At 45.6% G+C, this 288,358-nt stretch overlaps 2 protein-coding genes and 2 long non-coding RNA genes across 15 annotated transcripts; 2 read left to right on the top strand and 2 right to left on the bottom strand.

The window, feature by feature from the left end:
• Nucleotides 1-48,259: 48,259 nt before the first annotated feature.
• LOC121138987 lies at nucleotides 48,260-52,155 on the bottom strand. Its single transcript, XR_005875861.1, has 2 exons — nucleotides 52,076-52,155; nucleotides 48,260-48,771 (listed from the first exon to the last, which is right to left on the bottom strand). It is a non-coding gene; the product is annotated as an uncharacterized LOC121138987 (long non-coding RNA).
• Nucleotides 52,156-74,551: 22,396 nt separating this feature from the next.
• LOC121138837 lies at nucleotides 74,552-78,350 on the bottom strand. The gene is made up of 2 exons (XR_005875701.1): nucleotides 75,971-78,350; nucleotides 74,552-74,973 (listed from the first exon to the last, which is right to left on the bottom strand). It is a non-coding gene; the product is annotated as an uncharacterized LOC121138837 (long non-coding RNA).
• A 186-nt stretch (nucleotides 78,351-78,536) lies between these two features.
• Znf532 (zinc finger protein 532) lies at nucleotides 78,537-196,719 on the top strand. Of its 12 annotated transcripts, XM_040741688.1 has the most exons (11): nucleotides 87,524-87,728; nucleotides 89,237-89,318; nucleotides 89,410-89,519; nucleotides 132,278-134,631; nucleotides 147,404-147,585; nucleotides 151,960-152,136; nucleotides 158,731-158,893; nucleotides 163,571-163,852; nucleotides 189,865-189,977; nucleotides 192,755-192,902; nucleotides 194,234-196,719. In XM_040741688.1, exons 4-11 carry the CDS (start codon nucleotides 132,295-132,297, stop codon nucleotides 194,726-194,728), a joined length of 3,897 nt encoding a protein of 1,298 aa, XP_040597622.1. In that variant the 5' UTR covers nucleotides 87,524-87,728; nucleotides 89,237-89,318; nucleotides 89,410-89,519; nucleotides 132,278-132,294; the 3' UTR covers nucleotides 194,729-196,719. The 12 variants fall into 12 exon arrangements, with proteins under 12 accessions (XP_040597627.1, XP_040597625.1, XP_040597629.1 ...); XM_040741693.1 differs by lacking the exons at nucleotides 87,524-87,728; nucleotides 89,237-89,318; nucleotides 89,410-89,519 and adding exons at nucleotides 78,537-78,671; nucleotides 80,244-80,413; XM_040741691.1 differs by lacking the exons at nucleotides 87,524-87,728; nucleotides 89,237-89,318 and adding an exon at nucleotides 87,001-87,122.
• An 8,444-nt stretch (nucleotides 196,720-205,163) lies between these two features.
• On the top strand, nucleotides 205,164-252,514 carry LOC101827059 (O-acyltransferase like protein-like). The gene is made up of 15 exons (XM_040741686.1): nucleotides 205,164-205,476; nucleotides 215,131-215,270; nucleotides 216,012-216,090; nucleotides 221,731-221,872; nucleotides 222,692-222,918; nucleotides 226,429-226,608; nucleotides 227,352-227,454; nucleotides 232,748-232,849; nucleotides 239,243-239,408; nucleotides 241,735-241,814; nucleotides 243,844-243,957; nucleotides 246,423-246,555; nucleotides 248,916-249,102; nucleotides 250,291-250,433; nucleotides 250,730-252,514. The coding sequence occupies exons 1-15, from the start codon at nucleotides 205,329-205,331 to the stop codon at nucleotides 250,853-250,855; spliced, it is 2,070 nt and encodes a 689-aa protein (XP_040597620.1). The 5' UTR covers nucleotides 205,164-205,328; the 3' UTR covers nucleotides 250,856-252,514.
• Nucleotides 252,515-288,358: the final 35,844 nt, after the last annotated feature.

The raw sequence follows: 288,358 nt of genomic DNA, 5'->3' as shown, positions 1-288,358 counted from the left end.
CAGGTGCAGAGTGGGCCAGTGCTTTCTTCTTAACAGCGCGGAGTGGACTGCACCAGGCCTGCTTGCGAGTCTCCTGTCCTGCTTAGAGTGTGGTGGGCCCGGCAGCACCATGATTCCTCATCACAAACAGATCATCATCGAGCCCAGCTGCCCAGCACCAGGTGGGCGGGCTCCTGGTTGGTGCAGAGATCTCGAGAGAGCTGGAGTGTTAGGAAGCCCAGGCTATCTTTTGATTTCCACCAGCGGCAGGCGCATTAGAGTACAGTTTTTTGTTTTTTAAGTATGTCCTATGGTTCTGAATTTCCTCATTGTCTGTTGTTATGCCCCCCTTTTTGCCTCTAATTTTGTTAACTTGGATCGTCTCTCAATGCCTTTTAGTTGATTTAGGATTTATCAATCTTATTGATTTTTCTCAAACAGCCAGTTCTCTGTTTCATTGATTCTTTGAATTATGTTGTTTCTATTTTATTTATTTCAACCCTGAGTTTGATTACTTCTTTCTTTTTTCTTTTTTCTTTCTTTCTGTTTTCATTTTTTTAGTTTTATTTTAGTTTTTAGTTTTTTTGAGACCGGGTTTCTCTGTGTAGCTTTGGCTGTCCTGGAACTCACTCTGTAGACCAAGCTGGCCTTGAACTCAGGGCTGGGGATAAGACTGAAGAACTGGATATAGAGAACAGAAAGGAGAGTGATGATTCTTATCCGATCCCCAGGTGCCATAATCAAGAGAGTTCCAGGCAGAGAGTGCCTGCAGGTGTTGGCGGCTGAGACGAGAGAGAACCGTATGGGGGGGGGTGAAGGAGAAGATCTGTGGGGTGCCTGGAATGGGGGCAGAGGAAAGGGAGGCCCCAGTAGATAGGCTGCTATCCATACTTTTTTAAATTAAAGACTCTAAAAACTCCACCAGAAAATCTTTAGACTTTCAGCAAAGAAGTAGGATACAAAATTAACACATAAAAAAATTCAGTAGCTTTTTTATAGATCAGTAGTAAACTTGCTGAGAAAGAAGTCAGATCAAAAAAAAATTTACAAGAGCATTAAAAAAAAGAAAACTAGGAATAAACATAGCCAAAGAAATGAAAGACCTCTACAACACACAAAAACAAAATTAAAGAAGACAATAGAAGATTAGAAGATGGAACGACCTCCCATGCTCAGGTATTAGCAGAATTATTAAAATAAAAATGACTATATTGCCAAAAACAATCTACAAAGTCAAGGTATTCTCCATCAAATTACCAATGATAGCCCTCACAACACTAGATGGGAAATTTTTCAGAACTCTGTCAGGATAAATTTCTTGGGTTTTGTTGTTGTTTTTGTTTTGTTTGTTTGTTTGTTTGTTTTTGTGGTTTTTCGAGACAGGGTTTCTGTATAGCTTTGGAGCCTGTCCTGGAACTCACTCTGAAGAGATCCACTTGCCTCTGCCTCCCAAATACTGGGATTAAAGGAGTGCACCATCACCACCCTGCAAATTCCTGTTGTTTGAAACCACCAGGCCAGTGGTAATTGTTACCACAGTCCCAAGAAGAGGACCATGTGCCCTTTCACTATTTTTTCATTTTATTTCATTTTTGAGGCAGGGTCTTTCTGTGTAGCCCTGGATGTGTTCTGGAACTCACTATGTAGAACAGGCTGGATGTGTTCTGGAACTCACTATGTAGACCAGGCTGGATGTGTTCTGGAACTCACTATGTAGACCAGGCTGGATGTGTTCTGGAACTCACTATGTAAATCAGGCTGGATGTGTTCTGGAACTCACTATGTAGACCAGGCTGGCCTCAGCTTCTGCCTCTACCTCTACCAGCGCACCACTATGCCCAACCAACTTTAATTTTTTTCAATTACACTTGTATTTATTGGGATGGGACAAGCACAACATGCATGTGAAAATCAGAAGACAGCTGTGGAAGTCGGTTTTCTTGCCAGAGATGGAATTCGGGTCACCAGCATTGATGACAGGTACCTTCAACTGTTGAGAGGAGTCATGAGCCACGATGAGCTCAGGACTTTTTGTTGCAGCCTCTTGCTCCCCCTGCTGGCACAGACAAAATGACTGTGCCCAGACTGTAAGCTATTTGAAGTGAAATGGGAAAGAAGGAATCCCAAAACACTCACAGACACATGGTTAAAAGCAATGCTAACAGTGGTGAGTGATTTTCACCATCTCAAAAAAAAAAAAAAAAAGATCCAAGGCTTTATCTCTTGTCTTGAAGTCTCATCCTCTATTCTGCTGCCCCTACCCCCATCATTCTTGGGAAACTCAACTCTGTGGTGATGTCCCACCCAAATTTTCTCTGACTCCCCCACCCACAGAGACCTCTTCTCATAAACCTAACCACCCCTGAAGATATCCTGGACTTCCTCTTCATAGACCTCTCATGCCATCAAAACCACAAACATAAGCTACCCTTTCAGACTGCCTGAGTGAAAGCTACTAATGATGAGGGAAGTCCTTCTGTGTATATGTTTCACTTATTTGTTAATGAATAAAACACTGATTGGCTGATTGGCCAGGCAGGAAGTGGCATAAATGGGCAGAATCAGAATATAAGCAGGGACAAACAGGAAATCGCTCTCTTCTCTTCTCTGCAGAGACACTGAGCAGACCTGATGTAGAACCTAACAGAGTAAGAGGCCCAGACTTTTCTCCCATAAGAAAAGACCACGTGGAAATACTTAGATTATTAGAAATGGGTTAATAACTTAGACAGAGCTAGCCAATAAGAAACCACAGTCACCGGCCAACAGCTTCTTATTAATATAGCGTCTTTGTGTTTCCTTGGGGCAGAGAAGGGCGGCGGGACCTAGCTGGGCCAAGAAAGCTCATGTTACATACTAAGCCACTGTTGCTTCTCACTTCTGTCAGCCTGTCCTGCCTTCCTCTCTAGGCTAGCCTGGACTGTCCCTCTAACTTTGGCTTGTCGCACTATCACGTATGCCAGCAACTCCTCTCACCCACCCTTGTACCGCCCATCTCCAACTCACCCAATGATGGTTTCCCTTTTCTTTAAATGATGAAACTCCAGTCCCGGCCATCTTTCCTACACATCCCTCTGAACCCTCCAGTCCCTCGCCCTTCTCCCTCCCCCTCCCCCTTCCCCATTCCCCTCATTCTCTTCTCTCATTTTTACTGAGAGTCTCTCCTTGCTTTTCCTTGATAAACTGGATGGGAGCACTGGCTGCTCTTCCAGAGGACCAGGGTTCGGCTCCCAGCCCCCACATGGCGGCTCACAGCCGAATGTAGCTCTAATTCCAGGGGATCCAGCTCCTTCCAGTTGGCCTCTTGGAAGCAGCAATGCATAGATCAACATGCAGCCAAAGTACCCATTCACATAAAATAAAACAAAAAAAATTTAAAGAAGAAAAAGCAGAAGGAAAGTGAAGCTGTCTGAGTTCGTGGAGTAGGCTGTTCATGAATATCAGAGCAAACAGAGACGCACGAGTTGGAGCGAAAGAGAAGGCATGGACAACGCTCTCAACCAGCGGTCGAGCTAACACTTCTCACGCACTGCCTGCTTCGCACCTGGTGCTAGCTACTGTGGAGCCCCAAGAAACCTGCTTCTGTTACTGTTATCCTCGGCATGGATGAAGACGTGGAGGCCATGGGGGTCGCTCAGCTAAGGTCTCACAATTAGCCAATGGAAGTGCAGCAGGAACCCACAGCCTGGTGTTGAAATGTATGACTGGTAGAGAGGATAACGCTGCAATTAAACATGGATAAGATGGGAATCAGACACCAAGGGCTTTGGATTCCACAGCAATGCTGGGTGCAGGCTGACTTTGAAGGAGATCAGGCAGAACGTGGGAATGTGATTGAGGTTCTGAACAGAGCAGTCAGGCTGCAGAGAGAACTAGGCTCTAAAGACCTAAGAAGCAGGCAGACTATTCAGAAACTCTGGGGACATGACCAGGAGTGACACTGGCCAGGCCTGTTTAGGAAAGAAAGGGGGCGTGGCAATTCAGGGCCCCCCTTGTGGGATCAGACTGGAGCGGGAGTCACCCACGATGAGGTTGAAGCTCGCCTGGCGGACACGAGGGTAGTCTTCTTGATGACTTGCATGTATTGTTGTGGGCCAGCCTGTACCCACGCAGGGAGGGCACCAGAGGGGCTGACTGGAAAAGAACCTTCATGGATTCTGGGCGACCCTTTCAAGGCTACTGCTCTCATCCTGTCCCTAATCCCTGCTCCTTTTGGGGAAAAAGTTAGGTCTGGTCTGAGAGATCTGTGAGCAGAGATTTCCGGCAGGGGGCAGCACAGACTTGTATTTGTTCTTGACTGGCCAGCTCGGTCCCCTTAGCATTTTCTCAATGTCTTAGTTGAGCCTGCTGAGCACAGTGCCCAGGCAATTGGTTTGTATGACTTAGAGACGGCCACACACAAGGGGATCAATACAGCAGGGGGTGATCTGGATAGGAGGGGCAGAGGAGGCACGAAGAAGGCCCGAAGGAAGCTCAGAACGGCAAGCACAGGGAAGCAGCCCTCGCAGCTGCAGACGCGTGCAGTAGTCTACCACCAACTCTGCAGGCCACTGCACGCCACTGCTCCAAAGAGCAATGGAATGTCAGGAGGGGTCCCCCCCATGGTAAGCCATAGCTCCATGCTGCCCTCTGAGGGAGGCACCTGCTCTGAGGAACAGCCAGACAAGGAGCTGTTGTTGAGGTCCTTCTTGGGAGGGGTAAACACGGAGAACAGAGTCCAGAGTTACTGCTGTGTCTTCAAACCTACTGGTCTGCTAGAAAGGAAGGGGGCTTGGAATGATTGTTGAGAACCCCCAAGCCACATCCTACTTGAGTCTGTCCCAACAGGGTGTCAAACCATGGCAGAAGGCCTGTTGCTCTTTCCCAGTCCGTTTCAGCGTATCTCCCTACTGTTTCTCTCTTTTATTTATTATTATTTTATGTGTGCATTATAGGGCGCTGCATCTGCCAGTCAGAGAACAACTTTGTGGAGTCAGTTTTCTCTGTCTACCTATATAGATTTCCAGGAATGGACCTGGAGTCACCAGATTGTACAGATACCCATTGAGCTATCTCAGTGGTCCACTAGTTTCTTAACTGTAGTAAAACATACATGTACCCATTTTTAAGTGCACAGTTCCATAGTATTGATGCCTTCCCGCTAGATTATTGTGGTTTCCACATACGTCCACAAGGCTGGGAAGAAGGCTCTTTGTGGGTGAAGTGCCTTCCACACAAGCATGAGGACCTGAGTCAGATCCAACTCACACAAAAAAGCCAGGCTGGGTAACAGGCAGGGTAGCAACAGGCAGATCCTGAGATCAAAGCTACCCAGCTTTAAGGCAGTGAGCACTGGGTTCCATGAGAGACCCTGTCACAAATGATAAGGGTCGATTTCTGCCTTACACTCTCGCGCGCTCGCACGCACGCGCTCGCACACACACACACACACACACACACACACGCGCGCGCGCGCGCGCTCGCGCGGAGCTGCAGGCCAACCAAAGCTACATAGTGAGATTCTGTCTCAAAAACAAAGAAAGAAAAAATAATAAAGAAAGAAGAAAGGCAACAGTGAAGAAGGTGAATGAGAAGCTGTAATTATAAATGATTTTTGTTTTGTTTCATTTTGTTTTGTTGTTAAGACAGTTGCACTGTATGGTTCAGGCTAACTCGGAGCTCAATAGTGGACTGGTACCCACCACTAGAGTAGTAGGAAAAGGCTCTACATGCAGTGAATGAATTCTCTTTAGACCACAACAGGGAAAGAAAGTAACTAGACACAGTGCTGTGCTGTCCCTAGTGTACAACGGGCCACTCTGGGGAGGGAGGATCACGCGGTTTCCAAGCATGTAATTTACACCAGGTGACGGACAATTCTGATTGGCCAGTGTAGACTTCTGGGGATTCAGTGCGAGCAGCTGTGAAGGAAAAGACGGTGTCTGCAGAGACTGATGATTGGAATTTCAGCACTGTGGAGAGATTGGAATGTTGCAGGTCTAGAGGCTAATTACCTTATCTTGGGCTAGCTCTAGCCCTTCGAGCAGCCATTCCTTGCCCACTTCTGTGTGTGGACTAGTATCTTGTGACTAATAGAAACCCTCTGGAGCCAGGCATGGTGGTGCACTCCTTTAATCCTAGCACTTGGGAGGAAGAAGCAAGAAGAACTCTGAGTTTTAGGCTAGCCTGGTCTACAGTGAGTTCCAGGACAACCAGGGCTGTTACAATGAGAAACCTTGTCTAGGAAAGAAGTTGGGGAGGGAGGGAGGAAGGAGAGGGGAGGGAGGGAGAGAGAGACAGAGAGACAGAGACAGAGACAGAGGGAGAGAGAGAGAGAGAGAGAGAGAGAGAGAGAGAGAGAGAGAGAGAGAGAGAGAGAGAGTCCAGAATAATTGTCTCTCTTATTCCCTTTAAGGTTAGATCTTGTTTTGAGGTCAGATTGGGATGTGGAGAGAAGGCCTTTAGGGTATCTTCAGTATCTTCACAAGCTGCTGGTTGCTGACTACTGTAACCCTGACACCAAAGCACTATAGAGCCTGGTGTCCTGGGGGCCTCTGACCAGATGACCTTTATTTGCATGACCCTGATCCACAGGGCCCAGGTTTCTATAGCAGGCATTGCACAACTGGAAATTACATGCACAGCAGTGTCGGCACAAAAAAAAAACATTTTTTAATGAGTTCCAAGAATGGAAGTCCCCTGTCCTCAGCTGCTGCCAATATGCTTGATCTTGGTCCTTCTGAGGAAGCCTTAACCATGCTGGGGTGGGGTGCTCACTCCATCTGGTGATTAGTGACTACCTCACCATGGCCTCTTGCCTGCAGCTACATCCTGCATGACTTCAAGGTGATGGATGGTTGAGGGTAAGGGAGGATAAGATCAATGCCCTGGGTAACACAGCTACTGTCAATGTTGACCAGAACTTTTCTGGCCTGGTTTGTTCGCACAGGCCCTGGTGGATGTCAACACTGGGAGCCTCATCTGCAATGTAGGGACTGATGGGCATGCCCCAGCAGCTGAAGCCACACCAACAAGCTGCCTTGTCCCCTCCACCACTGTCACCCTAGCTGAGAAGCGGAAGCAAAGAACGAAGAATCCAAGAAGTTTGATAATGACATGTGCTTTGGTCTTTTGGACTAAATATCTTTTGTCAACATGTTCAATAATTTAAAAAAAAAGTGGGGGAGTAGGGGAGAGGGGATGGAAGTCAAGTTGCCAGGCTTTCATGGCAAATGTTGTTAACCAAGCCGACTCCCTGGCCCAGGACCAGAGTTTTTAAGCAATAGAATGCATTAGCTATGTGGTTATGATGAGCCACAAAACTCAACTGCTGATAACAGTGGCTAAGAACAGAAAGTGCTTCTTATAGGCCTGGCCCAGGGCCGAGCATTTGAGTCACTCAGGCCTGCTCCCTGCAAACGCTTGCCCTAATCCCATGTCCCAGAATAGAAGACTGGACCTGAGGATGTACAGGTTTCACTCATGTCACAAAGGACACAAATGGTAGAAGCTGGATTCTGATGCCGACAGCCCTCTCTGGGGACCTCACTCATGACGCCATTCTTACTGACTGATCCTGGGCTGTGTATAGCCCAGGATAGCCATGAGCCAGGGCTCTTGTGAGGCTCAGAAGCTGCTAGAAGGATGAATTGCATTACAGTCATGAGTCTTGGTGAGCCAGAAATGTCCTAAATCTGACCACTTAGACCGATAAATTCTCATGCAACTGCCTATTGGCTCTTTGAGGCACAAGCACACACGCCACTGTTCCTGAAGGGGGCCTTCGGGATCTTCTGCAACGAGTCCTGTGGTTCTTCGTGTCTTGAACAAATAATCCAACAGCACACAGAAAAGTGCTGGTAAACTACAGATTTATTAGAAGGGATAGTGAAAGCACACAGCATAGTCCACAGAGTGGGACTGGGCCAGAGCAAGCACGTGACTCAAGCACCCTAAGTTTTCTTCCAGTTCTAATCGGAGGGAAGACGCCAATCCCCCAAGGATGGGAATTGGTTGGAACTTTGCACCGATCGATAAATGGGCTGTTACATGACTTTGAGCTGTGAGTGTGTGTGTGTGTGTGTGTGTGTGTGTATTATATGGGGGATATATATCCCATAATTTTAAGCATATATATCCACCATCATGATTACACATGAGATGGTAAATGGGGGGGTGGGCTCTGGAAATGCCTGTGGTCAGTACTGTTTTAAGTGTGCCTTGTCTGTCTCTCCTTCTCCCGGAGTGTCCGGCTTCAGATTACTCACAGAGAGGGAGGTGCTGGGAGATGACCTAGTCCCCTGGGATGTCCCTCCTCTCACCTACGTTACAGCTGTCCCTCCATGTCTCCCTTCACTGTCTCCCCTTCGCATGCTCTATTTCCGCCCTAGTCTTGGGAAATTGTTTTAAGTTAATGAAGTCCCTGAGAAAATCAAGGGTTCCTAAGTATCCCAATCCATCATAGGGTGTGCTGCTGCCCTCCCCCCAGGGAAGGGGAGGGACCTTCTTCCTGTTCCTCCCTCGCCATATTAACTTTCCTAAGGGACTGGGGCTGAAACCCTGTTTGTGGAGGCAATCCTTGGAAACAGCTTATCTCTTGATCCCGAAGGACAGAGAGAGAGAGAGAGAGAACCAGGAATAAGGCATGATTTCCTGTTCTTATACTTTGCTTTGCCTACCGTATGTGTGTGTTTGGGTTTTCATTTGTTAGTTTGGTTGATTTGTTTCTGGTAGTTCAAGAGATTGAACCCAGGCCTCACAGATGGTGGTAAATGCCCAATCACTGAACGTTAGCATCAGGTTCGAACATATACATACATACATACATACATACATACATACATACACACACACCTCACAGATGGTGGTAAGTGTCCATAACTTCATCGCCAGGTCTTTTGGAATACACACACACACACACACACACACACACACACACACACATATATTTATTTAACTTTTATTTATTTTTATTCTTTTTTTCATTCTTTGTGGATTTCACATTATGCATCCTAATCCAATTCATTTCCCTGTACCTTCATATCTGCCCTCTTCCCTTGCAACCTCCCCTGCAAAATAAGATAAAACTTAAAGAAAAAAATCTCATCACAGAAACTGTAACATGACAGAGTTGAGTCACACAGTGTACCCTTTAGTCTATAAATCTTTACTTGCAAGTGTTCACTGAAATGAGTCACTGGTCTGGTTCAAGGCCTCTGGCTTCTGCTCTTGGACATCCTGTTGTTGACCTGTGTCATGGAGATCCTGCAGCTTTGGATCTGCAGGTCCCTCCCCTTCACATGCTTCAGCAGATATTTTTAAAGATTGACTTTTATTCTTTTTAATTACAAGTGTGAGAGTGGATAGATATGTACACATGAATCCAGGTGCCTGCAGAGGTTAGAGGCACTGGATCCCCTGGAGCTACAGTTAGAAGCAGGTGTGTGAGTTGCCTGATATGGGCACTGAACCAAACTCCGGACCTCTGGAAAAGCATCATACACTCTTAGCCATCTCCAGGCCCTCTAATCAGTTTTGAATTTTCATTTTGAAAAAGAGTCTAAGGGGACGGGCTCCAAAGCTAAAGAGAAACTCTGTCTTGACAAACCAGGAGGGGGAGAGAGAGAGAGACAGAGAGACAGAGACAGAGAGAGACAGAGACAGAGAGACAGAGAGACAGAGAGAGAGAGTCTAAGTTGCCCATGCTGGCCTTGAACTTGCTTTCTAGTACACAAAAGGCTGGAACTTAAACTATGTTCTTGTCTTCCTCCCTCCCTACAATACAGGACCAATCTTGTATAAATAAGTACCAAATAAGGTAGGTGAGGTTTTTGTTAGTTTCTGGGTTTTTTTTTTTGTATTGTTTTATGTGACTGAGCGCCTACATTTCAAGCTGAATAAAATAAAATTTAAAAGGTAGAAAAGGAAAGGGTTATAAATGGGGACATGCCCAGCAGCTGTGCACAGCACAGCGTTAATTAACCTCCCTGTGTCCTTTAGACCCATTTCTGACCTTTCTCAGCAATCTGTACCCGGTGCATTGTCAGTGGGGAGGCACTGTGAGCAGGGAACCAGCAGCCATCTAATTAGTGACACCGACATCTGCTCATCCACACTGGGCAGTGCTCGCCACGAAGCTAAAATCGGCCTCTCAGGCTTGATGGGTTTTTTTCAGCAGAGGCATTTAGGCTAAACGTTTCCTTTCTCCTTTTGTTACGTATTTAGGGTTTTTGTAATAGATGTCCATTTTCATTTGTCTTACAAGTGGGCAGTGTCTGAGCGGACTGAAGTGTTTAACAGGTGTTGGGTACTTGTGGGTCCATGGGGACGGCCTGTGTCCTCATCTGGGCCATTAGGGATTGGTCCAGCTTTCAACACATTGTTGGCTGTTCCCATGGCAGCGTTCATCAGCAATAGGTGGCTTTGAAAGTTTAAGTCCCTCATCAGTGAGTAAAGCATGTGTCAGTCAGTCATCCCTACTCTACCTCTGTTTCCCCAGACACCTTAAAAGCAAGTCTCGGGGGCTGGAGAGATGGCTCAGTGGTTAAGAGCACTGACTGTTCTTCCAGAGGTCCTGAGTTCAATTCCCAGCAACCACATGGTGGCTCACAACCATCTTGAATGAGATCTGGTACCCTCTGCTGGCCTTCAGACAGAAGGCTGTATACACAATAAATAAATAAAATATAAAAATAAAAATAAAAAAGTAAGTCTCTCCAGTGGAGACTATCACCCTGGGATGCATTAGGTGAGAGATCTTTCTGGACTTATCCATGAGAAACCATGAGACAATTCTGGCTTAGGAGAAGCTTGTTCTCTTGGGATTTTCTCTTTGCAACTTGTTGGATCAACTTAAATATTCATTTCTATTCCTTTTAGACCAGCTTTTCTCAACCTGTGGGTTTCAACCCATTGGGGGGGGAGGGGTCACATATCAGGTATGCTGCATATCAGATTTCTACATTATGATTCATAACAGTAGCAAAATTACAGTTATGAAGTAGCAATGAAATAATTTTGTGTCTGGGGGTCACCACAACACAAGGACCAGGTCTCAGCATTAGGAGGGTTGAGAATCGCGGCTTTAGACTAAGGGTTTTCCACCTCCACACTCCTGGCTTGCAGAAACCACACCATCCTTTGTTGTTGACAGTTACTGTCAGTTATGAGCTATGTTAGCCGTCTCCCTAAGCTCTGCCTACTGCAGACCAGTAGTACCCACCACTACCACCAACACACACGAACGTGTGTACACACATACACACATGCACACACACAGAATTGTGACAAGCATGTCTAATTTACCCCCAAAGGCCACAATGGTAAGGACAGGAGACAGAAACTGGCCATGCACTTTTAGGAGCAGGAATCCCAAAGTGAACAGCTCTAATTCTTTTTTTCCAGTCCAGAAGGTGGAAATGTCCTTGGATCTGCCCCCAGTCAAAGGCCAGAAATGCAAGCAGGGAGTTCTGGATTCTGTCATGGTTTCTTCTAATCTCTCTTCCCCTAAGTGAGTCCCTCTGCCTGGAGGGTGTTGGCACCAATCCAGTCCAGACACCAGTCACTCTGGCTAACAGCTTTGGAATTGGATCTCTGGATTTTCGTGCTGAAAACAGATTCTATTTTCCCCAATTTCAGGCCATCTCCTAAGTAATTTTAGGGTTTCAGCCCTTGGGCGGGGTGGTTAGATAGACAGTGCGTAGCCTTGGAGGGCATGGAGAGAGGACCTCTTCCTCATCTTTGAGCCCCACCTCCCATTTCCATGGTAACATCACAACTATCCCTCCTTCGGCCTTCTGGTCAGGAGAATGGAATACCTCGAACCCTGGGTGGAGATAACATGCTGATCTGCTCCAAAGATTAGAACATTGGTTGCCATTGTCTCCTCCCTTAAGAGTTAGCCAAGCTGCGCCTGTCAATCATCTAGTCAGGCCAGCCCACAGGAGATCTGATTGGCTACTAGACTTGCTAAGGCAATAGGCGTGGTTACTCTTTTAATTAGACAATGGACGTAGACTGCCCAGAAGCTCCTCACTCCAGTAGCCCCCTTCAGACCTCCCCTGCTAGGCTTTTATTTTTAATTCACATAAGAATGACCTTTCCCCCTCTTTCTGTCTTCTTCCTTCAGATACTGGACAAAGCCATGCTTTCCCTGGCACTCTGGGCTTTCTCGCTTTCTTCGAAGCCCTGCCCCCTTCTACCATCCCGCGGGTTACTGACCTGCATTGCTAACCATGCCCTCTCTCTCAGAACGTACCTCTCTCTTCCTTTCCTTCAAAAGGCGAGGCTTTCTCTCTTCTTTGCCCCCTCTCCCACCTCATCACTGACACCAAGATTTTAGTTTACCTGCCCTGTTGATTTTCCCAACGTCTAGTAGCTCCCTTCTGAGTCTGTTTCTAATTTTCATTGATGAGACATGGAACCTCAACACTACCTGGCCGAGTGTTGCTGTGGTGTGAGAGAGAAGCCTGACAGCCACAAAGCATCTTGCAATGCACAGGACTGCAGTGGGGGTGTTGTCCATGCCCCCGACCGAGGAATGCCAGGGCCTTTTGCTTGAGAGTCTAAGTACTGAATTCTGCCCAGTGTTTGAAAAGGCAGCTGAGCGATGCATTTCTTGGAAACAGTTTGTTCCATCTGTAATGAGGTGAAGGGGGAAAGAGACAAGTCTCGGGTCAGGGTCACCCTTCCCTCACTTGATTCATCCCCTAGTCCACAGGATGGGCATGTCCAGTCTGCCACCAGAGAGCAGCTAGCCAGGTCTAGTTTGTCCTGGGAAGAGCCAGGGCTAAGTATCAGGATTTCTGCGCCTTACCCATGGCTCACTCCCTTCCTTACCCACCCATGGCTCACTGCCTACCTTACCCATGGCTTGTCTCCCAGCCTCCTCCGTTGGGGATGGGTCCTACCCTGTTCTAGCCTCAGTGCTCTAGTGATGAGTCTCAGAGCTGGAGACAGGTGCAGGAAGGGGACAGGTGGGCTCCAGCCCACTGACATACTAAAAGAAGCCTAAGAACCAAGATATATCTGCCTCGTTCTGGGGCCCACACACATTCCAATTCAGAAATCCTCGTGTTTGCACACATCAGACGACAATTAGAACTAATCCCAAGAGGAAGGAACCACGGCACAATTACAAGCAGAAACAGATCACTGTTCAATGTCTGGACCCACCCATGGTCTTCTGGACTCTCCAGGGCCTGGGAAGCTTCACTTCTCTGGCTCTGCCCCCCACAGCAAACATAGCTCATCTCAGACCCTCTGCCTGGCTCACCTCCACAGTTGCTGGGAACCTGTCTCCTCCCCTTCCGGCCAGGCCAGCCCCTGCCTCAGAGTTCACACACAGCGCCTGAGTTGGCACCATGGGGGGGGCATTCCACTCAGACTTTTATGAACATGATCTCACGTATTAACAAGGTAAATATTATTGCCTCCATTTTGTAATTAAAGACACCAAGGCTCACACAGGTTCAAATAACCAGGTTGAGGTGCTACCATTAATTAGAGCCAAAGCCCAGGACACAGGCTTCCTGAGACTTAAGAAAAAGCTAGGAATGTGACCTGCCGTGGGCAAAGCTGGCCATCTGTCACCTGTGCCCTACCTGCTTCCTGTGCTTCCGCTCTTCAAGACTGAGAAGCAATCTTTCCTCAACATGTGGAACACATGGGCTGAAGACTCCCGCCAGACACTGTGCTCACTGTGCTGGTCTGGGGGGGGGTGAGGGGGAAGAATGGGGGGCTGGGGAGTGGGGGTGTCTCAGATGAAGTTTTGGAGAAGCAGTAGAGCAGAATCTCCTGTAGGCTGTGTGTTCATTCTCCCTTTCCTCTTCCTCCTCCTCCTCCCTCCCCTTTCTTCTTCCCTTCCCTGTCCCTTCCTTCCTCCCTTTCTTCCCTCCCTTCCCTCCTCACTTCCCTCCCACCTCCTCTCCTCCCTTCCCCTCCCTCCCCTCCTCCCTCCTCCTTCCTCCTCTTTTCCCTCCTCCCATCCCTTCCTCCTTCCTCCCTTCCCTCTTCCTTCCTCTTCCTCCCCTCCCTCCCCATCCCTTCCCCCCTTCCCTCCTCCTCCTCTCTTCTACATCAGACTGTTGGTGGCCTGCCCATAGACCTCAGATCTATGGCATCAGTCACGGCGCTCTGACCAGCTTCCAAACACCAGTAGCTGCACTTTTTGGCCCAGAGTGTAGGCATTTTGGACGAATCAAATCGGGTGGGACAAGTATCGTGGCACTCGGGAGTCACAGAATACTGTGTGTTACACAGCTCAGGTGGAAAGGTATCCTGGAGCTCGAGAGCCAAGGACTACCATAGGCTGCAGTAAGCATAGCAGCTTACAGCCCTGCCTCAGGGAAAGGCTTTCCCGGTGTATCGGCTCTGCTCCAGCAGGAGAGGGTTTTCCAGCTGGGGATGTTTGCCCAGTGTAGCAGTTTTGCTCCAGCAGGAGAGGGTTTCCCCAGCGAAGTTGCAACAGTTCAGCTCTGCTCCTGGGAGTGGAGAGCCAAGTGTAACAACTCCGATCTGCCAGGGGAAGGTTTCCCCAGCAAAAGTGTTACAGCCCTGCTTGCTCTGCTCTGCCCAGGTTGTCTCTGTTCCGCCACTAAAGTAGATCTTCACCCGAAGGGGTTTACTGGAAGGGAAGAACCCAGGGGAGTGGCTGACCTCTGCCACAGTGGCAGAGGACAGCCAGGTAGCACCAACAGCCACAGGCTGAACAGACACAGTGTTTATATAGGGCTTCCAGGGTGGGATTGGTCAGATTTCAATGCTGAGCTCACATTGGCTAGAACTCCTGCTCCAGGATTGGTTTGTTTTCTGCACAGGATTAGGGTCAGATTTGGCTCTGGTTTCAGGGCCAAAGTGTGTTTCTTTCTCTGATCCTTTTTAGCCTTTTGGCTCCAATTTTAGGGCCAGGGTGCATTTCTTTCACTGACTCTGATTCCAGGAACAAAGTGTGTTCCTTTGGCACTGGTTTCAGGGTCAGGGTACATTTCTTTGGTTCTGGTTGCAGGGCCAAAGTGTGTTTCTTTGGCTCTGCTCAAGGTGTGTTTCTTTGACTGGTCCCTTTTCCCTACACAGAGGTCTTTCCAGATACTTCTGTGCACTCCGTATGTGGAAAGTGCTAGGGAGTTCATGCCAACCCCTCCCTATTAACGAGGAACCCTTAGCAGTTAGTACATAAATCCTGGATTTCTATTCTAGACGAATGACTGTGTGCTGCTTGCTGTTTAATGTTACGGTGCTAAGGGAGGATGCCTAGGCAAGTGCTCTACCACTGGGCTGCATCTCTAGCCATTGGTTTTTTTTTGGGGGGGGGGGAGAAGGCTGCCTTTTTATTTTAAGACAGGTTTTCAGAATGTATGCAACCTAGGCTGACCTCAGATTCATTACAGCCACTTCCTGAATCCTAGGATTGAGTTTGTTTGTTTGTTTTTGGTTTTTGTTTGGTTTTTTTCATATCCTTTCCTGTCTTTCCCATGGGATTAAACTCTGGTTTGCCACTGTGCAGAGCAGCTTGTCAGAATGCCACCTTTTGTTACAATTTCCTCCTTTATCTCATTGCCCTGTTCCCCTATTCTGCTTCCAAACATCACCCCCGAATCCAAATTCTGCATCAAAGCCTCAGTATCGGGCTCTGCTTTTGAAGAAACAACAAGCTGACCAAATTCTGTTCCCACAGTGATTTGTCCTATCCTGGCCCTGGATCTGGCTCCTTCTAAACTTCCGTGCTTGCAAAGGTGCCAACCAGAAGGACTTGGAAGCCTGTGCTAGTTTGGAGCATGCAAGAATTTTCCTGAAACCTTCCAGAAATCTACCTGCCATCAACATCACACTGAATACTGGAAATGTGAGCAGACACAGGGCACCCATGGCCCCCTATCTCTCACTGAGACCTGCAGGTGAGGGGAAGCTTCATCCAGATTGGGGTTAGAAGACTCCACTTTACTCTTGTGACCAAGCACATCACCAGCCACAAGCCTTGTCAGCATCACACCCTCCCCATCCACCCTGCTGACCATTTGCCCAACGTGGCTTTCATGGGATTCTTACAAAATGTACAAGCTACATCTAACCATGAGAAACATCAAACCAACTCAGACTGGAGAACTGTCTATAAAGGAGCTGCCAAGACTCACCGAGATGAAAGGCAAGGACAGAAGTGTCACAGAGGAGGGGCCTGCGGAGCCCTGATTCGGGGATAGACAGCAGAGACCCGGAGACACAAATGTGTCCTTCCTGAAAAACCGGTTAAAAGCCCACAGAGAACCCACAGTTTGATTCATGGCTTTTTACCCTTGTAAATGTCATTGTCTAGGTCACTGTCTGAAGTTACATCATAGGCTGTTAACACTAGGGGAGCCTTGTAAAGGTGTGTGGGAACTCTTGTACCATCGTTCCGAGGGCCTGAAATTATTTCAGAATGAACCGTTTGAGCCAGGCACAGTGGCACATGGGTGTAATCCCAGCACTTGAGAGGCAGAGGAGGAGGATCTGGATTCAGTTTAAGGTCAGCCTGGGCTACATGAGACCTTGTCTGACAAAGAGACAGACAGAATGAGAAACCGGGGTGGGGCTGGTGGGCAGCTATGGTGGGACATAGCATAATGGTAGCACTCAGGAAGGAGTGAGGCAGGAGGATCAAATCCTCAAGACCAGACTAAGCTAATAACAGGAGATGCCAAGGAAAGATGTTGGGGGTGGAAGGAGAAGTAAGAGAAGGAGGGAGGGAGGGAGGGAGGGAGGGAGGGAGGGAGGGAGGGAGGGAGGGAGGGAGGGAGGAAAGGGGATCATACAAAGCAAACTCTGAGCTTATTTGCAGGGCAGCTCTCATGCACCAGACCAGAGGTTCGTGGAGCTACCCAGACTTTGTCCCAGCCCTGCTGCCCACCACTCTGATTTATGACTGGCCCGGGTCCCCTTTTCTGACCAGATACTTCCAGATGATGTCATCAAAATTTGAGAGTGATCATTTAGAAAGAACTCCATGAATTCCTTCATAAATAAAAGTCTCCAAAGGCCAGGAGGTGGTGGCACACACCATTAATCTCAGCAGCACTCGGGAGGCAGAGGCAGGTGGATCTCTGTGAGTTTGAGGCCAGCCTCGTCTACAAAGTGAGTTCCAGGACAGCCAGGCTGTTACATGGAGAAATCCTGTCTTGGAAAAAAAATCTCCAAAGTAGAATTCTGGTGCCTTATCATGAGTCTTAGTGTTCCCCAGCCACGATATAAGTCCCAGCCGTTACACTTAGAATGACCCAGGCCATGTGTGGGGTCTATATGATACACATGTGCTATCCAGAAAGTTGTTACTATGGTGATATTGGGAGACAACTCAGGCTACCTTCTGGTGGGCAGCCTGAATTACCTGTTGGAGAGCAAAGCAGAACCTCCATGTTTGAATTTACCAGGAGGATGAAGTCACCCATGGGCAAGGTACCCTGCTCCTGGCCCTGGAAAGGCAACCAACAGTGCAGGAAATGCCACCTCTTTTCATTACTGAAAGGTGGGAGGACTCATTACTCAGAGCAACAGAAGCTGGTATCAAATAATGCAGGGTTTCCGGTTCTTCTGCTAATTTATGCCTGAAAACGTACAGTGTCAGTTGTGCATGGTGGCAGCACATACCTGTTATCTAAGAACCCGGTGGGCTAAGGAAAGAGGATTGCTGTAAATTTGAAGACAGCCTGGTCTACATATAGTAAGTTCCAGGCCAGGCAGGATTACATAGCAAGACCCTGTCCACCCCCTCCCCCCCAAAATTACACACACACACACACACACACACACACACACACGCACACGCACACACAGCACACACACACACACACACACGGGAGTGGCAAGATGACTTAACAGATAAAAGTGCTCGCCGCATAAGCCAGACAACACAAATTCAATCCCCAGAGCCCACATGAAGGTAGAAGGAGAGAACTGACTCCAGAACGTTGTCCTTTGACCCCCTACATGTTCCTTGTGAAATGCGCAACCCACACATCACAAGTAAAACACTAACACATACACACACTTTTAAAAATTGTTTTTTTTTTTTTTTTTGGAGACAAGGTTCCTCTGTGTAGCCCTGACTGTCCTGGAACTCGCTCTGTAGTCCAGGCTGGCCTCAAATTTATCAGTCCACATGCTTCTGCCCCCAAATGCTAGGATTAAAGGCATCACCACCAGGCACAAATAAAAAATTTTAAACTTCTTTTTTTAAAGGGAAAGAAAGGAAAGGGGCCGGAAGAGACACACCTGACCTGAAGTGCCAAGAAGTGGCTGGCATCGGCTTTACCTATTTACTTGTCCAAGGAGCACTTGCCCAGTGTGTTGAGGCTTGAACACAGTTGACACTCCAAACATTTCATCAAGTGCCTACGGGGATCTTGTGAGCCCCTTCTCTGAACAGTGTTTATGGTTTGAATCTTTTTTTTCTGAGAAAACATCTAGAAGCAGAAGAGAGGTTTTTCTATTGTGGGGAGCTAGTGTTAGTAAGTACCCCCCAAAAAATTTGTTATCGTTTCTTCAATGTTAACTAATTGGGATGGGAGGTGCTGTTGCATGTAAATCACCAGCAGGTGGCGTTGTTAGTCCCTGCAAACAGCAGAAGGTGTGAGATTGGTGTGTGTGTCCTGTGGTGTGAAGGACATGTTCTGTAAAGAATATTATGATGGTGTACATATAGTGTGTATATATGGTGTGTGTGGTTTATGGCATGTATGTCTGTATCTTGTATGTGCACATTCTGTGTGGTGTGTGCATTGTGTGCATGCACCATGTATATAGTGTAGCATATGGTACCGTGTAAGCTGTGTGAGGTGCATCTGCCTCTTGTGTCATGTGGCGTTAGCATAACATGTGCACACATGCATTGCAGCTGACAGTGTCCCTCCCTCCTGCTCCCCACCTCTCATTGAGACAACCAGGCTTCCTTGTTTTGCACCCCCACCCTCTCACTCTCCTGCAGCTAATGTCTCTCTGCTCTATCCCTAGCCAGGAATTAACAGGGAGGAATAAGAAATCGAGCCCTGAGAAGACCATGAAACCAATACCAAGTCTGAGATGTTTCCCAGAATTCCAGGGGAAGGAACATGGTCTCAGTTTCTCCTCTCCCCACCTTTGCTGGGTGGTGCTTTACTGCTTTCCAAGAGGACAGCCCATCATTCTGGCAATTTCCGGTGTGTGTGTGTGTGTGTGTGTGTGTGTGTGTCTGTCTGTCTGTCTGTCTGTCTCTCTCTCTCTCTCGTGTGTGTGTGTGTGTGTGTGTCTGTGTGTCTGTCTGTCTGTCTGTCTGTCTCTCTCTTTCATGTGTGTATGTGTGTGTGTCTCTCTCTCGTGTGTGTGTGTGTCTGTCTGTCTCTGTTTCATGTGTGTATGTGTGTATGCGTGCGCTGAGATTTACACGGGCCTTGTGCATGCTAGGTAGACACTATACCACTGGGCTATATCCCCAGTTCAGTCTATACATTTGAAAAGAGAACTCCAGCAGGGCAGAGGTGTGAGCACCTTTAATCCCAGCACTCAGAAGGCAGAGGCAGGTGGATCTCTGTGAGTTCAAGGCCAGCCTGGTCTACAGAGTGAGTTCCAGGACAACCAAGACTACACAGAGAGTCCCTGTCTCAAAGAAGCAAAAAAAATTTTTTTAAAGAAAAGAGGCATCTAGACAGGGCAAAGGGCCAGAAGAAGGGTGTCAGACACAGTTGGGGTCCACCTGGCTCTAGAGGACAGGTGCTAGAATGAGCCTTCCCTGGCTCTTAAGATAACCCACGAGGGAGAGCCCACCCTCTCTGTCTTTGTGGGAAGTGGTTCTCCGAAGTCTTACAGCTCCAACTCAGCCACTCCTGGGAACCCATAGTGGGACGGAACCCCGAGCCATAGCAGAAGCTGCGCCATCCCGTGTCCCCACATGCCTCGTGGCACCTGCTTAACTGGCATTAGAAGCTGCACCCTGCAAGGCTGCCTACAGCAACGCTCCTACACATTGACACAGTGGACTTGTCTCCCCTGAGCAGACCTCCAGGGACTCAGTGTAGACGAAGCATCTATAACTTCCTGTCAGGATGCGCCACAGGTCATTGAGGCTCTGAAGAGGGCTTGCAGTGTACTCTGACAATGGTTTAGAGTTCAGATCCAGATTTCACCACCTAACATGGGTAATCCTGGGCAAGTCACTAAAGCCACCGACACCTATACCACCTAAAGCCAATCCTTGTGACTCTTCATGACCCGGGATCTTTTTCTAAGCTCTGCTTTCTAAAAATGATGCTGGTGATCAAAGCAGTGCCTCAGAAACATTAGGTGAATGCCACACCACCGACCTGTATCTCAATCCCTTTCTGATTCTTAACAATATAAGCATTGCACGCCCCTAATAAGAACACTCCAGATGATCTCTGAGAGTTCAAAGCCAGCTGGTCTACATATTAAGTTCCTAATCAGACAGGGCTACATAGTCTCAAAAACAAACAAATGAAATGAAACAAACAAACAAACAAAAACCCACAAAGCAAGGCGATGTAAAACCAATTGCAAATCATCAAGGGCAATATTGTCATTGCTTACCGTGTGCCTGACCTAGTGCAAAGTGGTCGGTACAAAGTGACACATAAATGAGTTTTTTTTATTGTCCTGGGATCAAACGCAGAGGTTCACACATGCTGAACATATGCTCCACCGCTGAGTCACATCCCAACCCAGCACACACAATCTTCACCCTCATAGTAGATTCTACTTTCCAAAAGCAGAAAGACAGCCCCGGGCACCTGGGTGCTACGGACTGTCTAAATTGTTATAGAAAATCTGCGTTGGCCACTTCAGGAAAGGTGCTGGCCCAGGAATGTGAGAAAGAGCTTAGCTATTTTCCTTCGAGGCTGGGAGGCAATGGGGGTTCAGAGCAAGTTGATACACTGGAGAGCACACACTGTTAGTCCCAACACTTGGGAGGCAGAGACGGGCGGGTCTCTGAGAGTTCCAGGACAGCCAGGGTTATGCAAAGAAACCTTGTCTGGAAAACAAAACAGGAGTTCCTTTTGAATTTACATGCCAAGCCCTATTGACCCTGGGTGTTGGTCCTCCATCCTGACGGCGCATTACACAATTAAAAACACATCTTAAAGTGGGAGACTGAGTTGCCTCCACCTGGTATGGAACTATGGACTCTGTAGTGCTGGAACGATAATTCCTAAGGAAATGGCATGAGAAATATTGAAAACAGCAATGTATTTCTCCAGGAAATAATTATTTTATTTTCTGGTGGCATTTATCTGCTTGTTTGTTTTTGACAGTCTCCCTAAGGAGCCCGGGGTGGCCTTAAACTCAGGATTCTTTTGCCTCAGCCTCCCAAGAGCCATGGTTACAAGCATGCTCCCCCATGCCAGGCTCAGGAAGGCTCAGCAAGTAAAAGTGCTTGCTGCCAAGTCGAAGACCTGAGTTTGAGTCCCAGGACCCACAATTAAAAGGAGAGAACTAGCTGCCCCTCTGACCTCCACCTGTGTGATGAGTCACGTACACACACACACACACACACACACACACACACACACACACACACACACTAAATACATACAATGGTTTTTAAAACAAACCACCTTCTTTTTGACTAACTGTGGAGAGAAGAGAGGTGACTTTTACAGAGAGCGTATTCTCGATTTGGAAGCTGGGACTTCAAAGAGCAAGACATTTCTAAGACAGTGTATCACATCTAGCATAGCTCCAAGTCAGCAGTTTGCTGACCTTCCGGCCCCGATGGTTTCACCAACCCCTTTAAAGGTATCAGAACTTTGGGTATATCCCGTGAAACTGATACTGGCAAGCCATGGATTGTTTTTGCAATCGAAGATGAAAATAAATAGGAAAATAGGAGTGGGGAGGGGGCGGCGATGGACTCGGAGGAGGAAGAAACAAAGGAGAGGATCGTGCTGGGGTAGGCTAGAAGACAGCGGATCAGATAAAGGAAGGGTACCGGCTGTGAGGTGACCGCAGCGACAGTAGCCCCAAACTCTGCAAACAGAAATGCAAAGGCTGGCTGTGGCCTAGCCGGATCAGAAAATGGCAAGTGCCAGTCTTCTCTGGGGGGGGGGGGAAGCTGGGCTGTGAGAATGCTGGCCAGAGTCACTAAAGGGAAAGCCTGCCCTCATCCTCCCGCCACACCTCCCCCATCACTGGGGTCCACAGGCCCCTCCTGGCAGTCGCCCAGGGAAGGGGTGAGGTCCCAGGGGCTTCCCCCACCCCACCCCTTTCTAGAACCCAGGACTCCTGGGTGTTAACAGCTACCACCAGCCCCGAGGAGGAGAAGGGAAGACCCTGGAAAAGCCATCTCCTGCTTCCTTCCCCACTTTTCCCAGTGGGGCCTCCTCACAATGGAGTCAGACCAGGCCCTGTTGCTGAGGGAACCAGCCTGCAGCCAACCGCCCAGCCCCCTTCTCCACAGAAATAGCCTAGGGATTAAATTGCCCTAATCTCCCAGTTTCAGAGGAAGCTGAGCTCCCATTGACCCAGAGGAAGTAGAGGCCTTAGGCCCACGCCTTTTCCCCTTGCCTCGTCGTCTCCACGACGTCTGTCTCCTCAGAAAAACAGTGAGAGCGGCAGCTTCTGCAGCACCACACACACACACACAGACACACCTCCTGGTCACACACACGAGCGCACACACACACACACAGACACACCTCCTGGTCACACACACGAGCGCACAGGCACACACACACACACACACACACACACACACACACACACACACACACACACACACACCTCCTGGTCACACAGGAAGGGTTGCCAAAGCCAGACAGCGAGGTTGTTTGGCCTCTGATTTCTTCCAGAGGCTGGAACTAGACGAAACCGGCTTTCCTCTGGGAACCTGGATCTCCCAGCTCTTCTGGTTCATTTTCTGTGAAGTCTGTGAGTGAGAAGCATGCTCACCAAGGCACTTTCCCGGGGCGGTGGTGCTGTCCTGGCTCAGGGGCCTGTCTCTGACACCACCTCTTTCCTCTCTCGGGAAGTGGGTGGTCACAGTCTCCAGCCTTTAGGGGGCTCAGGAGATGTTCAGTCCTAAGCTATACATTAGTGTTCAGGGGTGGCCTTTTAAAAACACCATGTCCCTGCACCATACAACCTTGCAAACATGGATTCATTCTGTCTAGAGACTCTGGAAAAGTATTTTCAAAGTGCCCTGCCTTGTATAGGGAGGGACGGTTGCAGCTTGTCCTGGACTACACTATCGATAGAGTTGTTGGTCGCATTGCCTTTTCTGCTTTATTTATCTATTTATTTGTTTATTGTGACCAGGTATAATGGCACATGGCTTTTCATATCAGCACTTGAGAAGTGGAAAACAAGTTCAGAAATTTCAGGAGAGCCTCTGCTACCTAGTGAGTTGGAGGCCAGCCTGAGATACCTCAAAGGCTGCCAAAAAAAAAAAAAACAAAAAACAAAAAACAAACAAAATATTGCAGTATACACACACTATTTAGAAAGCACAAAATGTGTACAGGAGCCAGGTGGTGATGACTCACGCCTTTGATCCCAGCACTCAGGAGGCAGAGGCAGGAGGATCTCTGTGAGTTCCAGGCCAGCCTGGTCTACAGAGCGAGTTCCAGGACAGCCAGGACTGTTACACAGAGAAACCCTGTCTCAAAAAAAAAAAAAGTGTACAGGAGAAAATTAGGTCACCCATTAAACCCCAACATTAGGGTCAGCAATACTAACATTTCAAGTTAGCTCTTAATTTTCCTTCATGTACTTAATGCTCAGAACAGGTTATACAGCATACAGCTATGGTGTCTCTCTTCATTTCTGTCTGTAATTTAGTGACATTGGTTCCTTGCACGCACTGGAGAAAGCATGAGCTAGTGTTTACGGTTTTGTTTTGTTTGTTGGCATGCCATTTGGAAGTGAATGTCAGGTATTTCACCTTTCAACTCACTAGTTCAGTTTCTGTGAATCTATCTTTCCAAAAATGATGAGAGGAATACAGAGAATTTCACTTGAGTGTCATTTACAATAAAATAGCCTCATAAAGGAACACAAAGTCAGGAAGGGAAGGCTGGAGGTGAGGGATGGGTCTGGGGGAGTTAAGGGAAGTAGAGGGGGTGAAATGAGTGATGAAAATGCATTGTTTGAAATTCTCATAGAATTATAAAAATATTTTTAGAAAATAGAGGGACAGCTGAATAAATTATGTTTGCTCGTGAGATGAAATACTCTTAATTTTTAAAAAAAAATCACCTTTTAAAGGCCAGGTCTCCACACACACCTGTAATCCTAGCACTCATAGACATAGACCAGAAGGCATTCCCAATATCAGGGCTAGTGCAGACTGCCTAGAGGGTTCAGGCCAGTCTGGGCTACATAGTAAATTTCCAGCTTAGACTCTTTAGTAGACAGGGTCTTACTATGTAGCCCTCACTAGGCTAGAAACTTGCTGTAGACCAGGCTGGTCTCAAATGCTCAGAGACACACACTTGCCTCTGTGTCCTGAATGCTGGGATTAAAGGTGTGTGCCATCATTCTGGCAAAAAGTAAATAAAAAGTCATTTTCAAAGCTGGTGGTACACATCACACTTGATATGCAGTAGTGTCTGGGGTCAGATGCCTACCTCCAAAATAAATGATGTATTTTTCAAAGAGCATGTAAAACCCATGATGGCTCCATATCTCTGTTTCCTACCATCCTACCACACCCTGGGACATGTGTCTCAGTTCTCAAAGCCTACACGCATGTTTTATAGGCCTACACTCCTTCCACCCCTCCCTTGATTCTGTAGTCCCCCCCATCTAGTCTCAGTGCCAACCTGTGCGGCAGGGTGTGTTTATTGTGCACTATTTTCCACTTGCTGCCTACATTTTTACATGTAGAACACAGATCTGTATGTGAATGGGTGACCATGCCTATATGTAAGAGAGAGCACTGGGGATGGCAAGCTGCCCTCAGGCTGAGCCACGGCTCGCACATCTTCCTTGTCAGCTCTTCAGTCTCAACATACCAACAACCATCGCTACGCTGGTTTCTGCTCAAATTCTGTAAGTCTTTGGAGAGTGCTCTATCCCTCAGACCGGCTCTCCCTGCTGCGTTCCAGTTTCATCAGAGAGCTTTCCGGTTCTCCTCTGGGACACCCAGGTTCAAATGCTTTTGAATTGCTGGCTATGAGATCCTCCCTTTGGGTTTTTCCAGTCTCATCTTTCGCCTCATTTCGCTCCCATGGCTCCCAGCGACCCCCACCACTGGTCCAGCTGACCAGCCAGCTCTACTTTTGCTGGACCGTCCGCACGCAGCCTCTTGTCCCTTCCAGCCATCCTCTCCTCCGCCTCACCAAGGCTCTTTTTATGCCATCTCCTCTCCTCAGAAGCCGTCATTCGACACTTTAAGACACCTTAAGGAGGCCGTTATTAAACGAAGCACTAGCTTTTCATCCTACTGTGTGGGTCCCTCCTTAGTTTGGTCCCCACCCATCCGTCTTCCTGTTTTATGTCACAGCATTTCCTAATTAATGTCTATAACTCCTGCCAAATCCCGGGACACTTTCTGTGTCCTTGTGACGTCTCTACTTACCACCTGTGTGACCTGGGGTAATTTATGTGACCTCTTCAAGCCCAGCCCCTCATATGCAGAATGAGAACAGCGATAACAATAAGTCCTTTATGGTGATGTTGTGGACACAAAGCAAATGCGTGAATGAAGCAACTGTCATTTATCTGTTTATAATTCTGCAACCAGACCATGCTCAGCAAGAACAGCTAACTCAGCCCCGCTCCCACCAGTGCCAACTGAAGTGGATCAGGGGGAACTGGAGGACCCAGCTAGACAGCTCTCACGTAACTGGCAGCGCAGTGCCATGGTGGTCATGGTAGTGTAGCCCCTGATGTCTCCCACTGGGACTTTGCAGGTGACACCCACGGTCTAAATATCAAGAGCAGAGCATGATAATGGTAGCTCGTACCTTTAACCCCAGTACTTGTGCTTGGAGGCAGAGGCAGGTGGATCTCCATGAATCCAAGGCTAGCCTGGGCTATGTTAGGAGTTCCTAGTACATGGCTCTGTAGCATTTAGCTCAGCCAGGGCTACATAGTGAGACTCTGTCTCAGAATAAATAAATCTGAGAAACAAAAATTGCCATCATCTTGAAGGCAAGGCTGAAGTCTAGCAAAGGACTACTACACCCGCCATCTTCTGGTTGTTTGGTGTTTGGTCAGCTCAGAGCAGAGAAGGCAGGGGAGAAAGTGTCCCTCTCCAAGAGGCCCTGACATGACCTCAGAAGGAAAGAAAGAATCGATACGGACACAAGACAGTCCCCCAGGTTCCTGACACCCCATCTTGGCTGGGGGAACATGCATTGCACGTGGACTGAACGAGCCTGTAGCTTTGATTTGTCACAAGACGGCCTGGAAGGCTGCCAGGAACCAGGATTTGACTTTTCCCCCTGCTGTGATTAGTCATGACATTCCAACCAAACATTAAGCTCTTTGAGGGCAAGACTCCTATCCACAATATACACCTTTTTATTCCCCCACGCAGATTTACACAGTGTAAAGTCCCCCATAAATATGCAACACGTGATTTACTTTCCTCTGACAGCCCTGGAACTGGTGAGGGAGCATAAGAGTTGCTTTCATTGAATTTTTGTATAAGGCCAGGCTCGGTGGGGCCTCTGGGAGACTCAGAGAAGCAATCCTTTGTTCTCCAGCCCTGCCCAGAGCAGGGCCAGAGCCTCCAGAAGGGGAAGCTGGGTGAGCAAGCCGAAGCCTGTGGAAGGCGTGTTGAGGAAATTCCATTCAAGACCCTCATTTCCGAAACTGCTCCGTGATTAGTCTGGCTTTGTGCAGGTCCCCAGTCCAGCAGCAGAGAGGCCAGCTGAGGGTCATAAAAGGCACCGGGGATACACAAAGGCAGGCCCCTTTACAGCCCCGAACAGGCGGTTAAGAGATTTGCCGTTTATTTACCTCAGCCTGAAGACAATTATCCCAATTACTTTTTAAAAATCCCCCTAAAGATTGTATTTTTAAGTTCATCTTTTCCCCAGAACTGGGTACATGTAGTATTTTCCCTTTGGGTTTCAAGGACATGCATTCTGTTTCATTGGCAGGAAGGGTGGCCTGGGTCACAGGTTAAATGGCTGGGGAGGTCAGGGGCCACCCAACAGTTGCCAAATCCACTTGTGAGTAGCCATAGATTTGAACTTTGCACTGTTGCTCTAGGCCTGAAGGACTGAGCCGAGTGTCTGGTGCTGCAGTTCAAAGGGCAGCAATCTGGCTTCACTTGGCTCAGGGTTTCCACCTTCAGTGGGTCCTGTGCGTTCCCCCAGCCTCGTGGGTGTGGAGACTGTGGGGTGGGGACTGGAACGAGCATTGTGCAACTCCAAGCTGCAGAGCCGTGCAGACTCACACTGGTTTGGAAATGGAAGACCTTCTGGGTGGGTGGCAGGGGCTGAAAAGGCCCCAATTACTCTCAGAAACAGTAAACTTTTGTCTAGAATGCCTGTGTGTGCAGTACCAAGGACCAATTAAGAGCCTTCTCTTCCGGGCCCACTGTGGCTACAGTTTAGCTAAGTTCACAGTGCTGAGGCCCTGAAATGAAGCCCATGTTCTACCTCCTGCAAAGGGGAGAGTAGGCATTAGCCAGAGCATGAATTGGAAAGTAAACTATCCCCAATCATCCCAAACAATATCTACACTGACATTTTAAAATCCACCCTAAGACCGATGTACATTTATATTTATTAACACTTATACTAATCTATTACATATTGTATATAATAGACTAATGCAATATATATTATAAACCATATATGTTTTTTTTCTTTTGAGACAGGGTCTTACCAAACTGGAACTTGCTATGTAGACCAGGCTGACCTTCAGCATATAGAGATCTACCTGCCTCTGCCTCCCAAATGCTGAGATTAAAGGTTTGGGCCACCATACATGGAGGCCCATGCCTTTAATCCCAGTGCCTGGGAGGCAGAGGCTGGTGGATCTCTGTGAGTTCAAGGCCACCGTGGTCTACAAGAAATAGTTCCAGAACAGCTGGAGCTACAGAGAGAAACCCTGTCTTGAAAAATCAAAAAACTAAAAAACATAAAAAAGAATCATTGTTGAACTGGGCATGTAGCTCAGTTGGCAGAATACTGATCTAACATGAACCAGGCCCTGGGTTCTAGTTCCAGCACTGCATTCACTGGGCACAGTGGCAAACACCTATAATCCCAGCATTCCCAAGACAAGACCTTGAGCAAGAGGTCCGAGGTCATTCTCTGCTGTATAGTTAGTTCAAGGCAAGCCTGGGACACATAAAACCCAATTTCAAAATGCCAAAGGAAAAGATATTGTAAGAACACAGTGTTAATAGCTGAATTTATTCTACACATACTACACACACAAATACACATAGAGGGGGAAGGAAAGACAGCCTTGTGCCCCTCAACCCCCAACCCATTTATTGTTCAAAAAAATTACCTAGCCAGGCAATGAGGTACAAGCCTTTACTCCCACTACTTGGGAGGCGAATGCAAATGATCCACTTGTGACTCTGTCTCAAAAATTAAAAACACAAGAAATCATTTCACGAGTCATTTCTTTAGTTCAGGGTTTCTCGAAGTATGATTTAGAAAACAACAGCATTAGGCACAGAAAGCCAGCTGAAGATATGGGCTCCTTGAGCACAACTCCAATTAGTGGGGCCAGAATCTTAGTGGATAGGTGGAGAGACATTTTAATTGTTTTTAATTACTTTCATCCGGAGGGGTGGGGACACCACAGCACTCAGGTGAAGGTCAGAGGACAAGTGCAGGAGACAATCTCTCCTTCTACCATATGGGTCCCTGAGATCAAACTCAGGTCACTGGGCTTGGCAGAGAGTGACTTTACCAGGTGGACCATCTCTCCAGCCCTGAGAAATGTTTTGTTTTGGTTCCAAGACAAGGTTTCTCTATAAAACATTCCTGGTTATTCTGGAACTCGCTCTGTAGAACAGGCTGGCCTCAAACTCACAGAGATCCTCCAATACCTCCGGAGTACTGGAATTAAAGGTGTGTTTGGTTAAAAAGCACTGGCTGCTATTCCAGAGGACCCTGGTTCAATTCCCAGCACCCACATGGCAGCTGACAACTGTGTATAACTCCAGTACCAGGGGGATCTGGCACCTTTACACCAAGGCACGTAAAATAAAGTTAAATAGTGAGGATGATGAAGAAGAAAGAGGAGGAGGAGGAAGAGGAAGAAGAAGAAAAGGAAGCAGCAGCAACCTGCTGTGTCAGTGAAATTGCTTATAGGTAAAGGTGCTTGGCCTGACCACCTGAGACATATCGAGACACACATAGTGGGAGCAAACAGTGCCTACTGATTGTTCTGTGATCCCACCCTTCCTCCCCAGCACAACATGCCCAGAGACATACAAATGCTCATGAAAATTCATAAATGTAAAAACTGTAAAAAGAAGTGCTCTCTGTAAGGGTTCTGGTGGAAGGTTTACCCCAGCCCCTGGCATCCATATACCCAAAAACTCTGGGATGTTCTGGTGGAAAGTTCCACCCCAAATCCCCTCTTCTATCTCTCTCCAAACCCTGTTGCAGTTCAGAAATGATGACCTCTTCCCCAGAGGTGCTCAAGACCACTCCCACTAGATATTTAAACTGCCCCCCAAAAAACAGACAAGTGGTTTTCCCATCTCTCTTTCCTGTGTCCTCTTTGGGATGCTGGAAAATCATCCGGGAATGTTGTGTCCATTAAACATGGGCTTTTTCTAATTTGCTTTGATTTTGTCAGACTGGAATTGTTGTGTCTTTCAGCAGAAATGCTTATTGGGGTGCAGAAACTTCTCAGTAAGTCCTCCTTAAGCAAAAGGGAGAACTGCAATTATTAAATACCCCCACCAGAGGCTGCCTCTCTCCTTTCTTCCTACTTCCTTTTCGTTTTTGGTATGGATCAAAACCTCTAGCATGCTGAATGCTACTCTGACACCAAGCTCTACCCCAGGCTGAGGCATTTTGTTCTGAAGTTGTCCAACATTCATATTGCAGAACATCACAGGCTGGCTGAGGCTCCAAGCTGGAGTTTTCTCTCCACATGTCTGTCATCCTTGGACTAGTTGGTACCCAAAGTTTGTTCTCATGGTTGCCAATATTCTCCTGGCCAAGCAAGCATAAGGCCATACCCGATGTCTTATTGAGGACAGAGCTGATATTAGGCACTGTTTCAGAGGCAAAGGCTTTCCATAAGCCAAGAGCCCACAAATTATAGCCTGCAGGCTAAATTGGGTCTGCAGTCTGATTTTATATAGTGTCGGAAAGCTATGAATGGCTTTTACAAAAGCTATGAATGGCTTTTACATTTTTTTTACAGGCTATAAAGTGAAAAAACCAACATTCAGCAGAGACCCTGTGCGACTCACAAGGCCTAAAACGTTTATGTCCTGACCCTAAAAGACACAAGTGTGTGGATCGCTGCAGCCTGCGATCTTTTGACAAAGGATATTGTTGGGCACAGCATTACTGCACAGAGGTGGTTGGTTTCATATTTGTGTTTCTTTCCAAGTCAAAGGAAATTTAAAGATGATTCTCAGAGCTGGGGGGGGCATAGCTTGATGGTAAACACACTCCATGCCCCGGCTCTATCTCTCGAACCAAAAAGAAAAAGGAAAAAGAAAATACATATTAGCAGCAGAGTAGGAGGCAGTAGAGAAGAGCAACTACAAAACCAAAAACAAACCAGCAAACAAACAAAATCCCAGAAAGCAAGAGGGATGCTAGGGAAAGGTGAGTGGTCCAGGCAAAGGGTGTTGGAAAATCAGGAGTAGAGGGTAAGAAAAACCTTTCCTTCTATTCGTCTTGGGTTCAAGGTTAAGGTCCGGGTGATAACAGACAGACTGACAAAAGAAAAACATGCAAACTTAATTATAAGTTTTGTAGGACCTAAGCACCTTCATTGGGGAAATGACTCATTCAGTTAAGTCAGCATATTTATGCTACGTGTGAAAAGTGGGCGGTTGTAAATAAACTAGTATAATCAAGCTAAATGTACATCTAAAGGCCACACACTGGGAAAACTGGGAAAGGCCTGGTGGTTTGGATTCTTCTCTGTGGCCCTGGGTGGTCAAAGGTGTAGAGAGAGTTCCTCTCACACGACAGTCTTAGGACCTGCTTTATATCCAAGGGATATGATGCCCTCTTCTGGCCTCCACAGGTGTATACACACACACACACACACACACACACACACTTGCAAACACAGATACATAAACAAAAATAGTATTTTTTTAAAGGAAGAAATGAAATTTAGCAGAATGATGTTAAAACTGTACAAGAAATAGGAGTCTGCCTAGTAAAGAAAGAGAAGGAAGGGCAGACATCCAGAAGTTTCTTGACAGAGCAGAATCTTCACAAGGGGAAAGTGAGCACAGGACCCCAAAGAGGCAGAACGTGTCCAGAACAAAGAGACTCCAGCAGGTGGTATGAAGGGAGAATTCCAAATGTAAAGCCAGACAGATGGGCATGGGCAAGCTACAGCAAGCCATGCGAGGTAACTTCCTTCAAGCAGATACTGAGGGGGACCTGACACAGGACTGAGCTCCATTCTATACAAAGGTACTCACGGGACACTTTTCTGGAGGGCAAAAGGCCCTAGGAGAACACAGCCATGACAATCAACACTTCATTTGTGATTTTCCACCTACACCCAAGCCCCCTAAACAGACTGATTCCTTTGTACTTCATGATAATATAAATTCAGTTAAGTAGAAGCTAAGAGAGCCCTGTGTGCAATCTTAAATATTTAAATATTTTCTGAACCTTTTCCCCCTCCAAGGTCTGAGATCCTAGAGTTTTGTGCTGAGATCCAGGGCTGTGGAGGGATAGGGGCAACTTTGATTTTAGGAATCTGAAGGAGAGACCCCCATGCAAGCAAACTGAGTACTGAAAACCTACGTGACAGAAGTCCAGCATGAAGGAGCAGCCTCCAATCTTAGCAGAGGAGGCAGAGGAGCGAAACCTGCAAGACTAAGGTCATTCTGGGCTATGTAAGTAAGCAGACTGCCGGGCAGGGAGTGGAGGGAACCAATGGATATTTTTGTTTTGACATCCAAAAATCAATGTCTTTGCAAAAGTGAACCGGAGGTGTTCAAAGCCACTTCCCCGCTCCCGACTTTCTGCGGACCTCTTGGGCGAAGTTCAGTGAAGATGATTCCCTTAGCTTTCCCCGATGCAGAGCCAGCCTCCACACCCCCTCCCACACTCTCAGCCCCGCTCTCAGCCCCGGAGGGAAGAGTCTGCAGGTCCAGGTGAGCTTACTCGCTGACATCAGCAGCGATCTTGTGGTGGGGAGGGTCCTGCTTCCTGCTGCCAGATAAAAAGAAGCAATTAATCTGTCCCCTAGACAGGGCCAGCCTCAGCTGCCTGACAGCTTCGTCTCCCCAAGGTTCTCAGATATTTCTTTTGAGTGCGCTGAATTTTATACGGTACCGCTGGGGGAAATACACAGAATTTTAGACAGTTGGGCAGTAGCAGCCTCTTTCACAGCAACAGATACAATATACTAATGTGATCAATAATAAATAGGGAAAAGTGCATTAATTTTTAGTCACAAAGTATATTGTTCCCATATATATTCCTTAAGTAAATTCTCTTTTTTGGGGGGGTGGAGGATTGAGACACGGTTTCTCTGTGAAACAACCTTGGCTGTCCTGGAACTCACTCTGTAAACCAGGCTGGCCTTGAACTCACAGAGATCCACCTGCCTCTGCCTCTCAGGTGCTGGGATTAAAGGTGTGAGCCACCACTACTTCCCATCTCCTCAAGTAAATTCTTAGTCATACACACACACACACACACACACACACACACACACACACATATTGAAAAATAAAGAGGAGGAGGAAATTGCTCTCATAGGTACATCCATCCTCCCACAGGACACTGCTGAGGTGCCAGGGCCACCTAAGTGTTGAGGGTAATGTTACCATTGAAGCCATCAAGTTTAGCCCTACTCCCTCCTCTTCACTGCACCCCTTACCCCCGCTCTCCTAAGAAAGTCTCAGAAGAGACGTGATTTTCTTTTCATGAATCTCTCATCACTTTTCTCAAAAGAACAGACAATTGTGATCCCAACGTGAGCATTCCGGAAGCTTTTACTGTACGCTCTAACTCAGAGGCAACTCTCAGACTGCTGAGAGTTTGGTTTGGTTTTCTAGGGTCACATAACAAGCCACCACCACTGCTGTTTAAACAACCCCTGGAAGGAGCCCACAGTTGTACAGGTCAGAAGTCCCAGCAGTCTCTACTGGAGCCTGTGTTCTGGGTCTCACAGTGTGACACCAAAGCTGGCCAGCCTAGGGTCTGGGGAGAGAGTCCCTTCCAAGCTCATTTAAATGGCCAACATTTAGTCCAGTGCAGCTACAAGCCTGAAGTCCTGTTACCTAGTAGCTATCATAGAGGGTCACCCAGGACTATCATACTGGCATCATGAATGCCTCCATCTTCAGGCTGGGAAGCACACACATCCAGCCTTCCCCCTCCTGTCAGTCCCTCTGACTTGCCCTTTTCTGAACTGTCAATAAAAATTTGCTTTTAATGTACTCGTGATTGGATTAGATCCACTCAGATAACCTCCTTTTGATTAAATCTAACTGAACTGATTAGTAACCTTAAGCACTTCTGGAAGCAGTTTTTTTGTTACTTAGCAGAATGAACAGGAAGTCTGATGGGTAGAGGGCACGCAAAAGGTATGAGAATATATGGGAGAGCATGGGGTACAGGAAAAGGTCCCCCCCTCTGAAGCTTCACTTAGGCTTCCAGGCATGGCAAACCCGATCCCAGCTGAGTACCTCAAATACAGAGCAGACAGAGCTGGTGCCTCCCCCTCCCACCCACAGGTCCTGGGCGGGTCCTAACTAGTCCTGGGCATGTCTAATGCATAAGCTCAGCAGTCACACTGGAAAAGAGATGACACAGAGAAGGGACATCATTCTTTGTCTTTAAGAGAAGCTATTTTTGGACCAATGAGATGGCTCACTGGGTAAACATACTTGCTGCCAAGTTTGACTTCCGTGTCTAGGTCCACGAGGAAGGAGGGACTCTCCCCGTGAGTTGCGACTTCCACACAGGTACACATGCCCGTACACTCACATGAGCACACATATGAATACATAAATATAATTAAATTAAGAGACCACATTTCTCCTTCCACAACCTCATCCCGTAGACCGGTGGTTCCCAACCTTCCTAATAATATGACCCTCTAATACAGTTCCTCATGTGGTGGTCACCCCCAACCATAAAATTATTTTTGTTGCTACTTCATAACTGTAATTTTGTTACGGTTATGGATTACAATGTAAATATCTGATATGCAGGATATCTGATGTGTCACCCAGATGAAAGGGTCATCGGACGACCCCAGGGGTCTCGAATCACAGGTTGAGAACTACCTAGACACTGCACTAGGAGAAGGGTTTTTGGATGACAGTGAGTGCTTCCACTCATTCTTGTTTTTACATTTTTATTTGTGTGTGTGTGAGTGTATGTGTGTGTGCACGCACACACACACAACTTGCATGCACCCCAAGTGTGAAAGTTAGACAACTTGTAGGAGTAAGCTCTCTCCTTCTACCATGTGGACCCCAGGGATCAAACTCAGGTTCTTGGGCTTGGCAAGCTCCTTTACTCACTGAGACATCTCAGGCCCTGTTAAGTTTTAGAAACAAGAACTCATGTATTCAAGGATAGCTTCCAACTACCCATCCCCTTGAGGATGACCTTGAATTTCTGTTCTTGTGTCTCTAGCTTCTGAGTGCTGGAATTATAGACACCTACCTTGTGCTGCCTGGTTTATGTGGTGTGAAGTTTGGAACCCAGAGTTTTTGTCCCTATGAGGTAAAAGACCTACCAAGTGAGCAGTATCTCAAGCCCCTTGTTCGGCTTTTTGTTTCTGTTTTGTTTTGTTTTGTTTTGTTTGAATAGCTTTGCTCCATAACCTATGCTGGCCTTGAATTGTATATGTACCCAGGATGGACACTTTTACTACTTTTGCCTCAAGCTCCTGAATGCTAGACTGCAGGGCTGTGCCATCTTACCTACAGACCAGTAATCACAATTCTCTCTACCATCTATCCATCTGTGTCTCTATCCCTTCCCCTGTCTTCCATAGGCGCAGGCAAAGGCAGGGGGATCTCTGTGAGTCTGAGACTAGCCTGATCTACATAGCTAGTTCCAGGACAGCTAGGGCTGTTATACAGAGAAACCTTGTCTTGAAAATCAAAAAAAAAAAAAAAAAAAAAAAGAATTCGTTCTTCTCCACGAGCAGGAGCTAGCCCATCCACACCTCACATGCCTCTATCTCTACTTCTCTCCACAGGTTTTTCTCCTGTGTGTAGCAGCCATCCACATAGCATTCAGTTGAAGACAGCAGTGAATGAATGAAAACCATGGTGAATGAGTCATCTATGCTTTTTAAAATCATCTGTTATCCTAAAATATCAGTACCGCAGGCCCCCATCTAATTATAGGATCCATTCATCCATACACTCATTTATCCATCCTTGGGGATCCAAAGATAAATATGAACAGGATAAACATTTTTTGCTAGACTGTTAAAGAACTTGCGCTTATTAGGGAAACTGGGACATTTCCTTCCTTTGGGATAAGGTTTGCCAGCCCCAAAACGTCTTTTAAAAACCAACATCTAGAAGTACAAGCTACTGTCAAATTTAATCGTTAAGACTTGAAGTCTGCCAATCCTAAAAGTGGTAGAATTCCTTTCTTTTGTGAAAAAACAGCATTCTCATTGTTCCCCACTCAAAGAGACACTTAAGTTTGCTTCCCACCAGGTTTGAAGCCGGTGCCTAATGTGGCTGAAAACGCTTTGAGCCCAGAGAGGAAATCCAATGCCCCAGGGCTGGGGGCTGAATGGCGGCCTTGTTACCAAGGGCCTTCTCCTTTGTCTGCCTGGGATCTCAAATGACATGTTTGGACACAAAGCCTCCTAGGTAGAAATGACTACATTTGCCAGTGCTCCTAATTTAGCCCTTGGTTTATTATTTCAGAGTCTTTTTGTCATGATTAGATTCAGTGAGATTTTGCCGCTGAATCATGACTCTCATTTTAAAAATGTGTTTATTGTGGTGTTTATTAGTATTCTTGCTTCCCCTCCCCCTGGCCCCCTTAAAGTTTCCTTTGACAGAGAGCTGTCTGGGCCTCTAGTGAAGATTTCACCTTCCTGGTGCCAAGGTCATTTTTCTAACCTCCCTGAGATATTCATCAAGAGGTCTTTTAAACTTTTCGGTGTGACAGGAGCAGAGAGGAGCCAGTTGAGAGGGTGGGGGTGGGGAGGGGAGGCCGACTCTGGGGAGCTGAAGGAGAAAGGCCTCTACCTAATAACTTTTCTCAGGCCAACAGATTAAGTGGTTCCTGAGTCATGCATGACAAAGTTTAGACCAAAGGACTGAGGAATATGGGAAACACAATCTTTTCTTTTGGAGATATGGTCTGCATTCCCCACTCAACAATCGTGTTAATTGTTTTGTTGTTATTGTTTATTAATTATTCTGTGATCTTGTTGCTCTGGCCTCTGAGTTATCACTGGCTGCAGAAAGATGTCTTTCTCAGAGATAGCCAGTTCTTGGAAGTAGCACCTAGCCCATCGTTAGCAAGTACACTAACCAATATAGATCCCACAAGGGAAGCCACCTTCTCTATCTGGCTCTTACACTCCAGGGGACCATATTCATCTGCTCATCCCAAGTTCCTGATGACTAGTGACAGCCCCTCTACCTGAGAGCAATCAAATCTGCCTCTCCTGAGCCTATCCAGCCTCCTCGCCTGCCCTTCCTGTGAAAACCACCCACCACCAAGTCTCCCATGGGCCCCAGGTGGTGCTGCACCATACTTCCTGTTGCTAGGAAACGGCCAGCAGCAGAGGATTCCTTTCCTGTTTCCCCAGAATTCTACATATCCCAAGCTGGCTTCAAGTGGGTTCTGTAGCCAGATGTCTGTCTTAGTTTGTTTTCTATGGCTGTGGTGAAGCACCATGACCAAAAGCAACTTGAAGAGGAAAGAGTTTATTTGACTTACCCCTCCCCCATTATGCTCCATCATGAAGGAAGCAAGTGAAGCATGAGGACTTGAATTTAACTGCCAGAAACCCGTGTTTGAAAGCCAGCTTATCCAGCAATAGAACTGTCATCCTGGCTGCAAACGAGCTCAGAAGTGTACTCTGTCTGAGGCCACAAAGCCACCACTGGCAGGCAGAAGAGCCGAGGCTGAACCTCGTTTGTTTCTTGGCTACTGAGGGGCAACCCAATTCCCATCTTTTGGTCTCCTTGCCTGCTTTTCCTTTTCTTTTCCTTGCCTGCTTCTTACACCTGCCACTTTATAGGGTGGCTTATCCTCAGTTCTGTTCCAATATGCCTCCACTGTCCACCAAATTGCGTCCAGATTCAAGAGATGGAGATTTAGGGTTTCATGTGTCCTTCTCTCTGTTAAACACAGCAGCCATTAACCATCTTCATCAAAAACAGCGGAGACTCTTAGGATTGAGCATGGTGGCAGTCCCTCCATGGGAAGGGGGGAAGTCACTAAGCCCCCACTTGAGATTCAACAGCCCTCCTGCTGCTCCCTCTCAGCTGTAGTTCACTCTACCTCAACCTGTGTGGTCTTCATAGGTGCTAGAGCAGTGGTTTTCAACTTGGGTGTTGTGAACAACCCTTTCACAAGGGTCACCTGGGACCATCAGAAAACACAGATATTTATATTACGATTCATAACAGTAGCAAAATTACAGTTATGAAGTAGCAATGAAATAATTTTATGTATGGTGGGAGTCACCACGACAAGAGGAAATGTATTAAAGGGTGGCAGCATTAGGAAGGTTACAAACCACTGTGCTAAAAAGTATATATAGAGAGAAATGCTACCTAAGGGAGGGATTCCAGTTTTCCAGCTGTGAGGAAGTCATCATGCATACTAAGGCAAGGCTTTCCAGGTGAGGCTGCTTGGGCATCCCCTAAGCTTGTGACTTGGCCAAACTCTCTGGTTCACCATGCTAAAATCAGGTATAATTCTTTAGATCCATCCCAACCCTGTGCCTCCAACCCCTACCTGCCCTGGGGTAAGTGGATATTTGTTTACATTTTTCAGGAAAAGAACACTCAAGGCTTCTAGTGACAGTTAAAAACATCAGTGGGGCCCGGGCGTTGGTGGTGCACGCCTTTAGTCCCAGCACTCGGGAGGCAGAGGCAGGCGGATCTCAGTGAGTTCAAGGCCAGCCTGGTCTACAGAGCGAGTTCCAGGACAGCCTCCAAAACAATACAGAGAAACCTTGTCTTGAAACCCCCCCCCAAAAAATCAGTGAGTACCCCAACATCAGCGTTCTCTAAGCTATGAGCAGTGGGGAATCCTGAGCTTGGCATGGTCTCTAAATACAGGGAGTTCACATGCTAAGTCAGGATCTATGGCTACAGCAAAAGGAAAACTGCAATACAGAGAAAGACTTAGTCAGCTGACAAATTACATGGTTTGAAATATCCATGTAGAGGGCTGGGAATATGGCCCAGCAGGTAAAGGAGCTTGCCACAAAGCCCAAGGATCTGAGTTCCGTCCCCACATGGTAGAAAGAGAGAACCAGCTCCCACAAGTTGTCCTCTGAACTTGACACACAGCCCTACCAAACACAACTAAGTAAATGTAACTTTTAAAACATGTCCAGACAGAAAAACTGAAGAAGACCATTAAGGACTTCGCAGGGCAGAAGATTCAGGTTGAGATATTGAATGGTGGAAAAAGATGAGGGAGCGGTGACGGGGCTCAGGATGTAAAATAACATACTGCATAAGCCTGACCACCTGAGCTCAACTTCCCAAGCCCACGCGAAAAGTCTGATGCGGTGGCTCGTCCATGATGCCAGCACTCGAAGCTTCAGCAAGATGGAGGCAGACTTAGGAAAACCAGCCGGAACACAGAGGCTGTGCAGTGGGAGCATTTCATAGCAGGTCTTCATTGTGATTTGCATATGTGGAAGGAAATGGCCTCCAAAGTTGCAAATTTTATCTTTTCAATCTTGGGGAGCAAGGCAGTTAGTTGGCTGTTAACCAATGGGCCTGATGTGAAAGTAAAAGTGAAGACAGGTGGTGGTGGCGCACGCTTTTAATTCCAGCACTCGGCAGGCAGAGACAGGCGGATCTCTGTGAGTTCGAGGCCAGCCTGGTCTACAGAGTGAGTTCCAGGAGAGTCAGGGCTATGCAGAGAAACCCTGTCTCAAAACAAAAACAAGAAAGTGTATAGAGAAAAATCAGTTACCTGGAAATTATAGGTGGTGTAATTACAATCGAAATAGAGTTTAGAGCAAAGAACAAGAGCTCATTTCTCGTTTGTGCACAAGGATTGGGAGGAGAAAAAAAGGGAGAAAGAAAGAACAGTGGGGAAATCCAAAAATGCAGAGAGAAAGTTGGCTTGTGGACCGGGCTGTGCGAGGGAGAACACGCCTTCCGAGTTAACTCCCAACTTTTCTTTTTCCCATTTCCTATGCGATTTTACATGCATCACATTCCCAAGAACGGCATAAGAGATGCCAGAAGTTTCCTTGAATAGAACCAAGAGGAACGTGTAACCCAGCTCTAATGAGAGGCCTGGCTGCCTTCCCTAGAGAGAGAGAATGCTTGCTTTAGCCAAGTACAGGGAGGTCTCATTCATTTTCTTGGGTAACGTTGGAAAATAAGTTTCTTGAAAATAAGATTTCAGCCACATCTATCAGGGTGTCTACTTGCAAAACATATAAAACAGAACATCACAAGTGTCTGTAAAGCTATGAGAAAATCACTGGTGGGAATGTTGGGAAATTCTGATTAGGGAATAATTAGTAGTGGCCTCATTGGAAAGCCACTCCTGTGTTAGGTACTTCAGAGTGCTGGAATACGGGGGTGGGGAAGTAGGGAGGTAGACTAGGAGTAGAAATTGGCCATCTTGCCTCATGTATTTCAAGAGTGACCGAGACCACTGAACCATGGTTCATAACTGACAAAATCTGGACCATCCTCAAAGCCCAGCAGCAGCAGAATACACGACGGGGCTGTCGTGTATTCATAAAGAAGAGAGACGCAGCACCAGACACAGGCACAACAGGTAAATGGTGAAGCAGTGCTGAGCAGAGGAGGTGTGACTTGGTGTGACCCATGGAAGGACTCAGGCATTATGCTGGCCTGCCCCTGTCACCTGGCAGAATGCACTCAGGCAGCGCCCTGGTCAGCGCGCAGGTGCAAAGGACCCCTTTAAAAGAAAGACTCCTGCCCACGTATGCTCTCCTGCTCCTGCTCATCTCTTTCCCGCTCTCTTTTCCGCCTCTCTTTCCTGTTCTCTCTTTCCCACTCCCCTCCTTTCCAGCTGTCTTCCCCGCGGTTCCCCTGGGGCAGACAGGACATTTCCTGTCACCCGCCTTCTTCTCTTCGAGCTCTCTCTGTCTCGGTGTCTCTTTACCTCTTTTCTCTTTCCTTCCCCCTCCCTCCCCTTTCTAATAAAACCTCACTTAAGCTCTGTCTGTGTGGCATGTTTGTCCCTCCACCTGGGTCACCCTCACCTGCCATGGAATCCATCAAGGTCCCCCTCAAGCTTTATCATAACAACCCATCCATGTAAAATTCCCAAGCATCCATGGTGGAGCTCAAGGTACTAGGAGCTGATTTGAGGGGCACAGCTGGCTGTGCATATTATGCATACGGCAGGGTCTTGGCCTGCAGGCAATAATCTATTTCCTGACTGTTGTACGATACTATTTTAAGGTGCATATTAAGAACATATTGTTTATGTTCTGGAACATTTGTTGAACGATATAAAGATGTGTCGCTTTTGTTTATGCTGCATTTGTTTAACTCTGTGAAGCTGGGTGGCTGGCCCCTAGCGTCCTTCTCTCCTTGATCTCTCTTGACCCTTCTTCCAGATTTCCTCCCCTATTTATCCTCTCTTCCTGCCAGCCCCGCCTATCCTTGCTCCTGCCTCGCTATTGGCCGTTCAGCTTTTTATTAGACCATCAGGTGTTTTAGACAGGCAAAGAATGGCAGTGATATTGAGCAAAGGAGACTTGACCTTGATGGGGTATGTCTTGTATGCTGTGAATATGTTTCTCTTATTGATAAATAAATGCTGATTGGCCAGTAGCCAGGCAGAAAGTATAGGCGGGGCTACCAGACTAGTAAAATTCTGGGAAGATGAAGGCAGAGAGGAGCATCCTGGGAAGACAGGATGCTGAGCATTCTCCAGGTAAGATAAGGTCATGTAGAAACACATAGATTAATAGTTATGGGTTAATAATTAAGAGAAAGATAGACAGTAAGAAACCTAAGTCATCAGCCAAACAGTTTATAATTAATATAAGCCTCTGTGTGTTTATTTGGGGATAAAGGGCTGTAGAACCAGGTGAAACAGAAACTCTGTCATCTACATGACCTGGTGTCAATTTGCCTATATAAAGTTCCCAAAATGGAGCAGGAGAGATGCCCCAGCCATTAAGGGCACTTGTTGTTCCTCCAGGGAACCTGAGTTAAGTTCTTAGCACCTATACCAAATTACCCACGCTGCCCTTGATTTCAATTCCAGGGGACCCAATGCCACCTCCTGGCCTCCTTATAAACCTTGTGCATAGTACACAAACTGACAGACACAGAAATAATATTTTTATAAGTCTCAGTAACAAAACTAAACATTATTTAGGTTCATCCCTAGGAAGAAAGTGATTGTGAAAGAATATAATGGGATAGGGGACAGCAGGCAGTTCCTTTAAAAATTAGCAATGTCAGCATGGTGGTGGTGGTGGCAAATACATTTAACCCAGCATTCAGGAGGCAGAGGCAGAGGCAGAGAATCTCTATGAGTTCAATGCCAGTCTGGTCTACAAAGCAAGTTCCAGGACAGCCAGGGCTGCACAGTGAAACCTTGTCTGGAAAAACAACAATAGTAACAATAACAATAAAATTAGCATTGTCATATGACCTAGCAGATCCACTTCCCAATCTCTACCCAGGAGAAATCAAGGTAGAGGTTCACACAGTACTTGTGGTGTACTATAGCAAATCTTTCTCTGCCCTACCAGCTCCCAAATAATGATATGGAGACTTCTTATTAATTATGAAAGTCTGCCCTTAGCTTAGGCTTGTTTCTGAGTGTTTTGTTGTGTTGGTTTGGTTTGATTTGGTTTGGTTTGGTTTTAGTTTTCTGAGACAGGGTTTCTCTGTGTAACAGTCCTGGCTGTCCTGGAACTCACTCTGTAGACCAGGTTGGCCTCGAACTCACTGAGATCCACCTGCCTCTGTCTCTCAAGTGCTGGGATTAAAGGCGTGCACCACCACTGCCCAGCTATAGCTTAGGCTTGTTTCTGACTAACTCCTATAACTTAAATTAACCCATTTCCATCCATTTCCATGCTGTCACGTGGCCCTGGCTTTTACCTCTCCTCCTTGGTGCCCTGCTTCGGCTGCATCCAACTGGTGACCCTGCCTTTCTTCCTCTGTCCTGCCTAGCTATTGACCTTTCAGCTCTTTATTAAACCAGTCACAGTGACACGGCTTCACACAGTGTAAAGGAAAATTCCACAACAGTATGTGGCAGGTCTTTCTTGTGTCATTGCTGTGCCTCTATTCCACTTTATGAGTCTATGACAGTCTCATGCTCTCTGCTGCTGACTGGTGTTTAGGATGTCCTTGGGGTTTATCTGTTACAAAGAGTGGTTCCTAGACTCTGGTCACAGGCAGCCAGGATGGTTGGTTTCTACTTCAAATCTGCCTCCTTGTGTTAAAAATTTCTAGAGTGGGTACTGCTTTCTGAATGGGTCTCACTGTCAGTTCCAAGTCACTGTCTCCCTAGGTTCTTGATGACTGGAGGAGAACTAACTAAAAACACAAATTACAGGGTCTCAACTCCAAGCCTCACAAATCAGACAACCCTGGAAAAATACACAGAGGACTTTTTTCTTATTTAAATGCATTGATGTTTTGTCTGTATGTGTGTCTGTGTGAGGGTTGTTGGTTGAATCCACTGTCTGGAGTTACAGACAGTTGTGAGCTGCCATGTGGGTGCTGGGAATTGAACCCTAGTCCTCTGAAAGAGCAGCCAGTGCTCTTAGCTGATGAACCATCTCTCCAGCCCACGAGGCCTTTTTTTAAGTGCCCTAATTAACTCCTGTCCCCCAAGAAATTTAGGAAACTCCACCTTTCTTACATCTGGTTCCATTGGCTCTATCTTTTCTGAAAGCTTATTTTGTCTTCTAACTCACTTGTAAGCACAACCTCACCATGGTCTCTACTAAGCTGCTCTCCAATTTGCTGTGTAGCTCAGGCACAATCCCCCTGCTCTAAAGTCCCAAGTGCTGACACTAAAGACCATGCTTCCATACCAAGGTTTGTAACTCTCCTTCACGCCCCTTCTTTCTTTGTTCTTTCCTTCAGAAAGATCCCATTTATCCCAGGCTGGCTGCAAACTCACTGTACAGCTGAGGACGACCTTGAACTTGTGTGTTTCCTGATTCTACCTCCCAAGTTCTGTGATTACTGGTGTTTCTCACCAAACCCAACTTATGTGGTGCTGGGGTTGAACCCAGGGCTCCATGCATGCTAGGTAAGTGCTCTACCCACTGAGCTACATCTCTGCCCATGACCTGTTTTCTTTACTCCAATCAACTTGTCTTTAAAATATCTGCATCTGCTGCCTTAATTTCCCTGACTTCTACTCAGTAATCTACCTTACCTTTCTCTGATCAGCTCCATTAAGCTTCTAGAAGATTGCCTACTTTGACCTCTCTTTGGCCTTCAACCTCTTTCACACTTTGGCAGCAGAAGGCTTTACTGTCTCTTCCCCTGGTTTTTTGAGTAATTTCTATATCAGAACCTTACCTTTCTTGTGCACACACTCACCTGTGTCCTACTTAAAAAAAACCAAATATGTGTGTGTGCACATGTGTGTGTACATCTATATACAGAGATGTGTATAGATATGTGTGTGTTTACATATACACAGTGTATGACTGTGATGTATGAGTATGGAAATGCACGCCCCTCAGTGTGTGTGGTCTGAGAGCAACTTTTAGGAGTTGGTTTTCCTCCTGCCATGCTTTAATGCAGGATTTGTCTTGTTTCTGTTGTGCTAAATACTTCAGACTAGCTGCCTTAATTTCCTTGACTTCTTAATTCACATAAGCCTTCAAGCTTCCAGGCCACACTAGGAGTGCTGGGGTTGCAGATGCATATCCAGCCTTTTTATGTGGGATCTGCGGATTCAACCGAGGTCATCAGGCTTGCAGAGCAAGCATTTTCTTTTTCCTGCTGAGCAATTTCTCTCACCCACTTTGTCCTGCTTCTTCTCTTTTGCCGCCTTACAAGTCCAGCTCTCCTTAGGGTTCCCTTCTTTGGGTTTTCCCTTTCCTGACTAATACATACTACTAGCTTAGGCGCACACTGCTGAAAGAGGTTAAGTCTCCATTGCTATTGCCCATCCGGCAGGCATTCCTTCGGGCTGTCCTCTGACCCTGCTCCTCCCTACAGTAACCGACAGTGGGTTACCACTGTGAATAGAAATGGGAGGTCTGTACCAAGCACACTGAAGCTGAGAAGCAAGTTGTAAATTTTGCTGATCAAATTCAACTCTGAGGAGGTTTCCGTCCTCCTCGTGGAATAAATGCTGTTAATCCACCCAAGTGATTATGTACCACTACTCTGACACATTCTGACAAAAGCCTGGATAGAGCTGGGTGTGGATGTGCACACCTGTCTAATCCCAGCACTTGAGAGGCAGAGGCAGGAGGATACCTGAAAAATCTAGGCTAGCCTGATCTACATAGTAAGTTCCAGGCCAGCCAGGGCTGCATAGTAAGACCCTGTCTCAAGCATGCAAACAAACAAAGCATGGCTAGGCAATCTAGTCACTATGTGGACTTCATAGAGCATCCTTATGCAATGTAAGAGTACTGCGGAATCACCAGGCAGCACAGCTTTGTGGAGCCACTTTCATGAATAGAGCCCATTACTGACCAAAACCACTGGTATGCAGCACGTGACTGTAACAAATCTTTTTTTTTTCAAGACAGGGTTTCTCTGTGGCTTTGGAGGCTGTCCTAGAACTACCTCCTGTAAACAAGGCTGGCCTCAAACTCACAGAGATCCGCCTGCCTCTGCCTCCTGAGTGCTGGGATTAAAGGTGTGCACCACCACCACCCCACTAATAAATCTTCTTTAATGTATGAATCAGTGTTTCTGACTCTCTCTCTCTCTGGAACCCCATATCTACAGATTAACTTCTTTCACCCTCTCTTTTTGGGCTGGTCATCCACACTTCTGATCCAACCCAACCAGAAATAGAACAATTCCATTTCCTCTCAAGCCTGGTCCCCTCTAGCATCCCTTGCTCTGTCATCTCTGTGATCCCTCCCCACCTCTGCTCTGGTCACTCCTCCTTATAGCCTCGGCTCTGGTCAGGCCATCCCTACTGCTTTCCCACACCACCAAGTAGCTGTAGTGTGTGGAATACATACGAGGGTGCCAGGGATTTGAACTCAGGCTGCCTCGCTTTCACCGCAAATGTTCTTAGCTACTGAATCATCTCTTCGGCCCCTGCAATAGCTCTTTAACTAGTTCTCCAGACTTAACTCTTTGCACCTCACAAGGGCAAAGTGTCATCCTTGTTTGCCATTGACTTTCCTTCCACAAACATAGATACAGTGTTCAGTCAGCCCTGTGCTCACAAGGCATGGGTCGTCATGGCAACAGGATAGGCAAAAAAAAAAAAAGACAGGAATAGGTTCTGGATCCATTTCTAATGTACCTTTCATTGCTTTGGGTTATTATTTATTATTGCTTAAAATCTCTTTCTTCAGGCTAGAGAGGTGGTTCAGCTATTAAGAGAACTGGCTGTTCTTCCAGAGATATTGTGGGATATTTGTTTAACTAGGCGGAAGATGTATTGTTTTTTTTTTTTTGTTTTTGTTTTTGGTTGGTTTTTTTTTTTTTTTTTTTGGTTTTTCGAGACAGGGTTTCTCTTTATTGTTTTGGAGGCTGTCCGGGAACTCACTCTGTAGACCAGGCTGGCCTCAAACTCACAGAGATCCTCCTGCCTCTGCCTCCCGAGTGCTGGGATTAAAGGCATGCGCCACCAACGCCCGGCTTACTTTTTTTTATGTTGCTGAATATTACTTCAACTGTGTAAAGATGTGTTCCATTTGTTGTATTTCTTTAATGATGTAAGGATGTGGTGCTTTGCCTGACTAAGGTACCTGATCGGTCTAATAAAAAGCTACATGGCCAATAGCTAGGCGGTAGAGGGATAGGAGGGGCTGGTGGGCAGAGAGAATAAGTAGGAAAAGGAATCTAGGCTTAAGAGAATGAGGAGAGAGAATGAAGGAGAAAGAAAGGGAGATGCCTGGAGCCAGCAAGTCAAGCAGCTGCCAGACAGACAGACATGGAGTAGGACCTACAGAGGGAAAGAAAGGCAAAAAGCCTGGATGCAAAATGTGGATTGTTGTGGAAAATCCCTTTATACTGTGTGAAGATGTATCACTGTGATTGGTTTAATAAAGAGCTGAATGGCAATAACTAGGCAGGGAGAGGTGGGGTGGTGCATTTGGGCACAGAGAGGACTCAGAGGGGAAGAAAGGCGGGGTCACCAGCGTACCAGAGAAAGCAGCATGAGCGGTACAGAGAGATGAGGTAAGAAGCCTCATGACAGAACGCAGATTAAAATAAATGGGTTAATTTAAGTAATAAGAGGTAGCGGGACAAGCCTAAGCTAAGGTCAAGCTTTCATAATTAACTATAAGTCTCTGAAGTCTCTGTGTCATTATTTGGGAGCTGGTGGTTCAGAGAAAGACTTGCTACAGTAAATGAAGAGAAACAGGTTAAAGTAAGTTATAAGAGCTAGAGGGACAAGCATAAGATACGGCCAAGCATTCAGAATTACTAATGAATCTCCGTGTCTTGATTTGGGAGCTGGTTGCTTGGTGGCCCAAAAGAAAACCTGTTACACACAGGGCCCAACTTTAATTCCCAGCACCCACATGGCAGCTCACCGTCGTCTGTGATGGCAGCGCCAGGAGCTCCATCAACACCTTCACACAGACACACATGCAGGAGCCCCATCAACACCTTCACACAGACACACATGCAGGAGTTCCATCAATACCTTCACACAGACACACATGCAGGAGTTCCATCAATACCTTCACACAGACACACATGCAGGCTAAAACGGCAAAGCACGTTAAAAGAAGTTCTTTCTCCTGAGTTGGACAATCTCCTTAAAAAGCAGGGTCACTGTACCTGCCTCACAAGCATTCACCATGCTGTCCTGAGGTTTGCATGGACACATGGGTGCCTAGATAGAGGGATGAGTGACAGCTCAGGTGAACTATCATTCTTCTTTCCAGCTCTACAGTCAGAAGGACATGGCTCAATTTCCAGAAGGGCCCACATGCCACAAACCACTCCATTTCTACTGAAGCTGTTCAGAAAATATAAACTATAACCTTTAGGGAAAGGGGATCTTAGCTGTATTTTAAAAATCCCCCCCCCGTGACTGTAATACATACCCAGAGTCTAGAACACTGCTGGTCATGATGCACACCTGTAATCCTAGCATTTAAGAGGCAGAGAAAGGAGAACTGTGCAAGTTCAGGGTCAGCCTGACCTGCCTAGTGAATTTGGGGCCATCCAGAGCTGCATAGCAAGCAAGAACCTAAGTCAACCCGCACCCCTCACACACCCATCAACCCTATCGCTAACCCACTTACATTGTTATTCACTTTGTTTTGTTTTGATGTTTTTCAGCAACACATCTTAGAGGTTCCTCTCTGTCTCGATAATATAAGAATGGGCTCTTTGAACAGCTGCGAAATGTCCCACTGGACGGATATAACTTGAGGGTTCATGGTCTATAGTAGCACTCAGTAATCCTGTCCATACAAATATTGCCGAAACAAATACTCCCTAGTTTGACTTTTGTCAGATTAACACAAACTGGGGTCATCTGGCAAGAGGAATTTAAGCTGAGAAAATACCTCCGACAGGCTGACCTGTAGGCAAGCCTATGAACGATTGATGTTCACTGTGGGTGGTGCCATCCCTGGGCAGGTGGTCTTGGGCTGTACCAGAAAACAAGGTGAGCAGGCCACAGGAAGCAAGTCCGTAAATGATGTTCAACTTGCTGCCTTGAGCAAGTTCCAGGACAGCCAGTGTTACACAGAATAACCCTGCCTTGAAAAACCAGTGAAGAAAAGTAGACTAGGATGCTTGTTGTTTGCATAAACATATATATGTATGTATATAAGATAAAGTCCTACAAATACACTTAACAAATAAGAATACTTGTAGTTTCAATAAATATATTTAATTTGCTATTTGTAGTTACGGTATTTGACAGTTATTACTAAGCTGCCCTGCGAGGACTTAGTATTAATCTTAAGTTTGGGAAGAAATTTGGGGGAAGAGAAAATGTGGTTACATATTAAAGACACATGCATGAGGTCACAGTTCCTGTACTTGGGTTTAAATTTCAAAAAGTGAGCAGAGAATACAAACACGGATTATCCACTGTAGCCAAGGCTCCCAGTATCTTTTTCCGTGGCAATCACTGGATGGAAGTTCCCAGTGCCTCTCCGGACAGCCAGGATTCTTGTTCTTTCTAGCCATTATTCTCAAAAAGGCAACAGTCTGTGTTTTCTGCTGTGTCTCAGAAGGTAGATGAAGCCACATTTTGAAGCCCTTTTTAGACACCATCTTAACCACAGTATTGCTTCAGAAGTGAGCATTCCCAGAGCGGGGCCAATGGCGAGCGACGCCCAGGGAACTTGGAGGGCTTCTGCCTCTGAAGGAGCTTCTCATTTCTGAAGACAAGAAGCAAAGAATGGAAACTTTAGACAAAATTATGTTCTCCAGAACGGGAAGAACTTTGCAGCCCTAGCAATTCTTTCCTTTGAAGCTCTGCCAGGAGCTGAAGACAATACAACCAAACATGGGATTAGAAACACACTCTTCTACAAAGGCGAAGGATTCCTGGAGCAAAAACCAGACACTCCTTTGGGAGGTCTTTGCTTTTACATAATAGGAGATTTTACTGTACAGTGTTCTCTTCTGCTTCTGTTCTAAATCCTTGGTCCTCCTCTGAGTCTGATAGACAGAACAAAGCTAGAAGCATAGAGCTATAGAGGAAAGCTGAATTCTCCCTCCCTCCCTCCCTTCTTCCCTCCCTTCCTCCCTCTTCCTTCCCCCCCCCCTCAGGATTGTTGTTTGGTTTGGTTGATATGGTTTATCTTTTGGTTTGAGATATGACTTTGTTGATCCCTTGTTGGTGGGCACTCATCATGAAGCCAACACTGGCCTCAACCTCACAGCAATACTCTTGCTTTAGCCTCCCAATACTGAGAATATAGATGTGCACACCACACCTGGCCAGATTTTTCTTTTGGCTATGACATGGTTTTCTTTATTTGTTGTTTGGCTTTTTTTCTTTATTTCTTTGCTGTTTATCTGTTTGTTTGTTTGAGACAAAGTCTCACTACTCTGTAGCCCTGGCTGGCCTGGAACTTGCTATATAGATCAGACTGACTTCAGACAGAGATCTGAATCTGCCTGCTTCTGCTTTCTGAATGCTGGTATTAAAAGTATGACAATGACATGTTTTTATAAAAGCTGTCATGACTTCCTGAGAGACACAAACCATTGAAAACATGATTTTCATGCATGGTGAGTTCTCAGAGATTTCTCTATCTCTTGATGAAATTCAAACATCTGTCTTTGAATAGTTTATCAGCTTAAGGTCTTCGATAGATGACAAAATAAGTGACTCACAAGAGGGAGTCAGAAGTGGTCATTTCAGCACCATAGTGGCTTGTGGACTCAAGAGCTCCAAACAGTACAAATCTGAAATTCATAGCACTGGAGGCTTAGAAAATGCTCCTAGGCTTCTAGGACTGACGGTGGAGCAAGTGCTTGTCCAGCATGCCCATGGAGCTCAGAGAAAAAACTGAGAAAATTGGTTCTCTTTCCTCCATGTGGTCTCAAGGCTCAAACTCAAGTCTTCAGGCTCCTTTACCAGCTGAGACATCTCTCTGATGCACCCTTTCATAATGATTAAGTTAGGAAGAATAACAAATCTGATTCAAGGGGCAAGGTGCTTTAACCACACGGTGAGTGAGTTCCAGTCATTAAAAACTTGCTGTCTCCTGCCTGTAAAAACAGTAAGAGATCACCATGCAGATGATCCATCTGTGCTGGTTGGTAGTGAAGCACTGTACTCGGGTTGTCTGTGTGTCACACACACAATTAGGAATTAGCCCATGAGTGTACCTTTCACATCTAAACCTGTGAGTTCCTTGGCTGCAGCCGCACTTGCCCCTTATCCTACTCTGTCACCAAGCAGTGTTTCTTCTGCCCTGTGTCACCCAAGGGCCATGTGCCAGCTAGCTATCACTTCTACAACCCAATGCCTGATGAAATTGCTCAAATACTCTGACTCAAAGCTGATTGCCCTGCCCTCTCTTAGCCCTTGGGAAACCCCAATAAGGCCCTGCCTCCACATCCCATCCCCTGGAGTTAGCTCTTCCTGTAGCCAGGGGTGGCCTTGTTACCTGACAGCAGGCATTTGTGGCATAAAAAGCCACTCATTACAGCCAAGACAGGCAAGGCTCCTTTACTTGAGCCCAAACTGACCTGATATCAGCTCTAATTGAAAGGGCAGCAGAAATAGAAAGGCCAAGGATTGCCTGGTGGTCATGAGCAGAGTTTTCCTCTTCTCTATTTACCTTATTTGTTTGTTTATATGCTTATTTAGAGACAAAGTCTTACTATGTAGCCCAGGCTGGCCTCTAATTCACTTCAACCCACTGCCCCCAGCCTCACAAGAACTGGCTTAAGCTTTTCTTGTGCATAAGCATTCCAGCCTGAAGATGTACAGGCCAAGAGCCATGACTCAACTCAGGAACTGTTGAGTGTCTCCTGGTGTTGATGTCATCCTCTTTCACAAACATCCTGGCCTATGGTTTGTTGGGGCCTTAATGATAAGGCTGAGGGACTGTCGTTGCTTAAACTGCCAAGAAAGCACAGAGTAGGGTGCTCATACCAACACCAGTGACAATGGTCAAGTTAAGCTTGTGGCATGCTGGGCATGAGGGTTCATGCCTGTTAATCCCAGCTCACATGAAGCTAAGCAGGAGCATCACCCTGAGTTATATGGTGAGCCTGTGCTACAATGTGAGATCCTGTCTTAGAAACAAAAACTGTATTATAGTCCTTTGACAAAACATGCAAGTGTTCATGCATTGTATGTGTATTGTATGTACTTGTTAGTGTAGGTAAGGTGTGTGTGTATGTACATGTCGCATGCACGTGTGTAAGCACAGGTGTGGATACCCATAGCTGATATCAATGGTCTTTACTCCATCTGTGTTGCTTTTTATAGGGGGAGGGGGACGTCTCAAGACAGGGTTTCTCTGTGACTGTGGAGGCTGTCCTGGAACTCACTCTGTAGAACAGGCTGGCCTTGAACTCACGGAGATCTGCCTGCCTCTGCCGCCCGAGTGCTGGGATTAAAGGCGTGCACCACCACTGCCTGGCTGCCATCTGTGGTTTTGAGATGGGCTAGGAACCCTGGCTTCAGGGATTCAACTGTCTCCACCCCACAATGCTGGAGTTACAGCCATATGCTTCCACACACACAGTTATTTATGTGCGTTCTGGGAGTCTGAACTCAGGTCCTCAGGTTTATAGGGCAGACACTTTACCAGCTGAGTCGTCTCCCCAGCCCTTGGGCACAACATTTTAAACAATCACCATGTCTACATGTAAAGCTCAGAAGAATTTGACCCCGGGTTAAGGAGCAAAGGGAACAGGCATGACATAAAGACAGATGCCAAGCCTTTTATGTCACTTTAGTCATCCATCAGATACTATCTGTACGTTACAGTGAAAAGCCAGTGTTTATCAAAGGGCTCCTTCGGGTTCTGAGAAGTAACCTAGGCAACTGTTACCATAACCCACATCAGAGATCTTATCTCCTGCAGGCCAGTAGGAAGTCAGTAATGTATTGCCCAGCTGTGGGACTTCCAAAATTAGGAATTTTCAGGTCAAGAAAGAGCAAATGCTGTGATTTAGCTTTGACAGGTTGATATCGAAGTTGGTTCTGGAACTTACCAAGAGTGCTTCATGGCAAAAGGATCTTCTGGCTCATAGTTTTCCCTGCTTTCATTGGGCGAGTGTGTGGCTGCCTTGAGCCATGTTGTTTTTAACTTAGTTTAGTCAGATAGGCCCCCTTGTCTGTAAACATTCCAGCCTTGTGACTTAATCTACCATGTGATCACAAAGCTATTGAAAGTATGCTTTCAGTGAGTTTCAGGTAAGGGCTCAGAGTCTGTCCTGTCCCCTGTGGTCCCTAACTCTTTCAGCACAGTATGCCCCATTATAAACTCAAGGGTACACACTTCTAACACTGGGGCTGGAGATGGAGCTCTGTCGGTAGAATGCTTGTCTGGCATATACAAAACTCCGGGTTCAATCTGAGCCTTGCAGAAACCGGACATAGGGCACACATGTAATTCCAGTTTGCAAGAGGTAGAATGATCAGAAGTTCAAAGTCATGTCCAGCTGCATGGTGATTTCAAGGCCAGCTGGGCTACCTGAGACCCTGGGTGCTGGGGAGGTTGTTGTTTTAAGAAAAAATTAAAATTAAATATTGTCTGGTCTGATGATGTGTACTTTTAACCTGAGCATTTGGGAAGCACAGGGAGTAGGATTTCTTTGAGTTTGAGTGCCAGCCCTGGCTACATGGTAGATTCCATGTACACAATGAGATTCTTCTCAAGAGAGTCTGGAGAAGAGACACCCTGATTTAACCCAGGAGGGACTGATCCCGAGGCATCCCACAGAGTGAAACGGTGCTTCCTCTGGTTCTCTTTCACTCGGTCATAGGATGCTTGCACAGTGTTACATGCAGTTCAATCTTTTTCCATTCATTGGTGGCCCATGGACTCTGACCACATGGAATAATCTTGTGTGGTCCATGTGTTCGTCTGTGGTGTGTTTGTGGGTATGTGTGTGTACGGGTACGCCCACTCATTCATGCATGTATGGACACCAAAGGTCAATTGTCAAGTGTCTTCCTCTATGGCTCTCTGTCTTTGTTTTGTTTTTCTGAGACAGGGTTTCTCTTTGTAGTCCTGGCTGTCCTGGCACTCACTCTGTAGACCAGGCTGGCCTTGAACTCAGAGATCCGCCTGCCTCTACCTCCTGAGTACTGGCATTAAAGGCATGTGCCATCACCACTCACCTTATTTTTTTTAAGTATGAATTTATTTGTAGGAGCACACGCGTGCATGCGTGCGTGCGTGTGTGTGTGTGTGTGTGTGTGTGTGTGTGTGTGTGTGTGTGTGTGTGTATGGATGGGTGGCTGCATACATGCTACAGCGTGTATGTGGAAGCCAGAGGACAGTCCATGGGAAACAATCCTGTCTTTCTACTGTATGTGTCCTAGGGGTTGAACGCAGGTCGTCAGGCTTGGTAGCAAGCACATTTGCCCAGAAAGCCATCTTACTGTTCTTCTATCTTGTTTCTGCTATTGTTTGTTTTATTTGTTTGGGTTGTATACCAGGTGGGGTTGGTGCGCAGCTTTAATTCCAGCACTTGGGAGGCAGAGGTAGGCGCCTCTGATTCCAGGCTGGTCCATACGTTCTGCTACCTTCTTTGTACTGAAAGCACTGGGTTTTCATCCACTACCATGCCCGGCCTTCTACACGGGCGTCAGGGTGTCATGTCTTCCTGTTTGCTCAGCAGGCATTTTACCCACCGAGCCCGAGTGCAGCCCTAATTGTTCTTTAAAGAGCTAAGGAGCCAGACGTTGGTGGTACATGCCTTTAGTCCCAGAACTCTGGAGGCAGAGGCAGGAGGATCTCTGTGAGTTTGAGGTCGGCCTGGTCTACAGAGAGTGCCAGGACAGCCAGGACTATTTCTCAGAGAAACCCTGTCTCAAAAAAAAGGAAAACCAAGAATTTTTAAAAAGAACTAAGATACGGCTTGGTTATAGAATGCTCGCCTAGCATATGCAAGACCCAGAGTTTGAGCCCAAATACTGGAAAAAGAAATCATTTTAAATATAAAGCTATTCATGTTCAAGTTTTTTTTTGTTTGTTTGTTCATTTGTTTTCTCAGTCAACATCTTGATGGATTCATGGAACTGTACAAGTCCAGAACATTTCAGGAACCTGTTATAAAGCAGATTCCTAGTTCTCAGAAACATTTGCTCTTCTCATCTTTCCTAGCAATAAAAATTTTAATGGTGCCTATAGCCACCCAGAATGGAAGTGATTCCTGGCTTCCCCGTGGAGCAAACAAGGTCAATGGACTAAACTGGGACCAGCAGGATAGATGGATGTAAGATCCCTGTGGCTCAAACCCTTCACTTTGTTCTTTTCCTTCTTCTATGCCTTGTTTGTCCCTTCCTTACTTTCTTCCAGTTGGAATATGATGCCACTGAAAAGACTGATCCCTAGAGATTTTCCGAAGCAGCCGGCTAGTGTTCGATTTGTCTGTTTTGTTAAGCAACTGTTTTTGGGGGTTTTCTTCCACTCACAGCCAAGCCATTACTAATTCGGTGGCGAGTGGATAAGTGAGGCGATGGAGGGGTGGCACTTAGTGACAAAAGTAGTAGCTGCACGTCTTCCCCGAGGCCGCATCATTCAGGCCATGAAGACCATGCTTTTTAACATGCATGGTTTTAATAATTTTAAATCGTTTCTCCTTTGGATCTTCACAATAACCACCTGGGTAAGAGAAATGAAAGGACAATGGGGATACCTCTAAACTGAAGCCCTCCCCCATCTGTTTGACGAATGTGTGTGTGTGTTTTGTTTGTTTGTTTGTTTGGTTGGTTGGTTGGTTGGCTTTTGGTTTTTTGAGACAGGGTTTCTCTGTGTAGCCCTAGCTATCCTGGAACTAGCTTTGTAGACCAAGCTGGCCTAGAACTCATGGAGATTCACCTGCCTCTGCCTCCAGAATGCTGGGATTAAAGGCATGTGCCACCACTGCCTGGCAGACCAGCATCCTTATAAGAAGAAAAAGATACCAGGGATTGCACACAGAGGTGAGGCCCTGGAGAAACCGTGCCTGTCCACACCTTGACCTGGGACTTCAAGCTTCCAGAGTTGTGATAAAGTCAATTCTGTTACTTAGGCATTTATTTTGTGTAGAAACCTCAACTTGAGGATACAGGAACTATATAATTCTGTCCCCGGACTCTCTTCTGCCAATACTAGAATCTTAGCCTCAGCAGCCAACCTGCTTCCTCATGGAGTCTCTTGTGACTACTGACCCCACTGGACACAGCTCTCAAGATCCTGCATGACCACTATGAAGACAAATCTCCCACCAGCCCAAGACTGCATCCTGAAATTTAGGAGCTGGGGACTGGGGCTAGAGAGAGATCTCAATTGGTTGAATGCTTGCCTACCATGCATGAAGCTCTGGGTTTGATTCTCAGCACCACATAAAATTGGGCTTGGAGCCGGGTAGTGGTGGCACACGCCTTTAATCCCAGCACTCAGGAGGCAAAGGCAGGTGGATCTCTGTGAGTTCCAGGCCAGCATGGTCTATAGAGCTAGTTCCAGGACATCTAGGACTGTTACACAGAGAAACCCTGTCTTGAAAAACCAAAAACCAATCAACAAAATAACACACACACACACACACACACACACACACACACACATACCACAGATGGTTTAGATGGCAGGTGATTTGCACATCAGAGCCAGTCTGCCCTGTTATATTCTAACAGTATTTTGGAAATTTGTTCACTTTGGAATTTGTATGTTTATATATGCAGGCTCCAGAAGGGTCAGAATGAAGTTTTATTTGCTTTGTGACATAATCTTGTCTCAATCCTTCTGCCTCAGACTCTCAAATGCTGGATTGCAGGCATGTACCACCAAACTCACACCACACTTGCCTCCAAGCATGGTATCATTCATTGGATTTCTGTTGCTGTGATTAACACCATGACCAAAACAATGTATAAGAAGAGGCGTTGGGCTCACCGAGGCAGGGGAGACATGTCAGCTGGCAGCCAAAGCAAGAAGCCTAGAGAGCACCCCTCTTTCTTCAAGAAGAAAGAACAAATTGAAAGTGGGGTGAAGTTATAGACTCAAAGCCTGTCTTCAGTGATGTCCTTCCTCAAGCAAGGCTCTGCTCCTCTAATCTTCCTTCCTTTGACTGCCCTAAATAGCATAACCGGGGACCAAGTATTCAAATCCAAGAGTCTACTGAGCACATCTTTCATTCAAACCACCAGCCAGGGTTTTTGTTTGTTCTTTATTTGTTTGAGACAAAGTCTGACTATGCTGCCTGAATTGACTGGATCTCTGGATATATGAGCTCCAGACTCGTCAATAGGTGGTACTGCTGGCAGGGACCACCATGCCAGGCTTGAAGTGTTTTTGAATTATAGAAAATGTCAAACATATACAAAACTCTAAAGCAGGTTGAAATTTCATGTATTATCGCCCAGCTTCATCAATGATGGACTCAAGACAACATACCCCCATCCCTGCTTCCCTTTATCCCCAAAATTATTTTGAAGCAAAAACTCAGACCAGATTGTTTCACCTGCAACTAGTTTGACATGAGTCTGTAAAAGACAAGAAATACTATAGATCTTTGTTTACTTCTCTGTCGGTAGGGTTTTCGCCAGCTTGATGTAAGGGAATCTCTATCAGGTTGACTAGAAGGCAAGCCTGTGGGTCACTTTATGATTGATGATTGAGGTGGAAAAGCCCATCCCACTGGAGGTGGTGTCCCACTGGGAAGGTAGTCCAGAGTGTTCTAAGAAAGCAGGCTGAAGCATGCCTTTAATCCCAGTGCTGAGAGTCAGAGGCAGGAGGATCTCTGTGAGTTTGAGGCCAGTCTGGTCTACAGAGAGAGTTCCAGGACAGCTAGGGCTGTCACACAGAGAAACCCTGTCTTGAAAACAAAAAACAAAAAAGCAAATAGAAAGAGAGAGAGAGAGAGAGAGAGAGAAAGAGAGGGAGGGAGGGAGGAATGGGCTGAGCAAGCCAGTGAGCAGCACTCCTCCAGGACCTCTGCTTCAGGACTTGCCTGTATGTTCCTACTTGAGTTCCTGCCCTGACTTCCGTTCATGACGGAGTGTGACCTGAGAGTTGTAAACTAAAATAAATCAGAAGTTGGCTTTGATCAGTGTTTATCACAGCAACAGAGAAGCCTATCAAGGACAGCTTGCTTCTTTGGGTCACCATAGCCTGTGAGCTATCTGAGAATCTGGCTTCAATCCCTCCCCCTTGTTTTCATGGAGCCAGTGCTAGGGTTTCCTTCAAGCAACCTGCTCAAATACAGAACCCAGCACTAGGGGGTTGGGGACTCCTGCTTGGTTTAGGTCTTTGTGGTTGCTGTTTGGAGTTTTAACTTTGGAATAGGGGGTTGTAGAGTGTAGCCTTACCCGCCATCCACCTGGGCCCTGACATAGTTGCAGTCCCCAAATAACACACAAGATGCTGTATTAATTATGAAGCTGTTGGCCGTTTGCTTGTTTCTTACTGGCTAGCTCTGATTTCAGTATTTAACCCATAATTGTTTATCTAAGTATTTCTCTTACCGGAGGAAAGGGTCCGGACCTCTTACTCCTCTGTCAGGCTACACTGTCTCTCTCTGTGTCTCTCTTTCCCAGAATCCTCCTCAACTCCTAGTCCCACCTATCTTGCTTCCCTAATGGCCAACAGTGCTTTATTTAAACCAATCAGACACATTTTTACAGAATAATATCTCCCAACAGAGGGTTTGCATTTTCATTTTTAATATTATATTTTGGGGGCTGGAGAGATGACTCAGTGATTAAGAGCACTGACTGCTTTTCCAGAGGACCTGGGTTCAATTCCCAGCACCACATGGCAACTAATAACTGTCTGTAACTCTAGGACCTGACACTCTTTTTTTTTTTTAAGATTTATATATTTATATACAGTGTTCTGCCTACATGCCAGAAGAGGACACCAGATTGAATTGTAGATGATTGTAAGCCTCCATGTGGTTGCTGGGAATTGAACTCAGGACCCCTGGAAGAACAGTCAGTGCTCTTAACCTCTGAGCCATCTCTCCAGCCCTGGACCTGACACTCTTATATAGGCATACATGCAGGCAAAACACCAATGCAAATAAAATAAAAATAAAGATTATATTCTTATTGGGGAGTGGTGGGGATGCATGCCACAACACGTTGGGAACAACTTTCAAGAGTCAGTTCTCTCTGTCCGTCACGTGGGTCCCAGGGATTGCATTTAGATAGTCGGGCGAGGTGGCAAACACCTTCACCTGCTCGAGCTCCCTCTCCGCCTCTTTATTTTCATCCTGCCCTGGTCTTCAGAAGTCATGTTTCTGGTTCCGGCTGTAGCTATGCAGTAAACAGCTAACAGCCTCTCTATGCAAGGAAACTGGCACACTCTGGATCTTTACCCTAAGCTGCCAACCTCCAGCAACCCCTAGCTCAGGGGTGGCACCTTCGTCCTTCCAAATGGTTAGATCTGAAGTACAGGAATCAGACTGGGGGTGTAGCTCAGCAGAAAAGAGTGTGCCTCGCATGCACGAAGCCCTGGGTTCCATCCCCAGCACCACACAATCCAGATCCAACCGTGCCCACCTGTAACCCCATTAGGTAGGTAGACGCAGGGGAACCTGGAGTTCAAGGCCAGCTTCTGTTACACAGTAAGTTCAAGGCCAGCCTGGGATACATGAGCTCAAATCTCAAAATTAATTAAATATAAAATCTGGTATCATTTTTGTCTCCTTCCTCTCCTTCAGCCCCCCATGCCCCTCCCATGCCAGTGACTGCCACCTCTTGCCAGCCTCTGCGTGAGATGAACAGGGAAGGAGAGACGGTTCTGAGCTGTCTTTGCAAGTCAAGCTTTCTATGTGCTCGGGTTTCTGCTTGCTTGAGTGGCCTCCAGGGTTGTGCCTTAGTTTTGGATTCCCTCAGGTGCTGGTGGCTTATTTGGGAGGTGGCTCCAGGAAGCATTATGGGTGAATGGGGAAGTGAAACAGGGAACATAGTGGGAGACATCAGCATGTGTTCCTGGTGGGTTATCTCTTTACACAACCCGGGGTGGGGGTGGGGTTCCGTCCTGTGCAGTACTTCCTGAGAGACTATTAAGGACTCACAGAGGATTGTCCACTGCCAGAGAGGAAGCTTGAGGATGTATCCACCCACTGCTGTGTCCTGTTTGATTCATTGGGGTTTTGCTGGATGGTGTTTAGGGATTAATAACTGCAAAACGCCCATTAGACCACTGGGCTACCCCACAAGTCCCCTGCAGCCTGGTATTTGTGTTGCTTCAGGGATCTTTTGTTTGGTTTTTGTTTGGTTTTGGTTTTTTGAGACAGGGTTTCCCTGTTGCTTTGGAGGCTGTCTTGGCACTAGCTGTTGTAGATCAGGTTGGTCTCGAACTCACAGAGATCTGCCTGCCTCTGCCTCCTGAGTGCTGGAATTAAAGGCATGCGCCACCATCTCCCAGCACTTCAGGAATCTTAATGCAACTTTTCCATCTATGTGCATGCTAGCCACAGGCTGCAGGCTGGGAGGCAAAGGGCCTGAAGCAGAAGCCACAGGGAGGCTGGAGATGTAGCTCAGTTGGTAGTTATTCGCCTAGTACTCATGAAGCCCAGGATTTGACTCCCAGAATCCCATAAACTGGGTGGAATGGTGTGTGCAAACTCCAGCATTTGTGAAGTGGAGGCCAGTGGATCATCCTTAGCATCATACATAGCAAATTTGAAGATGGCCTGGCCTACATGATACACGAGATCCTGTCTCAAATGCTAAAATCAAACCAAACCAAAAGAAGGCACTGGACCAAGGGGAACTGTCTCTCATAAGTCTGAGTGAGCTCCTGTGGGCTGAAATGTTGTGGGAGATCCAGCATCTTCTACAGAAGGGCGAATGTCAAATGTAAGACAACCCTGTGACCCTCTTTTCTAGAACTCTTTGCAGAGATCTACCTGTATCTGCCTCTGGGCTGCGGGAATCAAAGGCATGTGCCACCACCATCACCGCCTAATTCTAGGACTCTTTGAGGTCATAACTTTTCACGTCTCTTCACTGCCCAAATCCTGCCAGCAAGTCTCCACCATTGGACTATTTCCTCATTTGCCTCTGGCCAGTCTGAACAGTGGGATCAGCATGGCAAGGACATAGTTGTTTAGACATCCACTGGGAGAGTTTCTTTCTGGACTAGACAATATTTCCCTACTTAGAAAAGGTCCTGTTGTGTTTAGCCCCAGAAAATTCCTCCACTAGTCTTTTAAAAACACCCCTGAGATCTTTGCATGGCAATGTGGAGGAAATGGCAACACTGTTCACTCCTTTGTCCAGCTAAGGATGTCTGAACCATTCCAACGTCCCACTTCCTTTCATAAGGAAGAAGTTGGCATTCATTTTTACTAGATTTATGCACACTCAAAGCAGGTACAATGTTGACTGGAATAGTCTATATGTATCAGAAAACAAGGGACAACTTTGGAGAGTCAGTCTTTCTTCATACCTGGTGGATTCCAGGGATCGAACTCAGGTCAATGTAAAAGACAAGCAAAGCTGTATTTGTTATGCAGTGCCAGCGACTGAATCTGGGCTCTCAAGCAAGTAGGAATTTTGCTCTCACCAGCCCTAAGATTTTGTTTTGCTACCAAGTGTGTGTTTCCTTTCTCTCTGTGTGTAGGTGCCTGTGGAGGCCAGGAGAGGGCAGCATACCCCCTGCAGCTGGAGTTACAGGGACTTGTAAGTTATTGATGAAGGAGCTGGGAACCAAGCTCTGGTCCTCTCCAGCAGCAGCAAACGATTAGACAGTAAAGCAGCAGTGACAGAGGATCAAGGATGTAAACCTTCAAGTGGGTGTCATTTCTCTGAGTTCCTAAGACACCTGTTGGAACGAAAATGCTGGACCCGTCTTCAGCTAGTGTGGCTCAAACCTGTGGTCGTTCATGCCAGTTTTTGTTAAGCTGAAATGCGCTGGTTGTACTGTGCAATACCTTTGGAGTTTCAGATGTGTTGTGTGCATACACAGATGATTTGTACTTTGAGCTGATGGCTTTCTAATGAGCCATATATATACATGTCACCCCACAACAAGAAAATTCTGGGATGTTATTAGATCTTTTTTGCATGGTTAAATTCAATTTTCAGCTATATAATCCATGACACCACTAACAGACCCAAATTGTATGGCATATTGAGAAGGATAGCCATGTAAAATATGCTATCATGCATTTAAGTTTTTTATTGCATTTATTCATTTATTGGGGGGTTGTGCCACAGGTCAAGCCTGAGCGTGCGTGCGTGCGTGCGTGCGTGTGTGTGTGTGTGTGTAGACAATTTGAGGGAACCAGTTCTCTCCTTCTCTATGTGTTCTGTGGGGTCAAACTCAGCTCTCCTGGCTCAGCAGCAGGTGCTCTTACACACTGAGTCATCTTTCTGGCCTCATCATGTGGTGTTGAGCCTTAGACAGGTCAGGGCAATGAGAGGTGAACAGAAACTTTAGGAAGTTTCTGGGAAAGTTTTTCATTTCCTGATGAAAGGGTACAATTGAGGCTCCAGACTTCCCCTTTGTCCCTGATCAAGCCAGGATGTGAGGTCTGCAGCCCCAGCAGCAACTTTCAACCCTGATAGGATTCTGGGCTCTGCCCTGGGCAACAGTCCTGGTTGAGTGCTGTCTCCTTTAACTTGGATTATGTTGCCTTCTAGACTGAGTTACACTGTTGCTGACCTGATGTGAGAAATTTAGAGGGGCTAGAATTACCTAACACTGTAAATATCCCAGAAACTGTCATAGACTTTAATGTCATGGGCTTCAAAATAGCCCCAGGCAGTTTTGCAAGCTGCTAGTCATGGCAGCCAGCAGACTCACCCACAAGGGCAGGACTTCTGTGTTTAGAGAGGGATTACAAACCTCTGAACTGGTCTGGTGGGCCTCGACTATCCCATGGCCCTTCTGAGTCCTTTTGAATCAGACCTTGTCATCTAAGGAAGGAAAGAACAAGCAGATACATAGGGTTAAAATGAAAAAAAAAATTTTTCCTCTAGGGTTTTTAAGCCAGGTTCTGAGGTTAAGACTTGTTAGTGGGGCCCACCTGCTATCCTTTTAAGTAGATAAAAGACTACATCCACCGAAGTCCCTTCCACTCTCTTCCAGTCCACTCCCCCCACCCCAAGCCCTATAATTAAAAAGGCTCTTTTCAGACTGGGATACAATTCAAGCACCATCATTATGAAAGCCCTGCCCCGTTTCTGTGGTTACTGACAACCCCCTTTGTGCAGATCTCATTAAATCAAACCAGGGATTCCTGATTAGGGGATGTGCGTGTGTGATAATTTTTAGCAAGAAAAAAAAAGCTATGTTGCTCTAAGAAATAATGTTGCAAATGCAGGTATGACACCACTTTGGATTAGAAAGTAATATCATTTTTCTTGCTGGAGCCGCTAACAAATCAACCATGAGAAATTGATAATGGTTTTTGTCACCGCGCCCTTTCTCTGTCCTGGCAGCATTCTCTATAGTCACTGAGAAGGAGACACACAGCTTCCTCTGAAAGGCTGTTTTATTGCCAGGCCTTTGCAGAGATAAATGAAGTTCTGCTTCCATCCTATACCTCTTGGGTTGTTAAGAGCAATTTACTTCTCACAAAGAAAATGACTCTTAGTCAAACCATAAGCAATAGCAGATTTTTCTTAAACCTTGAAAAATGGAATGTGGGCTGGGAGACAGTCCTGTAGGTAAAGGCACTACCATCAAGCCTGAAAACCTGAGTTCTGTCCCAGCTACCCACGTGGTGGGGGGAGAGAACTCCCTACATGCTCTGTCTTTTACCTGTGCAAAGTGGCACACACACACACACACACACACACACACACACACAAAATCAAATGTAATTTAGACTTTTAAATTTCCTAGTTCATGTTAGCTGCTGTTATATTTTTCCCCACCTTAAGTTTTTGCCATTCTAGAATTTCTAAAGTCTTTGTGTTATTTTTCTTGTCTCTGAAACTAAGTACCTGGGAGAAGCAGTTTGAGGGAGGAACAGTGTATTTTGGCTCATTGTTCAAGAGACACAGTACAACGTGTTGCAGGGAGGGGGACAAGGTGCCACCATCCATTAGCAGCAGAGCTCTGGGAATAGATGGTTTGCATCTCAGTGGTAGCAGACAGAATACAGAAAGCCCTGGCTGGAACCAACCTTCAAGACCCACCCTCAGTGACCTAGGTAGGCCCCATTTCTCAGTTTTCAGGACCATCCAAAACGCTGTCACCAGCTTGGGACCAAGTGTTTAAACACCTGAACTTGTGCAGGACACATCACAGTCAAATGAAAAGCTGCACGTGACACGGCAGTGCGCGCCTTTAAACCCAATGGGGTAGAGGCAAGAAGATCTCTGTGAATTCAAGGCCAGCGTGGTCTACACAATAGGCTTCAGGACTGACAAGGCCACACATAGAAACCCTAGCTCAAAAAACAAACAAACCAACAAAAAAATAACTAATTAATTTGGGTTTTGTTTTGTTAATAAAAAGGACCCTTTCTTATAAAATTTCTGAATGAGCCTGTCAGTGGTAGTGCACACTTTGAATCCCAGCTCTCAGGAGGCAGAGGCAGGTGGATCTCTCTGAGTTCCAGGCCAGGCAAAACATCAATGCACACATTATTTTAAAAACGATTTACTTATTTATTTAATGTATATGACTGCTCTACCTGCGTGTATAACTTTATGCCAGAAGAGGACATCAGATCCCACTTTGCGATTTGAACTCAGAACCTCTGGAAGAACAGCCAGTGTTCTTAACTGAGCCAATTCTCCAGCCCCTAGAGGGCTTCATTTAAACACCTAATTTGCACAGACCCATTGCTCTTTAAGGGGTCTTTGTGTCCCGCCTCCTGAAAATTCACGCTTGTTTCTAATTTGCACCCATTTGCTGCAGCCAGTCACGGAGGACACGAGAAGAAAGAAGGAAATAAGCTGGGTGTTGGTGGTGCACGCCTTTAATCCCAACACTTGGGAGGCAGAGACTGGCGGATCTTTATGAGTTCGAGACCAGCCTGGTCTACAAGAGCTAGTTCCAGGACAGCCTCCAAAGCCACAGAGGAACCCTGTCTTGAAAAACCAAAAAAAAAAAAAAAAAAAGAGAAAGAAAGAAGGAAATAGCCTGTTTGAGGATGACGAGTGGGACTGGGTGGGAAGCTCAGGGTATAGCATTTACCTAGCATCGTTGGATGCTGAGTTTGAGACTGAGCACTGAGACTGAGGGTGAGGGGATGCCAGGAGTGATGATGGTTTATATCCACTTGGTAAGCTGGGGGAGAGGGGCTTGCAAAGAGTTCAAGACCAGCTTGGGCTACACAGTGAGTTTCATTGTCAACAGAGTAACCCAACCCCCCCACACAAACATTTGCACCTATTTCTCTGTGCACCTTATTACAGAGCAGTGTTTCTTGTCAGAACATGGTTCACGGATGAAGCTGTGAAAATTCTGAGCCTGTGAGAAAACTCCCAAGTGTTTGTAACAAAGTGTCTGGTAACCTCTGCCCTCCGAATCATGGATTTGTTCTTGGAATGTGCTTCTGTGCCCCTCCCAGGTGTAGTGAACAGGAATGGGTTTACTTTAGATTACCTGTCATCTGACCCATTATCATTCAGACTGGTGTCCTCATGACTGCGTACAGCCTAAACTCACATGACCTTGCCTTGTGACCGTGTGTGTACGTACGTAAACGTGGCTCACGTGACCTTAGAATACAAATTGTCTGATGCTGTTGAATAAAGATGGTTATTATGGCCGGGCGCTGGTGCACACGCCTTTAATCCCAGCATTCGGGAGGCAGAGGCAGGCGGATCTCTGTGAATTCGAGGCCAGCCTGGTCTACAGACTGAGTTCCAGGACAGACTCCAAAACAATACAGAGAAACCCTGTCTTGAAAAACAAAAACAAAAAAAACAAAAACAAACAAAAAGATGGCTATGACATGAGACTTTAGTTTGCAGCGGCTTTCTTGATTTTTTTTTTTAATTGTATGCCACATGTGGGCAGGAGCCACAGGAACCAAAAGAGAGCATCAGATCCTCCTATAATATGAGTCCCCCTGGATTTATAGACAGTTGTGAGCTGCCACCTAGGTGCTGGGAACCGAACCTGGGTCATCTGCAAGAGTGATAACTGCTCTTAAATGCTGAGACATCTATTCAGCAACACTCCCTACTTTTTGAGACAGGGTCTTGGTGTGTCTCAGCTAACTGGAACTCAATGTATAGTCCTGGCTAGACTGGAATTTGAGACTGTCGATGGATTACAGATAGAGGCCACCATGTCCATGACCCTCTGCTCCACTTGTCTTTCCTGAGCACTGCTTTCAAGGTATCTTGCTTGTGGACAGCCCCCAGCCCTGGCACCATGCTTGGCAAAAATGTGCTATGGTGATTTTTGCATCCTCCTTCTCCATCACAGGGAGTGTCTAGAAGTACAGATGCCTAAGCAGGGCAAGGTGGTGCACGCCCATACTTCCAGGACTTTTGAGGCTAAGGCAAGAGGATTGAGAATTGGAAGCCAGGCTGAACCACACAGTGAAACAGTATATATATATATATATATATATATATATATATATATATATATATGAGAAAAAACAAGCAAAATAAAACAAAAAGCCACAAAAGAATGTTTTAAAAAAATAACACGGGGGCTAGAGAGAGATGACTGCATGGTTAATAGCATTTACTGTTCTTCAGATAACCCTAGTTCAGTTCCCAGAATCTACATCAGGTGGTTTACAGTCTGTGTGATTGTAGCTCCAGAGAAGCTAACACCTCTATCCTGCTCAGTCACATGCATATACATACGGGGACACACACACACACACACACAATTTAGGAAATAGATCTTGCTGGGTGAGATGGACCCGCGTTTCATTCTAGACCTTGGGAGGCACTCTAAGGTCAGCCTGGTCTACAGAATGAGTTTCAGGACAGCTAGAGCTACACAGAGAAACCCTATTTTGAAGATAAATATAAATATATTTTCAAGGCTGAGGCAGGTGGATTTCTGTAATTTTGTGACCAGCATGGTCTGTATAATAATGAGTTCCAGGCCAGCCAGGACTACATAGTAGGTCCCTGTCTCAAAAGAAGAAATAACATAAAATTTTACATAGATGCCCGAGAATCTGCAGCTGTTGGATTCTGATCAGTTACACTTTGCAGAAGGTTAGCTTCCTGGTAGTCATCTTCTGACGGAGATAAATAAAGCAAGCTTTAACTCATGAACCAGGAATACCTCATGCCTGAAAAAGATGGTGAAGCCCTGGAGAGGCCTTTGGTGGCTTAGGGTTGGAGGGGGAGAGTCTGCTGGGCAGAGGGAGGAGGGAGCAGAGGGGAAGAGAGCAGGGTTGCAGGAGAGCATCATCCTGTGAGACTGCCAGTGATTAGCCTGGTAACGATGAATATTTATGAGTGGCACTGACTGTTTTGCAGGGCTTCATTTGAATAATCATGAATATGTTTCCATGCATTTGCACCTAATGGGATGGTTTGCAGTCTGTACAGCGCCAGGGAGAGAGTGGGAGCCAGGAGACAGACAGGGCGAGCAGTGGGGTCCCCACCCTGACACCTCTATCTCAGTGCTGCCCTCATCCCCGCCATGCTATTCACAGGACTAGGTGGAAAAACGTCTAAAACCATGTGCCTGGTGCCTCGTCGTGATTGAGTGGATACTGGCTGCCATTTCTTCTGAACCTCTTTTGCCCAGGAACACAAGGGCATCTGGGTGCTGCTGTCTCCCACTCCAGTCTTGGTAGTTTCCAAGCTGATTCACTCAATTTCAGGGATGTTGAATGACTTTTCCAAGTTCACAAGGCTGTCTGATGTGAGTCAGGTCTCTTTCAAGGGCCTGGGTTGAGCATATCCCCTTTGCTGGGGTCAATCTTGGCCTCTCTCTATTGTCCTGTCATAATTAGTAATGACCTGCCTGTCCCTGGCACACTCAGTAATAGAACAGTTGGGATGTTAGACCCTTCGGTTTGTTCAGTGGCTTAAGGAAAGCAATCGTTTATTCCTTTCACCCTCAGTCCTGTATTAGTTTTCTTGTCGCTGTGACAAATACCTGACCACCTTAGCACCTCCATAAGAAGTCATGCCAACAGGAACACGAGGCAGTTAGTCTCATGTATCCTCCGTGTAGAGAGAGGTGATGCTGGCGACTGGCTTGCTTTTCCTCTTTAGTCAGCCTGTGACAACGCCCCCACATCCACCCCTGGCTCCTGAGACAGGCCTACTCACACATTCAGGGTGTATCTTCCCTTCTCCACTCTCTGGAAACACAGTTACATCCAGAGATGTGTTCCATGGTCATTCTATACCCCATCAAGTTGGCAATCGGGATTAAGGATATCAGGTACCAATAAGGAGTGATGGTTGTTTTGAAGGATTGGTGCCAGGAGGACGGGGTGGTGTGGCAAGGAAGGGAGAAGGACAGGAGTACAGCTGTGTTCCCATGGTTCCCATGAGCTGTTCTGCGGGGAGGGAGCAGCTGAGGGCAGAGGAGGACTTCAGTCCCGCACTTACTGGAAAGGAAAAGCAGATGAGAAACCTCCCACAAAAGGCATAAACTAGAAGGAAGCCAACTTGGTTATTTTCTACAAAACATCCAGGCATTATTTTCGGGGCAGGGCACGCCTAGAAGAGACGAGATCATCCGGTGCCTGCAGCTGGCCGGTGTGAGTCCGAACTGCAGTTGTAGCCTTTTCTGGCGCAGCTGATCTTGGGCAAGTCCAGTAGCCTTCCAGGCTCCCAACCCCACCCCAAGCTGGGCTGAAAGGCAAGGAGGAGTGTAGGCCAGGGCCTAGCACAGATGCAGCCCAACACGTGGGAGCTATTATTAGGCAATCCCTACGGGCGGAAGCGTATGGCAATGGACTTGCCGGCTCCACCGGAACTGGAGTGGGGGAGGCAAGCCAGTGAGTCAGCTGTCGCGGCATCCTTCCTGTGCCAGGCCACACCTGCCACATCAGCCTGCCCCTCCTGCCTGGGAAAGTCTGCATAGGAGTTGCAAAAGCAAGATTCCAAGCCTGAGTTTGTTTCGCCAGATCCATCCCACACTAACCCATCGCCCTCTTCTGACTTACATTTTCTTTCTTTGGCAACGGTAATGCCTTCAGTTACATCACTGTCTCCTTTTAGTTGGCCAGCAGCAGCCTTTGTCTTTTAAAGATACTTTGGCTCTCACGGGTTTTTCAGCAGTTCACCCGTAAAGAGCTCTATTTCCAGCCTTGTCTCTGAGTGCGAGCCTTTCGTGGGTATCTCAGTCCAGATGACCCCATCTGGGTTCATCCAGAGGTCCATGTATTTGAGTGACATAGGTCAATTTGTTTTTACCTGAAAAAGTTACATCTCATTTTCCTAAATTACAAACTGTTTGTTAGTGCATCTGCATAGGAGAATCTGTGAAATGCTGAACACAGGCTGGCCTAGAACTCGCAGAGATCCGCCTGCCTCTGCCTCCAGAGTGCTGGGATTAAAGGCGTGTGCCACCACTGCCCAGCCCCCACATCTGCATTTTTATTTGGGTTCTGAGGGTCTGAATTCAAGTCATCAGGCTTGTATGATAAGCTCTTCTACTTGCTGTACCATCTCCCTGGTCCCTATTACTTTTATTCATTTTAGTTGTTCATCCTTCCTCCTTCTCTCCCTCCCTCCCTTCATCCCATCCATTCTGAGACTGGATCTCTGGGATTGCCCTCAAACATGCTGTGTAGCTAAGAATGACCTTGAACACCTAAACGTCCATCTCTCAAACCCGAGGATTACAGGCATGAGCCAGAATGATCTGTACCTGAGATTATTTTGTTTTTGGTTTGGGACTTTGTGCTTGTTTGAGGTGTGTGAGTGTGTATGTGTGTGTGCCCATAAATATATGTGAAAATGTTCCCTGTGTGAGTGTGATAGCATGTGTGCACACACGGGATAACCTCCAGTGTCTGTACATGCCTCTTTCTGTTTGTTTGGGAAAGGTCTCCTCGTTCTCCCCAGTGTATGCCAGGCTGGCCGGCCCACAAGCATGTGTGGATCCTCCCTTCTCCAGTTCCCATCTCACCACAGGAACTCTGGGATTACCCTTGAACTACTGTGCCCGCCTTTGACACAGCTCCCGGGGATTCAAACAAAGGTCTTCATGCTTGCTTGGTGCCCGTTGAGTCATCTCCCAGACCTGGTTTTGTCTCTTCTTTTGAAACTGCATTATATTTATTTGGATCACATGTAAATGTATTTACTGGGGAGTACCCAGGCATGCCACAAAGCAAACGGAAGTCTGTGTGTCACGTCTGCTGCGCGGCCTGTGTCCGAGAACGTGCGGAGGGTGTCGGGGATTGACAACACAGAGACTCGTTCAATGATATAAAGAAAACTTTAAACAGGCTCCAAAAAGGTTCAAGAAAACCTCCTAAGAAAAGCTCCCACCAGAGAAGCTTCTGCTCTCTCCTCTCCCCTGGCTGGTTCTGCTCTGACCCCAGAGGTGGATGTGTGTGGGTTTTTGAAGGTGCGGTTAGTCTCTGGACAAGGTCGAGGTCAGGGCAGTTTCCGTGGGAAGGCCTTTCCCAGGAACTTATTGTATCATTTTTAGTAAACATGTTTTTACTAAACATTGTCTTACAGCTGCCTACTCCCAGGCAGAAGGGGAAGTGGGTCTCTGCTCAAGGTCTGGTGTTCCCACAATTCACCCCTTTTTATTTTCAAATGAGGCACTCCTGGCTTAGGTCAAGTAGGGTCACCCTCCCTTTCCCGTCTTTGGGGGACCTTGAACCCCTGTTTTAGGTGGGAGGGGTCTTCCCCACAGGTTGCCCGTCATCGGAGATACCCCAACCTTAAATCATCTGTAACCAACCTTCATGGCTATCGGGATTGCCATGGGCTAAGCTAAGCAATACTTGGTTACGGATCTCTTGCCTCTGGAACAAGGCACGTTTGAGCTCGGCATAAAGCCAGAATGCCTACTGCCACTGCCACCATTTCCAGGACCTCCATTGACATAGCGCCTCTCCATCACCATACCCATCACCAGATCTGGGCCATAACATTCTACCAGCCTTCGTCTGTTACAAGGGTAACCTGCACGTGATTTACATTCTGTTACAAGAGTAACCCGCATGTGATTTACATTTACAATTTGATAAAGTTTCCAATCGTTTCAAGATCTGCTCAGGAAAGCATTTAGAAAGTGCACTTGCACAGATACATTAGGTACAATCATTAATGTTACACATGTAGCATTATGAAAAATATGAACAATAGTTGTCGCATTAGGACAAGTTGCATTTCTCCAGAAAAATACACTGGCCTAGTCGTGATTCCAGAAACAGGAACCATCAAGTCTGATATTTCAAGTGACCATGTCCTGTTCAAATACTGAAAAGAGGCTTTTGCCACTCGTAGTCCATACCAATGTCCAAATATTTTAAATGGGTCCTTTTTTCCCCTAAAGAGAAAACTGGCAAAATGAATTCTGTCGTTTCAAGGTGTGTCAAGGGCAGACAGTTAGTCTTTCCAGTTCTCTGTTGGCTTCGGGATGAAAACTCACGGGTCCGGAAGGTTAATGCAGCAGGTCTGTTGAGAAACTGGAAATCTCGAACCGACTGTTTTCTTTCTTTCTTGGGCTCTAGATTCGATGACATCAAGAATCAGGAACACTGATTTAGGAGATCTCACTCAAACTGGCTTAGGTAGGCTCCCATGGTCTCAGGTCCAGTTTTTCTCTGCTCCATGCATCTCACTAAATGGTCTGACAGTTGCCGAAGCTTTATTCTTTTCCTGTAAGAAAACACAAACATGCCCTCGACCCCAAATTAGGGTCTTCTCCACTGTCTAGTGTATGGATGTCTCCATTTGACCTGAGCAATGGTTGCTCAAGTTCCATCATGCCAGAATCTGTCTGAAGCTCACTGGCATTCACATTATAAAATTTTTAAATGAGGAGTGTATTATTTGATGAGTCATGTGGGGACTGGGGACATTATTCCCCCTTTTTTATTTTCTAAAAAAAAGTTTTTTTTTGAACTGTTGAAGCTGGACCATAACAGTAGAAGGATTTGTCTACCCTCCTTGGTTGACTATCTAGGTAAATTGGGATTACTACTTAGATTATTTGTAGATGCCCATTAAAAAGGACATATCCATTAAATATTTCCCAAAAACTTTTGAAAAATCACTCAAAGATTGTAAACTATACTGTGTCCAAATACGTTTTTAAAATTATTTGAAGTCTGTGAGCAGTCTTTCCCAATCTAACCTGTAGAGCTCTCACTAGCTGACAAGGCCTCGTTTGCATCTTAAATTTTTCTGTTAAAACATTAACAGACTGGCTGGATGTTCCTTTTGGCTATATTTAAAGCAATCTAGGTAGCTTTTTAACTATTTTTGAAGGGATTTAAGTATCCTTTTAATCATATAAGCAGTTTACACTCACGCATTTACAATCATATTTCATACATACCGGTGTGGCCACACCATACATTTAGAACATACATGTATCTTTTAGTCATCCTTTTTCCCTAGGTCATGATTAGTCTGTTGCAATGAAGCTTCCTTAATTGAAATCTATGTAAAAGAACAACTCCAGCCAATCCTTGAACTAAAAGGGTTAAAAAGTCCTGTATGTTTTTTATCATCCCTCCATTTGAGCTATAGTCATGGGGTACAGCTGTACCTACTCCTTGTAACTCTGTAGATGCAAGGTGGAGAGGCCAGGCTTTTGGCCAAAAGTTTTTAGAGATGACTACATTTTTTTATTCCATGTACCTTTGTCCTTTTTTTTTTTTTACTTAATACCAGCACCTCTTTACTGTTACCAAAAAAATTTTTTTGAGTCAGGGTTTCTCTGTATTGTTTGAGGCTGTCAGTCCAGCCTGGCCTCGAAGAATAGTACTGGACCGTCCCAAGAGTAGTCCGACTGTGCCTGGGGGCAATGGCCCATGCACCCCAGTAGGGAGGGCCTGGATCCCCATTTTTGGTGTTAGGATTGTCCGGGCAGAGGGAGCGAGGTCCAATCCTGCACTCCCCGAGGTGGCTCTAAGGAGGTCTGAGATATGAAGGGGTTGCTCTGGGGGAGAAAATGAGTCCTGCCACTGCCCAGAGCAGGGGTCATTGCCCCGTACACATTGGTTTTGGGGCCCTGGGGCGGGGCCCTCCTCCCGTTTCCCTGATTATTATTAGCAGAAAGGAAATTTCCCTCCCAGTCAGTTTTAGAGTAGCAGTCTTTGGCCCAATGATATCCCCTTCGGCAACGGGGGCATAAACCAGGTCTCTTGAGACCCGTAGTACTATTTTGAGGGCACTCTCTACGGAAGTGTCCCTCCCTACCGCAGCTAAAACATGTTTTTCTCCTTCCCAGAGTAGGTCTTTCTTTCCCCACTTGGGGCCGAAAGCAGCAGCTAACACTTGGCCCTGGATGAAGTTCCCATCAATGTCCCTACAGATCCGGATATAGTCATTTAGACTTTTATTGCGATAGGGGCGAAGGGCTTCCTTACAATATTTATTTGTATTTTCAAATGCCATCTGCTTTATGACTGGCATCGCAGGCCCAATGCCTCCAAATATTCTTTCTGCTACCTGACTGAGACGGTCTACGAAGTCTTGAAAAGGTTCGGAAGGTCCTTGAAGGACTTTGGACAGATGATCCCCTCCTTCCTTGGAAGGCAATGCTTTCCAAGCCCCTTGGGCCGCTGCTGCCACTTGGGCATAGACTGCGATGTCATATTGCATTTGTTGCTGAATGGTGGCGTATTGACCACTCCCGGTAAGCATCTCCACATTTCTCTGGGGCTGTCCGGCCTGTGCATTCCTTTGGGCTGTCTGGCTGCATCTTTCCTGAAACTCACCTCTCCAAATCAAATAATCTCCCCCCGACAGAGCTGCTCTGCAAAGCTGCTGCCAATCGCCAGGTGTCAAATTAAGAGACGCAAAAGATTCCATTAAGGAAAGTGTAAAGGGAGTCTGTGCTCCATAATTTAAAGTTGCCTCTTTAAGTTGTTTTATATCCTTAAAATTTAAAGGGTTATAATGCCGAATGACCTGTCCAGAATTGTTCGGATCTGGAACTTCCATTACTGGGGCCACCACCGGGCAGCATTGGACCCCTCCTCTGGGTCTTCCCTCCAGGTCTGAGAAGGACTGGGTTATCTCATAGGAGGAGTCCCTTTTTTTCAGAGTATGGGGAAGGGTTTCTCTCCCTGTCCTGTCTTTCCTTAATTAGAATCTTTTTTAGTTCTTTTTAAGGGCCGCGATCTCAGCAAGTAACCGTTCCTTTTCAGACTGTGACGAGTCTGAGTCTGAGCTACTTCCATTTTCTAGGTCTGATAGAGAAGGATATAACCGATTCTGACCGGAGTCCTTCTTTTGGGTCGCGCCCGAGATGTCTACCCGTTTTTTTGTTGTTACTAAGAGACTCCTCCTCATCCTCACTAACAATGGAGCCTCTAGTTTCAGTCACGGTCTCTTCATCATCACTCTCTGCCCCTGAACTCAAGGAGGCTTGAGTCTCAGTCTCTTGTAATTCTAAAAAAGCCTCTTTTGTGTCCTGAACCACCTGGCGGTGACGAACCTTATCTGTCAAAAGTGCTCCCCTCACTAATCTCCATAAGGAGAATGTCGTAGGGGGCAAGGACTCAGATCCCTCTTTTGGTAAAAGTCTATGAAGATCACGGCGAACCTCCTCCCAATCTGGAATATTTAAGCTTCCCCCAGTAATGAACCATGGACTGGCTCGTTCGATCGATTTTAGAAAGCCTTCTAGGGTTTTAGACTTGACTGCAGTCCCATGTTCTTTAAGTAACTTTTTTAGTTGATACTGTAATGATTCTAGCTTCCCGGAACTATTCCCCATAGTTTCTTAACCCCGTCCACTTACCTCGCTTTCACGATCTCAGTGGGACCTCCAATTGTCACGTCTGCTGCGCGGCCTGTGTCCAAGAACGTGCGGAGGGTGTCGGGGATTGACAACACAGAGACTCGTTCAATGATATAAAGAAAACTTTAAACAGGCTCCAAAAAGGTTCAAGAAAACCTCCTAAGAAAAGCTCCCACCAGAGAAGCTTCTGCTCTCTCCTCTCCCCTGGCTGGTTCTGCTCTGACCCCAGAGGTGGATGTGTGTGGGTTTTTGAAGGTGCGGTTAGTCTCTGGACAAGGTCGAGGTCAGGGCAGTTTCCGTGGGAAGGCCTTTCCCAGGAACTTATTGTATCATTTTTAGTAAACATGTTTTTACTAAACATTGTCTTACAGCTGCCTACTCCCAGGCAGAAGGGGAAGTGGGTCTCTGCTCAAGGTCTGGTGTTCCCACACTGTGGACACCTTGGGGGGGGGTTGGTCTTCTTTCTGCCATGTAAGGATCAAGCTCAGGTGATGAGGGTTGGCAGCACATACCATGTCCTCACCCGATGAGCTTGGTTCTGGTTTACTTAGGATGTTTTGTGTAGCTCAGGGACTCTTGCCTTTCCTGTCTTCACCTTTCTGAGTGCTGGAACCACAGGCGTGTGCCACTGTTGGGAAGAGAGCAATCTCGAAACCCCATGAAGAAACACACAAAGGGGAAGTAATTCAGCAAAGCAATTTCTTTTTACAAAATGGTTGTACCACAACACAAACTGGGCGAGAAAGCACACACAGGCAAATGGCCCCTGTTATGTCTGCTATAGGTGGTAAATTCATCTCATTTTCCATTGGTGCAAGCTGAAGGTCACAATCTGATGCAACTGGCTAATCAGCATAAAGGGGAAGGGCTCAGGAAATGTGGACTAGTAGGAGAAAACTATGTTTTTCACACCACCATGCTGCTTTGGGCTTTTGAATGGGGAACTATCCCCACATACAGTGTAGAGTCTGTGAGGAGAGAAATAAATCAGCCAATCCCAGTGGCTCCAAATAAATGCAAGCAGCAGGGAGGGAAAGGAGGATGAAGAAATGGGGCTCCCAGCATCGGAGATGAGCTGCTCAAGCGATAACTTCTCTGCTGCTCCTGGAAGGAATAAGGACCACACTACATCACTCAGCTATAGCCACAGGTCTTCTCAGAGCTATTTATTTACTTGTTTATCTATCTATCTATCTATCTATCTATCTATCTATCTATCTATCTATTTATTGGTGTATTTACCATGGGTGTCAGGTCCCCTGGAACTGGAGTTATAGACAGTTGTGAGCCGCCATGTGGGTGCTGGGAATACCCAGGTCCTCTGGAAGAGCAGTCAGTGTTCTTAACCACTGAGTCAATATCTCCAGCTCCATTTCTCAGAACTTTTTAGGACAAGGACTCACTAACGTGCTTCAGCTACACTTAACTGAAATCACTCTACAGCCCAGGAAAGTCTTGAACTTGTGCCTCAGCCTTCTGGGTAGCTGGAATTATAGGGCTAAGCAACCAGGCTTGACTGACTCAAGGCTTTTAGACCTGGAGATTCAATTCAGCAGAAGACTTGACTGATATAGATGCATGCCTGAGACATCTACTGTGGCTGGGCTGTGCATGCCTTAAGTCCTAGTAGACCAGTCTGGTCTCAAACTCACAGAGATCTGCCTGCCTTTGCCTCCTGAGTGCTGGGATTAAAGGCGTGTGCCACCACTGCTTTCTTAAGTTTCTTTTTCTGTTGTTTGGCAAAATATCTTGACAGACACAACTTAAAGGAGAACCCAGCTTGTTTCTGTTCACAGTTGAAGGGTGTAATGCATCACAGTGATTAAGTCAAGGCCTCAGGAGCACGAGACAGCTGGTCACATGACATCTACAATCAGAAAACAGAGTGTTCAACACAGCTGCTCAGTTTCCTTTCTCCACGTACGCAGCCTGGGATCCTAGCTAGGGAATGACGCCACCCACAGTGGGCTGTTTGTTCCATGTCGATTAACACAAGATAATCCCTTGGATATTTGTCTAAAGAGACTGTGAAAAAAAAAATGAAATATACCCAAAGAGCAACTAACAGTGCTTTCTCAGCAAACCTTGAGTTTATCCTCACCATTACAACTCCTGGAAGCCATGGACCCTGTTGGGCATCTGTTGGGGACAGAGGAAGAGATGTCAGCTGCAAACTAATTCGAGATGGAAACCCCAAACTTTGAGCTATTCCTTTTGACTCCATCTTGGTTCTTGCAAACTACCAGGTTTCAATGGCTATTCAGAAAGGGGGAGCTATGGCTAGAAAAACCTAGAAAGATGGCTCTGTGGGTATGGGTCAAGGCAGTTGCCCTGACAAGCCTGACAACTGAGCACAGTTCCTGGAATACTTGTAAAGATGAAGGGAGAGAACAGACTCCACAGAATTGTCTTCTGACCTCTATGTGCACCTTAGGTCTTGGTTACAGTCCCAAAGAAGTTAATGAATGAAAAGGTGTGACTTGGGGGGCGGGGTAGGGAGCTCTTACCTCTTCTCTGGCTTTCTGCCTTGGGGAAAGTGGCCATGAGAAAAATGCCATAACTCACAAGAGTTAGTTAGCTGACTAAATAGCCATGAATGGCAAGGCGTTGGTGGCGCACGCCTTTAATCCCAGCACTCGGGAGGCAGAGGCAGGCGGATCTCTGTGAGTTCAAGACCAGCCTGGTCTACAAGAGCTAGTTCCAGCACAGCCTCCAAAGCCACAGAGAAACCCTGCCTCAAAAAACTAAAAAAAAGAAAAAGAAAAAAAAGCCATGAATTATTGGAAGAATATTCCAAAGCTCCAAAGTCCTCCCTAAGTAACTGAGGAGTCCAAGCTAACAATACTCAGTTGTCAGAACATTGGCCGAGGCTGTCCTAGTTATCCCCTCAGGGCCTGCAGTATCAAATGGTCATCGTTCTCTTTCATAGCTAAGAAGAACAGAGTATCTCCATGCCAGAAATGCAGAGGTTTTAGGTGAGAATATTCAGTAAGACAAGATGGAGAGGAAAGGGGACCAAAACCATTTTCATGGCAATTTTCTGCCTCTATTCCAACTTGTGCTGGTGGGACTGACCTTTGCCTGGATTCAGTCGTTCAGCATGTTCTGGTAGTAGCCCAGAAATGGATACTTGTGAGTTCTTGGAATCCCCATGACAATTGGGAAATTTCTGAGGAGACAGTGGAGGCTAGAAAGGAGCGTGGCGTGGATCGCATGGTTACTGCTGATGTGGTGTGGTTGGTGTGGATAGCCTCTACCTTCAGTCTCAACCCTTGTGGGTGCCAACCGTCGGCCAAGCCTCATGATGCCCAGCACTAGATGACAGGTGTTTATAGCAAGGGATCTAACAGACCACGTCTGTACCCTCACAGAATTTGCCTTTAAGTGGGAGACAAAGGAATGGAACACAGACTATTTCTAGGGTTTCCATGATAACAAAAATAAACAACAACAAAACCCCAAGATAACCAGTTCAATTGGAATTTAGAATAAACAATAGATGATTTTTTTTTTAGTATAAGTGTGTTCAAAGTATGTTGAGACAGGGTCTTCTGAAGTCCTGCTGGCCTTAAAGTACTGTGTAACCAACGATTACCTTGGACTCCTGATCCTCTTTCCTTTACAGGCATAGGTCATTTATGTGGTGCTGGGGATTGGACCCAGAGCTTTGTGTGGGCTAACCAAACAAACACTCTACCCACTGAGGGACATCCCTGGTATGCCTCTAGCTCTTGAGTGCTTAGATAACATATATGCATTATCATGCCCAGCTTCTTGTTCTGTTTGGCTTTGCTGTGCAATGCTTGGCCCAGGAGCCTCCTCTATGCTAAAGGTGTTGTTGTTGTTTTGGTTTTTCAAGACAGGGTTTCTCTATGGCTTTGGAAGCTGTCCTGGAACTTGCTCTTGTAGACCCGGCTGGTCTGGAACTCACAGAGATCTGCCTGCCTCTGCCTCCCAAGTGCTGGGATTAAAGGCGTGCGCCATCAACAACCGGCTTATGCTAAAGGTGTTTAACTGAGCTAATTTCTCATCTCACATTTAACATATAAACTCTGGTTACCTAAGGGCTATTTGATGAAGAGCAGTTGGGTGAAAACTATATGATAGTTAAGGAGTCACTGTTAAAAAAAAAATGGGAGGGTGCTGGACATGATGGTCTTTAGTCCCACCAGGAGGCACTCGGGAGGCAGAGCCAGCCTGGTCTACAGAGCGAATTCCAGGACAGCCAGGGCTACACAGAGAAGCCCTGTCTTGAATAACTTACAAACAAAAACAGACATTGACTTAGACAGGTACAGGGCTAGGGTGCTAAGGAAGCTGCGAGAAGAAATGTGCTCTTGTTCCTCGAGTATGAAGCGAGGAACAGCGTGAATGACCTTGAATGACAGGTTGTGGTGGAGCAGGAGGCCCCCTTTCGGACCTCCTGAGCTGTGTAGCGGGGGAACACATATGTTACTTGGCACCTCACCTGCATAGGATTAGAACAGAGATCAAATCTAAACCTTCAGATTTTGGGAGTCATCTGAAGGAATCTGAAGCCCCAAGAGCAAATGTATTCCTTTAAGAAGTACAGATTTAGGAACGAAGAGAGCCAAAGATAGAACCTGCAACAAAATTTGTATTTCAGAGAGGAATGCAGGAAACGAGCCAAGAAGAAAGGCTGAGCAGGAATAGCCTCATGGAAAGGAAGATGTCACGGAAGCTAAGAAAGTGGAGATGTGAGAGGGCCTTCCACAGGCACACAGAACCCACCACACAGCGTTTTGTCAAGGAAGCCATCAGCGGCCAGACGTTTACCTCAGGTGCCAAGGGAGAGGGGCTGTATTCCTTTTTGCTTAAAAAAAAAAGGTTTATTTTAGTTATGTGTAGACATGGGGATGGGGGTGGGGTCTTTGTGTCTGTATGGGGTTTGTACACATGTGTGCAGTGCCAAGGTAGGGGCGGAGGAGGGTGTGGGATCTCCTGGAACTGGAGTTCCAGGTGGTAATGGGTGCTTGAAACCGAACAGTACATGCTCTTAACCTCCGAATTGTCTCATCAGCCACTGTACTCCTTTTAACTTAGTAATTTGTGTTGAGAAATAGGAATCAGGAGGACCAGTTATAAGGGTAGACAGATGGGCAGCGCCAGCAAGGGCTTATTAAAGAGTCTCTCTGCCAGTCTCCTAAGGATTGTACTTGGTACAGGATAGGAGTACTTAAACGGTGCCTAACTGGTGAATATTCCCTATATATTTTTCTTTTTGTGGTTGTTGTTTGTTTGCTTGTTTTCAAAACAGGGTTCTCTGTGTAACAGCCCTGGCTGTCCTGAAACTCGCTCTGTAGACCAGGCTGTCCTCGAACTCACAGAGATAGAGATCCTCCTGCCTCTGCCTGCTCAGTGCTGGGACTAAAGGCATTTGCCACCACTACCGGGCTATATTTTCTTAATATGTTACAGCCAAGTTGACCTAGTATCTGGGACAAACATACTCAAAGGTGAGAAGCTTGGCCTGATGGCTCTTGTCTGTACTACCAGCACTTGGGAGGTTGAGGCAGAAAGACTGGTATGGATTCAAGGACTCTGTTTCATAAAACCAAACAAACAGCCAGAGGATGTAGTTCAATAGGTAGAATACTTGCTTAGCATTTGTGATGCTTTGAGTTTGATCCAAGCACTGTACAAAACCAGGTGTGGCCAGCCTAGGCTACTTGAGACCCTTTTTTTTTTTTTTTTCTGAGACAAGGTTTCTCTGTCTAACAAGCTCTGGCTGTCCTGAAATTCACTATGTAGATCTTGGTAGCCTTGAACTCACAGAGATCTACCTGCCTCTGCCTGAGTGCTGGGATTACAGACGTGGGCTGCCACCACCACCCAGTGAGACCCTTTCTTAAAGAATAAGAAAGGAGGAGAAATAGGAGGAGGAAGAAGAAAAGGAAAAGGAGAGGAAGAGGAGGAACAAAGAGGGAGAGAAGAGGCATTGCCAGGGCAGGTGACCCGAAGCCATCCACACATGGGGACACCCAGACTCTCAGTGTGTCAGGTCAGAGGGTGTTAGAGTGTGTCAGTTACTTTTCTAAGTGCTAGGATGGAATGACAGGTTAAAAAAACAACAACTAAAGAAAACTGCTGTCTCTCATCTGACTTCCTACTTTTTTACTTTCTTTTGTCCAGGCCTCAGTGCACAAAATGACATTCCCACACTTAGTTAGTATTCTCAACTCCAGTTAGTCCTCTCTGGAAGCACCCTCACAGATCAAGACACATCTGTCAGTCCCCTGTTCTGGTTTCTATCTTTTTTTTGTGGGGGGGCGAGTCTTATGAAGTCTAGGCTGGCCTCAAACTCACTGTATAGCTAAGGATTTTATCCTCCTGCTTCTACCTCCCTAATGCAGGGATCACAGACTGTGCCACCACGCCCAGTGAGTCTAAGCGATTCGGCAATGAAGATTAAGCGTATTAACCATCACACATGCTGATTTGCCAGCTTGCCAGGATCTAGAATCATCGAGAACTCCAACCTCTGGGCATGTCTATGAGGGAAATTCTAGGTCTGGTTTACAGGGTAAGACATCCATATTAACTGTGGGTGGTACCCTCCTATAGGCTGTGGTCCTGGGGACATAAAAGAAGACCAGGAGCTGAAGACCAGAGATGCTGTCTGCCTCCTTCCTCAGGCTCGCTGCCATGCTTTCTTCACCATGACAGACTACCCTCACACTGAGCCAAAGGAACCTTTCTCTTTTTTTGCCATAGAACAGAGATTTTAGGGCAGCTCTGGAAGTAAGTACCTTGGAGGTTGCACACAGGATTCAAACGTTGCTTGTACTGCAAATGGGGTTTCTTGTGAGTGTCCTAGAAAAATTGCAGGTTTAAAGCCAAGAAAGGAGAAAATCAGTTCGGTCTTACATAGTTCATTACTGTGTTAACATTCTCTTCTTCTTTAAAACAAACAAACAAACAAACAAAAAAACAAACAGGCCCTCTCTGGGTGGTCTAGAACTTAATCTGTAGACCAGGCTGGCCTCTAACTCACATTGATCCTCCTGCCTCTGTCTCCTGAATGCTGGGATTGAAGGTGTGCACCATACCTGGTTCTTATTCTTTTTGAGACAAGGCCTCTTGTTGCTGGCTGACCACAGAGCCCCAGAGATCCTTGTCTCTGTCCCATCCCCACCAGCCTTGAGAATACAGCTATCTAGGGCAGAACTCAGCTCTTACCCGTGCGCTGGGGGAACCAAACTCAGGTCCCTCATGCTTGTGTGGCAGACACTTTGCTGACTCAGCTATTTCTCCATCTTTTGTTACTATCCACTGTTTCTAACATCACCTCAGCCCACACTAAGACTCCCAGGAAAACCATGGCTTCCATTTAAGAAGACCTCAAAATAGGCTTTAAATATTTATCAAAAAGTTCAGCAGACAATTATAAAGGATTTGACCATCTTAGCCACATACATACTTCTTCTATTGAGTGATTGTTTTTCGAGACATGGTTACTTTGTGTAGCTCTGCCTGTCCTGGAACTCACTCTGTAGGCTAGACCGGCCTCAAACTCACGGAAATCCATCCACCTGCCTCTGCCTTGCAAATGCTTAAAGGCATGTGGCACCTCTGCCTAGTCCTCATCTTTTATCTTTGAAAGTTAGAAGAAAAAAAAAGCAAAAACAAAAAACTTCTATAGGGGATAATTTAATGCTCCAAATGACTACTTTATAATGTCAAGCTAATTGTGATTGCATGGAATTGTGGAGAGTGTGTGCGTGTATGTGTGTGTGTGTGTGTGTGTGTGTGTGTGTGTGTGTGTGTGATTCAATGTGGCCCATAATGTCATCATCTCTGTCCTTAATAGGCCTCTTGTCTCACGGTGACAGAATCACACAAAATTTACACGCCATGTAAAAAGGCAAACTTGTGGGTCTAGAGAGAGGGCTCAGCAGTTAAAAGCACTGGTTACTGTTCCAGAGGAACCAGGCTTGATTCCTGGGACCCATGTGGCTGCTTACAGCCATACAGTTTCTGGCCTCCACAGGACCCAGGTACATCTATAGTGTACAGACACACATGCAGAGAAACACACATGAAATAAAATGAAAGGAAAGAGCCGGGCGGTGGTGGCGCACGCCTTTAATCCCAGCACTCGGGAGGCAGAGGCAGGCGGATCTCTGTGAGTTCAAGGCCGGGCTGGACCGATAGCCTCTGAAACAATACAGAGAAACCCTGTCTCGTTAAAAAAAAAAAAATGAAAGGAAAGAAAAGCAACTTAGTAGTGAGTACATGTTAGGGGTACTCCAAACCTGAGAAGCCAGGGAGGCCTTCTTTGAATGACATACATTTAGACCTAAAGACAAACAGGCAGTAGTTGGACAAAAGTAGGGAAGGCCAGAGACTCGTTCAGAAAGAGGGAACAGGAATATATAGACTTGACAGCAAGGAGAAGTAGGTCACATTTAAAGAATGCAAATGTTTACCAAGTCTGGTTCTTACAGTGTTCCGTGGATGAGGCAAGGGAGGCCTTGGAATGTGTTGCATGAGAGAAGCCCTTCTAAGTTATGTTTACAGAGTCTTATGAGGAGCGATGCAAAGGTCTGAGCAGAGGGATGGTGGGATGGTGGCCTCAGAAAGACTCCCAGAGCATCAATGTGGAGGATGGTATGGAAGCTGGCCAGATTGGAGAGGAAGAGACCTGGTAGTGACCGTATCTAAACTGACCTAAGGGGCTGGAGGTTGAAGGTTAGGCAATGGACATGGAATGTAGGGTTGTGATCAACTGTTGGGGATGATGGTGACATAGGGTTTCTCTTAGCCTTTGGTGATGGAGTAGAACAATGGACACTTTCAGTGAGAGCTGTTTCTGAGGATGTATGCCGGTGAGAGCCTTGAGCTACAGTTACCTGGAAGAGGAGGATCAAGCAAGCTCTGGATCACATCTGTGGGGGAGTGCACAAGGCAGGACAGTTCTCTTCCAGTACTGTTTATGGTGAATGGCCTCAGTGGTCAGGGCTGTGGAGGTGCGGTCAAATGTAGATGGAGGGCTAAGTCTTCCTAGCAGTCCTTACTCTGACTTTGGTTTCTCTGGGCAATGTATTATATATATACACGCTTGTGCCAGACAGTTCCTAAGGACTGTCATTAAATAGAGACTGATGCCATTCATAGAAGTGAGCAGAAGTCCGAATTCCCAGAAGCGGCTAGAGACATAGCTCAGGGGCTAAAAGTGCTGGCTGTGTAAGCCTGATGACCCAAGTTTGAGCCCTAGAACCTACATAAAAAGCTGGATACTGTGATGTGTACGTGAGAGCCCAGCACTCTTACTGTGAGCTGGGAGGCTGTGACAGAGGAATGGGTCAGAAGCTTGAGGGCCAGCTAGCCTGGTGTACACACACAGTACAGCAGCAGAAATGAGAGACACTGCCTCAACAAGGTAGGTAGAAGAACAGACTCCTGAACGTTGTCCTCTGACGCCTACACAAATGCTTAGACACTCCTGTCTCTTCCTCCCCACACATTCTCAGCAGCTAGAGGCTAGAGCTGTACACCCTGAGGAAGACAACAGAATCCTACAGCATCCAGACCAGTGGCAAAAGATCTTAGTTTTACTGGGAACATCTTTGCTCTTAGGTATTTGAGTCTTTAATGAGTTCGTGCCACCACCCATGGGTTGCACAGAACGCTGTGACATCTGCAGATGGTGTGGACGGAGGGAGCAGGCAGAATGGGTAAGATGAAGACACAAACATGGTGCCCAGGCATCATCCTCACTGCAGGAGACTCACCCATTAGATCCCCTCCAGGGAGGAACTAGGATGCCACGGCTGGAAACCCGGCACCCAACCCCAAGGCTTTTTGCTCTAGGAGTGTGATGGGGTGTTGATGGTAGAGGATGGGGGTCATAGTCAAGGGATGATGGAGTCCCACGGTGTTTTCTTTCCTCTGATGCCTTCTCAGCCTTTTCTTTCCCTCTCCCTAGGCTCAGTAGTTGGAAACAAGCAGGAGCACGGTTTCTCTCCATGGCAGTCAGGTGGGAAGGGTCAGAGAATGCCTTTTGTTCTCAGCAGAGTTCTTTCCAGCACCATTTCTGAACAGCATTCTTAACTTCCCCCCTAAGCACCATCCCTGTGGCTCTCTGATTCTTCAAGGTACAGCTCACAGACATCACCCACTTTCTCTTGTCCCAACCCATCTTCTTCCTTTGAATAGGGCCAGCTATCATCGATTTACCAGACAGGTGGAGTTAAGTATTAATGTATTTAGTCACTCCTTAGGACCTGGGAGGTCATTCAGACACTTACGAGCCCCCTAAGTGCTGCCCACTACGAAGGAGCCACCCTGGCCCCCCTTTCAGGTCTTCGGGTCTGGGCTGAAGCTCCGGAAAGGGAAGGAGGTGTTCCCACAGAAAGCCTGAGGTCACTAACAAAGAGCAAGTCTGGGATCTGTTTTTCAGTCCAGTTCTGACTGATAACAATGACAAACTGGCGATGACTTCTTTGGGGGGGGGGTATGTTTTTGGAACTATATATGAAAAGAAAAATTCCAGTTCTATCAAGTTTGCTGTTCTTAATAGGAAATGCTCCCTGACTTTGATGTGACCATCTACACATCTGCTACAAATCATTAAATTACTATTCTAGGTCAAATACTGAAATGATTCCTTTAAAAACACGCTAGCAAATGGTGCATGTTAAACCCTTTACAAGCTACACATACCTAGGCCTATCTTGGTTTCGAGCTTAAAAAAAAAAAGTGCAGCTCAAAACCTCCAGCAGCAGTTGAGGAGTTTGTCTGCAAGGCCTTAGATGCTGAGATAAAGAAAAGGCTTTTCTCCCCGCCCTCCTCCCTCCAGGAACACACCTTTTGTGTGCTCTGCCTAACAAAGGAATTTCCCAATTTCAGAGTGGAAGGAGGGAAAGTATGGTGGCTACAGGCTTTTACAGAGCTGGCTTCCAACCACAAAAGGTTAAATAAAACAAAAAGCAAAAGCGAAGCTGGGATTCTCCGATACACTGGAGGGAACACCGAGGCATTCAGTGTTAGCAATAAAAGCATCAATAACAAAATCCCAAAGGACTTGGGATTCCTGTAGTTTCTATCTGGCATGAGAAGGGTATGTTTTCTTTGTCCTGTCCTTATCTACTGCACGCACACAAGGCTTTTACTTCGTTTTTTGTGGTCAAATTACTATTTTACTGCTGCTCAAAGCATAATGGTATACAAGGTAGTCTGACGTGTATAATATTCGAATGTACCTTTTCGTAGTGATTGTTTTGGAAGAGCTGTCGTGTCCCCTCACCCTCAACTCAGAATCCGTCTCTTCAGCTGTGAAATGCAGTGATCTTGCAAAATGGGTTCAAATGGTTGCTTTGTTTTTAACTATCGGTTCATCTGGCCAAGAGGTTTCTCTGAAACCCTCATTGTAAAAATAGAAACGAGAGAATTTGCTAGAAATTGGTATCTTTTACTTTTTGGTTGTTTCTGGTTTAAAAGCAGATGCAATGTTAGCTAGCTCCTGTCTTTTGTCCAAATTTTCCTCCAGCCAAGGGTTGACCAAGATTCTGGGCTTGAGAGCCCTGCTCACAAAGTCTTTGGCATTACAAATACGTGGGGCAGTTGCACAGCTGGATTCCTAGGGTAAGCAAGTTAGACTTTGGTTTAGGGAGCACAACTCTTGTAGCCATTTAAATGGTGTTTCCCTAAGCTCTCAGTGCTAAGTAGGGAGTGGGGGAGGGGCAGGAGAGCACTATAAGTACAAAAGATTCCAAACCAACCCTCGACCTTCCTATGACATCTGCACGCTCAAATTCTATATATTGCGACAGGGTGCTAGCATATCAGGGTCTCAGATTACCAGGTCCGTGTATTCTCTTCAATGCACATAATTTTTTTTACATGCATATTAACAAGGGCCTACCTTCAGAAGAAGGAAAAGGCTTCCTTTCAAACAAAGTCCAAGCAAGGCTGAAACCCAACACACAGAGTGTGTAGGGTGGCATTGTTCTCTGGCTCCAAGAAGATGAGAGTTTCAGTTTCATCACCTTGTAACACTGGCAAACACGATGCTGTGGTTGGCAAAATCTGCCGACTGCATAGGTCTTCCTAAACCTGGGCAGACACGCATTGCAATAGAGGGCATCACGGCACAATGGCCGGCTGAAATTAAAGAACTCCTTCATGTGAGACAATAATTCAAGTCATTTGCATGGAGAGTCTCAAAGAGCAAAAGCTCTTTTACAGTGTGTGTGTGTACATCCTACAGCGCCCTATCACAGAGAACAATGGCTTCCCCAACGGAAGTGAGTGCAAGAGAATCCTGAGATTTCAAAGAAAAACTTCTCTGTACACTTTGCAGACATCCACCAGTCTGTTTTAAAATAAAGCACACGGGATTACTTCTGCTGGGATTCTTCGAAGTTATTCCAGTGATAGTGTTATCTTCAGAGCACAAGCAGACAGGAGGGAGCCTTTTTAGGAGGTAATGGTGGCAGGTTTTTGTTTCCCTCAGATCCTTCCATTTTGTCCTACTTCCACTCAGCACAATTAGCTCGACATGGAGGTTTCTCTTGTTTAAAACAAACAAACAAACAAACAAACAAAAAGCCCTTCAATGGCGAGCTCGACTGTACACAATGTGGGCACCAGGACACAGGGCTGGAAAACAGCATACTTCATGTGGCACGGAAGGAAACGCTGTCTCCCTCTCGGATGGGCTACGATGATCTCCCTTCCTGGCCTTTGGCTGGGTTTCTGTATGTATCTTTCAGCCTGTGTTCTGTAAGCCATGACCACCTGCTGTATAGACAACTTGTGCTTGTCACATTTGCGTACCATTTTCCTTATAGAACTTAAAGACCCAGCTATTCCACCGTGTTTACTCAGTAGCATTCCCCCAGTTTAAAAAAAAAAAAAAACCACCCTACATGAACCGAACATGCCATGCTTCAATCTGGCCCCAGTGGCTTTTTCTCTGAAAGCAAAACGTGTGTCTTTTACACCAGGGCTTTCTCCCCACCCCAGGGGTGTCTTCCATTCTTTTGTGGCTCAGTTTAAGGCGAAAAGGGCTCCAAACCACTAACTAACAGAAGGGAGCCCTTTCTTCCACCTCCTGGGAGAATCTCAGATTGAATTTATCTGAAGATAGCTTGCTCTCTTCTTACTTATTTGCCACCATTACGAGGAGGACAGCACAACCACCACCTTGGCTTCAAGATCCTGGGTAGAGAGGCTCACGGGCATTTTTTTCAACCATCTTTGGCGAGGCCTTGCTTCCTTCCACTCCAGTAAGTCGCGGCTTGGGGCCATGGAAAAGGACTGGGTGAGAGTCTCAAGTGTCGTTTGAAAAGACAGCAAAACAGCCCCCGCTCGGCCCCGTCCCCAGCACCGCCACCAGCACCTCCGGGCCGTGCCGTGCGGCCGTCTACCCCGGGCGAGGCACCGCGGGCCGGTGGGGCGTCGCGGCCGCGGGCTTCGCGCTCCGTCGCCCGGCTCGGGCTCCCTTCCCCCACGGCGCCCCCTCCCCCTCGCCGCGCTCCCTTTTGTTCGCTCGCCGCCCGGGCGGCCCGAGCGCTAGGCCCCGGCGTGGCCCGGGCCGAGCCGCCGCCGCGCGGCCTAGAGCCCGCGCCCGGGAGCGGGGCCGGCGTCCGGGCGCACGGCGAGGCCGCGGCGGCGGGGAGCCCCAGGGCGGCGAGGCCCGGCTCTGCTCTCGCACACAGACCCCGGCGGCGGGGAGGCGCGACACGCCCGTAGCATGGAAGCCGCCGCCGCCGCCGCTCGCACTGCAGCGGGCGCAGCAGCAGCAGCCGCCGGCGGCGCGCGGAGCAGAGGTCGCCCGAGCCGCGGCCCGGACACTCGGGCTTGAGCGCTGCGGAGGCCCGCCCGGCCAGGGGGTGGGTGTGCGCCTGGGACAGGGGGCCGCGGGGGTACGGGCGGACGTGGGCGGGAGGGGGCGTCGGGCCCCTCGTGCCACCCCGTGGGTCAGGGCGAGCGCGAGGCTCAGGCCCCTTGGCCTGAGTGCGGCGGCCTGTCCCACCCTGGCCTTGGGGACGGCCGGCCTTCGCGCCCAGCCAGCTTCTTGAGGGGGGGGGCCCGAGGCAGGGCCGGTGTTGCTAGGCCCCACCGGCTCCAGAGGGGGCCACGTGAGCACGGGCTCGCCTCCCCCGCCAGAGCTGTGGTGCACAGATGATTTTCCCAAGGCCTGGGTGCCCCCACTTCCCTACTGCCCCTTGACTGACTTGTCCCCTAGCGCCCCACACCTCACCAGTGTACTACCCAGAGGTGAAGGGATTTGGACTTCTACCCCCCAGGTGCTTGAAAGAAGAGAAGGTTGGAGGAGGAGGAGGAGGAGACTGGGGGGGCTGCTGCTGCTGGTGGTGACAGGGCTGGGAGAGAGAGGAGAAGGACGGAAGGGAGGAGGGGGCTGGGTGGGGTGGGGGTGACAGGCAGAGAGGAGCCTGGTCAACAAGCCAGCACCACTCTGCTAGGAGGCCAGGCCGGCTCCTGCAGCCGACGCATCCTGTGTGAGGAGACACACATAGATTGCTTTCCTGGGGGCTCTTTGTCAGCCACCAACACAGACAACACACACTGACACACACGTACACAAAGATCTGAGCCAGGTTGTGGGAGGTAAGTGGGGGAAAGAGAAGGAGGGGGAAACAGTGCCTGCGGTGGGCTTTGGGGCGGAGGGGAGGGGGATGAGCCCTGAGAGGCTGTGGGGGGCTCGTGAGGTGAGCATTTCCAGGGTTCTCCGCTTGTGTGGAGGGGGGCACACACAATGACCTTTCCCTCCTCAGGAAGCCCTAAAAGGGAGAGGCAACCCCCAGCGAGCTCCTACCCTGTACAGATGATTTTCAGGGACTTGTTGGCAACTCAGCGAGGGTTGCCATAGCTTTTTTATGTAGGGTGACCAGAACCGGCTGAAACTGGTTTGAGGCAGATCAGCTCCTGAACACAATGCAGTCACTGAGCTACTACAGTGGGATAGCAGCTTCCTCCCTTCATGGCAGCCAAAAGCAGAGGAACTTGCAGGAAGGTACCATCCCAACACAGTATGTAAATGCACACTTAGACACCACACAGCACTGGTACGTGACTAATGGAGCCCTAAAGAGGATCCTGTGTAGACGACGGGAGAAAGGTGCAGGTTCGCAGGATCTCAGAGGAGCTGGGCTTTTCCTGCCTTTTGCTTTTGCTTAAGGGAATGGACAAGGATCTGAGATTTATGACCCTTATTAAAGAAAAAAAAGTATGTGCCTTATTAGGGTGGGGACACTTGGTGTGTGCAGTCTCTCTCTCTGTGTTTTTAGGGAAACAACCAGAATGAACTGATGGATTTGTAATGGTAGTTTGTTGCTGGAGAATGCTACTTTGCATGCCTTTTTTTTTTCTTTTGCAGGCTATGTTCTGTTTTGTGCTTTTCCTTTTAGATGCTACTAAAGGGTGTTGGGGATACTTGGGACTATTATGAAGGCCAAAAGGTAACAGTATTGTTCTAGGAAATGAGCATAAATGCGTTCCAGTGATGCTGTCAGCCATACATGCTGTCTCTCTCTTTTTTTTTCCTTGTAGGCCTGTTGACTGGGGCTGCTTTTAACCCTTTCATATTTGCAGAGAATGCAACCTTGTGACAGTAACTGAGCACTGCTCCAAAGTCTTTTCAAAAGGTCAAGGTTCACAAGGTGAGATATGCTATTTTTAGCATGAATTTAAATACTAATTTGCACATCCATTCTGACACAGACCGACAGTGGATTGGTACCCTGGAGATGAGTGGGGTTCAGAGTGGAGACCAAAATACCTTTCATGCTATCCATGTTTAATGGATCCCACTGCCTTTTTTTGATGGTGTTGCTATCAAGGCGAGATCTGAATGCCTTCATTAAATCGCATGTGCCTGGGCATTTGAAAGCGTCAGGCCTGAAAAGGCATGTTCAGAGGGTGGTAGGCGGCTGGGCCTTATGGAGAATGCACTGGTTTTGCATTGAGGCGGCCCACATGGTACATTTTGCCCACAATTGTAAGAAAAGGAAGGGCTTCACCAAGTGAAGTCACCCAGCCAGCTTTTCAGGGCTTGAGGAGCCTGGAGGTAGATTCCTCTTTTGTTCATCCCTCACCTCTCCTTTCCCATGCTCTCCGTGTTGGCCCGAAAGGGTTTTCAGTCAAGTGGTGGAATGTCTTTTATTGATTTTGGGGGCTGTCGGCAGTTTTGCCATTGGATTATCTGTGGCATACATTTCAGTGTGGAGTACTAGCGAAGGTCTAGGAGGAACCCAGGTCTGTCTGGTTTTAATCTGTGCAAAAAAAAAAAATGACAGTTAGCTTGCAGCTTTAGTGAAGGGGGGTGGGAGAAAATGTCTAATGCTTTATTGCAGTCAGAATTGGACTGGCAAAAAATGTGAACTAGAGATGAGAGGAGAGGAGAAAGCAGAGGAGGGCAGCAAATTAGTGACGAACAAAGACTGGGAGCTTCCAGGAGAACACTAAACATTTTGCCTTGGGGTTTCTTGTGCAAAGAACTACAACTTCCCCAAACAGGAAACCAGTCGCACCAGACTCAGGTCCAATATGATCTCAGCAACAAAGCTGGTTTTGCCTTTCTGCTGGGTTGGTAAAAGTACAGTCAAGAGGAGCCCATGGGAGACCTGATTGCAAATACATTTTCTCTCTTTGAAGTGCGTATCATGTTCCTCTCCGGCTTCTGCAGACTAGTCTATTCAGAAATGCAGAGGATCTTAGACTTGGTGAAGTTGTGTACTGGCAGTGGCGGGCAGTCTGTCAGCAGTGAAGGGTGTTCAGCATGCAGGGGGTTTTATTGTTGGAATGTTTTATTTGGGGGTGCTGTAGAGAGCCGCCTGTGTGCTAGCACTGGCAAAAAGAGGGAGACTAGAGTGCATGGTTAGCTTGGAATACTTTATGTAGTATTTAATAGAGATAAATGTGATCTCAGACGGATATGCCAGCAAATAGCTTCCACGATGGAACAAGGTTCTTTGCAAATCACTGGGCTAAAATTGGTTTCCAATTCTACCTCATTTTCTCCTGCCAGAGTTCTGCAGACGATTGTGGTAGAGAAATAATGCTAGCCGAGCATATTCCAGTCTATACTGCATGGTGTGTTGGCCCCTGCATTTTAGGTGCCAACTAAAACTCAGATGGCTAATGTGATAAGCCTTAATTAGCGTAATACAATAAGCTATTCTATCATTCAGTCCTTCATTCCTGTCTTTCTAGGGACAGGGGCTTTTATTTATTTACCTTTCACTGTTAGCTCCTTGCGATGACCGTTTCTTGAGAAAGTGTTTTAAAAAGCCCATTTTAGGTACTGCATGTCATGGAATGTTCTGGTCTGGTGTAGTAGTTAGTCTCTTGGTGGTTTTAGCTTTGTTCTTTCCCCTCCCCCCCCAGAAGTCTCTCCTGAAAATAGCATTTGTTTTGCATTTAGGCCAGTCTTTCCAGCTGCAAATGCTGCTGGAGGTTGGGGAGCTGGTTCTCCCAGGCAGCAATCATGAGCTCATCTTGGATTGGAGATGGCCTCAGGTGTTGATCTCACGCTGGGCTGTAACAAGGTAGCAGGCTCAGGTCTCCTGGGGGGGAGAGGGACCCACAGACCCAGAGAGCTCTGGAGAATAAGCAGGGGCATGTTCCTTTCTGGGAGAGCCAGGAGGCAACACCCAGGCACCCATACTGGAGCTGCAGCTGGCGCCTGCTTGCTGTTTCCTGAGGCTGTCTCTGAGGAGGGCCTTGGGCCTTCCCTGTCTGCAGCAGGAATGTGCGGGTTTGGCGAGAGCACACTGGAAAGAGAGTGTAACTGGGTGGTGAACGCTTGCTTGTTTTCATCCTTTGCCTGAAATTGACTCATATTTTCCATGTTAAGGAGCACTCAATCCAAGGTGTTTTTCTTTTCCAGCTCAGTCTAACCTGGTTCAGACTTTCATTCTGTGTTCATAGTCTCTCATTTTCCTTCCCTCCCGCTCTTCCTTCCACCCTCTACTCTTCGCTCTCAAACACTCCCACCCACCTTGGAGGTGGGGTTTTGATATATAGCCAGGCTGCCCTCAAACTTCATCCTTGTACCTGGACTCTGAGTGTTGTGATCAAAGGCGTGTGCCACCGCACCCAGCCCAGCCTTGCAGCTCACTTTTAAGGACAGTCTAGAAAGGAGGTATACCACATTTAAATGGATTTTTTTTTTTTGCTTATACTTTAGGCTAGGCTGAGTCACAGTGTTAGGATTTGGTCCCCCCCTTTTTTTTGAATCCCTTCTTGAGCCTCTGTGTTCTGTGGGTTTTGAGTAACCTTGCCCATGTCCTTGGTAGAACTCAGCCTTGCTAAGTACAGCTGGTGCAGAAGTTGCCCTGATAGGGAACCTTAAAAAGGAATGGTGGTACAGGGTGACAGGGATCTGAAGGACGTTTAGGGTTGCTTCTTCCTCAGCCCGCAGAGATCTCTCCCTCACTGCTCAAACTGCCGGAACTGAAGCAGCAGCCCTCACAGACAGCAGCCCAGATGTTGGTGTTAAGTGCGTTTCAGGGATGGTCACTAATGAAGGTATGGTTAAAGGATTTAAAGTGTTTCATTTGCTCAGTGTACAGTTTGTTAGGTTTTGACACACATCTAGATCCACGTATGAGTTGACATAATCCACACAGAATAATTCCATCATGCTGAAACTTTTGCTGCCCCTTTGAGGCAAACTCTCCTCCACCTCAGTCCCTGGCACCGGAGTCTCTCAGTATTCTGTTCTTCCCTGGCTGTATTGTTTGCGTTTTCCTATAAATGGTGTCTTCTACTTGGCAAGATGTACCTGAAATTGGTCCTTATTGCTTTGTGTATCGATTCTTGGTTCTTTTTATCATTTAGTACTATTCTACTGTATGGATATACCACAGTTGGCTCATCTTTTCTCTGGTTGAAGAACAGTGTCGTTTCCAATTTCAGGTGATTGTGGAAAAAAACTACCACAAGTATCTGTGTATGGTTTTTCGTATCAGCATTTTTTTGTAAATACTTGACATTATTTGGTACATGAGAATAAATTTGAAGTTTTAAGTGAAATAAATTCAGCTCACTGTATCATACAGAAGAGATCCGATCTTGACAGCTGCAGTTAAGACTTCCCAGAAAAGAGAACTGGTGACCATGAAGATGCTTGGAGAGATGATCATGATACCAGAGCACTCTAATGGGATGACATGCTTTATCACCCTGAACTAATCGGAATTAGCCAAAATGGAAACAAAAAGCTGCAAGTGGTAAAACAGCCTTTTATTTCTTCCGGCAATTATTTTTTAGTCTCAAGACTATTTTGGCAGTTTCATTTGTTTTCAGTTCAGTGAAACACCACACAATAATAGATTTGAAATTTTGGAAAATGATACTGAAGATCTCTTTTGAAATCTTGGTTGTCTGTAAATAGTTTTCTTCAAAAACGCCAGCTGTGCCTACCATTTGAAGTCATTGGATACCTTGTAAGGAGGTGAATGTATTTGGGTACTGTCATGGCAACCATGGAGTGGAGAAAACAAGTTCTTTTTTTTTCTGGAGACAGTCTTCGTCGTATATAGTCCAGACTGTCCTGGAACTCATTATGTAACAGGCTGTTAGATTTTTTTCCTTTTCGTTTTGGTTAAAATTCTTTGAGTTCATGAGGGAGGAAGAGAGGACTAAGGATAAAATCACTTCCTGGGTCAGGAAGAATAGACAGAGGCAATGGTGTAACAGATGGAGGTGAGCCCAGGAGGTGTCAAGCCATGCAAGTATGAGGGTTCTTGCCACCAGGTACCCGAGACTTCATTGTGTTTTGAGCAGCAGGCATCTTGCCAGGTTCTGGGAATATGCTGGGGAAAGGAAACCAGAGAGCAGAGAGGAGGAAGTAGCCCACAGAGCTGTCAGAACTGTGACTGTCCGTCTACTGTTCTTGTCTGGGAGGAGTCCTGAAGGGATGGCTTTGTAGTTGAACCTGGAAAGCCCATGTGTGTGTGAGGCTGGCCAGGGCTCAGGAAGAGCACTTGAGTAACAGAGCAGTGGTAGGAAGGCACTGAGAGAGCCTGGTAGGCGTGTGGTAGCCATATTGGTGCCCACGAGGCAGAGAAGGGCAAGCCAGACTGATGAGAATCTTTCTGGACAGTCTCATGGACACCAGTATTAGCAGAAAGATTTAGCCTTTATCCCAAAAGGCTTGTGGGGATACCTGGGAATGGAATGGAAACTCCTGAGGCTAGAGACAGGGAGCTCAAATGGGTCACCTGTAGCAATTTAGGGGAGAAAATCTACAACTTTACTTCAAAGGCTAGGCACATTGTTTGTGAGAATGGCGTGGAGGGGTAGATATGCATGGAGCCAGTCACATGTGGTACCTGACTAGATGTGGGGAGTGATGGGACAGGAAGGCTGAAGGAGGGTAACATGTAGGTTTCTTGGCAGCTGGACCTTTCTGTTTTGAGGTGACCACGTCAGAAGGCAGAAGAGATAGTGGTGAAATGCCCTGATCTGCTAAATTCAGGTTTGGGCACAGTTGCCTGGGATGGGGCCCTCTGCCTCTTAGCTCTTTGGCGTGGCTAATGACCTAGAGGTCAGATTGGGCGGGTGCAGCGTCACATCCTCAGTGGAGGAACCAGTTCCAAGGCTACCTGTGGGTGCCTAAGACTCAGACTGTCGGACCTTCTGTGTGGTAGGTTTTTCCTGTTCATACATATCTGAGAAAATGAGACAGTTGTCCTGGGCACAAAATGGAAATGGGAAGGAATAGACAGATGCTTTTGTCTTTATGTGCTCCGAAAGTAAGAGAGAAACAAATGAATTGAAAGTGAGACTAACAAGAGTCTCTAATAACAGGACAGAACATTTGTAGCCCTGTAACAAATGTTATTTAAAACAGGAATTGTTTATTTTCTGAAGTCTTCGGTTTAATATTTTCAGACTGTTGACCTTTGTGACTGCAACCTTGGAAAGTGAAGTCACAGATAAAAGGAGACTATTATCACTACTCTAGCATAGAACAGTGCCAACAGGAAGACAGGTATGAGCAATTTGGGTTTCCTAAGACTATGGCTTATGCAATAAAATCATCAAGAAGGCTGCAGAATTTAAGATGCATTGTTTCAGAAAGCTGAGGTGTAGCTCAGAGGTGCCTGGCATGCAAGAGGTCCTGGGTGTCATCTTTTTTTTTTTTTTGTTTAGTTTTACGACACAGGGCTTCTCTGTATTGTTTTGGAGGCTGTCGGACTAGCCTTGAACTCACAGAGATCCGCCTGCCTCTGCTTCCCTAGTGCTGGGATTAAAGGCGTGAGCCACCACTGCCCGGCCTGGGTGTCATCTTTAGCACTGAAAAGGGAACAGTTGGAGGGCAGAACATTTTAGGAAGGTACAAAACAGTATCCACAGTTAACACCTGCAGGCACCCAAGCATCTGGTTGGGATTTTTGTTGTTTGTTGGTTGGTTGGTTTGTTTTTGATACAGGGTCTGTCTCTGTAGCTCTGACTATCTGGGAACTAACAGTATATCAGGCAGGCCTCCAACTTGTAGAAGATCTGCCTCCTGAGTGCTAGGATTAAAGGTGTACACCCCTGTGCCTTGCTTTTATCCAGTGAGTTTTAAGTATAGATGATTTTAACTAATGCTGTAGCAATGAGATGAGCCATCCCATTGGGCAGCGAGGAAACTGAGGCAGAGGCTCTGGCTAAGGGACCCCAGATCATGAGTGGTGTTAGAGGCAGGGTTTGAGGCTTGCTGCTTTCCACACTGATAGTGTTGGGCTGTGATGGCTCAAAGCAGGGTCCCTGAGGCATAGCAGGTGACACTAAGTAGAGATATTGAGCTGCTGAGGCTGGTGGGTGACTGTCCTCTGAGGCAGCAGTGATGAGTTTGGAGATACACCAAGAACCTTCCTGACCAGTCAGCTGGTGTTCTCTGTACCAGAGCTGGCTCTAGAAATAGCACATTGGAAGGACGGAAGCTCTCCTGGGCACAAATTGGAAGCAAGAAGGAATAGATGTTTTTGTCTTCATGTGCTCTGCAAATAAGAGAAAAGCAAAGTGAATTCAAAGTGAGACAAGAGTAATCCAACCATAGATAAACATACTTAAAGAATTCTCGGAATCACCTGTTTCAGGCAGGACGTTTGAGAGGGAGAGCAAGTTGTGTTTGCTCGACACGTGCAGACAGAAGTATAGTTTTAGAGAGCCGCCGAGTGCCTTCCTTAGCTGCCATGCGCCTCCACACTTAGGCCTGCTTGACTGTCTTTTGGCCCCACACACCAGCACTGTGTGGTTTTCACTAAAGTTGGTTATTATACCTTTACATAACTGGACTTGCTGGCATGTGGAACAGTCCTGGAGACCTAAAGAGAAACAGGAGTTCAGTCAACTTCACCCCTTCCTTCTTGAGATGCAGGCTCATTTTGGAGGCTGATTCTTGGGACTAGTAACTGGTATTGGTTTCTGTGATTTCTCTTCAAAGGGATAGAGTGTAGGGCTCTGAATGCTAAGACAAGAGTGTTAGATCATTCAAAGCTCACTGCTTTAAAGGATCTTATGGCTGGACATAGTTCAGATAGAACTTAAAATTTTTGCCTCATTGTTTTACAGTTAACCCAAGTAGAAGGTGAGCTTATCAAGTAGTTCAGAGCAGGTGGATCCAGAACCCATCATCTGTCCCCTCATCTAAGACTACTGTGACTTCCTAACGTAGCCCAGAGTCTTAATGTTTTGCTGGCTGGTATATAATTCTGCTCACATTTGAAATTTGTATCCAATGAACCTGAAAACAGGAGTTAGTCAAATTAAGCCTCCATGAGGACTCTGATAAGATGAACTTTAACAATTCTGATTGTTTTACATAGAAGGACCAGGGATTAAGTGGGAATGGTGATGTTTGCTTAATCCCTAGTGGTAAGGCCATGGAAGTGTTGAGATGCCTTTGTCAAATTCTCTGAGATGTCCTATTTGTGCAGTCCTCCGTGATACAAACCTATGTTCTTCTCTATCTAGCTGTGGGACTTAGAGCTGCTTCCTTAAACTCCAAACCAGACTTCCCCCAAGCGTGACTATGTATATTACAACAGGGTACTTGGTAAGGGCAAGAACGAAGTCCTCCTTCCCCAACTTGTGACTGGACTGTGTTCCCTGGTCTTCCATTTGAAAATGATGTTGTTTTGCACTATTTTGGAGTGTCTTGTGCTTCTGAACCTCATCTGCAAGTAGACATTTAGTTTTGACAAAAATATAGAGAATACATATCATTTGCTCATGTCTAGGGCTTCAGCTACAGCTGCCTTATATATGGTTAAAAGTGGGTGAAATAGCCGGGCGTTGGTGGCACACGCCTTCAATCCCAGCACTCAGGAGGCAGATACAGGTGGATCTCTGAGTTTAAGGCCAGCCTGGTCTACAGAGTAAGTGCCAGGACAGGCTCCAAAGCAATACCCTGTCTCAAAAAACCAAAAAAAAAAAAAAAAAAAAAAAAAAAAAAAAGAAAGTGAGTGAGTGAAACAGGCAAGATGATGGTGTGATGGTGTGCATGTTCCAAGTTGGCTGACCTTCATTTTAGTGGAGTTAGACCTTGTGTGCCACCTTTCTTCCCTCATGGAACAGCTCAACTAATTCATTAACTATGATCAAGACTTCTGTTTCACCTTGAAACAGAACAAAACTTGTGCACAAAAACATGCCAGCTTTGCTGGGTGTAGTGTTTCAGGCCTTCAGTCTGAGCACTTGGGAGGGAAAGGCAGGTTGATCTATGAGTTTCAGGCAAGCCAAGGGTAGCTAGTGAGGTCCTGTCTCCAATAACCCAAAGCACCAGCTCAGCAAATGTTTTCCTCTAACATTCTCTTCACATATTTATATACATGTTCATGCATGCACATGAACCATTAACATAAGATGCACCTGGAAATTGGGTCTGGTGTACCTGCCTGTAGCCCTAACACTAGGGGTTGAGGTAAGTGGAGTGGGCTAAAGGTCATCCCGTTACATTTAGAGTTCAAGAATAGCCTGGACTACTGGAGAGAGATAGAATGAGGCACATGAGCCAGGCGTTGGTGGCGCATGCCTTTAATCCCAGCACTGGGAGGCAGAGGCAGGTGGATCTCTGTGAGTTCGAGGCCAGCCTCTAAAACAATACAGAGAAACTCAGTCTCAAAAAAACCAAAAAGAAAGCACATGATGTAAAGACCTAAAGGAAATGTGAACTATCTCCTTAAGTTTTTATGTTGGTTATATGGTGAGCGATAATATTGTGGTTAAATTTCTCATACATTATGCACATAGTCTGTTACATCCCACAACCTGGTATTCAGATTCATTTTACTCCTCTTTTTTGTCTCTCAAAAATATTAGGAAATTTAAAACTACATATGGTTTTCATATGTTTCTTTTGGACAGGATGGTCTAGGCTGTTGGGTGGATATCTATCAAATAGTTTTAGTGGTGTAGCTCCTGGTGCCTTCCCTCATTCATGTTTATTTAGTGACCCTTTGGTTGGAAAACAGTAAGTACAATGCCTGTGTTAGTGTCCCCTTTTGAGAAAAGTCTGCCCTTTCCATGTTCCTAATTCATCCCTTGGTCATGGGGTCTGCACAGCTACGACTCAGTGTGGGTTCCAGAATGGGAAGGCAAGCGTTACTTGTTGTAGTACTGGGTGTGTGCTTCATGCTGTAAACTGATGTCCTGTAAGGTGTACTGGCCATCCCCGTGAAGACTCAGCAGGAAAGTGACGAGCTAAGATTGCACTGTTTTGCTGGGTGTGGTGGCACTCGCCTGTAATCCCAACACTTTGAAGCAGGTGGATTTTTGTACGTTTGAGGCCAGCAGGGTGAGTTCCAGGACAGCCAGAGTTACATAGTGAGACCCTGTCTCAAAAACAAAACAAAACCAAAAAGGATTGCACTATTCTGAAGTGATGGATGGGTAGATTTGAACCAGGGTCAAGTTGTCCTATATTCAGCACAACCTCCCCTCACTCCAGGCATTTCCTCTTGTTTGCGCATGTAAATCTCTGCTTGCTCATAGTGTTCTGTAGTTGGGTGCCTGTCTAGTTGTCTAAAGTCACTTGTCAGACTTCAACTGTTAAACAAATCATGGAGGGATCTTGTTACAGTGTTTGGAATTGCTTGATTGAACACAGGACCTGTGCTCACCCAGTGTGCACTCTAGGAATTGAACTACATCCTGAACCCCTCTTTTGTTCTTGTGTCTCTGAGACTCAACTCCAGTCTGAGCCGGCCTTGAACTCGTGGCAGCCCTGCCTCATCCTCCTGAATGCTGAAATTGTCGACGTGCACTACCACTCCCAGCTCCCTTTAGCCCTTTAGCGCCTATAGTCAAAATGTCATAGGGCTGTCAGCACATGAGCAACGCCTGCCAGTTTAGTTGGCTCAGTGATTTGGGATCTAGGAGAGAGAGGAATTCAGAGTCTGTAGTCAGTCACCATTTCTGTCTCTACACCTGACAAGGAATTGAAGTAAATGAGGACTTCTAAGAGTGAGCTATAAGAAAGTCACTGCATAGCAGCTTTGGAAGGTGACTGACACTCCTTTTCCAGCACATGGTAAAGGGCTATCAGCAGGTCACCAGAGTCTCAGCCAGCCAGGAAATTGAGCTGTAGGAAGGGGCAGAAGTACAGTGGTTGAACTGTGACAGAATATTGCACTAGTGGATTCTCACTTTGGGAAGGCACACTGACTAATTCTGAGATAGTAATACGATAGTGTCAAATGAGGAAGTTTACCTCTGTCTCTAAAAGCCTGCCTGACCACACACATCATAGAGCAGTTTTCTATCATGTTGGACATTTGGCCCCCGTTCTATGAAATACGAACCTGGGGCACTGACAGTGATTTATTAGTTGTTGGCTGAACCTGTCATCTGCTAGTTTAGCTCATATTCTAGCTCCTTGCATGGTGGGAGTCTCTTCTGGGCTGCTGGGTTGGGTTGCTGTGGGGTCGCAGGTTGCTGCAAAGGGACTGGATTGGGGTTTGGTGGAACGGGTACAAGGCTAGGCAGCTCTGGAGACAGGGAGAGGAATTTTGAATGTCAGAACCATGGACAAATTCAGAATTTAGCTGGAATGAGTTAAACCCAGGTTGGAGTATGCCAAGAATCAGGGTGAGCTAGGAGTCAAAGACCAGAGTCAGCCCATAGAGGACATCAGAAGGCATGTCAGAGATGATGGTCACAGTCCGCTGAAACAAGTAAGGATGTGGGGACGCAGAATGGCTGGCTGCATCAGAGTGCGGGGCAGTCGGGACTCGGCTGAGTAGTAGATGATGCTAATAGGGAGGCTCCCTGGTGCCAGTAACTGAACAGGTGAGTGAGAGTCTAGGAAGGACCATGTCAGGGACTCAGCCTCCATGTGGATGGTGACAAGTGGGGCATGTGGGCGGGGAGCAGCAGCAGCTTCTTGCAGGGGGTGGTTCATGGTGGAAGACTTCAGCGACCTGGTTTGCTGTTTGTGTGGCCTGGGGGTCACATGACAAAGAAACAGTTATTGAGGCAGTAGAAGGAATGGGAACTGCTTAGAAGGCAGAGCCAGAGCAGAGGTGGCAGCTTCCAGGAGGACCTGAGCCCAGGAAGTCACCTGCTGTTCTGATAGAACTATCTTTCTTTCTAATATATGTGGCCAAATCCGGCTATTGCTCAGCCCTGTTTCCATGTCCTCATTTGTTTGCTTGATTATTTTTGAGGTAAGTCTTGCTATGTAACCCTGGCTGGCCTGGTACTCACAATATAGCCTAGGCTGGCTATGAGTTTGTGACAGTCCTCCTGCTTCAGCTTTGTGGGTGCCAGAATTATAGCTAGCTGATGTCATGCCTGGCTTTATCTCATTTTAAACACAAGTGGGCGTTACCTGTACTCATTCAGTTCACCTTGCACTTGTCATGGCCAAGCATCCAGCTGTCCCTATCAGATGTATCTGTGAGGGCAAGGCTATTGCCCACTCTAAGTGACTAACAGTTTTCAGTGGACTTCTGATACTCCTTCCCAAACCCCAGGACTGCTATGGTATGAGGAGTATGGGACATAAAGGCAAGTCACTGGTCTGTGTTAGCATGCTTTCCTTTCTGTTCCTTTCCTTTCCCTTCATTTCCTTTCCTTTCCTTTCCTTCCCCTTCCCCTTCCCTTCCCTTCCTTTCCTTTTTCCTTTCCTTTCCCCTTTTCCTTCCTTTCCAACACAGGGTTTATCTGTGTAGTCCTTGCTGTCCTGGAATTCACTCTGTAGACCAGGCTGCCTTGAACTCACAGAGATCTGCCTGCCTCTGCCTCCCCAAGTGCTGAGATTAAAGGCACGGACCACCACTGTATGGCTAGCATGCTCTTGCTTTTTTGTAGTTAGTCTTCTCTTGTCTCGTTACCTCTCCCTGCTACGTTTATGATTTAGTGCTTTCTAGAGAATACATATATTCACTAGGTAAGTTTACAAGCTGGGCTAGAAAGTGTTCTATTTTAAATATGTTTTAAAATTTTAATTTATGTGGATGTCTATCTCTCTGGGTTTGTTCCCATGCGTGTGGTGCCTGTAGAGGCCAGAAGAGGGCATTGGAGCTGCAGTTACAGCCTGTAATGTTACATGGGTATTGGTGACAGAACTCTGGACAGAAGAGCAGTAGGCACTTTTAACCACTGAGCCATCTTTTTAGCTACCATCTTTGTTTTTTGTTTTTTGTTTTTTTTTGTTTTTTTTGGTTTTTAGACAGGATTTCTCTGTGGCTTTGGAGGCTGTCCTGGAACTCGCTTGGTAGTCCAGGCTGGCCTCGAACTCACAGAGATCCGCCTGCCTCTGCCTCCCAAGTGCTGGGATTAAAGGCATGGGCCACCAACGCCTGGCTTTAGCTACCATCTTTTAAATATTTTTATTTATGGGGCTGGACAAATGCTTCAGTGGGTAAGAGTTCTTGAGTGTTTGCTTTTCCAGAGGACCCAGGTTCGATTCCCAGTACCCCCATGGCGTCTTACATTATCTCTAAGTCCAGATCCAGAGGATCTGACGCTCTCTTCTGGCCTCTGTGGGTACCAGGCACACATGGTATACAGATATACATTCAGGCAAAACACCTATACACAGAGAAAAGTTGTGTGTGTGTGTGTGTGTGTGTGTGTGTGTGTGTGTGTGTGTGTGTATGGTGAGATGGCATGGGGTCTGAGGAGGTAGGTAGGGCTGTGCCTTCCACAGCAGGCTGGTGAAGATCAGAGGACAACTTTGTGGTGTTTGTTCTCCCCTGGGTTCCTTTCATGGGTTCTAGTTTTTTGGGCCCAGTGAGCCATCTCATAGGCCTCCTAGAAGGTGCTCTTGCCAATGTATAAGAGTGACATTATGACTGGCTGCTAGAGTTTCTAGGAGTAGATTTCTTGTTTCATCAAGTCAGTTCTAACCTCCAACATAGAGCTGTTGTATGGTGGTAGCTCTGACTTCAAGGTGGCTTTTACAGTTTTGCCTTAATTAATTTCTGAACCATCAGAAAAATAACTTCCTGTTGGACATGGTGGCACATGCCCTTAATCCCAGTACTTGAGGTAGAGGCAGGTGGATCTCATAGAGGCAGCTTGGTCTACATAGTGAGCTCCAAACCAGCCAAGGCTATATAGTGAGACTCTCTCAAAACAAACAAAACACACATACACAAAATTCCCTATGACAAATTTGAATTTTCTTCTGTTGTAAAACTCTTCTGAAATGTTCTCTTGGGTTGTAGAGTGAAGGATGCAAAGGAGGAAATGGTTCTGAGAAAGATAAGTTTTGGTGGAATTGTGAAGAAGGAATTTGATAAAAGGGAGGGTGGTCCAGAGAGAAATGATAGGGATACAATCTGCCTGCCACAAGAAGAAAATGTGTGCAGCAGTCACTGAACATAGTTGCTGCCTGAGAGAAAGGATTTGCTTAGATGACGAAAACACCAGGTGTGGTGGTGCACTCCTTTAATCCCAGTGCCCAGGAGGCAGAGGCAGGCGACTATCTGTGAGTTGGAGGCCAGCCTGGTATACAAAGTTGGGTTCCAGGACAGCTAGGACAGTTACACAGAGAATCCCTGTCTCGAAACAAAACAAAACAAAACGAGAAATGATGCAACTGAGGAAACCAGTTGGAGCCACTTGCTTTGCTTTCTGAGTTGTTAGGGCTCTCAGCATCCCTGAAAGGTGAGTGTCTTTCTGTGGCATGCGTAAGGACTTGCATCAGACCAGCTGTTCTGATCACCTTCACCTTTGTTCAGGAGTCGAGCTGCCTGAGCTCTTTAGTTTGGAACTGGAGTCTGTGTGCAGCCGGATGATGGCTCAATGCCTGTAAATCCAGCATTCTAAAGGATGAGTGGGAATGTCAGGAGTTTGAGGCCAGTTTGAACTGGAGAAAGCCCAGGCCACCCATGCCATCCTGGGCTAGATGTGAGACTCCCAAACCAAAACCACATCCACAGAAACCAAAACCAAAAGAGTCTGTTGTCTCTCACTCAACAGTATAGTAGGGCAGGTGAGATGCCTCAGAGGGCAAAGGTGATTGCCCCCAAACTGACTTTGAGTTCAGTCCCTGATGGAAGGAGGGGACTGACTCCCACAGGTTGTTCTCCTGCCCTCACATACACAATAAGTAAGTGAATAAATAATAATAATGATAAAAACCATGCAGGAAGCATTTAACCTGCAGCGTTCACACCACAAGTACACCGCTGGTGAGTAGTGCGTTGTCCTCATGAGCTGGAGGCAGGAGACTCTGCCCAGTCACTGGAGGCATTGTGTGAACCCATGTTTAGGGTCTTGCTTAGGCACATCAGTGTACATTGTAGGCCATTTGTATGTTTGCATGCTGGGATCCTCATAGGCACTTACAGTATCTGGTGAAGTCCATGTCTGGTGGTCTGGTCAGTGTTCGTTTGGGGGAATGATAAATACTTAGTTTTGCATTTAACCCTTTCATGGTTTCATTGAGACAGTTCCTCTAATCTTGAGCATTAGGATAGCCTTGACTCCAGCTGGAGTTTCAGTTTGAGCAGTAGTGTCTTTAGTTACACTGTGCTTCAGTTTCAGGCCATTGAGGGTAGGAATATTCTTCCTCTGTTTTACTTCTTAGAAGACCTTGCCAACATGCCTATTTTTTAAGGGGGCTTAAGGACACTGTTTGTTATCCCTGGATTGCTGGGAATTCTGGTGGCATCTGCCTTCATATTGACTGTTAGGAGTGCCACCATTGTGGCTTAGTTTGTTCTGGGACTCTCTTTCTGCTAGAACACCCATACTGGCCTTTTGTCCTTTTCTGTCTTTGTTTTCTAGTAAAGGTCTTACCATATAACTCTGGCTAGCCTTGAACTCCTAATCCTTCTGCCTCTGCCTAGTTGTGGGTCGTGGGTCACCCAGTCTGGCCACTGAACTTGTTCTTGTGTTGCAGTAATGCATTTGGACAGTGCTGGTTTCTGGGTTCTGTGGGTGAGCGCATGCTTGGTTTCTTTTCTTGCTGTTGTTTAGACTTATGTGATGAGTATGACTCTTTGCCTGCATGTAAGCGCACAGTGTTTGTGCACACAGGACCAGAAGAGAGTGTCAGATCCCCTGGACTGGAGTGACTGACCGGTGATGGTGAGCTGCCCTGTTAGTGCCCGCAACTGAGCCTGGGCCTTCAGCAACAGCAGCCAGTGCTCCTAACCACTGAACCATGTGTGGTCTCCCTCTGTCTTCCCTTCAGTTCAGCAGCAGCTGCTGGTGGGGGTGGGGCAGTAAATACTCCTCCTCCGCTGCTCACCCCCAAGGCTGTTTCCTATTTACTTCAGGAAGTTGTCGGCACATGCTGTTTAACTTTTGGGATACTCTCAGTTGCGTTTACAGATCAAAAGTACTGTTTTGTAATTCAAAAAAAGGTTTTAATGCTTGGCGTCCAGTGAGAATTGCCTCACAGTTGACCACTGGAGCCATTTTTCATGATAAGATCCATGGTGTAGCTTTTCTGTAAGCCAGCCTGGTCTACAGAGCAAGTTCCAGGACAGGCTCCAAAGCTGCATAGAAACTCTGCCTTGAAAAACAAAAAGCAAAACAAAACAAAATTGTTAAGTTGTAAAAGTTTATGAGAAGGAACAGCAAGTGTGAACATCTTGGGAGCACTTGGGGAGCACAGCCTTCCATTTGGGATCTGGGGCTTACATACAGAAATTCGAAAGGTCTGTTCAGGTGATAAAGGGAGTTACTTTGAAGCCGTCATTTCTGTACTCAAAATATCACTTCTAATTTGGGAAATCTAATTTTACCTCCTAGTAGAATTGTGGAGAAGCCACTAAAAGCCCATCTGGCATTTATAGATGGCAGGGGATTGTATCTGGAGTCTGGGTGTGTGTGCTCCTTCCTGACTCGGGGTGTGCTGTTGGCCACTTTTGACTTAGTTTGAAATACTGGAATCCACTAAATAGGTTTTATTAGCTCAAAGTCAGTGCATATGGAAGTATGAGGGAACTTAGGGGAAGTTCCATTGCTTTCACGGTAGAGCCACTTACTTGAACAACTCACTGAAGACTAGCCCTTGGGAAGTGGAGGCAGGAGGATTGCCTCAAGCTCAACACTGAGAGGTGATGACTCAGCTGCCATGTATGCTTAAGGACCTGAGTTTGGATCTCTGTCATCCACATTAAAAAGTAAAAATGCCTGGTGCTGTAGTGCATGCCTGTAATAGTCCCGGTGCTGGGGAGGTAGAGACAGAAAGATAGGCACCTGGGGTTCAGCAGCCAGTCAGCCTAGCTGAATTAAGGAGGAGGGTGATAGCAGAAGACACAAGACATGACCTCTCACCGCCACTCTGCTGCCTATACGCATGAACTCCTACACACAAATGCACGTACACATACAAACACGTGCACACAGCATTAATGCATTTTTCTGGTTTCTTTCTGGACACCCTTTCAGTGTGCTAAACGTCCGTGGAGGAACACAAAGAATGTGGTCTGTCTGTGGGAATAGAGCTTGCTCAAAAGTACCTTCACAAGAAGAGTGATTGAAGGGACTCAAGTCCCACCCGCTTCCCTTTGTTTATGTAGTAAGAGTTTGGAAGCACGAAATTAATTTATATGAATGATCTTCCTGTTTTGTTTTAGTTCTTCTGCCTGAGCATCTGGAGTGCCACCACAGCTGCCAGGGTTGTTTTTAAGTTTATAAGATTACAAAAGGATTGTGAAGGAGGTTAGCACTTCTGATCTATATGCTTACTAATGACTCAGGTGGGGCTATGTGGCCCTCCCTGCATTTAATCCCGGCAGAGACAGACTAGTCTTTGAGTTTGTGGTCAGCCTGGTCTACAAGGAGAGTACCAGGCTAGCCAGAGCTACTTATTAGATCATGTCTCATAGACAAAACAATAGACATGGTTCAGATGTGCTATAGCTCAGGGTTAGAACACTGGACTGATGGGTCTGTGAAACTCATCCGAGTCAGTCTGAATGGATGGAACAAACCAAAAAAAATGGAAAGAAAAAAGAAAAAATATTTTATCATAGCTTATGTTTTTTTCTTTATTTTACTGATGGGAATTTACATAATTTTTAGTGGTTTTCTATTTTTACAAATAACTCTGCTCCTCAAATATTTCTGTATAGATGTTCCCTAGTTTGAATTTAAACAATGCCCTTGTATCACAAGATCAATGGCTTGTTACCCTGATGTATCAAATAGGGTCTTTGCTGCCCATTTTTCTTCGGGACTAACTAAGAACATTTTTTTCCCTTTCTGGATTTTAAGGATTTATTGGTTCCAGAGGCTGCTGGAGAGAAACTGCCCCATCATAATCTCCTTAGCTGAGGATTTTCTTTAATTAGCTAGTGAACTCAGTGGGTCTAGGCAAATCCTGCCCTGTGCACTTGTTACTAGTCCTGTGCCAGGCATGTGCAAATGTGGTCTTTCAGGTATGGGGTTCATGGAGGCAGGATGAAGGGCCCTTGGGAGAGCGCAGTTACTAGGTACCCATGGCTGGGCTCTGTGTTGTATCCCTCAGTATCTTAGTGAGGAACCTGGGGCTTTGGGCAGATTCTGTTTCCATGCTGTAGTTTGGTATTAAGTTCTTGTCCTGTCTCTTGCTCTCCCCAGTACTGGGGATTGAATGTAGGACCCTGTGTATAGGAGAATCAGAATAAGAAAAGGCTCTGCCACTTTGCTGTTTTTCCAAGCGCTTTTTCTTGCTTTGTTTTTTTTTTTTTTTTTTTTTTTTTGAGATGGTTTCTCTGTGGCTTTGGAGGCTGTCCTAGAACTCTCTTTGAAGACCAGGCTGGCTTTGAACTCATCTCTCTCAATTTTTGAGACAGGAGTTTCACTAGGTTGGACTTACTCAGTAGCCCAGGCTAACCTCAAACTTATGATCGTCTTCCTCCTGAGTGACTGAGATTTAAGGCTATAAACACCAACCCTCTTCCCCTTCACTCTGGAAGATCAGCAAAAACAAACACTCAACTGCTGAGCTGTCTCTAACCCTCAGCTGTAAATTCTTAATGCTATATTGTGTTTTTCTTGCAGACTATTCCTCTTGAAGTGCTAACCTGAGGGTAATCTTACCCTTTAAATTCATTGTTTTCTACAGGAAACCACTGGAGAGGTATTTTTGGACACTGTTTCTTCAATGAGTAGATATTGCCTGTTCAGGAACCTTTGTCTCACAGCCAGTCAGCACAGTTCTGTTTGTGAATGGAGCAGAAAAAGAAAACGTCAGCATGATGCTGACCCTGTCACTCATGGGCTTTGGGTGGATGCTGTGGTCTGAAGGGAAGGGGATCTGCAGCGTGTTGGGCCTGTCATCTTCCACCTGGGCTGTGACCCAGGCCAGCAATGCCAACTCCTGCTGTCTGCTCAGGCAGGCCTGGTCAGGACTGCTCTTGTGGTTCCCAGGGTTCTGGGACCTGGTGTTGGAGACCAGTCTCGGGGAGCAGCTGTGGTTGTACACTTCCTGAGGAAGTGACAGGCCCCAGACTCCAGGAAGCTTTATTCCTGAGTTCCCCTGGGACTGGTGGGAGTAGAAATAATATGCAGATGGTTTTCTTTGAAGACTTGGAAGGCCTTCTTCAAAGCCTCTGGTTGGGCCAGTGCTTGGCTTTTTCATTATCTCTGACTGCTCTGCTCAGCTCCTTTCAGACAATAGGAAGAATTGGACTTTGTGTCTTTTTGTAAAGGAGTTCTGTGCTCTGATATAAGTGTTGAAAATGTAATATTTTAAAAGAAAGAGCTTAGTTAGCTAATAGCACATAGCCCCCACAGAGTATTTTCTGTAAGCAGAGTCTGGGTGAAACCACAGAATGGTTCATTAGAAGAAAAGCAAGAATTTTGAGACTTGGATGTGCCTTTTAGAAACTACTAATCAAATCAAATATTAAATTGATATACTCCATGTGGAAGAACCCTCAATGAACTTTAAGGCTTACTGCTATACACTTTGTGATTTTTTTTTTTGGTTTTTTTTCAAGACAGGGTTTCTCTGTGGCTTTGGAGGCTGTCCTGGAACTCACTTTGTAGACCAGGCTGGCCTCGAACTCACAGAGATCCGCCTGCCTCTGCCTCCTGAGTGCTGGGATTAAAGGCGTGCGCCACCAACGCCCGGCCACTTTGTGATTTTTTAAAGTGAATAAGAAATTAACTATTTCCATTTCGAATTTTCTTTTCCTGCTTCCATATATGGAGGAGCCTGTCTTGCTTCCCTAATTTTTCCTGTCTTTCCCATGCATGCTTAGTAGTTAGCACATTTGAGTCAAAAGCTGTGAGGTTAGCTAGGTAGAGGTGGATAAACTCACCATGACTGCCGCAAGGGAAGAGGCACCTTCTGTGCTCTGTGAAATGAAGCTGGGGGTGGGAAGCCAGCACATACGTGGTCCACTGTTCAGAAGTGAATCAGTGCACCAGAGAGGCACCGTGCTAACTATTGGGTGCCTGTCCCTGTTTCACTGCCAGCACCTGGGCTCATGCAAGCATTAGCTCTCTTCTACCCGAGGGTAGTTGCTGTTTATGAATAAATGTTTGCTTTAAAGTTACAGGACTTATCTATTTGCGTTTGTGTGTAAGTGCACACATTCGTGTGGAGGTCAACGGACAATTTGTAGAGCCAGTTTTCTCTTTGCACCCTGTGGATCTTGGGGTTTGCTTGTTTTTGACCTTCATGTGTGGCTGAGGTCTGTCAGCAGGTCTCTAGGTCTGCAGCAATGGTTGTGAGAAATTTGAGATCTAAGGTAGGGAAGCAAGTTGCTTGTCCAGCGCTACCTATATTCCCTCTAGCTACCGGGTCTCAAAAAAATTGTGTATGTGTGTGCTGTGTGATTATTTGTGTGTGCCAAGCACATCACTGTGCCTGTACCCTGCTGTCATTCTCCTAGTGCCCTGGGCAGGCTCTCTCACTGAGTCTGGACTAGCAGCCATGAGGCCACAGTGATTCTCCCGTCTCTGCCCTCCATAGCACCAGGTTACAGGTCTGGGAACGAGCATATGTGGTTTCTTTCAGGGCTTTTGAGGATTTGAACTCGTCTTCATGCTTGTATAGCAAGTAGTCACACCCATACTGAGTCATTCTTAAGATCTCCAGCTACTGTTCTGTGAGCCCTCTCTCTCCAATTTGTCTTTTTCTTCTTCCTTCCCTTTTTCCTCTCTTCTTGCAAGCTAAATGGCCCTTCTCTCTCCCTTTAAAATAGGCACCTGTGCTAATGAACTTTGAAAAAAATCACCAGATAAAATGGATTATGTTTTACAAACAAGGTTAAAAAAAATGTCTTGAAGCTGGGCATACCTTTAGTCTCAGAAATCAGGAGGCAGAGGCAGGCAGATCTCTCTGAGTTCCAGGCCAGCCTGGTCTACAGATTGAGTTCAAGGACAGTCATCGCTATGCAGAGAGACCTTGTTTCGAAAAACAAAACAAATAAACCAAAACATGTCTCATGGTCTGTTTTTGCAAATGTTTTAAGGGTTTCCCACTGGGAGTCACTTAGACTAGAGGTTCAGTAAAATTCTCACCTACCCCTTTTCTGCTACTAGGGATGGACCCCAATTCTTCTGTCAAGCTTTTCTTGACTTGGAAGTAGTTCATTATTTGCTTAAGGTCATTTCCCTCAGGCTAAGACCCTTGAGGAAGGGGAAAATGCCAAAATGTCAGGCTTCCTATAGGCACACTCTTCACTCTGAAATCCAGAGTACACTGTCTCTTGGGATGACTTTCTTCAAGCTGTTCCTTGAGACATGCTAAGAATAAATGTTAGTTTTTTTGTTTTGGGTTTGGTATGATGCTGGGATTTAAACTCAGGGCCTCATACATGCTAGGTAAATGCCCAACCTTTAAGCTATTTCCTTAGCCCTACAGGTCATGATTTACAGGTGAGCTAATTTTTTTTTCCCCTGAGACAGGGTTTCTCTGTGTAGCTTTGTAGACCAGTCTGGCCTTGAACTCACAGAGACCTGCCTACTCTGCCTTCTGAATGCTGCTACCCAGCTCAGGTGAGCTATTTTTTTAAAATGTATCCATTTCCCTAATCTTTCATTTCACCATGTGAGTTAAAAATATAAATCTGGATTTTAAAGCAAATGTATGAAACTCAGCACTGTTTGCTAAAGGTTGTTTTTGACATGTTCTTACTTTGGAAGAATTCTCGGGAAAGGTTCCTTGGGGTTCTTTGTGTTAGCATAAGTCTCCCTTTGAAAAGACTTGGGGTCTGAGCCCAACAGTTGCTCTGCGATAACTACAGGTGTCCTATCCCTGTGGAAGAGTGTGAATGGCATGGTGGAACATTCTGACCTCAGAACTGTGCCTGTGACACATGGTTGAAATGTAAAAACGAGGGCTGTGAGAACCGTATTTGAGCATTGAAACGGAGAGAGATTCTGTCTCAAATACAAAGCAACAACACAGATCTTGTGATGTTAACAGTTACACGGGTGTGCCCCTCATGTATGTGTTCAGAGTTTTCTATCCCAGATGTTACCAGAGCCTCTTGTATGAATTGGCGTCCCCAGGGCCTTTTGCTGGGTTTTAGAGTATTGGCAAAGAACATATTCTTCATTGGCTAGGTGGTCCTAAACTGGGACTTGGAAAGGTTGCAGGATCACCCAGGCTGCAGCAGAAGGGAGAGGTAGGATTCAGGTCCTGCTACAAGCAGGCGAGAGGAAGATGTGTGGTTTGTGGTTTCTGTAGTGCTCTATGCACGTGGCGTCATAAGGAGCGGGCTTGTCAGATGACTGTAAGCAAGGCAGCTATCGACTCAGCACTTTCTGATTTGTACTTCAAAGGGGAAAAAAGGATAATTAGAAGTTTCTGCTTTAGACACCCGTGACTATTTCCCTATTATTAAGTTAATGGTTAGCTTTTAGAAATGAGGTAGTTGGGAAGCTGTGTCCAGTTTTGGGCCTAAGTGCTTACTGCTTAATATATTGATATTGTGATAGTGCTTGACCTAACTTACCTGTGAAATGGTTTGTGGTTGTCTTGTCTGAAGATAAGCGAACGGGGCTAGTCACTAGTTAACCATAGATGTCTGGAGGAATAGGGCTTAATAATGGAAGTCTGGAGCCAGACATAGGGTTAAATGCTGAAAGATCAGAGAGATAAAGACACAAACCACAGCCACACTTTACCTCCTCAAAATCCCAGCTTGAAAAGAGACTGAGCTCCTCCTGCCTTATTACTTTCTCTCCCAGCCTGGCCATATCACTTCCTGTTTGTGCAGACCTCAGACTTCTATGGTTAGCTAGTGGCTAGCTCCACCCTCTGATCTTCAGGCAAGCTTTATTGTTAGAGTATAAACAAGATATCACCACAATGGTTGCTTTGATATTTATGTATGCTACACATATATTTGCGTATGATATTTGTGTATGTTCGAAGGGTTTGCTTTGTGCTGTTGGTGGCCTAAGCTGGAGAGTTGTGTTTCCATGGGGAGAGTGGCCCTTGCTTTTACCTAATTGTAGATTCCTTGTGTGATAACCTGAATATATTGGTCCTTCAGTAACACCAAGAAAATGTTCCTTGGGTTGACGGTGGCCATGTGATTTTCATCTCACCATTGAGAATGGAAAGAATTCCTCTTGTTCAGGAGTTTAAATAGTAGAGTGATGAGTAGTTACTATTCTTACTGCTTCAGCCAGGAACCTCTTGCTCATTCTGGGTATTAGGGTTGTAACTTGCTGGGTGTATGCATACCAACCTCCTTATTCCTCTCCAAGAAAGTGATTATCATTGACCCCTTTTCAGCTTTGATCTCCCTCTTACTTTTTCATTAGAAGCTAACTCCTTGGTAGATTTTCAGGCATTCCTTGGAATTTTATGAACAGAGCTGTCCTACTAACTGTTTTTTGCCTCCCCCCCCTTCAATTTTGTTCCTTATTTGGGTGTTTTAGAAGCTAACATATATACCAAGGCTTGATAGCCCTTAGAGTCTTTGGAACCTGTGGCCTTTTAAGTGTTATAACTCTGGGTCAGAGAAAAGGACTTGTGCAGTGATCTGCCTCCACAGCTGTAGAGCCGACCATGCCCTCACTACAGACTTGTGCGTGTCAAGGGTGTTGCTGAGCTTTCCCCTTCCTTCTCCCTCTGTCTGGATGGCATGAGGCCCTTGGCAGAGGCTTCTGTTGGGTGTATCTCTGTATAAATGGTTGTATGGTTGGACACATACTGGCTTGTTCCTTTGACACAGAAGGTATGGGTGGCCCTTTACTGAGCAGTAGTCAGGTCTTCTTGTAGAGACCCAGCTGCTTCTGCCACAGTGTGCTTGGCTGCCGACCAGCAGACCTATTTCTGCAAGGTGGTATTTCCCCTGTTTGTTAGGTTACTGTTGCTGTGTTGAAACATCATGACCCAAAGCAAGTTGGGGAAGAATTCATTTGGCTTACTCCTCCATATCACTGTTCATTACTGAGGGAAGTCAGGACAGGAACTCAAACAGGCTAGAACCTGGAGGCAGGAGCTGGTACAGGGGCCGTGGAGGAGTGCTGCTTACTGGCTTGCTCATCATGGCTGCTCATGATTCCATGTAGAGTCCAGGACCACCTGCCTAGGGGTGGCTCTGCCTACATTGGGCTGGGCCCTTCCCCATCAGTCACTAATAAAAATGTCCTACAACCTTGCCTACAGCCCAGTCTATGGAGGCATTTGGTTAATTGAGGTTCCCTCCTCACAAATGACTACCCTGAATCAAGGTGAAATTAGCCAGCACACCTCCAAAGCACAGCTTACCCTGAGATGCTCTTAGGAGTGAAAGGTCAGCTAGTTTTTCCAAGCCTCTCTTCCCTCAGCTCTTTTCTGTCAGCCTGCACACTGAAACATTAGAAGACCCAAAGGGGAGTGGAAAAAGACTTTGAGAAGACCATTAAGAAGGCAGAGGGTGCAGGACTGGAGAGGGTGCTCAGCAGTTAAATAGCCTGGGTCCAGTTCCCAGCATCTTCGTCAAGCAGATCACAACTGCCTATAATTCCTGTTACTGATCCTGTGTCCTCTCCTGGCCTCTGAGGGTGACTGCATGCATGTGGTACACAAACATACTCAGGTCCACACACATGAACTGAAATAAATCTTTTTTCTTTTGAGACAGGGTTTCTATGTGTAGCTTTGTAGACCAGGCTGGCCTCTAACTCAGAGATTCGCTTGTCTCTGCCTCCCAAATGCTGGGATTAAAGATGTGTCACCACCGCCCCATTGAACTGAAATAAATCTTAGGGAAAGAAAAGATTTGAAGAAATCTTGTGGTAAAGAATCCAGTTTAATGGGCCTTGGCTCCCAGGTACCTGTGTATAAGACACTTTAGAAGTAGCAGGTGATGGGGGGGGGGAGAACTGGTTCTGTCCCGAGGTTAGACCAGGGTGTTTCTGCTTCACTGCACCTGTACTGTCTCACAGGTAGCCAGATTGTCCACGCTGCTGGTACTCCCAGTGCAGACAGCAGCATGTATCTAAAGTCTTGTCTTCTTTTTTTGTTGTGGTGCTAGGGAGTCATGCTTTCCAGGCAGGCACCCCGCTGTGGGTCTGCACCCAAGCTCTTACAGTCTTCAGTTTTAATTGAGGGTTTTATCATGCAGTCCAACTGATTTTGAGCTTAGTCTACCTGCTTCATCCTGCTCATTCTAAGTTGCAAGTTTGTACCACTGTGGTTGGCAAAACTCAGCCCCTCTAGGCAGATGCCCTTTTCTTTATTTTCTGTGATGTTAAGGATGGAAACCAGTTCCTCCCCTGTATTAGGCAAATGAGCTATCACTGAGCTAGGTTTCCAGCCCTGGCTGTTTTCTGTTTATTTATTTATTTTTTTATTTTGAGACAGGTTTTTTTTTTGTTTGTTTTTTTTGAGACAGGTTTTCTCTGTGTAACAGCCCTAACTGTCCTGGAGCTAACTCTGTAGACCAGGCTGACCTCAAATTTGTAGAGATCCTCCTGCCTCTGCCTCCTGAGTGCTGGGATTAAAGGTGTACATCACCACTGCCCAGCTTGTGACATTCTTATTGTGTAGCGGTAGCTGGCCTGAAACTTGCTATATAGGCCAGGGTGGTCTCTCTCTGCCTCCTGAGTGCTAAAGGGGTGTGCCACTATACATGGTCCCAGTTAGTGGTTTTTGTTTTTTTCTTTTTAGATAAACTTGTATTTTTAAAAAATTTTTTTTGAGACAGGGTTTTTCTTTGTAACCCTGGCTCTCCTGGAATTTGCTCTGTAGACCACGATGGCCTTGAACTCACAAATCCACCTGATCTCTTCCAGAGTGCTGGAATAAAAGGTGTGTGCCGGGCTGGAGAGATGGCTCAGAGGTTAAAAGCACTGGCTGCTCTTCCAGAGGTCCTGAGTTCAATTCCCAGCAACCACATGGTAGCTCACAACCATCTGTAACAGGATCTGGTGCCCTCTTCTGGCCTGCAGGCAGAACACTGTATACTTAATAATAAATTCAAAAAAAGAAAAAAAAAGGTGTGTGCCACCACTGCCTGGCTTCTTTTTAGATTTTTGCAGAGTTGAGTATCGAACCCACAGCCTTGACCAAGTTGGTAAGTACTGTATTGCTGAGATTACAGCCTCGGCCCAGTTAAACATTTTTTTTTATTATAGTCAAATATACATTGCATAATATTCATGATATTTAACTTTTTTTTTTTGAGACAGGTTTTTCTGTGGCTTTGGAGGCTGTCCTGGAACTCACTTTGTAGGCCAGGCTAGCCTCGAACTCCAGATCCACCTGCCTCTGCCTCCCGAGTGCTGGAATTAAAGGCATGTGCAACTGCCACTGCTCAGCAATATTTAACTTTTTTTTTTTTTTTTTTTGAGACAGGGTTTCTCTGTGTAGCTTTGTAGCCTATCCTGGCACTAGCTCTGTAAACCAGGCTGGCCTCGAACTCATAGAGATCCGCCTGGCTCTGCCTCCCGAGTGCTGGGATTAAAGGCGTGTGCCACCACTGCCCGGCAATATTTAACTATTCTTAAGAATATAGTTCACTAATAGGATACAGGCTACTCACAGTAACCTTTTTTTTGACATATTAACAGACATCGATTGAACTAAGCAGATGTCAGCCTCCCTTCTACTTCTCCCTAGCCTCTGTGGGTTCCTGTAAACAGCTAACCCTGCATCTGGGATGAAAAGGTAGGGAAGCAAAGAGGGTTGTAGCTTATACCATCTCCACCCACCTATCTGTCCATCCCCTGTGCTCTTTGATCTCAGTCTGGAAATACAGCTTTACTTAACCCTTCCCATGCCTTCCTTTTGTTGCTCATCGATTTGGCTATAAGGCACCTGAAGTTCTTTCAAGGGTGTTTAATAATAAGGAAAAATGACAGCGATGCGTGTTTTATATCAGCGTGTAAAACATGAGTAGGTCGAAGGGACCTGGGGCAGGTTACAGGAGGAGGGGGCTGACACATGAAGCCCTGAGGAAGCAGATTTTGTGAGGGAAGAACTCCCCCCCCCCATGTGGCTGTTGATCTGAGGCCTGGCCAGGTACAGACACAAAGGATGCAGACTGGCCTTTGTTCTGGGATCCAGTCTTAGGATGTAAGCTTTTTTTTTTTTATCTTTCCTTTCTGCCTTTCCCCTAGGACTTGAGCAGATACACAAAAAATTCTCTAGGTTGGATTTTCCCTTTGATTTGGGCTTGATCTAAAAGGGGATTCTTATTAACATTTCATTTTGTGGGCTTTAGATTTGTTAAGGTTAACACCAGGGCATTCCTGTGTCTGCACTAACAGACGATTTCTTAACTGTGCAGTTTTTCTTAAAACACTTAGATCTTTATAGCTTTTCCTCGCTTCCAAACACCTTCCCTTTATCACCCCCCCAAAAAAAAACCCTTCACTGGATAAATGGATTTTAAATGCATTGAAGTTAGGAGGTAAATACGTCTAATAATATTTTTTCATATTTTTCTACATATTCATGAAATTTGATTTTGCACCCTAAAATCTATTTCTGAGGCAAGTCAGTTACTTAGCATTGTCTGACAAATAACAGTCTTGAGACAACACTCAGGAGCTCAGCGGGTGGAAGGGGTGAGTTATTCACAGGTTGGGCTTGCCTTTGTGCTAGGAAGAAACAAAAGCTCCCCACTATGTTTGGATACACTGAGGTTCATGAGTAGTGTTTTTTAAGTGTTTTAGATGTTAGGTATCTTTTTAACACATTATTTTCAGTAGGAATGTATGTATGGATATTAAAATGAATAAAACATTCCATTTGTAATCCCCATAGGTAGTTAGTTTGTCATTTTGTTATTGGCTTGTCATTCTTCTGTTTGGACTTGACTTTGATGTCCGTGTGATAAGCCTGGACTGAAAAGGAGGAAGACCTGGATATCAGCCGTCCTCTGTGTCTTACTGTGTGTCCTGGAATGAGAGGCCTCCTCTGCCTGATGCGTTAAGAATCATAGGGACAATGATAGCAATAGTCTGCCTGCCAGCGTGGTCTTCTTATGACCTGGGGCAAGAGCACAAATGGAGAGCAGATGGCTAAATATTTAAACAATGTGATTAAATATTTAAAACGGATATTTAAATATTTAAAAGGTATATACCATATTCCTAAATATTTAAAAAGTTTAAATCATGCTCTGTTTGGCTGGGTGTCCACCCAGGGGCTAGAGCCTCCTTCCCAGGCAGCTCCCTCCATGCCAGTGTCTACCAGTGTCCTTCGGCTGCCTGGATTCCCATGAGCTGGAATGGCCATGGGATCAGCTGGGCAGGACAAGCCTTCCAGGGAGCCTGGATAGCTGGCGTCTCCATCCAAGACAACTTCCTGTGTTTTCCCCGTCTTGCACTCCACCCGCAGCTACCTTCTACATAGTGAGCTTCAATCCAGCCAGGGCTACATAATGAGACTCTGTCTCAAAAGCAAAACAAACAACCCCCCCCCAAAATTCTACTCCCCCAGGAGCCCCCCAAAGAAGACAAAACTGGGCAATAAAGATAAACTTTGAGCTTGGGGTGAGTGGATCACCCAGAGCAGGGGTGGGATCCGTCTGGGCAAAGTTCCCATGTGCGCTTGGTTGTTGTGGGGTTGACACCTGACCACACCCTTACAACTGTGTGTGGGTCAAGTTGGACCAGAGAGGCTTGTGCCATGTGCTGTGTTGCTTTGTGTGCTGGGCTGTCAGGTTGCCAGGTAGGGCAGATAAAGAGTACAAGATGCCCACATGAACTAGGGGCCAGTCACACTTAGTACAAAGACTATCTGGAGTGCTCATGTTGCCAGGCCCTCCTGCATTTTCTCTGGTTGCACCATGCTGACCTCTTCAAGTTGACTTTGACTGTGAAGCTATTCTTTAATTTCTGTGATATCCTCCTTCCTGTCCTTTTTATTTTCTAGAATACTCGAGGCTAGCTGTATTCAATTGTTGATTTTCATGTATTTCCCCCCCTCCCTCCCCCCCCTCCCTCCCTCCCTCCCTCCCTCTCTCCCCTCCCTCCCTCCCTCCCTTTCTTTCTTTTTTGGTTTCTCTGTGTAACAGCCCTAGCTGTTCTGGAACTCACTCTGTAGACGGAGATCACCTGTCTCTGTCGGGGATTGAAGGCTTGACTAACACTGGCCACCTTTTGTTTTCTTATTGTCTGTGTTACTTTTCTATTGTGATGAAGCATCATGACCATAAAAGGAAAGGTCTATTTTATGGTTCCAGAAGAATAGAGTCCATCATCCTCACAGCGGGAAGCAGCCGGCTGGGTTTGGAAGCTGAGAGCTGAGGTGCATCTTGAACCACAAAGAGGGAGCAGAGAGAGGAACTCGAAATGATGGGCACCCTTTAAACTCTTACAGTCTGCCTTCAGAGATGTAGTTCTTCCAGCCAGGCCATACCTCCTGAGCCTCTCCAAACAGTGTCACTAACTGGGGAACAAGTCTTCAAATGCCAGAACTTATGGGGAGCATTACATTCAAGCCACTGCACTGTCCATATTTCTTTTAGGGTCTATCTGAGGGAGACCCTGGTTTCTCTGACCCCGTCGTTCCACCCCCGTTTTGTCTTTCATTTCTGTTTTTTTCCCTAGGGATATTAGGGTGTGTGCAATATTAATCAGCATCTTGGAGCATTTGTTCTCTTCTTTTCTTACCCTTTTATTTCCATCCAATGTTTCCTGGAGGCCCCCTCCTATTGATCAGCTTCAGGGACTGGGCTGTGAAAACCTCCTAGGTGCTGCACCAACAAGTGGGGCCCATCCCCAGGGGTTTCTCTGTGGTTCCCAGAAACTGGGTCCTCTTACCTGGAGAACTAGTGTGTCTCCACCAGAGCTATGTTTCCTGGATCTAGGAGATATTTTAGGTTCCTGCCATGGCTTTTGCTTTTGGGGAGGAAATGGATGGTGACATTCCATGTTCTTTCTCATTTCTTTTTCTTGTAGGGCCTCTTGACTTTGGTGACCTTAAGAGCCCCCCTCTCTTCTCTCTGCTTGGGAGCAAGAAAGGGCTCCCTAGTCAGGTCCTTGCCACCCAGCCCAGCTTTCAACCCCACTTACTTCCTCCTCCCATGCTTTGTTTTCCTCTGCCTCCTGGAGACCCAGACACTCACTGTCCTCTGCCTGAGCCTGCTCTGAGCTCTGGTTGGGGTGAAGCTTCTACTCTTGTGGAAATAACTGCTTCCTGACCTCTTCCCATAGGGAACCCATGTCTCACCTTGCTCATGACCCCATTTTGTCACCATGGCATTCAGCACCTCAAATGTATTTCCGTAATACCCACTGAGACTTAATTCACACACTACACAATAATAAATCATTTAAAGTGTGTGCCGAGTGTTTTCAGCACGTTCTGCACCACTGTGGTCAATATTAGGATATTTTGATGATTACCTCATGAAGAACACCTGTATTTTTCTCTGCTACTGAGTCTTCCATGGCCCTGCCCCTAAGCAACTACTTAAAAAAAGTACTCATTTTATTTCTTGTGTTGCTGGGGATAGAACCTCTCATTAAGGTAAGTTCTGTGCCCTTGAGCTACATCCCCAGCCCCATGCTTACTTGCTTATATCTTTATATTTTGCTCTACTTTTGTTTTTTGAAATAGGTTCTCATTGTGTAAGGCCTGACTGTTCTGGAACTTGCTATATAGATCAGGATGACCTTAGACTCACAGAGATCCGCCTGCTGCCACAGAGTGCTGGGATTAAAGGCGTGTGTTACCACACCCGGTCTTGTTTATACCTTTTATCTATTTAGTTATTTATTTTTTTTATTCTAATTGAGCTATACATTTCCCCCATTCCCCTTCCTCCTTCCCACCTTGTTTATATCTTCAAACAAAACAAAATATTTTTTAGTATATGTATCTTGCATGCGTGTATGTCTGTGTATGGTGCCCTTGGAGGCCAGAGAGGTCATCTGATTCACTGGAACTAGAGCTACAGATGGTTGTGAGCTGCCATATGGGTTCTGAGAATTAAACCAGGTCTTCTGCAAGAGCAGCCAGTGCTCTTAAACTTGTTTATATCTTTAAAAATATTCCTAATGTTATTTTTGTAGGGTTTCGGGAGGAACAAGAAAAGAAACTTGAGGGATCATATTGGTAAGAAGAGGGGTGCAAAATTAATCAGCTGTTATTTAAATGGTTTAGAAACTATTTTTTCTCTGTTTTCTCTCTTCCTTCCCTTCTTCCCCTTCATTTTCCTTTCCCTTTAGTTAAGGTGTGTGTGTGTCTGTGTTTTGCCTGCATTTATGTCTGTGTACTGTGTGTGTAACTGATACCTGAGGAAATCAGAAGAGGGCATCTGATGCCCAGGACTGAAGTTGCATACAGACAATTGTAAGCCCCCCTGTGGGTGCTGGGAAGTAAATCCTGGGTCCTCTGAAAGAACAGTCAGTGTTCTTAACCACTGAGCCATCTCTCCAGCCCCATTTCTTTAGCTCCCCCCACCCCCTGTTTTTTTAGAGGCAGTGTCTCTGTGTAGCCTTGGGTGACCTGGAAAGAGCTTGCTATGTAGATCAGGGTTGCCTCAAACTCAGGGAGTGCTAACAGCCTGACTCTGCCTTCCGTGCAGTGGGATCACAGACCTGTGCTACCATACCTGACCACCTTTAATCTTTTGAGGCAAGGTCTCATGTTGTGCCAACTGACCTTGAACTCACTATGCATTTAGTCAAGGCTGTTGTAAACTCTTAGTCACATGACCCTTTCCATTGCATCACAGCTATGCCTGGCTTTAGACATGGTTGCTGTTTCCATGGCCCTCTGCCCACCTTTCTTGGGAAAGAATGTTGTGGTTTTCACTTTGGTTGACCTAGAGCTCCTTGCTCTTTTAAGCTCCCTATCCTAACTATATATAACATCCATACTCTTATGAGTTAACCAGAGCTCATGCTTTCTGTGGATTTTCTTTATTTTAATCTTGTGTCCTTTTTGTTTCTGGAACTATCCAATTTCAAATCTCTGTAGACTTCTCTGGGTTTAGACGGTTTGTCTGTGTCGCCCAATTTTGATGACCCTGACAGTTCTGAGGAATGGTCAGGGATTTCTTGGTGGCATTTGTCTGATGCTTAGGCTAGACAATGTGTTTCTGGGAAATAATGTGTCATTCTTACGTGAAGAATACACTGTAAGGTTTCTTGTCCTGTTCAATGTTGACTTACCTTGGCCACCTCGAAGTGTAGTGTTGACAGGTATTTACACTGTAAAATTATCCTTCCCCTTGTTCTCTTTCTATACTGAATTATTTGGAAGAAAGTTATTTAAATGCTGGTAATTGTTTTCTATGAGTGGGTTTCATTATTTATGCTATTTTTTTATTGGTAGTTTATTTTTTATTTTGTTAGCCCGGGCTGCAACTTGCTTTGTAGACCAAGCTGGCTTTGAACTCACAGGTATCCATTATGTCTTGCCTCCTAAATGCCAGTGTTAAAGGCAAGCACCACCATGCTTTGTGTTTTGTTTTTACTTTTAATTTTTTGGTAGTGCTGGGTATGGAACCTAGGTTCTTCCACAGGCTTGTAATTCTGCACAGGAGATAAATCAACTTTAAAAAATTAGTATTATATAGCTGGGCGGTGGTGGTGCATACCTTTAATCCCAGCACTCTGGAGGCAGTGACAGGCGGATCTCTGTGGATTCGAGGCCAGCCTGGTCTACAGAGTGAGTTCTAGGACAGGCTCCAAATCTACAGAAAAACCCTGTCTTGAACCCCCACCGCACCCCCCAAAATTATTATTGTATGCAAGTGTGATATGCACGCACATGTATGTACCAGGAGTAGGTACCTCCGTGTATGGCATGGATGTCAGAGGACTACAGAGAACAACTTCTAGGCATTGGTTCTCTTCCACTGTGGGGTCAAGAGGTTGAACACAAGTCAGCAGGTCAGGCTTGCACAGCATGCCCTTTGACCTGCTAAGCTATTCTTTTTTTTTTTTTTTTTTTTTTCTCGTGACAGGGTTTCTCTGTGGCTTTGGAGCCTGTCCTTGAACGAGCTCTTGTAGACCAGACTGGTCTCAAACTCACAGAGATCCACCTGCCTCTGCCTCCAGAGTGCTGGGATTAAAGGCATGCACCACCACCTCCTGGTCCTGCTAAACTATTCTTTCCTCATTTACTTTTTTCATTTTGCTTCTTCAGTCACTTATGTCATGTGGACTCATGGCTTCCTACTGCATACTTGGGACTGTAATCCACTGCTGCCTTGTCATTTGTTGTTGTCCAAGTTGCCGTTGCCTTTTGTGTTCCCTGTGTATTTGGGAGGTGGTGGGTTTAAGCACTGTTTAAATGTGTTTGAGTATTTTGCCTTCATGTATGTCTCTGCACCACACGTGTGCTGTTGCTGCAGCTTGTAGGACATTTGTGTACTCTGAAGGGCCATGCATCTGTAATCATGGTTTAGGGCAGCAGAGAAGGGAGCTCTGCCCTAGCCACTGTCTGAGCATCTTCATTCTTTTTCTGGTTAGACTTGGCGGCCTGGTCCTTGTGTAGCAGCCTCTTTGGTCTGTGCCGAGAATCACATGGAGCTTCCCCTGACCCTCATTTATGGTCTCCCTACACGAGAATGTTGTCTCTGTGTCTCTCCTTCTTTTGCTCAAAGTCAGATAGATCTGTGACTGGGCATCAGTTTTGGTCTAGAATGTGGTCCTGACTGTCTGCCTGGGTCCCTCTGTGGCTTTGGGATGGATGAAAAGAGAAGCAGTCTTCTTGGAGTTCTCTGACCATTGGTCCTAATTTGAGTTTTGTTTATTGTCTTTTGTTGTATGTGTTTGATCATTACAGATTTCCCTCCAAGACCGTTATCCATCTCTATATTCCAATGTAATTCCTATAAAAGTTAAAACTTCTTCCTGGCATTGACTTACCAGTTTGAGAGGATTATTTGTTCTAGGAATGGACACGATGCACTTCCTGTTTCCTTAGTCCTGTGGTTCTGGAGATTACAGTGTGGGATACCACACCCATCTTACATTTAATAAAAAATCCTTATTTTTTAAGTAAAAGGGTTTGTTTAGGAAGTCAAGGAGAGAAACGGGTACTGGAGTGGACTCTTGTGGCAACGGGTGTTGTGCTCCACCTGCCGCTGGGACTTTGAGTGTTTGTTCCCTTTGCTAGGGTTTGTTCCCAGATGCTCAGTGCTGCACTGCTCTTACGAGAGTATATCGACTGGCATGCTCTACTGAACCACAGAGCTAAGAAAACAGGAAGTGCATCATGTCCATTCCTAGAACAAATAATCCTCTTAAGCTGGTAAGCCAATGCCAGGAAGAAGTTTTAACTTTTATAGGAATTACATTTATTTATTCATTTTTTGTGTGTTTCTGTGTGGGCACACTGTGGGATGTGGAGGTCCAAGGACAGTTTGCAGGATTTGGTTCTCTCTTTCCACCATTTAGGGCCTGGGCATTGAACTCAGGTCCACAGGCTTGCAGTGCGAATGCCTTTTGTTGCCAAAATGTCTAGGTTTACCCAGTAACGAAACACAGATGGTGACTCAATGGTTCCATGTGGAGTTTATGGTGGACAGGGAGGGGTGAGAGGTAACCAACCCATGCAGAGCTGAGAGAGAGAGAGAGAGAGAGAGAGAGGGAGGGAGGGAGGGAGGAGAGGGAGGGAGAGAGGGAGGGAGGGAGAGAGGGAGGGAGGGAGGGAGGGAGGAGGAGGGAGGAGGGAGGGAGGGAGAGGATGAGATGGAGAGGAAGCCGAGAGAAAAAGAGCGAAAGCAGGCAGGGTTCAGTCCTTTAAAGGGGTCCTTTGCACCTGCGTGGTTCTCACAGAACTCTGGGCTGGCCAGAGTGTTGCCTGAGTGCATCTTGCCAGGTAACAGGACTGGCCAGCGTAATGCCTGAATCCTTTCACCTTTACCCACTGAGCCATCATGCTAGCCCAAGTTTAAACAAATAATGATAGGGAAAGTGAGATATAAGGCATTAGCTAATCACTATTTATAAGTTGGGATTCAAGATGCACTGAAAATAACTGATGCACACTGCCAGCAACAAGCATTTTTGTAGCCTTTTGTGAAGTCATTTTGGCATTTGTGTATGGGCCTGGCTAGATGGCTGACAGTGCAATCCAAATCAGGGAGCTATTGCATTCCTCTCAGGGGATTCATAACATTCAGTAGCATAGTAGGGGCTGTGAATGAGAGAGCTGATGAACTCAGAAAATTCAGCATGGCTTTTGTAGTCTTTGCGAAAGCCCCAAAACGCCCCTCAGAAAGGAGAACCATGCTAGTTCCTGAAAGCCTGCCCAACGGTTCAAATGCTTTTCTAGAGAAGGTAAATGTCATCGGCAAGGCACAAGTAGGGCTTGAAGGGAAGAACATGTTTTGGGTACATAGGAGCTACCAGAGAGCTTGGTGTGATGTCAGACTGGCCCTTGGCAGGATGGCTCCTGTTATAACTAGGGCTATGCTGGGCGGTGGTGGCGCACGCCTTTAATCCCAGCACTCAGGAGGCAGAGGCAGGCGGATCTCTGTGAGTTCGAGACCAGCCTGGTTTATACGAGGTAGTTCCAGGACAGCCTCCATGGCCACAGAGAAACCCTGTCTCGAAAAACCAAAACAAAACATAACAAAACAAACAAACAAACAAAAAGCTAGGGCTGTCCACAGCAAGGTGGGAGAGCCTGTAAGATTGCTGCAGTGGTGCAGATTGTTGAGGTTGCCTTTGAACAGGGAAAGAGGCAGCTGAGAGTCTGAACAGACTGTTAGTGGGAGGAGAGCAGGTTCCAGGAAGGTCAGAGAAACTAAGCAGGCCCCTGGCAGTGGTATGAGGCTATAGAGGAAAGCACTGCTGGAAGGTAGAACTCTACAGAAAGGCTGTAAGCAGCCAGAAAAGTCAAGGTAGTAATAACAGACAAGGGAACGTGCACGCACATTGTGATTTATCTAGTCAGGGTTTTTTGAGTGGCATTGGGGATCACACTGCCCCCTCCCCCCATGCTAGGCACTGCTTTAGCCCGGCCCTTTTCTAACTGAGATATTTGCTGTACTTTTTGCAGTAGCTCTGTGGCATAAATTGGATATCCCTGTCTCAAGTATTTGACGTCAGAAGTGTTTCAGACTCTGGGACCCCTTGGGTTCTGTAATACTCATGAACTATGCTGGTTTGAACACCCTTGTTAGTCAGCTTTTGAACTGCTGTGATGAAATACCCAAGAAACTCGATGTGATAGGAACAAGGCTTATTTTGGCTCATGGTTTAAGAGGTTTTTCTGTCCATGGTTCTATATTACTTTGGGCCTATGGGGAGGAGGAACTTCATGGCAGGAGGCATTGGGGCAAAGCTACCAAACCCATTGTGACCAAGTAACAGAGAAAGAGGCTATCATGTCCCTAAGGACACACCCCAGTGACCTAGTTCATCCAGTTGTCCCACCCTGGAGGTTTCTATCCCTCTGAAAGAGTGCCCCAGCAGGGGGTGAGTCCTTCAGAATATCCTAAAGTTTCTACTACCAGGTAGGGACGAATCCTCCAACACTTGCAATCCAAGATGATATATTTCTAACCTTAAAATCCCCGTCACAGAATTCCAAGAGAACTTTCAGTATGATGCTTGGAAGGCTTTGGTGTTGAGAGCATTTTAGAATGTGAGTTTCCAGATTAGCAATGTGCAGTCTGTGTTCAGGGACAGAATGCACTTGGTTGTACCTGCTGATTTGATGGTCAGTATGACTGGGGTTGAGAAGTGCTTAGCAACCTCTGGCCATGTCTCTGGGGGAGTTTTCAGAGAAGACAAGACAAGGGGGTATCCATCCTGTATGTGGGCAGCAGCATCTTGAGCCAGCAAGAATCATAGGTGAAATGGGAGGAGGAAGGGGAGAGAGTCCAGTAGTGTGAGCACTCTCTCTGCTTCCCAGACACTAAGTCGCCTGCCTCTTCCTCATGCTTTGGCCACCTCGAACCCAGAATGAATGGAGTCCAAGACTGTGGACTAACAGATAGCTTGTGCAAAGTAAATCCGTCCTGTCTTTGTCACAGCAATATAAAGTCAGATGAACCCAGGGACATTCAGGGAGGCGTTAGGGGACCTCCTTAGTTATAGTGTGTAGTGCAGCAAGATCACGCAGCCTACAGTTTCCTGTAGGCCAGGCGGGCCTTGAGTTTGCGATCATACTTCAGATGCTCGCAAGCTGGGACTTTTTCTTTTTGGAGTAGTTTTTACTTACAGAAAAGTTGTAGGCTGGGCGGTGGTGGCGCACTCCTTTAATCCCAGCACTAGGAAGGCAGAGGCAGTCAGATCTTTGTGAGTTTGAGACCAGCCTGGTCTACAGAGTGAGTTCCAGGACAGCCTCCAAAGCCACAGAGAAACCCTGTCTTGAAAAACCAAAAAAAGAAAAAAAAAAAAAAAAAAAAAAGAAAAGTTGTAAAAGTAGTTTTCATTGGAGCCTTTACCCATTTTTTCCCTACAGGGCCTTGTATTAATCACAATATACTTAGTAACAGCCAACAAATGGCATTGTATACACCTGCTAGCTATACTCCAGCCTTTATTCAGATTTCACTAGTTTTTCCACCAACCAGAGGACAGCATCTGTACTGGGTCCCCTTTTTAGCCTTGTAGTGTACAGTTAGAACTTAGTTCGATTTTCCAGGTGACTTAGGTCACTCTACTGTGGTCATGCTATTCACTTGTGATATGGTCAGGGTTTCCTTCTCCTGCTCATTCTTGACTGACTGTTGTTGTTGTTGTTGTTTTTAGAGACAGGGTTTCTCTGTGCAGCCCTGCATATCCTGGAACTCACTCTGTAGACCAGGCTGGCCTCCAACTCACAGAGATACGCCTGCCTCTGCCTCCTGAATGTTGCCACCACCACTTGGCTTGATTTTTTTTTTTTTTCTTTTCTTTTCAATTTGCAGGGTGTACACTGTTTACTAGTCAGTTACTTAGGCATTGACAGATGTATAGAAGCCCACTTCCATTACTGTGTCTGGAATACATAGCAGTTTCATCATTCCCTCTTCACCAACTTTTCTTATACTGGGTTTTCTGGAGAGTGGATTTCCAAGGTCTGGGAGGTCGTGGGATTTACCTGTGTTGAGGTTGAGCCATAGAGGCAGCGTGACAAGGACACAGGGGACAAGGGGGACAAGTAATGAGTTGTCAGCTAAGGCTGGGAGCTCTCTGTGCCAGCAAGTCTGGTGATAGAATGAGAAGGGGGACAAGGTTCACTCAAGGACTGGCCCGAAAGAGCAAGCATGACATTTCACTAGAGGCAGGAAGTGCCTGGGGAGCTCTGGCCTGGTGACTTATGTGAGTTAACACTGCAAAGACTGGGGTGGAGTCCGGAAACGGGAAGGATTAGAAACAGCCTTTTCTGTGGCAGGATGAGTTAGTAAGGAAGACAGAAAGGGATTTGGGCCCATGTCGTCAGTCTTCCTTTCTCTGTCCTCAGCCAGAGTTGGGAAGAGCACAGGAGGCCACCCTTGTCTGTGCTTCCAGTGGAGGAGGGGAGAGGCCCTTAGAAAGGGTGGGAGGGCAAGTGGGCCCAGCATTGCTGACCTCTGGGGTGGGCTAAGATTTGCCTGAGCCTTTGCTTCTGTGGAAGGCATTTTCCTTGCTGTTCCTGAAGAATGGGTAAGGCAGAGCTTGTCTGTAGAGCCTTGAGGGAAAAGTTGATGCTGCAGGGAAGGGTTTGGGATGATGCGTGCCTGTTTCCCAAGGTTGTGATTAATGGCTTTAGTGAGCAGCCCTTTGTGTGTTTCCTGAAGCAGTTTGAAGCTCATGTCTGTCAGGTTTAAATCAGGAATGTTGTAACCAAGGAAAAAAGCACACTGCCTGGGCAGTTTGACCTATGGCCAAAACAGTGTGCTTCCTCAGGTGATAGGGTTAGAGACCCAAGTCAAATAGAAGCAAGAGCTTGCTTGGAGTTAGGTTAGATTTCTTTCTTTTCTGATTGAAGATATGCCATGTGGTTATCCCTGAAAACCCTCAAGTGAAAAGAGATTGGTGGTAGAGGGAGAGCTCAGGTTTCCTCCAGGTGGAGGGAGAGTGTGGAGAATATGGGTACACTATTCATTTTTGGGAAGAGTTAGGTAAATGTGAAACTGTGCATAATTATGTAAGCATGTGCTGTTAAGAACATTTTACATCTGAAGGAGAACGATAAAGCCATGTGTTAGGCCTGTTAGTTTAACTTGGTTACTTTGAAAATTCAGTGGAATAAAGAAACACCATGATCACACAGCGCTAACAACAGTGACCGGAGAGTAAGCCCTGTGTGGTCACTGTTTTATGGGGAGTTTGCAGAGCCCATCTTCTCCCTCCCTCCCTCCCTCCCTCCCCCCCCTCCCTCCCTCCTTTCTTCCTTCCTTCCATCCTCTTTTTGAGTTTTTGAGACAGGGTTTCTCTGTTTAACAGTCCTAGCTGTCCTTGAACTCGGTCTGTAAACCATACTAGCCTGGAACTCACAGAGATCAGCCTGCCTCTGTCTCCTGAGTGCTGGGATTAAGGGCATGTGCCACCGCCACCACCTCCAGGCTGAACTTTTGTCATCGTCTTCTTCTTCCTCTTTTTTTTTTTTTTTTTGTATTGCTTTGGAGGCTGTCCTGGAACTTGCTCTGTAGACCAGGCTGGCTTTGAACTCAGAGATCCTCCTGCCTCTTTCTCCCGAGTGCTGGGATTAAAGGTGTGTGCCATCAATGCCTGGCTAAACTTTTCTTTCTTTAAATACCACAGTTATGGTTTATAACAATCACTTATTTTCATTAAGAGGAATGCAATTTTTTTTGATTATGTGGGGAATCTGGCATGTCTCCATTATATTCCATTCATTTTTGTATGTGGGTGCTCTTTTGGGCACATGTGGAAGTCAGAGGACAACCTGTAGATGCCGATTCTCTTCTGGTGCCATGCTGGCTCCAGGGACCCAAACTCAGTGGTCAGGCTTGGTAGCAGCCTCTTTTATTCACTGAGGCCTTGTTCATGTTTACATTAAGGTAGAACTGTGGGTCCATCTAAGCCTGCATCTTTCTTCATGGGACTAGTAGGATTTCGATTTAGTGGTGGGATGTCCTGAGTCTTCTAACCCTGACTTTCTCTTGGTTTTGCCTGCCCTCCTCCCCCTTTCTTTTTGCTTCTTTCCTTCCTTCTTTTCTTTGGTTTATTTATTTTTGAGGTAGAGTCTTGCTATGTAACCCTGGTGGACTGGAGCTCACAGAGACCACTTGTTTCTGCCTCTCAAGTTCAGGGCATGAATGAATGGTTTTGTTTGTTTTGAACCTGGGTCTTTTGAGCTAGGCTGGCCTGATCTTGCTGACTGCTGACTCTGTCTGCTGTCTTTACTGACAGAGTGGCAGAAGAATTATAAACGGATTCCATCATGCTCTACAAATACTTTCTAGTTGGAAATTGCAAAGCAACTTTTATTACAGATAAAATGTTTTTTTTTAATTGAACAGCTTTTTATTGTAAAATATAATATAAGAAGCATGATTAAGGGGTAAGTAGGTTTTTTGAAGTTTTTCTTTTGAAGATTTTCCTGTAATTCTAATTGTAAACTGGCCTACCATTTTTTTCCTGGCATTATATATTAAGTACACTGTTATTAGTAAATAATGGGTATTTATAAATAAATGACCTTGTGTGTGTGTGTGTGTGTGTGTGTGTGTGTGTGTGTGTGTGAGTGAGACAGGGTTTCATCCGCCTGCCTCTGCCTCCTGAGTGCTGGGGTGACTCCCAAGTGCATGTGACACCATGTCCAGCTGGATCATTGGTCTTCTTAAGGGAGGCACATGATCTTCCTCAAAAAGGAACACACCCATAGGCATACATATGCAAATAAATGTAACAAAAGTTAAAAAGACAGAGATTCGTTCTTTTAAATGATTTATAAGCAAAAGACTTGGTTGTTAATGCTTAGGCATGTGGAAAGTGAGGGAAACAGAGAAGGCTTCTTCTTTGTATTCAGGGTATCAAGCAGCTCCCCTCTGCGCAGGTAGGTTGTTTGCTTTTGGCTTCCAGAATATAGGAGGGGTCAGGGTGATGGGGCGGGTGATTGTGGGTATGAAAAACATTTCTGTCAACTAAGAGAGATGTGAAGTTACAGAGTAGCATTTATTACATTAGTTTTACAACCCAGAGAGGTGAGCCTGCCCGCCACAGGGTCTCGGGTTTCAGGCTGTCCATTGTACTTGCTTTGTCCTTTAGCCCAGCGCCAGGCTTGCTGAAGGGGAGCCGGTGGTAACTAGCTTTAAATCTGCTGAATGCCAATCTCTTACCGTTCCCAAGAGAAGAGGGTGAACTGTGTGAAGGGAGAGAAGGGACAAGGAGCTGGGTGTGGCTGCTTCCTGTGAGCCCAGACATTCTTGTGTCCGTTCCCCCATGTGTGCTGCAGATGGACCCAGTCCTGTGTGAGGCTGACAAACCTCAGCGTGCTTGAGTTTGGTATGCAGGGAAGCTTGGGGAATGTGGGGCAGCAAGCTGAGTAGTTGATGCAGGCCTGTGGAGTGGGTGAGGCCGGCGGGTCCCGTAGGTAAAACAGCAGAAGGTAGTGGCGGACAGATTTGGTTCTTTAGAAGGCGCCTAGGAACACCCGCCACAGTACTTGTGTGCACCTGCTTGTTTGGGTTCTCATGATGGCCTTTCATTGTTTCTTGTCATTTTCTGTCCTGGGCCCGTCACCCAGTGAGTAATTGAATTCTCCCCTGCTGTTGTTGTTTCTGATGGGCAGTGTGCAGCCTTTTGATGACATCATCATAAAGAAAGGGTAAGGCACAAATCATGTTCCTGTGAAGAAAGTGAGGTGCTTAGGACCCAGCTACCACTGGGGGTGACAGTCTGAGTTCTAGCTTGTGCTCTTTTAAAGATCTGCCTTTTGACTGTGGTACTGGGTGAAAGGGGTGGTTCATGATTCTGCCCCCCCCTTTTTTTTTCTGTGGTGCTGGGTGGGTATCAACCCTAGCATGCTGTTCGTGAACCCTAGCCTGATTCCATGCACTGAACTTTCAGGAACTGAAGACCTAAAACATGGAGTAGCCTGCCTGGTGGAGCTTCAACATGGGTGTTCAGTTTCCAGCAGCAATATGATGCTCTGGCAGGGGTGCTGACATTCAGGGGCTGCACTCAAGTACTCAAGTGGGTGGGTTCTTTTATATGGCCGTACTAGCCAGCAGATGTTCTTTTTGTGTCCCACATTTTGCAGTTTGAATGCTCAGTGCCATTTAGAAAAAGAAAGTCACAGTCACAGGCTTTGCTCTCAGTGGGTGACTTCTCAGAGACATTTTAATGTCAGGCTTATTACTCTTGGAGTGTTTCTGTTTCTTGGGTGCAGCCTTTGTATTGGAGATAGTATGATGCTGGGGATATGTCATTCTTTGTCTGGTCCAGCAGTAAAAATATAGTGACCACAGTTTGCCTCAAGGTAAGGAGATCACCAGGAGAAGAGTCCCTGCACCTTCCCAGCTTCGTGTAACTGGGATGGTTTATGCTTCTGCACCCATTGAACTTTTGTCTCTTCCTCAACAGAGGGTTTCTCCGAAGTCTTAGTGGCTTTAGCTCTGTCCCTGTACTCGTAATATGCTGAGAGTCTTTTGAACTGCGGTGTATTTGAGGCTCATGGTTTTCCTAGATATCTACTCTTATCTGTGTTGATTTTACCTTGATCTCAAGGTTGTTGCTCTCCTCAGGTGTGCGTGACCTTTTACGGAGTGTGTAAGAAAACTGTTAAGTACTTGAATAAAATGTGGAAGACAGAGTCTCAGAGACCAGCAGGGCAGATGTAAAAGAGGAGCAGCATAGGGAATACTGGAGAGTGAAGAGTCCAGGGGTGTATGCCTACAAGACCTCTAGGCTGATTGCCCATCACAGGATTCCAAATCAGCCTCAGCCCTGTCCCCTCCGACTGACTCCCTTCTTCCTGTTTCCCTTTTCTCCTTTCTGTTTTCCTTCTCTTCTTGGCTGCTGGCCCTTACTACTGAAGGAAGGGCCAAGTCCAAAGACTCTCTTTCTTCTTGGGTCCAGAGCTAGTGAGTGGCAGAGCAGAGGCCAGGCACTCACTCTGTTACAGATCTTATCTTTGGCTCCTGATGTATGACTTGTTCATTCTTTAGCATTTATGATGTAAAGATGAGTGACACATTGCCTGTCCTCAGATGACAGATGACAGGAGACAAGTATACACACAGTGGATATGATATACCAGAACATAACAGAGCCCCAAGGTGGGACTGTCCATGTTCAGAGATGGGGGTACCTTCCATCCCCCACTCTCTTTTCTCTGCCAATGGTGTTTCCTAAAGAAAGACCCTAGCACTGCACGTGTTTGCATCGTTTTTGTCTCTGTAATGACTTAACTTACCTTTTTTCCCCTACAATCCCCCATCCTACTCTTTTTCAATGTTTCTTTTTCAACACAGCAGGGAAAGCTAGAATTAAAAATGGATGGGATTTCTTCCTTAGAGATTAAGAAGAAAACAAATCCCAGGTGAATGTAGTGAACACCTTGTGGTAGGTTTATGTGGTCATTTCATTCTTCTGTGGATGAAATTTGAAATCTGCAGTTTTTATTGTAATCTTCTATTTGTGTAGCATCCCAAAGCTGATGGTGACGGAAATGGTCATTATCAGTGTCAATTGCTGATGGAATTCTTTTCTCTTCCTTTCATAGAACATCTGATCAAATTCATGACCATGGGGGATATGAAGACCCCAGACTTTGATGACCTCTTGGCAGCATTTGATATACCAGATATGGTCGATCCCAAAGCAGCGATTGAATCTGGACACGAGGACCATGACAGCCACATCAAGCAGAGTGCTCACGTGGATGACGACTCTCATGCTCCTTCATCCTCAGATGTTGGCGTCAGTGTCATTGTGAAGAATGTTCGCAACATGGACTCCTCTGAGGGAGCTGAAAAAGACAGCCACAACTCCACAGGCAATGGCTTGCATAACGGGTTTCTCACAGCATCCTCTCTTGACAGCTATGGTAAGGATGGCACAAAGTCCATAAAAGGAGACACACCTACCTCAGAGGTGACTCTTAAAGACCCAGCATTCAGCCAGTTCAGCCCCATCTCCAGTGCTGAGGAGTTTGACGAGGATGAGAAGATAGAGGTTGACGACCCTCCCGATAAGGAGGATACGCGGTCGAGTTTCAGATCAAATGTCCTGACTGGCTCAGCTCCCCAGCAAGACTACGACAAGCTAAAGTCACTCGGAGGGGAAAACACAAGCAAGACTGGAATCTCTACACCAGGCCATGTAGAGAAGAGCAAAGTCAAGCGAGAGACGGAAACAAATTCCATAGCCCTGAGTGTTTACGAGCCTTTTAAGGCCAGGAAAGCAGAGGACAAATTGAAGGAAAACTCTGAGAAGATGCTTGAGAACAGGGTCCTTGATGGCAAACTGAGCTCTGAGAAGAGTGACACCAGCCTTGCTGCCGTCACATCTTCCAAAACGAAGTCGTCCTCCAAGCTTTCCTCGTGCATAGCTGCCATCGCAGCCCTGAGTGCTAAGAAAGCTGCTTCAGACTCCTGCAAAGAAGTCGTGGCCAACTCAAGGGAAGCTTCTCCATTACCAAAGGAAGTGAATGACAGTCCCAAAGCTGCCGACAAGTCTCCTGAATCTCAGAATCTCATTGATGGCACCAAGAAAGCCTCCCTGAAGCCATCGGATAGTCCCAGGAGCATATCCAGTGAGAACAGCAGTAAAGGGTCCCCATCGTCTCCTGTGGGGTCTACCCCAGCAATCCCCAAAGTCCGCATCAAGACCATCAAGACATCTTCTGGGGAGATCAAAAGAACAGTGACCAGAGTGTTGCCTGAAGTGGATCTGGATGCTGGGAGGAAGCCTTCCGAGCAGGCAGCATCTGTGATGGCATCTGTGACATCACTTCTCTCATCTTCAGCATCAGCTGCTGTCCTTTCCTCTCCCCCCAGGGCACCTCTGCAGACCGCCATGGTTACCAGTGCAGTTTCCCCTGCAGAGCTGACCCCCAAGCAGGTCACCATCAAGCCTGTGGCAACTGCTTTCCTTCCTGTGTCTGCCGTCAAGACGGCAGGGTCTCAAGTCATCAATCTGAAGCTCGCTAACAACACGACAGTGAAAGCCACAGTCATATCTGCTGCCTCTGTTCAGAGTGCCAGCAGTGCCATTATCAAAGCTGCCAATGCCATCCAGCAGCAAACTGTTGTGGTGCCAGCATCCAGCCTGGCCAATGCCAAACTTGTGCCAAAGACTGTGCACCTTGCCAACCTTAACCTTCTGCCTCAGGGTGCCCAGGCCACCTCTGAACTCCGCCAAGTGCTAACCAAACCTCAGCAACAAATAAAGCAGGCAATAATTAATGCAGCGGCCTCCCAACCACCTAAAAAGGTGTCTCGGGTCCAGGTGGTGTCATCCTTGCAGAGTTCTGTGGTGGAAGCTTTCAACAAGGTGCTGAGCAGTGTCAATCCAGTCCCTGTTTACATCCCAAACCTCAGTCCTCCCGCCAATGCAGGGATCACGTTACCAATGCGTGGGTATAAGTGCTTGGAGTGTGGGGACTCCTTCGCCCTGGAAAAGAGCCTGACCCAGCACTATGACAGGCGTAGTGTGCGCATCGAAGTAACGTGCAACCATTGTACAAAGAACCTTGTTTTTTACAACAAATGCAGCCTCCTTTCCCATGCCCGAGGGCATAAGGAGAAAGGCGTGGTGATGCAGTGCTCCCACTTAATTCTGAAGCCGGTCCCGGCAGACCAGATGATAGTTTCTCCGTCTAGCAATACCGCTTCCTCCACTCTGCAGAGCTCTGTGGGGGCTGGCACACACACTGTAACAAAGATTCAGTCTGGCATAACTGGGGCGGTGATTTCAGCGCCTCCAAGCACACCCATCAGCCCAGCTATGCCCCTAGATGAAGATCCCTCCAAGCTGTGTAGACACAGTCTCAAATGTTTGGAGTGCAATGAAGTCTTCCAGGATGAGACGTCTCTGGCTACACATTTCCAGCATGCGGCAGATACAAGTGGACAAGTAGAGTATTATTTACATTTTGGTGTTTCGGTGATGAGTCTGTAGCCACGAGTGCTCCATCAGATACCTTGAATTAGGGGTGGCAGCACAGTTACATGTGTGTGTGTGTGTGTGTGTGTGTGTGTGTGTGTGTGTGTGTGCGCGCGTGCATGCATATGCGCGCACGCAGGCGAGTGTAAGTGCAAGCAAGCACGGGGAAGGCAAAAAATTGTTTTCACAGTATAGGTGAAGTGTCGAAATACAAGGGTGATTCTTTTAGCCAGGTAGAAAGTGTGTGCTCTGGTTGAATGATGTAGGTAATGATGTAGTTCAAGGCATTGGAATATATAGTGGAAGTCTGAGATTTAGCTGTAAACTTAAAGTATCAGCCCATCATATTGAGTGTTTAATTTGGATTACACTGGCAAAGTGTGAGTTTTTACTCATGGTTTTAGATTTTTAACGGGTATGTATAACTCTGACATGACTTACAAACATCCACCAGGCACCTACCTCAAGGCACGTGTGCTTAGGTACTATGGTTCAAAAGTATGTTAAGTAGTGTGCATGACAGTGGATTCTAACTGTCATTACAAACCATCTGGCACAGTAAATCTTTGTGTCTGCGGCTTTTTTGAGGTGACGTACAGGGTGCTGTTGGTGAAATGTATTTTATAATTTGCATCAACTCATTGTCTTTCTCATTTACTTTCTCCATGAATCAACATTTGCCTAATACATAGCTTGCATAACAAGCATTCCTAGCATGCTGAGTGAAATATTCCCAAGTTGAGAGAACATGGTATATATGTTGTGGGGTGAGAAAAGTTGTCTGGCTCAAAAGGGGAGGAAGGGCTAGGTTGAATTCCTGTCTGAGGCGCCTCAAAGCATGCATCTCAAGGTCATGAAGGTTCAGTAGCAGGAAGTCTTTCCTTCGTTTCCCTCAGTATTTTGTTAACTCGGAGTTGTGGTCAGAAGCCGGACACTGTCTCTGTAAGTTTTCAATGTCAACTCTTGACTTCAACTATTTGTAGGATTGTGAGTTTGGGAAAAGAAAGATACTCATACCTGGTTTGTTTTATATTTTTTCCCCCTCTGTGTTCTAGTGGAAGAAGAAGCAATGAGTTTTGGCCATATTTTTGTAGATGTGGGTGTTTCATATATCCCAGAAGAGAATGAGTTGCCATACCAGCTATGGCTCTCAGAACATGACCTAGTAAATGATAGCTGGGTTCTGTCCGTGCACATACCCCGTTATCTTCTGACCAATTTCCCCGGGGCACTCTTTCATCTTGAAAATAAAAGCCCCAAAGCCATTTCCTGAGTAGTTTGTGCTGTTGTATGCCAGCGGACACTGGGTGGTGGGCTGGGTCCTGGCCCAGAACTTGCACACTGTCATAGTTGTGGGTTCTGCTGTTGGAGCTGCTGTCAGTTATGTCATTTCTTTGGGACCTGGAAGGACATGGGTAAAGTAGCACCCTGTGCTCCCCAGCTTTTGTCCTCAGATAAAAATATTCAGGATTGACATTTGGGATAGGGTCAAACAGCTGTGAATCACTACTCCGCTGGGGGAAAGAGATGACTGTCTTTTGGTGCTTGGTCATCATTTCTTATATTTTGCTGGGACAAGTAAAACCTGTAGATCCATACATTTCCTGGAATCCAAGGGAATGAGTCGTGGCAGATGTACGCTAACTAAAACATATATACTCTTTCTCCAGTTATGCCTAGGTAACCCACCCAGCTCCCCCAAGCGGTGCCTATTCAGTAAGCTTTTGCCAGCTGTGTAGCTGGCTCCTTGGGGCTGGTGTCAGCGCTGCCCTGCGTTACACTCTCCTCCTGGCACTCACTTCCTTGTCTCTCAACTGCAGTCGAGGTCCAGAAGACCCAGAGTCCAGTCTCCAGTGATGCAGCTGGTTCACCTGGTCAGCAGTTGGGGACTGTGCTAGCTTTGCATGGATGGCTCTTCTCCTCGCATCTGGTTTGAGCCACTTTAAGACTTTCATTGAAGCTGGGAAAGCACTATCGTCCTATAATGTAGTGGGAGCTTGGGTGGCCCTCCACCATTGCTGGCATAACAGCAGAGAGCAGGGCAGCAGTGTCCGAGAAGGGGTCTGAGTTATCCATATTTTAGCTTGACAGCCACATGAATTTTAGTCTTAATTCAAGAAATAGCTAACTATTGAAATAGTATCCACTTTGAGAATGGTACTTAAATTTTTTTTTCTTAGAAATTTGGAGGTTGAACCAGGATACCTCTAGTACCAAAGGCTTTTTCAAGCCTGTTTCCTGTTCTCTGCTATGTCCATGGATTCAAAGCCTACTTATATTTTCCCATTAATCTCCGCACTCTTGATTACTCATCGGCGGATTGAGAAACAGGATTTCTTCACACTTGTAAAAGCACCTTGTCCTCATGCCCTAGCATGTCGTCTGGGGCAGGTTCCCAGGCTCTCAAGCCTGGGCTTTCAGCTTGTGCTGGGCCCCTCCTCTGCATGCCAGTCTTAGTTAAAGACTCATCCCTGGTAGATTCCTGGGGCGACCCTGCCATCTGTCAGATTCTGAAGGGTTGAAATTTCCTCTGAGGGTCCTCCACAGCAGGTGACTTACACTGTGGGTGTGACCTTTCAGTTTGGGTTAGCTGGGCCCGGAGAAGGGGTACTGCTTCACTGGTAGCAGGGTCTTATTTCTTTTATTATTTTGATGTAATTGTAGTTTCATGTAAGAAATATGAGTTCTATGCATACCCTTCATTCAGTTCCCCGATGGTAACTACTCACAGAAACACAGAACAGTATCATAGTCAAGACATTGACCTCTGCAGGGTCAGGCAGCGCAATAGTTTTACCCTCATGAGAATAGCTCCCACTGCTACCCTGCTGTGTCCCAACCCCTGGCAATTGCTTCCTGTTTAGATTTCTGTAGTCTTGCCAGTTCATGAACATTAAAATACGGAAACCATGCAGTATGTGAGTGGATTGGGCTTTTTCAGTCAGTATGGTTCCATGGGAAACACGTCTAGGTTGTTGCCAGTGTCAGTACAGATGATGTCTGACTTAGGATGCTGTTATGGTCTCAGTAAACCCATCATAAGTTGAAAGTATAAGAAAATGCCCAAGGCAAGACCAAATATCCTAGCTTTGAGACACAGCACACGCCAGTGTGTTAGTTGTTTGCCTTTGTGATTGTGTGTCTCCATGATTGACTTCCCAGCCTGCGCCTGGGGAGGGTCAGGATTCAGGGTTCCAAGTGCTTATACTGGGTGTATTACCTTCCCACATCAATATTCTGAGCCAATCACAGGTAGTTTGGGACCCTCTGTTTTATTGTGCCGTAGTGTAAGCATATGATTGTACCTTAGTTCTGCTTTTTATTTATTTTATTTTTACAAAAATGTTGGGCTAGAGATGTCTTAGCAGTTAAGAGCATTTGCTGCCCTTGCAGAGGACCCTGGTTTGTTTCTCACTCACATGGCGGCTCACATCTCTTTATCCTAGTTCCAGGGCATCTGATGCCCTCTTCTGCGAGTACTGCACGCATGTAGTGCTCGTACATACACGTATGTTGAACACTCTCACATTAAAATTAAATATTAAAAATGTATTTGTGCTCATGTGCATCTCTCTGTACATGTGTTTATGCATGTGTGCATGTATGTGCATGCCACCAAGGGATTGACATCTGATGTTTTCTGTAGCAATCTTGGGCTGTGGGGGAAGGGTCCAACAGTTTTCCTTTATGGCTTCGTGTACACATGCATGTGTTTACCCGATGTGTGCCTTGTGCCGGTGCTAGGGATTGAACCTAGTCCACTGCAAGAGCAACAAGTGCTCTTAGCAACTGAGCCACTTTCCAGGCCCTCTGCCTTATAACTTGTTTTTTTTTTTTAAGTTTTAGAGGCAGGTTCTCTGTATGTAGCCCTGCTGGTCCTGGAACTTGCTTGTAGACCGTCTCAAACTCACAGAGATCCACCTGCCTCTGTCTCATGAATGCAAGGATTAAAAAGTGTGCCACACTGGGTGGTGGTGGCACAAATCTTTAATCCCAGCAGAGGCAGGGCAGGCAAATCTCTGAGTCAGAGGCCAGCCTGGTCTACAGACTGAGCTCCAGGACAGCTAGGTCTGTTTCATAGATAAACCCTGTCTCTATAAACAAACAAAACAAAGACATGTGCCGGAAGCTCGACACCCTACAGGCTTTTAGTTCTGTATTTTACCTTGTGCCTGGTCCATTTTGAGCTTTTGTACGGGCTTGACTGGGTTGTACGGTTTTCGGCCCATACACGTGCCCTTCTCTAGGCTGTCTTTCCTTCTGGAAACGGTGTGCGCCTTGTCCGATGTCACCGTGAGGCAGCGTCTGACGTGTGTGTCCACCCCTTGCTCCATACACCCAGGCTTGAAGCTCATGACGCATATCACCACAATAGAGTGGACACTGCTTTCTCAGGGTGTCAGGCCGGCCTTGAACTCAGAGTGATTCTACCTCATTGCCTTCCATGGAAATCAGGAATAACCTCATTTGCATCTACAAAGCAATCGTGCCAGCCCTGTGATAGGAACTATGTGAAAGGTACAAGGAAGCTTGAGGGGAGAATTGTCACCATTGTGTTCTGAGTCTTTTAGTCCTCAAACATGGCCTCACCGCATTTATTTAGGTCTTTAATGTGCTTTCCAGCGTGTAAGTTCTGTTCATCTTTTGATAGCTTTTGGTTGCTTCATCAGTGAGGGCGAAACACAGAGTTCCAGATGTACATCCCCAACTGAAATTTGTTATGTTAAAACAATGTAATTTTGGTGTGCACAGATTTATTGATAGTGTGTAGGGAAATTGATATTTATTATTGGGGTCTTGTGATTCTCTTGAACTTACTGGTTTCAGAGTTTGAGGGGTTCAGCTGCTGATTTCCTAGGTATGGGAATAGCCACGCCCCACAGAGTGGGTGTACCTGGTCTGGCTGCATGACCCTGTTGCTGTAATGTGACTATTGTTGGGGTCCTCTTGCATCTATATTTATGTAGGTTTACATCCCCCCCCCGGCCCCCATTCTTGTCTGGCTTGGAGTAGTTTGCCAGTAGCTTTGTTGAGTGAACTGAGAAGTGTTTCTTCCCCTATGTTCCATAGAATTGGAGTTAGTGTCTCTTTAAATGTTTGGTAGGTTCTCTGTGAAACCATCTGGGCCTGGAGAGTTCTTAGGACACTTTCCATTCTCTCTGGGCTGGTGAAGGGGCTCATTTTCCTACTCCCCTTGCATCCCCCTCTTTTGACCGTGTCTGAACCGGGCCTGTGGGGCTCCTCACAATTTCAGGAGGTGGGAATTTGGTGTGCACTGGTAGCCACACTATTTCCTAGGGCCTGGTACTTACCTAGGTTTCTGTTCTGCCTCTGGCTGTGGGGTGGGGGTTTGTCTTCACTCTGCATCACTAGTTCGGTTGTGAGGTAAAAACAAAAGTGAATTCTCCCAACTGGTTCTTGACCTCAGGCCCCTGCCAGCCTGGTTTCCACTCTCTTTTCAGAGTCTTCCTATGGGTAGCTTTTGGGGCTCTTTTCCTGGAAGCGGAAGTTGTTCCAGTTCCCTTTTTCCTTGTTTTTATTGTTTGTTTTGAGACTGATCTTGCTTTGTAGTCCAGGCTGGCTTTGAACTCAGGATCCTTTGCTCCCCAGTTTTGAGATTGCAGACATGCGCCAGTCTGCACTTTGTCCTGGTTTTGAGACTGGGTCCCTCTCTTAGTTAGCTCTGGCTGTCCTGAAACTTGCTTTGCTGTTGAGGGTAGCTTTGAACTCACAGAGAACCACCCTCAAGTGCTGGGATTAGAGGTGTGTGCCACCAGTGCTCAGCTGGGACTTTTTAAAAATTTTATTTTTAGATTAATAGTTTTTTGATTAGCGTACAAAGAAATAAATTAACTTTTTTTTTCATGTACACCATTCTGATTGGATTTTTTTCGCTGTTGTTGTTTTTTGGTTTTCAAGACACAGTTTCTCTGTGTAGCCCTGGCTGTCTTGGAACTCACTCACTCTGTAGACCAGGCTGGCCTCAAACTCAGAGATCTGCTCCTCTGCCCTGAGTGCTGGGATTAAAGGTGCGACCACACCCGGCTCTGGGTGGTGTGTTTATTTGCCCCCTTGTTTTCTTCATTCGCCTCCCATGTTTACCCACTTCCTCACAAATAGCCCTCCTCCTCCTTCTGTCATGTGTATTCCATCTGGGCTTTCTCTCTGACTGGCCATGCTCCATCCAGTGACACTGTCTCCCTCTCAGTCCAGTCTTTCAGAGACAACTTCCTCTTTTCTCTCATGGCCTGTAAGCACCGCCCCCCCTCCCCCGGCCTTTCTCCTCAAGTCTCAGCCATTTTGAGTAGCTGAGCTCTGCTTCCCTTCATTCTCTGTCTTCTCAAAGCTGGGTTTGGCAGCAGAGCCTCCTTCATATTAGTCAGTCTGGGCCACACCCCTCTTTTTATCTTTCCTTGTCTCTTACTTTCTGTCTTTAGAGCAGACCTTGGTGTTTCCTCTGAACCCAGAAAGGCTTTCTTCCTGAGAATATTGCTGTGGCAGGGCTGGCCATGGCTCTCCGCTGATTCCCCAAGTCCCCATGCTGACATTTGCTGAGCTTGTCTCATTCTGTGTGAATACTCCACAGGAAACCTGCAGTCACCGCAGGACAGCAGAACACCTCTTTGTCCGGAGCTGGCGCCATGTTCAGCTATGCCCAGTAGTCTCCAGAAAGAGCTAGCTTGCCATGTAGAGCTTTTGTAGGCTTCTTTGCCTAACACTGCTCATGTCTACACTTGAGTCGTGGGATGTTACCATATGCTGGCCGGCGACCTGGCCCAGGAATCCCAGCATATGCTTGGGTGGCTTCTGCAGCCAAGGGAGGGATCCTGTCTCCTCACTGCAGTGTGGATCCAAGCAGGGCAACAATAATGGAGCTGTGTGTGGGCTACAAAACCTACTCAGACACTCACAGGCACTGGAGACACACACCGTGCTCCATACTCAGACACTCACAGGCACTGGAGACACACACCGTGCTCCATACTCAGACACTCACAGGCACTGGAGACACACACCGTGCTCCATACTCAGACACTCACAGGCACTGGAGACACACACCGTGCTCCATACTCAGACACTCACACTCACATGCTCAGTCACGGGCTCCCTCATTCCTGCACTTGCAGACACAGACTCATAAACTCACGTATGTCCTCACAAACACTCACAGGCTACAGTCTGCAGCTCTTTTTCACTGCCTGTGCCTAATCCTGCTTCAGACACAAGCAAGGCGATGGGTAGAGAGGCCAGAGAAGCCCTCCTGTCAGGGAAACGTTCAAGAGCTGCTATCTGCAGGTTTAATAATTGATGCTGAGGTGCACTTCACCTCTTAGTAAAACATGGCTGAATTTAGTCAGCATCAGGCTAGAAATGAATAACGTCATCTCTTAGCCGTTAAAACGTCTTTCTATAGGTTCCACATTTTGGCATACTCTTTATTTTGCAGCTGGAGAAACAAATGTCCAACTAGTGGCAGAGCTGGGACTTGGCAAGTGTCCTTCATTACCAGCTCATTCTCTCTCCTTCATTATGTTGCTGCCCTAGGACACAGAAGCTTAGGACTTTACAGATGGGGACCTGAGGAACCCAAGAGTAGATAGACTTGCATCTTCACTGTACAGGCGAACAAGGTTCGCCTTGATTCCTCACTTTTAGAATTTGATTCCTCATTTCAGTTTCAAGAACTTTCTGGGCATTGAAATTTTTCTTTTTAATATTTAAAATTGTATTATGTGTATGGTGTTTGTGTACAACCGACATGTTTGGTGCCTACAGTGGTTGGAAGAGAGCATGGGTCCCCTGGAACTGGAGTTTTTAATGGCTGTAAGCTGACTGTGGAGCCACCTCTCCAGCCCCTCTGAGCAATGAAAACAATTTATGTTTTGGAACTGGTGAGATGGCTCAGCAGGTAAATGTGCCTGCCATACAGAGCTTGAGTTTCATCCCTGGGACCTACATTCTGGAGCTCCACATGAATGCCCATATTCCTATACCCATGTGTGTGCGTGAGTGTGCGTGTGCAGGTGTAGCTCTCCCTGGCCAGATGCCCCTGGAGCTGGAGGTACAGTCAATTGTGAGCTGCCTGATAAGGGGGATGCGGGTTCTGGGATCCGGTCCTCAGCAAGATCAGTGCATACTCTTAACTGCTGAGCCATGTCTTCAGCCCCTTTCTGGGAATTTTTAACCCAGCGTACTGTACGTTAAATTCTTAGGAGCAGTTCTGCCTGTTCTCATTTCTAGATGTCATTAGCATCCCACCCTACGCCATCATTGTCTGAAGACTGAGTTTCCCTGTGTCTACTCTTTTCTACCCGCTTCCCTCACTGCTAAGTTGTACTCACAGCCTTTGGGTTTGATTTATTTATTTATTTATTTATTTATTTATTTATTTATTTATTTATTTTGGTTTTTCGAGACAGGGTTTCTCTGTGGCTTTGGAGGCTGTCCTGGAACTCGCTTGGTAGTCCAGGCTGGTCTCGAACTCACAGAGATCCGCCTGCCTCTGCCTTCCGAGTGCTGGCATTAAAGGTGTGCGCCACCAACGCCCGGCCTTTGGGTTTTATTTTTGTAGACAGGGTCTTGCTGTGTTTTGTTTTTTGTTTTTGTTTTGTTTTTTTTGGTTTTATGACACAGGGTTTGGAGGCTATCGGTCCAGCCCGGCCTCGAACTCACAGAGATCCGCCTGCCTCTGCCTCCTGAGTGCTGGGATTAAAGGCGTGCGCCACCACCACCTGGCTGACAGGGTATTGCTGTTACCCAGGCTGGTCTTGAACTCATGATCCTCTTGCCCAAACGCAGGGATTACAGATGTGGGCCACCGACTTTCAGCACTGTTCCCAAAACTGCCACTTCTGTCTTGTTCAGACTAGTCCTGCCCCAGCAGTTTACATGGTCATGTTACTGATTCTTAACAAATCTGTATTCTCTAGAAGTAGCCATCTAAGTAGATTCTGTGTGCTGTCATACAGTGTCCTGTGGATTACCTCATTTAGTCAGCTCTTGCTAGGGATTCTGATTGTGGCAAGTGGCCTGGGAACAAAGGATGCATGTAGTCAGGATGTGACACATTCCTTGTGTCACTCCCATTTAAGTTAGATATGGAGTAAAGCGTTTTTCTAATCATGAGAAAGTGGAGTAAAGTGTTTTGTAATTGTGAAAATGTGAAAGTCATGCTTTATTGTGACCATGAAGACGTCATCTTACTGTCCATGCAGTTATGGAACTGCAGTAAAGGGCACAGTGATTGGGTTAAGAGCTGGGTCCCACTGAGCTGCAGTGGTAGTCTGGCTTTGCAGGCCTTGGGATTTACCTGTGAGTGGGTGTTTGTGTAGTTGTGTTCTCTAGCTTTTCTCACCCTTCCCCTTTTACTTTTCTCCAACTGTATTTCTCCCTAAGAGAACAGATTGAAGCAAAGAATTGTTTTCCTTGTTGCCCAGGTAATTCCTCACTTATGCAAAGTCCCACAGTCCAACTTCTTAATCGGACATCCGGCCCCACCCCTCCTCCAGCCTGCGATGTTATGCCAGCTGTCAATTTTGGGCGGCTGGCCGCTGGCCTCTGGCTACTGGCCCACCAGGCTCAGCAAGGACTGTGACCTTCCTTTTCAGCTCCCTTTACCTAGTTTGCTAGTGCTGCTTTACTACTGACAAGTAAACTTAATTGAAAAATCATCCCCCGAGCAAATGAAACTGCCCCAGAGAATTAGCTGCTCCTCCCAAGCATCAGAACCTTTCTGCGTGTTCTGATGGCGTCAGGCCTAATGTCTAGAGATCCACATGCATGCGTTTCTTCTGTTTTGTTCTCTTTCTGAGCCACGCGCCACTGGGTTTAATGGCTGCTTCTCCTGCCGAGTTGCCCAGTAGCCTTAGTTTGTGCCAATTAGGAAAACTTTCTTTGACTTAAACAAAAAGGAAGGGAAGGTCGGACCACAAAGAATCCATATGCTGTCCTGTGCTCAGTGTGCCTCTGAGCCTAGACAATGTGCATTTAGCCATGAATTCAAAGCATCCCATCTCCACTATCTGCAGCAAGGACAGTTATGCAATCTGAGGCAGCACAGTTAAGGCAACAGTGTCATGTGAGTTCAGAAACATGGGCGCTATGCAGCAGTTAAGGAAAGTGTCATGTGAGTTCAGAAACATGGGCGCTATGCAAACATCAAGGAGGAGAGAGCTTGCAACCCAAATGGAATGAAGGTGAGGCATGCAACAGTAAGCCAAGAGAGAAGCACAGGAGTGTGGGGTCTGTACACAGATGCGTGTGCACCTGTATAAACTGAAGGTAAGCTCCCTGCCATCCGCTGTGATCGGTCACTGGTGCATCCTCCCTTTTCAAGAGCTCCAGGATTGGATACATTTGATTTGAGTCTGGAGTCATCATCCTTTCTTCTTCACTGCTGGGTCTGAAATGGGTGGAGAGCCTCAACTGATGGCTGTGCATGGTTGGGAAAGGAGGAGCTGTGATAAGGGTGATGTCAGTGATGGTGACGAGTGTAATAAGTTGTGCATATTGTGTGTATTGTAAAGAGCAACCATTGTTATTATTTCTTCAAGGATGATAATGTAAGATTTTTTTGTTTTGTTTTGTTCTCAGCTTTTATGAAACATATGATCTTTGTTCTTTTAGATTTTCTTTTCTTTTGGCGTTATACTGTTACAAAAGTAATATAATCATGTTGTTTTAGATATGGGTGAAGCTATGGGGAAAGAGAAACTAATTTGTTAACATCAATGGGTCATCGTTGATGTTCAGGTTTATTCATGTTTTTCAACTCATGTGACCCCACTCTTTCCACCACACCTCCACCAGAGCCTGATTGAACCCTGATTCTTGCCCTTAGTAACAGTGGGGCGCAGGGCACGTTCCATTAAGTCTTATTTCTACTTCTGTAAAACGGAGGTGTTAATTGTCTTCCTAGACTATGAGAAATAAATGATGCAATGTATTTAAATCTATGTAAACTTCCTAATGTATTTTAAAGAACTTAATTCACTGCTTGGCTCATGGTGAAATGAAACCAATCCATATCTAAATCTATATTTATATCTATATGCATACATGAGTATGTGTGTATATACCTATGAATATGTGCATATGTGTATGTGTAGACATACATGTATAATGTGTTTTGACTTCTTTTAGAATTGAAAGTATGAGTTTACTTTCCAAGTAAGTGTACACTAAGATGTTGCCATAATTCTCACCTGGGATAATGGCTTGTGGAGAAGGTGGTAGACTGTAGTTCACAGAGTGAGTGATTGCCAATGACTATGTAATGATAGCAGGCTTTTGTAACTAGTGACCCTGTTGACTGGTTTCGTTGTTGTGGCATGTTTTAACCTTTGAAGAATGGGTTACTAGGAGTGGCATCTTTTTTTAATGACGTTAACCTCATCAGCACTGCCTGTATTGCTCTTATTTTGTGATTATAATAAATGTTTTATGGGATAAAACTGGCATTTTAGTTCTTTTAGGAGAAAAACCAAGAAATAATTTTCTTTCTTTTTTGGTTTTTCAAGACAGGGTTTCACTGTGTAGCTTTGGCTGTCCTGAAACTTGCTCTGTAGACCACTTGAACTCACAGAGATTTGCCTGCCTCTGTCTCCTGAGTGCTGGATTTAAAGGCGTGTACCACCACTGCCTGACAAGAAATAGTTTTCCAGTGAGTTTTCTTTTTTCCTTAGTATAAGTCAATTCAAAACTTAAAATTTTGGGCTTAATTTGAAATAACTATGAAGAATTAAAAATATTTTTTAAAAACGGCTGTCAATCTGAACGAGTGTCTTTAATCTTAGACAAATCTATGGTTTGAGGCTTTCTTTGACTTTAACCCAAATGGTTTATTTTAGAATGCAAAAGGTACTTGCTTTTGCACAAATGTCTGGAAAAGGGATGAATTTTTTCTCACACTCTGAATTTGTTTTGAGGATATAGTCAGTTTATATTGACTGACTGAGTATTTTTTGGTTTATGTTTTAAATACATATTTATACTTATATCTAGGGATGAAAAATAGAATATTTGGGTTTTTTTGATAAGTAAATGTTTTTCTTCAAAGATTTCAGTCATTATTTTAATACAGTCAGATTCTAAGCTTTGTAAAATTGCTTATGCTCTGCAAATTTCAATTTAGTGTCCAAATTTATGTATCTGACCTTGAGTTTTTAAAATTTTAATTATTAATCATATTATGGCCAGTTCATCCGTTTGAAGGCCAATTTAGGTACAAAAAGAAAACCAATTCCTAAGCCTTCCCGTTTGTGTTCCTGTATTTAAGATTTAAAGTAACTGGAGTGATTGGGAAATAAAAAGAAGAAACTGGATTAACCTGGGGGAATTTCTGTTCTCCTGAAGCAAGTTCTGGAGTGTGGGAACAACAGTTCCTGTTGGGCTCACGAGCGTGGCCAGGTGTAGCAGAGCTGACCTGTCAGCACCGTTTGCAGGAGGACCTTTGCTCTGGACAGAAATGCAAAGGCAACAGGACTGGAAGCGTGTAGAGCTGGTGTTTCCTTTAGCTCACACTTGGGCACGAGCCCACCCCTGTAATTCTAACCGTTTTATTTCACAGGGTGAAAAGTTTCCATTAAATGTGTAATCTTCAGGTTTGCTCCTCCCTTGGGCTTTAGAGTCGTTTGTAGCAGTGTTTGAAATGAGACGCATAAGTACTGTACAGCTTACTAAGGTGCTTGCATATAGCCATGCGTAGCAGGACCAATCGTGTCTCCCCCTTTGGTTTGTTTAGAAGACTTGCACTGTCTGCCAGATGCTGCTTCCTAACCAGTGCAGCTATGCTTCACACCAGAGAATCCATCAGCACAAATCTCCCTACACCTGCCCCGAGTGCGGGGCCATCTGCAGGTCGGTGCACTTCCAGACCCACGTCACCAAGAACTGTCTGCACTACACACGGAGAGTTGGTTTTCGGTCAGTATGTTGTTCACTTCTGTGCAAGTTGTTCACTGATAACTGCACTGCGATTGGAAGGGCCTGTGCACTTACACAGCTCTCAGGGTGACACTGCAACTCACAGACCCTCTGGGAACTTCGCTCATTTGTAGTAGAGTTGACCCATTTGAATCCAAGTTTAAAGTCATGTTGGCCTTGCCAGTCCATACAGATGGGGATAAATGGGTAACCCCTCTAGGTAAATGTTCATGTTATGGGGCGTGGCCATGACTGACAGACAGCCTTTACAACCTTTCAGCCTTCCCCCACCCCTGCACATATTTGTCGCACTCCCCATATTTATCCTCTGCAGGAATACCATGCATTTCTGCATTTCTCTTCTAAAAATACAAACATGAGGAATTGCTGTAACCACACAGAAGGGTTGGTCAGGTGAATATTTTTTCTCTTATCAGTCTTTGGAGCCTCTCCTCCAAAAGTCCTTCCCTTCTGCTTCCCCCAGTTCTGGCCCTTTCATTTTTTCACTGGCTCTGGAGATCCCCAGATGTGTATTTTTTGACATCTGGCAACTTTGATGTTAATTTATCCAGTGTTAGGTGATGATAGACTTTGTTCTCAAACTTTGTTACCTTCTTAAGTGTGCCCCCATCCCATTTACACCTGACCTGATCAAAGCCCCTCAAGGGTCTATGTCATGGTCCTATGTCAGGGACTGTGTAATGGGTGACATGTCTTTGTTTTAGCAGATGTTTCACCATGGCATATGTTTATCTTAACTATGTGTGGTCAGACTGTTAATGTGCAATGGTTTTGTTTAGTTTAATTCTGTCACACGTTTTATAAAGATAAGGTAGCATTGGTGTGGTTTGATGACTTTTTCATTTTAGTTTATGTTCTGGGATCACTAATTCCTGGGTGGCTCTGCCCAATTGTGTTTCTGTTTCTTCTTCCTTCTCTTAAGATTTATTTCTTTTTAAATTTTTTTGTGTGTAGGTGTTTTGCCTGCATTTATGCTTGTCTGTTCACCATGTATGTGTATTGGCTCGAGGAAGCTCAGATCTCTTGGAACTTGAATTACAAATGGTTTTTAGTTGCCATGTGGGAGCTTGGGATTGAACTCGGGTCCTCTTGAAGAAGAGCCAGTGCTCCTAACTGCTGAGCCATCTCTTAATCTCCCCTCTGTTTAGTTTTCTAACCACTAAAATATGAGACAGAGTTCTATTTTTACTCTTATGCTTTCAAATGCTTTATGGATGGAGATCTAACCTGGTAGGAAACCTTTAGTTTAGGAAACAAGAAACCAGGGGCTTTTCTTTGTGCCAGATTTGCTTGTCATGACTTGTGTGAAATTCAAGTGTCCTCTGTCCAGTGTACCCTGTAACTTGGGGGATGCTTGCCTCCAACCCTCTAAGATGTGACAGTTAAACAGGATGACCCACAGACCCATGCAGAGCAGTGCTTTACCCTTACCACCTGCTTGGAAGCAGCGAGGTCTGCACACAGCCGGGAGAGCAGCTGTGGCTTCTGTGCTTGCCCTGCCTGCCCTCTGCTGAATGCCGTGTTCCCAAGGGTCTCCTCAGTGAAAACAAGGCTGCATCAGAACGAATAGAGGGCAGCCTTTTGCACTCATGGTTACTCCTGAGATCTTTCCTAAATTAAGACAGAAGTCCTTGCTGGGAGAAGATTGCACTCCCCTTCGTTTGCCCCAGGCGGACTTGCTTAAGTTGGGTGCTTTCAATTTTACAGTTTGAATTTTATCAAGTTTTTATTAACTATAGATTTTTCCCAGCTAGACTGGAGGGTACACAGACTATGAATACATCATGCTTGTGAGTTTTCTATATTTGCTTTTGACACAGGGCCCTACTGTGACACCCTGGCAGTCTTGGAACTTGCTGTGTACACGAGGCTGACCTCACTCCTAAGCCTAACTCTCCAGAGCTAGGATTATCGATAAGTATTACTGCGCCCAGACCCCATGTTTATTGTGAAGTTTAGTTCAGTTGACTTCTTTAGCAAAGATATAAACTCTTAAACATTTTCCCTGCCCACCTCCCCCTTTTTTTGGTGAAGGGTTTTCTACTGTAGCGCAGGCTGGCCTGAAACAGAGTTCAGCCTGGGATTAGAAACCAGTGTCACCATACCTAGTTCTCCTGCTGTTTTAAATGATGGGGTAGTTGATGCTTCTTGCCTGGGCTTGGCAGCCTGTTGGTCCTGCCCTGTTTCTCTCTCTCTCTCTCTCTCTCACCTCTGTCATTTCTCTCGTCTCTGCAGTAATCATTCTGTGTATGATCTTTCTGTAGCCAGAGCAGATTTTCCTTCCTAGGCAGGTGCTTGCTTGTCTTTTGCTCCTATTGTATCTCTTAAATATGGCCATGCCTGTAAATGTCAATTATGAATAAAAGTCAGATATTTTTCTGAATTTTCTTGCCTCCTGATACAGACATTTAGAAAGAGATTATTGTCGAATTGTATGGTGTAAACATTTTTTAATTAAAAATAAATAATAAAGAGAGCTAGGCATGGTGACACATGCCTGTCACCCCAGAACTTGTGAGGAAGATGTTTAGTAGCATTGTGGTGCCATAAGGGGGTCTTTGAAATCCCCTGGTCCATATGCCTGCTTCGCTTTTTGTTGTCATTGGCCTCTGTTGCCCTAACCCTCTTTGTTCTTTCTTGTCTCTCTACTTCCTCTTGGCTTCTGTGGGACTGGGTCCCTATCATGTCTTCTGCCAACTCAAGAACCATATTTTAGTTTGTTTGCAGCCTGGGAAGCTTTTCTCTTGCTTCAAGTGGCTCTGGAACATCTGGGGCATTAGTATGCTTCTCTTTGCTTCTCTTTTCTCGGTCATTTGCTTTAGATAGAGTCTAGTCCTGTGTTTGGTGGGAAACTGTGTGTGGTCCACCCTTGGGCAGCACTTGGAAAAGGTGGAAACATCAGGCCCTGGTGCCAGATTCTAGCATCTGTCTATGGTTATATTTCCCGGATGTGCTTGATTTCATTAGATGGGCATCCTCCCTAAGGCTAGGAACCAGGTGATCTTGCAGGACTAGACTGCATCCCTCCTTACCTTGTAGTCACTAGCCTCTGGGAGAAGGTGGGAATAAAAATGATCTGTCCAGTTCTTATTTTACAACCAAGGACCTGCAGACAGGAGCATTAAGTGGCCCAGAAGGATGCCAGAATGCTTGGTTGACTCGTGTCTATTGGGAGGACTGCGAATCTTTCTTGTTCTCCACTCACACAGTGTTTTAGGTTCTGTGTTGGTGAGCACTGTGCCTTACTTATGGCAGTGACACTGAGAATTCACCATGGTTTTCTAAACATGCCTTCTAAGGTATGCACACTGTAGAACACACATCCTCTGTGTGGCTTTACAGGAGGTGTCTGCATGAGTGCATGTGTGCCTCGAAGCCCAGAAGGGTAGTACAAGTGTCTGTCTGGCGTGGTGTCCTGGAGGGCAGGCCCTGTCAGCAGACTTCTTTCCCAGGTGACTTGCACATACATGACTGGGAACATGAACATCCAGTCACATGTGAGACATGCTCTCTCCGATGGTTCCCAAATGTTTTCCGTGTGGGGATCAAGAAGAGCCCATCATCTAATGGAGGTGTTGCAAGTATTGCTGTGGGTCCTTGTGCAAAGAGGATGAACTGGGGGGTCCGAGGCTAGTTTGGAGGGTTGTGTCTATGGGATTAGGTTTTAGCAGGGAATGAGCTAATTGTCATCCTTAGAAATTCAGAAGCTTGGAGCCAGTCATTTTCAGAGATGCTGATTTTTTTTCAGAAGTTTGCGTTGATGTAGTTTAAAGACCAAATACCAGCACAGTCAGGTTGTTTCCAGCAGACAGAACACACAGGTGCTGACTTCACCACCATCTGGGTCACCATGCGCTTGAATATGTTGCTACACCAGTGTGCGCCAGGAGACCATGGGCCATGTCCTCTTCACGTGCCCCTCGCTGTCCCTGTGTTGAGGGCATGTAGGTGCAGATCCTAAGGCCTTTTCCATTGGATAGGTCTCTGGCGTGGTACTAGGACATCAGGCCCTAGTGTCAGTCCAGCCCATGAACATCATTCCCCAGTTCAGGATCCCCAGGTTCTTGCTGTCTCCCCTCACGGTCTGTTGGCCTTACTGTGTACATCCTTCCTCAAAAGGTTAAAGATGCTCCAAACACTGACCATCTGTACATTAATTTTCTCCGTTATCTTTCCCCTTAAACACACCAAGTTACGTTTACTCTGTTGCAAGCAGAAACGGCAAAATACTTTCCAAAAGCCACGAGAAGCCTCTGTGGCCTGTGAGATGTGTTCATTTCACCCTGTTCACACAGTGATGTCACTCACGGTGTTCAGTGGTCTGTGCTAATGACAGTGTTGTTTCTCTAACAGATGTGTACATTGCAATGTTGTGTACTCTGATGTGGCCGCACTGAAGTCTCACATTCAAGGCTCTCACTGTGAAGTCTTCTACAAGTGCCCTATCTGTCCAATGGCGTTTAAGTCCGCCCCAAGTACACACTCCCACGCCTACACGCAGCATCCTGGCATCAAGATAGGAGAACCAAAGTAAGTTATCTGTGGCTGAGTTTTACTCTGCTGCTGTAGTGTCATTTAGAGGAGGTTGTCATTGCAGTAAATAAAATGTTAAGGTCTGAACATATGTCAGCTATGTTGATTTTTGATGTGTGACGTTCTGCTTGTAGCTCACCAAATCATTCTACTTTTTCCAGGTAAAGTCTTTGTCCCAAAATGTCACCTGTTATTCATGCTTTGCATCAATTTCTGCTCAACAAATGAATACTTACCCATTTTATCCTTAAAATGATTTTTAACAAGTAAGTTTTAGGAAAATTATAAAATATCAATGTTTCCGTCATTTGGAGCTTGAGACACTAGTTACAGAATTTAACTTCATAGCTAGGGCAAGCCATTGATCAGTGGGAGCAAATCCAATTTTGCTCAGTGTTGTTCTTGCTTTAGGGATGGGCTACTTGCCTGTCTGCTCCAGGGGTCAGTCAGCAGTGGGGATGGGGTATGTGGGCACAGGGGCTGGTCAGAATTCTCCAGCTGCCAGCTGCGAGGCCTGGGACTGTTACCTGTCAGCCTCGCCTGTAAGTGCGGGTCATGCTTGTGTCCCAGGGTCTGAGTGAGATGTGAATAAGGTGATGTGGCTGGAGTTTGTGGACTGAGGAGCCTGTTTGGGTTGTAGAGGAACTCTATACGCGTTGTTTCTGTATTTGCTCCCTCTGTCTTTGTGTTCACACAGTACACCTGGTGCTGGTCATTTTATTCCTGGATTCATTATGGCCATGTGAAATGTGATGGTTATGGAGGCTAGATTGGCTGTCCCAGTGTTTCGGGGCTTTGTGTGTGTGAGAGAGACTTCAGTATCAAAGATCCATTAGGGAAAGAGATGTAGATATGTAGTAGAATACCTGTGCTTCCTTATATGTCCAGTTTTTAGTTTCAGGGAAATACAATTGAATAGATACAAATGCCTCTTTACTAAAACTACTTTAAAGTCTTTTTATTCAAGTAGATCATTAGCCTGATGTTTTGTGTATTGATCCTCAAAGAGAGGCAAATTACAAATTAGAGGATTTGAATTCCATTGGAGGCCTTCACTCAGTGACAGGGATTAGTGAGATTAATGGATGTGTCTCCTGTGTTCATGATGGGAAAACTTGTGCATGCTATCAGCCTTTGCCTTGTGAGGAATATAGCCTTTTAGTCTTCACTCAAATAAGTCACTTTCTGTCAACTGGAATGGAGAGCAGAAGATTATTAAGATAAGACAATATTGTTCAAATTTGAATACAGTAGGTCTAGAATTTTCATAGCTTTACTTAAGGAAGCACATTACAGGTGCAGTGGTCCTCTGCCCTTTATCCACAATTTTAATTTCTATTAATCAAGATAAGCTGTGGACTGAAATTACTAAATGGAAAATTCCAGAAGTAAACAATTTGTAGGTCTAGGTCATACATCATTATAGATAGTATCCCGAGGACTCTTATGGTCCTGCTTCTTCACAACACCAGAGTCCCTTTGTCCAGTCTCTCTCTGCTGTATGCACTGCCCATTAGCCAGTTAGTGACCAGCTTGACTGTTGTAATATTGCAGGTGGTACTGTGTGCAGGTAGCTCTGCATGTTCTTCATAATGTCCCCAAAGTAAAAGAGTAGTGGTGCCAAGCCTGCCTTGAGAGGAGTAAAAGTGCGTTGTGTAAGTAAAGCTAAAGTTCTAGACCTTAGTAAAGAGACAGGATAAGCAATCATATGCAAAAATCATGCTAAGAGCAAATGAAAAGGAGAAAAGTGAAGGCAGTGTTAATTATCTGTCACATCCAGCAGGGAGAGTGACTGGTAACGATGTCACATTAGAGTGTTCAGTGTTTCTGTGGCTTCCGAACACCACTGGGGCTCTTAGAATGGATCCCCCAAGATAGCAGGGAAATTGCATAGGAAAATATTACTCTCATATTTTAACCCCCTCCTCCTCACATAGTTTAACTGTGTAGCCCAGGCTGACCTCCAGCTTACCAGCATCCTACCTCAGCCACTGGAGTGCCGGAATTACAGACATACGATATCACTTCTAGCTTTTTTATACGTTGTCTGTCTGTCTGTCTGTTTCTATCAGGGTTCTTAGTAAGCACATACCTAAAAACAGGCATAAATATTGTGTTCTACATTGTACAATAAGTAGCATACTGATGAAATGGAAGACAGAAGCCCCAAACTGGTGCAGCGCTATTTCAGCAGCATTAGCCTGGCACTCATCCAGTCCTCCATCCTCGGCTCTAGGCTAAGTTCAGCCCTGCTGGAAGCCTGGCTCTATGGGGGGTTCTGCTTCAACTCTGTGGACTCTTCAGGCCTGTGGTACTATGCCTGAGATAGTGCCCTTCGTACCACCTCACTCATTCAAGCTACTATAAAACTTCTTACCCTGTGGCCACTTGGGGTCCTTTTGGAGTTAACTAAAAGCAAGCCAGAGGTCCTCAAGTCAGAGGGCATTTAGTGCTGACCCCTCACAGCATTGTTTAGACGGCTCTGGTTATACAAGCGATTCAGAATTACCCAAATGACTTCTGTCAGTTTCAGTTTCTACCACACCAGTACACCATTTTCTGTATTGAGTATAAAGATGTCTAAACATATACCAAAAATCCTATAGTTTTAGAACCTCAATTTGCAAAGTACCAGGCAAGCTGTAATATGTTTGCTGTGTCCCAGACACCACTGTAAGTGCTTTTGTTTGTTGTTTTCAGTATGTGAATAGACATATTTTCCCTGCTGTCTAAAAGGACATTTTGAACTCTCTTAAATAGTTTCTGGGTAATTTGTGTCATTTTGAGCATGTGTCAGGCAGAAATGACAGTTTCCAAGTTAAGAGTTATATATAAGAGGCAGATTTGGAACAAGCTCCTGAGAAGCAAAGCCTATAAAGTGATACTGTCAGCACGGCAGGGGGATCCCTTAAGTCTGGGGAAAGAGACCTCAGCACTGGGATCTATTTATTTATTTATTTATTTATTTATTTATTTATTTATTTATTTATTTAGGTTTTTCGAGACAGGGTTTCCCTGTGGCTTTGGAGGCTGTCCTGGAACTCGCTCGGTAGACCAGGCTGGTCTCGAACTCACAGTGATCCGCCTGCCTCTGCCTCCCGAGTGCTGGGATTAAAGGCGTGCGCCACCAACGCCCGGCTATTTATTTATTTTTATTATCTATCTGTCTATCATTTATTGATGGCATCAAACAAATGACCTCATGTCTCTGACTCTTAATATGCCACATGGGGCCTGGAATTAGCGTCAGTTTACCTTGCCAGGACTGTGAGAACCAGCTACATTGTGGAGATCAGTGCTTCATGCTTGCTGGGATTTAATCAGTTGCTCACTTTGGCAGTTCCTGGTCTTAGAACTCCCTACTTAAGTATCTGCTACCACAGTGCCCTAGCTGTCCAGCCACTCATGTTACACATGTGTAGGGAGAGATCTATGTACCCATAGCTCTGACCATGCCCATTTGGGTGCGTTTCATAGGTATGTAGATCTCTCCCTACACACATGGTCTTAGAAGTATTCTTCCTTTTTAGTTTTTTGAGACAGGGTTTCTCTGTGTAACAGCTCTGGCTGTCCTGGTGCTAGCTCTGTAGACCTGGCTGGGCTCGAACCCACAGAGATTGCCTGTCTCTGCCACCCAAATGCTGAGATTAAAGGTATGCACCACCACCACCCTGCTCCCCACCCCAGGACACACACACTGTGGATTTGAGGTCCCCCATCTTGTTGTTTTACCTGTGCTCTGTATCAAGGGGGTTTCCCTCCCACCCCCAGTTTGGAAAACTTCCCCTTTCTCCTGTAGCACACTATTCCTCCTAGGCTTTTCCATTGTCATCAGGAAGTTTACTTCACATTCATGATGTGTCCCTTAGTCATACTTTCGAGTTTGTGGTAGTTTTGTTACTTGCTGTTTCTAGTTTTTAGCAGCAGCAGTAGTCACTGCTGCTTTTAATGGTTCTTGCCCCACAAAAATGTTGGCAGCATGCACTGAGAACTCATGGGTGCCCTTCCCTTGGAGGCCCTGGCTGTGGCATTTTTACCTCATTTGGTCCAGCTCGTCATGACACCTCTCTCCCTCTCATCCTTGGGAGTAATGGCATCATGACCTGCTTCTTCAGTGTGTTCTCCCCTTTGCAAAAGCACACGGGTAAAAGTCATTAGCGCACAGCCCCTGTTCAGGGTGTCAGTGCTCGTCACTGTGCCAGCCAGTTCACAGATTGGATTCAGATCGTTCCAGCTGCCTGACAATGTCTTTTTCCTTTCTTTCCAAGATCGTGACCATACCACCCCATCCCCTGCAAAAAACAAAAACAAAAACAAAAAACCCAAACTTTCATTCTGGGATGGCCTTGGCCTTGCTGGTCTGTTCCTGCTTTCTCGGAGTCAACCCAGGACCTGCTCTCCTTATGGGGAATCTTGGAGAAATGAGGCTGTGCCTCTTCTCAATGGGCCACAAAGGGAACCTCTCCTGATGGTGGTACTGTCAGACTGTCAGCTTTGGTTGAGCCTGATAGGTTTTTACCATATTCCTCACCTCTTCCCCCTTTACATTCCTTAGTGCTTTTGTTTGTTTTGCTTTTTGAGAAGAGATCTTGCTACGTAGCTAGGATAGCCTGGAATTCACCGTCTTTCTGCCTTTGCTGGGCTTATAGAAGTTTATCAGTGCTCTTGGTTAATTAGTGTTCCTTGGAGGACCCAAGTTCAGTTCCTAGCACTCTTGTCTAGAAGCTCTCAAATGCCTGCAATTCCAGTTCCCAGAGATCCAACACCCTCTTCTGACCTCCAAGGACACCTGCATATATGTGGCACATACATATACATGTGGTGTACGTACAAACACACGCAAGAATAAAATAAATTGTTAATAAAAAAGAAATGTGCCCATATCATCATATACTGCCTTGTTTTAATTTTTCTGAAAATCTTTTAAAGCAGTTTCTTTTAAAAATGCGCTCACGTAGTTGCTCTTTGTGATGCTTCATTTCACTGGACACTGAGGGCCTTCACCACATACGCCATTTCAAGCAGTAAGGAAATGAGCATCCTTGGATACCTGTTGCTGTGATGGTGAAACATCACAGGGTCCAACACTGGGCTGTATGAGGAAAGCCTGCCAGCAACGAGCTGGATCTTTCTCCCCATCTTAAGTTGAAGGTGAAAAGTGACTAATTTGGCAAGACTTTGGAAAAACATGATCTTCTGGTTACATTTGAAAGTCTTCTGTGAGTGTTAAAGCTGAAGAATTACAGCTATAATTTTAAAAGAAATTAAATTGTTTGTTTATTTATTTATGGATAGCCTTGCTGTTTAGCCCTGGCCATGATGATATTTGTAGTGTACTGGGCTGCCCTTGAGTTCATAGGAACTCCCCTGCCTCATCTTCTCAAGTGCTGGGATTATAGGCATGCACCACCATCCTGGGCTAAATTACAGTTTTGTTTGGCCTTTATGGACTGCATTGCCCAGTAGAGTTTGAAGCTATGTGAGGAGCTATCTTAAGAGCACACTCAGAAAACACAGATGGACTCATGGGCTTCCTTTCACTAGCTTCGCTGCACAGCTTTTAACTTAAACCTCTTTTCCCTCTTTCTCTTCAGCCAGTTTGTCTCCCATTCTCAGCTGTTCCCTAGGCTATTTGTCCCTGTTCTACAGTTCTTCAAAGGGGACAAGTTCCATAGGCCCTCCCTAAGGACCAGGATGACTAGGACAGTCCTAAAGGAGAGACTACTGCTCTGTCCCGGCTGCATACACACACCTCAGTGCCCCAAACACCCGTCCCCGAGCTTCAGGAGAGGTCTAAGTGGGTGGAAGAGGTTTGTTTAGAAGATTCTAGTCTGCTGAACGTTTGGATAAGGCATTTGGTATGGAAGCAGTGTCTAGTGTACAGGTACTGTGGTGTGGAAATGGTGTCTAGTACTGTTAACCATTTTTGGGAAGCATTGGGTTTTCCTGTGCTGTGTGTTTTTGTCCTTTTATCTCTGTAATTGTGTACTGGCGTAGTTTTCTGTGTTAAAATTGGTATAGAAAGGTTGATACTCAAATGTGAAAGTGCCAATTTTAAATGTAAAGTTGGGACAGGTTGTCCATGTATTAGAGTTTGGGTGTCTTTAGTTCGTTAATCAAATTCTTTTCCTAGTTACGGGACCTCGATGGAGTTGTATTGGTTTGTTTGACCTTACAAAAAAAATCACCTCCACATCCTTTTTCAGGTTAGGGTGCTACTACTGTTCAGTTGTATTGCCTTTTTCAATCTTTTTTAAAGATGGGAAGGAGGGAGGGAGAGAAGAATTGTGATTGTTTCTTGCTGTGTATACCAGCATTGGGAGGTTTTGTACAAACACCCTCATGAGGCAGAAAATGGTCACTGATTGAGATTTCTAAACAAATGTCACTGAATGTGTCTTAGAATTGAAGCCTTATCTGTGATTGAGTGATGCCAGTTGTCTTGAAAAGTTTGTACCACTGCTAAAATGTTCTTTTGTGTGTGTTCTTTCAATGGCTTCTACCTCCTGAGTTCCTTAGATGCTAAGATGTAGCTTCTTTGACCAAGACGAGGCTGACTGACTGTATCTTGCTGCGCTTCTTCTGTTCTAGAATAATCTATAAGTGTTCCATGTGCGACACTGTGTTCACCCTGCAGACCTTGCTGTATCGCCACTTTGACCAGCATATTGAAAACCAGAAGGTGTCTGTTTTCAAGTGTCCAGACTGTTCTCTTTTGTATGCACAGAAGCAACTTATGATGGACCATATCAAGGTGTGTGTGCGCGTCTCTCTTCCCGTCTCAGCGAGCTGCAGATACATGCATGGTTGTAGGGCACTGACTAAGCTGTAAAGCATGCTACTATCTAGGGAAAGAGATGGACACCGGCCCATGTCACATGCTGTCCTCATTCAGTTGGCTTTGGGCTGCCATTTATCCAGGAGTCCTGCTGTGTCTCCTAAAGACTGCTGAAAAGCAGCTGGTGTGCATGCTTTGGTTCAAAAGAATAGAAAGTTATTAGGGATCTTTTTATTTACATGAAAATGATGACAGTGAAGTTTTCTTTAGAAAAATGAAGTTTATTTTTGTTTTATTTATGGGTATATATCTGTGTGTGGGTATGCATGTGAGTGCCCTTGGAGAGCAGAGATTATAATTCTCTTGGATCTAGAACAGGCAATTGTGAACAATGTGGCATGGGTGCTGGGAATGGAACTCAGGTCTTCTGCAAGTGCAGCGTGTGCCCCTAACAGCTCTGTAGTCTTCTGTTTTGAGAGCTCTGTCACACAGGATTAGGAAATAGGAGTTATGATGAGTTATACTAATTTATACAAATATAGATACATTCAGAAACATTGAGGTTTCCCCATTGAAATTATATAAGCACTTAAATTTGCCGTGTATTTGATTTAGTCTTTCATTTTTTTTCACTCTATAAAAATAACATATAATTTGGGCATGATGGCACATACTTTTAATTGGCAGAGGCAGAAGGATCCCTGTGAGTTCAAGGCCAGCCTAGTCTACATGGCAAGTTCCAGGCTAGCCAGAGCTGCATAGTTATACTGTATCTTTTTTTTAAATTTTATGTTATGTGTATGCATGCTTTGTCTGCATGAATGTATGTGTACTATATGAATGCCTAGTGCCCTTTGAGGTCAGAAACGGGCATCAGTTCCCCTGAAACTGGAGTTATGGATGGTTGTGAGCCACCGTGTGGGTGCTAGGGACCAAACCCGGGTCCTCTGCAAGAGAGCAGTAAGTGCTCTTATTCAATGAGTTGCTGGTTTTAAATATTTAAGGAAGATTGGGTGTTGGACTTGGTGTGGGTGTTAGTGTAAGAGTCTTGTTTGGATTCTTGTCTCCACCCACTGAAGTGGCACCATGCTCCATTTTCAGTCTCGAAGGCTGTTCTTAACTAATCCCTTCCTTCCTTCCTTCCTTCCTTCCTTCCTTCCTTCCTTCCTTCCTTCCTTCCTTCCTTCCTCCCTCCCTCCCTCCCTCCCTCCCTCCCTCCCTTCCTCCATCTCTCCCTCCCTCCCTAACTTTTTTTTTATAGACAGGGTCTTTTGATGACCACCCTAGCTTGCCTAGAATTTGATATGTAAACTATGCTGACCTTGATTTTCTAGAAGTCTTCCCGCTTCAGCTTCCTAAGTAATGGGATTAAAGTCTGGTTCCGCACCTGTTCGGTTCTAGCTTCTTACTTTCCCCCTGTGATCAGGAGGCAGACAGGGAGGGGGAAGTCGCCTCTTCCCAGGCTTCTGAGATTTGCCTTTTGGAACTTGGTATCAACAAGTGGCGTGGGTGGGTGGTGTCGGGGCGGGGGGGGGGTTCTTCTTGTAATAGTGAATGTGGATGAATACAGGCCCAGGAGTAGAGACTGAGGAAGAATGGTATAACCCTGTGACCGTAGGAGGAGGGATTGTTTTTAGTTATCTGAACCTTTACCAACCTATGTGATAAGAAAACAGTGGGGCTGTTTTCATTGTAAGTACATTCTAGTGTCTAAACTCCTGTTACATTGTGCTTGGTAGGTAAGAATAAATACAATGTTTTAGGGTACCTTTGTGTTTACAATGATGCATCTCTTACTTGCTCCCTATTTATATTGCCTGGTACCTGTGATGCAGTCATGAAGGAGAATTGGAATGGGGATGTTGGGGAGGATCTCTCTCTCTCTCTCTCTCTCTCTCTCTCTCTCTCTCTCTCTCTCTCTCTCTCTCTCTCTCTCTCTCTCTCTCTCTCTCACACACATACACACTCTCTTCCCCCCTTCTTCCCCCTTCCTCTCCCTTGCTCACTCATTCCTGCTCTGTTTTCTCTTTCTGTCTGTCTCTCAGGTGACCCTTTATTACCTGATTCCTATCATGTCTGTTCTTCCAGAATACATATTGAGAACCTTTAGCTTACAGTCATCCAGGTTAGCTGCTGTTACAAGAGCTAAGGAAAATCATTTCTGAAAGAATTAAGCTGTATTAGTATTTCTTTTAAAACTGTTCTGGAGATCAAATGTAGGACCTTGCCTATGCTAGACATAATTGTATTCCTTTCGTTAAAAAGATAGTTGATTTTTTGTATTACTTTTGCTTACAATGTACAAATAATATACAATAAATGGCTTAGAAACCTGCATTTCAGCACATGTCCCAGTGCTCTTGTTATCTTGGTGAAATCCCCACTTCTTGGTGACTTCTGTCCCCAGAGTTATTCTATGGAGGAGAAATATGTTTCTGCCTTGGAACTTACAGAAAGTTTAGGGCTTGAGGATTTGTCCCTTGTGTTTTAAGTGGCTAGAAATGTTAAAAACCCAGGGACTAGAGAGAGAGTGGTCTCAACATGCCGCATGTGGACCTGTGCACACACACTTGCACACACAAGTGGAAACAGGTAAGTTGTGTACTGAGGCCAAACTAGCTGCTGTCTCTGCACACGGAAGTCTGACATGTACATGAAGAAAAGCAGGTATGACCATAGGGAAATGTCTGTCCTGCTTTTCCCTGCTCAGAGGGCCTGGTCAGACATTGCTCTCAGCCCCATGGACGGGCCAGTTGATGCTTGTGTGCATAGAGACCTGTGGCCTCGCCTCTCCTGGTGCAACTACACACAACTCCCTTTTCCTCCTGGGAAGGATAGTGTGCAAGAAGGTCACTAATACTGAACTGTTTAGCTAAGCCCTTTCTTAAGAAAGCATCCTGGGGACGTTAGAATGATGTTCCCCTTGACAGCTCAGGAGGAAGTTGGGGACAACCAAGCCGTCCTCAGGGCTGGTCTGGTGACCACAGGGACCTGAGTGTCAGAGCTCCTAAGGGACAGCTCCTGTGAATGTACTTCCGAAGCAAGCCAACAACCTGCCCCCTTATCAGGAGAGAAGGTCCCACTCACAGATAACCCATGTCTTTAGCCAGACTCTAAAAACCAAAGTCTTTAGGTCAGTTGGATCTGGTGGTACTGACTGATAACCTCAGATACTGAGTTGCAAGTTCAAGGCTTTCCTAAGTCAGCTATAGAGTAAATACAAGGCTAGCCTGGGCAACTTGATGAGACTGTCTCAAAATAAGAAGTACGAAAGTGCATATCTCAGTATGAAGTGCTTGCCTGGGATGCACACAGCCCTAGACACAATGCTTAGGACTGCAAAGGGGCAAAAAACATCAAATTGTACTGATTTTATCCCACCTACATTTGAAATCCTGTGGGTTTGGATGGCTGTTTGTTGACTATTGTATTAATGATAATAAACAGCTACACAATTTTAAAAGACCTTTTGAGTACCCACTGGGTACACTCATAGAGGCAGTACACTCCTAGTAGAGGTGAAAACTACCCAGACCCTGGCAGTACCTGTACCTAAAGGATACAAGTATTCCAAGAATGTGAAAAAGCAGCATGGCTTGCTGAATCATGGGCCTTGGATGCCTTTTTGCACATTAGCCCACTTACACAGTTCTGCAAGCAGGAAAAGTGAAGCCATCTCCAGAAATGGTCCCCACACAGAGGACTTGCTCTTGGCCAGGAAGGGGCACGTGTACTAATATGTTCCAATACAGAGTCCTGTTTTCAGAGAGTGTTAAAATGGCACTGATAGATAAGCCTTTAAAAATTGTTTGGAACTATGGCCAGTGAGATAGCTCAGTGGGTAAAGGCACCTGGCAGCTTGAGTTTGAGCTCCAGAACCATCCTGAATTCCATATGGAGAATGAGATGCTCAGCTCCCAGTAGATCCCTGACTTCCACATGTGTGCTGTGCACCTGTGCACACAAACACATGCACACAAAATAAATAAATTGAAATGGAAACATGGCTTATCGCAGTCATTAAAGTTATTTATTATGCTTCTTTATGGGGCTGGTGAGATCACTCAATGGGTAAAGGTGCCTGCTGCCATCCTGATGGCCAGAGTCTGGTCCCCAGGACTCTCACGGTGGAGAGAGCCAACTCCTGCAAGCTGTCCTCTGACCTCCACACATGTGCCATGACATGTGAGCCCCCAACAAGAAAAAAGTTAATGTTTCTTTATCCTACCCTACCCCCCCCTTTTTTTTTTTTTTTTAGACAGGTTCTTACTATATCATCCTGGCTTGCCTAGAACTTGTATGTAGACCAGGCTGGCCTCAAATTCACAGACATCTGCCTGTCTCTACCTCGTGAGTGCCGGGTTTAAAGGCGTGCACCACCACTCTTGGCTCCATTGTTTTTAATTCATCTTGATTTATTTAATTGTTTTGTCTCACTCTGTAGCCCAGGCTGGCCTGGAACTTGCTGTGTAGAGTCCCTCCTCTCTCTGCCTCATGAGTTCTGGGGTTACAGGTGTGTGCCACCATGTCTGACTGCTCCTTTATGCTTTTAAAAATGTATAGTTCTAGTTTAGGAAATATTTTCTGAATGATTGTCATTCTGTTGAATCGGTGTGGTTTGTGATAGGCGTTTCTTCTCTTTTTATAATGCAGTCTATGCATGGAACATTGAAAAGTATTGAAGGGCCTCCAAACTTGGGTATAAACTTGCCTTTGAGCATTAAGTCTGCAACGCAGAATTCAGCAAACCACAGCAGAGAGGATGCCAAGACCATGAATGGGAAAGAGAAACTGGAAAAGAAGTCTCCATCTCCTGCAAAGAAGTCCACAGAATCTAAGAAGATGGCCAGTCCCGGGTGGACGTGTTGGGAGTGTGATCGCCTGTTCACACAGAGGGATGTATATCTCTCTCACATGAGGAAGGAGCATGGGAAGGTCAGTGAGAGTGACATCCATGCTCTCCGGCGCCAGGAGGAGCATCTGTGCTGGCACGACCTTCTGAGATTCAGTCTGTGGCTCTGTCAGGAGTTAGGATTAGTGTGATCTCCATGTCTGGGCACCCCACTTTGTGGAATGGACGTTCCCAAACCCTCCCAATCCCAACTGCTTTCCCATGCACACTCAATGGTAAGGGTAGCTTGTCCATCATGTCTGTTGATAACAGGATGCCGTGACCAGCAAGGAGGAGGGGGTGGAGAGGCAGTAGTGATGATGAGCACTGCCAGTGGCCTTGTCCATCACCTGCCCTACTTTGGGTTTTAGTATAAGGATGAGCCTCATCCCTTGTGAAGCTCTGCAGTCCGACTCCTGAGATGGTTGTACTCTCTCTCTTACGATGTATTTGTTTTCACTTCATGCATATGAGTGTTTGTCTGCACATCTGTGCACCTGTGCAAGCAGTGTTCACAGAGGACATAAGTGGCTGCCAGCTCCCACTGTGAGCTGTGGGTGCTGGGAGCTGAACTGAGGCTCTGCGAGAGAGCGAGTGCTGTTGACTGCTGCGCCATCTCTGCAACCCTTGGCCTTTCTTTTTCAAATAGTAAATATACATTTCTAACTGATAAGAACTTTTAAAAACCACCTAAAAGGGCCAGTGAGAAGGCTCAGCAGGTAAAACACTTGCTGCTAAATCTGGTGACCTAAGTTCAATCCCCTGGTCCATATAGTAGAAGGAGAGAGCAGACTCCTTCATGTTGCCTTTTGAGTGCCACATTCATGGACACATGCATGTGGATACATACATAGAACAAATAAATGTAAAAATAAAAAGCAACACCTTACTTACTATTAAGGCTTAATAAGATGAGCAGAATTATTTTTGATATTACCTGTTACTTGGATACTGTATTAGACTGTGTTCACATTTTCTGACTGGTTGGGATCCATAAAGAATTCTATTACATTTAGTTATTGTATAATTCCATAGCAGGATTCTCTAGATTTTAATTTTGAGTGTGCTTTTGGATTATTGTGAACAGTAAGTTGTTTTTGGTTTCTTTGAGACAGGGTTTCTCTGTGTAGCAGTCCAGGCTGTCCTGGAACTCGCTCTGTAGACCAGGCTGGCCTCGAACTCACAGAGATCCACCTGCCTCTGCCTCCCAAGTGCTGGGATCAAAGGTGTGTACTACTACCACCGGGTGAAAATTAAGTTGTCTAACTTACGGATCATCTCTGTTGTTACTGGATTTGAAATCTTTGGGTGCGCATCTTCTGTTTATGAGTATGGGTTTGTAAGTGCCATGACTTTGACATAGAGGTCAGAGGACAGCCTTGTGTGTTGGGTCCTCTCCTTCCCTCGTTTGAGATAGTCTCTTGCTCGCTGCTGCATACACCCGCTAACTGGCCCATGATCTTCTAGTTCTCCTGTTTCAGCTCACTGTAAAAGTGCTGGCATATGCACTGCTGGGTGGAGTTCTCCACGGGTTCTGGGCATGTAGGCCAGGGTTCCTGTGCTTGTTTGGCTGGTGCTCTACTCACTGAGCCTCAGGTTGAAATCTCTAGATAAGAATATGACCTGGTACTTCACTGTTTTATATCACATCGTGAGGAATATAGTTTGTCTCACTTTTGAGATGATTCTAAAACTGATTTGTGAGTTCAAAGACATAATATCTTTAAAGAGAAAACATCATATTCTTGCTTTAACCTTTATGTTGCTTTGTCCTTGGGAACAGGTCAAAGCAGCTAGTTTACAATGAACCTTGGAGAAGTTAATTAAATGGGATATTAGTGATATTTATTAATCAGTCTCATTTATTTATTTACTTGAGCGACTCATAAAGCAAATGTGTTACTTTTTGACCCCCCAGATGCTATAAATTCTTTACCTATCACAGGAGCCCAGGTTGTACAGCCATGTTTTTATTACATTTGCTTTAGTTCATTGTCTGCTTAGATAAAGCAAGCCTTCCCTGTGGGATGGTCTGGTTTCGTCTAGGCAGCTGTGCGTTCTCATGTGTTCTTCTCACTGGCAGCACAGAACATCTTTCTCTTTTTCCCTCTGAGAGCATTTTCTAAGGTGGACTGTGTCTCTTCCTTTCATAAAACATTGTGTTCGCATCACTCTTGAGAGTCAAGTCCTTGAACAGTGCCTTCCTGGCTCTGTTCCTTCGGCAGTCCTGTTGTGTCTTCATAAGTTGCACCCTGGACAAAGGAAATCCTTTCCAGGTTCCGAACACTGATCATTTGTTTCTGGATCTCTTCGGTGACAGTCTAGTATTATGAGGCCACACTACTCTTGGTGGTTGACTTCTTGTCCTTTAGGTCACAGCTTGGCACCTCATCTAGGATTCTTATTCTTAAGTGCTTCCATGGCGGTCCTTACTTCTTTCTCCCACCAAATGTCCTTCAATCCCCAGAGTGCATCTGTGGCACTCTAGCACCCACAGCATAGCAGGTTGAAAATATTTCTTACATTAATGAGAATGGATGAGGTCTGTCTTTGAAGGCATCTCACCCCTTTTACACTTAACTTTCTCTCTAAGGTATACATGCTATTGTGACCTCCAGTATCCTGTGCTGTAGGGATCTAGAAGGAGTTGTGTGTGAGGTAACAGGCACCCTTCAATCCTTTTAGGCTAAGATGAGCCTCGGCTCTGAACTCCACTGTTCTTGTATGGGAACAGACAGTTTGGAAAGACTTCAGGAGAGTGCGGTTGTCATTCCTGTCCAGCCAGAAGCATCTAAGTTTGCTAGTTTACCTGATAAAATGTCACTCTACATTGTAAGTGCTAGCCAAAGTGAATGTATACTTGACTCTTAAGACTACAGCTAGGACTGGAAAGTAAATATATGCATGTGTGGGGTAAGTTTTCAGTAACCCAAGCAGCTGTGCTGGCCACAATGCCATCACTGCTTGGCTGTTAGTGCTGATAAAATGGTTATTTTAACAAGGTTTGGGGAAAATATCTAAGTTAGGGGTATCCTCAACTGCTGTAAATTAAGATTTTTATGTTACAATAATCTACTGCTGTATGGTGTGTGTGTGTGTCTGTGTCTGTCTGGGCACCCACATTTTTTGACATGGGTGTGAAAATCAGAGGGTCAACCTTGAAGAGCATCTTCCTCTTTTACTTTTACTTGGTGTTTTACTTTCTATTGCTGTGATAAACTACTCTAACAAAAGCAACTTAAGGGGATAAAGGTGTATCCTAGCGCCATCATGGCACATAAGTCAGGGCAGCCAGTAGGACTTGAAGCAGTTAGTCACATCACCATACTTGAGAGGCAGAGGTGATGGACGCTCACTTCTGTTTAGCTTCCTTTCTCTATGTATGCAGTCCAGGGTCCTGGTGAGGGAATGATGCCACTCACAGTGGACAGTCTCCCCACCTTAGGTAATGTTATGAAGATAATCCCTCTCAGGCGTGCCCAGAGGCCCCATCTCCCAGGTGACTCTAGATTCTTAGGATTGAACTCAGGCAGTCAGGCTTGCATGGCAAGTATCTTTACGCACTGAGCCCCTTTGCTGGCCCAGATGGTATGTATATATTAAGAGTTTAATTAAAAAACTTGTAAACCTTTGCTGCTTTAAAACTCTTTAAAGTATTTTCTTTTTAAAAGGAAAAATAGTTAAAAAGAAGAAGGCCATAGGAATTCCTCATATAGACAGCCAGTAAAATGGTGGACCATTTGCTGAGGTTGGTGCCATCATTCAGTGTGGCTGGATTTAACTTGCTCTTTGGTGATGAACTCTTTTGTTTTGAAAGCTTTGTTATTGGTGTGTGTGTGGGGGGGGGGGTGTTGTTATGCATGCCAGAGAGCTTGTGGTTGTCAGTGTGTGGGGGAGTGTGGGTGGTTGCCAGCCTGTGAGGTCAGAAGAGAACTTTCTGGAGTGTGCTCTCCTTGCACCTTTCTGTGAGTTCTGGAGTCCAGTTCAGGTCTTCAGGCTTGTGTGGCAAGCACCCTTTCCTGCCGAGTCATCTCTCTGGACCTGGTCATGAAAGCTGCTTCGGGGTGAGTCCTGTGCTGGTTTTGTTATTACTCAGTCCTTCTTTGTCTTATAATGCAGTACATTGCAGAGTATCTCTGAAGACACTAATTGAAGTATTTCTCTTTGGATCAGTACTTTTTGTATGGTAAGGCGTTTTTGTGGTAGTCACAAGCAGCGTTGAAGTACAGGTTTGTGAATCTAAATACTTTTCTTTTTGGTTTTTCAAGACAGGGTTTCTCTGTGGCTTTGGAGCCTGTCCTGGTACTCACTCTATAGACCAGGCTGGCCTCGAACTCACCGAGATCTCCTGCCTCTGCCTCCCAAGTGCTGGAATTCAAGGCGTGAGTTACCACCGCCTGGCCTCAATAGTTTTCTAACCATAGAACACCTTTCATCTTTGGGGTCTCTGTACTCTCTGCTGTAAAATTATCTGGTCAGTGTCATTTACCCAAAGATCTCCAGGCTAGGAGTCTTTCTTCCGTTTCAGGTTATGTATCACCTGATATTTTCTTTTGGTTGCTCTATCGGGTCCTTCTAAGGATCTCAAATTAATTATCTACTCAATGAGATCATGTCTGAGTCATTATTACACATCAACTATTAGGCTATGTAACAAAAGAAGTAAGTTGTCTATATCTGTTCAAATCTTTTTTTTTTTTTTTTGGTTTTTATGAGACAGGGTTTCTCTGTATTGTTTTGGAGGCTATCGGTCCAGCCTGGCCTCGAACTCACAGAGATCCACCTGCCTCTGCCTCCCGAGTGCTGGGATTAAAGGCGTGCGCCACCATCGCCCGGCTATCTGTTCAAATCTTTAAGATTGAAGTGTGATCTGTGATAATTGTCCTTTTCTCGTTAAGTGTCTGGTAATACAAATACAAAGGAACCTTTACTAACTTGTTGATACGAAGATTCTGAGGCAGAGGGGCAGGTATGGATCTCGAAACTCAGATGTGTCCAGATGAAGTTAAGGACCTTAGAGTTCTGCCATGAGGATATGGTTCTGTTCTCTTTAGTCTAGCAGACTTGCGTTTGAATGGTGCACTACCACTCACCATCAGTGTGGCTTTGTAGAACAGTAACTACCCCGCTCTACCTAACATGGCCTGGACAATGGAAACAGTAACGGTCACTCACACAGGCTCTTGAAATTGATGACATGACATGACATGGCATGTCTTGAATGGTGCAATACTATGGATCTTATTTCTTTGAATCCTATATTAATTTTAAAAATTATATACTTTGTGTGTATGTATGTGTGTGCATGTGTGTATGTGTGTGCACGCATATGTGCACGCTGACGTTCATAGGGACGTCAGAAGACAGCTTGGAGGAATCAGTCTCTCCTCCCATGTGTGGTCTAGGGATTAAACTCTGGTTATCAGGATCAATGGCAGGTGCCTTTACCCATTGAACAATCCTGCCAACCCTAGAATCCCTGCCCCCTTCCCCTGAGACATGGTCTTGCTGTATATCCCAGCTCTATGTCCTGGGATTATTAGTTGTGTACCAACACACAAGCTTTAGATTTTTAAGAATTAAAGTTTGCATAAAAGAATCTTTGCATGATAAATGGTTTTTTCCACCCTTTATTACTGCTGAGAAAAGGTCTCACATAGGTCAGCTGGTCTTCATCTTGATAGGTATCCAAGGATAGTCTTGAACTTCTGATCCTCTTGCCTTACAGAGTCCTGGGATTACAGACATGCACTGCCACAATTGGTTTGTGCAGTGTTGGGAGTTGAACCCAGGCTTTGTACTGAGGTACATCTCCAGCCCTAAACTATGCTTCATATACTTTACAAATTTGTAACATTTGAAATTTTTCAGTTTGAAGTGATTTTAGACTTGCAGAAATTGGGTAGAACTTTCATTTGTCTGTTATCTGGCTTGGCCACTGGTAACATCTTTGTAACTAGAGAATGTGATAGAAACGTGGTTGTATATCATCACTGATGAAGTTTAACCAACAGACCTTCATACATATTCTAGTTGTTCTTTCTGCAAACATCCCCTTTCTCAACCTGTACCTATTCAAAGTTTGTGTTCAGTTGCTTGGTCCTCCAACTCTACTCCATGTGTGACCATTTGTGTCATCTGGGTGGTGATTTAATATGATACTCTATAATTTGGGCTTGTCTGCCATTTTCCTTGTGATTTGCTCTTTGGTTTTGGTAAGGATGTCAAAGAAGTGACATTGTCCTTCTCAGTGCTTCCTATTGGGAGGTACCTTGGTGGCTTTATGACTCACTTTTGGGTTTGTCAACCCTAAACACCTGGTTATTGTGGTGACCACCAAGTTTCTTCACTGTGTATTGCTGTTTTCCCATTGTAATTAGTAAGTAATAATTGTGGGGGAGATATTTTAAGATTATGCTAATATCCTGATTCCCATCATTTTTGTACCCTTTGCTGTGATCATTTAGCCAATTCACAATGGCAGCAGAAGCTATTGCAAGGTTTGCCTTGTAGGGACTTCCTTCTGTCATTGTTCTTACATGACAGAATAAACTCAGCTTTTATCAAGAGCTTTATGGGGCTTATGACTAATTTTCCAGTGTGCTAGAATTGCTGCTGTTACCCCCTCCCAGTTTCTAGATGCTGTGGCTACCACGGACTCTGCCCCGGTCTTCTGGGCAAGCCTATCCCAGGAATGTTCTCTCTGTAACAGTGGGTATGTCCTAGCTCTGCAGCCAGCCATTCCATTAGCAGTCTGGATCTTTTGCAAAGAATGGCAGCAATGTGCTTTATTTTTTATTATTTGTACGAGTGTTTTGCCTACATGTATGTCTGTGTACCATTTATGTGCAGTGTCAACGGAGGCCAGATTCCCTGGAACTAATGTTACATACAGTTGTGAGGCACCCTATGAGTGCTGGAACCAAACCTGGGTCCTCTGCAGGAACAGCCAGTGATCTTTGCCACTGAGCTATCTCTCCAGCCACAGTAACAAGTTTTTAAGAGACTCTTATGTGTGCTTTGGTCATTACAGAGCATTGGAAAGTATAATTGGAAAAATTGTGCATGGAAATGGTAACAGTGGGAACTCAGTTATTTAGTGTGAGGCAGTGTTGTGTTAGACCGTTTGTTGTATGCTCTCGGAATGAGAAACCTTGGTCAATTGGAAGGTAGGGATGTAGAGAGAGAGAGAGAGAGAGAGAGAGAGAGAGAGAGAGAGAGAGAGAGAGAGAGAGAGAGAGAGAGAGAGAGAGAGAGACAGATTGATTTTTTTAGTATTATGTCCTACAACTTGGACTTGTCTAGTGACTATACACACAGTCTCTCTCTCTAATCTTTGTGAGTGTGTTGTGTATGAGTTCATGTGCATGTATAAAGACCATGGACAACCTCTAGTGTGTTGGTCCTCATTTTTGACCATATTTTCGGCAGGATCTCATATTTACTGCTGTGTTGACTAGGCTGTCTGACTTGGAAGCTTCTCGGGGTTCTCCCATCTCCATTCCCATTTTGCTCCAGGAGCACCGGGATTGCAGATGTGCGCTACCACACCTGGCTCTAAATGGGTTCTGGGGATCTGAGCTCACTGTCATACAAGCACTTCACCCTGAGGTAACTCACCAGCCCAGGGAGGAGTTTTTATAAAGATGTTCAGTCAAATAAAGAACACAGCGTGCACATTGTTATGAGGGAAAGTAGAGGTTGCCTACAGCTAACTAAATGAAGACAGAATTGGCAGAATTGCTTAGCAGTGTGTTGTTACTGGAGGGAAAGGAGTCATTATTACATGGAATTTAAAGTGGACTTGAGGCTGACCCCTGTAATTCAACACTTAGGGGGCAGAAGCAGAAGAATCAATGCAAGCTGGAGGCCAGCCTGGTCTGAATAGTGAGTTTCAAGTCAACCAAGGTTGCAGTGTAGTGAGCTGTCTCAGGAAAACAAACCACAATGGCTGGTCTTTGAGCCCTACTGTCTCAACAACACAGGTCTTAGTGAGGACGTTGGAGACATCCCGTTCCTTGTTCTGGTGTGATTCAGTCAGCAACCAAGGTCTCAATAGAAAGCATGGCTTTTCACAGTTGATCTAACCTGTGGATGGAAACAGCTTCTAGGAAGAAGCCAATTGTGTCATTGGGAGCGCTGCAAGAAGAACAGCGAGTCTGGCTCAAGGCCTCCTTGTTAGAGCCCGACCATACCAGCTCCCCGAGCCAACAAGCAGGTCTCCACGGGAGTGGAGCTTCCAGGTGATCGCAGTGCTTAGCCAGGGTCTAAAACACCCGAGGTCCTCCTTGCACCATGCCTCATCCCCTGGCGCTTGCTCACGTGACTTTCATAGCTCCAGCCACCTTTGCCGGCTTATATTCAGGGAAGGTTGATCCCACGCACATGTATGTGTTCACAGAGTTCCACCCTGTATTTCCTCCTGCTGGTGTAGACCATTTCAAAGGTGGTGAGTAGAGTAGTTGGGCTCAACTCTGAGGCCATCTAATACCTGATTATAGATGATCATAGAGTGTCTTAATGCTGTTCTCTAAAGGTGTAAGCCCCAGTTTAAGGTGGAGCTAAAGACATTATTATTTTTATGTGTTTGTACATGTATGTATCTGTGCATGTGTGTAAGTCAGAGGACAACTCATGGGAATCTGTTTTCTCTTTCTACCATGTGGGGCCCAGGGGCTGAACTCAGAACATCAGGCTTGGTGGCAAGCGCCTTTGCCCACTAAGCCATCTTGCAGAATACTACAGATCTTGCCTTCTGCGTTTTCTGCACTGTGGGTGATTTGTAATATTATTTTTCAGTCTTTTGTGGAATAAGCTCTCAGATGCAGTTAGAAGAAAGAGTAATGGGAGAGTGGTAGGCAGAGTGCTGTGGCCTTAGCAGAGCTGGGACAGTGTGTGTCGTCTTGTGCCTTCTATCTATCTATCTATCTATCTATCTATCTATCTATCTATCTATCTATCTATCTATCTATCTATCTATCTAGGCTTTTCGAAACAGGGTTTCTCTGTGGCTTTGGAGGTTGTCTTGGAACTAGCTCTTGTAGACCAGGCTGATCTCGAACTCCCAGAGATCCTCCTGCCTCTGCCTCCCAAGTGCTGGCATTAAAGGCGTGTGCCACCATCGCCCGATGTCTTGTGCCTTTTAAAATGATGGTTATATTTGTTTATCAGCTTGCAGCAGCCGTACTCAGACTTACCATAGCCCTTTACAGACTTCATGCTTGTACTCTCTGTGTGTATGTCTGTGTGTCTGTGCATGCATGTACATGTGCATGTGTGTGTGTGTATATATATATATATACATATATATACATATATTTTTTTAAAGTGTGTGTATGTCTGTGTGTGTATGTGTGTGTGTGTGTGTTAAAAGTCATTTATCCAACCTGGGACCCCACTCATGTTTGTAAAAAGGAACAGGACACGATTTCCTTGCTCAAGCTTTATTAAATTTGTGGGTTAAATATCATACCTTCCTTTATCTGCTGCCTTTAACTGGGTGATGACCATTGACCTTGAACAGAAAAATAATGAGCTGGCTTACACTTTTTTTTTTGATCAGATGGTTAACGGGCATCATTTATACTGCTGCCACAAGGCATGTAAATGCAGGATGAAAAGAGTTTGTTTTTTCCCTTCTTCTCAACTTACCTTTAAACTGTGAGGATGTTGGTTTGCAGCCAAAACCATATTATCTTGACAACAGGATAAAAATTCAGTTTTTTCCCATCCTTCAGTTTTGAGTTTGTGATCAAAGATCAGGAGGGATGCATTTAAACTAAATGCACAGCGTAGGGTTCAGAGTGCAGTGTAATGGTAGATCTGCCTGGAGTACTAACTTCAGGTCTGAGTCCATGCCAGTCTCCGAAAAAAATGCAGCAGCAGGAAAGTTGCTGCGGCTCAGCTCTGTCCCTGCTTAGCTGTGGAACAGGGACTTCCTGTTGGGACTTAGGTTTCTAGACACATAAATTGGTTTGTACATTAATGTTTTGTGCTAGAAATACGTATCTTATAGTAATGCTGGTTCATTATGGCCACAGACCTTGATATTTTATTATAATTTTTTAGATCATTTTATAGTATATATAATTAATTTTATGGTTAACATAATGTTTACAAGAATTGTTTTAATTTATTTTATTGTATGTTATTGGGTATAGTTTATAGAAGTTAAAAATAAGTTAAATAGTTATATCCTTTAAAATATAAGGATATAAATGCCTTGCAATGATGGGTATTGACAATTTTTAGTTTAAAGAGCACAAAATACACCTAGCTATTGATTTTGATAACTTGTGACTACGTAGTTACAATGGTAAGAGCCAAAACTGGTCGAGGACTGAGTGGCTCCATTTACTCTAATTTGGGACTTGACACTGGACTGCTTTTGCAGACGGAGGAGGGAGAGCTTGGGGAAAGCTCAGAACCCTGCTCCTGCAGCAGAGGCAGGTCTGTCTGCGGTGGGCTTCCAGCTCCTGCTCTGGTACCACTGCGCCATGCTGAGCAGTTGCAGACGGGCAGGCTAAATCTTGGTGGCGGTTTTCTCCTCACTGATGTTGGGTAACTGTGGACACCTGCTTGGTCTGGCTTTAAACCCTGGTGGCAGTTTTTTGTCCTTGGTTTTTGTTTTTGCGTCTAGCTTTTAATGTTAGGATACAAAAGCACGAGTTGCATTCTGCCATTTCATCCCTGCTCCCCTCCTTGCCCTCCTGTTCCTTGCAGTCTCCTTATTCTTCTGCCACAATGGCACACACGTTAGTTTTGTGCTCCTCCCTGTCTCTTCCCTTTTTCTTTCTCTCTGTTCACCCACCTCAGGAGCTCTCCCTCTGCTCCCACGGCTTTCTAGTTCCGTGACCTACATGCCCTCACACATAGACTGAAACCTGGGATCACCTATGAGAGAACACTTGGGATTTTTGTCCCCAGGTCTGGCTCCTTTTTCTTGACATTGGTTTGACTGCAAACTAATTTCATTTTTCTTTACAATTGGATAAAATTCCATATGTGTATGCACCACATTTTCTGTCTACCCAGCTGTTCGTGGAACTTACACTGTGTTTCTTAGCTGTTGTGAATAATACCAGGAGTGAACATGGGTGTGTTAGTATCTCTGTGATGGGACTTCATATCCTTTGGGTATATGCCCAAGAATGGTATAACTGGGTCATGTATATAGTTCTGTTTTTAGAGTTGGCAGGTTATGCCATCACCAACAAGCACATGGGCTTGTATTTGTAGTTTCCAGAGTGCCTTGGGTGTGATATCCTACTGTTCTCAGCTGGGGCCCAAGGCTGTTCTGGGATTGTTTGTAGTTGTGGTGAATAGCACAGCCAGTATCAGTTAACTGGGAAAGCTCCTGTAGACTCACAACAAGTTTTAACAGGTTTTAACCAGGATGTATTTGGATGTTGCATGGATTGTGGCTGTCATGGGTATGGTTTTGAGTAGTGTCTAGAGAAAGCTTGAGAACTCTAGAGAAATGTACCAGGCAGCCCTAGCCTGGCAGCAAGAGTTCCCTCTCAGCAGAGGGAGCCCTCTGGTATTGTCTGTGTTATTCTTTCTGATGGTGTGGTTGTAGGTGTTGGGGCTAGGACTGGGGCACAAGCAGGACACAGGTGGGAGCTTCTCGTTGGTCACTGATACTCATGCTCTCTCTTGCTTGCCTGTCCTTTCTTTCCCAAGAACTCTGCCTCAGGAAATAGGTCAGTTGACAGTGGAGTGAGAAGCTATGTATGGTAATTAGCTCTTCATCTGCAGAGCTTGGAAAGCTGTCCAAGGAGGAAGAGGGTTTTGGAGTATGGCTTCAGTTTTAGGATAAATAAGTATAATTTCCTGTAGTGCTAGAGATGGAATCCATGGCCTCGACTTCCATTGTATTATCAGCCTGAATCTGGAAAGCCCCAGGCTTGCCTGTATGTTGCTGTGCTAATCTAAACGAAGTGAGGGTACAGAAAGGGGCTCTGCATGCTGAGGATAGAGCTTCATGGTAGAACACTTGCCTGTTTTGCACAGATTCCTGGGTTCAATCTCCAGGTCACCCCCTCCCTACCACCAAGAGTGCAACTATTGAATTACCTTCACCTAAGAGGAAAAGCTAGGAGATTGAGAACACTAAATTGAAAGAAAATAAAATGACAAGCAAATGACCAGCTTCTGCTTCTAAGATACACTGATTATTGTGAGGCCTAGAAAAACAAAGCTGAGTCTCTCAGGGAAAGATGAAGTTATTTGAAAATGTGACACAGATAAGCCTGTGGCTCTTATTCTGCTCCCTGTTTGTAGCCAGAAGGGCTGTGTGTCAGACAGGGTTTACCGTTGGGATGAAGTGTGTCTGGTAAGATGTCTGCTGGAGCCACCTGAGAGGCGTTTCCTATAAATGCATTGAGTTTGTTACAAACAACGTTGAGTGGAGTTAGATCTGTATTTAGCAGCCCTCATTGTGTGTCCAAAGGAGCATGGCTCTAGTAGCTGGTCATGGCTGGTTACAGTGACACTGTGAGGGTTCATATCAAAGTGCATTGCATGGGTTATTGAGCATAAAACCCCCAAATCCAAGGATGTGCAGCCAAATTATAACACAGAACGGTAAAGAAGATTTGTTAAGTCCTAGTCATCAAGTCAGTACCTTGTTGTTAGGGGCTGGAATGCCCAGAGCTGGTATAGTCAGGGGATCCCAGTAGGATCTCCAAAAGAACCAATCCCTTGTGATTGGAACTCAGTATAATGGCCCCTCTATATCAATGGGAATTGGTTCTGGACAGATTCTGCTTCTTTTACCAAAACCCAAGGATGCTCTAGGCCCCCAGGCAACATGATACAGCACCTGGGCTTGACACGCCTCACCTGTGCATTTTAAATAGTCTCAGGATGACGGAGAAGAGCCCACACAGTGAAATAGCATGCAAATTGTTGTGCTGCTAATGGTTGTTATACTATTGCTTAGGAATAGTGACAAGATAAAGTGACTGCACTGTTTAGTAGGAACAACTCCCCCTCCCCCACAATAATTTTTTTTAATACTGTGGTTGGTTGGGTCAGAGTTACTGAACCTCTTGCTTGGGAGCCATCACCAAAGAACCCATTGTAAATTCCCCTGGTAGATCCCAGAGTGTTCTCTAGCCACCCAGCAGAGCTGCCAGAGCAATTCTGTAGGTCCTGGCACTCGTGCATGTGTGAAGCCCCGCTGGGTCCTGGGTGTGTGGACCTTGCCGTGTGTGGTATCTGTGACATAGCGCTGCCCGTCACCTCCTGACATACGCCATTGTTTTCACCACCTTTGCTCTGAGCTCACTGTGGCCACCGACAATCCCCCACATCACTGTGTACCTGCTGTAGCCTTGGGGGCCTGGGATGGCCTCTCGGATCATGCTTGCATTCTCTTTGTAGATCGCAGAATGCTCAAGGGCAGGGAGCTCCTGAGGATTAAGATTGCAGCTCAGTCCATGTGCTAGGGAGCAGCCCAGATGTACAGCTGTTGTCTTTCTGGTGTGCAAAGCTGACGAAGCTGATTTAGACTCTCACTTTGGCCAAGGTCTGTTACTGTGGCCATCTGTCACCTTTGGGAACCATAGATTTGCATCTTTAATTTCATCTTTCTGCTGGGCAGACTGAGGCTTTGACTAGAACTGGCTGAAAGGGCCTAGATAGAACACTTGACAGAACTAGATGATTCCTAAGGACACTCTGCTTTAGGTACCTCGTAGCATCTTTGTACGTGAAATCCAAAAGCACACATGGCACTCCCTGAAGAGTCTGCACCCTTGGAGGTGTAAAAGCAGTGACTGCTTAAAACTGGGAGCTTTCAACACAGAGAATGAGATGTTTACAGACTCCAGACTAGCCTGCTGCGGTGCCCGCAGGGCTGATGGAGGAACAGGCTCTCTCCCCAAGCTTTCCTGTTTATTTCTAGTAGCTCAGGAGGTGGAGGATGTCTGGATTCTGGGCGGATGCTGGTGCCCAGACAGGCATCCTGCCATAGTGTGCTCCGGGTCAGTATTCTAGGCAGTACTTGCTGGCGTAAGAACAAGTCTTATTTAAACACCACCCACAGTCAGGCACTGAGTTCAGCCCTGGCACAGACCGCTGTTTGTTTTCAGCCCTGCTTCCATCATGTGTAGTCAGGGCCTCCAGCTTCTTGGTGGCCTGGTAACTAGAGCTTGGGTTTTACTGTCTATATGTCATGCCCCATGCTAGGAACTTATTATATATATAACACGGCCTTAACTTCTCTTTCTGTCAGATAACATATACCAGTATTTTCCTTTCCATCCAACCTCACGTCACTCCCTGTGCCCCAGGTTCCCTTCCTGCTCCTGAGAACCCTGCAGTGTAGCATCTGGCAGCAGGTTGCATGGAGTGCTGATAAAGGAGAGTCTAGACTTTTGTGCCTATAGATGGGCACTATGTTGGAAATCTGACATGCTGATGTGCTGTAGTGGGGATGGCAGAGGACATTGCAAGTCACTCTGGCCAGGGTTGATTAAATTTGGAGGGTTGTTTTTGTTCTTGTTTATGGCACTCACCAGTCTCTGGGAGGTCATAGATTCCCATTCAGCTCCATTTTATAAATAGGGACAACTTTGGACCCAGGAGCATGCAACCCTTGTGTAAAAGCCCTGGAGGGTTAAAGTGACCCCCGTTAGGAAACAGTGAAGAACAGGTGGGGTCTGTGGATAGGCTCAGAATGGATGTAGGTTCAGCATGGCCAAGGGAATGTCTGGCATGTGTCCAGGGTGATTCGAGGGAGGAAAAGGAACCCCATGGAGTCTCTCCCCCCTACAAAGCTAAGTAGTTCCTCTACAGGAGTCTACTGGAACCACTGCACAGCCTATGTCACAGAGAATCCTCTCATAGGGCATGTGACACTGGCCAGGACCACCTCTAGGGTTCCTGTTTCTTTACACCTAGCATGACAGTTGATTGTACGTACAATCATTACTTTATAAAATAGTTCAATTAGACAGTTGGGAAAACACTACATGGTGTAGGCTTTAAGTACAACTTGTGGACATAACCTGTCGCTGACCAGTTTTAATGTTCACTTTGGGACACTCAAGTTTGCTTTTAAAAACTATTAGCAGATGCCTACAAATCATATGGTTTTAAAATGGTGATTATCTTTAAAAGGAATGATCGTTTCTCTTCTGGTTTGAACATGAATACTATTTGAAGTCTACATAGCTCTTTAGACATATACAATTTAGATCATTTTTATTAAAAAGGATGAAACTTATTGTATGACAAGTTGTATTAGAAGGTGAATAGGAAATAGAGATGCAGAATGTGTACCTGGCATGCCCAAGGCCCAGGGTTCAATCAAAGCCACATAAACTGGCTTTAGCACACACCTGTGTCTCAGTTAGAGTTGAATCCAGTAGGATCAGAAATTCAGGGTCTAGCTACATTGTGAGTTCAAGGCTTGGTTAGACCATAAGAGACTCTGACTTGAAGGGAAGGAAGACAGGCGGGCAGTTTCTCTGTAATTCTTTCTAGAAGTTCCTCTTTGAAGAGAATAGACATAGAACACGTTTCCCATCTGTAGGCAGACATTGTAGAAACAAAAGATGGCTCAGAGATAGGACCCCTGTGTAGAGGCAGCAGATGATGCGCAATGGAGAGGGGGGGGAAGGGGGGAAGGGGAAGAGAGAGGGAGAGAGAGAGACTGACTGACTTCTCGGTCACGTGGTGTCAGCGAATACTGGAGTTGAGAAAGCACACAGCACATGCTTGGGGCCCTGTCTGTGCCTCCAGCCACATGCATTCTTGCAGTGTTCACCTGAAAGAGCCTTGGGAACTAGTCCTGTGGACGGTGGGAGGGCCTCCTGACAGGGTTTTGGAGGAAAGATGTACTCAAACTGATGGCAGGAGAATAGAGGCCCAGGTTCCCTGACAGGCAGAGGAGAGATTTGTTTAGTTATGTAAGAGGACCTTCAGGTCCTTCTGTGTGCAACCACTGTTCAGCAGAAGATGCAGGGAGCCCAGGCAGGCATTGGTAATTCTCTTTATTGCCCCAGGGTCCAGGGCTTCTGGGAGTGAGTCCTTCTCTCTGCTAAGTATCAGGTGTTGCCCTGAGCTTGAGTGCTGTGGGTCTGCATCCTTCTCGTCTCTCTGCCCCGGACTTGGCCTTTCATTATTGCACATGTATCAGCATTTTTGCATTGTAATTTTTCAGTTGTACAGTTTCACCCGCAGACCAGAGTTTTACATTTATTTATTTTGTTCGCGCGCGTGCGTGTGTGTGTGTGTGTGTGTGTGTGTGTGTGTGTGTGTGTGTGTGTGTGTGTGTGTATGTGTGTGTATGTACATATGCCACAGTGCGTATGAAAGCCAGAGAACAACTTGCCTGGGTTCTTTGCCCACCCATTTCAAAGCTGCTACTTCCATAATCTAGATCACTTCCAAAGATACACTTAGCCTGGGAATTTGTTTAGAATGTGTTACACAAAGCAAGAAAAGCATTCCCCTTGTAATTGTAAGTTATAACTTGTGTTATTATTTTCCAGCTTGGGGGTCACAACTTGTATCCAGGTCAGGGCTGGCACCTGTCCTCAATTAGAGTTAAAAGAGCCAAGTTAAAAGTGAGAAGCAGAGAATGATTTGTTCAATGTGGCTACATTGTGAAGAGGGACAAAGAGATCAGGGAACTCTCCAAGTCTGTCTTTGGAGGTTCTGAAGAGGGATCAAAGTTTAAACAGAGGGCCTAAGATACAAACCTCTGAGCAATCCTGGTCAAGGTGTGGTTCCATCCACCATTGACCCATCATTATCTGGCCTTCAGTCTTATTTTACAAGGTGGTCTGATAAATTGTTAGAACTGTATGAAGTCTTTGGGAGACAGACTTCCCCCTGGCTGGAGCCTTTTCCTTCTTCCATTGGGGGATTGATTCCTGAAGAAGCTCCCATGGGGAGTGATGCCCCATTGTGCAGACAGGTGTCTCCGAACACCCTCGTTCTTGCTGGCCCGCTACATTACCCAGACCGATTAGCCACTTTGTGAAGTAGGTTTGTTTCTGCTGGATATTTTCTAATGAATGTGAGCTAACTATCTCAGTCGCTGACCAGGAAACCGCTTTTCACATTTGGAAGTATACTCCTGCCATTTATGTCTCGCTGCCCTCTCAGACTGCATGCAGAATCATGCAGCCACAATGGGAACATTATGGCCTGGAAAGCCTAGTGTACCTAGAAAAACTTGGCCAACCTGCAGTCTGAATTCACACTATTCTCAGATGTTTTTCCAGAATTGCTCAATTTTAGCTTGCACAAGCCTGGGTAAGTGATTAATTTTAACACTCTAATTATATTTCTAAAGTGTGGGCAGTTTGTACTGTGTGCATCAAATGTACTATCTTGGTCTATTCTTGGAAATGATAGAATTGGAACAGAAAACTGGCATCAGTTGCCAGGGTACTAAAGTCTCCCTATGAGTTTTAAGGGTTTATTTTTCAAATTTTCTTTCTTCCTTTCTTTCTTCCTTTCTTCCTTTCTTTCTTTCTTTCTTCCTTTCTTTCTTTCTTTCTTTCTTCCCCCCTCTTCCTTCCTTTCTTATTTTTTTGATTGATTAATTTTTATTTATTGTTTTTCAAGACAGATCTTCTCTGTGAAACAGTCCTGGCTGTCCTGGAACTCACTCTGTAGACCAGGTTGGCCTTGAACTCACAGAGACCCACCTACCCCAGTCACCACTTAGTGGTTAAAGCGTTTATGACCATGTTCCAAATGTTAGGAGAAGGCTGTTCTTTGTCTGTGGAAAGGTTATTTGCCCAGTGAACAAGGGTCATAGGGTCAGGAGGTTTATTTCCTGTCATTTTTCATCAGTAAATGGAGGTAACATTACGTATCAGGGCCCAACAAGAAAAATGAAGTTTTTGGTTTTGTTTTGTTTTTTCGAGGTAAGGTTTTTCTGTGTAGCCTTGGCTGTCTTGGAACTCACTTTGTAGATCAGGCTGGCCTCAAACTCACAGAGATCTGCCTGTCTCTGCCTTCTGAGTGCTAGGATTAAAGGTGTGCACCACCATCACCTGGCTCAATAAGTGAATTACAAAACCCACACAGCATTAGTTTTCACTTGTCTATATGTCAGCCTTAAAATTGAGCAATTGTTAACACTTTCTCACTTAGTTATACTAACAATTTCAAGTGCATTTAAAAATGAACTACTAAGGTACTATTTATATAAATCTCAGTGCCTATCTTGTAGAAAACTTCATTTTTTAAGGAAATATAGTAGATTTTAGACTTAAAAAAAGAGACCAGTTTGGGTTTATCAGTACACACCACAGATTGGGATTATCTAAGCATATTTCAGTTTTGGATTTTTATTTTATCTGTTTTTATGTTGGAGTATTTGCATTGACTTTCTTGGTTGACTTTTCAGATTGGGGATACTTAATCTTTTTCTTTCCCTCTTGAGTACTTATGCATTTCGGGACTGCATAAATGGGCCATTCACATGCTGTGGGAATGTTAAACTTACAAGCATTTTTTCTTATGTATATACCACTAACTCTGCTCAGTAAACATTTACCATATTGCATAGTACCCTCTATGAATAGTATGTCATCAAAACTAAAACCAGTTTTTGAGGGGAGGCATCTTGGAGGAACCACAGACAGTATGAAAGTATGTGTTCAGTGAGGGATACTTTGAATCCAGATTCCAGCTTGGAATTTGCTTGTTGAGGCCCCGTGAGCACAGTGAGCCATAAAATACCAGCCTGCTTAATGAGGACAGGATTCAAGATTAAAATTCCTAATGATTATTAGAGGAGAAGCATTTATTTGTATGTAAGGGGAGCAGAGCTGAGGGCCGCACCTCATTGGAGATGGGTGGAGTTTGGAGACTCCAGGGTAAACTTCTCAGAGGCAAGACTTCCCAGAGGATCCTTGAAGGATGTGTGGGAGGAATGAGTGTATGTCAAGAGTGTGTGCATATGGTACAGACGGAAAGGGGCTAGTGGCTGACACCAAGGAGAGCTTGGGCACAATGCGCCTGAAGGTGTGTGAGGAGACTGGGAGCGGGGAGGGGCAAGTCCTAGGGCCTGCAGAGCATACCACATGCATTTTAGGCAGAGGAGTGCCCTGCTGTGCATGGTTTGCCCCATAGCTGTGCAGAATATAGAGGAAAGGAGGCAAGTATGGCAACTGCAGAGACTGGAAGACTGGAGCTGGAGGTGATTCGATTAGCCTAAAAAGATTGGGGTGGGCCTCTGGGAGCCTGTGCAAGGGAAGGGTGCATCACCGTCCCCAGTAGCCAGAAGGGAAGCTTGGATTTTGCTCTGCACTGAAGAGATGGCCATGGAAACACTCCTACATTTGAATTCACTTGCTTGGTCCCTTCTGCTCCAAGGGTGATGGTGTCTGTGTCTCTTGCTCCTCTGTGGACTGTTCAAGGACCTCACAACATTACCCACCCTCAGTTGCATCCTCAGTTTTTCCTGAGCATTTGCAAAATCATGAAGGAGGCTACAGTATCTCATACTGTAATGGCAGAACAAAAAACCTAACTTCCCGACTGCCCTTTACTCTGTCTCTGTCTTGAATATGACTTACATGACTTACACATCACAGAGAGGGACAGATAGCCAGGTGCCGTTCTCAAATGCACAGTTTATTATTCACATGAAAAGGAGACACATCTCACAGAAAATAAATCTAACAAACCTAAGGGCAGAGTTCACCCATGGACAGTGGATGGAGTTAGCACTCCGTTGGTGGTAAGTCCCATCTCCCAGTGCACAGCAAGCCACCGTGTCCCCATCCACTGTTCGGGAAGGACAGTGTGTAGATGCTTGCTTTGTAGCAGGTGCTTGAGAGCAATGCAGCTAGCTGGTCTCAGCCTCAACTGTGCTTCGCCAGGTCCACAGGGTGTCAGAGACAGGCCAGCAGCAGGAGATCCTGGTGTAAGGTCGGTCACTGGAAGCGCCCCTCGTTGCTAGAGTGGCAGGCACTTGTGCATTGAGGTATATTGGAGACCAGTGAAAACCAGTGTCTGTTGCCTGGGGCCTGGGTTTTTCTGTCCTTATTTCTGATTGGTGCAGGCTGCCTGCTCCCAGAGCCTTGCTGGTTACACCCTGGTACTATCAGCACATGGGGCAGGCGTGCCTCCATCTTGTGAGCCACCCCCCCCCCATTTTTGTTCTAAGTGTTTACTAGTGTCCCTTTACAACCAGTCTCCCCAAAGTCAGGTTTTCTCTTCGTAAGTTCCATCCTTCCTACTAGGCCTGGCCTTCCTGTGGGTCTCCTGTAGCTTTCTTGTCTCTAATTTCCTCATGATTATGTCTTATCCAAGGCAGTTGTCTAGCCTACAGGACGCTGTTTTCTCTTGGTCTCTTCCTTGTCTCCAGCCCTTGCTTAGTCCTTCCAATCTAGCTATGAATGATGATGATCTTTACTCTCAGGAGGGCCTTGTGTGAATGTGCTTAGGCACAAGTATGCAGGTCAGAGGATGAAGCGTGGGAGTCTTTTCTTTCTTCCACCGTGCTGTTCTGGGGCTTGAACTCAGGTTATTAGACCTTGCTCCCCCTCAGACAAAGAATGTGGATGAATGCTTGTCCCCTCCCCATTGTCCAATTCAGCCTATTCACAAAGGCTCCCAGCAGCTCTCTGCCTCTGAGAACTCTGCTAAATCCAGCCATCTTTCCTTTCCTCCAGCACTTTCCAAGCCAAGAGCCCGTCTTCTCTTCCTTGGAGTTGCTCAAGTTTCACGCATGGCAGCCAAAAATGATGCAGACCCGTTTACCTTTTACCATGTGTTAGTCACATGACCCTTACCCTGAAACCTCCTGGTGTCTTGTCACATACATCCTAATCTCTAGCCCTCACCATGAAGCCCAGGCCTTCCAATCTGTTCTGTGCTCTCCCTCCCCCCACCCCCGCATGAAGGATCTCATTATGAAGGATCTGATTGGGCAGTTCACAGTCAAAGTATAGGGTTGTGTAGTTAGCTCTTCTAAGCATCCAAGGAAACTGAAACCTATTTCACTGATCACTGGCAGCATTGGAGAGCGGGGATCTGTGCTGGAGATGGGGGCACACGCACATGTTTATATTGTTGATGGACTCTGAGGATATTTTGTCCAGTAGTATCCTAAGAACCTTGCTGTTTTTCACTGCTTAAAGCTGTACGCCAGCACACCTGATCCTTTTATATATAATAAAATTGAGAAGTAAGTGCAGGCCAGAGAATCTGGGAGTGCCATCTTGGGAATGGGTGTTTCACTTGGGGATTGAAGGATGGATGGGTGTGAGGTCCAGATGGCATGGAGGATCTGTCTGTCTCCTCTGTCTGAGCCTTCCTACCTCCATACTTCCCAGCTTACCCTGCCTTTTGCAGTCTCTGTATCCCCTGATGTCTGAACTCTAAACAGTGCTTGCTGTGGGCAACACTTCATCCTGACTGTTGCCCTATAGGCCTCACCGGTGTGTTTCTAGTGAACACATGTGCATTGTTGGCACAGTTACTGACCCAAGTATTTCTGAAAAGAAGGCTCTGATGATGAGTAACAGGCAGCTTCCGTTCCCAGAGAGTTTATGGAGGATAAAAACACCTAAGCACTCTTCTAAGGAAACCTAGGACATTAGGGGTTAGATACACATGCAAGTAAATATCATAACTATTAACTGAAAAAATTTGTGTTGGACCTAATGTTTACAATAGCTTTATTCATCATTTCCTCCAAACTGGCAATGCTGATATCCACCAACTGGTAAATGGGTCTGTGAACCAGGGTAGAGCTGTAAGTGGGACATTTCTGTGAAGTGAAAAGGAATGCACAGGCGAGCTAGCCATGGGTTGTGTTGGGAGCCTGGTGTGCTGAGGGGTGGCCCGCTTTATGACAGGTACACAAAGCAAAGCAGAGGTGTAGACAGGAAAGAGGGCATGGGCTCTGGGCAGGGCTACCCACAAAGGGCCCATGGGCATATGGAGAGTGACATCTGGTCTGTATCATGATTGACATGGCCTAACTCAACTGTATTTTTTAAAATTTTATTTGAATTTATGTATATGAATGTATGTGCCTTCGAGGGCCACACGAGGATATCAGGTCCCCTGGATCTGGGTTACAGGCAGTTGAGAGCTGCCTGATTTGGATGCACTCCTAACCACTGAACCATTGCTCCAGCCCCCACAGCCTGGCCTTGAACTCCCTCTTGCCTCCCAAATGCTGGAATTAGAAGTGTGAGCTATGATGTTTAGGACTCTATAAAATATAAAATGCACCCATGTAAAACTCTACTTCAGTAAACCTAACTTACATTGTTTTTGAGGCAATAGATCAAAAAAAGGTTTGATTTACATGTGTACTCTGTTCACATGGTCCACAAACTGAGCATGAAGGAGCTTAGCATAGTCTTGCTCCTACCCCCCACAGCTCTAGATTTGTACATATCTTAACTTTCTTTATAAAAGCGTCATTTTGTTCCATCTCTGTGGTTTCACTTTCTGTGTCTTGTTACCTGGGGTCAACTGCAAGGTGTAAGCACTAGGTTGGAAATTCTAGATGTGAGCAACTCCTAAACAGTATGACGAAATCTTGTACTGTCCCACCCAGGGACTGAATCATCCCTTTGTCTAGTGTACCCTCTGTACCTGCTGTCCACCGTGATCACTCAGCGCCACAGACTGCCTTGGTGATGTTCAGCTGACCCTCGTTTTAGTAATGCTGTGTAGGATGCTGCCAGTTCAGACAGGCCACGGAAAGGCCGTAACACACTCTCTCAATGCAAAGCTAGGAGCATCCTGAACTCTGTGACTTAGACACATTCACGGAACTTGGAAGAGCATGAGTTGTACTGTTGGTTTATCAGTTCATTTCTTATGCTTAGTTTGTACATTTAATCCAGGAGGGTATATATAGCTTGCCCCCAGATTGCTGTAAACGTTCAACTTTGTAATGGGCTTGTGGGGCTATTAAGTTCACTTTCCACTTGTGGTGGGTTTATTGATATTAAATTTCATTGTAAGTGAAGGAGCACCTGCCTGCACACTAAGGAGCACCACCCACACAGGCCCCCATACTGTCTGAACATCAGGCATCCTTTGGGAGACTTAGAATGTTCCTGGTAGTAAAGAGTTGGGGTGAGGGTGTGCAGGCGAGGCCTACCGTGTAACTGGATCAGACCCTACACAGACAGGTTCAGTGTTGAGACGTTACCTAGTGAGGCAGGCTGCTGCTGTGACATTTCTTGGAAAGCTTTGGTTGAGTTGATAGTGTGGCTTGGGAACAACTGGGCACTGTTTAGTCAGTTGGCATTCTGCTATTTCTTGTGGCTGTCAAGGCGCTTATTGGACATTGCCTTATTTTCATTAACTTCTAAACCCTTGGTTTCATTTAATCCTGAAAGGAGTTTTGGTCGCCCTATGCTACTTGATAGCTTTGTGAAAATGAACTCAGCAGGGGTGCTTCTCACGTACTGTCCCCTGAAGGTGTCCCCACTGACACTTCTTTATTAGGAGTTTGCTTTGGTGTTAATATATCGATGTGATGAGGGAGAAAGCATTGAACCCATCGCCGCGCTGCAAAGAGTCCAGTCCCAATCCCTGTGCACAGCCTCGTGCTGTGCCGTGCCGTGCCGTCGTGTGTACTTCTGCCTGGAGTCTGTTACTTGACAGAGATGTCCTCCTTTTAGAAAGTTGTCTTGTGTCTTAGCTGCAAGTTCATCTGATGTGTACAAGATTACTAGGGGAATCAAGTCTTTCTAAATACTACTTTTGAAACAAATCTATTTGTTGATGATTCTGTGCTTAAAGCTTTATCCTGAAATGGACACATGCTGCCTCTTTCTTATTCTTTGGCTATATGCATAGAGTAGGGTTTCTAATGGCTTTCTCTGTGTGATCAAAAGTTGCTATGGCACTTGCCTGTAACCTAGGACTCACGAGAGTGAGGCCAGAGAATTGTACATTTGAAGCCAGCTTAGAGTACATAGCAAGAGCTTGTCTCAAAAGAAAACATGAATCATGGGGGAAGGCCTTAGGAGATGTCTTAGTTACTTCACTGTTGCTGGACTAAACACCATGGCCAAGGCAACTTATAAAAGAAAGCATTGACTTGGGCTTAGGGTGAGAATCCATGGTGGCAGGGGACAGGAACAGCTGAGAGTTCAAATCCTGATCCATAAATAGGAGGCAGAGAAACATACACTGGGAATGGCGTTTGAAACCTCAATGCTAACCCCCAGTGATAGTCATGCCTTCTAATCCTTGACAAACAGGTCCAACAATTGAGACCAAGTATTCAAGCAAATATTCCAAATGGCCTGTGGTGGTCATTCTCATTCAGACACCACAGGTGATATGGCAGTTTGTCTCAGAGGCAGTGCGTGGCTGTCTCTTTGTTCCTTCTTTCCTCATAAAGTATTGATAGTTTTATTGTTAACAAGGAGATGAGGATTCTCCCCTTGCCCTTGTCTGGGTTCCAGATGCCTCTGACCACTCTCCAACCTTTTTTGCTTTATTTAGAAGGTCAGGCGTAGTAGTGAACAAGCAGAAGGATCACTGTGAGTTCAGCCTGAGCTTATTTCATAAATAAAACAAGCCTGTCTCCCCAGTCTTTAAAACGAAACAAGGACATGGGACTGTGCTAATGGAATAGAAGAATGAAGGGAGAATTTTGTGTATCTCCTCAGTTGTTCGTGTTCAGTCTTAGTTAGGTGCAGGGTTTTCCACAGGGTACTCCACAAGGATGACATGGTTGGGACCTTAGTTCACAGTTCGGGGAGTGGCTGCTGTTAGCTGAGTGTCTGCTTGGGATTACACAGTTGTGAATCACAGAGACAGGGTACCAGCCCACCTCTGGTTCTGTGGAGCCAGACTCACCAGTTAAATATGTTTGCTTGCCAGTTCACATACTTTAGATGATTAAGTTTAAAAGGGTATTCCTTCATCATTTGTACTGCCAGTAGTAACGTCTCTCAAATGAGAACTGATTCTACACAGCCCCATTTAATGAAGGCTGAGTCGACCTGGTTCCATTCTGGAGAATGATAGCCCTTATGATATGGCAGAGTTTGGTTTGGGGCCACTTAATGCTTGCCATGCCCAAGATCTCTTTTAAAATTAAACTTCCAGTTTGCTTCAAGGGTCCTGCACAGAGGGATATCTAACTAGCACAACTGTGTCCCTAGCCAAAGTGGGAAGTGTGTGTGTGTGCACTTGGCTTTGAACTAGGGCCTTGTGCTAGACAAGGGTTCTACCATGGAGATGTATCCCCAACCTGAAACTTTTATGAAAAGAATTGTTTTTGCCAGTAGTTCTAAAGTATTTTTATTATGTGTGATAGCTCATATGTAAACATTCTCTCATACACATTAAGAGTCAGCCCACTGAAGGGGTCTTGGCAGTTACTTAATCACCGAGGAGCAAAGGTTTTCAGTGTTTAAAATCAACCAGTGATTTTAACATGGCACATTGAAAAAGGCAATTTCCCATTTACAACAAACTGAGTGATGTTTTTACTTGGTAGTTATTGAAGTAGTTGATGTTTCACATATTGTCTACTTTTAAAAATAGTAACTTTCATGAAAATAATATTTCTATAACAAATATCTAGATATTTGGGTTAGAAAGTTAAGTATTTAGGGGGTGAAATATTCTACAATCCTAAAATGAATTTCTTCCTGGATGACCCAGTACTACACTGTAAATTTTTCTGTAATAAATGTGTATGAATGTTTTGCCTGAATGTGTCTGTGTACTGTATGTATGCAGTGCCCAGAGAGACCAGAAGAGGGTGTTGGATCCCCTGGGAATGAAGTTTCAGACTGCTATGAGCTGCCCTGTGGGTGCTGGGAATTGAACCCTGTCCTCTCTTAACCACCCAGTGGTTCTTAACTGCCGAGCTATCTGTCTAGCTCTATAATTATGTATTTTCAAAGAACTTGATAGTTTTATTAGTTTTTACACTGTTTTAGGGCCGCCGTAGCTCAGTGGCAGAACAATTACTCAGCATGTGTATGTCCCAGAATTGGTTATCAGTGCTGCAAAATGCCAGCTTAGGTATGTCAGGTGATTTTTGCCTCCACAGTCTTAAGGGTCCTTTCTTTCTCCTGCACAGCAAATGAAGAAGCACCCTTGCCGCCAATGTGACAAGTCGTTCAGCTCCTCCCACAGCCTGTGCCGCCACAACCGCATCAAGCACAAAGGCATCAGGAAAGTGTATGCCTGCTCGTAAGTTTCAGTCTGCTGTGCACACACAGGGGAGGGATGGTGGCCCCCAAAGCTTCCCGGGTTTAGCCGTTTGCTTTTGCTCCCTCCTCTGCTCTGGGGTCTAGGCTCTGCATCTTACCTGTATCCCACTTCAGTGTGTGCGTTTCCATCGCCACATGTAAAGCGAACAGCTCTTCTTTACACACGCTTACACTGCATTCTGTTACTAAGTGGGACGTGTTTGTATTAGAGTGTGGTGGACTTCCCCGGTACACAGTGGATGAGATAGCTCTTATATAGTGATTGGACCATGTTGCCATGTAGATTTGAGGTTGATTTACTCAGGTTCAGTGGAAGACTAAGAAGGGGACCCATTTATACACTTAGCTCTAGCCCAGGCCAATGAGCCATCTGGCTGCAGTCCACCACCTACGTTAGAGACGCTTTGACCTTTGGCTGAGATCAAATAAAATATGATGAGCTGAGGGGCCAGTGTGAACTCACCCACCAGTAGTCAGCCTTAAATTGTCTCTTAGTATGAGATGACCTGGTTGTGGTTATCGTTAGTGGGAAATTTGCGTCACCCACTCAACCCACATGCACAGTGAGTAGATAGGACAAAGCTCTCTTCATAGGAGACCACAGAGGGACAGGAGAGATGGCTCAGCACTCAAGAGCACTTGTTGTCCTGCAGAAGGCTTGAGTTTGATTCCTGGCACCTACATGGTAGGCTACAATCCTTACTACTACAGTTCCAAGGAATCTAACGCCCACTTCTGAACTCCTCAGTCATCAAGCACATGTATGGTGTGCACACACACACACACACACACACACACACACACACACACACGCACGCACGCACGCACGCACACACGCAGGCAGAGAGAGTCCACAGAGCCTGTTTGGAACGCAGTTGATGGTGGTTAGAGCCAGTCCCTTAGATCTGATGGTGAGGGCATATATGATATTGGCCATCAGATTAATGGGGATTTTCAGTTCCTTGAGTATTTAGGGAATGTTTTCTAGGTAGGAAATCAAAGGGGAATGATGTGTGATGACAGCGTCCCATGAGTCTGTGTGTTAATACTATGTACCAGGCACATCGTGTCCCAGGCTGAGAAGATAGAAAAGCCTGGCATGGGCCTTCTGTGACAGCTGCTGTTTTTTCGTTCTTTGGTCCTTTTCTTCTTTTCTGTTTTCCCCCCTTTTACTGAAAGGCAGTAAAATGAAGAAATTTTTTCTCCCCAGCTAATTTACTGCTAGCCAAAAATCTCATGAGGGAGCCAGTTAGTTGCCTCAATGAGCCAAAGTGCTTCATAAGCCTGACAATGCAAGTTCAATCCCCAGAGCCTTCTTAAAGATATACAGACACACATACACAGACACCACACACACACACACACACACACACACACACACACACACACACACAAACACAGTCATTCTCAAAGTAAAAACCTTTTAGGCTTGAGAATATTTGCTGTAGGGCTAGCTCTTGCTGCCATCCCACAGAGGGTCTTCTAAGATGAAGTCACCAGCATTTGGGGATTGTCATTAAGATATCCCCAGATACCTTTGCTAAAGACAGGAGATGCTATCGCCCTTCACAATGCAGTGGGTTTTTCTGTTTGTTTGGTTTTTGGGGGTGCTGCATTTAGACAGGCTCTCACCCTTTAGCCCAGGTTGGTCTCAAACTCATAATCCTCTGTCTCCGCATTCCTACTTTTAGAATTACAGGCGTGGACCAGCACATTGAGTTGTTTCAGTGCTGTTCTTGAAGTCTAACATATAGCAATCATAGTCGCTATGCTCATTAATTTGTTTAAACTTGTTTCTGGACTGTTTTCTTAGGACTGTTTCTTAAATTAAAACTTTCCCAGGGGGCCGGGCAGTGGTGGTGCACGCCTTTAATCCCAGCACTCGGGAGGCAGAGGCAGGCGGATCTCTGTGAGTTCGAGGCCGGGCTGGACCGACAGCCTCCAAAACAATACAGAGAAACCCTGTCTCGTAAAAAACAAAAAACAAAAAACAAAAAAAAACAAAAAAAAAAAAACAAAAAAAAACTTTCCTAGGGAATCATCTTTGTAGTGCACAAAATTTAAGTAATTTGCCTCTAATGGATAGTATGCTTTCTGCATTTTAATCTACCAAATGAGTGAACATTTCCAGGTACAAACACAAGTTGCATTTGTGCTTTGAGGAATCTAGGCTAACATTCTGTCTTGAAATTCAGAGGGGTCAAGGGTTCAGAAGGGGGACCTCCTGCAGCCTGAGGCGTTTCTTACATAAATTCTGAGGGCTGCTCTGAGTCACTAAAGAAAATCTGGAAAATTTAGTATTCTCCAGTTTTTTAAGATTGAGGCCATCTAGAACTACAACTTAAACAATGCTTTAGCTAAGTGTAGAAAAACAAATATCTGCCTGAACCAAAGTATGCTGTTCCTGTGAGAACACAAAATGTAGCTGAGGGCTGGAGAGATGGCTCAGGGGTGAAGAGTTCTCGCTGCTCTTCCACACCCCCCTGAAGTAACTCTAGCTCCAGACCGAACCTGTATACATGTGGCATGCACATGTACGCATATAGATTCTTTTTAGTCAAGTCAACGGCTTTTACAAAAGCCTAGGGGTAGGACCTTTTCACGTTAGGAAGTGAGAGTCACCGCAGCACTGCTTATTTTATTTGGAGGCCCTAGTGTTAGTTTGCCTTTCTGGGCCTCGCGCACGCTGTCAGCCAGGTCCCTCTGTAATGAGCACCACTTGGCAGCCACAGTCCCCTCTCGATCTTGTGCTCACAGACACTGCCCAGACTCCCGACGGACGTTCACGAAGCGGCTGATGCTGGAGAAGCACATACAGCTGATGCACGGCATCAAGGACCCTGATGTGGAAGAGCTGACTGAGGCTGCCAACGAGGAAGAAACTGACGTAAAGGAAGACGCCAAGGTCAGACAGCTCAGCTCTGCTCTTTCCCTGTGACGTGTGCGATGTGTGTTCCCTGTGCATCCTCATCTACATTTTCTGTAGTCATGGCTCAAGTTCAGACTGTCAAAACTACAGTAAGCCCCTTGCAGCCCATCCCAGCTCCCAGCTGCTCCTGAAAAGTAACCTTTCTAAGATTTTTCTGTATCCTTCCAGAAACAACACACAGGACCTCCTCATAGAATTCATAAATTTATACATTGACTTAGGGAAGTTGTCTCTTCATCCATGAAACGTATTAAGCAGATGCTTTCACTGGCTGTATCAGCAGTGGCAGGTGTTGAGAGTGACTCTTTGATTCTCATCGGAATGGTGAAAGATCAAATCCCACAACCACACTTTATTCTTGTCTGCATGGGTAATGAACCTTGGTCGGCTGACATTGTGTGTATACAGGAGCCCATGTTCAAGGCGCTGAGGGTTCTGCTTGCTGTTGGAGATACGGAAAGCACCACATAGCAGTCACTGCTGGCTTTGGTGCCATGGAAAGTCTAGAACATACTTGGGCTAAAGCAGTTTCTCAAGGCATGCATTATTGGTTAGTCATTGCTGTGGCCCTCATGCAGACAGCTAGGTAGGTGTGGCATTAGGAGAGGTCTTCTCGAAGGAAGTGAAGTGTGTGAGAGGTAGCTGCAGGTGTAGGCCATCAGAGCAGCGTGGCGCCCTAGACAGAGGACGTGGAGGCACTTGGAGTTTTGAAAGCCAGGGGAAAGGAAAAAGGCAAGTCCAGAGGGGACCTGGAGAGACGGGAACCAGAAGGACAGTTGCCAGGAGCAGGCGCTGGGCCCATGGAATCCCCTCTAGTTATGTGAAAGCATGTGTCCGTGTTCTCTCCCGCAAGGTGCTCTGCTCCTCCTCCTTCGGCCTAGTCTGCTCACCTATGGTCCTCTAAGCACACAGGCCTTGCTCCCACCTGGGCTTTAGCTCTCTGCTCTGGCATCTGTCCACATTGTCACCTGTCACCATGGCCCTCCATGACCATGCCAGATCACTTGACCCCTCCCAGGGTTTTCTCGCATGAACCCTTCCATGCCTTAGCTTTGTCTTCGAGGTGTGGAGGGCCTGAGGTGCTGCTCCCCTCCAGCCCAAGATCATGAGCTCCTTGTTCACTGCACAGTGCCTCCTGGAAGCACGGAAATATTTCCTGCTGGGGGTGGGAGGGAGGACCATGGTGGGGATTTGAACCTCTCTGCATCCAGTGTCTGTTTTCCTAGCAGCTCCGGCATTGCTTGTCAGACACAGAGCCCACCGCTTTCAGTTGCATCATTTTTTTGTCTTCCTTTCTCCCAACAAAGGTTCCCAGTCCCAAGCGGAAGTTGGAAGAACCAGTTTTAGAGTTCAGGCCTCCCAGAGGCGCCATCACCCAGCCACTGAAAAAGCTGAAAATCAACGTCTTTAAGGTTCACAAGTGTGCTGTGTGTGGCTTCACCACCGAGAACCTGCTGCAGTTCCATGAACACATCCCTCAGCACAAGTCCGATGGCTCCTCCTACCAGTGCCGGGAGTGCGGCCTCTGCTACACATCCCACGTCTCCCTGTCCAGGCACCTCTTCATCGTGCACAAGCTGAAGGAGCCTCAGCCCGTGTCCAAGCAGAATGGGGCTGGGGAAGACAGCCAGCAAGAGAATAAGCCCGGCCCTGAGGATGAGGCCGCTGAGGGCGCAGTGTCAGACAGGAAGTGCAAAGTGTGCGCCAAGACTTTTGAAACGGAAGCTGCCTTAAACACGCACATGCGGACACATGGCATGGCCTTCATCAAATCCAAAAGAATGAGTTCAGCTGAGAAATAGCCACAGATCTTCCATAAGAAAAGCCCTATCCACATAGGAATTGAAAACAAGACTTTTTTGTTACCAAAAGTTTGCAGTATAACAGAGTTAACAGTACTGTCTGAGCTGTCGCAATATATTCTCTGTCCTGCCCCCTCACCTCCTCAAATGTGTCCCTCCCCGTAAGTATTAAGGCAGTATTTGAGTTTTAAAGAGTTTGTATATATTTAAATAACTTTTATACTCTTTGTTACATGTTTGTATCAGTATTGGTGGAAAATGTTTTGAGTTTTGTTGTTTTGGGTTAGAGTTTTCCTTTTTTGTACCGTTTCTTTAAAACAGAGTCCTTCGTAACAGGGGCAGTTCCTGAATTCAAACCAACCATTTTGTATGTTAAAAATTTAAATGAGTTCAATAATTACAGGCTAACATGCCTTTTTTAGTGTTTTTAATTTTTAGAACTCACCACATAACTTGTAGGTGATTGTGGGTCTCACAACACTAGCAACTCTTAAGTGTCTTAGCACCACACTTAGCGTGCCTGTTCCTAGCAATCGAGGGCTCCAAGGACAACAGCACCCGGGTGGGGACATGGCCCAGACCCTCCCAGACAGCATCTGGAGCAACCTTGCAGATCCCTTCGTCCTCCAAAGTGAGTAAAAGAGGCCAGGAACCCAACAGGGAATGCAGGCATCCTTAATCCTTCTGCAAGAATGAGGAAGAAGGGGAACATAAAGGGGAGAAAACAGCTGGCGATTTTTCTGGGTGGGTTTGCGAGGCTGTCTTACAGATCGTGGTAAGACAGGCTGAGAAAAGGCTAGCCTGCTGTCAAAGCTGAAAGGTAGTCAGACCTGTCTGTGGCTCTCTAGTCAGGTTTTGTCATGCAGCTCACCAATATTACAGAGACACATCTTTCAAGAATATGAGTATTTCTCTGGCTCTTGATAGGAACATGGAGGCATGGTTGACTTAACCCTTTGCTGTCTACGCAGTTGGTGTTTCCTGTTCTGGGTGCTACTGCCAAATGTCCTGGTACTTAGAGTTGGGATGCACAACTTTACCACCGACCTAGCAATGCAGCAGCCTGTACTCTGCAATTGGCCATAGACGAAGCACTGAGCCGCCAGGCTTCTCGAGTTGTTTCAACACCCTGTCATGGCCGCCCGATTGAGCACTGTAGAGGTGCTCTCTGGTCACTTCCCTGTATAGTTCTCTGGGAAAGCTCTATATTTTGGTTATTGTTTTGTGTTTTCCGTTGCATTTTATATCTTGTATTTATCTTCAGATATGTTTTGTACTTGTTTGTTTTGTTTTCCTAAGCAAAGAAATCCATTTGTGTATATAGACTTGCATGCTAGACTGTAGTCAACGTGCAGTTCCTTGAAAGGTCTTGCTGCTGTTGGGTGTGCTCACTACATCCATTGTGACTGTATTCAACCCATTTCACATGTAAATAAACGAGGAACATCTGGCCCTTGAGTTTCTTCAGGAGAGTTTTTGGTGGGTCTCTGACATCTGGAAGTTTGGGAAGTGACTCGTTTACCGGGACAGGCTTCAGAATATTGCAGAATCCCTTCCACTCTGAAGAATGGCTTGCTCGTTCTCATCAGTGGCCAGCTAGCTACTCTGCCGCCTTCTGTTGACTATATCGGTACAATCCAAGGGATTGAAAATATTCTTCAACTTGAAATTTACTTACTGTTACTTGTCGCATCTGTATTGCGCCCGGTTGTGTTCATTGGCACTTTCACGTGTTCCCGCATTTGAACCTTGCAATAAGCCTGCGTGGTGGCCACGTGGGTCTGTCCAGCCTACAGTTGAGGAAGTACAGTTGGGGAAGCTGAGCTCAGGCTCGCTCTTCACCTGAGCCCTCATAGCTGGTAAGTGGCTTTGCATATTAGAACCCAAATATTTTGCTCTCAACCTAGTATTTGCTCTTCGTGGTTATGTACATATTGACAAATATTCATTTATTCAACAAATAAAGTTATGTGCGAAATACGATAGTCAAACTTCTGTGTGGGGCACCTTGGCTTTTTAGACATTTTTAACTTATGTGTTTGTGTGTGTCTGTGTAAGAGAAGCGCACAGGTGTTGCAGTGACCTGAGGTGTCAGGTCCACAAAGCTGGAGTTGCAGGTGGCTGCAAACCAGTTTCCCGGCATGTCACTGGGACCCAAACGCAGGATCTCTGCAGGAGTAGTACAAGCTGTGAAGCACTCAGCCACCTCTGCAGTCCCACGTTATAAGATAACTGAAGGATCTCTACTTGTAGAATAACCAGAATTGTTTGATAGTGTGGAATTGATATCTGTTAAATGTTTCGTTTTGAAGGATTACAAGAACTCCCAGAGGTTCAAAACAGAGAAACCCAAACCCTGGTCACAAATCCATCAAATGCTGCACCCTGCAGGGAAACCTGGACGGTCAGTACCTCAGACTACAACAGTGACTAGGAGCTGCAGTTTGTGGTAGTCAGGGAAGAAGTCAAGAAGGACAAAATGAGAGAACCCTGTGTTGGTTTAATAGAAATTCCAGAGGGGAATAGAGACCTGGGAGAGTCAGAATGGAGTGTCCTTTACCATTGATTAAATCATGCATATTTGAGTTAACACAGACTGCTGACCAAGAATCCATATGCTGGGTCCTAAGTGTAGGTGTTTGAGAGAGAAGATACAGCAAACAAATGGCTTGTCCAAGATTTTTTCTTTTTCTTACTTCCAGTGTCCACTCTGAGTAGGCTGAAGGCGGTCTGGCTCCTAGGTAATGCCTGACTCCGCTTTCCCGCTGGGACAGAAGCTGAAAAGGGAAAGTGCAATTAATTGTACTGGCCCGGAAGTAACAGTCAAAGCAGTGTGTCCTCTAGGTCATCGACCAAAACCAGTGGCGTGCTCCCAGAGGCAGGCAGAGTACCTCCCCATGTGCTCGGAAGGCAGCACATGGCTGTGACAGGAATCGTTGCTGGAGCTATGGTGCTAGCTCAGGCTAAGGACTGGACTTAAGTGGGCAGAGTCAAGTCCCTGAAGTAGGGAGGAGAGGGCTTCATGCAATGAGACAAAGAAAAAAGAAGCCTGCTGAGAAAGTTCAAGTGGAGGCGATTCCAGTGTTTCTCCTGGAGGCTTAGATTAAATATTGAGACGAGCTTGAGTTTTAGATACACATTTAAGACAGAGTTGTGCCTCTATTTGGGCAGCTTGGTTTTACTAGTAATAGTAACGGCGACCCCCAAGGAAGAATAGACGCAAAGTGATAGAGAACACAGAAAGGAAACACGCAGGCTCTGTCCACATGGCCGCACCCTCAGCAGATTCCTGCTCCTTCCACAGATGAAGACTATGTACACTCCTGCCATGCCCTTGGCATTGACATTTCACCAGCATCTCTGGGCCTGTGTGAACCCATCTCAGTGTCTGACCAACTCTGGAATTTCTCCTTGACTACTTGGGGCAGCGAGTATGAGCATGAAATAGACTTATAATAGACTCAGGCTGTGAACACTTAAGAAAAATGCCCACTTGGAAGGGGAAATAAAGAAAATGTGCTGAAGAGCTTACTATGACTTGTAGAGCTTTTAACCCAGGAAGATGGTCTGAAAATACAGTGCGCCAGATGCTCGGGGTTTCTCATGCTGTGATGCATACAGAGCAGGCTTGATGCACACAGAGCAGGCTACAGATCAGAGCTCCAAACTTCGGGTCTTCCGGTAAAACCTTGACCTCTTCAAGCATAGTGTGACCTTCCTTAAATGGCTCCTTCAACCTGCTTCTCCTTGATGCTCCACCTCCCCCCCCCCCATTAGCCTCACACGGTCACTGAGTCAATTGTAAGCCTAATGGTGTGATTACATAACCTGCAGATGCACAAAACATGAATGGGGATTCAAAGCCACCACAATGGAAAACCACTAAACCACAAAGGAAGACAGCAAGAGGAAGAGAGTGAAATAGAACTCCCAAGCCAGAAAACACATGAGCCGCTGTAACCTCAAGGTCTTAACTATTACTGCTGCTGTGTCTGCAGACTCATCATATCCCCCAATGAAGCAGCAAGCTGAGACATTTTTAAAAGCTCAACTGTAGGCTATGTACAGGAGAATCTCCTTTACAGGTACACAAAGACTGGAAGTGATGGGTGTTCACTTGGGAGAAACAAGAGAGGGTGGGGACACTTAGGCAAAATAGGCAAAGTCAAAAACTAAAGAGATAAAAGGCATTCTGTAAGAAAGCCAATTCATCAACGAATTGTACCAGTTGTAAATGTAACTGCACCCCCAACACTGAGTCCCTACATATATTAATGAAATGGTGATAGATTTGGAGGGAAAGCTACTATATTGCAAAAATAACAGGAACCTTTAATGCCTCACGATCAACAAGGGCCATTCCCAGACCTGCCAATTAGGGAAACATTTACCTTTAGTCACACTTTGGACCAAACAGACCTAAAAAAAGACATCTACCATACGTTCCATCCAGCACCAACAGAACACACATCCGTTCAAACATTCAGGAGGTGGTCTCCAGGACAGTTACTATATTAGCTACAGAACAAGTCTGAGCAAGTTTGGAAGGACTGAAAACATCAAGTGTCTTTCCTGGCCACAACATGTGAAGATAGTAAGAGGAGTCTTGAAATGTTCAGTTAGAAAGTAAAAGGGAAATCAAGAAGTTGGATACATGAAATGAAAGGAAAAGAAAGCAAGCTCTGTGGGCCACAGTAAGAGCAGTTGTGAGAGGAAAATGTAGAGCAATACGTGCATCTCTACTGTTCCTAAGAACTTCTAGACTAGCCAGGAATTCTGTAGTTATCACCACCCCAAAACACTCATTCTGAATACGTGGGCCTTGGTCTATGTGGCTTGGACATGAGGTTAATTTGAAACTTGGTTACTACCAGCCCTTCCCGAGTGTTCTCTTTTCACGCCCACTTTAACTCTCTCTGCAGTGCTAATGGGTTCTCATGATTATCTTAGTATACACTCAAAACATCACACCCGGAAGGCCACAACTTGGAAGGTCAAGGCAAGAAGAAAGCAGTTGGTTTTTTAGGTTGATCTGGGCTGGCTATGTAATGATTTCAAAGTCAGCCTGTGCCACAGAGTGAGACCCTGTCTCCAATAAAACCAAACCCCCTCAATATATTATGTGATGAAACTTCTATAACCAGCTCTTTTTTTTTCCCTTGGGCTTCTTCTCACTTACGTTCTCTGCCTTCTTTGGAAGATCAGATCCAGGGTGTCCAACAAAGATCTTGCTTTAGTAAATTTCCCAGCAGAACATAGCATTCTAGAAAGGGTTTAACTCTAATGATATTATCAAATCGTATGTAACTTTAAAATTAATTACGTCTGATGTGCACTGCCAATGGAACCAGAAGACAGGATCCCCTGGAGCTGGAGTCAGCTGTGGGAGTAGGCCCAGTGTGGGTGCTGAGAGTCGACCTCAGGTCATCTGCAGGAGCAGAATATGCTTTTCTTAACCACTGAGACTTGCTCGAGGTCCTGGAAAGGGTTAACTTTTAAGAGAATTCAGAAAGGGCTCTACATAGCTGTGCACTGCGCAAGGGATGCTGAGGCCTTTGGGGGTTGGCTAAGTGCAGATCTGCCCTCAACCATGAGAAGACTAAGCAGTTTGGGGCAGACGGCCATGGACCAGGGCCCCTCAGTAACAGGCATCGCAGGAGCAGGCCGTGTCCATTGCCAGAACATAGGCAGTGGTCGGAGGCTACCTGTTTTCTTGCCAGCATGTATTTCATCTTTCCAGGTAGGGTGAAGATGGACCAAGGTATTAACTCACCAGGTTTGTCCTGGAACTACTGTCTCCTCCCTTGCCCCAAGTGGATATTTTTACTTGAGGAAATAGAACAGTGCTTCCCAGAAAAACATCCTTTGCCAGCTTCTAAATTCAGCCCATAAGGCTAGCTCCGAGTCACAACCAGACACTGTTTATATCACTCATATATTACAGTGTTTAAAGGAACCGTTGTTCGGCTGACTTTTTCTGCAGCAAGTTGTTTATCGTGGGGCTGTTCTGAGAGTCCTGCACTGCACTTCTGTGTCACAGCTGTCTCTAAACACAAGAACAACCACCTCATTTGCAAGACTATGTGGGAAAATACTGCCTTCAGAGTCCCCCATGACAGACATTCCCCTTAGTTCCAGAAATTGTAGGCTTAGTCCAAGCTTTTCTTTGATCTTTTTGTCATGTTAGGATTAACCAGACCAGTTATTTCTGAGAGTATCATGTGTGGCAGAGTGCAGGGCAGGCACAGATCTACTGATTGGAGGGCACAGTGTGAGACTGATAAGGACCAACAAAAAACAGAGCTGCCCTAGGGAACCTGCTGTAGTGTGGATCTTGGCAGGAGAAAGATGTGGATACTCCGGTGGAGGCCAAAAGATCGCTCACCTGGCACTCATTCTATTTCGACTCTTCTGTAGAAGTGGGGGCATTTGAAATGTATCCGTGCTGGTGGCCATGACTGCATCGGTTGCCCTTGTTGGGTTAGCAGGAAAGAGGCTGGTCACCTTGAAGGGATCCATGAGCTGGGGCTGGAGCGATGGCTTAGTTACTGAGTGGTTGCTTTTGTAGAGGACTTGAGTTTGGCTCCCAGCACCATATGTTGGGTGCCTCATAAACAGCAAGCAGTTCCAGGAGACCTTATACCCTCTTCTAGTCTCCATGGCCATGGACGCAAACGCAGGCATATTTTTAAAGGGATCTTCGGAGCCATCTTGAATGCTTACATTGTGGGGCACTGAAGTTCTCCTGCCCTCTGAATAAGACACTGAAGTTTTAAGTTCTGCTGCCCTCTGAATAAGACATCCGCCAAGCAACATACCAATGCTGGCTATTTTAGAAGAGAGCCATCAGGATAACTGCAAATGAAGTTGATCCCCATCTCCTTCCCCCACATCCTGCCACTGGAAGGACCTCATCTCCCACTGCTTCCTCCCACCCATCCCCCTTCTTTTCATGCATCCCTTGCACTCCCATCGTACAACCTCGCCTGGCTGTTCGGCCCCTCCTCTGCCATGCAATGCTCTCCCACAGTTATTCCCAGGAAAGCTTTCCCCATCTTTCTATTCGGCTCAGAAGAGCTCTGCTACAAGAGCTCTTTCTAGTTCCCTGTCTAAACCGTGAGCCTGCCGGTGGGTGGTTATGGGGCAGTCCTGAAATCCCAGCATTTGGGAAGGAGAGATAGGAAGATCATGGGCCACTTAGCAAGATCCTGTTTTGAAGAAGAATGGATGGATCGATGGAGGGTGGGAGGGAAGGGGGAGGGAGGGAGGGAGGGAGGGGGGAGGGAGGGAGGGAGGGAGGGGGAGGGAGGGAGGGAGGGAGGGAGGAAGGGAGGGAGGGAGGAAGGAGGAAGGATGCCAGTCAGCTGCACACATGCTGGCTACTCTAACCTCCCTCTTATTTTTCTCTGCAGCATCACCCCTGCCTGGTGCTAGCTGTCTCTTTGCGGACTGTCTGTCATACTCTGGATGAGCGTCTCAGCTTTTCTGTAGCTCTGCTTGCTTCCTAATCCAAAGTCACCTTTCTTCTCACATCTCCACCCCAGAGCAGTAGAGACACTTTCTCCTTCACATGACATGTACTTTTGTCAGCAAGGACAGGTCCTTGTTTTCCCCCAGCCCATCTCCAAATGATGAGTTCTTGTGGCCTTTCATTTTGCATAGCCAGCTGTAGAAGGAAATGACCTTGGCATTCAGAACATTGGTCAGCTGATGGCTGCTGCTTCAGGAAATGGATGAGGGCCAGTTGGCAGGAAAGGAAGGCTATGTTTATTTTCCTGTCCTATTTTTGTGCCCAGCGTGGTGTCTTGCATCAATCAGGGGCCTAAAATACCCTTGCGAATGACTGGGTCTCCTTAAGCCTCGACTAGTCACAATTTTAATTTTTTAGGAGTTGGGAGAAATATTGGAAGGACCTTAAACCATTAATTATCCAAAAGTAGGGTTTCAGTTGTTTGTTGAGACTGTGTCCTGTAGCTAGGCTGGTCTTGAACATTTGATCCAGCTACCTGTATCTCCTCAGAGCTGGGATTCCAGGCATGTGCCACCACACCTGGTTTGGGATGCTGAGGATTCACTCCAGGGCCTTTTGTATGCTAGGCAAGGGCTCTCCCAACTCAGCTATATGGCCTCAGCCCCAGTCATTCCGATTTTTGATGAGTGTATATCAGCAACTATTTAATGAATAAATCCAAGGTTCCAAGACATTTCTGTTCAACCATTCATAAATATTCAACTTAGCTAAGCCTCATTTTTGTTGTTGTTGTTTGTTTGTTTGTTGTCATCATTGTTGTTTCCAATTCCCTCTTCATTTTGGTGTGGGGGCACTGTACTTGGTATTGAACCTAGGACATCATTCTTGCATTCTACCATGACCCCAGTACCGTTTACACTTGAAAATAAAACAAAACAAAACAAGGGAGGTGGTTAGCAAAAACAAAACCAGTTGGCATGGAAAACTAACTGTAATATGATGCTTATGACTGAAGAGTTTAAGTGTTCGAGCGTCCTGAACTCTAACTCCATCCTACAAACACCTATGGGAGGCAGTAATTACATAATTTTTACAGAGAGCAAAACTGAGCTAGCTCCTGAGGGGGCTGGACCAGTTACTTGGGAGGGTGAAGAAGGTGGATGACAATTCAAGGACTGCTTAGGCTATAGAGTGAGTTCAAGGCCAATCAGGGCAACTTGGTAGGGCCCTGTCTCAATTAAAAAGTAAAATGAGGGCCCACTAGTGGAGTGCTTCCCAACAGGAATGGAACCCTAGGTTCAATCCCCAGAACCATGCCAAAAAAGAATTTTAAAAAACTGAGTTGGCGTCTGACAGAGCTAGAGAGTAAACCTTGTCACGTGACTACAGAGTGTGCAGAGCCAGTGGAGGCAGAGGAAGTGGCTGTTCTCATGGGAGGGAGCCCACGAGGGTTTCCTAGAGGAGCCAAGAGTGACTTAGAGAGTAAGTTGAAACTGGGCTGTGAGGTGGCTTGAAGGGTGACAGAAGCCTGACAACCTGAGTCTAAGACCTGGAACCCTCACAAAGGTAAATGGAGAGAACAGACTCCTCCGTGACAGAGGCCTGACAACCTGAGTCTAAGACCTGGAACCCTCACAAAGGTAAAAGGACAGAACAGAGTCCTCCAAAGTTGCTTTCCACCTCCACATGTGTGCACACTGTGAGCGCGCGCGAGCGCGCGCACACACACACACACACACACACACACACACACACTACAACCACCACACACACGCACACCACCACCACCAACAATAACAACAACAACCTTTAATTTTTCAGACAGGGTCTCACTATGTGGCCGTGCTGGCCTTGAACTTTCGCCTCTGTCTCCTCAGTGTTGGTGTTGAAAAACATGCACTACCATGTCCAGACATAAACACTATAATTTTAAAAAATTATTTTATTTTTGTGTATTGGTGGTTTGCTTGAATGTATGCCTGTATGAGGGTGTCTGTAACTGGAGTAACAGACAGCTGTGAGCTGCCAGGTGGGTGCTGGGTCCTCCAGAAGAGCAGTCGATGCTCTTAACCACTGAGCCATCTCTCCAGCACCCCCCTCCCCTCCCCCCAGTACAGCTTCAGAGGAGGATGGCGAGTAGGATTCCCCAGACAGAGTGACCCAGGAGAACAAAGGAATCAAAAGGAGGACAGAGACAGTGTGAGTGTGTGTGTGTGTGTGTGTGTGTGTGTGTGTGTGTGTGTGTGTGTGTGTATGAGTACACATGTGTGTACCCTTTTGAGGCCAGACGAGCAGCCCGGGATGGTAGAAGATGCTTTAAACATGTGGAAGCATGTACAACTGAGTCTCTACTCCCCACAGATGTATTTGGGCAGTGTAAACAAGGTGTGTGGCTATGTCACTCTTCAAGTGGAGGCGCAGCAGCTACTATTTAAAGACAGCCTTTCTCGAGTGAGCATGTTTACCTGTGACCCACACGTTTTGTTTTCTTAAAGCTCAACCAACAACCAGCATCACTTCCTTTCCCAGATGTGTGTTCTAAACCTTAGAGTGTGGCTGTGTGTATATCTGCCTGGAGCGAGAACTCCTTCTTGTGGACACTTGCATCACGCCCAGGCTGACACTGCTTTCAGAGTCCAGTAAATCCACTGAGAGTTGTATGACCCTACCTGCTGCTCACAGAGAAGCCCGGCTTTACTTAACATCCAGCCAACCATTTTACAGGTTGGATTTATCATAACTCTTGGTCAAAGCCCAAATATTGCTACTTCACATCATCAACATGTTTTGTTTTTTAAAAACCCAGAGAGATATACCAGACCATCTACCCAGAGACAACCCAAGGCTTATTCTTGTGTCCTGGACACGTTAATCTGCATAACTAAAGGAAGCCAGGTGGCCAGCGGCACCACGTCCACAGCGCCGTCTCACGGACAATAACAAATTGTATATAAACTGGTTTCCATGGTTTATCTGTCCGCTTTGCAGGTGGCTGAGGAGATGCGGTTTGTTCTTTGCTTGTTAAGCAGTGAGAGACGTCACATTTACCCCCAACACATTACAGACAAGGGCTTCATAAATATTGGGCTCTTTGTCTAAGAAAGGAGTTCAGTCGTGGCAGATTGAGAAATGATGGCCCTCACTTTGCTGGCTGGCCTGCACTTTATGTTACCTTTTGTTTCTCCTGCAAGAAATATTTCTCTCAAGTGCATGCAAGACACTGATGAATTCCTTTCTGATCTGAATGCGCTGGAGCCCAAAGACTACGCTCTGAGAAGTAAGTAGGTTTCCCTGTCTCTCTTTGTGGCCAAGCATAGAACAGTCTGCCATATTTGCTAGAAGCATTCTAGACTAACTCTTGAGAATTTTAAAAGGCACCAAGCAGGAAAGAGAAGGCAAACCCATTGCAGAAGTCTGTTAAGTCAATCTAGAAATGCTGCTGTAATGGAAGAATTGTTCCTAAATACTGTGTACTTAATTAATGAAATCAATAGCATTTTACTTTGCATGACAAGCCTGGGTTTGTTTCCTTTTTGAGACATTTGATCTGCTTCTGATAGTGAGTTGTTTTCTTATTTAGTGAAACCAGCTCCTCTGTTCTGTGCTGATGGTAGCAGATTCGAAGGTGTGTGTGAGAAAATGCATGGGCTCAGGTGAGCAATGAGACCTCTTTGCATGTTCCTTGTTTGGCAAGGAATTGGGTTTTTGTGTGTTTCTCAAAATTATATGCATACCTTTCTGCCAGAACAGAGGCTGAAATCAAGGGTGCCTTCTCCAGGAGTGAGATTCATTGTTGTTGCTGATGGAACAAGAAACGTAAAAACTCCTTTTGAAGCCAGATAGGCTAACATATGCATTTCCATTTAGAATACACAGCCACTTTGTTCTGTATTTAAAACCACCTGTATCATAACAGGGATTAAAAATAGACCATTTGGGTAATTCAAAATGCCATGACATCTGAAGCAATTCCTGTTCTACACAGGGTCAGATAGCCCAGGATTTGATGAAATGGTGGCAAAATATGAACTCAGTTAATTCAACAGATATATTGTTTAAGTGCTATTTTGGAATTGATTATGTTCCATAACAATGCTGGCGATAGTAATAGGGGATGCTGCAACTGAGCCAGGCAACTGTCCCAGAGACTCCAGAAGGTGTGACGGCAGGCACAGGCTTCTGGGACTGAGGTAGCAGCACAACATAGTCATCAACAGTCACAGCCACGTGAACACTGTTGGCCTTGCAAGTGTCTCTACCCGTGTGAGCCCTACCCATGTTCTGTCTAAAGGTACCTGGGAATTTAATTTTTTCATTTTTCTTTTCATTAAAATGGAAATTTCTCAGGCTATAGAGACAACTCAGTTATGAGGTACTTAACTATGCAATAGACTGAAGTTCCACCCCAGCACCCACACAAGAAAGCTGGGTGTGGTGGTCCACACATGTAATTCCTATTCTGGAGAAGTAAAGAGAGTAGATTCTTGAGGGTTGCTGGATTGCAGCGAGTCTCAGACCAGTGAAACACTTGTTCCCCAAATCAAGATGATGACTCTTGAGGGACAACACTAAGGTTGTCCTTTGGTCTCCATATTTATGTACATACGCCTGCATACCCCCCAAACATGATGGGGTAGATGACTGTCAGTTTATTTCAATGGATAAATGTGTCTGTCTGTAGTGACTGTGGCTTGGCACAGTTGCTTTGACATTTGTCTGAGATTTTTAGTACAGAATGTGCTATTGACCGTGGTTCTCGTCAGAAGTTTCCTGGTGGGCATATGGAAGGAAAAATAAGAGGAGTGAAGAGTGAGTACTTTGACATTAGCAGTGGATACCCTTTAGAACCTTGTGTAGGAATTGTTCCTTTTGGCCTTTTCAAATCTCCTTCATGGGAAGGGAAAGTCACTGCTGTCTAGTTGGTGCAGGAGGATACAGAGTCATGGAGATGCAAAGTGTTTGTGTGAATTACGTTGTAGAATTACGGTTTGAGCCCATGTCACCTGATTCCAAAGCCCTTCCCCTGTCTCTGCCCACATATATATTCCTAAATACATAAATGTAACCTTTCTCAGTCTGCATGATGTTACTTGTACGTATGTTTTGAGGACTGATCATTTGGTATTGGATAACCAATTGGTATCCCTGGGGAAGACTGTTTCTCCTGCCCTCAGCATTCCTTAGTTATTTGTATAGGGTTCACACCACTTTAGTGTGTCTATTGGTATCATTCGTGTTCATCTCATGTTTATGCAGTCCTGCTGGTGAGACTTCATGAGTGTAGCTTCTGACATTACTAGAAGACACACTCTCAAAGCAAATTCCCTCACCCTCTGGCTATTACAATCTTCTGCCCTATTTCCACAACGTTCCCTGAGTTTAGCTTTGGTAGTTGTGTTGAAGATGTATCTCTTGGGCCTGGGCTCTTCAACTTTGCATTTTAATTTTTTTAATTTTTTTAATGGTTTCCTTCTGTTGCAAAGAGAAGTTCCTTGATGAGGCGTGAAGACTATATTTGTCTGTGGGTATAAAGACAAATACGTAGTACTTACTATGTTGTTTTAGTAAGGTGGTGATTGTAGACTCTCCTCCAAGATCCATGACCTCACTGGCCCTGAGGGGTTGGCTAGGTTTCCAGTACTAGGTACAAGTTCCCTCTTTTTAAGCAGGCATTAAGTCCAATCAGAGAGCTGTTGGTTAGTGCAAAGGTACACACACATGCCACTTCTGCACCCTGAGGGTTATCATGCCATGCTGGTTGTTACTGTGGTTCACGGGCATCACAGCTGGGTAGGACTGGTGGTTATTTCCTTCCTTTGGAAGCTTGCACGGTACCTTCTGATACCATGAAAGATAGTCCTCCAGGTGAAGGCTTTCACATTGCCAAGTCCTTACCTGTGATCATTGCCTAAAATATGCAACCAGAAAAGACCAAGACAAAGTGCAGCCACAAAAAGGAATGGGAGGTACGTCTATCAGTATCCAGCCAGCCAGAGAGATGGCGTCAAGGGGGAATAAAGTACCTAAACTTAAACCAATTAAGGAAATAAAAGCTGTCTGCTGCTAGTTGTGTGCAGTGCAAGTGTTAAGGGAGGTATTTAAATGACAGCATCCACCTGCAGTCTGGGGTTGGCATGGCGGTGGTGGTGAGGGTGAGTATAGCTGGGGCCATACCAGATTTCAAATAATTGCTCATGGTTATTTGTTTCAATCAGAGTGATGAGTACACAGGTATTTCTGTTATTTGTGCCTTTTATTGCATAACTATACTTTAAAATACCATATCCAATCCAAAGCCAAGGTAATGGGCTTGGGTTGTGTGGAGCTGGATTACATGCCAGGGCTGGAGGGAATGCATGGCAAGAAGACCCTTGAAATCTATGTGGAGATGCTTGGGTCTTGTAGAAAATAAAGGGTGATGGTCTAGAGAGACTCTGAACGGGAAGGATGGATTAAAGGGCAAACTCTTTTTCTTTCTAGCAGCCTCCTACAAGCTAGGCAGGTGCTGTATCACTGGGCTACACACCCAGGCTAGTCTATGATGGGGAAGCTATTGGCTTGGACTGAGTTAGTACAGTGGCAATTCCCGCTGTGCAATTCCACACTGGCCTTCTACCTCCATCGTCGGGTACATCGTATCAGGAGGCAGAGTCAGCATGCTAGAAAGGTACCGAGAAGTTGCTGCAAGTTAGGACACCTTTATTTTTCAATACTGAACAAGCAAAAAAAAAAAAAAAAAAGGGAACACTCTTTAGTGATCAATCTGTTACCAGATTCAGTACATAAGTTGCTCAAATCAAGCACAAATGCATGCAGCTTTGTCATACATTTTGTTTCAACTTTGTATTATTTATTAAGGCAAATGAAACAACCACCAATGTTCATGCTGGGATTACACCTGTTGGTGAGCAGAAACCATATGGCGTGGTTACAAGAGAACAGGAAATTCATTGAAAGCAGTCTGTGAGAACCAGTTTTCTTTCAGAATTTGTACTGAGGAGTATTATAGAATTCATTTTTATTTGTAACCTGTGGTGTTATAGATTGAATTGTGTTTTTTCTAAATTCGTATTTTGAACTCCTACTCAAAGCATCACAATGTGTTGCCGCAAATTAAGCTAAAATGAAATGAATAGATCTCCAGTCCATTGCCAGGTTAAGACACAGACATGCTTGGAAGAAGGACTATGTGAAGGTATGTGGTGCACGTAAGGGCCCATCTGAACCAAGGAGGACAGCCTCAGAAGAAAGCAGTCATGCCCACATTGCCATCCCTGATGCACCAATTTGCAGAACTGTGAGGAAAAGTACACCTGCTGGTGAAGGGGTCGTGTGGCCTTTGTTATGGCAGCCCTTGCAAACTGATCATGTGCCACATGTCCTTTGTACCAGTGTAAATTATAATATGCCTGTCTTGAAAGATGTAGACGCAATTGTGTCTTCACAAAAATATGTTTGTAGTGCAGGGATATAACTTAGTTAGTAGAACACTTTTCTTGAAGGACCTATGTTTAGTAGTCCATACTAATAACCCCAGTGCTGAGGAGGCCAAGAGAGAGAGTCCTGGTTGGGGCTCACTGCCCAGCTAGTGCAATCTATTTGTTGAGTTCCAGGTTAATGAGATACCTTATCTCAAACAAGGTGGACAGTGCCTGAGGAATGGCAACTGAGGTTATCATGTCTTCTGGTCTTTTCCCACACATAAATGCATTTACATACCTGTGCACCTGCACGCACATGAACATGCATGCACACACAAAAATACCCTTGCTTACACCTTGACCTCTAGTTCTCACTTGGAAATAGCATCTATGTTGTAAATAGTCAAATAATGTTACAGTCAAACAGTGAGGCTAGAGTGGGTCCCAGTGTAAGGACCATTGCTCTTAAAAGGGGGAATCGGGACATAGACAGGCACAGGGAACGAACATGCCATAATGGCAGAGGTGCCAGCAGCCAGCAGCTAGAAGATGCCTGGAACAGACTCCCCAGAGCCCTGTCCCTGCTTCAGACTTCTAGTCTCCAGGATCAGAGAACAGGTTTCTAAGGTTAAAGCTCCTCTGAGTGTGGGGACTGTCAAGGCAGCTATAGAACGAGAAGCCGGATGCTAATACAGGCTGTTCTGACCTCCCAAACATACTCTGCAGAATTAAATCATGTGTTTATGGCCTGGAGTGGAAAGACAGAAGCCCATATATCTCTGGTGAGTGGTCCAAGCCTAAAATATAGTGGTACTGTTTGCAGTCATCTGTCAAAGTCCAAGCTTGCCCATTTCTGATGCTGTCCACACCTGAGGCCTTGAGTGGAAGCTACACCATATGTACACCTCATGACTTCCGATTTTGTCTCCATTTCATTTCTTCAGACAGAGTGGTGGGGGATGATGGGTAGCCAGGAGTTCCCAAGCAGTCTATAGTACATGTCTGGATCTGATTATCTCATTCTCACAGCATTCCCAAACAGCACTATTCCCCCCAAAAACGTCTTAACCCTTCACATCCTGGTCCCCACCTCAAGTCTCTTAGCCTGCACTATGATGAGATGCCCAGCTTCCCATTTTGACTCTATAGGCTCTTTGGCTTCGCCGTTTATTTCCTGTAGTCACTGTTTTATCCTGTCTGTATGCTTCCGACTCTTTCCTAGATACCAAGCCCCACAGGGGACCCTTGTCAGAGGGGGCAGTTGATAGTGTACACTCCACAGGGCAGCACCAACCTGTTAGAATGTAGGTATCCTTTGGGAAGCAGCCTGTTGCAGTTTACCATAGCATGGGTTTTTTGTTGTTGTGTTGTTTGCACACATGCATGTGTGTGTGTGTGTGTGTGTGTGTGTGTGTGTGTGTGTGTGTGTGTGTGGTGTGATATTGGGGATTGAAGCTAGGGTCTTCCATATACTAGGCAAGAACTCTACCAATGGAGTTTTGGTTCAGCCAATCTATTTGATTGTTCAGTGTTTATCTAGTGCCTGTTTTACCCACCCAGCTGTCTGTTGGGAAAGGTTTTGTTTGTTTGCTTGTTTTTGCTCAGGACCCAAACCATAGAGAACAAGAAAACCTCCACTAGAGAGAGGGTGATATAGTAGAACCCTACAAAGTTTTAGGTTCTGTGACTATCAAACATCCATGGAGGACTGAAGGTGTGGCTTAGTGGTAGAATGCTTATTCTACACAAAACAATAACAAAACATCCATACTGTGATAGGATGATGTGCTCCATGCTAAAAGATATCCTCATCATAGGTGAGCATGGTGATGTAAGCTACAATTCACCACACTTGGGGACAGAGGCATGTGTCTGTAATCCCCGGTAGCTAGGGAACAGAGGCAGGAGGATGAGTTCCTCAGGCCATTTAGAGAAACCTTGTTAGAAAGAGCTCAGTAGCAGAGTGCATCCTCACTTGTACCAGGCCCTGGTCTTGATCCCAGAGCTGTAAGAAGACAAGTCCAGAAACTACATTTTAATGCCCACATGTCATCGCCACTGCAGGAGAAGGGAACATCTGCCAGTTAGTGCAGCTGATTGAAACATGTTGCTTTCAATCATTTGGACATGATTCAGAACACGTGTGGTGATGTGCAATATTGTGCCCTTCGTCCCTCCCTAGGATACAGCCTTTTGATCTGGACGGTGCCTAAGTCATGGTGTTGCTTAGGTTCTTGATGGGAACTCATTAGGGCGGTGTCCAGAAAAGGGCAGTTTGTCATGTGAGCCCTTAGTCAGAAAGGAACGCAATGCAATTTGAAAACCAAAGCACTTAGCTGGAAGACTGCCAAAGCGATCAGGAGAGGAAGCAAGAACGGAAGCGTCCACGAAGGACTGGGGACTCCAGGACGTGTGCCTTGTCGACTCTGCCTCAGGGCTTAAAGCTTAATAGTGTTCCCACTCTGTTTCCTTCCTTGCCACGCTTACTATTCCAGACTCTTATACTTCAGGCTACAAACCCAGGGAGATCTGTGATGGGAAAAGTAATTTTTTTGTTTGGTTTTTCGAGACACGGTTTCTCTGTGTAACAGCTCTGGCTGTCCTGAAACTCACTTTGTAGACCAGGCTGGTCTGGAACTCACAGAGATCCACCTGTCTCTGCCTCCCAGGTGCTGGGATTACAGGCGTGTGCCACCACCACCCAGCTGGGAAACGTAATTTGGAAACCACTCCAATCTGTAACGAATGCATCTAGTATTTTGTGATGCAGGGACAACCTCAAAATAGCTTTTTGGAGCTGGATTGGGACATTTGGACTAACCTTGTCAGAGTTTAAGCCAATTCAGCCAACATCCACAAAGTTCCACCTCTAAGATGTGCACTGACTAACACAGGACACAATCTTACCTGCCTGGGAGACAGACGGGACACAGTGATGACACACCTGTCGGTGTGACACACTGAGCAAGCTGGATTGTTTCCTGGGAGAGTGAGTCCTCTAGCCCAGACTTGAAGGATGACTCAGTTATTGCCAGCGGACTGGGAGGAGGGACAGCCCAAGCTCGAAGGTCAACAAGTGTTAGCTTGGTACATCTTTAGACTGGAGCAAAGAGAATGTTCTGGCTGTGACTGGGAGGGTGAGACCAGAGGGCAAGTCAGGACGTGAGGGGCCCTTTGAAGCCCTGCTCAGGAATCAAACAGAAGTCTTAGTGGTCAGAGAAGACACACTAGGCTACATATTAGTATCACCCAGGAAATATTCTTGACCTCCATTGGCCTCTTCAGGCTTTATCCTCTTCCCACAAATAAATGAATGGAGTGTAGCTAAAAAACTAATCTGGAGCTGGTACAAAGAAAAAGAGAAGGGGCTGGGACTGTATCTCAGTGGGAAGAATGCTCGCCTAGCTTGCAAGAAGGCGCTATTGAAACCTTGGTTTGTTTAAAGGGAAGGAATAAAGGAAGGAAGGAGTAAATGAAGGAAGGAGTAAAGGAAGGAAGGAATAAAGGAAGGAAGGAATAAATGAAGGAATGGAGGGAATAAAGGAAGTAGGAAGGAAGGAAGGCAAGTTGCATTTAAGAAACTGATGTCAGCATTGAGAGAAGCCCCTGGATTCTGCGGGCTGTGCCTGGAGTCCTGTGGTGTGTGTGTGTGTGTGTCTGTGTGTGTCTGTGTTTGTGTGTCTGTGGGTCTGTGTATGCATATGTTCACTTGTATTCCCAGGAGTACAGTTATCCTCCATCTTTAAAATGAAGTCAAAAGCTCAGGACCTTGGCCAAAATGGTCCAGCTCATTATCATCGTCCCTGCTGTAGTCTCCCCAGCAAGGTAGTCTAACAAGTTACCAGCTGTGCGAAATCTCTTTCCAGAAGACAAGCTCCCTCTTACCCACCTCAATTTCCTTCCCCCAGCATGAGATCTCTGGGAAAAGTCTGATTTCTCAGAGTCCACTGTCTCCAAAGTCTGGTAGCCGAAGGGAGGGGCACAAGTGTCTCTTAATATTTTAGAGATGGAATCACATGTTAGAAGTTTTTTAACTTAAAATTAAAAAATATTTTATGTGTATAGGACATGTGTGCAGTACGAGAGGAGGCTGGAAGAGGACTTGAAATGCTCTGGAACTGGAGTTACAGACAATTGCAAGCGGCCATGTGGGTGCAGGGACTTGAACCTGGGTCCTCTAGACCCCAGTGAAGCCACCTCTCCAACTCTACAAACCTGTACTTGGTGTTTCATTCCTTCGAGGACAGTTACAATCTTTATTTATTTATTTATTTTTGTTTTTTCGAGACTGGGTTTCTCTGTGTAGTCCTTGCTATCCTGGAACTCCCTCTGTAGGCCATGCTGGACTCAAATTCACAGAGGTCCACCTGCCTCTGCCTCCTGAGTGCTAGGATTAAAGGTGTGTGCTACCATTGCCTGGCTCAGTCACAATCTTTTGTCTTCACAGTCCCTGAAGTCCTGAGAGGAGGGCCCACCTGGGGTTTGGACTCCACACATCATTCTCTGTACTCAGCAAAGGGAAGAAGTGTGCAGAGACCACAGCGCAGAAATCCCTGGGGAGTGAACACAGAGAAAAATGATAGTGAACTAAGCAAATCTGTGTACTACATAAATTGAAACCAATGGGCTGCCAAGAAATTAAAATAAGCAGATAAATATGCCCAGTGTGATGAAAGAATATTGGTAACACAAAGTTATTCATTAAAGTTAGATATTAAATATAGCAAAAATAGTGCAGTTGATACATAATATTACATAATAGAGTAATATTAAGATGGAAAGAGGTGAAGACAGTTTGGTGAACTAGCTCAATTCAATAGCCCTCTCAAAATAGAACAGAAAAAAATAGATGGAAAGTGGAAGAAAAAAAGAAAAATGAAGAGACAGGGATTAAAATGTCTACAGTGGGATGATAATATAGAAATAGAAATATAACAAAGGAAAGGAGAGAATATTTGAACAAGTAATAACCACACTTTCTCCAGAGTGAAAGGGGGAAGAGACTCACAGAACAAGATAGGTGAAAGTCCCGGACGGTGGTGGCACATGCCTTTAATCCCAGCATATGGGAGGCAGAGGCAGGCGGATCTCTGTGAGCTCAAGGCTAGCTCAGTCTACAGAGCAAGTTCTATGTCAGCCAAGGCTACACAGAGAAACCCTGTATGGAAAAACCAAAAAAAAAAAAAAAAAAAAAAAGAAGAAGAAGAAAGTAAGAAAAAAAGGGAAAAAAGAGGGGCATAAGAGATGGTTCAGTGGTTAAGAACACTTGACACTTGCTGGTCTTTCAGAGAGCCAGAATTCCTCACAACTGCCTCTTACTCCAGTTTCAGGGGATCTGAAGCCCTCTTCTGGCTTCCAATGAAACCCACACACATAGTTCCAGGTTCAAGCCCCCCTACTCCCAGCTAAGCTTTTCACTTGGGCTCTGGGGATTTGAGCTCAAGTCCTCATAATTCATTTCTAAGTGGCACAGGGAAACTAATTATGCAAACTTCTGCTTTGGAATTCAGTGTATGACTCGGTGGGGAAGCTTGGAAGCAACGTTCTCAATGGCAATGTGGACAGGCTGGGGTCCTACAGCGAGTGCCTTTCCACCCAGGGCCCTGGGGGAAGTTTCCGAGGCCAGTACTGCAAGCTTCATATACTGCAGGTGAGTGAAGGGGACCCCTGTGCTAGCTCTCGAAGGATGGTCTATAAGATACAGATCATGATATGACTCTATTGCTTTTCCTGGCTGAAAACAGAAAAGGAAACTATTAAAACATCTCACAAGAAGGGGGGCCTAGATTTTTGTTTATTCTTCTGCTGCTTTTGAGACAAGATCTCACTATATAGGAAAGGTTGACCTGGAACTTCTGACATAGCCTGGGATTCTCAACCTTTCCAATGCTGTCACTCTTTGATACTTAAAATTATTTTTGTTGCTTCTTCATAGCTGTCATTTTGCTACTTGGGAGACTGAGGCAGGAGGATTAAGAAATCAAGGATTTCTTGAGTTACTAGAGGCCTGGCCTCAGAAAACAAAACAAGGGCCTGGGGTGATGGCTCATTGTGTTAAGTGATTGCTTCAGAATCGTGGAGACCCATGGGTAGATTCCGCAGCACCCTTGTAAAAGCTAGGTGAGGTCTATAACCCCAGCTCCTGGGTGTGTGTGTGTGTGTGTGTGTGTGTGTTGTGTGTGTTTGTGAAATGTGTGTCAGAGACAGGCGGATCCTCTGAAGTCATGCCTAGTCAATCTAGCTAAAACTGATGAGCTGTAGGTTCAACCCTATCTCAAAAACTAAGATGGAGAGTGATGAGGGAAAGACAATCTATGTCAATATCTGGCCTCAACATGCACCCCCACACACACAGACTAGCATTAATGTTAAAGGGCATTGTGTTTCCCAGGATGGAGCAGACTACAGTGTGGGTGTGTGCGTCCCTGATTCTTGTGGTGAAGAGGATGTGACCATGATGTCTCAGCTGGGTAAGTACAAAAAAATACAGTCAGACTACTGTCTCAGCATGAAGTTTGAAAATTCCAACTGCTTAGGGTCAACAAAGACAGCCCCTTCATGGCCTTCATGGCCACACTTAGTCTTCATCTTGGTCAGTCAGCTTAACTAAGAAAGATGGAGGGGAGGAAAGTTGGGGACAGAGGTGTTAGGGTGGTAGTGGAGAAGATGGAAAGGAAGAGAAAAACAATAGCCAGTAGATAATTGCCCTGATGTAATAAAGACAGAAAGTTAAATAGTCTCCCCACAGCTGCCTCATTAGGCCTGGTGACAGGAGTGGGCAGTGTCTGGTTCCCATACTGTGAATTCTCTGTTCTGCCTGTGTGTCTGACAACTTCGGGGGTCAGAAAGGTCATTTGAAACTTGGATTATGTGAGGCCAATAGGTTGCAGTGGATTAGCACTGAGAGCCCAGCATTTGGTCCTGGTTGTCACTTCCCAGTCGTGCGATCCTGAGCAAATCATGTAATCTCCCTGAGCTTCAGTCTCCTGTCTCTGCAGCAGGAGACCGACAGGCTCTGAAGTTCAGAGGCTCCCAACAGCCTACCGCCTCACAATCACGTCTGACCTATGACCATGTGGAGGAATAAATACATTTCAGCCCATGGAAACTGGTTTGATCTTTTACAAGTATTTCAAAAATTTCTAAGCAAGAGCTTTAAAGCCTAAAGTTTGTTTTTAATCACTAGTGATGAATATTAATTTTGGTCATCTAAAAAAGAGTTAACAGCTCATGACTGAGAGTTCTCCTTCAAAGAGTGAAGCTATTCTTGTAACTTTAACTTGCCCTCTGAGTTTATAATAACACTCACAGCTTTGGGTACATTATCTGTCCAGTCTAGTGTTTCATGTGCTGTTTAAAGACAAGCAAACAAAACCAACCAGCCAAACAAACAAACAAACAAACAAATAACCAGGCACGTTGTCATGTGCCTGCAACCCCAGCACTCCAGAAGATAAGGGAGGAGGAGTCATGAGTCCGAGGTCAGCCTGGGCTACAGAAGAAGTTTGAGGATAACCTGAGCTACATAGCAAGACATTTTGTATCAAAAATAAAAAAATAAGAGCTGGTGACCTATCTCAGAGGCCTAGTTCTTGTTCAGTATCTGAGCAGCCCCAGTACTACCAATGAAATGAAACATGTTATGAATCAAAGTCAAACTTTGGTTCTTGATAGATAAGTGATGAATATCATAAAAACAAAGACAGGTGTGTAGCTATTATGAGATTAGCATTTCAAACGAGCAATCAAGGCTACAAGTTCAATGATTTGCCTTGCTTTAGGAGATTCATCAGTTACTCTGATGTTTCTGGCTAACACTAAGTGAGCCACCTTAGTGTTAGCCAGAGCTGATCAAATAAAACGAAATGCTGACAATCATTGCTGATGAGAAAATATATTTTATTCTCCGGGAGACATGAAGAAGTCACTTCCTGAGAAACCAGAAGAACCAGCCCCGGCTAGGGTGAGCGAGGAGCTGACTTGGGGCGGTGCTGGGGAAGTTAGGGTTGGCCAGCAGAACTTCTTTCCAGCTTTGGCACGGAGGCAGGGATTGAGATCAGAGCATCTTTCCCCCGGGGGACCAGTTCCCCATCTGGAAAGGATTTGTTAGCTATTTCTTAAAGCCTTTTGATGGTGTTGCTAATATCTCCCCTCCAGATGTGAGGGCATGTGGTTCAGGAATGCCAGGTGGCTGCTGTTGGTACAGGCACTGCTCATTGGAGCAAGAGAACAGGAGCAGCCACAGCAGCCAGACCAAGGGAGGATGATCAAAGCATTCCTGAGAGAGAGACAGAGAGAGAGAGTGCCAGACAGAAGGAAGACACACAGAGAGAGAGAGAGAGAGAGAGAGAGAGAGAGAGACAGAGAGACAGAGAGAGACCCTGGATAGGTAGGAGGGCGGAGCCTGGAGCACATGCTGCTGCACAGTGGTTTCCATGGCTTGTTGGAGCATTTCAACTGACAGACATTGCATGATGTGACAGTTAATCTTCCCTGTCAGCATGAGTGCATTTAGAATCACCTGGGGGACTCAGCTGGAGTGTCTGTGAAGGTGTGTCGAGAGGTTGCAGGAGGACTCATCCTGAATGTGTGGCTCTGATCCAGTGTGTGGGTCGGGGTGAAGACTGAGTAAAAGAGGAAAGGGAGGAAGGAAGATCAGTGTCCGCATTCTCTTTTTCTGGGTCCACAGAGATGTGAGCAGGCAGCCTCATGCTGCTTCTGTCACAGCCGGGAGCCACTCATGCACCAGGACTTCCCTGCCACAAGGGACGGTATCAAGCCACGAGCCAAAAATCAATCCTTCCTGCCTTCGTTTGCATCTTGTCAGGTGTTCAGCCGCAGTAATGTGAAGAGTGCTGAATGTGTGTGGCTTCCTGAGAATAAAATTGTGTCATCCCAGGGCATATGGACTCTAGATCAAACCTGGGTACAAAAAAGGTATAAAACCCAGCGTAAATCCCTTACTGTATTCATTTCTCAAGGCTCCTATCACCAGGCTACGGTACTTGGGAATTTTATTTTCTCACAGCTCTGGACAGTAGACACCTGAAATCAGGTGTTGATGAGGTTGACCGCTTCTGGAACCACCTAGCAGTGTCTAGTATATGCCTCTCCCTTAGCTGGCAGCTGCCAGCAGTTCTTGATACTCATTTGCTTACAGATATACCTTGTCTCCTTGGCTTGTAGACAAACCATGCTCCCTTGGCTATAGACACACCATGTCTCATTGGGTTGCAGATACACAGTGCCTCCTTGGCTTGTATACACACCATGTTCTGTTTAACACCGGGCCAGCGAATTTTATCTGCCACCAGCAAGAGGGGGCTACACATTTCCATTCTCAGGGGCTCGCTCTAGGTCTATCCTTCAGAATTTTTCTAACAGTTTTTCATGTTCACACTGTCTGCTTGGCAGGAGCCAAAAGCATCAAAATCTGAGCTGCCTGGCATCTAGGTTCACCGTCTTTCCCTCAGTGTAAACGGTCCTCTTTGATGCTTGGCTGGTTTTTGAATAGCCTTACCTGTTAAAAGAACCAAGCTGACCAGTGGCTCAGCAAAGGCTGTCTTCCCCTCAGATCTCGGATCTCTCATGACTCCCCAGTGCTGGCTGAGCAGTTGCGATTATCTAGTAGCAACTCCTTGAATTATCCACAGGTTTTTCTCTGGCTAGGATTCAAGGGGATTTTTTTTTGTTCAGTAATCTTTTATTGAAACATCTTCTCTTGCTGCTTCTTAATTCCCAAAGCCCTCCATTGATGTCACCTATGATGTCAAGAGGGTGGCAGTCTGCAGCCACCAGGATATTTATTTATTTATATTTTATGAATGAGAGCTCTCCATGTATACCTGCATGCCAGAAGAGGGCATCAAATCCTATTATAGATGGTTGTGAGCCACCATGTGGTTGTAGGGAATTGAACTCGGGACCTTGGAAGAGCAGTCAGTGCTCTTAACTGCTGAGGCATTGCTCTAGCCCACCCCAGATTATTCTTAATAGTTCCTGAAAGTTCTTTGGCTAAATACTGGTGAGGCACCTGTAAGAAACTGTCTACAGCCTCATCAAAAGTGTTATTTCCAATGTGCTTACTGGTTTCTGGACCTTTCTGTGTCCATGGTTTCCTGTGGGCTCTGATGGTGGTGCAGAGGCAGAAGGTACAACCTTATCTGGGCCTGTTTGTCCTGAGTGGTCAGTTTCACCATCATCCACAGACCTTTCCAGTCATTGGTTGCTATGGTAATGTCATCAGCAACTTTTCTTTTGCTGCTGCTGGGAATTAAAACTGGGTCCCCTAGAAGAACATCGTGCTCTCTCACAGCCTTCCCTCCAGCCTCCTGAAACTGTATTTTTACCTAATATGTTCAATCTGATGAATTTATCTGAGGCAAATTCTCCTGTGTGTAAGATAAGGTGAACACATCTTACAGGTTGTTAAAAGTTACAGACAGCGATGGAACCACACCTCACATCTCATAGTCACTTAATGAACTGTAGTGTTTATGGCCATTAATAATCGGTATAGCCATTTTGTGGAACCACGTATCCTCAGTGTTTGCCAGGGCTTGGGCAGTGTTCACGTCCTGATTCGGAGTGTGACCCTGGGGAGTTGCAAGAGTGTAGATCCCAGATCACTCCCAGACTTCCAGGTCTGAAGCCTCCAGGGAGGAGCCAATAGTTCTCCCTTCACCCCGGGTCACTCCGGCTTGCAAACATTTGAGATGGAACACTGATCTCATTGGTAAGATCTTTACGTATCGATTCTTCCAAGGACTCATCAGACCTGTCCTGAGTTGGTGTTCCCAAGTGAGCTTGAGTTTTGGATGGTGCTCATCCCGGAGTGGCTGGCTTCCATTGTTTTGTTCCACATTTTTTCCATGCTTTTGTGTCTCTTGCAGAGACTTGCTCACAAACAGACTTGAGTCAGTACCAGCACCTTTAGATTTAGCGTTCCCAGGGCCATGTGCCAGAAGGGATGTGAGAGATCAACGGATGGAGAGTTCAGGAAACTCTGGTCTATTTCCGCCTGGGTCAAATGTCTAGGTCTGTGGTATACTGGCTGCTCTTGTGTGTCAACTTGACATAAGCTAGAGTCATCAGAAAGGAAGGAGCCTCAGCTGAGGAAATGCCTCCATGAGACCCAGTTCTAAGGCGTTTTCTCAAGTAGTGATCAATGAGGGAGGACACAACTGGTGGTGAATGGTGCCATCCCCGGGCTGGTGGGCCTGGGGTCTATAAGAGAGTAGGCTGGGCAAGCCAGGGGAAGCAAGCCAGTAAGCAGCGCTCCTCCATGGTCTCTGCATCAGCTCCTGCCTCCAGGATCCTGCTGTATTTGAGTTTCTGTTCTTAACTTCCTTCAGTAATGGACAGCAGTGCTGAAGTGTAAGCCAAATAAGCCCTTTCCTTCCCAACTGGCCTTTTCTTAGTGGTGTTTCATCCCAGCAATAGAAATCCTAACCAAGACATGTGCCTTTCAGCACCTTTTTATGTTTTAAGAATTTATTGTGTGTGTGTGTGTGTGTGTGTGTGTGTGTGTGTGTGTGTGTGTACCCATGCCTTTGCACAGGTGCCTGTGGAGGCCAAATGAGGGTGTCAGCTTCCCTGGGGCTAGATGTGTAGGAAGTTGTGAACTTTCTGATGTAAACGCTGGGAACTGAACTCTGGTCCTCTGGAAGGATCGTATTTACTTTAATCCCTGACACATGTCTCTACCCTCTTTTGGCATCTTTGTTTCTTATTTCCCACCCACTATTCATAAAGCAGATAAATTTGGTCTTTGGTATTCACGTTAGATTGGGTCCAAGAACCCCAGGAGACTGAAATCCACAGGAGCTCAAGCCTTTATATAAAATTTCATAGTGTTTGCGTAGAATTTACATAATCCTCTATTAACCATCTCTAGCTTATTTATAACACCTACAGTGAAGGCCATGTGCATAGTTACTCGATAGTCATACTATATCATTTAAGAAAATTGATGAAAAGTCTGTAATCTAAAAATACTGTCAGCCTCAGAAAAGCCAATGCACGTTAAAATGCCGGCTCTGTGTGCAATGATAGGAATACACTTGGGAAGGTCTAAAGCAGTGACATGGGCTCTTCTTCTCTCTTGGTAGATATTCTAAGGTTCAGAAATACTTCATTTTTGGCACCCTCCCTCTCCCTCTTTACAAAAAACTCTTCCTCATCACCTTGTGAAAGTGTGGCCCGATGTGCTGCTGGGGTGTTTCTGCTGGACACGTTTGCCACCGTGTGTCTGTAAGTATGGGCATCTGAGGTACCCAGCTGGGAGTGGTGTCAGTGTCCTCTCATCAACCTCTCTCACCAACTAACTGTACTTAGTGTTGAACTTAGTTCCCTGAACGGTGACTGGCCAATGCTGTCTAGCTTCCAAATTCAGTGGTCTGAATTTTGTGTCCACTTCAATATTCCTACATTGAAACTTTATCCTGAACATGTTGGAGTCAGGTGGGACCTTGAGTAGATAACCAGGCCATGACGAACCACCCTTATAAATGAGATTAATGTACTCCTAAAAGGTACCAAGAAAGGTTCTTCACCCCTTCCTTCCTCCAATGTGAGGTCAGCTAGAACGTACCAACAACTAGAAAACCGGCCCTTTCCAAACCCAAGTCTGATGGTGACTTGACTTGGGGACTCCCATCTTCCAGAATAATAATAATAAAAAAATCATGTTCTATTATTAATAAGCCACCAGCCCATGACATTTTGTTATAGCATCCTGTGCTGACTAAAATACAAGGAGATCACCATTAAACAAGGAAGTATGAAAGCCCTCCAGGGAAGACAGACCAAGCCCAAATTCAAGCGGGACCCATCTCTAATCATTCCTGGGCTGAAAATCCCTTTCTTGGTGTTGTGTTTTTCTATTTGAGACAGCACGTCTCTATGTATATTAGCTAGCCTTGAACTTAGGACTGTCCTGACTCAGCCTCCAGCATGCTGGGGTCACAGGAGTGTCTCCATAGCCAGTTGATGATCTTGTTTCTCCTGGGGTTGCTTTCTCTGCATCTTTGGTGTTACGTGAAGGCCTGGTCAGGTTTCTTCTTTCTGCAGGTCCATCACCTTGCTAGGCCTTGTCCTTCCTGTGGCTGGGACTGTTTACATGGTGGCCAGGGGCTGGGGCTTAGACCTCAGGACATCGCTGGCACATGGGACTTCTCCTGCAGGTTGTGAGAGTCTGCCTTTGAGAAACATGGAGAGCAATGGGCAAAGAAGCAGGAACCCGCAGACCGGTTGCCAAGCTCACCAATCCCCATCAGGACACCTGAGCAGAGGAAAAAGTAAGCATTTTAAGCTAGGACCACCCCAGAGAAATGACTCAGAGAAGTGTGTGGTTGGAAAATAATTCCTCCTGTTTGGATTCTAGTGAATGCCCAGCAGCTCCTAAATGTCAGTGGAGGCTGGATCGCCACTGTTTACAATTCAGCCTTTGTTTACCATCAGGGTGCTAAGGCAAGGCAAAGTCACCAACAATGACAGCTTATGTCGGGTACAATTATCCAGTGTGTTTCTGTGCTGATGAAAGCCTGGGTCAGCAGAGAGTTAAGGGGTTCACTGTAGTTATGCAGTGATCATGACTATTTTTAGTACTATAGATTCATGTACAGCTCTGAAGCCAGTGTGCAAGCATAGCTAATCAATGTATCTGAGCAGGAAATAGATAACTCCAATGTAGCAAAATGATGCTTCCATTGGGGCCCACTGTGTTTATGCTTTGGTGAAAAATTAAGAATATCAGTTTCAAGGGTCATGGTGGCATACACCTTTAATCCTAAAATTTAAGAGGCAGAGGCAGAATAATCTTCTGTGGTTTTGAATCCAGCCAGGACTACATAGTGTGACTCAGAGAGAGAGAGAGAGAGAGAGAGAGAGAGAGAGAGAGAGAGAGAGAGAGAGAGAGAGAGAGAGAATATTAGGTTCATTTCCACCTGCATATATGGAAGCGAAACATAGATCGATAGATAGATAGATAGGTGATAATATCTATCTATCTATCAAATCTATTATTCATTATCTAATATCTACTTACATACCTATCTATCATCTGCACACCATTCAGAAATTGCCTGTTTATGCAAATACCTTCCATCTATATGGAGTAATTTTTAACAAATTCCCCTCAGGTCTTCAAAATTGTCTTTCCTTACTCTAAAAAGGGCCATAAAAAACTTTAAAAATCTCAGGGAGTTGGCAGGGTAAATATGACTATCAATTAAGTAGCTTCAAGGAGTATGTCCCACGTGGAAAGAATAGCAGTGATTTTTCTTGATCTCTCTGATCTTATTTGAAGTTTACACAAAAATCAGCATTGACAGTAACATAATTACAGTAACAGATACATAAACCCCAGCATCAAAAAAGCAATAAAAGACAGAGATAGTCTGAGAGGATACTCAGAGGCTTAGAGTTCTGGGGACCAGTTCCTATGCAGAAAGGGAAGCAGATCTTCCTGCCAGGGGGCAATGTCAGTCCCTGCTGCCCCTCAGTATCTACACAGAAGCCTGAGGTAAGCCATTCTCTGTTTGTTACATTACATCCCTGTCATATTTTGAGTACATTAACAATGGGCTCACCCATGTTCTAGAAGTCTACAGTGACCTCTTGTGATGTGTCTGTAGATCTTTCTTTGCACCTGACTGATTTGTAGACAGGTCCAACTCCAGCACGGTAGAGAAAGGAGTGCTTGGCCATTCCTAATCAAATCTGCCTTGACTTCTAACCCTGACCTTGATCATCTTCCACATATGCAAAATAAGAGTCAGCATGGGCTAAGTTGATGGAGTTCAATGCAATTATATGTGCTTGCCTCTTAAAGTCACCCTTTCCCTCAGCCTCTGTGTTTTAGCTGGAAGAGAGGGAAGAAGGTCTTTGCCAAGACCTCCTCCTGGGGTGCCCCGATCTTGCTGGGCAAGCAGCAGGTCCAGTTACCTTGCAGAGGCTCTGTCAGACTTCAGTGAACTGATGGGCATCACATCTCCATTGCTTTCAGCAATGCCAGGCTGGACCTCAGATGCCATGCTTAGGACCCTCTCTGACTTAAAGCAGACACATGTACAAAGTGTTGGGCACCAGCGTGGGCCTTAGGTTCCTCCCCAAACTGAGATCCCCGGGTCTGCATCAATTTTATTGGCAGCTATTTATCTGTCTGTCTGTCTGTCTGTCTATCATCTATCTGTCTGTCTGTCTATCTATCTATCTATCTATCTATCTATCTATCTATCTATCTATCTATCTATCCTTCTCTTATATATTACACCCTGGCTGCCCTTTCCCCTCATCCTCTCTTTCTAGCCATGTCCCCTTCCCCCAGATCCATTTCTCCTCTGTTTCTCTTCAGAAAAGAGCAGACCTCGCAGGGATTTCAACCAGACATGGCATAACAAGTTGCAATAAGATTAGGCACAAACCTTCACATCAAGGCTGAACAATGCAACCCAGTAGGAGAAAAGGGTTCCAAAAGCAGACAAAAGGGCAGGGACAACCCCTGCTCAAAATTACATGGATTCTACATGTGAGGCAATGTGGCTCAGAAGGTCGGAGAACTTGGCTGCAAGCCCTGGTCCTGCGCCTTTCATCACAGGAACCTGGGGGAGGAATCAGGTGACATCGGATGCCGGGCAGTGCTGCTCACAGTGCTGACTGCCAAGGCTTGGGGAACACAATTCCTGCCAATGAAAGGGTGGATGCAATGCCTGCAGCAGTGGGGCATCACAGGGAAACTCAGACTGGCTGCCGGAATCTCCAGAGACCAGGAAATTAAACTTCCAACAACTAACACTGCTAGTCGTTTGTGAATACATTCTATAAGGACATATCTGTAACCATAGTGTTTCAGCTTTGCCCAGGAGATCATGAGGCCCTCAGGGCTGACTTGGACTTTGGAGAGTCTTTTGTCCCAATTCCATTCATTCGATTGACTCCCGGATTAGATTACATACTATGTATGGGTGTATCCATATACAGCACTTGGGAGATGGAGGCAGGAGGACTGCCAGCCTGGGCTGTATAACAGACTCTTGTCTCAAAAAAAAACCCAAAGATAACAAACACTACCACAACAACACCAGGATATAAGCTAAGTAGACAAGATTAACCATTCTTGTGACAAATACTGATAATTGCAAAGATGATCTTGCAAATGCTCATTACTTGGTGGTCTCTATTCAGAGTGATTTATAAACATTATCTCATTTGTTATTCATAGTCTATGACTACAAGATCTACCTTGACTCTTGGTTTGCAGATGTGGAAACTGGAGTGCAGAGAAGTTGATTCACTTGCTGAGGGTTACAAACCAGACTTAGAGCCAGGAGGATCTAACTTTAAGGGGCAACCTGAATTAACATACCACCTCTTCCATCCTAATGTTTGTACCTGGCCTATGTTGGAGACATTAGTACAAAGTGAGAGTCCTTGGGACAGCCCCAGGACACTGTTTCAGGTGAAATGCTGTTCTCTGGACCTGCTGGTTTCATAGACGTTTCACTTTCTCCTGACCTTTGTAAAGCAGACCTGGGGTCAGGGATTGTCCTCCCTAGTACCTGAACTTGGGCAACACAAGGCATTGTGGAACACCAATATCAGGTTAAGACTAGTAGGGAGAGTCAAGGTCCAAAACAGATATGAGAGCCCAGAGATAGACCTTGAGGGGACTGTGGAAGCCTGAGTTGAGCACTTCAGATTTCTAAGCCAGAGTCTGAGGTCTCTGTGTGAATTTTGGTTCACTTAAGGGTGGTGTGTAGATGGGTCTGGTTTTCAGGAGGGTTCGAAATAACTCCACTCTTGCTCAGGATTTCTAGGAGCCATGGATGGAGTTCTACAGTGCTTTTCTTGGCAAAAGAACATGCCAGCCATCTGTACTCCAGAGCTGCCAGGACGCACCTGCCAGACACTCAACGGGATCCGAGTCCTGAGTCTCCTGTGGATTGTCTCGGGACATACTAGTCAGATGACTGCTTGGCTGTCTTTGGGTATGGGGAGCTGACTGGCTTCTTCTCCAGTGTCCACGGGAAAGAGAGCCCCTTCTATGTGGGCTAGCGGTGGGCATGGGATGGGAGCCTGAGTGCTGTCTCAGGAACAGCCAGCCTTCCTTCTGTTCTGGAGACACACTGAGACTTGCCATGGCATGTGACCTCCTATGCCAAATTTCCCAGGGCTGCAATCACTACCACTCCCCTAGGTAGAAATCAGGTACCCAGTGATGTTTAGCCATTGTGTGTTCCCTTGTCTACTAGGTGTGACAGGAGGTAGCTTCCCCATTACTGAAGACTAGGCAAGTACAACCAAATGTGGTGCATCCACAGTAAATCACCATTTCTGGACATTGCCACACACTCATCCATAATTCGATGTCCATCGCTCAGTAACAAAGGCCATCTCTCAGCAGGGGACCAAGTAGGTGAATCAGAACTAGAGGCCAGGACGCTGAGGGTAGTTACAGGAGCCTCTGAAGTGATGGGCACCTGTCTTAACTCTGTGAGAGTCCTAGAGCACTGTGGGCCTCATAAGAGCCAAAGGGCACACACACTCTGAGTGACAGGGACCTTAGTCACCCCCCTCATTCCCACTGTAAGCTCACCCCTGACATTGTTCTTACAGCTCTCCCAGTGGGAACAGAAATTGAAAGTATGCCTCTTGCTTTTTCTCAAAGAGAAGTCCTCTGGTTTCCTTTGGCTGAACTAAAAGACCTTGTTTTTCTACACATTTGTTATAGATAATGTGCTTGAATGGAAAGCCAGAGTGCCTGTCAATCCGTTGTACCTCTACTCTCGGAGTGGTCCATTCTATCTCGGGGTGGATACCTTTTTCCTGATCAGGTGATGAGGTTGACGTTTGGTGTCTGTTGTTACATTCGTTAAGGGGTGTGTGGGTGTGGGGAGGGTTGTCATTCTCATCTTCCTAAGAAAAGGAACATGACACTCATTAATTCACCTGGGACTGGGCCTCTGTTTATGTTGTCTAGATAGTGCTCTTGTCACAGCTACTCTCTGCAGTATCTTCAGTTTGGTAGATGAGTTAAAATGATGCTGAAAATGGCCTTTTTAAAAAGTTGAATTTTAAAAATATCTTTATTACATTTTATTTATTTATGTGTGTGTACACATGTGTTTGTATGTAGTATGTTGGTGTATATGTGTTATGACATATGTGTGCTGGTCAGAGGACAGCTTGTAAAAGTTAGTTTTCTTGTCATCATGTGGGTTTTGTGAATTGAACTTGAGTCATCAGGCTTGGTGGCAGACACATTACTCTGCTGAGCCATCTCGACAGCTCATATACGTTGATTTTATTTGTTAAACTCATTCATTCCAGTGGTTCTCAAGCTCTAGAAAATAGTGCATATTCACACTAAAATCTTCAGTTATCACTCCAGAAAAATGTGAAGGAGAAAACATAACAAAACAGTATGAGAGCTCACAATATTACACTCTCTTAAATTATCAGCCTAAAATCTCCTAATCTCTTTCTTAATTTCATAACTTCTCAAAACTACTAAGAGTTTGAGAAATGGCACAAGAAACCACCAGGTAACATAGGGTCCCCTGCGTAGTCCAGGGCACGGTTGTAAGTACAGAATGTCCAGGGATGTTGCAGGCAGAGGGAGATACTGTCTGCTTGTGCATACTGGTGGATGCTGAGCTACTTGTTCCTAGAAGGTTGCTGCTGATCGAGGCTCACAGGCCCCTCCCCAGATGCACTGATCAGCCTTTCCGGGGTAAGACCAGCTCGGGGTTGTCACGAGCCCTGTAGGTGATCCCGATGCCCACTCAGGTCTGGGACGCACAGTGTGGGCCCTGGCGGCAGGAGAGGATAGCAGAGGCGGTGAGGGTGCACACACCCTGTCACTGGGTCAGAGATGAGGAAAGACATTTCTCTTTGCTTTGTCTGCATTCGTTTCCATTTCTCATCATCAGTCTGTGACTGCCTTTTCTTCCTCTAGTTTTTATTTTTTGTTTGTTCTTTGAGACAGGGTTTCTTGTGTAACAGCCCTGGCTGTCCTGGAACTCTGTTTGTGTATTAGATTGGCCTTGAACTCACAGAGATCCACCTTCCTCTGCCTCCTAAGTGCTGGAATTATTTTATTACTTCGTATGGTTCCCATATTCTTTCATTTCAAATTTTCATGTATATGATGTGTGCATCTGTGGTGTATATGTGTGTGTGTCCCTGGGGAGAAGGATCTCCTGTTCTGAAAGCATGATGATCTGTGTTAGAATCTCATCTATCCATGTAAGAAGCCAGGCAGGGGATAAATACACTAGCCTCTATATGAGTACTTGCACCTTGTTCATGTACACACACACACACACACACACACACACACACACACACACACAAACCACACATATACATACCACACACATGCACATGCATATATACACACACACCATACATATACATACACACTGCACACACACCACACCACACACATACATAACACAAACCATATACATAAATCACACATACATGTGCACACATATACATACATACATATACAACACCTCCCACATATATACATATATACACACCATACACCATACACATATATACCATACACACATATATACACATATACCATACACACCACACATATATACATACATATACATCATACACATAAACGCACACAAACACATACATCATACCACACACATGCATTCTACACATACACTACACACACACATACATATAATATACATATACATCATGCACACAACGTATACTACATGCCTCATATACAAGGCATACATACACACACACCACACACACACACATTTTATTTATTTATTTAGTTATTTTTTATGTGTATGGGTATATTTTTTTTGCCCGCATGTTTATCTGTGTACCACTAATGTGTCTAGTGCCCAGGGAAGCCAGAAGAGAGTGTCAGGTCCCCTGGAACTGGAGTTACAGACAACTGTGAGCTGCCTTATGAGTACTAGGAATTGAACCCAGGTCCTCTGGGACAGCAGCCAGTACTCTTAACCACTGAGCCATCTGTATTTTTTAAATTATGTTTATGAGTGTTTTGCCTTCATGTATATTTATGCATCATGTGTGTGCCTTGTGCCTGAGGAGGCAGAAGTGAGAGCATCAGATCCCCTGGAACTGGAGTTACAGATGGTGTGAGCTGCCTTGTGGGTGCTGGGAATTGAACCTGGGTCTTCTGGAAGAACAGCTAGTTCTCTTAACTGCTGAGCCATCTCTCCAGTTCCCATCTCCTACAGTTACTATTGAATAATAGAGTAGCAGCAGCATTTTTGCAGATAATAAATAAAAGGTCTAGAAACAAAATAATGTGTCTGTACTATTAAGGCCAGAAGCAGAACTTAAGAATACAAGTTAGTGCCGGGCGTTGGTGGCGCACGCCTTTAATCCCAGCACTCGGGAGGCAGAGGCAGGCGGATCTCTGTGAGTTCGAGGCCAGCCTGGTCTACAAGAGCAAGTTCCAGGACAGCCTCCAAAGCCACAGAGAAACCCTGTCTCGAAAAAAGCCAAAAAAAAAAAAAAAAAAAAAGAATACAAGTTAGTATCCCTAGAAATCTGAAACCCAAAGTATTTCAAAATCTGCAGCTTTTTACATGCTAACAAAATACCTTAAGTGGGAAAGTCTACAGGTTAGAGATCATAGATAAAACATAGCTGTGCCAAAAGTATTGTCTATAGTTATTTTTAGGCTATGTGCACAGCAGTGTATGAAACAGATGAACTTGTTCTTAGACTTGGGTCTCATCTCCAGCACCTCATTAGATGTGTGCAAACATTCCCAAATGCTAAACCACACTGGGGTTCACACATTTTGCACTAGGGCTACTCAGCTTGCAGTCCGTTTCATGGGTCTCGTGTCTTAACCCCCCGATCACTGATAATTACACACTGATACACAGAAAAGGCAGGGTTCCAGTTACCCTTTAGGAGAGCTGTGGGACACTGTTTTGAAATCGTTTCCTACCTCTTGGTCCTAATCTACTATGCACGATTTCCCCTTCCTCAGTCCATTCAGGACTCTGGGACTCACAGCCTGTTTCCCCTCTTTTCAGTGCCCCCTCCTTGTGGGCTAAGCAGTACATTCCCACACATGGAGCAAGACTCTGCCTAGCAAAGACTGTCTGTTGGTGGGTGCCAGGCACTCTGAGAAGAAAGGATGGCCCAGATTCACCCTTTCCTGAGATGAAGAGGAGGCCAGCATCGGAATTGGCTGCCCTACTTCCGTCTCTCAATGGCTTCATTTAGATGCCTTTTATGCATTTGGTTCCTATTATAAGGAATCCAGCTTGCTGCTTTTCAAAGGAAATCTAAGAGGCATTCCCCAGCCCACCAGGATCCCTTCCAAGTAGGGCCCAACACAGGCATCCTTGCTGTGCAACAGGAAACACATTTGCTATTCCGAGGAAACGCCCAGAAGGATCAGTGGGCTAAACACCAAAAGGTCAAGGAACTCACAGACCTGCTCACCACCAAGCTGTATCTCAAAGCCGAACACTTGGCTGGCGAATTCGCCGTGATAATGTGCCAGTTAAGAATTCTGTGATCTTCCTGTAATCACAGCACTTGAGAGGTGGAGGCAGGGGTTTGAGGCCATTGGGGCCTATGTGAAGCCATGTCTCACAATCAAAGAAACAAAACTGGAATTCTGTGCTCTTGAGCAGCCTGATTAGTAGTCTGAGTCTCACTTTCCCTGTTTGGAAAAACAGGATTAATAATGTTTCTCCTGGTAGGCTTCAAACTTCCATCTGATTGCTTGTTTTCCCAACAAATGTTTATTTAGAAGCAGTTGGGTATGGTTGGAGAACTGAGGACAATCTCATTAGGGAAAGCGGTTTGAAAATGGTGTGGTGCTATAGTAACGGGAGTCCTTCACAGCATTAATTTAAAAGACCAGGGGAATGCGGAGATGGCTCTGTGTGGAAGAGTGCTTGTCGTGCAAGCCTGAGGAGTTGAGTTCAAATCTCTAGCATGCATGAAAATTCTGAGTATGACTGCATGTACCTGAAATCCTAGTATTGAGGGGCAGAGAAGGCAGACCCTGGGAGCTCACTCGCCAGCCAATCTACCCCAAGTAGTGAGCTTCTAGTTCAGTGAGAGGCCATAAGGACGGTGGTGACAGAAGAAGATACTGATATTTCCCCCTGACTTCTGCATAAGCGGCATGGGCACATGTACTTGAATACTAACACACATGAAGAGTGTGTGTGTGTGTGTGTGTGAGAGAGAGAGAGACAGAGAGACAGAGAGAGAGACAGAGAGAGAGACAGAGAGAGAGAGACAGAGAAAGACAGATGCAGGCACACTGTGACAGAGGCACAGAGACAGAGACAGGCAGAGTTAGAGGAAGAGAAAGAGAGAGAGAGAGAGAGAGAGAGAGAGAGAGAGAGAGAGAGAGAGAGAGAGAGAGAGCTTACACAGCACGACAGCTATCAACATTGTTAGTCAAATATTCCTGACCTTCTGTCCTCCAGGTCAGTGGTTCTCAGCCTTCTCTAACGCTGTGACTCTTTAATCAGACCCTCAAGTTGTGGTGACCTCCAAACCATAAAATTATTTTGTTGCTCTCTGTAATTACAATTTTGCTACTGTTATGAATTGTAATAGAAATATATGATATACAGGATATCTGATATGCAATCCCCATGAACAGGTAGGTCAGATCCCAAGGGGTCATGACCCACAGGTTGAAAATCCCTGCTCCAGATGCTTGGACCTACAGATGGACCACATTACTAGCTCCAATCAACAAGCTATGCCTCTAAATTGTCACTAGTGTTATGATGAAACCCTTGAATCCTTATGCCAACCACTTTCACGGGTCACTTAAGGCTAGAACATTGAATTGTTGGGCTGTTAATTGCTGTGGTCATTTGTGAGCACTCATTGTCCCATTAGCCAATAGTGAAGACGCCACCGAGTCTTGACAAACAGGCTATGAACACATTGTATGAGAAAGACAGAAACAAAACAAAGAATCGAAAGACCGACACTTTAAGGTTTGGGGGTACCTTGGCACTGCAGCATCACTTAGCCTGTCTTGAGGGAGACAGCTGAGGCAACTCACTGATGAACTACATTATTGCCACGTAACTTCTAAGGCTGCTCTTTTCTCTCTCTTAGTGGTTGGTTAAGTGCAAGGTCATTTCTAAAGATGCAGCAGAACTCAAACATGGGAATAACCCCTACAGTCATACTCAGATACTTTCTCAAGCGTTTTACAAGGTAGGTTTATTTATGTAATTTTTTCCAGTTCATTATTGCTATGAAATAGCTATTCTCAATGTTTAACCTTGTTTTGAAAGAGTTTTTGAAAGAAATTGTCTTCTTCCTTAATTATATTTTGATTTGACTGGCTTAAAATAGTTCAACTTCCATGATGGTAAAGGCCATGAAAACCTGGTATCTTCTACATTCTCAGTAGAGTTCCATAGATGGCCCATCCGTTTCCATGGGATCTGTGTTCTGCAGGAGAACGGGTATAGCTACAAGTGACCCTGGAAGTCAGAGCACCCATGTGATGGAAAAGATAACACACGGCAAGAGACGGGGCTTCTTTATTATTAAGCAGTATGTGGGAGTACTTCTGACACTGGTTTAGACTACAGAACAGTGATGACAGTGGTGTGACATGAGAGCTGGAATTAATCGGAAAGGACACCTCAGCTCTGCTCTCCAGTGCCTCCCTTTTCACACTTTCTCAGACATGGCTGTACTGAGCCAGAAACCCAGCTCCCTGCTTCCTACTCTAAGTCCATCTTGCTATTGCTATACTGCACTGTATAGTTAGGGTTCCCTAGAGACACAGAACCAAAGGATGAATCAGAATTGCGATATATATGCATATATATATATATATATATATCTCACATGTCACATATTGAAATAATTTACTAAACCAGCTCTCACTGAAATAGTAACTATAGTTGTCTCACACCTGAGAGGCTGAGACACAGGCAGTTGCTCGGTCCACAAGGCTGGTGCTTTGGCAAGTCCTACACTGGTGCTGAGAACCTGGAGAGCCACTGGTCTTTAGTCTATGATGGAAACCCTGGAAATGTTGGTTCTACTCTCAGTGAAGGAAACGGCGGCAGCAGCAACAGGGTGAGTTAACTTGGCAGCAAAAGGGAAGGCCAAGAGGGCCGAAGGCCAACACCGTTTCTTCTGGCATGTCCTTTGTATCTGCACTGCGACCATAGGGTGCCACCCACATTTGGGGGTGGATCTTGAGTTGAAGCTCCCTTACTCAAGTGAGGCTGATTTGTAGTAAATTGATATTAAAACTAACCATCCCATAGCCACACAGTTAAAATGGTCCTCAGGGCTGGGAGTGGGCAGGAAGAGATACTGTAATTCCACGGCTGGCCTGTGTCCAAGTTTAACTATGCACCAGCTATGTGACGGTCTTAGCCTTTGTGTACTTAGGTTTTCTTATCTATAAAATGAAATTAGGGGCCAGGGATGTAGCTCAGTTGGTACAGTACTTGCCTCCAATGCTTGAAGACCTGGGTTCAGTCTCAAACACCACATAAATCTGGTAATTTATGCCTATAGTCCTGGCACTCTGGAAGTTTAAGGTCAGCCTCAGCTACATGAGACCTTGAGGTCAGCCTGGGCTACTTGAGACTGTCTCAAAGGGGAAGAAAAAGAAAGAAAAGGCCAGGCATTGGTGGCGCACGCCTTTAATCCCAGCACTAGGGAGGCAGAGGCAGGCGGATGTCTGTGAGTTCAAGGCCAGTCTGGTCTACAGAGTGAGTTCCAGGACATCCTCGAAAACAATACAGAGGAACCCTGTCTCGAAAAATAAAAGAAAGAAAGAAAGAAAGAAAGAAAGAGAGAAAGAAGAAAGAAGAGAGAAAGAAAGAAAAAGAAAAAGAAGAAAGGAATAAATTGAGGCGGTAGCGGTGGAACCAGTGCCACTTTGTGGGATTCTTGTGAGATGAGACATTGCGCAGGCACGAAGACCTTTGCGAGGCTCACAACAGGCAGTAAGCCCTCCCTCCGTGAGTGCAGCATCTTCACTGTCCTTGCTGGTGCTCCAGCCTTTTGTGCTTTCCTCTCTGTAAGTTACAAGTGAGGAGGGGCTGGGGTGGAGCTGCGCCACCGCTTCTTTCCAGTGTGCAGGGCCGGGGTGGAGCAGTGCCGGGGTGGAGCAGTGCCGGGGTGGAGCAGTGCCGGGGTGGAGCAGTGCCGGGGTGGAGCAGTGCCGCCGCTTCTTTCCAGTGTGGTTTTGTGGTTTCTCCTGAGCTTTATCAGAGCAGCCGCTCCTGGTGAAGGGGGTCGTGGCGGATTTCCGAGTCTTTTGGGTATGAGGCTCTGGTTAAGCAACATGTCCTGCCTGAGGTTTGGTGGTATGGTGGGCTTGCCACACAGGTGCAGAACAGCTTTGCTAGGGGCCGAGGGAACCAGTAGCGTGGTAGGTTAGCCTGGAAAACTTGTTTTGGAACAGAACAACCTGGAAAACATGGGAGACAGTTTTTTTTTTTTTTGGCAGAAGCCACCAATGTTGAGGGGCACAAGGGGCACTGGGTGGGAATGAGTGATGACAACTTGTGGGCAGGATGAGGTGTGGAAGCCAGTCTGGCCACTGGCAGTGAGAACAGGGACAGGGGAACTCACGGGCAAGCGAGTTTCCCAACCTGAGTTACACGGCAGAGCAGAGGCCGTGGAATTGTTGAGACAAAGAACTCCGGAAGCGTGGGGATTTGAGTCAGCAAGGAAGAGAATGACTCCAACTTGAGCCAAAACTGTACTGAAAAATGGAGGCAGACTCTACCAACCACATTTTTGCCTTGCCCTTTACAAGATTCTCAGGGACAGGAAAGCCATGGCCCTGGCAATTGGGATGTTCTCATTTATGAACTCAGAACTCACTGTTCTTATTCATTTAGGATTTATCCCATCAAGAAGACAGGTGATAAACTGGGCATGGTAGGGCACTCGGGAGATGGAAGTTGGGAGATCAGGAGTTCAAGGCTAGCCTTGACTACCTAGTGAATTTGAGGCCAGCCTGGGCTACATAAGGGGAAAAAAGAAAAGGACAGGAGATAAGATGGTTAAGATGGCTTCACTATTAACAGCTCACTGTGTACCAAGTATGGTTCTAAGCTTTGATTATTGACTATTTGATAAACCAACAAAAATAAAATCCTTCCAGTGGGAGGTTACATGCTCGTAAATACAGTTACATAGTAAGTAAATAGCCTATCATTAATGGACAGTATATAAGTAAACACAGAATAGACCAGTGATCTGACAGCCATAAAATGAGAGCTTAGAGGACAGGAGTGTGGTGAGCCAACCTTCTGAAGGGGAGCGAGGGAATGTGACTTTTGTCCAGGATCTTGAAAGAAATGTTCCACACAAGGAAAAACTCTGTAAGCAAAGAGCAACCCATTCGGGGGTAACAGACATGCAAAACCCTGAGGACAGCATGTGACGGGAGTGGCTGTGGGAGCTGAAGCTCCCCCAAGCTCTAAGTGGAGGTGAGGCTACAGCTGGGGTGAGGTCAGAGAGGACGAGGGTAAAGGACCAGACCCGGGGCAGCCAAGCCCTCCCCAAGTTCTTCTGAGGTTATTCTAGGACAGAATCCATTAGAGAGTGCCAGCAGGGATGCTCGGTGTCAGATGTGCAATCCGCTAGCGTCACTCTGCCTGCCAGGCAGCAAGGGCACCGGAACGGGACAGGTGTGGGAAGTCAGGAGGTGGCAGGAAGCTACTGCTTTATAAGAAAATCCAAGTCGGGAGTAGTGGCACACACCTTTAAGTCCAGCACGCACTCAGGAGAGACAGGTGGATCTCTGTGAGTTTGAGGCCAGTCTGGTCTACAGAGTGAGTTCCAGGACAGCCAGGGCTACATAGTGAGACCCTGTCTGGAAAAAAAAAAGTAAGAAGAAAATCCACTTACTCGCCTACCTTCTAGGTGCAAACCGGGTCTGGTATCATCGAATGGGAAATAGAGGAGATGCCTGGGGTCTTAGCACTGTATGATCTCTCTAATTAGGAGCCACACTTAAATGTTCATAGCTAGGGGGACAGGGGAAGTGGCTTAGTTGACGTAGACACCACCTTGTGTTCTGCATGCGCCTTTTTATTTAATATCACAGCATCAGCATACTGTCTGTTGGCAAGACCCACACCACTGATGTGGGTACTCTGTATGGAGGATGCTGCCATTGCAGGGAAGGGAAGATAACAGGCCTGTTCCCCCAGGTTAGCCCTCCGCTGCGGTAGGCTGGTGGCGGGCACCTTTAAGTGGAGCTGTTCCACGACTTGCCAGCTTCCATCTGTCATACCCCACCCAGCCCTGGGCTCTTATCCACATGTTTGGAGGTGTTGTGGGACCATGGGTTTTGCCCTACTTGAGTGAAAACCGCCCTAAATTTCTAAGTAATTTATTTATTTGGTGCTGGGATCTCATCCAATGTTTTGTCCATAGTAAGCACTTGTTCTACCACTGAGCCATAATATAGCTTAAAATACCTCATAAAAGAGGGTTCCAGGGGCTGTGAATGTGGTCAGGGTTACCTAAGTGACGGACTCCCTAGGGACCCAAGTAAAATGCTTGGTAGGCATGGCAGCCCATAGTATTTCTAGCCTAGAAGATGGAGATGGAGAGGTCTCAGAGCAAGCTGGCTGCCTAGAGTAGGCATATCAGCAAGCTCTGGGTTTGACTGATACCTTGTCTCAAAGAGTGACAAAGGACAATTCCCCTGCAATCAGGGGCCTCCACATGTCCAATCAAGCAAGTGCACATCAACCCTGCTTCTTATGTGCAAAACACATGCAAAAACATACGTATACACACATGCATACCTCACACACAAGAAAAACTAAACACCACAAAAGAGGGCATCTGTGGGGCATGGTGATGCATGCCTGAATCATAGCACAAGGAAGGCAGAGGCAGGAAGATCAAGAGTTCGAGACCGTCATAGAATATATAAAAAAGAGTCTTCCTGCAAAATCCAGTCAACCAAGCAGCAAGGGCTGTGACTTTAGCACCCCCCCACATGCCACAACGTTGCCCTCCTTTCAACCATGCCTTCTCTTCCAACTTCCCATATATGTGGTCCAATCTGCAGTCACCAGACTGAGTGGTCAACTAAGAGCGACTCTGTGCATAGAGTACATACTGGTCCCTGAAGATGTAGTCAAAGAAGAAGGCAGCTTGTTAATAAACTTCATGTTGGTTAATATGCTTTAAATGATAATTATTTTGAGTCTATCAGGCCAAAGAAGCAATGCTAAAGTTCTTTGTAGTTAATTTTTCTTTATTAAAAATTAAATAAAGAACAGCAACTGGGACATTCCTAATGAGTGGCAAGCTGACTTATTCTATTTCTTTTGCACCCCAGTGATCTAGACCGTGTGTAGGGTAGTTTGAACATGATTGGCTCCCATAGACTCATAGGGAGTGACACTTTTAGGAGGTGTGGCTTTGTTGGCATGGGTATGGCCTTGTTGGAGGAAGTGTGCCACTGTTGAGGGCGGGACTTGAGGTTCCATATGCTCAGGATATCCCCCAGTATTTCAGTCAACTTCCTGTGGCCTGCATATCAAGATGTAGCCAGGGGAGCTGGAGAGATGACTCTGTGGTTAAGGGCATTGGTTATTTTTCCAGAAGACCTGGGTTCAATTCCCAGCACCCACATGGCAGCTCACAACTGTCTGTAGCACCAGATCCAGGGGATCTGATACCTTCATACCAATGCACATAAAATAAAGTTAAATAAATTATAAAAAAAGAGATGTAGCCAGCACCACATCTGCCTGCATGCCACCATGCTCCCTGCCATGATGATAATAGACTGAGCCTCTGAAACTGTAATCTGCCACCCCAATAAAATGTTTTCCTTTATAAGAGTTGCTGTGTCTCTTCACAGCAATAGAAACCTAGCTGACACAGTGTATATATATACGTTTTACTTTTCCTTCTCTCTTTATTTGGGACATGGTCTCATGTAGTCCAGACTGGCCTCTCACAGTATAGTAGAGGACGGTCTTGAATTTCTGATCCTGCTGCCATTTGTTGAGTTGTGGGATCACAGGCATGTATTAACACAGTATATCCAGTTCATGTCGTGCCAGGGATCAAACCTCAGGGCTTAGTACATGTAAGAAAAGGAGTCTACGCACCCCGTCCTGGACCCTGTGTATTAATCATCAGTCTGTAGTTGTGTGAAATCCTGCATGGAAGGATGAAAAGTGCACAGCAAGAAAGGAAGAGGAGGGAAGGAGGGAGGAAAGAAGTTTCTGTCTCATGGGGCACATGGGAGGAGCATGGACTGGTACCCATCTTACGGATGAGGATGAGTGACTGGACGAGTCACCCTGACTTCTCTGGGCTGTGATTTGAGATGGTGCAAGAGCTACCTGATGGGGTTATCTCTAGCTTTAGGCGTTCCCCAAAGCTTCCATTTCAGTGGTGACATACATGCCTTTTGCAGCCAGCAGCAGAACTTTTCCCGTGGTGGGCAGCTCAGCACATGTGGGTCCTTGAGGCTGCCCACCCATGTCACAGGTTTCTTAAAGCATCCCTCCTGCTTCCCATGCGCCCACGGAGGTGAGGGTGTGGCACCCTCTTGGCCTTATCTTCTCTCCCATATCTCTCCTCCAGGTTGCAGTTTCTTCATCTGTACTCAGTGTGTTTGCTGGTTGGACTCTTCTCTTTTGTCCCCTGGGGACCTGTCTGGGAAGTTCCACAGTTCCACTGGGATAACTGCCGGCATGTCTGGTGGACGAACCTGTTGCTGCTGAATAACTTCGTGTCTGTTCAGAAAGCCGTGAGTTTCCAAGAGTGGATTTGCAAGGGCATATGGGTGGACACAGGGTATCTCCGTCAGAGTCCGGCCAGTTTCCCAAGGTCCAGCCTAAGCCCCATCTCCATGGGTTTTGGGTGCACGGCACCAGTTGATGTAGGGGTCCTTGTTATAAAGCAAGAAAGGGGTACAGTCTGGATCTCAGGACAGCTCCCCACTCCACCGATGCTCCTGAACCATGTCACCACACTAGAAAGGACAGTTTCTTTGCCTTTATACAGGGAGCCTATGTTGGGGTGAAACATCACAGCAATGCCCCCCCCCCACATACCCCACCTTGGTCAACTCTAAATCAGTTTCAAGCCAGTCTGGATAGAGCTGGTTTAGAGCTACCAGATCTATGCCTACATAATCCACATCTTCAACATTGTTCCAGTTTGCTTTCTATTGTGTTAAAACCCCATGACCAAAAAACAATCTCGGAAGGAAAGGGTTTATTTGGCTTAGACATCCTGGGTCACAGTCCATCACCGAGAGAAGTCAGGGCAGGTTCTCAAGGCAGGAGCCAAAGCAGAGAGGTGGAGGCTTGGCTGCTCATCATTACTTTCTCAGTCTGCTTTTTTATATAACCCAGGACCACCTGCCTAAGGGTGGTACCACCCACAATGGGGCTGGGCATTCATCAATCACGAAACTGTTTCCCGGGCTGGAGAGATGGCTCAGAGGTTAAGAGCATTGACTGGGATGGGAGAGATGGCTCAGAGGTTAAGAGCATTGACTGGGATGGGAGAGATGGCTCAGAGTTTAAGAGCACTGGCTGCTCTTTCAGAGGTACTGAATTCAATTCCCAGTAAACCACATGGTGACTCACAACCATCTATAATAAGGTCTTGTGCCCTCTTCTGGAAGGCGGGCGTATATGCAGGCAGAACACTGCATACGTAATAAAAAAAGTTCATTAAAAAAAGTCATATAAAGTTCAATTTCCAGCAAACACATGATGGCTCACAACCATCTATAATGGCATCTGATGCTGTCTTTTTCCATGCATGTGTACATGCAGATAGAGTACTCAAATACATAAATAAATCTTTAAAATGACGTTCCCACAGTCTGGCCTATAGGCCAATACATTGTAGACATTTTCTCAGTTTAAAGTTACTTCTTCCCAGAAGATGCTGGCTTATATCAAGTTGATAAAACAACAACAGTACAAATCTAACTGGACAATAATGAACTTAGAGTGAAAGAAAATGAGGTAGCTATAACTCAGTCATGTCCTGTGGGCTGAATGGCAGGTCCCTAACTCTTGTCCCTAAACACTCATTTATGAGATGGCCAAGCCCAGCAGCTTTGACAGGACAGCCTCCATGCTGACCTCTTGCAGGTGAGGGCATGTCTGTGATAGGGTTCTGGGAGACAAACAGGGCAAATTTCCTGGATGCAGACTAGCTTGGGCCATTGTAGAACTCAGGGGTAAGGACAGGAGCAGTAGCCTCTTTGAGCGGAATACTACCTTAGATTTTTGGAAGCATAGGTGCCATGGCCCACAAGTCTGACCGTTCATACTTTCTCCATGGCAAAGGTGACTTTTTAACTGTGACAATGCTTCCCTCTATGTTGAGGAAATTTGGGCCCCTTTGGGTTCTGGGACCCAAAGTGACAGGAAACTCATCCCTAGGAGTTTCTTTATGTGAGATAAAACATGTCTCTTTTGTTTGTTTGTTTGTTTGTTTGTCTTTCGAGACAGGGCTTTTCGGTGTAGCTTTGTAGACCAGGCTGGCTCGAACTCACAGAGATTTGCCTGCCTCTGCGTCCTGAGTGCTGGGATTAAACATGTGGACAATGGCCGGCTTCATCTACCACAAGTATGGAGAACGGGTGGGCTCCTGTGGCTTTGGCCAGGCATCCATGTTAGTTCTAGTGGGAACACTGAGTATGAGCCAAATTCTTGCTTTCAAAAGGACACAATTTCTCCACCTAATGCTGGGAGTGGGAACCAGGCAAGGAAGAGAGCCTCTTTGACTTCTTGGAATTCCAGTAACACCACAGGGACAGCCACCTCTTGCATTCCTGAATCATGACCCCAGTCAGTTCCCATGGCTGTCCTAGGAGACAAGCTATATTGGTTTCTAGAAACAAGAGAGAAATGTGTCTGAGTGTCCACGAGATCTGTCATCAGGCTTGGTCCAAAGACGGATCTGAGGACAGATGGAGGCTGTCTAGTTCCTCATCCCATGGAAGCCGCCCTTCCTGCCGGCTCAACCCTCCCTCACAGGCCAAACAGCAGACACCCAAGGGCCCTGCTCCCAGAAAGGGCGGAGCCACACTTTCTTCTCCTTTTTTCCAGTGCAGTGGCTGGACTTGGTACCTCGCCAGCGATTTCCAGTTCCATCTCCTGACACCGTTGGTCTTCTTCGTCTACAGAAAGTGGGTCTGAGATCCCCTATGCACCCACTATGCGTCCTTTGGCCTGGAACTCTCAGAGATGTTCCAGCTTTGTAGAAAGCAGCTTTTTAAAATCTAGGAAATCAGCTTTCCAGAAATGGAGACACCACTCCCTCGACTGCCCTCCTTCTGTGCCCTCTTCCAGCCATGCATAAATCAGCTCCTTTCCCCAGATTTATCACCAGAGGGTGTGACACCCAGCGCTCAGCATTTTCCATCCCAGCTGCTCACATAAACATATCCACATATTGACACAGCCCGCATACCCGTCAGTCGCAGGATTTATATTCCATTTTTTATGGTTGGGTATCTGGATAGTGCCCAATTTTTCGTGATTGTAAATGGCGCTGTGATGACTGCCTTGGATACACATTACTTTTCTCTGTAGCTATTTCCATGGGGGACATATTTCTTTGTGGAATTGCCAGGTCAAAGGGTGGCAATGATTCCTAAGTGTTTGTTACATACTGGGAAATTGCTCCCTGGAAAGAGGGAAGTAATTTACAGCGCCCTCAGCAATGCATCAATGTACCTGTGTCCCACAGCTGAGTCTATCACCTTAATTGTGTTAGTTTTGGGAACACTTTGCAGTCTCAATAATTCACAGGGAGATTTATAGTGTACCACTTTAAAAAGAAATTTATTATTCTTTCTTGTTAAAATATGTGTTCAATTTAGGAAACATTAGGATTAAGAGAAAGGAAAACACTCACCCCAGTCCATCACTCTAGGCAAACTAGGTTCACTGTTCAGGCCCTGATGCCATCTTCCTGATTTTTTTCTCTGCCCAGTTTCTTAAAAGACAACAGCATGCTACTCCACGACTTTTAAAAATAATTTTACTATATTGTTTTACTGATTGTAAACATAACTGAAATGTCTGCCTAAAATTCAATTTCCTGAATGAACTATAATTTACTTGTTGTACCTTGTCCCATTGTTCTATACCTGGATTGTTTCCAATTTTATGCTTTCATAAATAACTTCCCATGAATATTTCCATGACAACCATTTGTCTTCAACTCCAGCGTTTCTTCAGAAAGCATATCCTGAGGGGAATTAATGAGTCAAAGGGCATGAATGTCTTGCAGCTCTTGAACGCAATGGGAAACTACTTTTTAAAAAATGGAGACATGAGTGTTCCACATTTCTGTGTCACAGCAGATCCTCACAGTCCCCATCTGCCTGGTTCTGTCCCAAGTAACCAGACAGTACCTCACTTAGAGCCTGCGTCTTCAGACTTTTTCCTTGCTGCAGAATCCTGCAGGATGGGACTCTTTCGTGCACTACCCTGAGGAATTAATGTGCATAGCCACATGTGGAACAGAAGATATTGGGGAAATACATTTTTCCTTCATCCCCTCAGACAGTTCTGAGGCACATTACATAAAGCTAGAGAACATTCTGGAAGACTTGAGTGTTGGCCAGCCACCTCAACAGCTTAGCTTGTATTGGCTCTCCCTGCCTTCCTGCTTCTCTTCCCTGCTCCCACAGGAGCCTCCCACATCCAGACATTTGTGGCATGGAAAGTTGGATTCTTGTCCCTGCTCTATTCTGCCTCCCCTTCCCTGGAGTGGGTGGCTGGATCACATCTGTGTCCCATCCTACCTTGAACAATTTACTTCTCCCCTAAGTCAACCAGCACTTACGTCCATGTAGTGTTCTGTAGATGACATCCCAAGAAGACAAGCAACATTCCCAATGTTCCCAAGAAACTGTGGCTCCTTTTGAGCCACAGTATAAGCTTCTGGGCAGGGCAGCCAAGGGTGCTATTACTATCCCTGTCTAGAAGAGAAACCCAAGTTCACGGTCCTGTCCATGGTCCCACCGCTGGTCAGTGGTCAAGACCAGGCAGTTCAGGAACTCCCAGACTGCCCAGCTTTCCCTGCTCCGTTGAAGTCCCCCTTCCTCCTTTGAAAGCAAGGTCCCAGGACTCCTGGGATTGTAGCACCTCTTTAATGCTGCGGTGAAGGCAACTGAAAAGTGCTCCCCTCTGCTCTCTCATCTACAGAAATAAACGTGTCCTTGTCCTCCTCGGGGCACTGCTGTTCCTGACATCTTTCACTGCTACTGCTCTGCTCACATTGGCTTATAAACTTCCTGTGGCATCTCCATCAGCAGCCAGGTAACACGGGTCCAGTCTGGTCCTTTCAATCCCTTGCCTGACCAGGGTTGGGAATCATCAGGCTATTGGTCCTGTGCCCATCAACTTATGGGAAAATTGGGTTATACAACTATCTGGATGAAAGCTCCAAATTTCCCAATCTTTCAACTTGCAGGTGTGCACTGTGTGTGTGTGTGTGTGTGTGTGTGTGTGTGTTTGTGCACGTGCTCTAAGAATGCATGCTGCTCAAGAAAATGCTTCTCAGAGGGTAGGAGCACCCCCATGTGGCTGAAATTGGGTTCTCCCTTAATGTAGCAAACACCTTGCTAGATGGAGAAACTGAACCCACAATGAAGTTGGGGTTACCTCTTCAAGGTCATACAGCAGTTAAACGGTGGTATAGGTGTTATTTGAACTTGGATCTGTCAAAGCTCTTTTGCCTCCACAAGTTACTTATGATCCTGCCGTATAACTCAGTGTATTAGACTGGAGTGAGAGTCTTCCCAATTCAGCAGTCAGAACTGCACAAGTGACAATCGGGTGAGCCAGGCAGTCACTCAGATTCTTCCAAAGCCACCTGACTGTAACCTTTTATTTGCAGACTTGAGACCAGCCACACTGGTCTACCCCAGCCTGTGCTCCTGCTGTTCTCCCAGTCTAGAATAATCTTCCATTAGTGGCTGAGACCTGTCAGGGTTGCCCCCACACTTTTCAGATGGGAGTGTAAATGTCACATTTTCTGAAGCAGCCCTTCCTGATTTCCCAATGAAACCACCAGCCTAGAGGGGCTGGAAGATAGCTTGGTCAGCGCTTGCAAGCTAGCATGGGGACCTGTGTGTGTGTGCTCTGAAACACACACAAACATGCACACATTCACACACCTATGTGCACACACACACGCACACACACACACACACACACACACACACACACACACACACACACAAAATCAGAGCATCGTAGTGCATGCTTATATTCCTAATGCTGTGGAGGAGGTATAAACAGGTAGATTGAGGCTTGCCTTCTAGTCCAATAGGAGACCACGCCTTAAACAAACAAACAAACAACAACAACAACAAACACCACCAACAAAGATCACAGCGTGGCTCAGAGAGTAAAAGTGCTGATTCTTGTTTGCAAGTAATTTCACTGCGAGCCTCCTGGCTAGGACAGCGTGCTGTCCTTTCCATGTCATATGGCCTGCTTTTGTGGGTGTCCTGGTTGGCAGAGGAGGCAGCTTACTTAGGCCTCGCTGGGACTCATTAGGATCCCTTGGGGAGTATTATTTGTTGGATTTTTTTTTGGTTTTCTATTTTGTTTATTTTTCTTTTTTGACAGAGTCTCACTCTGTAGCTCAGGCTGCCCTCAAACACACTGAGCAGTGCAGGCTGGCCTTAAACTCACGGTCCTCTTGCCTCAGTCTCCCAAGTGCTGGGATTAGAGAGAGGTGTGTGCCACCTCTGTAGCTTTAGGTTCAATAGAGGCTTCCATCCTAACTTGGACCAACTGATTAGACTCCCTGGTGCTGGTGCCCAGGGGGGATGATGTTTATAGGAGCTCCTGGTCAGAGCTGAAGAACCACCCACTGGCCTTGCAGCATCTTCCCCACCTCTGATAACGTCTGTGGGGACATCGAGGGGACCTCAGTTGAATGAATCTTCCAGCCTCCATGGGAAACAGTGAAAACTTTTCAAGCTTGTCAGTACTTTGGAGTGCCAGGGAACTTTGATAATCCTCAGCTCCGGGTCCCATCTCCAGATTCAGATGTCATTGGCCTTGGTGTCACCTGGACATCTTTGGTGGACACTGTAGGTAGGACTTTTCAAACTTAAGGGACAATGAGATCACTTGGAGGGCGTGTTATCACACATGTCCACTGCTAGCCTCCTCCTGGTCAATGTTCCTGGGGCAGGCATCAATCTGGTTTCCTAATAGGTTCTCAGGTCTGCTGCTGCTGGTGTTAGGGACATAGCTTGGCAACCACAGCATTGAATAGCATGACTTTTTTTCACCTATTTATTTATTTAGACAGGGTCTCTCTATACAGCCCTAGCTGTCCTGGAACTAGCTATTTAGACCAGGCTGGTGCAGAACTCACAAAGATCTGCCTGCCTTTACTTCCCAAGTGCTGGGAAGTGCTCTCAAATGTCTCCAACTGGTTTGGAACTCTCCTCTCCTAGATTCTTCTGGGAACTACATTCATTCCTAAAGGCAGTGGATCAGCCACCTCGAAGGAGTATTTAAAACAAATGAAGTCATCATGTGTCTTTAAGATCTGGGTACAGAGCCTAAGGGAATTTAGAATTTCAAAAAGCCAGCTGTGATCCAAGGCCCTAGAGTCTAGGGCCTGGGCGGTCACTGTGTGTAGATCGTTATTGGGAAATTTGGCTCTAGATATGCGGATCACCCCGGGGACAGTCCCTTTTCCTCATCCAGCTCAAAACTGAGCTTTTGCCTTGCTTCCTTGTTTGTTTGTGTCCTTCCAGTGAAAAGGAATCTGCGCTGTATTTCTCAGAGTATTACACCAAGCCCTACTGCCGGTGCGGCCCGTTTCTTGTGGGCCTCTTCCTGAGCATGTTCATGCATTCAGATCACCCTACAAACGTTCTCAAGACTACGGTACGTTGTCCCCTTGCCTCTCTCTAAGGGCATCAGTCTGAATGGGATTGGTGTCGCCTCTCTGACCTGGCTCTTCCAAGCTAAGTGCAGACGGAGCCAGGTTGCTGGATTCGTTACTGTCCTTTGGTGTGTCACACATCCATGCTAAAGTATGAGGGGGACTTTTCTTCTAGCTGGAGTCCAGTCCTCCTTCCTGAGCTAAAGGACCAAGAATCCAATTGCACTACTGGGGCACAACTTTTGCCCCTCCAAGGACTCTGTATGACCTTCATTGACCTTGACTTTGTCATAGATAGTTCAGAGAAGAGGTTCTGGTCCTTGGAAAATCTTGTGTAACTCACAGCAACGTCAGGGATTAGGTTTTTCTGGGAGTGGTGGCACACACGCCTTTAATCCCATCACTTGGGAGGAAGAGGCAGGCAGAGCTCTGTAAATTAAAGACCAGCCTGATCTACAGAGCAAGTTCCAGGACAGTCAAGGCTACACAGAGAAACCCTTTTGAGAAACCAATCCTAAAGTCCCCCAAACCAAAACAACAAACTCCCCAGACAAGTCAAAACAAAAAAGCAAAGAAATCACTCCAACAAACAGCATGCAAACAAAAAAGTTTCATCAGGACAAATGGCTATATAGAATTGTGTATCTTTTACGTGTTAGCATTTTGATGTTATGGAAATGGACCATCCAGTTGAAGAGTATAACATCAAAGAGACCCTTGATGTTAGCCCGGGTGACAGCAGGCTCCAGGGAGAACAGGGTATTAGAAAGGGGAGAAGGTAAGACAAAGAGGAAGCACTGGGGACACCATGTTAAGGGCAGTGTAGGGGTGGGGAGCTTGGAGCTGGGGATACAAACAGACTGAGCGGGAGAAGCAAACTGGAATGTGGGGAGGAAAGAGGACTCCTACTTCCTACTGGAGGAAGTCAGGCATGCAGTGGCTGCTAGGAATGAAACGGGGAGGGGCCTGTGAGCAGACCAGTAGGCAAGGAGCAAGGACAGCTCGAGCTCAGGTGTGTTTCTTGAGGTTGCAGGCCTGCTGGCACTTAAAGAATTAGCAAAGGGTGAGGGGCTAAGACTGACTTAGTTCAAACTAAAAGAGTAGAAAAATCCCCATTAGCTTACGTTCCTTCCCTACAACCAACGGAGGACAGGTAGTAGAGCTCCAAGTAGACCTCAGAGACAAGATGGTAGACAAGCTTACTTAAGCCTGGTCATAGTGGCAGCTTATGAACTAGAGCTCAGAGAAGCAAGAAAGTCTTGGGAGATAGGTATGGGCGTGAAGAGATCAAGAGCTGTGGCATAAATTCCAGGACTTAAACCAAGCCAGGTGATGGGACTTTACTCATCTGTTCTTCGGGCTGGAAGTTGCTCTCCTCCTACTCCTGGAGGTGCCTCTTCCATGCCATTGAGGCATCCTTTTGATTAAGGGACAGAGTGGGACGTTAGCAGTTGAGGCAGTGTTGGAGAGGAAAGTTTTCTTCTAACTGATTTTGAACTGATTATATATTTGTGGGAAATAGTAAACAAACAAACAAAAACATTGTGAGAGGTTCTGCATGTTCCTCAGCCAGGCTGTGCATCAGGCACCGAGCCAGGGAACAATGGTATATTATCCTCCCCAGGGACAGATTACCCAACCCATGGACCTTACACTGCCGGTTTTCCCTGTACTTGTGTGTGTGTGTGTGTGTGTGTGTGTGTGTGTGTGTGTGTGTGTAGAATTCTGAGGATTATTGTCCTGTGTAGAGAGTTGTGTATGTCACTACAATCAAGGAGTTTGGCTCTTCAATCACCATGAGCCCTTAATCCCTCACCCCCGTCCCCCCCCTTCCCACCCCCCACCCCCGGCTTTTCTCTGAATAGACTGAGGCTTATTAAAAACTAAACGTGTAAGAGTAGGATGGAAAGCATCCAGAGGGAGGGAAGATGGGATACGTGTGGATTAGCAGGGAACAAATATGATCCAAGTACATTATGTGTGTGCATGAAAGCGTTCTAATAACAGTTGAACATGCAGGCTATTATTTTGTGCAATTACTTTTTGGTTTTTGAGGTGGGGGTCTCTCTGTGTAACCTAGCTGGCTTTGAACTCATAGTTCAACTGTCTTGGTCTCCTGAGCAACAGGATTATAGACATATGCCACCACACCCAGATCATCTCATCCCTTTATAGTCACACACACCCTTCACCCCCAGTGTTCCTAACCCCTGTCTACCATTAAGCTGATCTTTTAGTGAAATCTGCAGTGATTGAAGTTCACATAGAGAGATATGAAGTGACAAACATGGCACCAAGAAGTGAGCATGTGCGAAAGGTTGCTGTGACTCAAGAACTGTGAACTGCCTCTTGTTTGCCTCAGGTGCAGGCCGTGCTGGGCTGGACTTTCTCTCTGCTGACCCTGTTTGTAGTTGTCGCCTTGGCATACGTAGTGGATGATACCTCTCCAACCTCTTCCACGGCCACTGCCATCTATCAAGCCCTCCATCGGACCCTGTGGGCCGCCGCTGTGGGCTGGGTCATCTTTGCCTGTCAGGAAGGCTATGGAGGTAGGAGGGGGCTCTTGGGATCACACCCTGTTCCAGAGGGTGACAAAGTTAAAAGACAAGGTGTGCATCCAGAGGTAGGGAGGAATAATTGATACCAATGGAGAAAGAACACTCTGTCTCTATCCTTGGGGTGGTTAACTCTCATACATTAATTTTAGTTTTTGTGTTGGTTTGTGAAGTAAGGTATGTCCTAAAAGACAAGGTTTGAGTTCCTCCATAAAACTAGTTAAGATGTAGATCAGAACTCTGAAAAACAGTGAGAAAAATGATGTAGTGTAGTAACAGAGCACAAGGCTCTGGTCACGCCCACCTTAGGCCTCAGTTTCCATCTGAGAGGAGGAGACAAAGAATCACTAAGACCCCTTCCATAACCAGGGAGAATATCTTTGTGCCATTGGCTTTCGATGTGCAGAGGGGCATGCAGATGTAGGGCATATAGGAAGAGAGAAATCTCCTGATTAGAGAGAGATGGTCAAGACTCCTGACATTTTCCTCCCTTTCTCTATTTGGCTTGAGGTAGGAATGAGGTAAAGAGATACCACCAAACATCACTCAGGCACCATCCAGAAAAATCTCTGTTTCCAAACTTCTTGAATCTTTAAAGCCATGGAACAGAGCCCTGGCATGGGGATGGTGTGGGGGTGGGCAGGACAGCTGTGTACTCGAGGGGCATCATGGGATGAGTTCAGAATCAGTCTGTAGATGAAAAGTGCTCAGCTTCAGCCAACGTGGCCGGAACTGGTGGCTTAAAGAGAAAACAGGTGATCCCCACTTGCTGATTGAACACACATCTTCCAGGCCTCATGGACACAGTCACCAAAGGGACCCCAGGTGTTACCAGTGATTGGGGGGTCTGGGCTCACTATTTCCAGGTGTACTCACTTAATTGCGTAATTGTGTTTGTATATTTGTTTTATGCTAGACAATTTTCTTTATAGTTGGGATCCGGCAGTAGATAAGAAAGAATTTTTCCCCTGTAAGGCATTGCAATTGAGTGGTGACAGGGAGGAGGCTAGGAGATGTCAAGAGACAGAATAGGGTTCTGCAGGGGCTGGAGAGATGAGTCAGCAGCTAAGAGGTACACATGCACACATGCACACACATGCTCTTTTAAAAAGAGAGTGCCTGCAATGTGTCAGGTGGCACCAGAGACAGGTGACTCTGTGACTCTGTGACTCTTCCCACCAGGTCTGGTGAAGCGGGTGCTTTCTTGTGGCATCTGGCGTCTCCCGGCTGCTATCAGTTATGCCTGCTACCTCTCGCATCCCATTGTGATCATTCTCTATAACGGACTGCAGGAGACCCTTATTCACTATACTGACACCAATATGGTGAGCAGGTGCCTGGCCTTTGGTTCTGTCTTAGCTTCACCACTCGCTCTTCTTGAGCAGCAGAGCAAACCGCTGGCTTTGTTGGGAGATGACTTGGTGCTATTCTTGTCTAGAGTCGCTCTGCTCTCTGATTTAGCCGCAGGAGGGAGGGGGAGGGCTTCAGCCCAGGGCTAACTGTCTGGGACCGTTTATTGCCTGCTCTGCTTTGCTTCATAGCACTGGGGCTGTGTACTCTCAGATCCTGACGCGGGGGAACCAATGGAACAAGCTGCCCACTGTGCCATCTTTGCCCACAGTTCTATCTTTTCTCTGGACACTGTGTGCTGACCTTCCTCTGTGGGTTGGCCCTGACGCTGCTCATCGAGCAGCCATGGCAGCAGCTGAAGTGTGGCCTGTGGGGACCAGCGCCTGCTGGGCTGTGAGCAATCCAACTGAAACCCGAGAGAACCACAGCCCACCTGCGAATCCGAATGTGAATCTGATTTTGTGAACATTTATCGTGTACAATGTATACAGATAAACTGTGTTCACTATAAAAGCAATTCTATCATGATCTCTCTCTCTCTCTCTCTCTCTCTCTCTCTCTCTCTCTCTCTCTCTCTCTCTCTCTCTCCCTCCCTCCCTCTCTTTCTCCTTCTTCTTTCTTTCCCTCTTGGCTTGGATCTGACTTTCAGTGGGCCATAGTGTTAAAGCATTAAAATGGAGGCCAGGTCCAAACCATAAAAAAAAAAAAAACCAGGAAGTCGCCGTCTTCCTCCTGCATGACCTTGGCTTTGCTTGATTTGAAAGCATCAGCAAAATGTAAGTTGAACTACTTCTCATACATTTGCATATTAAATAAAGAATGAAAAATTAAACGCAACCAATCAGAAGTAGACAAAAAAGCTTACATAACTAGGAGCTCTTCAATGGGAAGAGACCAAATAAACAACTGTGGAGCTGTAACCAGTCCCATTGGCTTGGCTTCCATGCCACCCCGATGAGCTTCCATGTGAAAGGCCTGGGCCACACTGGGTTTGGAGCTCCCCGGGAACTATTAGCGTTTGCTCAGATAAACTCTACAGCTTTGTTGTGCCTCAGATGACATTTTAGCATTAGGCAATTACCCAATGTAATGCACATATCGTAATTTGAATCCTAAAGCTCATGTGGTTTATGCGGAAGGCTGTTATCCTCACCAAAGTCGTGTCACATAGCTGTCTACATGTGTTATTGTAGAAACAACCAGCTTTGTCCACATATTGCTATGATGCCTGATAGATTATAACTTTACCTTGGGTCCTCAGGGTGCTGTGACCCACTAGCATTTATGACCCATGAGACTTTGTCAACACTGGCTTTTAAAAGTTATCTTTCCTAAAACATGGTCCTGCCATGAATTGAATTGTGCCCATTCCCCTGAAAGATCTGTTGAGGTTTTAGTCCCCTGTGCCCCAAAATGTTGCCTTTTTAGAGAGAGATTTCCTATGTTAAATGAGGTCTCTGAGACATGAGGTCCCAATTTAATGTCTAGTGTCCTTATAAAAAAAAGACACACACACACACACACACACACACACACGAGGAAGATGATATGAAGACACTGCACACACACACACACACACACACTCTCATGCACACACACATTGACTCAACTATACTCACACATTCATACACATACTCTCACACTTATACACACTCACATAGTACACTCATAACACGTATACACATGTACACATATGTGTGCAATAGGCATTTGGCTGCCAGCAGCGTGAGGCAGACGACTATTTCTGCTGTTTTAAGCCATTTAGTTGTAGTATTTTGTTACAGCAGCCTTAGGAAGCTATAGTGGTCCACTTAGTCTACAGAAGCTACATTTCATGAGTAGATGGCTGAAGCTGCAGACTATCAACCCCAGTATGTCTGTTTTTCTGTATTCATACATGTCTATGATAACGTGTAATTTGTAAATTAGGTGAAGAAAGAAATAAATAATAACTGATAGTAACTCATAGTAGGATGATTATAATATACTGCAATATACTAATTCTATAGCTATGTAAACAATACTTTGCAATAAATATTTTGTGACTGCGCCCCTACTCCCTTGAAGAAAGTTCTTTGTACTGTCTCTTTGGCTATCTGAACTGCCAGCATCATTACTCTTGGGCTTTGGGGCCATTATTAATTACAATCATTATTAATTACAATCAGGATACCTAAACGCAAACTCTATGACAGAGGTTCTGATCTGCTCTTAAGTGGAAAACAGGGAGGCTTTGATGGTTGGACCAAAGGGTGATGCATCTTCGGGGATAATGCGCATAGAGACTTCATCACACAACTCAACATGGGGAGTGATTGCAAACGGGAAGTGTTTAGCATGTTCAGACAGTGGATAACTGAATAACTGAGCACTGGTAACACAAAACCCCAGAGACAGCAGACTGTTGGCATGTAAGTGCCAGGCAAAAATAGCCCAGAATGAAGGGACCTTGTGGATGGCTTCTGTCTCATCCTCCTCAGTTTCTACCAAGGAGTAGATACAAGGGATACTTGCAAAATCAAATGGAGAATCTGGGTCCCAAGGTTCCCTGCGTCGAGCCTTTTTCTACGTGTGCAATATGCCATTAACTGACGCCTAACATTGTTTATAATGCAGCTGTCTTTGATTATGTAATAATGGAAACATGAACTAAGAATTATGGGAAAAGTAAGCCAGTAAGTAGGATTCCTCTATGGCCTTTGTATCTGTTCCTGTCTCTAGGTGTCTGTCTTAAATTCATCCCTGACTTGCCCCTGGGATGGAGTGTGACCTGAGAGAATTGTAAGCTGAAACAAACCATTTTCTTACTTAAAAAACAACAACAACAACAAAAAAAACAAGCCACAAAACAAAATACCAGGAGTGATGGGGCTACCAGGTGCGCACACCTCTACATGTTCTCTGTTGTCTAGCAGATGTGTAAGGAAAACCATTGCCTGGTGGGAGGAGTAAAATCACCAAACCCTCAGAAGAGACATATGATGGCTAAGGCTGGCCTTTCCCAAGCACTGTAGGGGACAACGTGTAGCTTCCTGAGACCTGTTTCCTTCTGTTGGCAGAATTTGGCCCGCACCAGGGAAAAGTCCAGCTACATCTGGGCATTTCATTCTCCTCTGTGTTACAGACGCCAAATTGGCTTTTAGGCAACGCTGACCTTCAGCAAGTTCCTTGAGTGCCCCCTGGTGGCTTCTCCAGCTTCTGAACCCTCAAGCTTTTTCTTTTTAAATTTCTATTTCACCTTTTTTGGGGGTGGGGTGGGGTTGGGGATTTCCCTTGCCAATTCCTCTTGTGTCCCTTTCACTCCCTATCATCTTCATGGCCTCATCTTCAATTGTTTTTATCACACACACACACACACACACACACACACACTCACTCACTCACTCACACACACATACAACCTGCTGAGACCATTTGCTGTTACTTGTATGTGTATGCTTTTAGGGCTGGCCAGTTGGGATTAGGTAGTCTATCAGGGGGCTAGTCCCTGGGGAAGGCTGAGTCCCCCTTTCTCAGCAGCCCTTAATTGCCTGTCGTTCTTCATCTAGGGGCAGGGCTTTGCGAGATTTTTTTTTCCCCATTCACTGTGGAATGTCAGCAGATGGTCACTGTGGAGGTCTTGTTTAGGTGACTGTATTGTTGAGACTTAATGGGTGCAGCTTTCCTATGGAGAAGATACTATCTTTCAGCAGAGGTTCCATGAACCTTTTAACTTAATATGGCTGCACAGGAGCACTTGAGGGCTGAGGGCATAGATGGGTGACTGTCAATGTGACTGGATTCCCTTGGGAAAAAGAATGATTTGCCAATCTGTTCTGCAACTCAACAGCCAATTGCTTCTGGTTGTGTAAGGCTCTGGAAAAAGGACCCATGAGGATAGATTTCTAGTGACTAACACAGCCTGGCAAGACCTTTATAGTAATAATAAAAAATATCCTCCCTGTTATTGTAGTTCCATAAATATAAGGGAGGAATAAAGAAACTTAATTTTGGATTTTCTTTCTATTTGAAAATACAAAATTTATAGAGTGTTTGTAGTTATTTGAATCCTGAACCAACTATGCTAAAGAATATATTTATGAGACAATTAAAATTTTGATAATCAGTAGGCATTTGCTGATATTGAGGACAGTAATGGTATTGCTGTTATATATATATTTTTAAATTTTTATTTATTATGTATATAGTACTGTGTCTACATGTATCCCTGCAGGTCAGAAGAGAGCACCAGATCTCATTACGGATGGTTGTGAGCCATCATGTGGTTGCTGGGAATTGAACTCAGGACCTCTGGAAGAGCAGCCAGTGCTCTTAACCTCTGAGCCATCTCTCCAGCCCCTGTTATATTTATTTTAAAAGCCTTTATTTTAGACACGTATTGAGATGTTTATGAACAAAATTATATAATATTTCTGCCTCCCAAATACTACTGGAAAGAATTGGTGTAGAGGACACCAATCAGCAAGATGGGCTGTGTATCTGGCTTTGGAAGCTGACCAGTGGGTTTATGGGACTTCATTATACATTTTCTCCAATTTTGAAACTCATGCAGTAATGAGAAAACAAATTTGTAGGAATAGCATTTTCAAGGTGGAGGGTCAGTGTTTGAGTGCTTCCATCAATTCATCTAAACCCCCTCCTTCCTCCCCGGCCATACGTGATAGTCCTGGGAAGTTCCAACTCAGCTATCCATAACAATCTGTCCTGTTTTCCTTTCCTATGGAGATGTATCTTTCCCTCCTAGTCCCTTACTCTTTACCTTAATCTCTGTGGTTATACCAGTTGTAGCTTAGTTATCATTGACCTAACAGCTAATATCCACATATAAGTGAATACATACCATATTTGTGTTTTGGGTCTGGGTTACATCACTCAGGATGATTTTTTTCTAGTTCAATCCATTTGCCTGAAAATTTCATGGTTTCATTTTTTACAGCTGAGTAATATTCCATTGTGTAAACGTACCACGTTTCCCTTATCCATTCATCTGTGCAGCAATTACATGGCTGAGCAAATGTCTCTGTGGTGGGATGAAGTATGCTTGGGTATAGGACTAAGAGTAGTTTAGCTGGATCTTGGAGTAGATGGTTTCCCATCTCCCTGAGGAACTGCCACACTGATTTCCAGAGTAGCTGTACAAGTTTACAGTCCCACCAAGTAATGGACGAGTGTTCCCCTTACTCTACATCCTCTCCAGTAAGAGCTGTAACTTGTTTTATTGATCTTGGCCATTCTGACAGGTGTAAGATTTGCATTTTCCTGATGACCAAGAATGTTGAATATTTCTTTAAGTGTTTCTCAGCCATTTGTGTTTCCTCTTTTGAAAATCCTCTGTTTAGATTTATACCCCATTTTTAATTGAGTTATTTGTTTTCTTGATAATTAGTTTTGAGTTTTTTATCTATTTTGGATAGTACCCCCCCATAGCTGTGTAGTTGGCAACATCTTTTCCCATTGTGTAACCTGCTGCTCTGTCTGAATGATGATATCCTTTGCCATGCAGGAGCTTCTCAGTGTCATGAGGTCCCATTTATTAATTGTTGATCTTAGTGCCTGTGCTAACAATGTTCTGTTCAGGAAGCTGTCTCCTGTGCCAATGAGTTAAAGGCTATTCCTCGTTTTCTCTTTTATCAGGTTTAGTGTATCTGGTTTTGATCCATTGGAAGCTGAATTTTATACAGAGTGATAAGTATGGATCTATTAAGATACTGTTACATGTAGCCATCAAGTTTGAGTAGAACCATTAATTGAAAATGCTGTCTTCTTTCCAATGTGCTTTTATGACTTCTTTATAAAAAAATCATGTGTCCATAGGTAGATCTGTGGACTTATGCCTGGGTCTTCAATTCAATTCTATTGATCAGTGTGTCTGTTTTTGTGCTGATATCATGCTGTGTTTATTACTATAGCTCTGTAGTACAACTTGAAATCAGGAATAGTGATACCTCCAGCTTTTCTTTTTATCATTCAGATTTGTTTTAGCTATTCTGTTTTGTTTTTGTTTTTCTGTATGAAGCTGGAATTTGTTCTTTCAAGATCTCGAAGAATTGTGTTGGAATATTGATGAGGATTACATTGAATCTGTTAGGTTGTTTTTTATATGATGGCTATTTTTACTATACCAAATAACGAGCTTGGGGGATCTTTCCATGTTCTGGTATCTTCCTCAATGTCTTAAAGTTTGTATCACACAAGTTTTTCACTTGCTTGGTTAGAGTTACCCCAAGATATTTTATTTTTTGAGGTTGTTTTTCAGTGACCATGTCGGAGGAGCTGCAGTTAGCATGGGGCTCATGGAATACAACCCACCAGATAGGAAAGCTATGATGGCATTTGTACTGGCCTGCCTTTGGAGTTCTGAAAAGATACACCCTCAGCTACTGCCACTAAGAACACCACCTGTGCCTATTCAATATGTTTCCTTTTGAAAGGGCCATGTCCACCTCCCATCTCTCTCTCTCTCTCTCTCTCTCTCTCTCTCTCTCTCTCTCTCTCTCTCTCTCTCTCTCTCTCTCTCTCCTCTCTCCCACTGCTCCTGTCCCAGGAGGCAGGTCTCCCTCCTCCCCTTTCCCCTTTTTATGATCCTCTTCTCTTATTAAAAATCCCCTCCTCATGAACTCTGTTGCATGGTGTCTTTCTTTTAAAAATTACAACAATGGTTACGTCCTAGAGAGGCAAAGCCCTGTGGGGGATTGTTTCCAGAACGCCCTTTGCTTCTGTTGTGCTTTCTGCTACTTGTTGCTGTTGTGTTCCTACTGTATTTGGCATAGTGTGACTATTATGTGAAAGGATACCACCATATCAAGTACAGTGTGATTATGTGAAAGGGTACCACCATATCAAATATAGTGTGATTGTTGCATGGGAAAATCCCACTCCTCAATGGGCAATTTACTTGCAGATCATAATGAAGATGATCAGTGATTTAACTGAACTTTCTGAGTCAGTCTAAAAGATACAGATGGTTAAGACAGTGAAGATGATTAGGGAAATGATTTAGGTTATTCTGTCAATTGCTCCAATAAGAGACACATGCACATAAAAGGCAAAAATAAGCTAGAAGTCACCTTCTCCTTTGTTAGATGTGAGATTTGCAGAGGATGGAAAATAAGAACAAGGAAGTTTCATGCATTATAGACCCATGAATTCTGCCTGTGGAAAAACAGGCTGATGATCAAAGAAAACAATTATGCTGCTACACCCAAGGTTAGGTCTGAGTTCCTCGGTCATGTAACTTACAGAACTAACCACAGGTTTTGGTATGTACCTTGAAACAAACAAAGTTGTGAAAGGAAATTAAATGACTCTATTGTGTGCAAAGAAAGATAGATGGTTAGCTAGATCACTTAAGTAAGGTTTTGTAGAGTAGAAATAGGATAGAAATCTGTTATACCGAAACCTCAAATAGTAGCATCCAGTGCAATGTGGCTTGCTTAAAACTTTGTTAATCAATTACAAAAGAATCATTCATTTGGGGTGAAGATGTTATGGTGGGGAAATTAATACAAAGAAAATGTTTAAGTAAGAAAAATGTGCAACTTGTGATCAAATGTGATTTCTTCCTGTGTGAAGATTCTAGTTTGTTTTGTGAGGTAATCTTTTCTTGCATAGAAATTTTTGTCTTGGGTGGTATATAAGGAATTAGGGAAAAACAGACAAAAGAAGAAGGAGAAAGAGAGAAGTAAAATGAAGAATTAAGTTTTGCCCCCTCAGAAAAAGTTCCGTGTGTGTGTGTGTGTGTGTGTGTGTGTGTGTGTGTGGTGTGTGTGTATGGTTTCTGCCGACTCCACATCTCCTCTCCACTTTCTCTAACCTGCTGGAACTGGTTTCTTCAGCAGTTATTGTGAAAGGTATTGTTTCCCCGATATCTTTCTAAGTCTGTTGTCATTTGTATGCAGGAAGACTGTTGATTTTTGTGTGCTAATTTTGTAACCTGCTGTTTTGCTGAAAGTGTACATCATATGTAGATGCTTCCTGGTAGAGTTTTTAGGATCATTTATGCATACAATCATATCATCTGTAAATAAAGGTAATTTGACTTCTTTCCTTCCTGTTTGTATCCCCTGATCTCCTTCAGTTGTCTTATTGCTCTAGCTCAGGCTTCAACTTCTATATTGAATAGGTACAGAAAGAATGGACAACCTTGTCTTGTTCCTGATTTTAGTAGAAATGCTTTGAGTTTCTTTCCATTCATGTAGATGTTGGCTATGGGCTTGCTAGAAACTGCCTTTATTATGTTGAGGTGTGTCCCTTGTATTCATACTCTCTCTAGAACATTTATCGCAAATGGGTGTCAGATTTTGTCAAAGGCCTTTCTGCATCTAATGAGATGATCATGTGGTTTTTGTCTTTCTGTCTGTTTATATGTTGTATTACATTTATTGGTTTATGTATGTTGAGCCATCCCTGCATCTCTGGGATGATTTGGTTTGCAAGCTTCTTATTGAATAATTTTGCATCTATGTTCATCAAGGAAATTGGTCTATAATTGTCTTTCTTTGCTGGGTCTTTATGTGGTTTGAGTATCATGGAAACTGGTCTCATAAAATGAATTGGGCAGTATTTCTTCTTTTCTATTTTGTTAAGTAATTTGAGAAGTTTGACATTAACTCTTCTTTGAAAGTTTGGTAGAATTTTGGGTATTACTGTTTGTTCATAGGTATTTTTTTGGGGTCTTGGTAAACTTTTAATTACTTGCTTCTATTTCACTAGGGGTTATAGGTCTATTTAAATTACTTATCTGATCTTGATTTAACTTTAATAGGTGGTATATATTGAGAAATTATTCATTTCTTTTAGATTTTCCGATTGGGGCGGGGTACAGGTTTTTAAGTATGTCCTTATGATTCTCTGGCCTGCATGTTCCCAGGGAATTCCTGCTGGAGCTGAGGGCTGTGTAGGGGGTGTGTGGGGGAAGGAAGGTTGGAGGAGAAGGTCTGCATCTCAAGCTAGTTCTTTCATCAATCGTTTGTGTTGCATTTACTTTTTCCTAGTCTGTGACAACTTAGTATATGATGTTTTTCATAGGCAAGTGATCGTGGGTCATTGCCTGAAATCTATTTTGGAGGTTAAAGCAGAAAGATTGTTTCAGGTTTGAGGCAAGCCTAGGCTACAAAGTGAGTTTCAGGTTATCCTTTGCTATAGTCTCAAGAAGTAAATAAAAATCCCTTCAAATGTTTTATATTTTAACTATTTTTATTATTTTAAATTCTCTCTCTCTCTCTCTCTCTCTCTCTCTCTCTGTGTGTGTGTGTGTGTGTGTGTATGTATGTATGTATGTATTTGTATGTGAATGCAGGTGACTATAGAGGCCAGGGGCACGGGGATTGGATCCCTGGGAGTTGGAGTTGTGATCTGCACAATTGGGTGCTGGCAACTGAACTCAGGTCCTCTGTCAGAGCAATACATACTCTTAACCACTGAGCCACCTCTCCAGCTTCCAATTTTAAGTTTTAATGTGGGTAAAATTCTCAATTGTTTCCTTTTGGTTTGTGCTTTTAAGGATCTTGTTCATGCAGTCCACAGGCATATTCTTTCAGATGTTGTCCTTGGAAAACAAAGGCTCTGGTGAAGATTGCTATGTCACTCCAAGTTCTTGGAGCTCTTCATAGTGTGTAAGGCTAGTACCATTTCCAATAGGGAAGGTGGAGACTTGGAAAGGTCTCAAGATATTTTTTTGATAATCTTTAGCATGGAGGTGTCATGGATCCTATGCACAGGATAGGACTAATACCAGGGTGCCCAGGCTGGGGGTTTGTGTTAAAACATGATGCTAACGATCCCTGTGGTCACCAGATTGGGAACACTCAGTACACAGCCTTAAAGAGGGCAGACTTGGCAATGCCTGTGGAGCTGTCAGCACTGAGACCAACACACCCCTTCTGTGATGACCTCGACAAATGTCCCCCAGCCAAGTGTGACCAGTCTGTCAGGAAAAGCCTGAGTCTGCCAAGCATGTTAATATCTGTCCTGCTCATGACAGAAGGGAGAGAATGGCCTGGCAACGCTTGATAATTAGACCCCATTTCCGGGCTGAGGAACCACTAGGCTACATTATGCGGTATTTTAAAGGTAGGCTGTATTTCCTGGTCCCAAGCAAATTGTCGGTTACCTTCCATGTTCATTAAAAATTCCACGCTATCTTTATGGCTAGAGATGAAATACACCCATGTCCCCTCTTCTGTAAAATTATAGACCTTGACAGTTAAACACTGTTTTTTTGGAGTCATCCATCACCTCTGGCTTAGTCTTTCTGCTCCCCTTTCACATAGATCCCTGAGCCCTGAGGGGAGGAGTCTGATAAAGACGTCCCGTTTGGGAGTGCTCCAAAGTCTCTCACTCCCTGCACACTGTCCACTGTGGGTCTCTGTGCTGACTCTCATTTACTGCAGCGGAAGCTTCTCTGAGGACTGAGCGATGCACTCACCTACCAGTGTGACAGTGTGGCGTTGGGAGCCAGTTTGTTCCTTTAGCAGAATGATAGTAGGTTTTTCCCTAGGCCCATGACCCATCTGGTCCTTGGCCACTTCAGCGGTGTCAGGTATGGCTTCCATCTCATAGAATGGACCTTAAGTCTAATTGTTTTTAAAAAGTGGTTGTTACTCCCAAAGCAGTTGTGACACTAAGGCACCACGGTAGGCAGGTCACTGCTGTAGCTCACAGCGTTTGCAGCAGGGTTACACTCGATGACTACCTTTCTCTTCTGGCAGCGTGCCATGGACCTTCCATTACCATGAATGCCAAGCGGTAGGTGTGGAACTTATAGTTGGGTACCATCTCTACTTCTCCAATATCTTAGGACTTAAGCGCCATCTTTAGTAATAGGGCCTTATCATCAGGTTGTGGAAAACAACCAATACCTTGGCAACAGCCTGTGGTGTTTGTGGGGTTGGGGTCCTTGGGATCTCTTTGGCCAATAACTCAACAAGATGTAACCCATTCCTGGCACTCGGTGGCATAAGATGTCTAGTTGGGCCATTGTCTCTCCTATTGTATAGTGACTCTGTTTTTATTTCATACATGTATATATTTCAGGAAGCTTCTACATTAGTAGGTTTCCCAAAAGATCTTTAGAGCTAATTTAGTTAATTGTTCCTCCTGTAGTCCCTTCTTTACCCTGCTCTCCCACCCCTAGTTAATTCTCCTAGTCTGGTTCCCATTATCTCTCCATCTATACTGGATTTCCCTTCCCTTAGGATATCTTCTCTCCTCCTGTCCTTACTAGCTCCCTGACCTCTATGGTTATTTAGATGGTAGCACACATATCAAAAGCTTAAAAGCTAGTGTCTCCATATAAGAGAAAGCATGCAATATTGTTATGCTTGGGCCTGGAGTGTCTCTCTCAGGGTCATTGTTTCTAGATCCACCCACTTACTTGTAAATTTCATTTTTTCTTAACAACTGAGTAATACTCCATTGTGTAAACATACCACATTGTCATTGTCTAGTCATCAGTTGATGGACATCTAGGCTGTTTCTAAATTCTTGCTGTTATGAGTAGAATAGCAATGAACAGGGGTGAGCAAGTGTCTCAATAGTAAGATACAGAATCCTTAGGGTATATGCCCAAGAGTGGTATAGCTGGATCTTGAGACAGATCAATTCCCAGATTCTTGAGGAACCACTGCACCAATTTCCATAGTGACTGTATGGGTGTGCCCTCCCCCAGCAATGAATAAGTGTTCCCCACCTTTATTTTCAGAGCAAGAAGCTCCAGTGAGAGAGCAGTGCAAAATCACAGTGATATCAGCTTAGTGGAAGACATTTCTCACACCTGCTACTGCTTTCCCTCTGTTGCAATACCACACGTTAGGTAGTTTCTAGAAAACACTACTGTATACTCAGGAGTGAAGGAGAGAACAAAACACAAGTGTCCTAATTATGTTACACAATGAATGTCTTTGTCTTAGTATGAAAACAGTTTTGACTTTGTAGGTCCCTCCCCTGAAAGGCTCTCAGAGGCCTCTGGGGGTTACTCAGACCACACTTTGGGAATGCCTGCTCCAAGTCGATATGCAAATTAGCAGAAGAAGGAGTCCTCTCTCTTGTGTCGGGCTGAAAACAGGCTCTCTAGATGGAGACACTCCATCCAGAGTTGCAACAGGAGCCTGCATTTCACAACACCCACGGGCAAGACCATGGGAGCACCTCTGAGAGCTAAAAATAAAACAGAAAACTTTCACTGGTCAACAGCAAGAGTCTCAATGTGTGTGAAAGCAGGCTGGGCGTAAATGAACCACGGTGACAGTGTAAGGAGTCTGGAGAAGATGCAGAAGACCATCAGAGGGCAGGCAGCCACAGGCCATAGCAGCCCAGGCGTAGTTGTGTGATGTGAGCACCAGGACAGGGTGCTCTCTTCTTCTAAGCCCAGTTTGGAATGGACTTAGCTCCATCAGTTTACAGTGAAGCCCTGAAACTCTGTCTGTCTCTTGAACAAGTTCTCTCACTGGCTTTCCCGCTAGTCTTGAGCAGAACAGTGGAGCAAAGCAAAGGTCGCCTTTTCTCCACGCTTTCGCTTCCCCACGCTTTCGCTCTCCATCCATGTACTCCTCTCCCCCTGGTATTTTATCAGTTATATTAGTTATAAGAGGGAATATAAGGCTATAAAAATCAGTGGGTACTCAGTGATTTTTTTCTTATCTCCTTTGTGCCAAAAACATGGACAGAGAACCACTGACGGAAACAGCTGGACATACATAAAAACCATCACCTTCCCTCCGTTGATGGGAGAAGTCCGCTGTTGGGTTCTGAGCCTGTTGGTTTGAATAAACGAAACAGTAATATATCGGGAGGCTTCGCAGCATATGCTCAGACGACCACAAGGGGGCAGCACCTGAGAGGGTTTGGAGGGCTGCCGGAGCCTGCCAAGAGTTTTCCAAGATAGCTTATCAGCTTGTGATTAAAGAGACAAAGGATATGGCAGGTTCCTTTCTGATGGCAAGCCTATCCGAACTTGTAGCTTGCCTTTTGGAAATATATCTATGGTTTCTAGTGGGTTTTGTTCACCAGAAACCCTTATTGTCTGCCATTCTTTTTCTGTGGCTCTTGAAACCTAACTTTGGGTTTTATTTAGTTATTAGTTTTTGTTTGTTTGTTTGCTTGAGGCACAATTTCACACTGTAGCCCAGGATAACTTTGTACTCCTGATAATCCTCCTGCCTCAGATTTTTGAATGTTGTAATTACAAGTTTGAGTCACTATGCCTAGCTGAATTGTGTGTAGGTACGTGTGCATGGGTGTGCATGCGTGTGCGTATGTGTGTGTGTGTGTTGGGAAGAGATCAGAGGGCTATCTTGGGTGTTATTCCTTAGGTACTGTCTGCCTTGCTTTTTAATTTTTTTGTGTCTATGTGCATGTGTGCACAAGTTTGAGTGTGCACAAGTGTGAGTGTGCCTGTGTGTAGTAGCTGGAAGTCAGCCTTAGGTATTGATTCTCAAGAGCTCTCCACCTTGCTTTTGAGACAGGGTCTTTTGTTGATGTTGGGCCTACTGATCAGGCTAGGTGGGATGGCCAGGAAGCTCCAGGGATCTAGATACCTGTGTCTACTTCCCCAGTGCAGGGATTTCAAGCGCACACCACCACACTTGGGTTTTTAATATGAATGTTGGAGACGAAATTGAAGTCCTCATACTTGTGTGATGACTTTTATTGACTGAGCAATATCCCCAGGCCCACTTTGCCTGTTTGAGAAAGGCTCTGTCACTGGGCCTCACCTAGTAAGATAGGCTGGCTGGCCATTGAGTCCAGAGATCTGCCTCCATCTCCCCAGGGCTGGGATTATGAATACTTGCCACTACATCCAGCTGTTTTTTATTTGGGTTGTGGGTATTGAACTCAGGGACTCATGCCGGCATGGCTAGTGTCTTACTGACTGAACCACCTCCCCAACCCCCACCCCCACCCCAACCCCTTTTTTAAAAATTTAAGATAAAGTCAGTATCTGGGTCTGGTAGTCCATCCTGGCAGGAGAGTCCAGGCCCTACCTGAGCTGCAGTATGAGTTCAAGGCTGATGGGGAAGGTTAGGGAGACCTGTCTCAAAGCCAAAAATGTAAAAGAGGGCTTTGAATATAACTATGTGGTATAGTGTCTGCCTAGCATGCTCTAGGTGGCCCAGGGCTATCTCACCATTTGGCATTCTAGCACAATGCTGTCATTTACAAAATTCACAGTGAACTACACAATTGAACATCAAATCTCTCTCTCTCTCTCTCTCTCTCTCTCTCTGCTCTCTCTGTCTGTCTCTCTGTCTCTCTGTCTCTCTCTCTCTCCAGACACACAAAAATCACAAACCCTTGTAATGTTTAAGTTTGTGAAGTTTGTCTTGGACTACATTCACAGGGCACCTGCAGTTCGTACTGGGCATCCCTACTAGGTCTTTGTTTCTTGGTTCCATTTCTAGTAGTACAAAAAGGAAGGAGGGAGGAGGAGAGGGAAAGAAGGCGAAGACAGCTCATTAGACCTGGACCTTGAAGTCTCTGGATCTTTAAAGCCCAACACATCAGTCACATGTCTTTTGCCCCCGTCCCTAGTCCCTAGCTCTATCCTCATACCAGTCGAGGGACAATGCTCTCTGCTTGATGGAGATCCCCTTTGAAGTCTTTAACTGGATCATAGCATAGCTGGGAGAACTGGTCAGTTTCAGTTTCTAGGAACCCCAATAAAATCATTCTGTTGTTAGCCCACATATATCACAGAGCTATGGACAAAACACAGCATCTGTACTCACTTCTGGAGGTGAGCAAGGCCGGCGTGACTCCTGGGACCACTTGAGGATCAGATGCTGAAGACTTGCCTTTTAGCATCACCAGGCTCTCTGGTGTGTGTGTGTGTGTGTGTGTGTGTGTGTGTGTGTGTGTGTGTACTGGGATCTTGAGCACACACTCTGGTATTAATAGTCAAGGTCACCTGGGAACCACTGTGAGTCAAGAGTGTAGAGCTATTTGGAGATCATCGGCTAAGGAAGACCTCAGGGAGAGAATGAAGGAAGAGCCGTCTGAACAAGTTGTTATTGCTGGTGGGGGCCCACCCTCAGCAGCATGTCACCTGAGGACTCATTAGAAACCCACTTCCCTTATGGCCTCCACTCTGGGGTCTGAATCCCAGGCTAGAGTTGAGCAGTCCCAGCTAATTCTTAGATCCAGTAAAGTTGTACTTGAGTGGAGATGTGAAGGGCTGCTGAGCCAGCAAAGTCTGGGGAGTAGGGAGATGATAGAATGTTGGAAAAAAGTTGCAACACAGAGAGGAAAAAATTGACAAGCAGACATAGAACGATCTTCTTCTGCCCCAGCCTGAGGCTGAGAAATGACAGCTGGTGCCCTAATGTATTAGCAGAGTTTCCACTCTGCTGTGTCAAATTTATTTGGTTAAAAGCAATGCTTGTGGTTGTGACCTTTCATTTAGCTAATATTACTCCCCTCAATGCCTCCAAAGCACACAGAACCGGCGGGCCCATGAAAACCCTCATCTGCTCCATACAGAAGCCTTCCCAAATACTGTGTACTTTTTGGAGGGTTTCTTTTTATTGGGATTTTAGATTACTGAAAGGTTATCTGTTCCCCTTTCCTACAGGGATCACAATAAAACAGAAGGAGAACAGGTTGCTACTTGTGGTGTGTTCTTTTCTCCCTCAACAGGCCACGCCCATCTGACTTCAGTGAGGGAAGCCAACAAGGGGAGGGGTGTGGTCCAAGTTCTCCAGAGTGGGAGAGGCTCTTGTCCGGGGCAGGGCAGCAGCTTCCACCAAAGTGAGAGATGATGCTCGGGCATCATCCAAAATGTCGATTCCCCTCAGGTTTGGGCGACTTGGCTGCTGGAATTGCAGGGGACTGCCTCGTGCCTCAGTTTCCTTTTCTTGGAAATGATAGCGGCAGAGCCTTAGCATGGCAGTTATAATGACCCTTCTGGCATCTTTAGCCCTTCTGGCTTCCTCCCACCAGCATCTCTGCTCTTTGGGTTTCTTTTCTGTGGTTCATGCATTTTATTTTGTTCCATAACTTTAATTTTCTCTTCGTACAGTAAGCCACTACTTGCCTACTTGAGTTCCCTACATTTATATCTTACGGCAGAGTGGGATTTCAAGTTAGGAGGCTAGGTTTCTTTTCTTTCTGAGACAAGGTTTCACTGTGTAGTGTTGGCTGTCCTGGAGCTCACTGCACCGACCAGGCTGTCCTCAGAGGTCCACCTGCCTGCCTCTGCCACCTGAGTGCTGAGATTAAAAGTGTGTGCCACCACACCCTGTTTAGATTTCCTTTTTAGCTAGGGTCTTCCGGAGTGCAGGTTGCTCTAGAACTTGCTATGAAGTGGAGGATGACCCTGGACTCTGATGTTTTGCCTCACCTCATAAGTGCTGGGGTTATAGGCATGGCCACTAGGCTCTGTGCACATCAAACACAAGGCTTCCTACACACAAGGCAAGCACCCTGCCTGCCGAGCCATACCCCTGCCCACAACACTACATTCTTCATAATTTTATTTGTGAAAACACAATTACGAAGAGGCCACATCAATATACGTTGGGGGAAAAGCAAGTTACTCTTGGCAACAATGAAAGTCCACATGGTAAAAAAAACCGATTAGTCCAGGTTGATGTGTGGATGCTTGTCCACACAGCACCTAAAATATCTAAAGTAACAATCACATTCTCTAAGCCATGCAATGAAAGATGGAAATGCAGTTCAGTCAACATGTTTCTTCAGCCCTGGAGCATTTTATCCTTTTTCTGCTGGTTACCCCTAGATATGTGTTCTTCTGTATCAATGACACATTAGATGATACAAGTCAGCTAGTACCTGTGCAGAATAGTAAACATTGTTAAGATGCTCCATCTTAGTTAAATGAGACAATAAATGAAGCCTTTAAAAATATACCTGTGCCCCGTTAGCTTGATTATTAAGCAGCACGTAACATAACCTTTCTAAATGAAAATTAACCTTTTAATGAAAATATTTGTTTCTATCATGATTATATATTCATGTGACAGTGAGCATCTGGCATACATGTCTTAGTGAAGTAGTGATGGGAACTCAACTACTAGGGAAGCTGTAATGTGAGGAGACCCAGGTACACATAAAGTTCATGATATGTTGCAGAATGATGAGAGCTCAGGGGTTGGTGGATGTAATAAAGGGAGTGGAAGGGGATAAAGACCGTGTTAGAAAATAAACACTTAAGATTTGGCAGCATATATTGCTTTTTGGCGTATTCAAAGTGGACCCATCTAATGACATGAAACCTTGCATTTTCATTATTGAAACGGAATTCTAGTAACAAAGGAGACACCTGCTGAGGCATGCAAAGTGATGGGTTTTCATCAGAACACGCAACCAGCAGCTGCACCAGGCATTTCTCTATAGGCAAAGGAAATGGAGCAGTGAGGACGTGACCACGAATGCTCTGGTCTACCAGTGTTGGTCCCGGGCTGCTCCGGCCCTTCTGGGTGTGTGCTTAGAGACAAAGATGCCCTTGTGCTTCTCATGGGTTCTTAACCACAGAGTTGGGGTCCAAGAGAACAGATGCTTGCCAAGTTTTCAAGCCACAGACACTGGTTCCCTAAGGGCCAAATGTTTGCTCTATGGAAGATGCATCATGGGTCAATGTGGGGACAGGACAGAAAGTGACAGGCTGTATATCCTTTGAATCTTTAGAGAACCACTTGAAATGCGCCTCAGTTTCCTGGTCTATAAAGTGTTCGTCCTGTACCAGACAGTATTATCTAGTTTAATCCCCACAGTGATGCTTACAAATAGATAATAAACAATCGTTCCACATAGTTTATAGTTTTTTCCCTCACACTTTATAGTTGAGAGAAATTGTAACAGACCTGGCAAAAATGAAAGTATTCTCAAGCCACACAGTTGTCTCTCAATTTGACTATCCGATTATTCAAACAATGGGAACTTCCCCGAGGAATCTCACGCTGGAAGAAGAGAAAGGTGACATCAAAAGGAGAACTTGTCTCCCTGAAAGATTTCAAACAGTTCCAACAACTTGTTAGGTGCTATGCAGAATGAAACAGAACCCCAGATAATGACGGGTTAGCCTTGGGTGGGATCACATCTCGGATGCCTGAGTGCACATCCTTGTCCCTCTATTTAAACTTTGATCTTACACCAGGATCCTGAACAGTGGTTCTCAACCTGTGGGTCATGACCCCTTGGAAGTCGGGTGATCCTTTCACAGGGGTTACATATTAGATATCCTACATGCCAGATATTTACATTGTGATTCATAACAGTAGCAAAATTACAGTTATGAAGTAACAATGAAATAATTTTACGGTTAGGGGTAACCACAGCACGAGGAGCTGCATTAAAGGGTCGCAGCATTAGGAAGGTTGAGAGCCGTTGATCTGGAAGATGGACTTGGGAGGGTTTGCTCCATCCCTTTGTCTGTCTTTTCAATGTGGCTATATCGAATACCTTTCTCTTTTTTTCTGGTTCCTTTTGATTTAACTCTTTTAATTGACTTATCAAGTATAGGTGGCTAGACATGATTTGAGGCACAAGTTGTGATGACACCCAAGCTCACTTTTAAAGAATGATGCTTAGAGTTGTTGAGTGAATTCCCCAGGATCTCACACGGTAACAGCAGACCTGGGATTCCTGCCAGGCAGTCTGCTCAGGGGCTTTGTACTCAGCACTGCCTGGCACTAGTGGTTTTCTTTCAGAAGGAATGAGGAGACATCTGTAAGAATCTGCTGTGGCTTGAGCTTGAAATGACCCTCCACAGATTCATAGCTTCAATTCTAGTTCTCCATCTGGTAGCATTAAACCATGGAACCTTTAGGAGGTGGATACTGGACCTAGAAGGTCCTCATGGGTGGATCTTTGGAAGTTAGTACCTGGCCCTGGTTTTTATTTTTCCCTGTGCTTCCTGGTCCTCTGAAGGCGAGGATGTAATTATTTCACTACGCCCAAGATAAATGATAAATGGGTGTTTATTGGTGAACAATTACACAGACAAATACAAAGAGCCACGGGAGTGTTTCTCTACCCTTCCTACGGATCAGTTGACCCACCAGAAGGAGAAGCTTTCCTCTTTTGCTTCTGTCTGCCTGAAGCCACACCTAAAGGGGTGTGGCCACCATCCCAGCTTCACAGACAAATGGCCTACAGACCTTCATGATGTGAGGCATCTCCTGCTGCCACAAACAACCCTCATCTCGAATGCCTTCCACACCCTGATGGACCAAACCCCCTCGGAAACCATGGACCAATATAAATCGTTTTCCCATTTGTTGTTTCTGGCAGATACTTTGCCACACAATGCAAAGTCACTAACTATCACAGGGCCTTTCAAAAAGCTCAAACCACCCCCTTCGCGGAAGACAGGAGGCTGTATGCTTTAAGCCAGCAGGAGCCTCCACTTTCCATCACCCCCTTTCCAGTTTCAGTTTCCGTTTAAGTTACCTGATCAAGTTCATTAAACAAAGTGGGCAAGTTAGAAAAAGCAAAATGGAAACCAGTTTTTTTTTTTTTTTTTTTGGTTTTTCGAGACAGGGTTTCTCTGTATTGTGTTGGAGGCTATCGGTCCAGCCCAGCCTCGAATTCACAGAGATCCACCTGCCTCTGCCTCCCGAGTGCTGGGATTAAAGGCATGCGCCACCACCGCCCGGCGGAAACCAGTTTTTACAAACACCAAGCACTAGTTCATAAACAGAAGGCATAGATGAGTGAGCCTGGCATAGAGGCCAGGAAGGCCCAGGATCGAGGCAGGTCCCACTTCCTCACCGCAGCCCCAGACAGCCCATCCCGAGCCCCACAGTCACCATCCAGGGGCAGGCTCGGATGCTGTAGGGACTGATGGAGAAAGCACTTGCTGTGTAAGCAGGAGGACCAGAGTTCAGGTCCCCATAACTCACACAAAGCCTGATGTGGCAGCTGGCATTTGTAATCCCACTGTGATGAGAAGCAGACAGGGAACTCTTCCCTCAACACCCTGGAATCTATTAGGCCAGGTGGACTGACACTGCATTTGTCCTGTGACTTCTATGCAAGAGCTGTGGCTCTTGGAGAGTATGCCCGGAACAAAAGGAAAAAAAATCCAACATGAACAACAGAGAATAAAGCCACTCACAATTCTCCTACCAACCTAACATGTGTACATAATTCTATTTCTCCCCTTGTACACACTTATTTTGTGACAGGGCAAAGCAATGCAGAGGTTCCTCCATTTTGTATTCTTGCAGAGGCCATGTCAGATTTAACTGGAATTTCATCTCCTTGGATGGAGAATTCTGTGGAAAATTACCCAACTCTATTCTAGGAACCTGAGGTCAAGATGCCCCAGCTAACTTAGTTTCTGTAACTGCCTGCTTGTGGAAGTTTCTCCCTCCAGCTATAGTGTGAGATGCCAGGATGTTGGTTTCACCTTTTAAAATCCCCATGTCTAACTGCTTGGGGCTATACTTAGGTCCAGAACACCTGAGTGTAGTTCCAGCCAGCTGGAATAAAGAATATGAATTGTTTATAAGCTGTGTCTGGTAGGCGTTGGTGTCGAATGCCTTTAATCTCAGTGCTCGGGAGGCAGAGGCAGGTTGGTCTCTGTGAATTTGAGGCAGCCTGGTCTACAGAGCGAGTTCCAGGACAGCCAATGCTGTTACATAGAGAAACCATGTCTCGAAAAACAGAAACAAACAAAACTCCTGTGTCTGAGTGGTCATCTCTGCTCGGTGCCCTATAACAATTTCTCACCCTAAACAAAACTTAATGTCCACTTAAATTTGATTCTAGAGTCACTGTTGAAAGAGATAAACTAAACTCAAAGGCTTTACTTCTAATAAATCACACTGGGGAGAAATTGTATAAATGTGGCAAAGCCTTACGTTCCCACTCAACTCTTCATATTCATACTAGAGAGAAACTATGTAACTGTAAAGGCTGTGGAAAAGCCTTCAGAACAAATCCAGTCCCCTAGCCTCTAGTTCTTGTGTTGTGACAAAACTCCAAGACAACCTTCCTGGAAACTGTGTTTGACAACAAACCACCTCCAAGAGACAGAGAAACCACAGAATGCTCCCTCCCAGCACCAACCAATGAAAACAGACTACCTGCAAGTAACAGACAAAGCCATTAAATCACTAATGCTCCCATCTGTAGTCAACCAATCAAAAATACTAGCAAACCAGTTGCCCTGACTCTGAGAAATCTCCCTAATTGTTCCCCAAATGTCAACCAATCAGGATCTGACTGACACATACCTACTGATGTAATTCTGTGATTTTCTCCTTTATAAAGGAGTAGACCAGGGACTTCACTCCTTCTGGAGGCTGCTGTATCAGTCTGTTAGACAGAATCCCTACTGGCAGGATTAAACAATAAAGTCTTGCGTTTGCAGTTTGGTGAAGTCTGTCTCCTTGGTGGTCTCTGAGGGTCTTCAAGACTTGGGCACAACAACTGTCACCCTTACCATAATGTCTCTTTAGTTGAGTTTGAGATTATAACTCTGAAAATTGCCTTTGTTGGTGGCATGAACCTGGGAGAGTGGAGCCTACAAATGGGGCAGTCTGAAGTCTCATGCAACAGTCAACTTTATTGGGGCATCAGACAATTTATAGTCTGACAGTTAAGCAAGGTCATATGAGCAAAGCTCACTTGAGTTTGTTCGTATTAAATACAGCCACAAGGGCAGGGTCACATGAGTTTAGGTTTAAACAGTCACGAGGACAACTCATGCTTGGAAACACCATTCTGAGTAATAATGGGTAGAATGACGGGTAATCAATTAAACCCACTCCTATTTACTACACCTGGGAGGGCCACGGAAGCACATTCTAAGAACAAATCCATGTTATAGAGGAACAGAAGTTGCAAGACTCTTGTTGTTGTGCCTAAACTCTGAACAACCCCCCCCCCCCCCCAATCACCAAGAGACCTGATCCGATGCAAAAACAAAGAGTCTTTAATTATACTCGGGTTCCCCGTCCATTCAACACAGTGGACGAAGCAGGAGGACCTCAAGCAGAAGTGGAGCAGGGGAATATATTGGGGTAGAGCAAGGGGAGTGTCCAGAGTCCGTTAGTTGCATAGCAACAATCTCAGGATTGGTGCTCTTCCAGGCTTGGGCAACCGGTCCTGAGTTGACTGGGCAGTTGCAGCTGCAGAAAGGTTGCTAGCTTAGAGACCCTACCAGGGCAATTGCTACGTTCTGCATTCCACCATTATCAGTAAAACACATTCAGAGCCTGCAGCTAACTTCTGATGGGTTCCTTGCCACATGGTGGGTATCTGGCTGTCTTGTACATAGGACAATGTTGGGCAAGATTGGGGGGGTGGGGAGGCTCAGCACATGTTGCTGAGTCAGAGGCCTATATCTTGCTGGGTCTTTTCTGCAGTCTGTCATGGCTGCCAAAGCAGGGGTCTGGGTGAGGGTCTGGGCCCTTTATTACCCCTTAATTTTCTCAGAAATCTCGAGCAGCTTCATTCATGGATGGTGTTCCAATATTTGGTTATTTAAAAAAGTACGCGTATGAAGCCAGGCAGTGGTGGCACATGCCTTTAATCCCAGCATTCCAGAGGCAGAAGCAGATGGATCTCTGTAAGTTCGAGACCAACCTTGTCTATAAGAGCTAGTTCCAGGACAGCCTCCAAAGCCACAGAGAAACCCTTTCTCGAAAAACCAAAAAAAAAAAAAAAGCTTATGAATTCACATGAAGAAAAACATTCCTTAACAATAATATACATTTAGGAATATTGAAAGCAGACATCTTTTTTAAAAAAGGCATTTAACACTGTATGTTCATTAGTTTTTTTTTTTTGATACAGCTAGAGTCATCAGAAGGGAGGGAACCTCAGTTGAGAAAATTCCTCCGTAAATAGACTGTAGACAGTGTTAATCCCACTGGTGGAGAATAAGTCCACTACCATAGTTTAAAGCCAAATTTGAAGCAAGCTTTAAATAAATACTGGTCAGGTTGATAGACTCTCTGGCCAGGTCCATCTCTGGATCCCAGAAAATGGCCATAAGTCATGCCTTGTAAAGTGTTGTGCCCAAGTTGCAAAGATCCACAGAGACCACCAGGGAGAAAGACCCACTGAACTGTAATAGCAAGGTTTTATTGTTCATCCAACCATGACAGGGGCCCCGTCTGGCTAGCTGATGTAGCAGCCTCCAGAGGGAGTGAAGTTCCCTGTCTACTGCTAGGTTTTAAAGATTACAGGGTTACTGTATGGGTTGGTTTCTGATTGGTTGACATTTGGGAACAATTAGGGAAATTTCTCAAAGTCATATTTTGGCATGAAATACCCATGTACCAATTATTCTCATTGGTCAGTGCTGAGAGGGAGCATTCTGTGGTTTCTATGGCTTTGTCTTGTTACTTGCAGGTGACCTGTTGTTCATAGATACCAATAGTTTTTAGAACTGTATCCTGGAGACTACAGGGGAGGATTTGGTCTCCACTGGAGTTTCTTTTGTGGCTAAACAGTTCCTAGGAACCAAGCATCTAGGAGGCTGGGGTGGAGAGAGGTCTGGAGTTTCTTTGTGTTCAGTTTTGGCCCTCGGCCCTGGGAGGACAGAGGATCTGGAATTTCCTTTTGTCAGAGGCCTACATGTCTTTAGTAGCCTGTTATGGCTACTAAAGCAGGAGGCTGAGTGAGGGTCTGGTCCCTTCACAAAGAAGCTTAAAAAGGCAACCCCACCAGGTCACTGTATTTCCAACCAGGGGCAAGAGTACATCCTGAAGTATTTTCTGCCCACAGACCTCCTGTCCACATGTGATCAAGCACATCCGATGCAGGTACAAATGGGCGGAACAAACTTGTTTAGGGGAGTAAAAATAAAAAATAGCCTCTAGTATTTAACTTTGGTTTTCACAACAGGCCTAAGTGATTGACAGGCCCATCCCTGGGCTGGTGGTCCTGGGTTCTATAAGAAAGCAGGTTGAGCAAGCCGTGTGGAGCAAGCTAGTAAGCAGCACCCTCCATGGCCTCTGCATCAGCTCCTGCCTCCAGGTTCCTACCCTGCTTGAATTCCTGTCCTGACTTCCTTTGATGATGACAGTGATGTGGAAGCCTAATTCAAATGAGCCCTTTCCTTCCCAAGTTGCTTTGGGTCACAGTGTTTCATCGGTGCAACAGTAACCCTAACTAAGACATATGGTTTAGCAGAAATTCTTGTCAGGGCTGGAAAGTGGTTCAGTGGTTAAGAGGACAGGCTGTTCTTGTAGAGGACAAGGGTATGGTTCCCAGTACCCATATGGTGGGTGGCTCACAACCATCTATAACTCCACCTCCAGGGAATCCAACATCCTCTTCTATCTATTGCTCCTACCCAACAATAGATAGTTTCATTTAACTTATCCTTTATCTTTTTGTATCCACTCAGCTTTTGTACAAAGGTCTCAGAAATGTGGTAATAAAGCTTTTATTTCTGTAGAAACTTACTATCTTGTTCTAGATATTGGAGGTTAAGGCATCAGTAGATTTGGGTTTTTCTGAGAACTGGGGGGCAGATCTGTTACAGGTTACCTCTTGCTTTGGGAAGTTTTCTGGCATCTCTGACGTCTTGGCTTATGGATGCAACACTCCAACCTCTGCCTTTATCATTGTTCTCGCTCTGCGCATTTCTCCCAAATGTCCCTACAGTTTTTGTGCATATGCATCTATCATTTATTTATTCCTCTAGTTTTGTTTTGTTGAGATGGAGGTTTGGTATTTAGCCCTGACTTATCTGGAACTTGTTATGTAGATCAGGCTGGCCTCAAACTTGTGGAGAAAGAACTGTTGGGAGTCTGACTGATCCAAGACTTTCTCAGGGGGGCAGTCTAAACTACAGACCCCACCCCACACCCCAGAAAGAGGAAATATCTCCTGACTTAAGTTTTAGTGGGTTCCATCCATGGTTGCTATGTGCCTGGGAGGAGCATCATGGGGTCATGTGACAGGAAATGGAGACAAGAAGGAGCCAGGGGCAAGATGCCCCCCAAACCTACCTTAATAACCCTGTTTTGGTGATGCCACACAATGCTAAGGTTTTCAGATCCTTTCTAAAAGAGCACTGGCAGTTGGAGACCGCATTCAACATATGAGCTTATAGGAGACCCTTCATTTTCAAAGGTCCCCACCTTACCCAGTGTAATCTGGAGTGAATCACATTTGCCATGCCCTGCCTCTAAAGGTGGCCATGCTCCAAAGTACAGGGGATTTGAAAACATGAATCTCAGGGGAACAGAATTCAACCAGAACACTTTCAAAACCTCAGATTTCTAAGTAAGATGCTTTTAGAGTCTTTTAGAAACAATGTTTCCTGTTTCTAAGACAAGTGTAGAAAAGAAAACCTTTCTTCAGACAAAAAATAGTGCAACTCCTGTCTATCAGCTATCTTCCATTCAAGATGTTAAATTGCACAATTGCCCAGCAAGGACAGCATTTCCTTCATTCTATGGCAAGTCTTGGAGTGAATGTGTTTTGTGGTTCCATCCTGAGGTCTTTTTATGTTGCAATGGGTTTCAAGTAGGCAGTAGAGACAGTAGCTCTGGTGAAAATTGGTCCCTTGTCCTCCGGTCCAGCTCTGCTGGAGGCTCCATAATTGTAGAAGAAAAGCACTTTTGCTCTCCTCCCACACGGTGGACCCAACTCACTCTTCCGCCTTGAATCGTCTTGAGGGGCAGGCTGTGTCAGCGCCCCACAGGAAGTAGTCACATGGGTTCCACAGGCTCTTCGACATGGTATACCAATTGCTATCTGTTGTTGATCTGATGACTAAGTGGCACCAGGAAAGCCTGTGGCATGGGATGGCCAGACAGCCAGAGGGAGGGCAGGCCCCCAAGTGAAGACCAAGGGTGACTCAGTCTGATGAGCCACATGGTGACTAGATCCACGTGGAAGGGACAAGCTGTCACTCCTTGGTCTTTCTAGTTGGAAGGGTTGGCATGTGACCTGCTTCTTGGCAGTGATGACATTTCCATTGGCTTGTCCTGTCAATCACACAATGGGGAGTGTGAATTTTCTCTTATATCGTTCTGCTTTCCAGCAATGGCCTTTTCTGAAAATCCCAATCAAGGAGCTGTGGAGGTCTAAAGAGAGACAGATGGGGAGAGGAAGGGCTGGGGCTCCATGGGTGATGGGGAAGGAGGCACCATTCTGGGTAGGTGGCCTAGGTAAGACCTAGGAATATAAGGGCCAACGTGAAGTGTGGCCACATCTTGCCTCTGTTCCTATCTGATGGAACACAGTCCAAGAATGGAGTCCTGTGAGGACATTTCTGAGGGCTGTGAGAAAACTCCAAGAAACCAAGAGTCTTCTGACCTCAGTTTGTTCACAGGCAGGGAATTGTTCCTGGGTTACGTTTTTGTGCTTCTCCCAGGTGTATCCGATAGGAGTGAGTTACTTCAGCTTATTCATCACAACTGGCTGTTGTTATGTGCTTCTGCGCTTCCATGGAGAAGCATGTTTTTGCCACATGTGTCTTGCCCACCACATGAGGCTTGCCCTTGTGATTGGACGATTTACTCATGGGACTCTTCTTAACCCTCAGAGTATAAATTGCCTGACGGCCTGAATGAAGTTGGCTATTGCATGAGACTTCAGTCTGCCTGTCACATTTTTAGGCTCCATTCTCCCAGGTTTCACCAACAACTAGAGCAGCGAACACCCACCCGTCTTTGCGTTTTTCTTCATGTTCTCGTGGATTCAAGACCCACTTCTTTTCTCTCTGGTCTTAACCTTTCCTTAAGAAAATTACATGGAATTCCTCTGGTGCCTAATAGTTTACATCACGAGGACTTCTTGTTTTTAGCTTTCCAGGCTATGCGTCTATTCAATGACACCATGTGCATTGTGTTATGGTGGAAGCTTCACCCCAGCCCCTGGCATCTATGTATGTAAAGAGTCTGGGATGTTCCGGTGGAAGTTCCACCCAAGCCCCACCCCCTCCAAACCCTGCTGCACCTCAGAAAGTCTGCCAAAAGATGACCCCTCCCCCAGAGATGCTCAAGACCACCCCCAGAGGATATTTAAGCTGCCCCTCAGAAAACAGACTTGTGGTTTTCAGGTCTCTCTTTCCTATCTCCTCTCATCCAGGAACGTTGTATCCTTTAGATGTGGGCTTTTTCTAATTTGGTTTGATTTGGTCTGATTTGGATTGCTGCATCGACAGCGAGGCTTATGGGATGCAGAAACTTTTCACACTGTACTGGAGATATAGCCAACGTCCCTAGAACTCATAGAGATCCGCCTGCCTCTTCGTCCCAAGTGCTGGGATTAAAGGCGTGTGCCACCACTTCTGGCTGGGATTAAAGGCATATGCCACTACTACTGGCTTCCATGACCTCGTGATCTACTTCCATTGCTTCTCTGAGATTCCTCATGATGTTTGCATCCCTGTCTCTTCTCGCCAATGTCCATGTCCTTTGGTTGGGTCTGACTCAATTATCTCCCTGGTTTCTGTAGAACCTCCCTCAATCTGGTCTTTGCTCAGGAATGTGTCTTTCTGAAATTTACATATTATAAGCCGGAAGTTCCTTGAAAAGAAAAGCCACACCCATGGTAGGATACTACAAAGATTATGGATGATTAAAGCACTTGGTTGTACAAGTTATCGCAGGCTATCTTTCTTTAGTCTGCCTAAAATCTACTTACTACTACTCACTTCTGTGATTGATGTCACAGCTTCCTGACTATCAGGTGAGACCTTTGGAAGGCATTCTTTGTTACCATCCAGGCAAACACAAACCTGGCCCTGCCTCTTAGGGACCTCAGGCAGTACCTGGCTCTGTAAGCAGGTGCAAAGATCCCTAAGAGATAAGCTCCGTCTACTTTCCCTCTCTGCTGTTTCTTTGAGGAGGCAGATCACTGTTTCTCTGTGTCTGTCTGTCTCTTTCTCTCTTCCTTCCCTTTCCCACTCCCTTCCCTTCCCCCAATAAAACTTTCTAATAACCTCTGTCTGCTGGTGTGTTTGCCCCACCATTCACCAAGGTCCCCCTCGAGCCGTATTCATAACATTCTTAGCAGATCATTGGGCTCCAGCAACCCCAAAGCTAAGAATGTCATCAGATAGCATCTGGGGCTTAGGGCAGAGATGCTCAACTTTGCAATAACCTGCCTATTTGATGTTTCTAGTACATTTGGAAAATGCCTTGACTTACAACTGTCTTCCATGTTAGAATACATCATTCAGGGCACCTTGGATCTGCGTTCCTAGGCCAGGGTCACTCCTATTTGACTCAAGAATAATCTTACTCCCTTTGAGGTGAGAGCTGTGTTTTTTCATCCACAATATTGGCCAAACTGCCGATGCGAGTGACAGTCACCGCTGCTGATATCAGACACGGGAAGAAGACTTGAAGGAGGGTGGGGATCACACATGGCAGGGGCCAGATCAGGAAGGAGCAATGGGTGTCCCTGGAAAAGGCATGAGTGGAAGAGAAACCTGGAGCCAGTGCCAGCCAGAGCTGGGGGTGTAAGGAGCTGCACGTGCTGAACTGCTGAAGTTAGGTGAACTAAACCAGGAAGTATGGTTCACGGGAGGCCATAGAATTAGCAGTCACCAAGCTCAAGGTTTACAAAAGAGCCACCGGGTCCCGAAGCCTCAAATTTGGGATCCTGACTTTTGACTTCTCTCTCTCTCTCTCTCTCTCTCTCTCTCTCTCTCTCTCTCTCTCTCTGCTATTTATGACTGATTTAAATGATAAACCCCAGCGCTTAAGTTAGTTTACAGACATGGTACAGACTCTGAAGACTTGATTTTCCTCAAAACATTTATATTGGCTTTGTGATGGCATGGAGTCTAACGAGTGATATGGATGGTACGGGCTTTCACCTGCCCGGCAAATTGCTGACCTCTGGGAGCAAGACTGTGCCGCTGCTGAGCACACTGGCCAGGGGTGGTATGAACCTCACTCACATTTCCAAGCAGAGCCTGACAACAGCACGTTGCATCCCCCTTTGTATTTCATGTCGTTTCTTTGGCTGTTCTCTCTCTTAGAAGAGTCAGTGCTGCGAGAGTCACCCCAAAGACCACGCAAGGTCCCATGGTCAAGATTGCCTGACACAACCGGGCAGTGGCGGCACACGCCTTTAATCTCAGCACTCAGAAGGCAGAGGCAGGTGGATCTCTGTGGGTTCGAGACTAGCTTGGTTTACAAGAACTAGTTCCAGGACAGCCTGGTTGAGAGAAACTCTGTCTGAAAAACAAAACAAAGAAAATTGCGGTTCTGCTCTGGAGAGGGACTCTGTGGGTGAGGTCCTGCTTAGTTTACATCAGTGGTTTGTGTTTCTAAAAGCAGTGAATAAGACTTATGAAGTTCAAACTTATCCAGCAATGGAGTAAGGATGTGGAGGCCCCGTGATAATTTATTGTATTTCATGCTGGCGGCACACAGTGATCAAATTCACTGCTCACAGGTGCCCACAGGGAACACCTGATCTCATTTTATTCTTTAAATTACATTTATTTATTATTTCTTTGGTGTGTGAGTGGGCAGTGTCTTCCACATGAGCCCCCCACAACACACACACACACACACACACACACACACACACACACACACACTCTCTCTCTCTCTTCAGATTTCCAGACAAGCGGGTCATTGTAGTCAGTCTTCACTGCTTTCTGCCACCTGGACGTGTTCACTGCTGGCAACAGGTCCCTGTTAACCTGCATGCTTCACTTCAGGCACACCATCCCACCCCCACCCCCACCCCTGACTAATAGCCCTTTAACAGGCTTCCTGGAGGCAAACTGAATTAGAATGCTACTGACCTTCTTGTCAGGTAAATAGTTGAAAGGCTTTGTTGGTCCTGAGGCCTCCAAGGGGCATAAATGATAGACAACATGTCATTTTACAAATGAAAACAAGGCTAAACTGGGCAGAGGAAGAGCTGTGTGTGGCTTAGAACCTTGTTCTAGGGACAGACGATCTCTGACCATCCCAAGGAAGGTGTCACAGGTCAGTCATGATACACAGCAAGGCTGCTAGAATTTCTTCCTCCCACCCTACTCCCTCTCTTCTCTTCTCTTCTCTTCTCTTCTCTTCTCTTCTCTTCTCTTCTTTTGAGACAGGGACTCCTTGCTGTGTAGACCAGGCTCTCTGGAACTCGGTCCGTTGTCCAAGATGGCCTTGAATATAAGATCTCCCCACTTCAGCCTCTCAAATACCGTGACAAAGCCTTATGATACTGAGCCTGAGTTAAACATTTTCTAATGAGCCCTACATCACACAGCCGAGTTCAGGAGAGAGCTTAAAATACAGGTTGTTGGGGGGAAGTTCTGTGCATTTGTCAATAAAGCACTGCTGGCCAATAGGAATCTAGATAGGTGGGACTAGGTGTGGGAACACCAGACCTTGAGCAGAGACCCACTTCCCCTTCTGCCTGGGAGTAGGCGGCTGTAAGACAATGTTTAGTAAAAACATGTTTACTAAAAACGATACAATAAGTTTCTGGCCATTTCCCCTTCTGCCTGGGAGTAGGCAGCTGTAAGACAATGTTTAGTAAAAACATGTTTACTAAAAATGATACAATAAGTTCCTGGGAAAGGCCTTCCCACGGAAACCGCCCTGACCTCGACCTTGTCCAGAGACTAACCGCACCTTCAAAAACCCACACACATCCACCTCTGGTGTCAGAGCAGAACCAGCCAGGGGAGAGGAGAGAGCAGAAGCTTCTCTGGTGGGAGCCTTTCTTAGGAAGTTTTTCTTGAACCTTTTTGGAGCCTGTTTAAAGTTTTCTTTATATCATTGAACGAGTCTCTGTGTTTTCAATACCCGACACCCTCCGCACGTTCTCGGACACAGGCCGCGCAGCAGACGTGACAACTAGGAGTCCAGGAGAACTCTGGGAAGGAGAAACACAGGGAGTCGAGATGTAACGCCATGGGGTAGGAAGCCCGGAAACTTCTCCGGTAAGAGACATACTTAGATTAACAATTATGGGGTAATTACTTAAGTCAGAGCTAGCCAGTAAGAAATAAGCAAGGCCAACAGCTTCATAATTAATATAGCCTTCTGTGTGTTTATTTGGGACTGATGTGGCTCTAGAACCAGGCTGGCGGGAAGGCTTCTCTCAAGGAAAAGGTTTCCCTTTACAACAGGTTGTCAGCCAGGCGTTGGTGGCTCACACCTTTAATCCCAGCCTTTGAGAGGCAGGTGGATCTCTGTAAGTTTAAGGCCAACCTGGTCTACAGAGTGAGTTTTAGGACACCAGGACAACCTCTAAAGCTACACAGAGAAACCCTGTCTTGAAAAACCAAATATATATATATATATATGTATGTATGTATATATATATATATATATATATATATATATATATGCAGCTCATTTGGTAAAAGGAAATCATTAACAATATCTCCTCAAATCTTTCTGGAGAGCAGAATATTTGATGAAGGTGGGGAGTGTAAACAAACAGATGTTCCTGTCTCTGAATTTCATTTAACATTGCCCATCTGGGAGAGACTTCTCATTGCATCTAATTTGGAAGTTTTGAATTTGAATACATGAACACAAACTTACTAAAAAAATAAGCAAATGCAATTAAAATTAATTTTTTAAAAAAAGATTATCTGTGTATTCAAAATGCGCGAATTGTTTCCTTTTCCAATGTTCTCCCTCCAAGCTTCTCTTTCAGTCATCCCTGTCCCTGAGCTTGCCATTCATGTGCTCAAGGGACATCCACCTTCTGGACTGGGCTAAAGGATGCCAGACTTCAACTCATCTGGTGTCAATTACCTGTTGAATAATTGCGAAGGCTCAATCCCAAATTAGATGAATAGGTGAGATAAGACACAGCCATTGCCTGCAGGGTTTATTGAGGCAACATTTAGACCTAATAACAGGAGAATTAATGACTGCAATAAAGAATCAACTTCTCTTGGCAAGAGGGCTTCCCTTTCGTCATGGTTCTGTCTAAGCTAATGTCTAAGCCCTCACATTGCCATGCACAACAGCAGTGTAGTCCCTGGGCTATGGTTACACTAGAGTCTAATAATGTGACTCAGTTTGAAGCTTTAGGAACTTGGAGGTGGAGACGTGGGAGACTGGAGCTTGACCTCAGCTACGTGGGTAACTGAATAAGCTGGGATGGAATCCCCGTGAAAACTCCGTAGCCCAAGCTTGAGTGAGCTGCCCTGGTTGATTATATTTTGTATATTGTCCCATATAGAGCTTAGAAATGCCATTCAAGGTCGCACAGTTGGCAGGGCAAAATCTGGACAGGGCATGAGAGGTCACTGCACTGTGTCCTACTGCTTGAGCTGTAGTGCCACTGGGAAAGGCCTGGTCTCAGCTCAGGACTCAGTTCAGGGGGTGGGGCATGGAGGGGAGGGGGGAAGGGGGAAGTGGGGTGTTTCCTAGACTTTTGTAGTTGTTAAATTATCTAAGAGAACAACTTAAAGGAACAAGTTATTTACGTTGGCTTATGGCTTCAAAGGTTTCTGGTCATGGTTAGCTGACTCCACGACAGAGCCCAGAATTTGTAGAGGTACAAGCTGTTCACGTGTCATGGGAGGGAGGGAGAGGTAGGGGGAGGGAGGGAGTGAGAGAAAAGGTGAGGGCAGGGGGGTGATATATCACATTCTCTGGGTTCATTTGCTTTTGAGACTAATTCACTGGCCAAGGTTCTGGGACAGGTCCTTCCGTTCCAGTCCTGTCTCTACAAACACATCACTTACATCTGCTGGCATTGGGTTATTTTTCTGTTTGTGACTATCCTTTGTGAAGTCAGACTTCCCATGGCTGTAACAATTGAGGAGCTGCCGTCATTCAGTTACCACGAAGCTGAAGTTTCTCTGACTAGAGGGTCACACGGGAGAGGGTAATGTAGAAGTGCTTCAGGGGAAGTGCTTCCTATCTAAACAAGAAGCATCACGTGTCTTGACAGTTTTCTAGGATGCATTTGCAGCAAGTTGGCTTGGAAATTCTGCTCACTAGTCTTGTTTTGAAGAAAATCCCCGTCCTCTTTGAGGATGCTCACAACTTAAGGGTCACAGTGTAATATTTGTGGGGTCAATACACAATATCCATGGCATCAGAGAACTTGAGCTTCCTGGGCCAAAGGACAAAAAGTGAGCAAATAGCCAATGCCCTCTAAAGTTGAAATCAAAATAGCTTGAACGGGGGCTGGGAGATGGCTCAGTCTGTGAAGCGTTTGTCATGCAAACATGAGGACCTGTGTTCTCTTGGAACTCCTGTTAAAAAGCCAGGCACAATGGCACATGCTTGCAGCTCTAGCTCTGGGGAAGCATGGGTGGGCAGGTCTCTGGGCTCACAGAATTGCTGAATTCATGGGCTCTGGGTTAAGTGAGAAACTGTTCCTCAAAAAACAAAATGGATAGTGACTGAGGAAGATACCTGATGCTGGCCCTTGGCCTCCACATATACACGATGCACATGGGTGCACATGGGTGCACACGCATGCACAACTTGACACAGCTAGAGTCATCAGAGAGGAAGGAGCCTCAGTTGAGAAAATGCCTTTGTAAGCTTGAGATGCTGGCAAGCCTGTAGGGGCATTTTTAAATTAGTGAGTGATGAGGGAGAGGCCCCAGCCCACTGTGTGAGGGGTGCCATCCTTGGGTTGGTATTCTGGGTTCTAAAAGCAAATAGGCTGAGCAATTTATGAGGAGCAAGCTAGTAAGCAGCTCCCCTCCATGGCTTCTGCATCAGCCTCCAGTATCCTGCCCTGTGTGAAGTTCCTGCTCTCACTGCTTTTGATGCTGAACTGTTATAAGAAACTGTGAGTGAGCCGGGCAGTGGTGGCGCACACCTTTAATCCTAGCACTCGGGAGGCAGAGGCAGGTGGATCTCTGTGAGTTCGAGGCCAGGCTGGACCGACAGCCTTCAAAACAATACAGAGAAACCCTGCGTCATAAATACAAAAAAAAAAAAAAAAAAAGAAAGAAAAAAGAAACTGTGAGTGAAGTAAACCCTTTTCTCCCCGAGTTGCTTATGTCATGGTGTTTCATCACAGCAACAGTAACCCTAACACACATGGGTCTTCCCAATGAAGAAGTGAAGAAGGTGACTTTTAAAATGGCACATGACAGTAAGTCCAGCGCTGGGTGTGGTGGTAGACACCTTTAATCCCAGAATTCAAGAGGCAGAGGCAGGTGGATCTCTGTGGTTTCAAGGCCAAACTTGTCTACATAGTGGGTTTCAGGACAGCTACATAGTGAGGCCCTGTCTTAAACAAAACAAAAGCAAAACAGTAAGTCCAGAGATTTATGGTCCTTTAACTCTATGGCATGCAACTGGGTGATTTGAACAAGGACCCAAGGTAGGTTCTTGCTGTGGTTGGCAGGTTGGGTTATTGTTCCCAAATACTTGCTGTTTCTAGTGGCTTAAGATCATGCCAACTCACTCCACTTATATCAGACTTGATCATATGATTTTTTCCTTTTTTATTTAAATTAGAAACAAGCTTGCTTCACATATCAATCCCAGCTCCCTCTCCCTCCCCTCCTCCCCCGCCCCCTCCCTCCAGGCCTCTCAGGCCCCCATCCAATCTCCACTCTGGTCCCCAGGGAGGGTGAGGCCCTCCATGGAGGATCTCCTGAGTCTGTCATTTCATCTAGGGCAGGGCCTATGCCCTCCCCCAAGAGTCCCGGCTGAGAGAGCATCCCTCATTATGGGATGGGCAGCCAAAGTCCATTTGTATGCCAGGGATAAATACTACCCAAGGCCCCACAGTTTGCCTAGGCTTCCTCACTGACACCCACATTCAGGGGACCTAGATCAGTCCCATGCTGTCCTCCCAGCCATCAGTCTGGGATCCAAGAGCTCCCCCTTGTTCAGGTCAGCTGTTTCTGTGAGTTAAGCCAGCCCAGTCTTGATCCCTTTGCTCATCACTCCTCCTTTTCTGTCACTGGACTCCAGGAGTTCAGTTCAGTGTTTAGCTGTGGATGTCTGTCTCTGCTCCCATCAGTTGCTGGAAGAAGGTTCTGTTTCCCAGACTCTCTGGCAGTGGGATTGTAATCTGGCACTCCCCTGATTCATGTCTAAAATCCATATATGAGTGAGTACATACCATGTTTCTCTTTTTGTCACTGGGCTACCTCACTCAGAATGATTTTTTCTAGTACCGTCAATTTGTCTGCAAATTTCAAGATTCCATTGTTTTTCCCCCCACCAAGTAGTACTCCATTGTGTAAATGTACCACATTTTCTCTATCCACTCTTCGGTTGAGGGGCATCTAGGTTGCTTCCAGGTTCTGGCTATTACAAATAATGCTGCTATGACTATAGTGGAACAGATGTCCTTGTTGTATGAATGTGCATCTTTTGAGTATATGCCTAAGAGTGGAATTGCTGGGTTGATGGGGAAGTCCTGTGTATATGTCAATAAAGCACTGTTGGCCAATAGGGAAGCAAGATATGTAGGACTAGAAGCCCAGGAGGACTCTGGGAAAGAGAAACACAGAGAGTCAAGATGTAACCGTCACAGGGGCAAGAAGTCCGGACCCTTTCTCTGGTAAGAGAAATACTTAGATTAACAATTATGGAGTAAATACTTAAGTCAGGGATAGCCAGTAAGAAACAAGCAAGGCCAACAGTTTCATAATTAATACAGCGTCTTTTGTGTTATTTGGGGATTACAACGCGGCAGAGCCCAGGCGACTGGTGGGGAAAAACCAAAGCAGCTGGCAAGGAAAAGGCTTCACTCAACACTGGATCTTGTGGTAGACTGATTCCCATTTTCCTGAGGAATCTCCATACTGATTTCCAAAGTGGCTGTATGAGTTGGCACTCCCACCAGCAGTGGAGGAGTGTTCTCCTTTCTCCACACCCTCTCCAGCGTAAACTGTCTAATGGGGAAGTCCTGTGTATATGTCAATAAAGCACTGTTGGCCAATAGGGAAGCAAAATAGGTGGGACTAGGAGTCCAGGAGGACTCTGGGTAGGAGAAACACAGGGAGTCACAATGTAGCCCGCCAGAGAAGTAAGATATTCGGAACTTTTCTCCGGTAAGAGAAATACTTAGATTAACAATTATGGGATAAATACTTAAGTCAGAGTTAGCCAGTAAGAAACAAGCAAGGCCAACAGCTTCATAATTAATACAGCATCTTCTGTATTATTTGGGGACTACAATGCGGCAGAGCCCAGGCAACTGGTGGGGAAAAAACAAAGGGGCTGGCAAGGAAAAGGCATCTCTCTACAAACTGTCACTGGTGTTTTCGATTTTAGCCATTCTGATAGGAGTAAGATGGTTATCTCAGAGTTGTTTTGATTTGTATTTCCCGGAAGGCTAGGGAAGTTGAACACTTTTGTAAGTGTCTCTCAGCCATTTTAAACTCCTCTATTGAGAATTCTCTATTTAGTTCTGTACCCCACTTTTTAATTGGATCCTTTGGTGTTTTGGGGACTTGCTTCTTGAGTTCTTTGTAAATTTTGGAGATCAGCCCTCTGTCAGATGTGGGGTTAGTGAATATCTTTTCCCAATCTGTGGGTTGCCTTTTTGTCTTGTTGACTGTGTCCTTTACCTTACAGAAGCGTCTTAGTTTCTAGAGGTCCCATTTATTAATTGTCAATCTTAGTGTCTGTGCTACTGGAGTTATGCTCAGGAAGCAATCTCCTGTACCAATTCATTCAAGGGTACCTCCCACTTTCTCTTCTAACAGGTTCGGTGTGGCTGAATTTATGTTGAGGTCTTTGATCCATTTGGATTTAAGTTTTGTGCATGGCGATAGACATGGATCTATCTGCAGTCTTTTACATGTCAGCCTCCAGTTATGCCAGCACCATTTGTTGAAGATGCTGTCTTTTTTCCATTGTATAATTTTAGCTTCTTTGTCAAAGATCAGGTGTTCATACGTGTATGGGTTAATGTTGGGGTGTTCAATTTGATTCCATTGGTCTGTCTATTTTTGTGTCAATACCAAGCTGTTTTCAGGAATATAGCTCTGTAATACAGCTTGAAGTCAGAGATGGTGATGCCTCCAGATGTTACCTTGTTGTACAGGGTTGTTTTGGCTATCCTGGATCTTTTGTCTTTCTATATAAAGTTGAGAATTGTTCTTTCAAGGTCTGTGAAGAATTGTGCTGGGATTATAATGGGGATTGCATTAAATCTGTATATTGCTTTCAGCAAGATTGATCCTACCTATCCAAGAGCATGGGAGATCTTTCCATTTTCTGATGTCTTCTTTAATTTCTTTCTTTAAAGACTCAGAGTTCTTGCGATACAGGTCTTTCACGTGTTTGGTTAGTGATACCCAAGGTATTTTATGTTGCTTGTGGCTATTGTAAAAGGGCGATGTTTCTCTGATTTCTTTCTCAGCCCTTTTGTCATCTGCATATAGTAGGGCTACTGATTTTCTTGAGTTGTTGATCACATGATTTGCTTGGGTTAATGAAATGTGAGTATAAGGGAAATGTCCTAGTTAGGTTTCTATTTCTCTGATAAAGACCATGACCAAAGCCACTTGGGGAGGAGAGGGTTTATTTTGAGCTTATTTATTTATTTTATGTAGATTAGAGTCCACCTCAAAGAGAAGTCAGGGCAGGAACCTGGAAGCAGAAACTGAAGCAGATGCCATGGAGGGGTATTGTTTATTGGGTTGCTCCCCATAGCTTGTTCAGCTACCTTCCTATGCAATCCAGGACCACCTGCCCAGGAGAGACACTTCCCACGGTGGGCAGTGCTCTCCACATCAACCCTTGTCTTAGTAAAAGTTCCCATTGCTGTGATAAAGCTCAGAGATCAAAAGCTGAGTAGGAAAGTATTTATTTCATTTTACAACTTTCAGGTCACACTCTATCACTGAGGGAAGTTTGGGAAGGAACTCAAGACAAGAACATGAAGGCAAGAAATGAGCAGGAAGCCTTGGCAGAACACTGTTTTGTTGACTTGCTTACCCATGGCTCGCTGAACCTGCTTTCTTTTTTTTTCCATTAGTTTATTTTTTTTTACATTCCAATGCCAGTTCTCCCCTCCCCCTCTCTTATCGCTTCCCTTCCTCCCTCCC

This window comes from Mesocricetus auratus, unplaced genomic scaffold, assembly GCF_017639785.1.
Source record: "Mesocricetus auratus isolate SY011 unplaced genomic scaffold, BCM_Maur_2.0 Super-Scaffold_6730, whole genome shotgun sequence".
Taxonomy (NCBI): Eukaryota; Metazoa; Chordata; class Mammalia; order Rodentia; family Cricetidae; genus Mesocricetus; species Mesocricetus auratus.
This window is presented reverse-complemented; position numbering and strand designations above follow the sequence as displayed.

What these genes read in the sequence shown, in the direction of transcription:
- Znf532 (XM_040741693.1), top strand. Translation starts at nt 132,295, where the DNA reads ATGACCATGGGGGATATGAAGACCCCAGACTTTGATGACCTCTTGGCA. An exon ending in ACACGGAGAGTTGGTTTTCG is followed by an intron (nt 147,586 to 151,959) that starts GTCAGTATGTTG and finishes TTTCTCTAACAG; the next exon opens with ATGTGTACATTGCAATGTTG. An exon ending in TGAGGAAGGAGCATGGGAAG is followed by an intron (nt 163,853 to 189,864) that starts GTCAGTGAGAGT and finishes TCTCCTGCACAG; the next exon opens with CAAATGAAGAAGCACCCTTG.
- LOC101827059 (XM_040741686.1), top strand. Translation starts at nt 205,329, where the DNA reads ATGATGGCCCTCACTTTGCTGGCTGGCCTGCACTTTATGTTACCTTTT. An exon ending in ACACCTGAGCAGAGGAAAAA is followed by an intron (nt 222,919 to 226,428) that starts GTAAGCATTTTA and finishes ACTCTTGCTCAG; the next exon opens with GATTTCTAGGAGCCATGGAT. An exon ending in TCGTGTCTGTTCAGAAAGCC is followed by an intron (nt 239,409 to 241,734) that starts GTGAGTTTCCAA and finishes CCTTTTTTCCAG; the next exon opens with TGCAGTGGCTGGACTTGGTA.